The sequence below is a fragment of the Muntiacus reevesi genome, chromosome 2, assembly GCF_963930625.1.
Source record: "Muntiacus reevesi chromosome 2, mMunRee1.1, whole genome shotgun sequence".
Classification (NCBI taxonomy): domain Eukaryota; kingdom Metazoa; phylum Chordata; class Mammalia; order Artiodactyla; family Cervidae; genus Muntiacus; species Muntiacus reevesi.
Window position 1 is genome coordinate 278,374,953 of NC_089250.1, and position 232,047 is coordinate 278,606,999.

Genomic DNA, 232,047 nt, shown 5'->3' on the forward strand with positions numbered 1-232,047 from the left:
CCGCACGCCCACGCCCCACGGGACGAAAGTGCCCTCCACGCAGGCCCGCGGCCTCCTGTGGCCACTGCCTGCTCCCCGCGGAGGAGGAGGGCTGTTCCCGGACCCAAAGGTGCGGCTGCGTGAGTCACGGCACCAGAGCTCGGGAGCAGGAGGAGGCTGGATAAGTTAAGTACCTGCCCCTGCCGGCTCACTGCGTGCGCGCTCAGTCGTGCCCGACTCTGCGGTCCGTGGGAACATGGACTGTACCCACCAGGCTCCTCTGCCCATGGGCTTCTCCAGGCAGGAACGCTGGAGTGGGGTGCCATGCCCTGCCCCAGGGGACATTCCTCACCCAGGGGCTGGACCCGCATCTCCTGCGATGGCAGCTGGATTCTTGGCCACCGAGCCCCTGGGCGGCCCCTCGGGCTCACTGCAGGCCACCCTGAGGGCAGGAGAAGGCGGGCGCAGCAGCGGGCCTGGCTCCTAAGTCCCGCACGAGGCTCCTCCCGGGACAGGGCTTCGCGGGCAGTGACCGCAGACCAGGGAGCCCAGGGGTCCCTTGAAACAGTCGTGACAGGCAAGTTGTTCTTTACACGGGAGGCAGCGGAGGATCAGAGGGGTTAGTTCACTTGCCCAGAGTCACACGGCCTCTCTCTGTGGCCGAGTCTGGCCCGGGTGTCAGGTCCTGCTTCTGCCTGCGGAGGTGGGGACAGGATGACTCAGCCCAACGCTTACTCCTCCCCAGGGGACAGGACCCCCCCCCCCCCCAATCCAGAAGCACCCACGGCCCGCGCCAGCCGCCGGGAAGGGGCCTGCGGCACCGGACCACGTCTCCCAGCCTTTGTTTCCCCTGGCTGGACAATCAGCGCCCTCAGAGGACACGGACCTGGGCCCACAGTTTCCAAACGAGGCCACGGCCACTTGAGAACAAGGTGTTCTAATGAGTCCTCCTGGACGACCTGTCCCTGCCCACGGGTGGCCGGCCGTGGCCTTGGCTTCTGAACCCAAGGCCCCAAGGGGGTGTGGCCTGGGGCTGCTCACAGACAGCAGGGGCCCGGGGAGACTCATCAGGCCTGAGAGGACACACACCCCCACCCCCGCTTCCTCCTTCGGCTCCCCTGGAGAGTTGGTCTGCTCTGTGCTCCACGGAGATCAGTGGAACGTTTTGGCCAGGCTACAAACACCCCTGGGGAGACCCTACCTCCCCGGGATCACCCACTGCAGCCTCCCAAGACCCCTGGGTCCCCAGGCCTCCAGCGGAGGGTCCCGGGATGCTGGGGTGGTATCAGATACTGCCCCCACCGGGGCCCCCCTGTGAGTCTGGCACGTGGCCCAGAAGCAGAAAGCCACTGCCCTCCGCTGTCTTCCCCCAGGCCCCGCTGCCTCCGGCGGGGGGAGGTGGGGAGCGGTGTGTAGGCAGGTACCGCCCATCCACCAGAGTCCAGCTTCTTCCTCGAGGCAGTAGTTGGGGAGTCGAGGTAAGCACTCCTCTGCGGTGCCGTGTGATCCGTGGCTGTCCCCCGACCCCCGGGGGGATCTGAGGACAGGACACAGGTACAAGGTGCGGGACAAGTCTTCCAAGACGCTGGACGCAGGCGTGGCCGCCGGGGCTGGTGGAGACGGGAGCCTGGGGTCCTTGGCAGCGCGGGGGAGAGCTGCCCGCCACCGCGAGGCGAGGCTCGGCCTGCGCACCCCCGCCCCGCCCCACCTCCCGGCCGCCGGAGTCCTTTTAAAAGCAGCGGGTGGGCGGGTCTCGCTCGGAACACCCGCCCCTGGTCCTCACGGGCCTGCCCCGGATTGAGGACGCCGCTCCCGCGGGGGCCCAGAGCCCGCGGCCGCAGCCGGCCGGTCACTCTCCCAGGACAGCCCCCAGGGCGCACCCGGGCGCGAGCACGGCCTGGGCCGGCGTCGGCCTCTCTCCTCCGGCCTGGCCCGTGCCCACCCAGCAGCGGCTGCCCGAGTTCGGGGCCCTCCGTTTCCCCGGACTCAAGAACCACGCACAGGAGGGACGATCGGATAGTGCGATTTATTGCCCCCGAGCCCTCCTCCCGCCGCGCCCAGGCCTGGGATGAGCCGGGACCCGCTGTCCACGGGGTCGCCCGGGACGCGGGCGCTAGGCTCCGCACGCCTCCGCGACCCCAGACCCGGCGGGGTGGGGGAGGGTAGGGAGAGGAGAAAGGCTGAGACAGCGAAGGGGAAGAAAATAACAGGCGGGCGGGGGCAGGAGGCGGTATGATTAAACGAAAATTCTAAAAGGGAAAAGGAGCCTCTCTCCCTTCACGCTTGGGGCCCCTCCGCGGGGAAAGGGCGCACCGCTCGCCGTTCCCGCAGCAGCCCGGTCGGCGGGGGAAGGAAAGAGGGCGAAATAGTCTTTCGCTCACGGGTTTCGTCGCATCTTGGTCTCTCTAGTTCCCACCCAACGTCTCGATTCGGGCTCGGCCGAGAACCGACGGGGCCAGGCCAGGCCAGGCCGAGCGGCGGGCGCGGGGAGGGGCCGGGCCAGCGCCCCGCGCGCCCCGCCCCAGGCCCGCCGCACCCCCGGGGCGCCCCTCTGTCCGTTCCGCCCCGGCCTCTGGATCCCGCGCCGTCGACCCCGCCCAGCCCGAGGGGCCCCGCCCCCCCGGGCCGCCGCCCCTACCGGCCCTCCCCGCCGCGGCACTCGCTGCAGCGCCCGCCCGCCGCCTCCTCCTCGTCGTCCTCGTCGTCGTCGTCCCCGCCCGCCCGGTAGTAGTTCTGTCCGCAGTGGCTGCAGACCGAGGGCGCGCCCACGGCGTGCACCTTCTTGTGCCGGCGCAGCGCCGCGCCCTGCACGAAGCCCTCGCCACACTCCACGCAGATGTGCGCCGGCTCCTCGCCCCCCGCCGCCCCCAGCCCGTCCCCGTGCTGGGCGCGCTGGTGGGCCAGCAGCCCGGCCCCGTGCCCGAAGCCCTTCCCGCACTCCACGCAAACGTACGGCTTGGGGGCCGGGGCGCGCCGCGAGCGGGGTCCCGGAGCCCTGGCCCCCGCGCCTGCCATGGCTGCGGCCGCCGCCGCCCCCTCGCCGGGCGCGCCCACCACGATGATGCCCTCGCCGTCGCCCACCGGGATGGCGATCTCGCCGTCCGCCGCCGCCGCCTCCTCGGGCGCCTTGGCCCGGCGCACGCTGGCCGCCAGCACCTTGGCCGCCACCCCGGGCCCCGAGAGCTCGGGGTGCAGCCGCAGGTGGCGCGCCAGGCTCTTGGGCTGGCTGAAGCCGCGGCCGCAGCGCGGGCACACGAAGGGCTTGAGGCCGCTGTGCGAGCGCCGGTGCTTGGCCAGGCTTTTGCTCTGCGTGAAGCTGCGGCCGCAGTCGGGGCAGGCGTAGGGCTTCTCGCCCGTGTGGATGCGCTGGTGCTGCATGAGGTTGGAGCTCCAGCTGAAGCGCTTGCCGCACTCGGAGCAGGCGTAGGGCTTCTCGCCCGTGTGGATGCGCCGGTGCTGCACGAGGTGCGAACTCTGCGAGAAGGTCTTGCCGCAGTCGGCGCAGGCGTTGGGCCGCTCGCCCGTGTGCGTGCGCTGGTGCCGCGTCAGCTTGGACCAGTGGCTGAAGCTCTTGCCGCACTCATTGCAGATGTAGGGCGCGGGCGGCCGCGGCCGGGGCGGGGGGCCGGCGGGGGGCGCCGACGGGGACGGGGACAGCTTGGTCGGGGGCCAGCTGGGGACGTCGTCGTCATCCATGATGAGGATATCCACTGCAAGGAAGGGGGGAGAGGGCGTCAGACAGCCCGTGGAGGGCGGCTGGGACTGCTCCCCTGCCGCGCTGCGAGGCCTCAGGAACCGGCTCCCCTGCACCAGGCCGGGGGCAGCACCTCCCTCGGAGCGCCGAGAACCTGGCCTGCCGGGCCTGCCCCGGTTAGACGTGCTCGCTCAGTCCCCATCCTCACACATCCCCGCCCCCAGCTTCCTGCGTTTTACCAAACACTCCGTACCCATCCCCTAGGGCTTCTCCTTCCTTCACAGCCGTTTCCCCCACACCCAGAACAATGCCCGGGACTTGGTGGGGATTCCAGAAATGTCTGCTAAAGGAATCAACAGAATCGAACGGGGCTGGGGGTGGAGGGCCAGGGAAGGCCCTAGTACAGAATGACCCCTGAGGCAGGAGCCCCTCGCACCAGGCAGCTCGCATCTCGCCCGGGGACGAGGGGTTCGCGGCGCTCCGTAGGGTTACAGACCGGGAAAGGATAGTGTCAAATTTGGGTTCTGGGAAGACAACCCTGGCTGCGGGGGTCAGACTGGTTAATGAGATCACAGGCCAGCAGGACAGGCCTGACACCGCCACCCCAACTGGGAGTGCAACCCCACACCCCGCAGCTTCTACCACGGACGTCCTCAGCCTGGTTCTGTGTGCCCGGTGGAGACAAGAAAGAAGCGCGGGGCCTCGGTGGCGGCGCCTGCGAACCGGGGACACCACCTCGGACACCTCCGCGGGCCTCTGCCCTACAAAGCCTCTAATACATTTGCACCGCCGCTGGCCCGGGCGGCCTCCCGGGAGAGATGAGCGACTCCACGAGATCTAGGTGCACTCTCGGCGACATCTGCCTTCCCTGTGCGGCTCGGGCCTGAGCTACAGAATGGAGACGGGTTCAGGGTGCTCAAGCTCAAGACACCTGCCCCGGCGCGAGCCCCTCCCACCAGGCTTAGGCCCCGCCCACAACCCTCCGGCTCCACCCCTGGGCTCAGCCCCGCCCACACCTGGACCCAGCCTCGCCCCAGGCACGGCCCGCCCACCAGGCATCGGCCCCGCCCCTGGAATGGCCCCGCCCACCAGCCTCCGGCCCCGCCCCCAGGTGCACCGCGAAGGCGCCGCTCAAAGGTGAACCCCACCATAACCCACATAGCTCTGTCTTCCCGCTCCCTCTCTCTAGCCTGCAAGCCCACAGGGCAGCGGTCGGACCCTGTGTTCCAGCACCCGGCCGGGGAAAAGTGCCCCAACGCGGTCCCCGAGATAACGTCCTCGTGCGCTCGGTAAGCATCCGTGCGTTAAGCCCCGCGAGGTGGGCGCTGGGGCCTCGGGCCTCGGGCCTCGGCAGCGAGGACACCGAGGGGCCAGCCAGATGAGCCGCCGTCCGCGGCGACACGGCCTGGGGACGGAGCATCAGCAGGGGCCCGAGTCCGGACCCCCGGCGGCCGCCCTGAGCCCCGGCTCCGCTGGGGGACGGTGCCCCACGCGCCGCCCCCGCTGACTCTGAGCACCGACGCTTTTGAGGACCAGGGCTCCACGCGGGGCGCAACGGAACAAGGCCTGTGCTGGGACAGGACACGGCTTCGGTAGGAAGCCTGCGCGGGGTGGGAGGCGCTTCCGAAGACGCGGCCTGTGGCCCACTCCACTTTGACATCAACGTAAACCGGGGACTCCGGGCGGTCGCCGTTAGGACCCCACTGCCTCGTGGGCCCCAGTCCCACCCCGATCGGGGCCCTGAGATCCAGCAAGTCACGCAGCGCGGCCAAGGGGGCAAACAAGGAGAAAAGGTCAGAAGCGCACGACGTCCCGAGGCATGGGAAAGGGAGGCGTGGGACGCAGGCTTGCTCTTGGCGGGAAACCGCGAAGTACACGCTCTGCTTTCCAAGTTGTCCCGAAAGTTTAACAAGACAGGTGACTCGGCGATGACGTGCATTTGCCATCGCAAGGACCCAGGCATAACACGATCCACCTGAACCCGTGAGACACCTGGAACTCAACCAGCAGTCCTGGATGCGGGTGGAGGGCGAGGGGCGGAGCGCCGGTCCGGAAGCAGGAGCGAAAGCTCGCAGGCCGCAGGGCTGGGCTGAGTGGGGGGCTGCGCCGAGGTCGGAGCGGGGGGGGGGGCGGGGGCGGGGCACGGCGCTGCGCCGCCTTCACCTCAGGCACTGCTTTTCGAGCAGGTGTTAAAGGGCCCAGTGGAGGAGTGTCTACTGACTCAGGGAGGCGGGCCTGCCCCTCAACCAGCGGACCCGCGGTCTCCTGCAGTGGATGCAGGGCCCCGCACTCTCATGCACCCCGAGTCCGAGTCTGGTAGGAGGTCAGCGGCTGCCTCCGGTCCACCCTCCTCACCGGGGCAACGTCTCTGCGCTGGGAGTCATCCTTAACTGGATGCACGAATTCCTAGGGAGGAGAGCACAGAGACCAGCGCCAAAGGGCTCTCTCAGCAAAACAGCACAGGAGGCTGTGACCGCCTTGCTGAGGGTAACAACTACCCTTCTGGGGCGGGGAGGGAAGGGGGTGTCCCGGGCGCCAGGTCCCCTCAGCCCACAGCAGCTGTCACTGTCCTCTCAGCTCAGGCCCTGAGGGGGTCCTGCTACCCACCCATGCCCACGACCTCGCAGCTTCCTGCCCTGGGACGGAGCCCGCCAAGCGGACTAAGGCTTGACTGGATGTTAACCCTTCTCCTTTCTGTCCCAGAACACAGGACATGCAGAAAGCCCACCAACAGAATGCAGAGCTGACCACAATCAATGCAGGACAAAGGCCCCATCGAGACGCGTCCGGGTGCCCCCGGGGCCCCTCCATGCCGGGGCCCACGCACAGCCCACCCCAAGCGCAGAGAGCCGTGCTGGAATGGCCCCCTCGCAATCCTGCATGCGTCACCCAAGTGCACGCCCCCAGACATGAGTCTGGTCCCTTTACTTCTCACTTTAGCTAAGTCTTTTAGGTCCCGTGTAATACACAGCTTCCCGGGTCTCTTGCTCTTCCTGACAATCTTCCTGTCGTGGAGCCCTGGGGCCCACTGGACCCTCGCAGGTTGCCAGCTCCTCCTCGGCTGCAGCTGGGGACCCAGCCCCACCAGCCCTGTGGCCGGTCATCCTGAAGCTGCAGTCCCATCCTCTCACTAAAGGCATGGATTATCGTGTCTCGTGTGATGTCGTATCGTTTCTGTGACATCAAGGGACATCAACTGAATCACGGAGGGATGCAAGGCACGGCATTCCTGTGGTTTTCCTGCACGCAGCTGGCACAGAGGGGCCCACCTTGGTCTTGACAGGGCATTTGTCTTGCATTGACTGTGGTCAGCTCTGCATTCTGTAGCCGAAGTATTTTTTAGAGACGCTCCCTCGCCCGCTGGTTGGGACCCAGTGGCCAATTTCACAGGTTTACGGCAGGATGAACCTCATTTTCCCTCATCGGCCCGGCCTTCCATCGTCCTCCAGCGTGACCAAGTAAACTACTTCCCTTTCTCCAGTGCGCTGAGCCCACGGACTTACACACACCTGCTGGGCTGCACCCCCAGCCCGTCACCCTGCCAGCTGCAAGCTGCGGCGCATGGGGGCCTCAAGGGGGCTCCGAGTCCTCTGGATAGGACCCAGGGGGGTCCTCTGACAGTGTGTCTGCCACCCTGGCTCACAAGGGGCTGGCCCTGGGCTCACCCATACTTCCTACCCCAGACCTCTGCAGCTGGCCGTTTTTACAAGGGCGCTCTGGTTTCTCTGAGCGGGAAACAATTTCAAGCTCCAAATCTGGAAGCAAACAGTTCTTTTTTAACCAAAAAAAAAAGGTAAAATTCCTATAAGTTCTAACTGACACTTTCCATACAGATCCAAGCCAGCAGGCTTCTCTGTGGTCTTCCTTAGACACCCATATCTCAGTCTTCACAAGGGGAGGAGAGAACCTGGACCAGTGCCATCTCTGCCAGACTGCTGACATCACATCACCAGCATCGGGATGGCTGTGCGCACACCGGCTGGGCCAAGCGTGATTCCTCAGGACTCACAGCCAGCCTGGCCCCGCTCCCTGCCGGTGGATCTGGCCCCGGCCACCTGGGGCTCCAGGTCCGCAGATCCCCCAGGAAGGGCCCACGCAGAGGCGGTCTGCTTGGCTCTGCGGGTAACGACTTCACCTGCGCCCTTCAAACGTGCAGGGTGGTTTTCCTGCATGCATATGATGCGACTCACAGCCCTCCCTTTCCTTTCCCAGACAATTAGAAACAGAACCCCTCCACTCTGCTCTGGCAGAAGGCACCGCTGACAGGCTGAGCGCAAGGCCATCTCCTCTTCCCCGGGGGGTCATTCCCTCTTTCCCCAGGTACCTCTTCCCCAGGCATCTGCTGCTTTGAGCCCAGCAACTTGAGTCGAAGACCATCCATGCGAGTGGATGTTCTCAGATTTTCGACTTGCTCCTTCGACACCCAACTTTTCCATTTCAGGAATGTTTTCTGGACTCGTAGGCTTCACTGTTCTCTTCCTTATACTGGATTTTGCCTTCTTGGGGCTTTCTTTAACTAACTTCAGTACCTTTCTTTTTTTTTTTTTAACCCTGCTGTAATCTTTATTTCTTTTTGATTTTACAGTGTTCCTCCTTTTCACCTTCAGTTTTTCTCAGAGAACGATGCACTACTTTTACTGTCTTGAGCTCCTCCACCTTCGTCTTGAAACGTCTTAGTCTGTGCTGCTGGCTCTCTACTGAGCTCTGCCCCTGGGCAGCGCGGTCCGGGTGTTGTTCTCCCAAACCCCTAGGCACAGTCCCGCCTGTCTGGGAGCGCACCTCTGACACCTCCCTGTCTGACAACACCCTCCTCAGCCCCTTTCTCTTATCTAACAGCTCCTGTGGGCTGGGGGCAGAAGGACGGAACTCCAGTTCCTGGTCTGCCCGTTTCTGGACGTCAGCTTCCCTGAACTCGCAGGCGGCTGCCTTCTGGGCAGTGTTTCCAGCTCCTCGGAGTCCTCTTCCGCATGTGTGACCTGCTCTCCCAGGGACCCCTGCTCTGCCGCCACCCCCATTTGGTCAGTTCCTTCCCCTCCCCACTGCTGTGCCCGCTGGGGGTCCCACTGGACCCTGAAGCCCCTCCCTGCAGGCCCTGCTCTGCCTGGGGCCTCCCTGGCGGGCGATTTCCCTGAACACAGTCAGGAAGCCGGCCAGGCGGCCTGCGGGCCCCGCTGCTGCTCTGTACAGAACACGTGCTGCAGCTGCTGCCCGCAGTGACCCGCCAAGGACGGCCGAGTGGCCAGCTCCCCGCCCCCTAACACCACTTGGCCCGTCCCCATCCAGCTGTGCTCGGGCCTCTGCTCCTAGGGAGCCCAGTTGGTGTGGCCAGGGCACGTGGGGCTTGCGCGGGTGGGGTTGCTGTGTTTTCACGTGGGGTCTGCTGTCGCCCCGAGGGGCCTCTGCGGGACTCACACTAGTGGCGCTGAGACAGGAGAGGCGGGCCTGGAGCCTGGCCCTGAAGAGTGGTCTCCAAACCAGCAGCTGAAGACTCCTCCCCGCCTCAGTCAGGCCCTCTCTTCACCTATGATCCATGTTTGGACAGCCTCTCTCTGAGCGCCCTGACCTGGAAGACTTGGTCGGCTCTCACACTGCACCCCTGCCGGCTCACCCCCAGGGTCTGCAGGCCTCGGGCTGGGGTCAGCCCTTCCATGAGGCAGTCACCACGGAGCCTGGCTGCAGCCAGCAGACAGTCCACCCCAGCACCCGCCCTGGCTCCTGGTGGCCCCGCCATCCCATGCCCCAGGCTCACAGCCCTGCCCCTAGGGCCCCTCGGCCCTCCCCACCGCACCAGACCGGACCAGGGGTCTCAGGGCAAGGGGCCCATGCTGCCCATCACAGGAGGGGCCTACGGGGGGGGGGGGGGGCAACAGAGCAAGGGGGGGCAGAGCAGCTGGGAAGCTCGCAGTCCCATGGCTTGGGAGCAGGGGGTCACGCGGTGGGGGCAGCCCCGGGCGGCCCTAGCAGACAGCTGGGCAGGGCGCAGGTGAGCCCTCCTGCCCCTCAGGGTCTGCCCAGGAGCACGCCTGAGTACACGGCGTGGACGGCCAGAACTCCGGGCTCCGAGGTAAACCGCCTTCCGGAGGCGGCTGGCGGTGGGGGACAGTCAGGGGCAACGCTGAGTCCGTCAGCCGAGACGAGCTCTTGCTGCTTGCGGAAAGTTTACGGGTGAACGGCTGCGGCACCCTCCAGGAAAGGGGCGCGAGCAGCGCGGGACCGCCTGGCGCGGCTCACTGCTGGGGTCGGCGGGACGCAAGGCCACCGCACTGTCAGGCTGGAAGTTTCCAGAAGGAAACCGACAGTAAGATTAAAGTGGTAAAAGACAGGGAGGTGGGGCGACGCAGGGAAGGAGGGGTCGGGGCCCTCCCCGTAGGGTGGGGTCTGTGCCCCCGCCAGGCCGGGAGCCCCGAGCCCGCCGGCCCCCTGGCCCCTCACAGGAGAGGTCACCAACCCAGGCCAGGACGCACGAAGACTCATCGACAGCAGCACAGAGCACGTCACACTTTATTTCGCAGGCACCCTGCACGGAAGCCCGGGAAACCCCTGGGAACAGGACCACGGCTGCCACCGAGGCCGGGGGTAGGAGAGGCTGTGACGGGGTCTCAGCACGCAGAGCCTCATCCCTGGGGGCTCACAGAGGAGTTTTACTCAAGCCAACTAACGCTTTAATAAGGCAGGCTGCCAATATTCTAAATGAAAGATCAAGACCCAGACCCAGGACCACCGGACGCCTGGGCCCCCACGACAGGCCCCACGCCCGTGGTCAGTCATGCCTGGCCCTGTATCTATCCTGGCCAACAGCCCCCAGGCCCTCCCTGGGCTGAGGAGCCCCCACACAGGGAAGTCAAGGGGGCCGCCCCCAAAGGCTCCCGGCTCGGGGGCCGCAGAGACCCCGCCAGGCCCGGGAGGCGGCTGGCTGGGCCCCGGAGGCGTGGTCGGGCCCAAGGTGCTAAGGGGCGGGCAGGGCGCGGGGTCGGCCGGGAGAAGCACAGGGCCCCTCACCTGGGTTCTCATGACTCGCCATCTGCTGGTCCTCGGAGTCCAGCGGCCCCGGAGACCAGGCCTCTTCCCGCAGCTCCATGTCTGGGCCCTGTCGGACGGGAGACAAGGAGAGGGTTCACAAGATGCCAGAGTGGACGCGGCCGCGAGCTGCACCCACCGCCCCCCGGTGGGACGACCACAGACAGACGCGGGAGGCGCTCAGCCCAAGCCAGGGACCCCAGCCGCCTTCCAGGACGGCCGCCCCCGAGGCCTCTCTGCCCCAGGACGCGGCCTGGCGACGCTGTGCGGTGCGCGGGCCAGGTGCGCGGCCCAGCGTCCGAGGAGCTCCTGGTCGGCGGTCTGCTCTCTACTGGGGGCCAGTCAGGTGAGACCCCACACCGGGCTGGGGATGAGGGGATGACGCTCTCCAGGGATCAGCACTCGGAGGAGCGTGCTCCGGGATGGATGGGGTGGAGGGGCGGGGGGCACGGGGCTCCCAGGAAGCTGGTGGGCCCGGGATGCGCCACCCCGAGACCCCTACAGCCCCAGACACGGCAGGCGCTGCTGACGATGGGCGACACCCGTGAACCCCCGAGCAGCGCGGAGGCTCCAAGGCCGGGAGGCAGCCCGCCAAACGCGGACACACGGGCCCCCAGCCCCCCGCCGCCTCCACCCCAGACCCCATAGAAGGACGGACGCCCTGGAGGCCGAGCGGGTACAATCCCACAGTCCAGGCACAGGGCTGAGCAGGCATGCCAACCGGGCGGCCGCCGTGAGAACAGCTTGGCGGGCCAACCGCAGGGGCTCAGCCCGCCTGACCCCGGAATCGCGCTCCGAGGCCGCCTTCACAGCAGCGCCACGCACACGCTGTGAGAGGAGCCGAGCGCGGGCCGCAGGAGGTCGGGCCGGGATGGGGATGCGCCCGCGTGTGGGCACAGGGCTTCTGAGTGATGAAAACGCTCTGGGACGAGACGGCGGCGGTGGCTGCACAGCTCCGCGAGTGGCAACCGCTGGACTGTCCCCTTCACGAGGGTGGCTTATCCCAGTGAACACCTGAACAGACTGAGACGTGTGCGCAGGCGCTGACTCAGGCGCCGTCCACTCAGAAACGAGTGAAAGAGGGGGAAGCGGCCGGGCGAGGGGGGCCGCTCGGTGAGCCTTCCGATCCACACCTGTCTGCCGTGCGGCCACGTGTGGAGCGGGAACAACCGCATCCAAGTCAAGTGAGCAGGGCCTTCCCGGCCCGGCGTCCACCTCCGGCCGCTTCCTGCACTGAGAAGGCGGGGGGCGGGGCGTCCACAGGCCCCAGGGGAGGGGACGCAGAACAGGGAGGTGTTGGGCAGCTTGCCCCGAGGCCAGAGGTCCCCACACCCCCAGAGGGGGCAGTGAGGGAGACACCACCCGGTTCCCAGGGCGGGGCAGGCCCCCAGCTGCAAGGCCCCGCCCACACCCAGCATCCCGGTACATGGAGCTCACGGTGAACCCACGACTCCCCGAGGGGAGGAGGCAAGTCCCCGCGAGAGAGTCCCGCACCAGGAGGGAGCGACGCCCCAGAGGGCGGGGGACCTGCCAACATGACCTTCCTTCGCCCCCCACAACCCCGGCCCAGGGTCCCCCGGTTACCCCCAGCACGCAAGCCCCGCCCCGTCACTCGGCTTTCCCGAGCTCCTGCTTAACAGAATCCATATGCTCCCCTGCTGATCGCCTTAGTCGGTCCAGCTGGAAGCCCCGGGAGGGTAGAGGAGGGCGGGGGAAGGCCCCTCGGTGGACACACAGGAGCGGGGCGGGGGCGCACACACGACGACCCTCCTGGGACCTGCCCTCCAAGGAAGGGCGGTTTTCACTGGGTCAAAGTCGGACCGAGGTGTCTACACAGCCCCTCAGCGAGGCCGACCAGCGGCAGGTCAGAGTCTGCAACCCGGAGGCCAGGGCACAGGGGCCGCCAGGATTCGGGGAAGCGCCGGCCACGCGGGCGCTCGGGAAAGGCCTGCAGGAGCCCGACGCGGAGCCTGCAGCGGAGGGGGCGGGGCAGGGGGCGGGGCCGGCATGCCCGGAACTCGGAACCTGGCAGGGAGCCCCGACTACGCTCCACAAACCGCAGCTTCTCTGGCCGACTTCTAGGGGGCCGTGGGGTCTCCCACCTGGCACAGGGCACACCCGGGTCCCGGGACAGTCCGCTCTGCATTCTGGTTTTGGCCCTGAGCAGAGGGCGGTGACCCCACCCACCGGGGAAGGAACACTTAAAACCAACCACGGGGTGAACACCCTGCATCCACCTGCTGGGCCTCTTGGGGGGGCAGCGTCCTGTGTCCCCATCGCGGCCTCGCACAGCAGGGACCCCAGGAGCCCGGGGTGGGAGGAGGAGCCGGAGCGAGCCCCGGGAGACCCCCTGGATCCCTGTGAAGGGCCCAGGGCATGCACTGGAGGGTCCCCCTCGGCCACTCGTGCGCTCCTCCACTGCGGCCGCTCGGTCCCCTGTGCCACCCCGGGGGTTTGGGGTCCTACCCCGGGACCTGAGGGGGAGGGGAAGCCGCAGTCCCTCCCACCCAGAGCTGAGGGCTGGGGCAGCCCCTGACCCGGCAGCTCCCTGGGGGAGATGGGGCGATCCCCGCGCCAGCCCGACTGTGGAACCTGATGACTCTGGAGGCTGAAGGTGGTGGGTCCTGCCCTCCCGGCCCCCAGACGCTCCACGGCCCGGCACACCTGTCAGGGCCGGCCGCCCCGCTCTGACCCCCACCCACTCCACAGAGACAGAGGCCCACCTCCGCCGGGCCCTGGAGCGATCCAATTAGCCTGGGAGCCAGCAGGGCCCGCGAGACAAATTATTGTTATTATTATTGTTATTAGACCCACCCACCTGCCCTGGATACCTGCCCACCAATTACCCGCCGGCTCTTTCTTCCGCTGCCAATCTCGCCGCCTCCTCCGGCCGGCACTGCTCCGGCGCCCGCGCCCAGGGCTCCCGCTGCTGGAGACAGCCGCCCCATCTGTCCCCTCGCTTCTCACCCCGCCCCTCTGTTCCTGGGGTGCCGTCAGGCCTTAGCTGGGACCCCCGGCTCCTCCCTTGGCCATTCTTCCCCAGCCCCCGCCCCAGCCTTGTGGCCACCGACTCCCGGTGGCTCCCTCTCGGGCTCCACCCCGGAGGGCCCTGCCCTGCCCGAGCGCACCCTCACCGCCCTCACCCAACTCCCACCCCCGGGGCCTGCGCCCCCCAAGCCCTTTCCAAATCCGCTCCCCACACCATGGACCGATTCATCTTTTCAAGGCATTCGGTTCAAACAAGTCAGTCGACTGAAAAGGGGCAGAGAATGGGAAGAGACACTTCTCCGAGCTGGCAAGCACACGAAGAGATAGATGCTGGTCGTGGTGTCAAGACCACAGACAGACCCCAGCGCAAGTGCGCTGGGCGGACTCGACGACCACCGAAAGCGCGCGCGCGAACACGCAGAGAAGCGGGGGCGCGCACGCACACGTTGCTGCCAGGCCCACCGGGTGACCCGGCGACCCCACTTCCGGCCACGAACCCGAGGGCTGAGAACACGTCCTCATCACAGTTTACACTCGCGTCTCCGCGGAAGCAGAAGTCACAAGAGCCGAGCGTGGAGACAGCCCAAACGGCCGTCACCGGTGAGGGACGCGCGCGCGGCCCATGGCAGCTGGAGGGAGAGGGAAGAGGAAGCGCTGGTCTCGGAGGGGAGAGACCGCGGTGACTCCGCTCGCCCGAGAAGTCAGGTCCCGGGGGCTCCGGGCGAGGGGCATGTCCCGGGGCGCGTGGCCGCCGTGAGCTGGAAGAGGGTGACCTGTCCACGCGGCAACCACCTCACAGGGGAGCTGCTGTCTGTCTCATTAAGGGTAGCTCGGTCCGACCACCCCCCTGCCCGAACCAGCCCCACACGTGGCCCCTGCGCTCGGTCCAAACTCCAGACTCGGGTCGCCGTCTGCCAGGTCAGCCCCGCAGACGCACTTCCTCCTGGGGGCCCTGCCCCGCCTCGCACCTGCCGGGCACCTTCTCGCCTTCCAGGGATTGCTCTCCAACCGGCCACCACCAGCCTTCCTAGAGCTTCCCACACGTCTGTGAACAGTCCTGCCCTTAAATGCTGGTGGATAACTGAAGATTCCTTTAAAAACAACAACATACTCTTCAGGACAAAAAAATAGAGCTGCACGCGTGGGCCATCGCTAGTCTGTCACCCCTCGACAGGGCAATGGGTCAGACCCCACGCCCTCTGGGGGCTCTGGTGTCTGCAGGGCGCTTCCTTCCACCTCGCCCACCCGCCAGCCCTCTCCCTGGAGACCTGCCGCCGGAGCGCAGCGAACACAGCACCTCCCCCAGGAAGCCTTCCCAGACTCCTGCCTTCCCTCAGCTCCACTGTCCCTTTTCCCCAAACAAGACCAGCCTGCACACCGAGGGCTGGGCACAGGAACAGCGTGGGCACCTCCTGATCCCCGTGGCCACCGAGGGCACGGGAGGCTGCCCTCTCTGGGCCAGTGGGCGGGCGGCCAGGGTGGAGGCGGCCTCACCCCCCTAGCCGCGCCCCCGGGGCGGGTGCACCACCCCGCGCCTCGTCTTCAGGGGCTTGGCGTCCAGATCACGAGACGAAGGGCGGCGCTCCACAATAAGCCAGGCGCCCAGGAAATGTGGACAGGCCTCTGGAGCCCAGTTCAGACCTGTCCGGGGCTGACCCAACCTCCCCGCACCTCAGAACACACCACCCTCCAAGGCCTGTCCTCCCCTCCGCCGAGAACACGGGCACCAGCTCCCTTTACCCCCCTGATTACAGCTGAGCCCACATCCCTGGGAGGCTCTCCCCAACTTCCTCCACACTGCGTTGTCCACACACACCCAGGCAGATGGTGAGCTCCTCCAGCCCAGGGAGTCAGGACGTCCTGGCCGGCCTGACCCTGCGCCTCCAGGCTGGGCCACGTGTGGGTCCCCAGTGTCACTTGTGATGAGGCAGCCCACACAGGACCCCTATTCAGCAAAGAGAGGCCAGTGTTCTGTGGGCCCAACGGTCAGGCAGGCAGAGCAGGGAGACCCCCTGCCAAGTGGACCCCAGAAGCAGCTGGCTCAGCCGGGGGGCAGCGTAGTGGTGAGAGGCGCCCTCTCTGCCCCCACGACAGGGCTGCCCGCCCCGCTGGAGAGATGAGCGACCTCCCCTCCAACTGGGGCAGGGAGGCCTCCTAACATATGGACCTCAGCACTCACCCCAGGACCCGAGAGTCACACCTGAACCCAGGCACCAGCTCTGAGTCCCTGAGCCAGTCATTGGCCCCATCCCATGGGGAGGTCCCCAAACCAACGGGCACCTCAGAGACCTCCAGAACAGCCTCCGTCTCCCCAGGCCCCAAGCCTGGCCAAAAGAAGCCAGCAGAGGCGGTGGCTCTGCTAAAGACTAGGTTCCGGATTCCTGCCGACCCTGCTCCAATGCTGCTTCGGGGCTGGGGGCTCAGTCCACCCCCCGAGTGGGGTGACCACCCCCACCCCGGGGCCTCCGGGGTACAGGCCAGATCCCTGGCTGCCGTCTATCTCCACCAGGAGGCCAGGGCCACAGCAGAGTCCCGGGCACAGCCTCAGCCGGCTGGGGGCGTCTGAGCCCAGGAGCCTGACAGCAGTGTGCCTAGAAGGGGCCACTCGAGACCACAGGGCAGCTGGGCAGAGGCTGGAGGTCAAGACCAAGACCACCACCGACAGCCGGGACTCAGTCCGCCCCCCCGGGCCCCAGGGTCCTCTCAGCCAGTTCCTCTGTCCCTCGAGACATCTCCCCCTGGGCTCCTCCAGCCCCAGGCTAGCCTGGCGACCCCCAGCCCTCTGCCTGGAGCACCATGCCAGGACCAGTGTCCCAGGCCCAGCACCGGGTGGGGCTGGCAGCGGCCTCAATGGACGAGGCTCATCCAGGGATGGTGGACTGTGTTCTGGGTTGTAGGAGCCTGAAGAGGAACTGAGCCTGGGAAAGGGGAAGCGGCAGGTCCAAGGTCACAGGGAGGAAAGAGATGGAGCAATGGAATGCCGGGCCCGCTGGAGGCCTCTGCACCCGATTCACACCCACTTCTGAGAGCTGTGCACTGGCTCCAAAAGGAGAACGTCGGGAGCCTTCCTACCAAGGTCAACGCCATTAGTACGGCCCCTCTTTTTCACTAATAGAAACTGGGAAACTCCTTGTGCTCTGAGGCCACAAAGGTGAACGCAGAGCTGGGACCTGAACCCGGTCCGTCTGACTTGAGCCCGGGGCTAACCCCCAGCAGTGCTCCCAGCAGGGCTGAAATCCTTCCAGTTCTCTAGCTCCGCCTGCGGGGGTTAGAGTCTGAGACCTCCAGGAGGAAGGGGCTAAGAGAGACAACACAAGAAGGGATCGGATCTGAATGTTCTGGGGCTCTGGAGGGCCTGCCTGCAGACGCGGGGGGTGAATGCCAGCTGCACTGAGCCAAAGAGGCTTATGTTCTTAGGGAAGAGATAAGCCACAGTAACCGGGCTTCCCCAGGAACGAGGCAGACCCAACCCCCAGCTGGATCCTAACCCTGGATCCCCAAAGCAGGGCCGGGCACCAGGAACCATGCAGAGCACAGACCAAGTCAATCCCTTACTATAACGCCCCTCTGGACTGGGGCTGGGGTGCCCTCCCTGATCCCCTGGGTGAGGACAGGAATGCGGAGGTGAAGAGGCACATGGACCCGGTCCAGGTCTTCGGCGCACACAGCGAGCCTGCTTCATCTCCCTGTCCTCGTGCCAACCAATGGGCCCGCAAGAGCCTCTGTCCACACTCGCCGTGGCTCAATCTTCCGTCTGATCACGCCATCCTCGGCTGGCCTGTGCCCCAGGGGCACCCGTTTCCATGAACTGGGGTGGCCCCCTTTGTGTCCGGGCCGCGAGTTGCGGGCTCAGGGGCGCGGTGGGGCGCCCGGGAGGCCTCTGCGTGGCCATCGGGCCCGGCCGCCGGCCTCGCCCTGCCCCGCGGGCCACGCGGTGCCTGACCTTGGCCTAACATTTCCCCTCCAGCGCACGCGCTTCCTGCTCGCCGCCCGCGCCCGGGCGAATGAATGAGCCTCCCGCCGGCCGGAATGCCCGTAATTACCGGCCGGATCAAAGGCCGCACGCAGCCCGCCCGGGGCGGCAACGGGATCTGGCTCCTTTGAAAGAGGGGGGAAGGGGAGCGGGCAGGCCGGGGGCCACCACCGGTCCCCCGGGGGCCGCCGTTTCCGGTCAGGCCAGCTGGGCCCGCGCGCGCCGCCTCCCCCACCGGGGCCTCAACTTCTCCCGGGAGTCGCCACCACTTCCGGCCTCGAGCTGCCGGGAGGGTGAGGTGGGGGTGGGGGCTACACGGCGGCCCTACCGGCGAACCCGCGCCGCGCGCCCCGCCTCGGGCGCGCCCCCGGGCGTGGCGCGCGCTCTCAGCCCCGTCGCGCGCCCGCGGCCCCTCCCGGCGCCCGCGCCCCGCCCCGCGTCAGCGGCCGCGCGCCCACTCACGCCCCCCCCCCACGCGGCGCGCACGCGCACTCGCCCGCCCAGTCGCGCTCGCCGCCCGCCTCCCCGCCCGCCCCCCCGGCCGCAGCCCGGCGCCCTGAGGCGCGCGCCCACCCGGCCCCGGGCGCACGGCCCCCGGCCCCGCGCCCTCCCCTCACCTCCTCGGTCCCGGGGCCGCCGCGCCGCACTCCTCCTCCTCTCTCCTCCCTCGCGGATGGTGGCAGCGGCGGCAGCGGCGACTCAGACCCTGGGGTCAGGGGGACGGGCGCCCAGGCCGGAAGTGACCTTCCTGGCCGCTTCCGCCCGCGCCGCTCCCCCCCTCCCCTTCCCACCCCCCTTCCAGCCTCCACCCCGTCCTCGCCGCTCTAGGAAGGCGAGTCCAGCGACCCCCCCTAGCTGCCGCGGGGGCCCCCCCAGCTCTATGGTGCGGAGTAGGCGCCCCAGGGTGGCACTTCCGGACGCGTCTAGGACACGGGTCCTCCGGCCACGCTCTATGGCGCCGCGCGCCTAGGGGCTTCGGGCCCCGCCCCCTTCCAGGCCAGGAGGCGCGGGCTCGGCCCGTTAGGCGGAGACTTCCGGGTGCCCAGGGAGGTGCCCCGCGCCCCAGCGCCGGGCTCTCGCGCCTGCGCGGTCGGGCGGTAGGCGTCGAGGAGGGTGGCGGCCAGGGCCGCTCAGCTACCCCGGGTCCTCCGATCGTCTCTATCGTTGTAACCCCTTCCGTGCCGGCGCCGCCCGCGGCGGCCGCAGCCCGCGCGTCCGGAGGGCTCTCTCGTCTGCCACCCTGGTCTTTTCGTTACTGGGCCGATCGCTTCAGGCGCCGCCCGCAGAGCGACAATAACACGTTGTGCGCCTGCCTCCAGGGGCTTTAGGTACATTAAGTAGTTTGTGGATAATCCAGTCCCATTTTGCAGATAACGAGGAACAGAGAGGTCAAGGCACCTGGCCAAAGCCACACACCGAGGGTGCGGGTCCTGGGCTCGAACTCGTGGAGTCTGGCTCCCAATTCCTGCATTGGGCCGTGCCTGTGCAAACTGCCTCCTGTCACGGAAGGCTGATCATAGCGTCCGGGGATTCACCTCTTCCTCTCTGGAGAGGAGGGCGCTTTGTGAGCTTACCTGTTTCTGTTACTAAATACATGCTTTTTAAATTGCTGCTTACTCCACCGTGTCCTCGCGGGCTCAGTCCCTCTGATCCCTTTCTGGGCCTTCAGTTGGCTGGCTGTCACCTAAGCGACAGATGACTTATTGATGTTATTTATAGTTATTTTATTACCAGGTGGCGATAGTGGTAAAGAATCCACCCGCCGATGCAGGAGGTGTTACAGAGGAAGATTTGATCCCTGGGTCAGGAAGATGCCTGGAGAAGGAAATGGCAACCCACTGGTCTTGCCTGGGAAATCCCATGGACAGAGGAGCCTGGTGGGGAGGAGGAATGGGGAGTTCGTGTTTAATGGGGACAGAGTTTATTCGCAAGATGAAAGCAGCTCTGGAGATGGACGGTGGTGATGGTCGTACAACAGTGTGAATGTACTTAGTGATACTAAACTGTGTGCTTTAAAATGGTTTAGATGGTAAGCTTTATGTTATGTGTATTTACAATAATTAGAAGTTTAAAGAGAAACAAACTTGTGATTTACTGTTGCGTTGTATGGTGTTCTGGTCCCCAGAAAATTTCTGTGTTGAAACCTAGTCCCTGAGGTGATGCTCTGACTTCCTAGAGGAGGGCATGGGACCCCACTCCAGTATTCTTGCCTGGATAATGCCACAGACAGAGGAGCCTGACAGCTATAGTCCATGTGGTCGAAATGAGCTGGGCACAATAGCAATGACAACAGTGGCTTATGATGCTGGGCATATTTTTGTATGATTTTTACTATCTGTAAATGTTTTTTGGCTGGGTGTCTGTTCAGATCCTTATCCATTTTTGGTGGAGTTGTTTCAGAGGTCTTTCTGTATTTTGAGTCCAAATCCTTTATCAGGTACAAGTTTTACAAATATTTTCCTCTCGGTTTGTGGCTTGTCTTTTTATTTTTCTGGATAAGGTGTTTCAGAGTAGAAATCTTTAACACTATAAAGTCCACAATGCTACCTTTTTCTTCTGTGGACTAGCTTTTTGTGTTGTGTGTTAAAACTCGAAGTCCATGATCTACAGACCAAACCCAAGATCATGTAGATTTTCTATGTTTTTGTCTATTATTTTGATAGTTTCACATTTTAAATGTCTGTTAATAAATTTGAATGAATTTGGTGTCAAAAAAGAGAGACCCCCGAGTTTCCAATGCATGGGGCGCCAGTTTGATCCCTGGTCGGGAAACTAAGATACCACATGCCATGCAGTGCGACCAAATAAATATGTAAATAAGTAAACAAAATTTAAAAAGGAGACCCAGAGAGCTCCCTGGCCCCTTACACCATGTGAGGACACAGCGAGAAAGCGGCCGTCTGCTGCCCTGAAGAGGGTGTTCACCAGAACACCACCTTGCCAGCACCTTACTCTTGGACTTCCTGATGCCACTTGTTCAGCTGCTGAGTTATGTCCGACTCTTTCCAACCCCGTGGACTGCATGCAGCACACCAGGCCTCCCTGTCCGTCACCATCTCCCGGAGTTTACCCAAATTCATGTCCCTTGAGTTGGTGATGCCATCCAACCATCTCACCCTCTGTCGTCCCTTCTCCTCCTGCCCTCAATCCCTCCCAGCATCAGGGTCTCTTCCAGCGAGTCATCTCTTCGCATCAGGTGGCCAAAATACTGGAGCTTCAGCTTCCGCATCCATCCTTCCAGAGGGGACACTGTGGGTGCTCCGATAACATCTGTCCACCCTCTGCTTCTCTGACGTTTGAGTGCGTCCCAGGTGCTGAGGGCCACAGAGGACGGAGGGGGCGGTTCACTCCCAGCTGTCCTGTCCCCCTGCGTCCAGTCTCGCCTGCTTTCAGGCTCAGAGAGAGCTTTCATACACACCCAGATATGACTGACTGTCACCCTGCTATGACTGGCTAACAGCCTGACCTGACTGTCGCTCTGATACAACTGTGTCTATCACCCTGACGTGACTGTCAACCTGATATGACTGTGTCTGTCACCCTGATATGACTGTCTGTCACCCTGATATGACTATCCGTCGCTCTAATATGACTGTTCCCCTGATATGACTGTGTCTATCACCCTGATATGACTGTTCCCCTGATATGACTCTGTCTGTCACCCTGATTATCTGTCACCCAGATATGACTGTGTCTGTCACCCTGATATGACTGTCTGTCACCCTGATATGACTGTATTTGTCGCTCTGGTATGACTGTTCCCCTGATATGACTGTGTCTGTCACCCTGATATGACTGTGTCTGTTGTCCTGATATGACTGTGTCTATTGCTCTGATATGACTCTGTCTGTCTCCCTGATAATGAATGTGTCTGACACCCTGACATGACTGACTGTCACCATCACCCTGATATGACTGTGTCTGTTGCCCTGATATGACTGTGTCTATTGCTCTGATATGACTCTGTCTGTCTCCCTGATATGACTGTGTCTAACACCCTGACATGACTGTCTGTCACCATCACCCTGATATGACTGTGTCTATTGCTCTGATATGACTCTGTCTGTCTCCCTGATATGACTGTGTCTAACACCCTGACATGACTGTCACCATCACCCTGATATGACTGTGTCTGTTGCCCTGATATGACTGTGTCTATTGCTCTGATATGACTCTGTCTGTCTCCCTGATATGACTGTGTCTAACACCCTGACATGACTGTCTGTCACCATCACCCTGATATGACTGTGTCTGGTGCCCTGATATGACTGTGTTCATTGCTCTGATATGACTCTGTCTGTCTCCCTGATATGACTGTGTCTGACACCCTGACATGACTGTCTGTCACCATCACCCTGATATGACTGTGTCTGTTGCCCTGATATGACTGTGTCCATTGCTCTGATATGACTCTGTCTGTCTCCCTGATATGACTGTGTCTAACATCCTGACATGACTGTGTCCATTGCTCTGATATGACTGTGTCTGTCACCCTGATATGACTGTGTCCATTGCTCTGATATGACTCTGTCTGTCTCCCTGATATGACTGTGTCTGTCACCCTGATATGACTGTGTCTGTCACCCTGATATGACTGTGTCTGTTGCCTTGATATGACTGTGTCCATTGCTCTGATATGACTCTGTCTGTCTCCCTGATATGACTGTGTCTAACACCCTGACATGACTGTCTGTCACCATCACCCTGATACGACTGTGTCTGTCACCCTGATATGACTATGTCTGTCACCCTGATATGACTGTGTCTGTTGCCTTGATATGACTGTGTCTAACACCCTGACATGACTGTCTGTCACCATCACCCTGATATCACTGTCCAAAGCCCTCCAGTGGCTCCCCATCACCCTCAGGAGGAAGCCACAGCTGACTGAGCGCCGAGAACTGTCAGGGTGCGGCTCTGGCCCCTGGGCCCCCGGAGTGACATTAGACCGTGGCCGCAGAGAGCTACTGGAAATGTTCCCAGCTCTGCTGCCATCTCTCCACTTCTGGGTGTTTGCGTTCCCTGTTCCCTCGACCTCTGCTGCTCTCTCTCATTTTGCCTCCGTAATTCCTACTCATCCTTCCTGACTCAACCAGGTTAGGTACCTCCCCCATCCTCCACCTCCCTGCACCATCCCCATTATAATGACCACCCCTTTTAGTCCAGAACCCACAGCAAGCAAGGACAGGGCAGAGATTCAATCCCACATCTACTGGGCTCTGAAACTCTGGCCACTGCTTGGGGTTTCCTCAAAAGCCCCTTGCGGCCCTAAAGCTTTGGAGCTCTATGTTCCAAGTGTGTGGGTGCTCCATGCAGATTTCAAAGATTCCAATCCCCAGAAATCTGATTACAGACTAGGAGGACTATAACAGTTAGGGCCCAGCTTGCATAAAACAGAAACACAGTTCAAATAGGTTTAAGGCCAAAAACAAAAACGGGGGAGGGCGATAAAATTGTGTTGGCTTATATAACATCCCAAAAATCCCATACATATAGACACCTTCAGGTGTGATTTGATCCAGGAGCTCAAAGAATGTCACCAAGTACTGGTCTCTTGCCACATATCTTTGGGCTCTGCTAGTCTCCGATTTGTTTCACTCTAGGCATTCACACAGTGGCAAGATAGCCTCCAGCAGTTTCCAGACTGACTATGCTCACCTCTCTAAAATTTAGGAGGGAAAGTTGGTGCGCCTTTTTCTCACTTGTCCGGGCAAACGTCCCGTTCTATTTGGTTAAACCTGATTGGCCTGAACCAATCACAGTGTCCTGGGAGGGCGGGTGCTGTTCTGATTGGCCAGTCCTGAGTCACAGGCTCACTCCTATGGAGCCCGCTTCCCCAAAACCAGGTAGAAGAGGAGTCGGGAAGAGGTGACCCACTCGGCTCCCAGAAAAACTGGGTGCAGTTACCGGAGACAAGGGAATGGATTCTGGGAGAGCAGTGAAGGTTTCAAGGAAGGGTCCAGGCTGGTGACGGGTGGGTGTGCTGGGTGCTTCACAGGTGCTTCCTCACCTTCTCTTCATCACTGCAAGGAGTCAACATCAGCCAGTGTGTCCATGGGGACGCTGCTGGGCTCTTCACTTACCTGGTCTCAACTAGTCTTCACAATAATCCCCGGAAGCAAGTCCCCTGCTTCCCTGGTGGCTCAGATGGTAAAGAATCTGCCTGCCAACACAGGAGACCTGGGATTGATCCCTGGGCTGGGAAGATCCCCTGGAGACGGACGGAACGGGCCACCCACTCCAGTATTCTTACCTGGAGAATTCCATGGACAGAGGAGCCTGGTGGGCTACAGTCCATGGGGTTCCCTCCCGCCCCCAGCTTCCTGGCTCACAGCCAGAACCTCCTCGATGTGTCTTCACACGGTGTAAGGGTCTAGCAAGCTCTCTGGGGTCCCTTTTATAAAAGCGCTGATTCTGGTACCTGAGGGCATCTCCCTCATAACCTGATCACCTCTCAGAGACCTGCTCCCCGCCCCCACCTCTGACACCAAGGCATCCGGCCTCATTAGATTCCAACAGGAATGTTGGGGAGACGTGACTATCCAGACCATAGCAACTCCCTTTCTAAAGGAAACATGGGGACTCCCCTGATGGTTCAGTAGTTAAGAATCTGCCTTCCAGAGCAGGGGACACGCGGTTGATCCCTGGTCTGGGAACGAAGATCCCACAGGCCTCGGGGCAACTAAGCCCGTGTGCTTCAACTTCTGAGCTCACATGCCACGACCCCAGAAGCCCGCACGCCCTGGAACATGTGCTCCCCAACAGAGAAGCCACCGGAATGAGGAGCCCACACGCCCCAATAAAGAAAAGCCCTCATGCCGCAAAGACGACCCAGCACAGCCAAAGAAATAAATGGGTTCTCAAAAAAGAATGAAACGTGTGTCTCGTTAAGAGGCTTTTCTAACCCCACCTGTTAAAGAGTAAAAACCCCCAAGTGAGACCGAATTGGTTATTCACTGCCCTTCCTGACACTCTTGACACCCAAGGGGGAAAAGATGGACCAGAGAAATAAATAAGACACAGCAAAACCCCCAAAGACCTCCTTAACTATAAATCCAACCAGCTTTTAATACATTTCATTACAAAATAAAGTAGGATCCTTATTACTGAAGAAGCAAAGTACTTTAAGATCCTGTAGATTTCAGTTCATTTCCAGAGGAGACCTGGTTTGGCAATTACAAAACGGCAGGAGAAAGTGAACGAGAGGTCGGGGGAGGCGCAGGCGTTGGTTGGTGTAAACAAACCATAAAACCCATTAAACTTTCCTCTTCCGCTGGTGGGTTGTTCCCAGAGCTATAAAAAGTTCAGCGTAAATTCCGAATGGTTGTGAGGTTTAGAAGGGAACGCTCTCTTGTTGTCGGAGGAGTTCGTTTAAAAATAAACGTTTATTTATGTCTGGCAACTTTCCCCCCGACATTATCACAGGACAGAAGATAAATGTGGGGCTGCTGGCTCTGCATCTGATCCCACTACTGTCTCCCTGACTCCCCAGAGGGGCTGCTGGAGAGGCAGCGGCTGCCTTTGTGAAGGTGAGGACCCTGGGCTCAGACTTGTTCTGGTTCTGCCGCTCAGTCGTGTCCGACTCCTTTGCCAGCCCAAGGACCGGAGCCCACCAGGCTCCTCCGTCCATGGGCTTTCCCAGGCAAGAATACTGGGGCGGGTTGCCATTCCCTTCTCCTGCGTGCCGGATCATCTGCACCCAGGGATGGAACCTGCATCTCCTGCGTCGGCAGGCAGGCTCTTTATCACTGAGCCACCAGAGATGCCAGGTTACCCAGGTTCGATTCCTAGGCAGGGAACTAAGATCTCCCAAGTGGTCCTTCTCAGCGCCTCTCTCCAGGCTGCACTGTGTGTGTGCATGTGTCTGTGCATGTGTGTGCGTGTGTGTGTGTGTGTGTGCCTGTGTGTGTGTGTGCACGGATGTGTATGTGTCAGGGGCTCTGTGGAATGACGATGAACAGCACGCGAGGGCCTCAGCATCCCAGAATGAGTGGTTCTGGGGAACGGCCACTTCCCACAGGGACCCATATTTCCTATTTACAAGAATGTTATTTCTGGGTTTGGCTGGGATTCTCTCCTGACCAATGAAACTAAAACCTATGCTTATTTTCTTAAAAAAGTAGTCCATCCTGTGGACTCAGGGGAGGGGGGAAGGGGGGGACTGAGATAGCACTGAGGTATGTACATGACCATGTGTCAGATAGGTAGTCAGCAGGAAGATGCTCTGTGCTCTGATGATCTACAAGGGTGGGAGGGAGGCTCCAGAGGGAGGGGACGTGTGTATACATAGAGCTGATTCACTTTGTTGTTAGCAGAAACTAACAGGACATTGTAAAGCAACTACTCCAGTTAAAAACAAAAAAAGCAGTCGATCCTCCTTGTATGTGAATTCCATACCTTCGAACTCTCCTCCTAAGTAAATGGGTTTATGCCCAACAATTACTCAAAATCAGGACTTTCAAGAAACCAAGTGTGACGACACCGGCCCTGGTCTGTGCGTGGGCTGGAAAAGGATTTCCAGACGTGAGGCAGAATGAGAGAAGGATAAAGTTTATCACAGCAGGTGACACTGTTAGAACAGCGGGCCGGCTCAAGGGAGAGCTAACCCCTCTCAAGAGCTAGTAGGCGAAGTTTATAGACTGGAAGGGTGGCATTGGGTGATTGGTTAGGATGCTACAGGGTGAGTAATAGGGTGGGTATTTTACCCAATATGAGATCAGGAAGATTGGAAGAAAAGCCATGACAAACCTAGACAATGTATTAAAGAGCAGAGATATCACTTTGCCAACAAAGGTCCATCTAGTCAAAGCCATGGTTTTTCCAGTAGTCATGTATAGATGTGAGAGTTGGACCCTAAAGAAGGCTCAGCCCCAAAGAATTGATGTTTTCGAACTGTGGTGCTAGAGAAGACTGTTCAGAGTCCCTTGGACTCAAGGACATCAAACCAGTCAATCCTAAAGGAAATCAACCCTGAATATTCATTGGAAGGACTGATGCTGAAGCTGAAGCCCCAATACTTTGGCCACCCGATACAAAGACCGGACTCACTGGAAAAGACCCTGATGCTGGGAAAGACTGAGGGCAGGAGGAGAAGGGGATGACAGAGGATGAGATGGTTGGATGGCATCACCGACTCAATGGACGTAAGTTTGATCAAACTCCAGGAGATAGTGGAGGACAGAGGAGCCTGGCACGCTCCAGTCCGTGGGGTCACAAAGAGTTGGAGACGACGTAGAACTGAACAACAGCATGGGGTCAGGGAACTGGCCGGTTTACATCTGTAGACTCGTGGCAACAGTGGCTCTGGGGCTTGGTCAGTTCCAGGGATTTTTGTCCTGTGACCTTGGTACAGGGCTCCACAACACCCTGATCTTGGACTTCCAGCCTCCAGAACAGTGAAAAATTAAACCTGTGTGTCTCCCTCCTGCTGTAGACCCTGCTTGCTTTCCCTACACCCACGGAAGGAGGGATGGGGGGCGTGTATTCCAGCCAGCGAAGAATCTGCATCCCACCCCCTACTGCAGTTCCTAAAGCCTGGGTCGAGCCCCGCCCCTGCCTCCCTCCCGCTGTGTCACTGGGGCCAAGCCCACTCACCTCACAGGGCCTCACTTCTCCCGACTGTAAAATGGGCTCATGCTTTGATCTGCTCTGCCTTCTCCCCTAGGTGAGTGTGCCTGTGAAATAACATAATGGGGGCAGCCTGATCCCATCATTAAGCAATTCATTCCTAATTTCCTTATTCACCCTGAGTGTTTCCTAAGGGGAAGATGACTCACTCTCGAATTCAGCCCCCACTCCCTGCCCCGGAGCACTGCGGTGGGGTGCAGACTGCCCTGTTCATCCCAGGACTTGTCCCCTCCCTGGTTCAGGGGCTCATCTGTCAACTGTTTATCCTGGAACGTTACCTGAGCTCCTGGGCGCTCAGGGCAGGGCTGCAGACCCAGGGGAGAGTGCAACACCCTCCCCTCCCTGCTGGATCGCCTTACTTTAAAGACCAGACAGAAAGAAAGCGTCAATTATTATTTTGAGTAATAATTATATTGGTGCTACAAAGGAGCTGGGGAGCTTTCGTGGGGTATGGCTAGGTTTACTGCCAAAGGAATTCTCGCCCTCAGGCCTGGGAAATAGGGTAAGAATTTCTTTCCTCCCCTGCTTATTTACTCTTTTCAAGAGCAGGCACCAAGTAAGGAGCTGGCAACCACTGGATCTGTGTTGACGGGTTCCTCACCAGAGGGTGGGCGGGGCAGCCACACACCCACAGAGATGGAGAGAGAAGAAACACTGTGGAGGCTCAGATGAGGCCCTTCGTCCAGGTTTATTGCAGTGGGCATGGTCTGAGAGGGCTTCCTGGAGGAGGTGTCATGTGACTTGATCACTGATCAATAGGTACGATATTACCGGGTGAAGAAATGGAGGGAGGACATCCAGAGAGCCCTTTTATTCTATTCCTCACCCATAACGACAGTACACTTGAGCACTGGTGTACACTTGGCCGCCGTGTGTGGGTACCGCATAACTCATTGAGGCGATGTTACGTGTATAGCTACTTAATATGTGGGCCCAGTGAACAGTGAAAATGCAGAGCCTCATGTTAAAAAAAAAAAGCATTAAGAATTTGAAGATGGGTCTAGCATCAACCAAAGTCAACTTCAAATGCAGACTTTCGCAATATTTTCTTATCTCAAAGGGCATCTGAAATATACTTGAAGTGATATTCTTTAATATCACTGGTGTTCTTTTTTTTTTTAACATTTAAGATACCTCAATTTACACCCCCCCCCAAAAAAAAAAAGAGAATTTGAAGATGGGACTTGCCCTGTGGTCCAGTGGTTAAGAATCCGGCTTGCAATGTAGGGAACACTGGTTTGATCCCTGGTTGGGGAACTAAGACCCCACATGCCACGGAGAACTAAGCCCTGCAGGGCAACTACACAGCGGTATGTCCTAGGCCCGTGTGCCGCAACTAGGGAGTCTGAGCACTGCAACCAAACACCCTGCATGCCGCAACGAAGACCCGAAGCAGCCAAATACTAGTAATGATATATATGCATATATATAAAGAATTTGAAGGTGATCTGTATGCTCAGTCCCTTGGTCCCGTCAGACTCTTTGTGACCCAGTGGCCTGTAACCTTCCAGGCTCCTCTGTCCATGGTTTTCTCCAGGCTAGAATACTGGGGTGGGTTGCCATTTCCTCCTCCCGGGGATCTTCCCCACCTGAGGATCGAACCCGTGTCTTATGTGTCTCCTGCATTGCAGGTGGATTCTTTACCACTAGCACCACCTGGGGATACATCTGCGTGCTAGGTCACCTACAATTCAGATGAAAACACTAATGTGTTGTAGCTAGGGAGGAGGGCACGGGGCGGGGGGGGGGGGAGTGGGGGGATTTTGACCCTTGACACACCCACTGTGCCACGCTGGAGCTCCAGTTGGACCTGGAATCTGTTTGCCCTGTCCTTCCCACCCAACCCCGCCCGTGTCCTGAGCCTGCCCCCGCATCAGTCTTTATATTAATAATAATATACAAGTGCCCAGCACACAGGAATCAGACAAGGGATGAGCAGAGGAGATTCTGTGGGGAAACAGGGTATTTCATTCCCTGGCAGCAGGCTAGGGGTGGGGTGGGGTGAACTTTGTGTCTGGGTTGGGCGTTCTTCCATTACTGAGTCAACCATAGGTAAAGTGAAAATTAGCTAATGTTTATCTGTGCTGTGCTTAGTCGCATCAGAGACTTTGTGACCCCATGGACTGTATGGTCCAGGCTCCTCTGTCCTTGGGGCTTCTCCAGGCAAGAATACTGGGGCAGGTTGCCATGCCCTTCTCTAGGGGATCTTCCCCACCCAGGGATCGAACCCAGGTCTCCCACATTGTGGGCAGATTCCTCACCATCTGAGCCACCGGGGAAGCCCACTAAGGAGTGTTTATCTACTGACTCCTTACTCTGCCAGGCAAGCCCTGGCACTCCTGACTTGCCCCAAAGCTGGAGGAATCCTGGGTCTATGAAGGGGTCCTATTTTGCGGGAAGTTGCAAGGGTCAAGGGTTTAAGTTGTTGTTTTTTCGCCTTGCCATGCAGCATGTGGGATCTTAGTTCCCCAAGCAGGGACTGAACTCGCGCCCCCTACAGTGGAACCTCAGAGTCTTAACCACAGGACCACCAAGGAAGTCCAAAGGTTTAAGTTTTAGGAAGAGCCTTCTGAGGCATGGATACACAAAATGTGCTCTATTCATACAATGGAATATTACTCAGCCTTAAAAAAAAAAAAGAGGAGGAAAATGTGACACCTGCCATGACAGGGGTAAACATTATGCTAAATGAAATATGCCAGTCACAAGAGACAAGGACTGTATGATTCCATTTACATGAAGTGCCTAGAATATTCAAATTCACAGGCAGAAAGTACAATGGGGGCTGCCAGGGGTTGGCGGCAGGGGGAACAATGAGCGTGGGTGGTTTCAGTTTTGCAAGATAAGGAGTGTTTCAGAGATGGACGGTGGTGATGGTTTGCACAACAATGCGAATGTACTAAATGCCATCCAACTGTTTTTTTTTTTTTTTGGCTGTGCTGCGTGGCTTGTGGGATCTTAGCTCCCCCATCGGGGATCGAAACCATGCCCCTGAAGTGGAAGCGTGGAGTCTTGCCCACTGGACCGCCAGGGAAATCCTTTAGATTCATTTCCTAAGACCGTACAAAACTGGGACGAAAGCAAGTTTCTTTGCTGGGGGGAGGGGCAAAACAGTCTCCTCCGTCCAGCTCAAAGTCTGAAATGCCTCTTAAAAAATCCAAGTGGAGACGTCGAGTGGGCAATCGGAAGTGAGTGGGAACAAAGTTCAGCAGGAAAAACTCCGGTGTGACTGGAACGCACTGGGCAAGAGGGGAGCGGTGGGCCAAGGTCCATGAGGCCACAGTGAGGAGGGTGGTTTCCACCCGCTCTCCGACAGGAGGGTCTGACTCAGCCACTGACCACTTGTGAAACCAGGGGGAGAGCGGCCGTCTGCTGAGCGCCGGTTACGCGCCAGCCACTGTCTCGCCCCGTCTGCGCACCAGCCCCGGAGGCGGAGGCGGGGGCGGGGGCGGGGGGCGTGTCCGCCTCGCCCTTCCCGAGGCAGGAGGTGTGGCCCCGGGCGATGACTGAGGCTCCCGGCCCGGCCTCGGTCTTGGGCCCGTCTAGGGCATCTCCTTTCCGGGTCTGAGATGCGGAGGCTGCGGCCGGTCCCCGGAGGCCGGTCGAGACCTTGCAAACAGCCCCCTCCCCGACTCAAAGGCGGGGAGACAGACGGAGGCCAGGACCCGCGCGCCAGGCTCACGAGGCAGAGCAGGGAGCCCCGGCCGGCCCCCGAGGCCCGCCGCCGCCACCGCGGGGCCAACTCGGACCCCGCTGCGTCCGCACCGGGCGGGGAGGGAGGGTGACGCGCGGCCCGTGGTCAAGGAGACGCAGCGCGCAGCTCCGATTGGCGCGGAGCTCCGGCTCGGGCCCTCCTCCCAGCCGGCCCACTTCTGGGCTGCAGGGGCCCCGTTTCCGGACGGCCGCTCCGGTTTCCACGGCAACGCCGCCCTGGCTCCTCCTCCCTCGGCTCGCCTGCTCTGCCCTTCGGCGCATCTTCGCCTGCTCGGGCTGGGGTGGGCTGGGGAGGTGCCCGCCCGCGGGCCCGGGCGAAGACCAGTGTGCGTGCGTTGTGGGAAATGTAGTCCAAAATCTGACGGCGCCTCGATGCATCTTGGGAAATGTAGTTCTGGCACCGGCGGCACCTTGCGAGGACGGGCGTGAGGTGGGGGGGGTCGCCGAGGCGAGGGCCAATGAGAGGCCGCCTTTGCCGCGGTGCTCCCTGGGAGATGTTGTTTTGGGTGAGGGCGGCGGGCTAGTTGCGGGGGGGAAGCGGTCGCTGAGCGTCTGGGAAGGTTGGGGGGAGGGGGATAGGCGCGTTTGGCGCAAAGCCTGCCGGGGCATGGAGTCCTGGTGAGCGCTGTGCGCATGCGCGAGGTGGCGAGGGGGCTTGGGGGGCCTCGCCCGAGAGAGTGAGGTGAGCGAGGGGGGCTAGGAGGGCGGCGTCGGAGGGGGCCGGCGGGACGAGCTTCGGGGAGGGGGCCGGCGGGGGGCCCGGGGAGGGAGGAACGGCGGAGGTGGGGGAGGGGATGAAAACGGGGCCGGGGGCGGGGAGCGCGAACGGGGGTGGGGGCGTCGGGAAGGGGGAGGGGTGCAGGTCCCGGGGGCGGAGAACGCCGGGGGGCGGGGAGAGTTGGAGATCGAGGGGGCGGGGTGGGGGAGGGGGGCGGAGAACGCCGGGGGGGCGGGGGGGGAGGAGGGCGGAGAACTCCGGGGGGGCGGGGGGAGGGGGGCGGAGAACGCCGGGGGGGGGCGGGGTGGGGGAGGAGGGCGGAGAACGCCGGGGGGGCGGGGGGGGGGAGGGCCGGCGGGAGGGGGAGGGGGCTCCGGCGGAGTGGGGGAGGGGCATGGAGGGGGGAGGGGGAGGGGACTGGCGCGGGCGGGGGCTGGGCCCTGCCTGGGAGACCGGGGGCGCCGGCGGGGACGGACCGGGTCGGAGAGGTTTGCGGAAAGCGGCTCCTGGGAGGGGGCGGGCGGGGTGCGGGCGGGCCTCCGGCGCGCGGTCTCTGTACGTTGGGCGGCACTTCGGCGGAGCTGCGCCTCCCCCGGGCCGGGGTCAGCTGCCTCCTCCTTTCTCTCCTCCTCGGGAACGCGTGCCCCCCACCCTCCCCCCGACAGCCTGGCTGGTGGGCGCGCCGCGCTGCAGGGCCGTATTTGGTCTCCTGGTCGCCCGCGGCGGCCCCGCCGCCCGCCTTCTATTTCCCCTTTCAGCCTCTGCTGCCGCGGGGGCTTGGGTGCAGCGCCGGCGCTTTTGTTGGAAGCCGTGTCCCCAGCACCGCACAAAGTGACGGGAGTGGGCAGGGCGGACGCCGGTGGAAGGCTGGCCTGGCGCCGCCGCGCGCGCCCCGCAGCATCTTTGTTTTCCGTACGTCTTGACTTCCTGAGACGCCTGGGTTCGCCTGACTTTCCCCATTTTGCAGCCCCGGGGAGGGAAGATTCACAGCGTAAAAGGTGGCGTGTCTTGTCCTAGGACGACTCGCTGGGAAGGTGGCCCTTTGGTCTGAGTAAATATTAGTCCAGTGGACCGGTGGCTCCCCAGCAGGGCCCACTGCGCCCCTGCCCCCGCCGCCGGGGGACTCGTGGAAGTCTCCAGGTCACAGGTGGGGAGACAACTGTTGGCATCGGGGTGAAAGAGGCTGTAAAACATTGGCCTAGTTAAAGCTGGTAGCCAGGCAGGCAAGCTCCATCCAGAGCCTTGTCTCGGTTATTTTTTCCGTCTTTTTTAAAAACATTTTATTTTTTAACTCTTTATTTTTTTATAATGTTTTTCTTTTTAATTGAAGCATAATTGCTTTATGATATTGTGTTGGTTTCTGCCGCACACCGGCGTGCGTCAGCCATACGTACGCATATGTCCCCTGCCTCTCGAACCTCCCTCCCCTTTTTTTGCATTTTTTAAAAAAGCTAATTTATGGAAGTTTAGCTGATTCACAGTGGTCATTTCTGCTGTCCAGCAAAGTGATTCAGTTATACATTAAGGCATTCTTGTTTCACACTCTCTTCCGTGGTGGTTCATCGCAGGATTGATGATGAACCCTATCCTGATGGAGTGGGCTCCTCTGCGGTGTGTATCTGTCCTGTGTATAGCAGTTTGTGTCTGCTAATCCCGAACTCCCACTCTGTCCTTCGGCTCCTCCTCCTCGTCGGAAAAAAGATGGAGAAAAATAAATGAGGCAAGGCTCTGGATGGAGCTTGCCTGCCTGGCTACCCGTTTTAACTTGGCCAATGTTTTGCAGCCTCTTTCACCCAGATGCCAGCTCCTCCTCCTCGGTAGCTGCGCTTTAAGGCCAGTGTGAGTTCAGTCCCTGCCACTAATTAGCTGGCTGATCAAACCAGCTTAAGTCTGAGAAGGTCCACCGTACACAGCAGATGGGCACAGCTGTGCACCAGTAAAACTTTTGTTTAAAAACAGGCTGTGGGCCAGTGGTCTCAAAGGTTTTAAGCCCAGGACCCCTTTATACCTTAAACAATTTTTGAAGATGCTCCCCAAAGCACTTTTGTTTACATTTCTGTGTCATTTCAGAAACTAAGGCTGAGAAAATCTCATAGTAGTAATGCATTTAGAAATAGCAGTAGTTGATTTTTTCCACATGTTAACATAAATTACACTTTTTTCTCTTAATTTTATTATTTTTTTAAATTGGAGTATAGTTGATTTAGGGCTTCCCTGGTGGTTCAGCTGGTAAAGAATCTGCCTGCAATGCGGGAGACCTGGGTGCGATCCCTGGGTTGGGGAAATCCCCTGGAAAAGGAAACGGCTTCCCACTCCAGTATTCTGGCCTGGAGAACTCCATGGACTGTATGGTCCATGCGGTGGCAAAGAGTCAGACACGACTGAACGACTCACTTTCATGGTTTATTTAAGGGCTTTCCCAGGTGGCACTGGTTGTGAAGAACCCATCTGCCGATGCAGGAGACCTAAGAGATGTGGGTTCAGTCCCTGGATTGGGAAGATCCCCTGGAGGAGGAACTAGCAACCCACTCCAGTTTTCTTGCCTGGAGAATTCCATGGACAGAGGAGCCTGGTGGGCTACAGTCCGTGGGGTCCCGGAGAGTCAGACATGCCCGAAGCAACTTAACATGCACCCACGGATAGTTGATTTACACTATAGTTTCTGCTGTAGAGCAGTGAGTCAGTCACACACGCACACACCCACTCTTGGATAGATTCTAGTCATGTACAGGTCCTTCCGGAGAACTGAGTAGGGGTCCCCGTGCTATTTACGAGGGTCGTGTCAGTTCTCTGTTCTCTATGTGGTGGTGTGTATGTGTCGATCCCAGTCTCCCAGTTTCTCCCATGCCCCATAACAGTTTTTAAATGAAGAGTAACCGTGTTTCACAATGAAAAGTTGGAAGCATGGTACCAGTTGTCTTTGCATCAGTGTGACCCCGAAAAGCTGGGTTCCCACGGCCGCCTCTGCTATCTGCTGAGGCCCCGGGAAGGCCCACGGCGTGCTCGGGAGAGAAGGAGATGGGGACAGGGGCTGGCACCTTCTCTGGGTCAGGAAGCGTGTTCTCACCTTGAGGTACCCTGGAAGGAACTCTGGGGTCCCGGGAGCGTTTGAGGGCCGTGGTTCCAGGCGGTATTTATTTGGGGGCTGCGTCCTCTGCCGGGGTGGGGGCCGTTCTGGGCCCTGCAGGGTCCCCCGCAGAGTCCCCAGCCTCCACTGGCTGGATGCCAGCCATACCGCTCTCTGCGCCCCCATCTGACAGTCAGAACTGTCTGCAGACCCTCTCAGATCACCCCTGCCCAGGAGCACCTGCTCTGGGTCTGCAGTCCTCGGGACTGAGGTCACTGCCAGTCTGTCCCCCCCCCACTTTGGGAAGGGGGAGAGGAAGTGGGGGGCACAGGGCTCCCTGGGTGGGAACACTGGAGTGGGTTGCCATTTCCTACTCCAGGGGCTCTTGCGACCGAGGGATCGGACCGGGTCTCCTGTGTGTCCTGCGTTGGCAGGCAGGTTCTTGACCACTGAGCCGCCTGGGAAGACAGCCCAGTGACAGCACTGGGAGGGTGGAGGGTCTTACAGTCAGCCCTCCACATCGACCAGCCCCCACACTGCCTGGGGGCCGTGAGTGCGGAGACCTGATCACCACAGACCAGGCGGCTACAACCACAGACACTTGCTCCTTGTGCTCCGGGAGGCGGGGGTCCGGCCGGGATCAGTGAGGGTGGGCGGGGGTCTGGTGGGGGCCTCTGCCCGCCCAAGGACCCTGCCTTCCCTTCCCCGCTGTGTCGTAGGTCAGGGCCGGAGCTGCCATGACCTGTGAAGACAGCCGTGCCCCGCCCCAGGACCTCACTTCACCTCCACGTGCTCCTCAAAGCCCCGGCCCCACGGACAGTCACGTTGGGGGTCCGAGCGTCCACATGAGCCCCAGGGGTGGAGGGGTACACGTCTGTGTCCACCCTGGTTAGTGAGGGAGAGGCAGGGCGCGGAGCACTTGGGAGCCGGTGCCAGGGAGCGTCCGCCTCCGCGTTGCGGCATCGCGGTGCGACCACGGCATCGGAGGTGCTGGTAACAAGGCCCAGGTGCCCAGGCGCCTGCCAAGGGCCGGTGGCCTCCGTGCGCGCGGCCTCGCTGAGTTCCTGCGGGGAGGACGCAGGAGGCGGGGAGAGTGGGGACAGGGGCCCACACGCGGCCGGCGAGCCCTTCATGGGGGGCGGGGCGGCCAGCCCTCCCGCGTGGGGGCCCCGCCGGAGCGCGCTCAGACCGCAGCCTCTCCCCGCAGGCGCTGTGACCCCACCGCCGGCCCCATGGAGGCGCCAGGCCCGGGCCCCGTGAAGCAGGAGCGAGGTGCCGCCGAGGGTCTGACCGCCGACTCGCCGTGGCACCGCTTCCGCCACTTCCACCTGGGTGACGCCCCGGGGCCCCGCGAGGCGCTGGGGCTGCTGCGCGCGCTCTGCCGGGCCTGGCTGCGGCCCGAGGTGCGCACCAAGGAGCAGATGCTGGAGCTGCTGGTGCTCGAGCAGTTCCTGAGCGCGCTGCCCGCCGAGGTGCAGGCCTGGGTGTGCAGCCGCCGGCCGCAGAGCGGCGAGGAGGCCGTGGCGCTGCTGGAGGAGCTGTGGGTGAGCCCGGGGTTCGCCCTGCCCCTGCCCCCGGCCCCCGGGGCCCCCCTCCCCCACACTCACCCCTGCTCCCATCCCTCCTCCCCCTCCCCCACACTCACCCCTGCCCCCATCCCTCCTCCCCCTCCCCCACACTCACCCCTGCTCCCATCCCTCCTCCCCCATCCGTCCTGACCCCTGGAGTCTCTCCTCCCCCTCCCCCACACTCACCCCTGCCCCCATCCCTCCTCCCCCTCCCCCACACTCACCCCTGCTCCCATCCCTCCTCCCCCTCCCCCACACTCACCCCTGCCCCCATCCCTCCTCCCCCATCCGTCCTGACCCCTGGAGTCTCTCCTCCCCCTCCCCCACACTCACCCCTGCCCCCATCCCTCCTCCCCCATCCGTCCTGACCCCTGGAGTCTCTCCTCCCCCTCCCCCACACTCACCCCTGCCCCCATCCCTCTTCCTCCTCTCCCTCCCCCCGGTTACCCCTCCCCTACATTCACCCCCTGTTCCCGGGTCCCCCCCTGCCTCTTCCTTCACACTCACCCCTGCCCCCATCCCTCCCCCTCCCACCCAGGTTCCCCCTCCCCCACACTCACCCCCTGTTCCCGGTCCGCCCTGCCCCTACCCCCGGCCCCCCGGGGCCCACACTCATCCCTGCCCCCATCCCTCCCCCTCCCACACGGGTTCCCCCTCCCCCACACTCACCCCCTGTTCCCGGTCCGCCCTGCCCCTACCCCCGGCCCCCCGGGGCCCCCTCCTCCCCCTCCCCCACACTCATCCCTGCCCCCATCCCTCCCCCTCCCACACGGGTTCCCCCTCCCCCACACTCACCCCCTGCCCCCACCCCCCCCCAGCTCCCCGTGGAGACACCCCCAACAGGCCCCACGGACCCTGAGGTCCAGGGTGTGGTGGTGGCGGGGGGTGGGGAGGGTCAGGCCAGGGACGGCGGTAAGGGTCGGGTCACAGGCAACCTTCAGTAAACTTCGGGAAACTGTCAAGGACAGAGGAGCCTACCGGGCTGCAGACCATGGGGCGCAGAGAGTCGGACACGACTAACCACCACCCCGGCCCACCCTTCTGACGACTGATGCAAGTTCAGGGTCCCGGGACCACCCTGAGGGCTGACCCTGCCCTGCCGGCGGCTGTGGTTGGTCCCAGCCGAAGGACACGGGTTAACTGCTACAGAGGGGCAGCGGGGAGAGGCCAGGAGGGTCCTCCCGGGACCCAGGCGGCAGCACCAACCAGCCCCGGGTGACAGCATGTGGCGGAAAAACAGGAGCGCCAGCCAGAGTGCTCCCGAGCCTCCCACTGGGAGGTGCGGCCTCCAGCCCCCGTCACGGCGCAGATGCAAGTGCCTGCATGGCCCGGAGCCTCCGCCATGAGTTAGGTCCTCAGACCGGACCGCTGGCGGGACCAGCCGGCCCAGTGGTCCCTGCCCCGCAGGCGAGCGCAGAGGCCCCTCTCTGGGCCAGGCCGGTCCCGCTGCACCTGGAGGGTCAGCCCCGCAGCCTCGGGGCTGTAGTATGACTGGCCTCCCGCGCACTTGAGAGGTGGCCTGGGGCCACTGTCTCCTGCGGCAGAGCTGTCCGCGCGATTCTGCAGGCAAGAATGTTGCAGTGGGTTGCCATGTCCTGCTCCCGAGGATCTTCCCCACCCAGCGGTCCAACCCTTGTCTCCTGTGCCTCCTGCGTTGGCAGGCAGATTCTTGACCACTGAGCCACCTGAGAAGACAGCCCAGTGACTCCACTGGGAGGTCGGCCAGGCCTTTCCAGGAGAAATGACTCCACCCAGACTGCTCGAGGAGCCGCGACAAGAGCGTAAAGGAGCCGGAGGTCGTGGCTCTGAAGCTGGCGATCTCAACCATGGACCTCTGGCCGGGCCACACTGCTCAGAACCATCCACAGAAGAGCTGGGAAAAGCTCCTTAATTTGGTCCTGAGTTGAAAGTAGCCTGGGCATTTTCCTTCTGCATTTTCTTGGAGGTGGCACAGGGCATCGAAGCTAAAGGCAGGGTTAAAGCGGCTCCATCAGTGGTCTGTCTGCCCGGTAGCAAACCGCCCGAAGCGCAGTGGTTCGGAGCAGTAAACGCTCATGGTCTCCGCCGGCCCCGTGGGTCGGGAGCCCGCCCGGGCCCCTCAGGAGGCTGCTGGGGGCTGGAGGGCCCGCTGCAGAGGTGCTCGGCGGGAGGACGGTAGGAGGCCTCGGTCCTCACCACGTGGGCCTCTCCACGGGCGGTCCCTGGAGGACCAGCAGACGGTGCCCCCGCGCGGCGGCCGCTGCCCCCAGAGCCGGCGGCAGGACCTGGAGGGCGGGCGGCGGGGCTCCGGCTTCTCAGCTGGCCGTGTGGGGTCTCTGGTTCCAGGGACCAGCGACGAGGCCGCCTCAGGATGCAACCGGAGGCTCCGGGGTTGCTGCAGTAGAGGAAGCCGGTGAGGCGACGCCCTCAGGTGAGCAGCCCCTCCTTCCGCACCTCGTTCCCCGCCCCGGGGGCACGCTCCTCCCTTGTCCGTCACTCACGCCTTCAGTGGACCGACCCCACGCGCCGGACCCCGCCCCGGAGGGCCCGGCACACGGGCGGGGGTGCTGACATCGCGCGGCCGCCTCGAGACCCCGGGGTCGCCAGCCCTTCCCCAGCAGAGCCCCGGCACAGAAGAGAATACCCCACCCGGGATGCCGCTTGCCGCGCCGGGGTTGTGTCCCCGCAGCCTGACCCCGGGCTCTGTACCCTGCTTCTCAGCAGGCGCCTCCTTGGCAGCTTCCGTCCATCCCCTCACAGCTTGTTCTTCCCTGCCCGCCCCCCATCCGTCATCCAGTCTGTCCACCCGCACCCCCATCCACCCATCCACCCGTCTGTCCTACCGCCATCCATAAACCATCCTATCTCCCCATCCTTAAACCAACCATCTGCCCACCACCCCATCCATCAACCGGCCCGTCCACGCCCATCCATGAACGAGGCCATCCCCCCACTCATCAGACAGTCCGTGCATCGACCCAGCTTGTGCATCCCCAGTGCGGACTCATCCGCCCGCACATCCATCCAGGCCGTGCCCATGAACCACCCGGTCCCCCACATCCATGAACCAGTCCATGGCCGCCCTGATTCTGCGCCTTTGCTTGCAGGAGATGCGGCCCCTGGGGCTGAGGAACCGGCGACGGCGGACGCCCAGGCCACGCGCCCCTACAAGCAGGAGCCGGGCAGCCCCCCGCCGGCACCGCCAGCCCCGCCGGCGCCTGGCCTGCCCGCCTTCCTGGCGGCCCCGGGCACCGCGTCCTGCCCCGAGTGCGGCAAGTCCTCGCTGAAGCCGGCGCACCTGCTGCGCCACCGGCAGAGCCACTCGGGCGAGAAGCCGCACGCCTGCCCCGAGTGCGGCAAGGCCTTCCGGCGCAAGGAGCACCTGCGGCGCCACCGCGGCACGCACCCCGGCGGCCCGGGCCCGGCCCTGCGCCCGCTGCCCGCGCGCGAGAAGCCGCACGCCTGCTGCGAGTGCGGCAAGACCTTCTACTGGCGCGAGCACCTGGTGCGCCACCGCAAGACGCACTCGGGCGCGCGGCCCTTCGCCTGCTGGCAGTGCGGCAAGGGCTTCGGGCGCCGCGAGCACGTGCTCCGCCACCAGCGCACCCACGGGCGCGCGGCCGGCGCGGGCGGCGCCGCCCCGGGCCCCGAGGGCGCCGCGCCCTTCCCGCCCTGGCCGCTGGGGTAGCCGGCCGCGCGCCCGGCGCCCCCGCCCGCATCCGCACTCCGGTGCCCGAGCCCCGTCGCGTGATGCCCCGAACCTCTCTCCCCGGCTCAGCCCTCGCCCCGCGCTCATGGCCTCTGCGGTGCGGGGTCGCCTCCGCGGCCCTCCCCACCCCCTCCTCCCGGGCCGGAACCCAGACAAGGAGCTGGGCAGGGGCAGGGCTCCGGGCTGGAGGAGGCTGGAGGGAGGGGACTGGGCCTTGTCCCGCCTGGGGAGACGGCCCCCTGTCCCTCCCAGGACGGACGGATTGCGCCACGGCTCCAACAGGACGGGCCGTGTTCCGGCAGGGGGATCCGAGGTCTGCCTCCTCGCGCTGGGACTGGCCCATCAGGCAGGCCCGAGGTGGACAAGCGCCTGCTCCTGGGACGCGCGCCGGAGACGGCCGCTGACCAGCATCTGGAGAGTGTTGTTAATAAAGCCGCTGACGAGTTGTGCAGATCCCGGCTCCTGCCTTCTGTCAGAACTGCCGTCCGGGGAGGGGCGTGGTGGGCCCCACCGGGGACCCTCCCGGCTGGCAGGGCCCTGGGAGTCTGGGCGCAGCCCGGGGCCCAGTTCCTTGCCCTTGAGCCTAGAGACTCGATGAGTCCCTGAGAGGTGACAGGGTGAGTTGCCCTGGGCTTCCAGGCATCCAGCGCCCGAGCCTGGCCGGGCTTCTGCTGATAGAATCCCGCACGGTCAGCACCCTCGGCTTTGCCCCGCCAGCCCCTGGACCAGAAGGCCCAGGCCACAGGCCCCTACCATCTGGCTGTGAGGGGGTCTGGGAAAGCGACTAGCTGTACCCCCAGACTTTTACAGCCAGAGCCGGGCCGCAGCTTCTGAGACCTTCAGCAGCTGGGGGAGGTGGGGGCGCCGGCTGGTCTCCAGGGTACCTTGGGCAAGCGCTCAGGCCTCAGCGTCCACCTTGTGGGACGGGGCTGATAACGCTTCTTCGGGAGGGGCTGGCTCTGGAGATGAGGGCAGAGACCTGCCCTTCTGCTGGCAGAGCAGTGACCCTCGTGGGAGGTCTCTGGCAGCCTCCCACGCCCGGGGTCTGTGTGGCCACGCCTGGCAGAGGAAGTTGGCTCCGAGCGGCCACGTCTGCAGCCAGACCCAGCGAGGGCACCAGAGGAGGGGAGGTGGGGGTATCTCCCCTGGAGCTGGGGTCGACTGCCAGTGTCCAGGCCCCGCTTTTCAAGCACTCAAAGTCCTTTAATTGTCAGAACCCAAGGAGGCAAGCGCTGTGGCCACCCCACCGCACATGTGGGGGAACCGAGGCATCGGAGGGCCACGTAGCCGCGCTGCGGTCGGGGTCTGAAGCCGGCGGCCGGGGTGCAGGCAGGCGGAGCACCCCAGGTTCGCGGTGTGCCAGCAGCGTCTGGGGGCCTGCGCCCCGCCCCCTGGGGGACCCGCGCAGACTGTGGTGCGCGCGCCAGACGGCTCGGATGTCCACCCGGGGAAGGGAGGGGGAGGCGCCTGCACACCGTCCAGGAAAATTGTCCAAACCCCAGAAAGGGGGTGAGAATTGCTCTGGGCAGCCTGATAACATCATGCCGCAGTGCTGAAAAACAAGGCATCCAACCCCAGGCTCCTCTGACTGCTTGCAAGGGAAACTGAGTCTGGCCAACAGCTGTTACGGAGAGGGGTTGGGTCACAGCTAGGTGGGTGTGGACCACGTTTATTCTGCCTGGTGGAGGAGGGCACCCAGGTGTGGAGGGCCCAGCCCGGGTGGGGCGTGGACCGGTTTTGAGCAGCCACATCTCTTCAGCACCCTGCTCCGCTAGCTACACGGCCTTGGTTCATCCAGTCCTCTTAGGACAAGCTGTGCATCCTGGGGGTCTGTGATAAAGAAGCCCGGGAAATCCTCAACCCAGCACTGATATCTACTGGTGTGAAACTTTTTGTTTGCTTTGTATGTGTTCTTTCTTTTATATTTTTTTAAGTTATGAATTTACAGGAGACTTGGAAAATACAGAACAAGATTACGTGTAGTTCCACTCGTTCCGTCGCTCAGTCGCGTCCATCTCTGTGACCCCATGGACTGCAGCACCCCAGGCTTCCCTGTCCTTCACCATCTCCCCGGAGTTGGCTCAAACTCATGTCCACTGAGATGGTGATGCCATCCAACCATCTCATCCTCTGTTGGCCTTTTATTTTGCTTTCAATCTTTCCCAGCATCAGGGTCTTTTTCAAGGAAAAGTTCCACTGTATATTAGAGTTATTTTTTAACTAGGTAAATTAATATTTTCATATGGAGCTTCAATATCAAACTCTCAAAAATTAATAGAATGAATAGAGAAGTAGAAAGATATAGCAGGCCTGAAAAGCCCTATGAACCAATTCAACATAATTAAGATTTATACAGTTCTCACAGAACAGCAGGATACAAATTCTATTCAAATTCCCATAGAGTGTAAAGCAGGAAACACTGGAACTTATCCAGGGACATAAATCAAGTTGCAAAAATTTTATGAGCTAAAGGTATTAAAATCATACAGAGTCCATTCTCATCACTGTGGAATTATGTTAGAGGTCAACATCAAAAGATGTTGGAGAATAACCCACATATTTTCAAGTGCAGTGTGACATTTACCAAGAGAGATCTTTGACTTAGCCATTGGAAGCCTCAATGAAGCTAGAAGACTGAAAAAACAGAAGGTGATTGCAGAGAAGAAAGCATTTAAAATATGAGATGTATGAGATTTTTAAAAATCAATAATTACGGCTTTGTACTGAATACTACCTGAAGCCAGAGGAAATGACCTAGAGGTACTCACAGAATCACGACTTTCTCTTTAAAACATTGTGAGGGGTGAGGGGTGGGTGGGGGGAACCCGCAGCTGGGAGAAAGGTAGAGATGTAACCAGATCTATAGTATGACCCCACTCCACTCACAAAATGACACAGAGGATTTTGAAAGAGTCCTTAAAGAAAAACAAACAGTCCCAGGTAGAACCAGGTCATCAGTGAGGAGACAAAGTCCGCAGACCTGCAGAGTTTCCCACAATTGCACGGTCGGCCAGTGAGATGCGAGGATGTCTCCAACTGCCTCTCCCTGAGTTAGGGCGACGACGGAATGCTGACCCCAAGTCCCCTCTTTTCTGGGTGTGAGGTGGTGAGAGCGGGAGTGGGAAAGTGGGGCGTGTTGGAACCACACTGGGTGATTTCTGGGCAGGAAAGGGAGCGGGGGATCTTAACCCAGATCCATGACCCCAACAGTCACACACACCTTTGCAGGCTTCATTGTGATCCCTTGCCCTTGGTCCGACATGAGGAAGGGGTGACCGAGGGAGACACTGGAGCGTTCAGCACGGTGGACAGAGGTGTCTGCTCGAAGCTGAGCCCCAGGGAAGGAGGCTGCCTGCCGCCCCGCACCCCGGAAGTCTCTCCTCACCTCCCGTCTCAGGCGGAAAGAAGTGCTTCATGGAGGCTGTGTGCCGCTCGAGGAACTCCTGTTTGACGCTCTACTGTGTGTGTTGTCGTGTCTGACTCTTTGCAAACCCAGGGCTGTAGCTGACCAGACTCCTCTGTCCACGGGATTCTCCAGGCAAGAATACTGGAGTGGGTTGCCACGCTCTCCTCCAGGGGATCTTCCCGACCCAGGGATCGAACCCACATCCCTTATGTCTCCTACACTGGCAGGTGGGTTCTTTACCCCTAGGGCCACCTGGGAAGCCCTTTATTGTGCGTATGCGCAGAGAATTCTCTGATAAGACTGAAAAGACAAATATGGCTCTACAATTTTAAATCTCAGCAGACTTTTACGAATGCCAAGTCGCTGGACCACCCATCAGACAAACATGGGATTTTAGAAACTGCCCAGCTCAAAAGAGGTAAAATGTGAAGAGTATAATTTGAAAAGTTACAGGCACCCTGTGTTCATAGCAGCGGTATTCACAATAGTCAAGACATGGAAGCAACCTAAATGTCCATCAACAGAGGAACGGATAAAGACGATGTGGTCCATATATACAGTGGAATACTTTTTTACTCAGCCATAAAAAAGAATGAAAGCGTGCCATTTGCAGCAACACGAATGGAACTGGAGATGATCAAGCTGAGTGGATTAAGTCAGGTGAAGACAAACACCAAGTCCGCATGATATAACTTATATGTGAAATCTAAAATTCGACGCAAATGAATCTGTCTTTGAAACAGAAAGAGAATCATGGACATAGAGAACAGACTGCTGGCTGCGGGGCAGAGGGGGTTGGGGAAGGGCTAAAGTGGGAGGTTGGGATTAGCAGACGTAAGCTTTTATATATAGGATGGATGCACCGCAAGGCCCTACTGTATGGCGCAGGGAACGATGATAAACCTATGATAAACCATGGTGGAAGAGAACTTTTAGAGCACTGTGCATATATATATGTATACGAAGAGCTGACTCATTGGAAAAGACCCTGATGCTGGGAAAGATCGAGGGCGCGAGGAGAAGGCGGCGACAGAGGATGAGATGGTTGGATGGCATCACCAACTCAATGGGCACGAGTTTGAGCAAGCTCTGGGAGATGGGGAAGGACAGAGGAGTCTGGCGTGCTGCATTCCCCGGGGTCGCAAAGAGTCGGACATGACTTGGCAACTGAACAACGACAGCGATGACAATACGTGTCGCAATAACTGAGTCATTTTGGTGTACAGCCAAAATGAACACAGCATTGGAAGTCAACTACAGTTCAGTAAAAAAAGGTTGAAAAAGTGTCCACACCTTCTTGCCCACTCACCCGTTAAAGGCTAGACCATGCTGTCCCTTGAACTCTGCATCCTGGTTGCTGTCGGCTTCGGGACCCCGGGACGCACCCACCTTTGCAGGCTCCAGCACGGATCAGCTCGCCCTCCCATCCCCGCCCCACGTCACTCCACTTGAGGCCCCGGCGTGAAGGCGCCGGCAACACCAGCGATGCTTTTCACTGGCTGCCCTCAACATCTTGACCCCTCCTGGACTCCACCGCATTCTGACTCACCAGCTTCTCACAGAAATGTGCTTGAGGGGGTCAGCTCGGAAATATCTCTTCCTGACCATGGGTTCCTCTCCCGCTGTCTCTGGGACATCTTGACCCTTCTGATAACACGATTGTCGGCCTCAGCCACCCATCCCTGTTTTAAAAATCTACCAATTCTCTCCCTTCCCATTCAAGAATTCGATTAGGTCTTTCTTCGGCACCAACAATGCTTGCATCTTTCTCACTAAACTTCTCTCAACATCTGCGACTCTCCCAGGTAGAGTGGGGACCTTCCTATAATGCTGGTGGTACAGCAGAGTGGTAGCCTATTGCAAAAGGTAATTTGGAAATATACACTAAGAAACTCGGAACGGGGACTTCCCTGGTGGTCCAGTGGTTAAGACTTCACGCTTCCAACACAGAGGGCATGGGTTTGATCCCTGGTCTGGGAACTGAGATTGAAGTAGGAGATAGAAGGGCCCCTGGCCCAGGCAGCTGATATTTGCCAAACGGAGCAAACCTGAAGTTTATGTCTTCAGCCAGACAAGAACCATGCCTGTTTCCCTTCCTCCATTGATATGGAGGGAATAACTAATAAGGGGAATTAGCTGCAGCAAAAACAGAAAAGAGTGAACAGACTTTGGCACACAAGAGGCCTGCAAGAGTTAAACGATCTTGCTTCTTCTTTAACTCTTACTAAAATGTGGGCTTCCCAGGTGGCTCAGTGGGTAAAGAATCTGCCTGCAATGCAGGAGACGCAGGTTCGATCCCTGAGTCGGGAAGATCCCCTGCAGAAGGGAATGGCAACCGGCTCCAGTATTCTTGCCTGAAAATCCCCATGGACAGAAGAGCGTGGTACACGACAGTCCACGGGCTTGCAAAGAGTCCAACAGGACTGAACGGCTAAGCACACACACACAGATTCTCTCTGACCCTTGGTGTCTTTCTCTCTATGTCTGTTTTTTCCTTCCATCCATGCATCTGTGAGGATATCTAGCTACGTAGCTACCTAGGCGTATCTCCTATGAGATATAAGAGCTGTCTCTCCTTTGAGTACTCCCTAAGTAGCAATTGTTGTTCAGTCGCTAAGTCGTGTCTGACTCTTTGCAACCCGACCCCATGGACTGTAGCCCGCCAGGCTCCTCTGTCCATGGGATTCTCCAGGCAAGAAGACTGGAGTGGGTTGACATGCCCTTCTCCAGGGGATCTTCCCAACCTAAGGATTAAACCCACGTCTCCTGTGTCTCGTGCATTAGGTAGGTCCTTAACCGTCTGAGCCATCAGGGACGCCTCATCTATTATCTGTCAATTATCTGTCATCCCTTTCAGCTACATATCATCTGTCCATTATCTCTCATCTATTAGCCAGCCACCTCTGAGCCTACCCACCCCGTCCGCCCCGTCTTTATCTCCCTGTTTTCTCACAATGCTAAAGCAGGAGGCGGCGGACGGAACGTTCAGCAGTTCCTCCCGCTCCCTGCTGCAATTTTCTTTCCTTGGTCTTTCAATTTACACCTTCATCCTAATGTAGACACTTAAATATATTATTTGTTGGGAGCAGGTTAAATCTTCATGTATCACTTCTTCAAGTACTTGATAGAAAGCAAATGGAGTGGATGAACGGTTCCTTTGGAGGTTCATAAGCGTTCCCAGCAGAAGGTAAAGTGTGTGTGTGTGTGTGTGTGTGTGTGTGTGTGTGTGTGTGTGTGTGCGCGCGCACGTCTGGGTGGGGGGCAGAGGAGGAAGTCTCTCCCTGCTGCTTTTGTGTCTTTTCCCAGGTGCTTAGGCTCAGAGTAATCAATATACCAACATGGCATCCTTAGGAGGTTGGCATGCTCTGCCACCCACCACATGAGAGCATTGAGGGCCAGTCGCTGTCGTTAACCTTGGCCTTATAAGCCCCCGCCACCGCCCCCCACTCATGGAAATTTAAGTGTGACCGTGGGGGCGGGAGCTGTAATCTGTGAGGAAGCCTTGGCGGAGGGCTGAGTCAGCCAGCCTCACTCAGGGTGTTTCCTGACTTCACCCGGCATCCTTCCTTCCTTGACCCCGTGGTGGTTCAGGGTGGGCTGGCTGATCGCCACGCGTTTGTCAACGTCCCGATTCCCCCCTTGGCTGATTTCTCACTGCTCGCCCGTGTTGGGGAGGTGCGGGTGGAAGGCACTCGGTTACGCTAGAGGAGTCCGTTCTAGAGGTCTGCTGAATCCCCGACTGGGGTCCTCAAGACTCTTCAAGAGGGGAAATCCCATGCAAAGAGTTCTTTTCTTGTTAAAATGAATTGTATTGGAGTCGAGTTGATTCACAGTGCTGTGTTGGTTTCAGGGGTGCAGCAAAGAGAGGCAGTTATATATACACACACTTTGTGGTTTAGGCGCTCCGTCATGGCCGACTCTTTGCGACCCCATGGACTGCAGCCCGAGAGCCTCCTCTGTCCATGGGATGCTCCAGACAAGAATACTGGAACGGGTTGTCACTCCCTCCTCCAGGGGATCTTCCCCACCCAGGGATGAAACCTGTGTCTCCTGCATTGGCAGGCGGGTTCTTTACCTCTGAACCAGCTGGGAAGCCCATACATATACAGATACCCACTGTGTTTTAGGACTCTTTCCCCATATAGGCCATTACGGAGTATTGAGCAGTTTCCCCTGCTGAACCCAGCGGGTCCTTACTAATTATCTATTTTATATATTGCAGTGTGTATGTTAGGCCCAATCTCCTAACTTATCCCTCCTCCTCTGCCCCCTGCTAACCGGACGTTTGTGTTCTACATCTGTGAGTGTACTCCTGGTTTTGTAAGTAGGTGTATTTGTAGCATTTTTTTTCTTTTTTAGATTTCCTATCACAGAAGACGAGGTATTCTTAAATACACCCACCAAACACTAACAAAGGGACGCAGGACACTCTGGGATGTGGCTTGGGCTCCCCCTCGTGGTGGCAGGGGGATATAACAACTCCTAGTTCAGTTCAGTCCAGTGGCTCAATTCGTGTCTGACTCTTTGCGACCCCATGAATCCCAGCAGGCCAGGCCTCCCTGTCCATCACAAACTCCCGGAGTTTACTCAAACTCATGCCATCGAGTCAGTGATGCCATCCCACCATCTCATCCTCTCTCGTCCCCTTCCCCTCCTGCCCCCAATCCCTCCCAGCATCAGGGTCTTTTCCAATGAGTCAACTCTTTGCATCAGGTGGCCAAAGTATTGGAGTTTCAGCTTCAGCATCAGTCCTTCCAATGAACACCCAGGACTGATCTCCTTCAGAATGGACTGGTTGGATCTCCTTGCAGTCCAAGGGACTCTCAAGAGTCTTCTCCAACACCACAGTTAAAAAGCATCAATTTTTCAGCTTGTGTGCTGTTTAAAGGAAGAGATGGAGACATACGGGCTTCCCTCGTGGCTCAGCCGGTAAAGAATCTGCTTGCAATGCGGGGGACCTGGGTTCCATCCCTGGGTTGGGAAGATCCCCTGGAGAAGGGAAAGGCTACCCACTCCAGTATTCTGGCCTGGATAATCCCATGGACTGAGCGACTTTCACTTGGAGAGATATATGTATATATGCAAATCCATATTCATAGCCTTATCTGTACAGAGACATGCTTCTGAAAATTGTCGCCAAGGAGCACTTTTCTATGTTAATCTATATGAGAAAAGGCTTCCCAGGCGGATCGGTGGTAAAGAATTCGCCTGCCAATGCAGGAGACACAAGAGACATGGGTCTGATCCCTGGGTCGGGAAGACCCCCTTGAGGAGGGCACAGCAATCCGCTCCCGTCTTCTTGCCTGGAGAATCCCATGGACAGAGGAGCCTGGTGGGCTACAGTCCGCGGGGCCACAAAGAGTCAGACACGACCGAGGCGACTGAGCACGCAGACAAAACCCAGCACCCTCATCACCCAGTAAATGCCGGGCAGACCACTGCAGGGTCCACCTCGGGCCGAGGTGCCCGTCTCCACATTTCCAAGTAACAAGGAAGGATGCGGGCTCAAGACAGACGTCCGGCTGTGTCACAGAAATGTAACGAAAGTGACATGTGCCCCGCATCATCTGGGTTTTGTCTGTGTGAGATGCAGACCCCATAGCGTCACTTTTCACGCGCTGGTCACCTGGAGAAGCGGTCCGCCAGGCTCCAGGTCACCTCCTCCAGGTTCCGTTCAGCCGGTCTGTCCTCGCCAGCCTCCCCCACTCCTGCTCTTTCCCAGCAGATCCATTTACACCTCCCTGTCACTTTCTCCCATCCGAACACCCCCCCTGCCCCCCCAGATGAGACAGGAAGGAAGCCAGGAAGAGGGGAGAGGCAGCCAAGTGGGGGAGGCGCGCATGAGACCTCCAGATGCTATTTCTCACGCTCCTCCCCGCGGGGGTCTTCCTTTTAAGAAGAGTGGTCCCCTAGCTCGGTCGGTAAAGCCTGAGCCTCTTAAAAGCGAGGCAGACGGGGATGGCAGTCCAGAAGGGTCTGCAGTGGGTGGGAGGGCTGGGGTAGAGATGAGGACCTGGAGCAGAGATCCCCGAGTCCAGGCTGACCCCAGGCTCTTCATCACGGAGACAGGTCATCGAGTCCCGGGAGGACCCCCGGGACGGCCGGAAGCCCCCGGCGCAGAGCCAGCGGGCCGGGCCCCCTCCCCTTTGATTCCCAGCTCTTTCCTCCTCTGGAAAACTGTTGCTGTCCCAGGGCCCAGAGGCAGAGAAAGGAACAGGTGAACGGAGGAAGCGACACGGAGCGGGAGAGAGATCAAGCGCGCGCACTCACACACACACCCTTCATTTGCTCATCCAGCAACTATTTGTTCAGCTCTGGGGACCGTTTTAGGGGCTGCCGCGGGGTTCCCCAGCCTTGTACTATGGACACTGGGGGTCCAGTGGTTCTTTGCTGGGGAGGGGTGTCCTCTGCCGCGGAGGATGGAGCATCCTTGGCCTGCACCCACTGGATGCGGAAGCGCCCTCCCGGGTCAGGACGCGCGGAAGGGCCTCGGAGCGGTGCCCGCCTGGCTGAGCGCCCCGTGCTAGCGACTCGGGGATGAGCAGGACGTAACCGCCCCCATCCCCGGGCCCCGCCGCCCCGGCCCGCACTGAGCTTATTTCCCGGTGTGTGGCGAGGAGAGACGCCCCACAAACAAGGAGACAGGGCAGGAGAGGAGAAAGGGGCGCAGCAGGAGAGCTTGGAACAGCGGCGGCAGGTGGAGCGAAGTCAAGGGCGTGCAGAGAACCGAGAACACCCCGCCTCCCCCAGCCCCGCCACCGCCCCCTGCCCCCCAACGCCGACACCTGCCGGAGGTGGGCTGGGGGTCCTTGGATAAAGCGGAGCAAACACCTCGGGTTGCGGGGTCTGCGAGGGAAAGTGGGGCCGAGAAATCTTCCCTCCGGGAAGCATCCTTGTCCTGACCTGAGAAACCCCTTCCTGGGGGCGGGCGCTCCGCTCCCCCCTTCTCCCCCCACGCCCTCTTCCCGTCTAGTCGCCTCCCCCTTCCCTCCGCCCGCCTCTCCTCCTCGGGCTTAAAAGCTGGAGCCTCTCGGGGGCTGGGACCCAGACCGGCCGACGCGGGAGAGCTGGCGAGGTCTGCCCGCCCCAGCCAGGTGAGACCGAGGCGGGGAGGCTGGTCCTGGGAGGATGGAGATGCAGGCGGGAGAGGATGCGGAGAAGGGGAGGGGGGCGGTGGGGAGGGGCGCAGGTGAGGCTGGGGAGGGGCTGGGAGGTCCAGTCGGGGGCTGGGGCCGCAGTGAGGCGGAGGCGCTTCAGGGCTGCGGGCGGGTCAGAGGGCGGAGGGGCAGGCACGGTGGTGGTCTGTGGCCCTGGTTTTTGTTTGGAGGAGAACTGCTTTACAAGCTTGTGTGGGTCTCTGCTGGGCGGTGACGGCAGTCAGCTACACGTGTAACAGGGATCGCCTCCCACTTAGCCTTCCTCCCATCCCGCCCCCATCCCACCCCTCCAGGTCATCACAGGTCACCAAGCTGAGCTTCCCACTAGCTGTCTGGGGCTTCGCTGGTGGCTCAGACGCTAAAGAACCCGCCTGCAATGCAGGAGACCTGGCTTCGATCCCCAGGCCGGGAAGATCCCCTGGAGAAGGGAGTGGCTGCCCACTTGGGTATTCTTGCCTGGAGACCCCCACGGACAGTGGCGCCTGCTGGGCCGCAGTCCATGGGGTCACGACGAGTCTTGAGGCTTCCTCCCACCCCACCCCATCCTCCCCCTCTGGGCCATCACGGAGCACTGGCTTGAGCCCCCTGTGTTACAAAGCAGCCCCCCACTAGCTGTCTATTTTACACCTGGTGGTGTTATCCCTGTCAGTCCTACCCTCTCAATTCATGCCTCTCTGGTTCTCAAACTTGGGTCACTCATGCACTTCGGGGTTTGGAGGGGCATATTCTACGTATTAGGTGCTATGTATCAGGGCTTCCCTGATGGCTCAGTTGGGAGAGAATCCGCCTGCAATGCAGGAGATCCCGGTTTGATTCCTAGGTTGGGAAGATCCACTAGAGAAGGGATAGGCTACCCACTCCAGTATTCTTGGGCTTCCCTGGTGGTTCAGCTGGTAAAGAATCCGCCTGCAATGCAGGAGACCTGGGTTTGATCCCTGGGTTGGGAAGATTCCCTGGAGGAGGGAACACCTACCCACTCCAGTATTCTGGCCTGGAGAATTCCATGAACTGTATAGTCCATGGGGTCGCAAAGAGTCGGACACAACTGAGCGACTTTCACACTTACACTCACACACACATTCTATGTACTGAATATCCTGTTACTTACTTGGGCATTCTCCCACCACCGGCTCTCATTTTACTCAAAGAAATGTGCTCCACGTAAACGTCAAAAAATTCAGAAGTGTTCATTTTCATTCTTGATTATGTATTTATGACCAAAAATGCAGAGATGAACCTTCAGTCAACAATAGGATATCCTGCACTTCACAGTATATTGAGAGACAGAGGAAGATAAGTACCATATGATTTCAGTTACAGGTGAAGTGAACTGTGTCTTAGTTGCTCGGCTGTGTTCACTCTTTGAGACCCCAAGGACTGTAGCCTGCCAGGCTCCTCTATCCACGGGACTCTCCAGGCAAGAATACTGGAGTGAGTACCCATTCCCTTCTCCAAGGGATCGTTCCAACCTAAGGATCGAACCCTGGTCTCTCACATTTCAGGCAGATTCTCTACCATCTGAGCTACCAGGGAAGCCTACTTAGGTGAAAAGTGAAGGTGAAGTCTCTCAGTCGTGTCCGACTCTTTGCAACCCCGTGGACTCCCCCATCCATGGGCTTTTCCAGGCAAGAGTACTGGAGTGGGTTGCCATTTCCTTCTCCAGGGGACCTATCTGACCCAGGGATTGAACCTGGGTCTCCTGCATTGCAGGCAGATACTTTGCATCTGAGCCACCAGAGCCTCAGACGCACTTACATGCAGCATCTTTCTTTTTTTCTTTCTTTGCATATCAGTTGTACTCCAACCAAGCTATAAAAAAAGGAGCTAAACCCTCTGCCCCTTTTTCTGCAGCGTTCTGCAGCGCCCAGCCCTCCGGCCCTGAGATGCCTCCGTCGGTCTGTCTGCTCCTTCTTGCAGTCCTCCTCAGCCTGGCCGAGACTCCCACCTCTGCCCCTGTCCACGGGGTGAGACCCGCCTGTCACTACACACCTGTCACCGCCCTCCTGGGGAGGGCGCTCTGACTCTCCTGGCGGGGCCAGGAGCTGGGGGACAAGTTGTAGGAACACAAGAAGAGGGATTTCCCTGGCAGTCCAGTGGTGAAGACTCTGTGCTTCCAACGCAGGGGGTGCAGGTTCGATCCCTGGTCCGGGAACTAAGATCCCACAGACCACACAGGGCAGCCAAAAATTTTTTTTTTAATTGTTTTTTCTTAAATAAGAGAAGAAAGACGGACTTCATCACCCTGGTCCAGGGCGGGGGCAGGTTAGAACAGATCACAGGTAGAATACCGGACGTCAGGGCTCAGCTTATCCAAAGCAAAAACACCCCAATGATTAGCGTCGGCCCAGAGATGCCCAAAGCTGCCTTCCAAGGCAGAGCTTCCCGACAATGTAAACTCTCAGCGCTGTAGCAAGCAGCAGAGTCACCTGGAGGGGCCCTGTATTTCCATTTTGCAGTGGACTGCCTACATCACGTACCCAGTCCTCCGAGGAACCCACGCTGGCATAGAGTAAGCCCACGATAAAATAAACATCGTTGTTTTAGTCACTCAGTCCTGTCTGACTCTTTGCGACCCCACGGACTGTAGCCCGCCAGGCTCCTCTGTCTGTGGGATTCTCCAGGCGAGAATCCTGGAGTGGGATGCCATGCCCTCCTCCAGGGGATCTTCCCGACCCAGGGATGGAACCTGTGATCTTCCCGACACAGAGACTGAACCTGCGACTCTTAGGTCTCCTGCACTGTAGGCGGGTTATTTCTGGCCGAGCCACTGGGGAAATGCAGACTAAGCCAAACCACCTCCCAGAGCGGACGTGCGGAACGTGCTTCCCACCTCTCTGAGCCTGGTCTCTCTCGTCTCTGGCTAGGGGCGAGGAGGCTGGACCCTCAACAGTGCCGGCTACCTCCTGGGTCCTGGTGAGTGACCCTCCATCCCTGCCTGGCGCCTGTGAGCCGAGTGTTTGCAACCGTAAACTCCCAGCCTTACAGCCCCCAAAGTCCATGGGCTTGATTTCCAGAGCGGTCTTGGGGGTTAGTCTAGGGAAGTCATGTGCGCTTGGATCCCGGGGCCAGAGCGCTGGTTTCGAGCCCCAGCTCTGCCCCCAGGGGCGGGTGTCCAGCCTTCAAGCCTCCACGCCTCAGGTCCCCGGCCTGTGACAGTGGGCATAATGCCGTCCCCACACTGCGAGGATCAGGCAGACTGGAGCACTTCCTGCCATGACCCTCTGTCCTCTCTACCCGACCCCCTCCCCGCATCTTCACTGGGTGCTTGCCGGGCACCCGGAGACGTGCTTTGGGGACGGTTAAGTTGGTCAGGAACCAAGATCCCTGTGATGCAAAGTGTGGCAGAAACGACGCGAGGTTTGGCTGCAGATAGGTGGGCTCAAGCCCCAGTTCTGCCACCTACACGTTGTTTGTTGTTGTTCAGTCGCTGAGTCGTGTCCGACTCTTTGGGACCGCATGGACTGCAGCACGCCAGGCCTCCCTGTCCATCACCAACTCCCGGAGCTTGCTTGAACTCGTGTCCATCGAGTCAGTGATGCCATCCAACCATCTCAGCCTCCGCTGCCCCCTTCTGCTCCCGCCTTCAATCTTTCCCAGCATCAGGGTCTTTTCCAATGAGTCAGCTCTTCACATCAGGTGGCCAAAGTACTGGAGCTTCAGCCTCAGCACTGGTCCTTCTAATGCATATTCGGGGTTGATTTCCTTTAGGATGGACTGGTTTGATCTTGCAGTCTGAGGGGCTCTCAGGAGTCTCCTCCGGCACGGGTGGGGGTAAGCGGGCAGGTGTCTGCCCATCAGAGCCGCGCCCCCCCGCCCCGGGACCACCGGTTCTGTGTGTCCTCGCGCCCCTAACGGCCTCCTGGTCTTGCTCCCCCGCCCCTTGCAGTGCTCCCCCCTCCCCCGAGGGCTGACAGAGGCCGGACGGAGAAGACGACCCTGGGGATCCCAGACCTGTGGAGAGCCATTGGTGAGTAAAGGCAGGAGAACGAGGGCCCACCCCATCCCCTCACTCGGCCCCACCTGCCGGTCTGGTTTGGGAACCGCTGTGCTGTGCGTGGGCTCCCTCCTTTGTTCTGACAAATAAAGGAGCGGGGGAGACTGACGGGGCTTCCCTGGGAACCCAGCTGCCCACGCAGGAGGCCTAGGAGACACGGGTTCCATCCCTGGGTCCAGAGGATCCCCTGGAGGAGGGCATGGCAACCCCCTCAGGATTCTCGCCTGGGAAAGCCCACGGACAGAGGAGCCTGGCGGGCTACAGTCCACGGGGTCGCAAAGCGTCAGACACAACTGAAGCGACTCAGCATGAGAGAGTGATGCTGTTTGTTTCAAATGCCCAAAACGGAGTCGTGAACCCCCCTCATAATTCTGTAGTGTGGTCAGCGTGACTGCCTGGAAAACCCCTAGCAGAGGGTCTGGCAGACGGTGAGAGCCAGGTGAGTCTTGGCGGTTCTGCGTATCTCCTTGCAGGGCCCCCATCCACTTCCTCTTTGCTCAGCTCCGATCCTGTTTACCTCCTCGTCGTGCCGGGCCGGGTACCATCTCTGAGACTCCTCTCTCCCCCGTGGGCCTCTCAAGGGAGAGAACCCTGGGGGCACGTGGCCTCGGGACAGGTGGGTGGACACTCCGTGAAGGCGCAGGGCGACCTGAAGCGAGCCCGCTCTTCATCACTGCCTACCAGATGCAGACACTTAACTGCATCTTGGGCCGGGTTTCTCAACCTCAGCGCTGTTCACATTTGGGGCTGGACCACTATGTGTCACGGGATGTTTAAGAATGGATGCTTTTGAACTGTGGTGTTGGAGAAGACTCTTGAGAGTCCCGTGGACTGCAAGGAGATCCAACCAGTCCATCTGAAAGGAGATCAGCCCTGAATATTCATTGGGAGGGCTGGTGCTGAAGCTGAAGCTCCAATACTTTGGCCACCTGATTTGAAGAGCTTACTCAGTTGAAAAGACCCTGATGCCGGGAAAGATTGAAGGCGGGAGGAGAAGGGACGACAGAGGATGAGATGGTTGGATGGCATCGCTGACTTGATGGAGTCTGAGCAAGCTCTGGGAGCTGGTGATGGACAGGGAGGCCTGGCGTGCTGCGGTTCATGGGGTCGCAAATCGGACACGACTGAGTGAACAGTGACAACGGGTCTCCGTTCATTAGATGGCAGTAGCCCCTCCAAGTTGTGACTACCAACAGTGTGTCTGGAAATTGCCGGATAACCCCTGGCGAAGGGGGTGGGGGTGGGGGAGAAAGTGGGGGGCGTTTGCCCCTGGATGAGAACCACTACGCAGTGTTCGATTCCAAGGAAATCAGGGAAGTAAAACCAGCACTGCCCTGGTTAAGAGTCTGCCCGCCAATGCAGAGGACACGGGTTCTGTCCCCGATCCGGGAGACGCCACGTGCTGCGGAGCAACGAAGCCCGAGCTCCGCAACAAGAGGAGCCTCCGCAGTGAGGGGCCCCCGCACCGCAATGAGAGGCGGCCCCCGCTCGGCACAGCCAGAGAAAGCCCTCGCAGCAAGAGACCCAGCACAGCCCAAAGAGAAAGACAGAATTAAAAAAAAAACCCAGTACACAGTCCTGAACGGAAAGCCCCAAGGCTTACTGACGTGTGTCTCTCTTCCTAGACGGCCTCCCCTATTCCCAGCCTCTGCTGGCCTCCAGGAGTCTGGGGGAGACTGTCGCCAAAGCAGAGACCGGAGGTAAAGCCTGGGGGACTATGAGAGGTGCGGCGGGGGGAGCGGGGCTCGGAGGCTCAGGGAGGCGGGAAGGACCCTGGGCTCAGCCACGGGACCCGCACCTACAGCCACAGGCCTTAGCCCCAACCTCACATGCTCAGCTTCCTGTCCATTTGGAAAACAGTCCCTGGCATTTCCTGACACTTTGGCACATTTCTGACTATGACCCCACGCCCGCACCTTGGTCCCCTCCCGCAGTATCACCCTCCAGCTCAGATCTAGCTGAGACGTGAACCTCAAACCCTCCCTCTGACCTCGAGGTTCACTCCAACTGGACCTCTTTCCTAAATAAGATCTGGGGACTTCCTTGGTGGCCCAGTGGCTGAGACTCCAAGCTCCTAATACAGGGGGCCCTGGTTCAATCCCTGTTCAGGGAACTGGATCCCACGTGCTGCAACTAAGAGTTTGCATGCAACAACTAAAAAAAACTATCCTTATACAGCAGTGACGGCTTCCCTGCTAGCTCAGTTGGTAAAAACATCCACCTGCAATGCAGGAGACCCCGGTTCGATTCCTGGGTCGGGAAGATCCGCTGGAGAAGAGATAGGCTATCCACTCCAGTATTCTTGGACCTTCCGGTGGCTCAGCTGGTAAAAAATCCGCTGGTAAAGAATCCGCCCGCAATGCGGGAGACCCCGGTTCAATCTCTGGGTTGGGAAGATCCCTTGGAGGAGGGAATGGCTCCCCACTCCAGTGTTCTGGCCTGGAGAATAGTCCATGGGGTCACAAAGAGTCGGACGTGAATGAGCAACTTTACATTTCACACAGCACTGACGATCCCACATGCTGCACCTAAGATCCGGCACAGTCAAATAAGTATTTTTTTAAAAAGTAAAATAAATAAGATCTTTATTTCCAACTTTTAAGCTTTGAATTCTGTACTCATAGTCAAAGGCTTCCCAGGTGGTGCTAGTTGTAAAGAATCTACCTGTCAATGCAGGAGATATAAGAGACTTGGGTTCGATCCTTGGGTGGGAAGATTCCCAAGATCCTGGGAATCTTCCCTCCCAGTCTTATTTTGGGAAGTGCTTTGACAAGCATCTGGTGGAGAACTACCAACCCCAGACAATCTCAGAAGGGGACACCTTCTGAGCTCACTGCTTCCCACTCTAAACTCAGCTACACTCTGGCTCTTGAAAACGCTCCCCAGCATCACCAGGTACCACCTCCAGATGGGAGTGCACAGGGAAAGCAGGTGGGCAGACGCATAGAAGGAGAGGGCAGAAGAAGCAAGGGCAGAGAGGTGAGAAGGTGGTCGAAACTGAGATGAACCGAAGAAATGTTCCTCTCTTGGGCCACCACAACGCAGAACCTGGCTGGGGTTAGCAGTGGGGAATGGAACCATTCAAACTGACCTCTTTCTCTCTCACAGATCCAGGCATGCTCAGCAAGAAAGTCCTCATGGAGGCAGACGCCCTGGGTTCCTAGATGTCCCCAGACTTCTGCTCCAAACCTTTGCCCCTCTGGCTCCTTCTGAAACCCTGTGTCGTCACCCTCTACTGAGACCAAGATCCTGAAATTAAAATCTCAGGAAGAAAATCTGAAGCACTGGAAGAATTGTTCTTTTTTTTCTTTCTCAATCTACCATTGGTTAAATCCACAGATATAGAATTACTAATACAGAGGATAGGCTATATTTCTTTGTCTGCTCTCTTTTTCAATTGAAATGCAGTTGAAATATAACACTGTATTTTATTTTATTATTATTTATTTTGGGGCTTCCCTGGTGGCTCAGACAGTAAAGAATCTGCCTGCAGTGCAGGAGACCCATGTTCGATCCCTGGGTTGGGAAGATCCCCTGCAGAAGGGAATGGCAACCCTCTCCAGCATTCTTGCCTGGAGAATCCCATGGACAGAGGAGCCTGGCGGGTTATGGTCTACTGGGCTGCAGAGAGTCGGACGTGACTGAAGCGACTGAGCACGCACGTGAGCATTTAAAGTAACTGTATTCTTGTGGAATGATGAACGGTTAGGTAATGTAATATTAATGCCCATTTGAACATTGAGATTCTACGGTGTCTCGACTTGAACAGATTCTTCAAGGTAGCACTCTTTCATCCCACCTGGCTGTCCTCCAGCAGAAATGAAGACAGGTCATTTGGAGCAGAATGGAGATAATAAAGTATTTCTTTTCAAAGAATCAGCATTTTCTTCTATTAATTAGTCTGGGAATTTGTTGGGGGCAGCAAATTCAAGGATGATATTGTAATAGATATTGGTGTCTGGCGGCTCGCCACTCAAAAGCCAATACAGAGGCCAGGCTGGGGGAAAGGAAAGTTAGCTTTATTCTGGATGCCAGCAACTGGTGAAAGTGAAAGTGAAGTCGCTCAGTCGTGTCCAGCTCTTTGCGAACCCGTGGACTGTAGCCTACCAGGCTCCTCCGTCCATGGGATTCTCCAGGCAAGAATACTGGAGTGGGTTGCCATTTCCTGGCTTTATTCTGGATGCCAGTAACTGTTAAAAGTGAAAGTGAAGTCGCTTAGTCATGTCCGACTCTTTGCAACCTACCATGCGCCTCTGTCCATGGGATTTTCCAGGCAAGAGTACCGGAGTGGGCCGCCCTTTCCTTCTGCAGCAACTGTGAAGGGTAGGGCAGACGTCTGTCCAATGGCTGACCCCTCCCACCTCCCACCCAAGACAATCAATGAGCAACAGCTTTTATAGATGGAGAGAGGGGGCTACAGGCAGAAACAGCACGGTCAGCTCTGACAATCATCTTGAAACTGGTCATCACTGGTCTGATCGGCGTCATCTTGTGTTTTAAGTACAGTTAACCTTCAGTTCCAGGGTCCGTGTGTTTTCATTTCTTTCATTTCATTTCATTTCAATTCTTCTCAGAATTGTGGCAGCTTCTCTCATGGTTTCCCAGGAGGCTCAGTGGTAAAGAATCCACCTGCCAATGCAGGAGACGTGGGTTTGCTCCCCGGGTCGGGAAGGTCCCCTGGAGAAGGAAATGGCAACCGGCTCCAGTCTTCTTGCCTGGAGAATCCCATGGACAGAGGAGCCTGGCGGGCTACAGTCCATGGGTCGCAAAGAGTCGGGCATGACTGAACGACTATACAACTGTACTAACTTACCTGAGGAGCTTTAAGAACAATGCTGACCTGAGCCCCACCCTGGACAAGTAAGTCAGACTCTGAGGGTGGGCCAAAAGCAGCAGTCCTGTGTTTCTGCTTGTTTTCTGTCTTCCTCATCCTTCTATCTTTGTCAACAAAGGTCCGTCTGGTCAAGGCTGTCGTTTTTCTAGTGGTCATGTACGGATGTGAGAGTTGGACTATAAAGAAAGCCGAGCGCCGAATAGTTGATGCTTTTGAACTATGGTGTTGGAGAAGACTCTTGAGAGTCCCTCGGGCTGCAAGGAGATCCAACCAGTCCATCCTAAAGGAAATCAGTCCTAAATATTCATTGGAAGGACGGATGTTGAAGTTGAAACTCCAATACTTTGGCCACCTGATGTGAAGAGCTGACTCATTTGAAAAGACCCTGATGCTGGGAAAGATTGAGGGCAGGAGGAGAAGGGGATGACAGAGGATGAGATGGTTGGATGGCATCACCAACTCAATGGACATGGGTTTGGGCGGACTCCGGGAGTTGGTGATGGACAGGGAGGCCTGGCGTGCTGCAGTTTATGGGGTCGCAAGGAGTCGGACACGACTGAGCAACTGAACCCATAGATCCAGAATGTAGATGAATGGATTGCCAAGGGTAAGGGGGTGAGGTGGGCAGAGAATGGGGAGGGACTTTTCATGATTCATATTTTCTTCTCGGGGTGATGAAAAAAGTTGGAAGTAGACAATGTTGACCATTGCACAAAATCATGAACGAACTTGGTGAAGCAAAATTGTACACTTTATAAGAGTCAAAATTGTATGTTGTGTGTTTCATGACCATAACAAGTATCTGATCAGGAACTTAATTCTCTTTGGATCTTTTTGTGCATCCCTTTCTTGGAACTAATAAATACCCTGGTGACAGCAAGGAAATGTTTTGAGTGGATAATCTTTGCTTAATATTTCCAACGTCACTATACTACATGGAATTAAGTTTTTAAATAGTCTTCCTTGTATTTTTTTTCCCAAAAGAATCATGACTCAGAGCCTTGCCTGGTGGCTTGTCTTGACCAAAAAATGTAAAAACTGACATTACTGTTAACATCCATTTGAGGAGTCTCACACACTGTAAATTTCTTGAAAATACAGCAAAGAACAACACAGTCCCAGACTACAGAAGTCAAAATCTAGGGAGCCATTCAGACATTTCAACCTCTTTTTCCTGTTAAGGTGTATGTCAGAAGAATGATGGATGGACTAATGTCCATTCCATATGAAATACTGTACCAGTGAGGGAATGGTGTCTGTTGTTGGGATGAGGAATGCAGAGGAGATGGAAGGGTGGAATAAAATGAAACGAATCCTCTTCATTTATTTTTTGCCCCCATTCTTCTGAACAGTGAATACGTTGCTGACAAAAAGTAGAGGATCCCTATACATAATCCCTAAACATGAGGGCAATTTGTCATGGGCTTCTAGAAGCATGTGCTCAACATTTGCTAGTAGATTCCTCAGTCACTACAGCTAAAGAACATACATTTTTTGTGGGGTCATGGAAAAGTCCCAGACAGTCCCTAATCAGAGCAACCAGGGTCTGCACCAAAGGGTACTTACTGAAAAGCTAAGACTGTGACCCCCAAAAGTGGCACATTCCCTGCAGAACATACAGGATTCTGACCTCATCCGAGATCTTTACATGAGGAATTTTATTTTTCCATTTATTTTTATTAGTTGGAAGCTAATTATTTACAATATTGTAGTGGTTTTTGCCATACACTGACATGAATCAGCCATGGATTTACATGTGTTCCCCATCCCGATCCCCTCTCCCACCTCCCTCCTCATCCCATCCCTCTTGGTCTTCCCAGTGCACCAGCCCTGAGCACCCGTCTCATGCATCCAACCTGGGCTGGTGATCTGTTTCACCCTCGATAGTATACTTGTTTCAATGCTATTCTCTCAGAACATCCCACCCTCGCTTTCTACCATAGAGTCTAAAGGTCTGTTCTGTACATCTGTGTCTCTTTTTCTGTTTTGCACATAGGGTTATCATTACCATCTTTTTAAATTCTATATATACGAGTTAGTATACTGTATTGGTCTTTATCTTTCTGGCTTACTTCACTCTGTATAATGGGCTCCAGTTTCATCCATCTCATTAGAACTGATTCAAATGAATTATTTTTAATGGCTGAGTAATATTCCATGGTGTATATGTACCACAGCTTCCTTATCCATCCGTCTGCTGATGGGCATCTAGGTTGCTTCCATGTCCTGGCTATTACAAAGTTACATGCGGAATTTTATAAAGGGTTGTTTAGTTGCTTGGTTGTGTCTGACTCTTTGCCACCCCGTGGACTGTAGCCCACCAGGCTCCTCTGTCCGTGGAATTTTCCAGGCAAGAATACTGGAGTGGGTTGACCATTTCTGTCTCCGAGAGATCTTCCCAACCCAGGGAGTGAACCCGCGTCTCCCGCATTGGCAGGTGGATTGTTTACCACTGAGCCGCCAGGGAAGCATGGGCTTCCCGGTTAAAACTTTCAGATATCTATACTCTGACTCCTTCCAACTCTCCAGGTAAATGAGAAAAGTATTTGCTAGACCAGGAAAATCAATCTTCCTGCCAAAAAGTGCACGGGCTTCCCTGGTGGTAAAGAATCTGCCTGCAATGCGGGAGACCTGGCTTCACTCCCTGGGTTGGGAAGATCCCTTGGAGAAGGAAACGGGTACCCACTCCAGTATTTTAGCCTGGAGAATTCCATGGACTGTATATCTACGGGGTCACAAAGAGTCGGACATGACTGAGCGACTTTCACTTTACTTCTTTACCAGCTTAACCACTAGGGAAGCCCAAGAATACTGGAGTGGTTAGCCTATCCCTTCTCCAGCGGATCTTCCTGACCCAAGAATCACACCAGGGTCTCCTGCATGGCAGGCAGATTCTTTACCAACTGAGCTATCAGGGAAGTCTACCACAAAACCAACATGGAGGCCTCTTTGATAAACTGTTTCCGGTGGAGTGTCCATGTGAAACTGGATCCGTGGGTAGATTGGATTATCTAGAATGAGGTCACATAAATGACTTGACCCGCCCTTACACAATCACTGTGCTGATGGGGTAGCAAGCAGGGACCCTTGCCATTTCCCCTGGCTCTCCATAAATAGAGACGTTTTAGCCCCAGACACACTCTGAGAGCCAGTCACTGACTTGAGGAGGCTGATGGCAAGAGGGCTCAAAGGAGGTAAGTGATGAGTGAGAATGTCTAAGGAGAAGGCTTGGGAATCAAGACAGAAGGAGGTGGTGGGTTTCAGAAGGCTGGGTTTTCTACTTACCTTGCATTAGCTCAAAGACCTTGTGAAAGCAGTGGGTCTCCCTTAAACTCCATTTTAACTACGGTTGACTGCTGAGCTCTCTGTTCTGGGGGGAAGAGTGTTACCCCCCTCCATGGTGTGTTGTGGTGTGGTTCATTTATTCCACAAGGCTTTCTGAACCTTGGCCCCCTGGGCATTTCTAAGCAGAGATGTTCGTCTGTGTTCATTTGTGTTAATCTGCACAGAGAGAATTTCTCTGATCTACAGTAGAGAACGATATTGTCCCAATTTCCATTTGAGAAAACTGACCCACCACTTTTGTCCGTTTAGAAATCCAAATCCGAAGACAGGCAGCATGGACGCCTATGAGCAGGTCCAAAAGGGACCCCTGAAGCTGAAAGGAGTCACAGAGCTCGGCGTGACCAAGCGGAAGAAGAAAAAGGACAAAGACAAGGCAAAACTCCTGGAAACGATGGGCAAAATCCAGAAGAACCAGGAGGAGGAGCTGAGGCACCACCTCGACAAGCAGACCCCAGCCCAGGTGGCCTTTGAGAAGGTACAGGAGAAGCGACAAATGGAGAGGATCCTGAAGAAAGCATCCAAAACCCACAAGCAGAGAGTGGAGGACTTCAACAGACACCTGGACACGCTCACAGAGCACTATGACATTCCCAAGGTCAGCTGGACCAAGTAGCCGCTCCATCCAGCAGATGGAGTATGGTCCAGAGGAAGCAGAAAGCAGAGGTGGGGTCATCTCTGGAGCCTTTGGAAACATCCTTTTACACACATGCCTTTCAGCCTTCTGCTGAGCCTCTGCTTATCAAAGTAATGGGCCCTTATTCTGGAACTGCATTGAAGAGAAAAATGCATTAAACTGCATTTAATTTAACTCTAAATTTAAAAAAAAAAGCAACATCCATGTCCAGTGGTTCATGCAGCCTCTGGACCTGTGTTTTCACCAGGAGACCCACACGGGCGAGAAGCCCTACGGCTGCGGTCTCTGCCCCAAAAGTTTACCCGCGACTCCACGCTGCACGCTCACCAGAGGACCCACACCCAGGAGAAGCCTTTCTGCTGTGAGCACTGTGACAAGGCTTTCAACCACGGTGGGAACGTCAGTGTTCACACTCTGGGCTGGAGCCCTACGTGTGCCCCGACCGTCACCGGCCTTCCGCTCCCCAGGGTCTCTCAAATCCCACCAGGAAACCCATTCTGAACGACTGGCCCAGGACCCTGCCCTCGGGTCCAGGCCCTTCTGCTCCAAGAAGGAAATTCACAATGATTAGTCACTTCTGTAACACAAAGGGTGGATGATGTGTGAAGAGCTTCGGAGGATATTGGCTCCAGTGGGGGTGGGGGTGGGGTCCATTCACGTGAGTGAGGAGCGTATTTTGGCTTATGTCTCCCTTTGATTTTGTTTTCCGCTTCAGGGCAGCCTATGTTTAATAAAGTTTTTGCTTTGTATTGTTGTTCTTCTAATGAAAGCATGTCTCACTAGTTACCAGTCCTTCATCATGAAACTGCGCCTACTGTTGACGGCCTTCCCGTTAGGCGGGGCTTCAGGGTAAAACTGCGTGCTCCTGGCACAGAGGCCAGGTGAAATACAGGCTCTCCAGTGGAACTGAAACGTCAAATAAACACACTTCTGTCAAGGAGTGTTCTGCCTATTTCCTAAGACTTTTCTACATGGAATAGGTGACTGCCGTGGTTTTGCCTACACGGCTGTTAGTATGCTGAGCTGTGTTCATTCCATACTTGTTCGGGTATTTCTTCCCGAGGCGTTTAGGAAAAGGAAGGCTTCCGAAACTGATAGGTGTCCTTCTTTTTTCCTACTGGTGTACAACTTCTAGTCTTTAAAAAGACTGCTTAGAAATCGGTTCTTCTCACACCTTAGCTCATCAGCTGATTTTAGAAAAGCCTTTTAAGACTTACCTCACAAGAACAGAAAGACGAGACTAGTCAACCCGATCTGCCTACCACCAGCATCTCTCCGACTCCATCAAACCCTCCAGGCAGTGAGAAGAAAATTCACGAGATCATTAGAGCCAATCCGCTCACCCCAAAATGCAATCCCCAAAGTCCAAAACAAATAGAATACGAGAAGAAAGACGGTCCACGGATTTCCCCAACGGTCCGGCGGTGGACGCTCGGCGGTGGAGCCTCAGCGCCCCGCTGCTGGCGGCGTGGTTTCCTTCCGCGCCCTGGGAACTAAGGTCGCACGCGCCTCCCCGCTTGGCCAAAAACAAACAAAACCCCCACAGAATCCATCACTAAACCACCACGGAGGCCTCTTTGGTGAACTGTGGTTTCTCCTGAGGGAGTTTCCGTGGGGCAACCGAATCCCTGGTGATTCAGTAAAGCGAGATTACCTATCACGGTTCGCCCCACCCTTGCCCAATCGGTGCGCCGACTCGGTAACCGGCCGGAGGCCGGCGTTTCTTCCAGCTCTGTGGAGAGGCATCGCTCCTCCCGCCGGATCTGAGAGCCAGCCGCCACCTGAGGAGAACGAGGGCGAGGAGGCTCCAGGGAGGTAACTGATGGGCCATGTCTACAGAGAACGCTAGAAAGTCAGGGCACGTCGACGAGGGTTTCGGGAAGTCCTGGGTTTCACCGTGCATTCGCTCCAAGACCTTGTGAAAGCCACCCATCTCCCGCCGGCCCCACGCTGCCTGCGGTTCATTTGGGGAACTCTTCTGTGAGGTGAGATTATTTCCACACTCCGTGGTGTCGGGTGGGTGGTGCGTCTTTTCAGCAAGGGCTTTTAAGCGCTGCCCTGTGGACATTTTGACCACACAGTTTCTGCGGATGTCGGAAGAATAATAGAATGGATTCTTGTCCATGGTATGAAATACTGAAGGGGGAATAATGTCCAGTATTGGGATGAGGGATGGTAGGGTGGATGAAAATAAAACTAATTGGCTGCATTCTTTTTTTTTTTTTTTTCCTTTTTGCCCCTAGACATCTGAATACTGAATCCATTATTGAGGAAATTCCTTTCCATCGGGGTCAATTGGGCACCCACTTTTGGAAGCATTTGCCCAGCGTCCTACTGGAAAGTTCTACAGTCAGTATGGCTGAGAACCAGACAAGGGGTCGCGGCCACGCCGCGGACAGCCCCGGAGCAGAGTCGCCAGCGTCTGCGCCACGCCAAGACACCGGAAGGGAAAACCCGGACTCCGAGGAGGTGCGCGTCCGCTTCAGGAGGTTTAGCAGCTCGGACGAACCCGACCCGATCAAGGCTCTGAGGAGACTCCGTGAGCTCTGCGGTCTGTGGCTGAGGCCGGATCTTCACACCAAGGAGCAGATGCTGGACAGGCTGGTGCTGGAGCAGTTCGTGACGTGCATGCCGCCGGAGATCCAGGACTTAGTCAAAAGAAGCGGTGCCGAGACGTGTAAGGACCTGGAGGAGGTGCTGAGAAATAAGCTGAAACTGAAGAAATGGGTGAGTAGGACCCTAGTGACCGTGTGAGACACGGAAAGGTGGGATGAGGGGCTGCGAGCTGGGAGATGAACCAGCAGGACCGGAGAGGTTGGCTCTGCATCAGTGATTCCCACACGCATGAGCGCTTGCCTGGAGCATCACCGGAGATGTTTCTCTTGGTCCTCACTCTGAGGGTGTTGCTCTTTGAAATGTCATTCCCAGGAGGTGGACTCCTAGGGTTGCATACGCAGTGAATACCTTTTTGGATCTTGTGAAGGGAGACTGATGCTATTGGAATTTTTCCTCACAGACTGTAGTCCGTGTCCAAGACCAGGAATTTTTGATCCAAGATTTGGGTGTTGAGATATTAGAAGTGGAGGTCAGAGACATGCATGATGAGGGAGACCGATCCAGGGAGCCCCCGTCTACAGCCAGTGCCGTTGCTCCAGAAGAGGGCCAGAGGGAAAGCCGGGAGGCGCAGCAGCTACCAGGAGCCAAGGACCTGTCGAGGAGGCAGGTGAGTGTGATGTCATGACCTTTGGAGAGTCTCGGAGCGCGTAGAAGAGGGTTGGGTGGCCGTGGCTGCGAGAGTATTTGGGAGAATTTGGCAATGAAATGGACCCACTGCCTCCAGGAATTCCCATGGATGCATTCCGTTCCCAGACATTTTCCAGCCAGTGTGAGAATGAAGACTCATCCATCTTTCATGGTGCCTCACCATGAAAGCTTGTGGCCATAAGCATGAGGACAGAGGAGTTCTGTTTCCATGGGATGGTGCTGGGTCCATTCACCAGGGGTAAATGCACTCACAGCTGATTTACCCATGATGGATTTTGTCAGAGGCACTTAATATTGGGGAATATTGTAAACACCTTGAATTGATTAAAAAGTTCCTGATTGGAGTCATTTTTCCCCTCAGAAGATTTTGGGGTATGTCTGGAGAGAGTGGATTTTTTTGAAATGTGAATAGGGAGAGGAGATGCTACTGATTTCTCATGAGTAGAGACCAGCAATACTGCTTATCATTTTATTATGCCCCAGGTCACCCTCCATGATGAAGAGAAATCCAGGCAACTGTCAACACATGGTGAGGTCAGGAGCCCTAGAGCCAGAGTCCTCTGCTTTCAGAGTCAGGGGCAGGGAGAGTTTGAGATGAGGTGGAGAGATGTGTGCAAAGACAATTCACAGCGCCAGCTGTGAAGTCTGAACTTGATTGCCAGACGTGGGCGGTATAGATCAAGGACAGACATGGGAATCACGAGAGGATTGCCATTCAGGCTGATGGGAAGCAGTCAGGACATATCCCCCAAACTGGTATTCAGAAAGCTGGAGTCTTAGATCAGAGTATGAGGGGGGTGGGGAAAGAAGAGACAGAGCTTGCCGTGGGCTAAGGCAGTGGGGTTGACTCTGCTTGGTTGCCCCTTGTCAGGACCAGAAAGCTCTCCCGCCAGAGGCCATTCCTGAAACAGGTGAACTGGAGGGTCAGACGCCCTCCAAGGAGAACTTGGAGAAGGACCTGCTGGAAGACACAGGAATGATAAGAACCCTTCCGTCTCAAGAGCCTGAACTTCTGCAGGATTGTGGTGAGTAAAACTTGGAGACCACAGGACGTAATGACTCCCTCCAATGATGGCCAGGAAGGGGTACCCAGTATTTCCGTCCCTTGGTGTTGGGGGGTAGGAGTTGGTTCTCCAGTGCCAACCTTCTCCATCATCAACATTCCAGAGTGTTTCATCAGCTAGACTCCTAGGTAGTTTGGTTGATGGAAAGTCTATGGCCAAGATCAGGGGTGGTTTCAATGAGGCTGGCACCATGGAAAATGCTCTTTGATAAATATGGTGCTGAATCTCTTCTTTCAGCAGACTCTGGGAGGGCAGAGAAAGAGGGGAGAGTTCCCAGGAAGGAACTGATACTTAAAATGTGGCTCCTGAACCCTTTCCTCCTGTGTTCCAGAGGGAGACGTTTCCACTACGAGTGGATCCAGAAGAGGTCCTCTGAAGAATCGCAGACATGTCAAAAGGAAACAGGACAATAGTCCCACTTGCCAAGATGTGCGTCAAGAGGCAGCCATATGTTTGGACCAAGGAGAGTTCTCAGGACAGCTTGGGTCCCATTCCATTGGTTCATCTGGCACCGTGGGACCCACCAGTCTTCCTGAGGGAGCAGAAACCCTGGGATGGGCACCCTCTGAATGCAGGGTGTGCAAAAAGAGCTTTCTTTATCAATCTCAGCTTGCCCTGCACCAGAAGACACACACAAGAGAGAGGCCCTTTCATTGCAACGTCTGTGACAAAAGGTTCATACAGCCTTCGGATCTGCGGGTTCATCAGCGGATCCACACAGGCGAGAAGCCCTACAGCTGTGATCTCTGCCCCAAGAGGTTCACCCACGACTCCACACTGCGTGCTCACAGGAGGACCCACACCCAGGAGAAGCCTTTCCGCTGTGAGCAGTGTGACAGAGCTTTCGGCCACCGCGGGAACCTCAACGTTCACCAGCGCACCCACTCTGGGCTCAAGCCCTACGTATGCCCCAAGTGTCACGGCGCCTTCCGTCAGCTGGGGACCTTCAGACGCCACCTGAAAATCCACTCCAGATGATTCACCCAGGACCCCACCCTCAGGCCCGAGGCTTTTCTGTTTTAAGGAGAAGAGTTAGCATTATTTGTCACCTGTGTGATACAAAGTGTGGATGACTTGCAAAGAGCTTAGGAGGATACTGGAACCAGCAGGGTTCCATTCGCGTGAATTAGGATATTTGAGTGATGACTTATTTTTCCGTTTGGATTTTGTTTTCTGCTTTGCTATAGACTATAGTTTTCTTTTTCATTTGTTTATTTTCAGTTGGAGGATAATTGCCTTACAATGTTAGACTATGGTTTTCTTACATGTTCTTGCTTTGTGCTGTTCTTGTTCTTCCAGTGAAGACATGTTTCCCTGGTTATCAGCGCTTCATCATGAGAGTGAGGCTACTGCTGATTGCCCTTCTTGCCAGGCGTGATTTCCTCGTAAAATAGGATGCTCCTGGCAGGACGGCTAGATTAAATACAGGATCACCAGTGAAATTTAAATTTCAAATAAACAAGCACATTTCTATCAAAGAGCTGTGTGTTTTCTTTTCTAAGACTTTGCTACACGAGGAGGTGATAGCTATGGTTTTGTCCACGTGGTCATTATCATGTTGAGATGTGTTCCCTTTGTACTAGTTTGGATACTGCTTCCTTAGGTATTTAGCAAAAGAAGGCTTCTTAAGTTGATAAGTGTCATTCTTTTTCCCTACTGGCATACAACCTCTGGTTTCTGTGATGCCTTTCTGAAATGGCTTCTCACCGTTGATCTCATCAGCTGATTTTAAACAAAAGTCTTTGATGAGTTATTTCATGAGAAAAGAAACAAGATTAGGTAACCCGATTTGATTACAATCCTCGGATTACAGTTATTGGACTGCCTCACAATCTCCAAGCAGAGAGGAAAAATTGATTAGATCAGGAAAATCAATCTTGTTTCCCCAAGAAATGCCATCCATGAAGTCTAAAATAAATAAAATATGTTAGAGGAAGTTTACTGCCAAACCAATATGGTGGCCTCTTTAATGGTTTTTTCTGTTGGGAGTCTTCACAGGAAATTGAATCTACCTAGATTATCCAAAGTGGTTCCTTCCATGACCTTTATCCAATCACTGGGATGATGAGGTTATGGCCAGAAACCCCTGGAGTTTCACCCAACTCTCTATAAATACAGACATTTCAGCTCCAGACACACTTTGAGAGCCAGTCCCTGACCCGAGGAGGCTGAAGGCAAGAGGCCGCGAAGGGGTAAGTGATGAGGGGGCACGTCCAAGGAGAATGCTCAGAAATCAGGACACATGGGTGGGGTTCAGAAAGGTCTTGCTTTCTGTTCATCTTATGTTAGCTGGGAGACCTTCTGACAGGAGATCTCCCTCCAACCCCACATTAACAACGGTTAATCAAACTCTTCTGTGAGGGGAGAAGGATGTTTCCACACACATTGCTGTGAGGTGGCTCGTTTTCTTCAAGGGTTTCTGAGCGGTGACCCTATGGCCATTTAAAAAGTACATAGATATTTATTAATAGTGTTAATTTTTTTAATTCATTTTGTCTGGGCTGGGTCTTTTGTGAGGGCTTTCTCTAGTCGCAGCTAGCGGGGACTACTCTCTAGCTGAGGGGGGTGGGCTTCCATTGCGGGGGCTTCTCCTGTTGCAGAGCCTGGGGTCTAGAGCTCAGGTTCAGTAGTTGCCCCTCGCAGGCTGAGAGCTGTGGTGCACGGGCTTAGAGGCAGGTGGGATCCTCCCGTATCGGGGATCAAAACCATGTCCCCCTGCATTGGCAGGCAGATTCTTATCCAGTGGACCACCAAGGAAGCCCTATGGTCACTTTTGACCAGACGGTTTTATGAAATATTGAATGAGTCAGGCAATGGTGTCTAATATTGGGATGTAGGGGAGACAGAAGGGTGGAATAAAATGAAACCCATTTGGTTCTTTCTTTCCGCTCCAGCCCCCCCCTCCCCCCGCCACCCCCAGACTTCTAAACGATGACTTTAATGCTGAGGAAAAGCAAAGGAAATCCATTTGCATAGACATCAACTGGGCACCCACTTCTAAAAGCATTTGCTCAGAATCCTCCTGGAAATTTCCTCCATCAACATGGCTGAGGACCAGACATTTTTTCAGGGTTGTGGACACGTCACAGATAGCCCTGGAGCAGAGTCACCGGCATCCGTGCCACCCCCAGACGCACTCATGGAAAACTCCGACTGTGACCAGGAAACCTGGCACATCCGCTTCAGGACATTTAGCAGCTCGGAGGAATCCGACCCCGTCGAGGCTCTGAGGAGACTCCGTGAGCTCTGCCGTCTGTGGCTGAGGCCGGATCTTCACACCAAGGAGCAGATGCTGGACAGGCTGGTGCTGGAGCAGTTCATGATCTGCATGCCCCTGAAGTGCCAGGTCCTGCTCAAAGAAAGTGGGGTGCAGAGTTGCAGAGAGCTGGAGGACATGCTAAGAAATAAGCAGAAACCCAAGAACTGGGTGAGTAGGACCTTAGTGGGGGTGTGGGATGAGAAGACCCCTGCAAGCTTCAGGAATCACAAGATAGGACCCGAGGGTTTGGCTCTGTGTCAGTGATTCTCAAACAGGGGAGAGAAGCTCACATTGGGAAATTTGGGATATTTTTGGCGGTCTCAACTTGAAGGACGTAGCTCTTTTATGCCAAACATGTGCGCTTCTATTGTCAATGTCATTGGATGCCTGAGGGCTATATTCCAGGTCTTATAGAGGCTGATCTTGATTGCTTTCTCCCCTCATAGGCTATAGTCTGCATACAAGGACAGGAATATCTTGTGCGCAACCCAGATGTTGAGATGGTTGAAGTCAAGGCTGGTGACATGGATGATCAGAGAGACCCGTGCAGGGAGCCCCAAGCCCCCGCGAGTGTCATACCTCCAGAGGATGGCCAGGAGGAAAGCCAAGAGCTGCAGAATCTGCCGGGAGCCACGGACCTGTCAAGGGAGCAGGTGAGTGAGTGGAAGCAGGTAGAAGCGAGTCAGGTGGGTGTGGCTGCTTGAGTCATTGGGAGATTTGGCAAAGGACAGGAGTGGACCCATTGCTTCCAGGAATTCCCGTGGATGCATTCAGTTCCTGGACATTTTTTCCTAGCCAGTGTGAGAATGAAGATCATCCATCGTTGTCCCTCTGCCATGAAAGCTTCTAGTCTTAGGAGTGGGGAGAAGGGAATCCTGTCTTCCTCACATGATGCTAGGCTCAATTTGCCACAGGTAAATGCGCTGACAGCTGATTTACCCGTGGCTACTTTCCCCAAGGGCACGGTATATTTCAGAATATGATCATTCCTTGCAACTGAAGGAGTGACTCCAAATTGGACTCGTCTTGCCCCCAAGTAGACATTGGGCTTTCCTGGTGGCTCAGATGGTGAGGAATCTGCCTGCAGTGCAGGAGACCTGGGTTTGATTGTTGGGTCAGGAAGATCTCCTGGATAGGGGAATGGCTACCCACTCTAGTGTTCTTGCCTGGAGGACCCCATGGACGGAGGAGCCTGGTGGCTCTAGTCTGTGGGTTCGCAAAGAGTCGGACACGACTGAGCCACTGATACTTTCACTTTCAGACATTGAAGAATGAGTGGAAGACAGTTGATTTGTTCAGATGAGGTTGGGTATGGGCAGGGGATGCTACTGACTTGCATGGAGGAGAGACCAAGAGTACTGGTCATCGTCTTCCTATGTACCGGGTAACCGCCATCACAAAGATGAATCCAGGCAAACTCTCCGACAATGATGAGGTCAAGAGACCTGGACCTAGAGTGCTTTACTTCCAGAGTCGGGGGCAGGCAGAAGTGGGTATGATTTGGAGAGACCGATGCGTAGAGAAGTCAGAGTGCCAACTGTGATGTCCTAATTTGACTGCCAGATACGGCCTGTATAGATCCAGGACAGTCTTGAGTATCAGGAGATGATTATCAATCGGGGTGATGGGGCGGACCAGAAGAAGTCAGGGCATATCCCCTAAAATGACACTAAGAAAGTTGGAGTCTTAGATCAAGATACCAGGCAGATGGGGAAACAGGAAACAGTTTTCCATGGACTAAGGTAGATGGGTTATTGACTCTGCTTGGTTGCCCCTTGTCAGAACCAGAAAGCTTTCCCGCCAGAGACCATTCCTGAAACAGGTGGACCGGAGGGTCAGACGCCCAAGGAGAACTTGGAGAAGGACCTGATGGAAGACAGGGGAGAGACAAAAACCCTTCAGTCTCAAGAACCCGAACTTCTGAAGGGTCCTGGTGAGTATTTAAAACCGTGAAATTCAGTGGAGTTAGTGACTCCCTCCTAGGTGGCACAGGGCTGGGTAGCCAGCATTACCATCCTTGGATAGGTGGGGTGGAGATCATTGTCCAGTGCCAACCTTCTCCATCATCAATGTTGCAGAGTCCCACGGTCCAAGCTCTTAGCTTGGTTGCTTGATGGGAACTTCTCAGCCAACATCAGGGTTCCAGTGAGGCTGGCAGCACAGAAAACGCTCCTTGTTAAATGTGGTGCTGAATCTCTTCTTTCAGCAGACTCTGGGAGGGCAGAGAGAGAGGGGAGAGTCCCCAGGAAGGAACTGATACTTAAAATGTGGCTCCTGAACCCTTTCCTCCTGTGTTCCAGAGGGAGACGTTTCCACTACGAGTGGATCCAGAAGAGGTCCTCTGAAGAATCGCAGACATGTCAAAAGGAAATGGGACAGCAGCCCCACTTGCCAAGGCGTGCGTCAAGAGGCAGCCACATGTTTGGACCAAGGAGAGTTCTCAGGACAGCTTGAGTCCCATTCCGTTGGTTCATCTGGCACCGTGGGACCCACCAGTCTTCCTGAGGGAGCAGAAACCCCGGGACGGGCACCCTCTGAATGCAGGGTGTGCAAAAAGAGCTTTCTTTATCAATCTCAGCTTGCCCTGCACCAGAGGACACACACAAGAGAGAGGCCCTTTCACTGCGACATCTGTGACAAAGGGTTCATACAGCTTTCAGACCTGCGGGTTCATCAGCGGATCCACACGGGCGAGAAGCCCTACCGCTGTGATCTCTGCCCCAAGAGGTTCACCCACGACTCCACACTGCGTGCTCACAGGAGGACCCACACCCAGGAGAAGCCTTTCCGCTGTGAGCACTGTGACAGAGCTTTCGGCCACCGCGGGAACCTCAACGTTCACCGGCGTACCCACTCTGGGCTCAAGCCCTATGTGTGCCCCGAGTGCCACGGCGCCTTCCGTCAGCTGGGGACCTTCAGACGCCACCTGAAAATCCACTCCAGATGATTCACCCAGGACCCCACCCTCAGGCCCGAGTGCCCGCTGCTCCTAGAAGGAAATTCAGGATTATTTGTCACGTATGTGATACAATGGAAGGGTGACATGTGAAGAACTTAACGATCATGCTGGAACCCGATGGGACTCCATTCACATGAGTTAGGCGGATATTTGAGGGATGACTTACTTATCTTTCCCTTCAGATTTTGTTTTCTACTTTAGTGTAGCCTGTGTTTTTCTGATAAGTTTTGACTTTGTGTTGTTCTTCTTTCTATGGGACCTGAATGCAGGTCCCATTAGTTTTCAGTTCTTCTTCATGAAACTGAGGTCACTGCTGATTGTCCCCCCACTAGGGAAGATTTAATTGTAGAATAGGATGCTCCTAGCAGAGTGACCAGATGAAATACAGGATCACCAGTAAAATTTAAATTTCAAATAAACAAAGACATTTCTGTCAATTAAGTGTCCTGTGTATTTCCTCTTCCAAGGTTTTTTTTTTTTATATGGAGTGGGTGATAGCTGTGGTTTCTTATGTGGCAATTATTATGTGGAGATATCTTCCCTCTGTAGGGCTTCCCCAGTGGCTCAGCGGTAAAGAATCTACCTGCAATGCAGAAGACCCAGGTTAGATCCCTAGGTCAGGAAGATCCCCTGGAGAAGGGAATGGCAACACACTCCAGTATTCTTGCCTGGAGAATCCCATGGACAGAGGAGCTTGGCAGGCTATAGTCCATGGGGTTGCAAAGAGTCGGACATGCCTGAAGCAACTGAAGCAAGTCTTCCCTCTGTACTTGTTTGGATATTTCTTCCCTAGGTGGATGGAAAAAGGAAGACTTCCAAAACTGATAGGTGTCATTCTTCTGCCCTACAGCAGTGCAAATTCTGATTTTCTAAACCCTTACTCCAAAGTAGGTTCTTTTCACACTGTAGCTTTTCACGTGATTTTAGAAAATTCTTTTGAGCTGTATTTACATGAGAAAAAATAGCTATGTAACCCAACAACTATCATATCTCTATTCTCTTACTCCTGCGAACTCTTCAGACAAATGTAGAAAAAAAAATCACTAAAGCAGGAATACCAATCCATTTCCCCCCAAAAATGCAATCCATAAAAGACTAAAGTACAATAAGTGAAGTCCTCCACAAAACCAATATGGAGGCTTCTTTAATAAGTCATGGTTCTTCTGGTGTAGTTTCCATGGAAAATGAATCCCCCTGGCTTACCTAAAATGGTTCACTCTACAACATTCACCCAATCACTCTGCTTTTGGGGTAACAGGCAGGGACCCCTGAAATTACCCCCAGCACCGTATAAATAGAGACATTTCATCTCCTGGCACAGTTTGAGAGCCAGTCCCTGACTTGGGAACACTTAGGGCAAGAGGGCTGGATGGAGTAAATGTCAACTGGGGACATGTGAAGAGACTGCTTGGAGGTCAGCACAGATGGACGTGGGTTTCAGAAGGGTTTGGTTTTCTGTGCTGGGGTCATTAGCTCGAGACCTCGTGAAAACAGCTGATCTCCCTAGATCCCCATATTAACTATGGTTGATTGTCAAACTGTTCCATGATGAGGAGAACTTGTCACCCAATTGAACCTGAAAACCCCAAAACACTAATTGTAAAATACACATGCACCCCAGTGTTCATAGCAGTATTTACAATAGCCAAGACATGGATGCAATGCAAGTGTCCATCAGACAGATGAGGGACAGTCTGATGTCCATCAGAGGAGTGGATGAAGATGTGGTATGAATGTACAATGGAATATTATTTAGTCATAAAAAAGAGTGACATTTTGCCACCGACAGCAACATAGATGGACCTGGGGGGCATTATGTTTAGTGAAGTAAGTCAGACAGAGAAAAGCAAATATTGTGTAACATTATTGATACTTATTGGTGGAATCTAAAAAAAATGGCTAATACAATAGGGACTTCCCAGTGGCTAAGACTCCCAGCTCCCAATGCAGGGGGTCCAGGTTAGATTCCTGGTCAGGGAACTAGATCCTGCCTGCCAAAGCTAAGACTCGGAGCCGCTGAATAAGTGAATATTTTTTAAAAAATAAATAAATAATTTAAAAATACAACAAGCTAGTGAACATAACAAAAAGCAGGCTCACAGATACAGATAACTAACTAGTGGGTGACTAGTGATGAGAGGAAAGGTGGGGGAATGGGAGGCAGAGACTTTTGGGTATCAAGGTACAAGGATGCTGTGAACAACATGGGGAATAGAGCCTGTGTGTATTAGATAGCCAATATCTAGCCATTGTCATTCACTTAATGTAACAGTAAACGAAGTGAAAAGTGAAAGTGAAAGTCACTTAGTTGTGTCTGACTCTTTGTCACCCCTTGGGAATAGTCCGTGGAATTCTCTAGGCCAGAATACTGGAGTGGGTAGCCTTCCCCTTCTCCAGGGGATCTTCCCAACCCAGGGATCGAACCCAGGTCTCCTGCATTGCAGGATACTTTACCAGCTTAGCCACAAGGGGAGTCCAAAAACACTGGAGTGGGTAGTCTATCCCTTCTCCAGTAGATCTTCCCGACCCAGGAATCGAACCAGGGTCTCCTACATGGCAAGCAGATTCTTTACCAACTGAACTATCAATAAGTGACAATTAACTCTTCTTGCACGCTTGGAACGTTTCTCTTAAAACCATCCAGCCAGCAGAGGGCAGGGGTATCATTTCTGTACATTCTTGCCAAACTGGATATTGTACTTTTTGCCTCCAGAGGCACAAATGTAAGGCCATAGTTTTTTTTTTAAAGGATTTATTTATTTTGGTTGTGGTGGGTCTTCGTTGCTGTGCACGGGCTGTCTCTAGTTGTTGGACTTCCCTGGTGGCGCAGTGGACAGGAATCCCCTGTCAATGCAGGGGACACTGGTTCGAGCCCGGGTCCAGGAAGATCCCACAAGCCATGGAGCAGCTGAGCCCCGCTGCTGTGCCACAGCTACTGAGCCTGGAGCCCGTGCTCGCAGCAGGAGAAGCCACAGCCAAAAGTAAACACAAAGTCAGCTAACGAAATCATTATTTTAAAGACAGAGACCAGAGACTGAGCACTCTGGATGCAGAACCAAGACCTGAGCCAGTGGACAGGCGACCCAGTGGGCAAGTGGCACGGAGCGCGGATATCCTGAGCCGTGCCCTTGAGACAAATATCAAAGTACTGCTTTGGACATCTGAAACTCATGTTAGATTGTAAGCCAACTATCCTTCAGTAAAAAATAAAATGAAAAAATAAAATAGCCAGTGCTTAAATGGGGAAATGTTTTGCTAACTGATGCCCCAAGGAATGAGTATCTGTTTAAAGCAAATAAATCCTTCTGCTGTTCGTGCAGGAAAGAATTTGATCCTTCATACGATACTGCACGTGATCCGCCATTCTTTTCTTTTACTAGAATGCTATATTTAAATTTTATCATGAAATATTTTATTATTATATAAATCACTATTAGCCCAAAGTATAATATAGAGGTAAAATTCTGATTACTATAATGACAATTTTTTTTTGGCCACCCCACGGAGCATGTGGGATCTTCGCTCCCTGACCAGGGATCGAACCCGTTCCCCTTGCACTGGAAGGCGAAGTCTTAACCACTGGACTGCCAAGGAAGTCCTTGTTCTAGTTTCTTGTGTGTATGTGAACTTTCAATGTGAACGTCAGAACATACTTAGTAAATTGTATTTTAAAAAATCCCATTGGAACATGTCTTTTTTTAGTTTGTCTACTTCCCTTTGCGTCTATTTACTTTTTATTTACAACCACATCGTCAGCCCCGTACCCAGCCCACGTCATAAGCCCCATAAATATTCACTGAAAGAGTGAATGTATAAAGTTATGGTGCATCCACAGGATAGAAGAGTGTGTGGTAGATAGAGCTTTATCCACTGCACTTGCAAAACGCCTGTGACGAACTGAGAGCTGGAAGAAAAAGCAGGCTGCCTAGCCGCAGGAGGATGGGGTTCTGCTTGCGTATCTGGTACAGGTGCAGGCAGGAGTGTGCGTGCAGGTGTGCGCACCTGGGCATGCGTGTGAAACCCACACCACACTCAAAGGGTTACCGCGAAAAGAACAAAGAAGTGAAGTGCACGTTTCTCTGCGGTTTTCAAGCTGCTATTGTCAGCAGCAGTAAAGACACCTCGCTTTAGGTTGAAAAGCTTTTGATGACTATTTAGTAGTAAAAAAGAAAACTGCACGGAGTTGTGTCTAACCTATGATTCCACGAGTGTCAAACTTGAGCCTAAGCGGAGCCAGACGCCAGCTGAGGAACTGGGGCGGCAGCAAGTGGGGAAGAGGAATGGGTGATTGGACGGCCAGAGGGAAATTCTGCCCACAGAGAGTGAGTCATTCAACCAGGAACTCCCAACGCGAGGCAAATGGTGGTAAACAAAACAAAAAAGAAAAAGAAAGAAACAGCGTCAGCGCTCACAGGTGGATGCTGCCCAATTACAGCCCAGAAGTCACTCTGCTCGCGCAATTTCAAAGTTTTAATTCCCTCTAATATGTTCAAATTTGTTTGTTCCCATAGCTCTCTTGCTCGGAGGGCAAAGTTCCTTTTTCCCTTCGGAGTTCTCTGTGTCCCTGTGGCCTTAAAAATGAAGCTGTTGTTCTTGACCCTCCCGGAGATGGGTTGAATAATTGATCATAATTACGCAGCCTGGCAGGAAAGATGAAGAAAACAGCCTCACCTACTTCCAGGGTCCCTCTGAGGGTTGTTAAGGCGATTTTAATGAGTCCCAGAGTGTGATGCTCAACTTCTGCCTGTTGACATGCCAAACTGGCATCAAAAAGTTCACTCTGAAGATCTGGAAAACATGACTTGCCAATTGTGAGCTGGCAGGCTGGGCTGCTTGGATCAATGCTTATTAAAAAAACAAAACTATCATCATTGCCTATTTCTGATTGTGAAGCCTCAACCTTAAAGGAAATCAATGCTGAGTATTCATCGGAAGGACTCGTGCTGAAGCTCCAATACTTTGGCCACCTGATTGGAAGAGCCGACTCACTGGAAAAGACCCTGATGCTGGGAAAGATTGAGGACAGGAGAAGGGGACGACAGAGGATGGGGATGGTAAAATAGCAACACTGACTCGATGCACATGAGTTCGAACAAACTCCAGGACACAGTGGAGGACAGAGGAGCCTGACGTGCTGCAATCCATGGGGTCGCATGCATGTCAGAGTCCAAGAGTCAGACACAGCTTAGCCCCCGAACAACAGCAACAACAACAATATGTCATATTTTAGGCTCCACGCGTTAAGTGATATGGTATGGTATTTGTCTTTCTTGGTCTGACTTACGTCACTGTTCTGTGATCGTCTCTGGGTCCATCCACGTTGCCGCACATGGCATTATTTTGTCCTTTGCAGGGCTGAGTAGTATTCCATTGTGTGTGTGTCTCACATCTTCTTTATCCATTCATTGAGACAAGCAGTCTTAATACTTAGTATGTCTTTATGTTCCCTGTTGTGTATATATATATAACATAAATATGCTTATGCACATAATGTATGCATTTATATATATATATACTGTATATATTATATATACTACAATATATATTATATATACAGTATATATACACACAATCTATATTTTATATGTATATATACAATGTATATATTATATATAATACATGCATTATATATGCAAATACATATATACACAGAGACACACATTACACACATGTACTTTTTATTTTTTATTTATTTATTTTTTTAAAATTTTATTTAGTTTTTTTTTTTCAGTGGGTTTTGTCATACATTGATATGAATCAGCCATAGAGTTACACGTATTCCCCATCCCGATCCCCCCTCCCACCTCCCTCTCCCCCCGATTCCTCTGGGTCCTCCCAGCCCACCAGGCTTGTCTCATGCATCCCACCTGGGCTGGTGATCTGTTTCACCATAGATAATATACATGCTGTTCTTTCAAAACATCCCACCCTCACCTTCTCCCACAGAGTTCAAAAGTCTGTTCTGTACTTCTGTGTCTCTTTTTCTGTTTTGCATATAGGGTTATCGTTACCATCTTTCTAAATTCCATATATATGTGTTAGTATGCTGTAATGATCTTTATCTTTCTGGCTTACTTCACTCTGTATAATGGGCTCCAGTTTCATCCATCTCATTAGAACTAATTCAAATGAATTCTTTTTAATGACTGAGTAATATTCCATGGTGTATATGTATCATAGCTTCCTTATCCATTCATCTGCTGATGGGCATCTAGGCTGCTTCCATGTCCTAGCTATTATAAACAGTGCTGCGATGAACATTGGGGTCACGTGTCTCTTTCAGATCTGGATTTCTCAGTGTGTATGCCTAGAAGTGGTATTGCTGGGTCATATGGCAGTTCTATTTCCAGTTTTTTAAGAAATCTCCACACTGTTCTCCGTAGCGGCTGTACTAGTTTGCATTCCCACCAACAGTGTAAGAGGGTTCTCTTTTCTCCACACCCTCTCCAGCATTTATTGCTTGTAGACTTTTGGATAGCAGCCATCCTGACTGGCGTGTAATGGTACCTCATTGTGGTTTTGATTTGCATTTCTCTGATGATGAGTGATGTTGAGCATCTTTTCATGTGTTTGTTAGCCATCTGTATGTCTTCTTTGGAGAAATGTCTGTTTAGTTCTTTGGCCCATTTTTTGATTGGGTCATTTATTTTTCTGGAATTGAGCTTCAGGAGTTGCTTGTATATTTTTGAGATTAATCCTTTGTCTGTTTCTTCATTTGCTATTATTTTCTCCCAATCTGATGGCTGTCTTTTCACCTTACTTATAATTTCCTTTGTTGTGCAAAAGCTTTTAAGTTTCATTAGGTCCCATTTGTTTATTTTTGCTTTTATTTCCAATATTCTGGGAGGTGGGTCATAGAGGATCCTGCTGTGATTCATGTCGGAGAGTGTTTTGCCTATGTTTTCCTCTAGGAATTTTATAGTTTCTGGTCTTACATTTAGATCTTTAATCCATTTTGAGTTTATTTTTGTGTATGGTGTTAGAAAGTGTTCTAGTTTCATTCTTTTACAAGTGGTTGACCAGTTTTCCCAGCACCACTTGTTAAAGAGGTTGTCTTTTTTCCATTGTATAGTCTTGCCTCCTTTGTCGAAGATAAGGTGTCCATAGGTTCGTGGATTTATCTCTGGGCTTCACACATGTATTTTTTAAATACAGGACAATTAGGAGGAGCAGCAAAGAGACTTAAACACAAGAGTGACATGATCATGATTTCCTTTAAAAGTTCAAAACAGCAGTTTCTGTGGGGACAAACGGCCCTGGAGGCCTGGACCAGTGGGGAGTCCACTGCCGTGACCAAGGCTGTCCCTCCTTGCGATGAGCACGCCCCGAGTTAGGCAGGGGTGAAGACAAAAGTCTGAGCAGCATTCACAAACGTGTCTCGAGGGCCTCTGTTGCAGTTGGTGATAAAAAAAAGCAAGTCTAGAAAAGAACAAAGAAAAGAAAAATAATTTATAAAAAAAGAAAAGCAAGCCGAGGCCCAAGGGGCTCTCCCTGAAGGCAAACTGGAGTTGAAAGGCGGGTCTGAAGGAGGAATACTAAGTGACCATTTTTATTCTCTTTTTATTTTTACTCTATTACCAGTATTTTCTAATTTTCCTTGTTATGGCTTCTTCGACATACCCCTCATTTAAAAGCGGACATTTAATTCCCAAATGCATGGGATTTTTAAAGTATCTTTGATATTAACTTCTCATTTTGATATTAATTTCTCATCTCAGTGCTTTCTCCTCTGCAATTGCCCTCTGTGGCTTTCCAGTCTCCTAACTTTATCGAGGCTTTCGATGGCGAAGTCAAAGATCTATCTTGGTAAATGGCACAATTCACTTGGAAATAAGTGGGTTTTTTCCAAACATCTTGATATTGATTTCTAACATAAACTCACAGTAATAAGAGAACACACTACGTATGATTTCAATATCTTTAGGCCATGAAATTTCTGCACCTGCTCTTGTGTCCCTGGATATGAGCCAGTGTCTCCTGGTTGACAGTCTAACTTGAATAGAATTTGTATCCTCCTGCTGTGTGAAAATTGTATAAATCTTAAATATGTCGAATTGGTTCATAATGCTTTTCAGGTCCACTATAGTCCACCTCTCTGTACATTCGTTCTATTAATTTCTGAGAGTTTGACATTAAAACTCTGACTTTAAAAAAATCTTAATTTATCTGCTTAAAACAAACAATTGTAACAAGTAGTGGAACTATAGTAACTTTGTTCTGTATTTTCCAAATCTCGTGTAAGTGTATTATCATATTTTCATAATTTTAAAAAGAGAAAATAAAGACAAAAAGCAAAAAAAAATATATATAACGGGACAATATGTGACTTTGTTTTGTATTTCCCAAGTCTCCTGCAAACCTGTTATCTTATTTTCACAACTGAAAAAAGAAAAGCAAAGACAGCCCATTTTCAGTGGTCAGTGAGCAGGCTGGTAGGACGGACGTCCAGGGAGACACGCGGGGGAGCCCATGGGTAGCTCAGTTTTGGGATCTGGAGTAGACAGTGGGCTTGACCACTGTTTCCAGGGGGGTTCATGAGCCCCAGGTAGTGGAGAGGGTGGGGGGAGAGAGCCCCGTATCCGGGTGAGGTCCGCAGGAAGGACTAAGCAGAGGAGGGGGACCAGGATGCTGCCGGAGGCCACGGCAATCAGGACCGGGGTGGAGGACGGGGGCAGCAAGGAGACATTCGGGGCAGTAAGGAGACATTCGGGGCAGTGAGGTGGTGACTCCAGCAAGGGGTGACTCATCGGGGCCAGCGGGTCAGCTGGGGCTGACCCCCAGGACTGACCCCCTGTCCTCAAGAGAATTTACGGGGAGGTTACGGAACACTTGCTCCTGGGACGTGAGCTTCAGAGTCCCTCCAGTGCCTCCAGATCAAAGACGTGCAGAAACCAGACGCCCACTGGCCTCAGACGCCTGGAGACCTGGCCGTCTTCCACCCTGCATCTTCCCGCCCACCACGGCCACATCTTCCTAAATGTGGGGGACTCCGCGAGCCTCTGGCATGTTTGGAGAACTCTGCCACCCTTAGGGAGGCACGGGGGTGCAGTTTGGGGCAGTCGACCCCTCCTTTTCTATTAGGAGTCATTTCTACTAGAAGTTAAGTAAGCAACTATAAGTAGACAAAAATAAATGTTCAGAATACCTTTTTCTAGTTTTTTTGTCCTTATTTGTGGTTTTTGCAGAAGTAAGAGATATTATGAGGACTCTTCCCTCGTGGCTCAGATGGTAAAGAATTCACCTGCAATGTGGGAGGTCTGGGTTGGGAAGACCCCCCTGGAGAAGTGATCGGCTACCCACTCCAGGGTTCTTTTCTCTCTCTCTCTCTTTTTTTTTTTTCTCCAGTGTTCTTGCCTGGAGAATCCCATGGACAGAGGAGGATGGTGGGTTTAAAGTCCATGGGGTTGCAGAGCTGGTCACAACTCAGTGACTGACACTTTTGTGTATATGTCAGTCCCAATCTCTGAATTTATTCCCCCACCCTTCCTGTCTGGTAACCATACGTTTGTTTTTTACAACTGTGATTCCATTTCTATTTTGTAGATAAATTCATTTGTACCATTTTTTTTTAAGATTCCATGTGTAAGTGATATTGTGTGATATTTGTCTTTCTCTGTCTGAATTACTTCACCCAAGATGACAATCTCCAGCTCCATCCTGAAAGCCCTTTGGCCGAAACACAATTTTTAAAAAACTTAGGCTTACAAAGCAGTGGTTGTTAAATAGCTGAAGGCTTGGAGACATGATCAGTATACTGTGTGTGAAAGTAAAGGACTTTGAATACTTCATGCATGAAATAATCTTCTTTTTCTTTTTTTGACTTTTTTTTTCCCTGCCGTGTGGCCTGTGAGATCTTAGTTCCTGACCAGGGATCCAACCCCTGGTCTCGGCAGTGAAAGTGTAGAGTCCTGACCACTGGATCGCCAGGGAATTCCCCAAAATCACTTCTTAAGAGATGTACGGGTAACAGATCATTTGTTTGTTGTTGTTGTTCAGTAGCTAAGTCGTGTCTGACTTTTTGAGACTCCTTGGACTGTAGCCCACCAGACTCCTCTGTCCATGGATTTCCCAGGCAAGAATCCTGGAGTGGGTTGCCATTTCCTTCTCCAGGGGATCTTCCCGACCCGGAGATTGAACCTGTGTCTCCTGCATTGGCAGGCAGATTCTTCACCAGTGAGCCAACAGGGAAGCCCTCAGAATATTTTTTAAAGCCACTTATAGGTCATGGGTCCTATACAAACAGGAGATGGGAGCCATAGGATGACAAGGATCAGGCTCAGCGTAAAATTATTCTAAAATGTTGTTTTAGGATAGATAAGCAGGGACTTCGTTGGTGGTCCAGTGGCTAAGACTCTGAGTTCCCAATGTCGGGGACTCAAGTTCGATCCCTGCTCAGGGAACTAGATCCCATATGCCATCACTAAGACCCCAGACAGCTAAATCAGTTCAGTTCAGTTAACTCGGTCCTGTCCGACTCTTTGTGACCCCCATGGACTGCAGCACGCCAGGCTTCCCTGTCCATCACCAACTCCCAGAGCTTGCTAAATAAATAAATAAAAATTTTTGAAAAGTATCTGATGCACTTAACTCTTTTCCAGGTACCTTAAAAAAAAAAAAGATGAATAAGCAGACGCCGGCGGGAAGAAGCAGTGTGTGTGTCAGCCCCTGGTGTCGTGGGCACAGAGTGGACGCCTGCGGCCTCCGGGCGGCTGGAGGGGGTGTGTGGGCAGTTGGCTTCGCCCTTGGAATCTGGGAGAACAGCGAGTGACCAGAGTCCCGTTGGTCCTGGAAGGAGCTCGTCCACCCCAACCCCCAAGCCCACTGTCCACAAGTCAGGGCCCTCTCTGAAGATGTTCCTGCTGATTCTACTTTTCCTGGGACTGGCAGACGCCTGCATCCCCCGGGAAGGTAAGCCCAGCTCCTCCTGCCGTCTCCCCCTCCTCCGTTTCTTCTTACCACGGGCGGGGACCCGGTGGCTGGCCTCAGTGAGCCTCCTCGGGCCCAAGTCCAGGTTTCTTCCCGTTCCCGGTTTACAAATTCCCACTTCCCCTTTCCCTTGGCGGAGATGGAGGGGTGGGCGAGTCCTGGGAATCATGGCTCCTGCCCTTGGAGACACATAGACTTGTATCTGAACCCTGGTTAAATCACCAACTCCTTAGGTGGCAAGGTAGTAAAAAGAATCCACCCGCCAAGACTGGAGATGCCAGAAACTCGGGTTCAAACGCTGGGTCGAGAAGACTCCCCTGGAGGAGGAAATGGCAACCCACTCCAGTAGTCTTGCCTGGGAAATCACGTGGACGGAGGAGCCTGGTGGGCTACAGTCCATGGGGTCGCAACGAGCGGGACACGAATGAGCACTCACAATAATCTGTGACACCGGGGTGGGAGTGATTGCTCCGCAGAAGTGGTGCCAACCTGTCCTCTACACGCTTTATCAGAGATGATGTGTTGGCGACGTGCCTTATTACCCGTGATGTTAAGTTTGATCACTGACCAGCTGCTATTTTCCCCTTTGTAATTAATAGATAATCTGGCTGAGATCACTGGGAACTTCACAGATATCCTAGTCCTCCTCAAACTTTTCCCCCACGAATTGCAGCATCCATCTGTGGATCTCATCTGCCAAACTGATTGTTGTAGTATCGCATGATTGTGATTTTCTATTTCTCTTATTCCTGCTACATGTATCAGTTGGAACGCTTCTGTAAGGAAGACTCAGTGCTTCTGCTCTATTTATTTATTCAAGTAATTATATCAATATGAATGCATGGATATTTATTTTATCAACAAAAAGTAACAGCTTATCTTTTGATGGGTAGAAGGGTGATGGCCACGAGTTCTCTTTTGGACATGCTAAGTGTGAAGGGCCTGTAAGATGCGCAAGACCTCCATGGGTCACAGGTTCCATGAGAGCAGGGTTTGTGATGTCTTATTTTCTCCTGTACCAGCATATCTCTCCCCACCAGTGTCACAAATGCCTACAGAGCAGGAATTGAGTCTAATTCACCTGTGCCCCCAGCATCGAGCACAGACCAGTGGCCAGTATATGTGGCTGATGAATGTTGGATGGATGAATGATGCATGGATAATGGATGGATGACAGGTGGATGATGGCTAGATGGATAAATTGATGGATGATGAATGTTTGGATGGGTGGATAAAAGAATAGATGGATAGTGAATGGGTGGATGGATGAAAGGAAGGATGGATGGATGAAAGGAAGTATAGATGGATGGTGAATGGTTGGATGGGTGGATGGAAGGATAGATGGATGGTGAATGGGTGTATGGATGGAAGGAAGGATGGAGGGATGGTGAATGGGTGAATGGGTGGATGGATGGAAGGATGGATGGTGAATGGGTGGATGGATGGATGGATGGATGGTGAATGGGTGGATGGGTGGAAGGATGGATGGATGGTGAATGGGTGAATGGGTGGATGGATGGAAGGATGGATGGATGGTGAATGGGTGAATGGGTGGATGGTGAATGGGTAGATGGAAGGATGGATGGTGAATGGGTGAATGGGTGGATGGATGGAAGGATGAATGGTGAATGGGTGGATGGTTGGAAGGATGGATGGTAAATAGGTCGATGGATGGATAGAAGGATGGAGGGATGGTGAATGGGTGAATGGGAGGATGAATGGATGGATAGATGGTGAATGGATGGATGGATGGAAGGATGGATGGGTGGTGAATGGGTGGATGGATGGATGGAAGGATGGAGGGATGGTGAATGGGTGGATGGATGGAAGGATGGATGGTGAATGGGTGGATGGATGGAAGGATGGATGGTGAATGGGTGGATGGATGGATGGATGGTGAATGGGTGAATGCATGAATGGGTAGATGGATGGATGGTGAATGGGTGAATGCATGAATGGGTAGATGGATGGATGGTGAATGGGTGGATGGATGGATGGATGGTGAATGGGTGAATGCATGAATGGGTAGATGGATGGATGGTGAATGGGTGGATGAATGGAAGGAAGGATGGATGAATGATGAATGAATGGCTGTATGGATGGACAATGAACGGATGATGGTTAGACGGATAAATCAATGGATGGCGAACAAGTAAATGGACGGATAGATGGATAATGGATGGCTAGAAGGATGAGTCAGCTTAAGTAGCTTTACCGATAGACTGGATGGGTTAGTGCGTCTCCAGTGACACTTTCAGCTCTGGGCTCCTTGGGCACTGCATTGATCTGAGTCTAACGCTGAATTCTCTCCCTGTGCCCTGCTCCCTCCTTCCTGTTCCTGCTGGGATCCGGATGGCCTAACACTTTCACCTCCAGTTGCAACTGAAGAAAAAAGTAAGAACTGTGGACATCCCAAGTCTGTACTCCCATAGCCAGTTCCTTTCAGATTCATGTAGATTTTAAGACCCCTCTGGGGATTCTGGGCTTCGTCTTGGGGGCCAGGGCATCGCTAGTAAAAGCAAGTCATTGACATCTCTGTCTTCTGGTGACGCCTGCTGCCCAAAGGGCTGTTCATCCATCCTTTTGTCTGGGGAAGACAGGCTCAGTGGGTGAATGGAGAGCTCTCATCAGAAAGAAAGAATGGTTGGAATATTTTCACTAGAGTTATATTATCTCTCTCACACACACATATAAATAAAATCTATCTGTAGGATTCATTTATAAAACTGTAATGCTAAAGATGGGTCCTCCGAACTTATGGTTGCTGGGGGAAGAATGAGAGGGAGGGACAGTTAGGGAGTTTGGATGAACATGGACACACGGCTGTATTTAAAATGCATAACCAACAAGGACCTACTGCGGTCACAGGGAAGTCTGCTCAGTGTCATGTGCAGCCTGGACGGGAGCAGGACTTGGGAGAGAGTGGACACGTGTGTATGCATGCCACAGACAGAGTGGCTCTTAGAACAAGACACGGCTTCTCACTCTGGGGCCCCATCCTATCTTGGGCTTCCCTGGTGGCTCAGCTGGTAAAGAATCCGCCTGCAATGCGGGAGACCTGGGTTCGATCCCTGGGTTGGCAAGAACCCCTGGAGAAGGGAAAGGCTACCCACCCCAGTGTTCTGGCCTGGAGAATTCCATGAACTGGATAGTCCAGGGGGTTGCAAAGAGTTGGACACGACTGAGCGACTTTCACTTTCAACTGAAGGAAGAAAGGCGTGCATGCGGAAATCATCTGAGGTGGATAAATTACTGATAATTCAAACTTCTCTGCTTTTATCTTCCATGTTCATCCCCTGACTCCTGCTCCTGTTGTCCTTTTCCAGTCAAATGTAAGTCTGATCTCCTTCTGGCTATGTAACTAGGAAGCCCTTCAGCAGTAGGAGGAAGGGGACAGGGGACAGGGGGATGGCTGTCTGTCATCTTCACCCTGGGCCGCTCACAGGATGCTCTCAATCTCAGCGTGGCTCCAAACTCAGAGCCTGCAGACCCCCGGGGCCAACCAGATGGACTTCGGGGAGGTCGATCAGCCTCTGTAATCTTGTGCAAAACTGGGTGTGAGGATCTCGGTGGTTTCCTGGGAATATGGACGTCACAGCTGTGATCGGATTTTCAGCAGGACCTTGTGCATTAACACGTACAAGCGGACTGAACCGCATTGTGCGGATTCATTGGTGGGCTCTAGATGAGAGAACGTGGGTGCAGACTGGCCACGGCTCCCTGCTTGCCAAGTATTAACCATCCTGGTCTCTGACTACTGGTTGTTATGGAGACCCTCGTCTGCCACCCTCCGGAGACTCGGGTGTAAGGGGGTGGGTGGTTGGATGCCCCAGACCATGGTGTCTCAGGGTTTCTTGACCTCTGGGATAAATGTGTCTCGAGAAGGCAGTGGCACCCCACTCCAGTCCTCTTGCCTGGAAAATCTTGCCTGGGTTGCTAAGAGTCAGACACAACTGAGCGACTTCAGTTTCAGTTTTCACTTTCATGCATCGGAGAAGGAAATGGCAACCCACTCCAGTGTTCTTGCCTGGAGGATCCCAGGGACGGGGGAGCCTGGTGGGCTGCCGTCTATGGGGTCGCACAGAGTCGGACACGACTGAAGCGACTTAGCAGCAGCAGCAGCAGCAAAGAGGCTTATGGGCTTCCCTGATGGCTCAGGGGTAAAGAAAGACTTGGGTTCGATCCCTGGGTCGGGAAGAGCCCATGGAGAAGGAAATGGCAACCCACTCCAGTCATCTTGCCTAGGGAATCTCATGGACAGAGGGGCCTGGCAGGCTACAGTCCATGGGGTCGCGGAGTCGGACATGACTGAATGACTGAGCACACACAAAGAGGTCTATGGCTCTTAGAACGAGCCACAGCTTCTCATTCTGGGGCCCCATCCTGTCCTGAGACCCGGGGGGTGCAACGGGGTATAAAGGATGAATTAACGCATTTCACCTTCTCTCTGATCCCTGCTGGCCACCTTTGATCCTCTCCTTCCTGCTGTTTGCGTGGACAACAGTGCTGAAAGGTAACATTTTTGTTCCCTCTCTCTCCCTTTGGGCTCTGATTGCCCTTGGCTGACAGGGTAATTTTTGCCTGCCTTTCAAGGATCTTTCTTCTTGTGACGGTCCATAGCCCAGCTTCTAATCTAGAGACATTAAAAGTCGAGACTGGATATCTTGATGAAAAGAAAATAGTGCATCTCTCTCTCCTTCCCCCGTAAAAACTAGTTGATCAGAAATTGAGCACATTTCTGTGGTCCTCTTGTGACTAAAGGAAAGCCATTTGGTTGTAGAGCTAAATTCAGGTCTATCTGAGATCCGTGGAGGAGGACACAGCAACCCACTCCAGTACTCTTGGCTGGAGAATCCCATGGACAGAGGAGCCTGGCGGGCTGCAGTCCATGGGGTCGCCAAGAGTTGGACACGACTGAAGGGACTTAGCACACATAATTCTTCCTTCTTCTGCCTCCATGCCCCTCCCCATGAACATACATGCAATCATCTCTATGTAAGCTTGTTATTATTGTCAGTATATAGACAACTTAACCCCAACCCTGCAATGGATATTAATATTCTCACCTTGTGGGTGAGGAAATAGAACTTTATAGAGGAAGTTGGAGAGATCTGAGTTTGAATTTTTGTGCTTTCATTCATCCATTGTGTGGGGCTTCAAAAATTAATACAATATCTCGGAGCTTCAGCTATTCCCATTGACAACATGAAGACAATTCTCTAACCTTAGAGGGTTGGTGTGAAATCAGTAGAAGGAAAGAGCATGGGCTTTTTTCTAGAGTCAGTGAAGAATAGCTTCTTTCTCTCTTTCCTACCTGGCTGAAGAATGGCCCATGAATGTGTCCCCCCGACCCCCGCTCACGTAAATCTCCCTGAAATCAAACACAAAACCCTTCTCAACAATCTCACCTAGCTGCTCCCTGCGCCCACGGTGGACTCTCTTTCCAAGCTTGTCCCAGCTCCCAGCATCTGATCTCACTTTTGGTTCTCTCCTCATGGCTTCCTCTCCGGGATCCCTGGTCCCACCGCTCTGTACCACGTCTGTATCCTCCACCGCCACGCCGACTCTGGATCGACTGCTCTCAGGAATCGTAGGTAAATACCTCGCCATATTCAAGATGCCCTCAGACTGGGAACTCTGAGGGGAAACTCTGAGCAAGATTTGGGCATTTGACGTATGTCTGGAGCCTTGCTTGGGTGACGGAAACCCAAAGATGGATCATGTGTGCTCACTCTTAAGGAACTCAGAGACCGATGGAAAACACACACACACACAAAACCCAGAAATTAGATTAGAGACCCTGATGTCTGCTAGTGGTGATGGGGCTGAAAAAAGGGATGATGGGAGTAACGAGGAAACCCTAAGTCACGCCCGAGCTCTCATAGCCATACCTCCCAAAGAAGAGAGCTTCTTAAATCCGTTGAACTGGGTAAATCCACTAAGTAGGTATATTTCCTTCTGTTGCATTTGCACGTCTTTCCTTGTGTCTTCTTCTCCAGGTATGATGAGCAGGCTGTCGGCAGATGGTAAGTGTGAGAATTCTGTTTTTTCTGATCTTTCTCTTCTCTTGTCTATAAGGTAATGCAGATTTATGGAGTTTTGTGCTTTTAGTTATTTATTTAAACACAGTGTTTTGTTTAGTTACGTTTTCTTTATTTCGGAAGAACCATTCAGACAGTATCTGATCACATTTTGTCTCTTAGAGTTTTAAGGTAATGGAAATTTTCATTAGTGTGGAATGAGAGCACTAGAATTTTGCATGAGAAATATCATGTGGGAGATTTTTTTTAAGTTATAAAAGATATATGCACATGAGAAAAGTTGTAGGAAGATAAAATGAGAGTCAGAATCTTCCCTTCTATCCTATTCCCAGTTCTATTGTCTTGGAACAGCCGCTGCTACTAGTCTCCTGTGTATTCTTAGAAGAAATACGCTTAGACACGTATATATTCAACTTTTTGAGGTCAAGACTCAAATGACTGGGTCAAAGAGCGGAGGCCTTTTAAATTTGGACAGAAGTTTAACAAACTTACAGTTCCATAAACCACCTACAGAATGCTAATTTTCCCACCCCTTCAGCAACATGGGGAAGCATCTAGCTTTCTGATTTTTCAAAATGGGATGGCTGAAAAAACTTGTCCCCACGTTCACAGGTAGAGAGGCTGAATCCCAACAGATTCAGTTGGGAGTTCCTGCTATATCTACTACTATCCAGTCCAATGCTATTGTTTATATTTCCCTGTAAAGGACTCCACTTTCCTTTATTTAAAAGCTTAAATAGATAAACTTGCAAAGAAAGCCTTACATTCCTTTAGTCAGTGAAAAGCCAGCAACATTTGTTCTAAGAAGATGCAATGCAAAGAAATAGAGAAAAACAACAGAATGGGGAAGACTAGAGGAGAAGGAAATGGCAAACCGCTCCAGGATTCTAGACTAGAAAATCCCATGGACAGAGGAACCTGGTGGGCTACAGTCCGTGGGGTTGCAAGAGTCGGATACGACTTAGCCACGAAGCCACAGAGATCTCTTCAAGAAAATTGAAGATACCAAGGGAACGTTTCATGCAAGGATGGGCACAATAAAGGACAGAAATGTCAAGGGCCTAACAGAAAGCAGACGAGATTAAGAAGAGCTGGCAAGAAAACACAGAACTGTACAGAAAAAAAAAGGCTTACTGACCCGGATAACCACCCGGATGGTGTGGTCACTCACCTAGAGCCAGACATCCTGGAGTGTGAAGTCAAGTGGGTCTCAGGAAGCATTACTATGAAAAAAGCTAGTGGAGATGTTGGAATTCCAGCCGAGCTATTTAAAGTAATAGAAGACGATGCTGCTAAAGTGCTGCACTCAATGTGCCAGAAAATTTGAAAAATTCAGCAGTGGCCACAGGACTGGAAAAGGTCAGTTTTCATTCCAATGCCAAAGAAGGGCAATGCTAAAGAAAGTTCTAAGAAGATAACTGAAGTTATAGACATAATGAAACAGTGGAAATAAGTATTAATTATAACAGTACTGATGAGTGCTGAGGGTCTTAGTCTGAAGACAGTTCTCTCTTCAGTGGAAAGGAAGACCAGAGAGCATTAGAGAGAGGTTCTGGACAAGTTAGCATCATTTTGAGACTTTTTAGAAGAAAGAGAATTGTAAAGTGAATTCGATATTAGCTTACATATTCCCACCATGTGACTCCAAAGGAGTGACAGTGAATCTGTGTCCACCTGAGACCTTTCCAGCCATCCCCAGGGGTTCCCGTCCCAGTGCAGAGGACACGCCTGGATCTGGAGCTCCAGGCAGACGGAAACGTGAACTGGAGTTCCAGGGTGGATACGCCTGGCCTTTCAAGCCAGCTCTGTTCTTTACCAGCATATAGGACCCTGGGACAAGTCTGTTCTCTTCTCCCATAGAGTAGGGCTAGTAATCCACGCTATAAGGGGTGCTTCTTAATGTTATAATAAAATATAACGTCCTATATGTTATAAAAAATATATGATGCTATAATAAAATCTATGAAAAACTCAGGTACTAGGGAGCTGGTTAAAGTGGGCCCCGTTTGTCCAGGGGTTCCGGAGTCCACAGCCCTCATCACTGCTTCTGCTCCTTCGAAGACAACAGCTTCTCACTTCTGTCCCCTTGGGTTCCTGAAGAGCTCTGTGCTTTCTCTGTGTCCCCATCAACCTAGAAGCAGAACCCTCCTTCCCTGGTTCCCGTGAGAAATCGGCTGAGACCTATGAGTAACGAGAGCGTGCAGAGCAGCCAGAGCCCTGAGCGGATGGCCTTCTCCCATCTCTGCTCCCTCTCTCTCTTCTCATCTCATGTTTCCCTTCTTCCCACCCTGCCTGTGGAGTTCCAAGACCTTCTCCTTTTCACAAGCTGAATCATATAGGACTCCCTAACGCCTGCCCTCGAAGAATCCTCTCCATCCAGAAATATCAGAGCTTTATGGGCCAAGACCTCCCTCCTTGGAAAACAGCCAGACTTCATAAACAGTGAAATGTGCTTCTTAGTCAACATACAACACGGCTATAAGGCAAAGATCAACGTCAGATAGACATTACGCGGCAAAATAACCTCAGATCCAGAGTTGAGTGTGGATAAAGTCACATAGTCAGGCTTTCCTGGTGGCTCAGATGGTAAAGAATCCGCCTGCCAATGCAGGAGACCCAGCTTCGATCCCTGGATCAGGAAGACCCCCTGGAGGAGGGCATGCAACCCGCTCCAGGATTCCTGCCTGGAGAATCCCACGGACAGAGGAGCCTGGCGGGCCGCAGTCCATGGGGTCGCAAAAGACTCGGACACGACTTAGCAACTAAACAGTGGCTGCAGAGGCCATAGCCGCGGCTCACAGGCCGGAAACCGTCTGTACAGACACGAAAACTGAGAGCCAGAACGAGGCAGAGCGTCAGAGGCACAGTGGTAACTAACAACAATTTCATGCGGGACTTCCCTTCGCCTTCCAACGCAGGGGGCGCGGATTCCATCCCTGGTCAAGGACCTAACGTCTCAATGCCTCCGGGCCAAGAAGCCAAAACGTAAGACAATATTGTAACAAATCCACAGATTTTAAAAATGATCCACATCCAAAAAAAAAAAAAAAAATTCTTTAAGAAAATTTCATGGAGCATCTTGGAAAAAGCCAGTATGTTTCAGGGCTCTGCTTCGATCATTTCTTTTAAGCCTCATCACCCCTCTGAGATGGGTGGATCCCATTATAATCCAGAGTGGCTCCATGCACCCAGGACATGCCTAGTTTTACCTTAAAACTCTCTTACCCAGTGAACCCCTTCAAGTCCTGGGCCACCCAGGACGATTGGCCATCCCATTATAATTGCACTTTTATGAGAAAACCAAGCCCTAGAGAGATGGGGTAAGTTGCCCAAGAGCTGGGTCCAAGCCTCTCCCTGATCGCCCATGGTTCTTAGGATGAAGCCCGCGGTCTTTAAAGTGACCCACAGGGCCGGGCATCATCTAAGTCTGGACGTTCTTGTCCCCCTGGTCATCTTCTCTTGCCGTATCCCCTCGGCGGGTCTCTCTCCATCCTTCCCAAGCTCCAGACTCCTTCCCACCCAGGGCTGTCCCACCGCCGGGAGCGCGTCTCTCTCTCTCTCTCTCCCCCAAAGGGCTTCACCGGCTAACCCCTGCTCATCTTTCAGGTGTCAGACTCTGACAGTTCCTCCAAGACGCCTTCCCTGGCACCCCCACCAGGTCAGCAAACGCCGCCCCCGAGCAGGTTCCGGCCGCGCCCAGAAACCCTGGCCCTGCCCGGGATGGGTGTCTGACTCGCGCGGCCGCCTCTCTGGCCTCCGCGAGCTCGCGTTCCCCGAGAGTGAGACGCTTGTCCGGCTCGCTTTCTGTGTAGCCTGCACGCCTTGCACACACCAGAGGCGCCACCAGTACTAGTTAGAGAGAGGGAAGGACGGCGCCTCCACCCGCTTCCTCTGCCCCCGTCTCCTCTGACTGGTCGGGGAGTCTCCTTTTGCCGTCTCCTTATTTCTCGGTGTCTTGACGCTCCTCTCTGTCTTCCCTCTGCACCTCCGGGGGAACCTGGCTGCTTGCACCCTCGCCTCCAGACAGGACAGAGGAAGAAAGTAAGTGCTTTTCCAATCCCGAGTCTGTGTCCTTGAGATGACATTCCCGTAACCCTCTCCGGGATCACAGCTTGTTGTTCAGTTTCTCCGTCCTGTCCGACCCTTTTGTGACCCCCGTGAACTGCAGCCCGCCAGGCTCCTCTGTCCCTGGGATTTCCTCATTAAAACTTCAGGGGAGGGGAATTCCCTGGTGCTCCAGGGGTTAGGACTCTGCATCGGGTTTCAGCCCTGCTTGGGGAACTAAGATCCTGCATGTCCCCCAGTGCAGCCAAAAACCAAACAAAACAAGCTGCAGTGGAAAAAAACAACAGGGGGGAGTGTTGGTGCAGGCCCTGGCATTTCGATATTGTCTTGGGGTCAAAAGCAAAACTGTTACAAGTAGGCTGCAGTCCTGCTGTGTTTGTAACATTTCACAACCATTTCTGGGGAGAGGGTCAGGAGGGGAGCCCTGGTCTGCAAGGACTGCTAATTTCTGTGGTGTAAATGCTTTAGCTCTGGGCTGAGAAGCCCCTAATTAGGCTTGCCAGTGGCTTGCGAAAGTTTTGCAAATTTAACAACCATCTCTTGCAAGCCAGCTCCAGCACAGCCCCAGGTCTCAGGGATATTGCTTTCGTTTGGAGTATAAATTGCTCCCACAAAAAAAGGACCTTCCTTCCAGAAGAAACAGCTTGCTGGTTCTTGGGAGAGAAAGTGGGCCATTCTCTGGCTAGAGAGCGGGGGACACATTCTAAGGAAGACGGACGTATGCCCCCAGGCAGGCGAGCTGGCAAAGCACCTCTGTCTCCCATCTCTATTGCGCCTCCAGGGCAGACTCTTGTCCACCTGTCACACCCATGGCCTTGAAGCATGTCTAACACACACGGGCTGCACCACTACTCCTGAAGCAAAGGAGAGCTCCCTTCTATGGCTGATGGATGCAATTTTTGCTAATGGGAAGGGGTGGAAGAGAACCAACATTGGAGCATCTACCTCTATGATACTGCTGAATCCTCACGTGGCACTCTGTGCCAGATGGAACCCGAGTTTTAAGGCATGGCTCCCCCAAACTGAGGCTTCCCAGGTGGCTCAGTGGCAAAGAACCCGCCTGCCAATGCAGGAGATGTGGGTTCAGTGCCTGGGTTGGGAAGATCCCCTGGAGGAGGAAAGGGCGACCCCCTCTGGTGCTAGTTTTGCGGTGTTTTTGTGAGTCTATAATTAGCTCACAATAAAAGCTTACAAATAACTTTAAGAATGTTTAATGGGTGAACAAAGGAATGTGCTGGTGGTGGGTGGTGTGTATTTGATCCTATTCTCTTGCTCACTTTTTTCCATGTTGACCCCCTCATTTCTGGTCCTGCTGCACCTTCCAGTAAAAAGTGAGTCATTCTTCCTTTTCTCTGATAATTCGGGTGTTCTCAGACGCTGAGACCAAGAAGTAAACAGGAAAGAGAAGGGAATCTTTGGATTGTTCTCACCTGGGGGCCCGGGTTGAGAGAGACCCTCTGCTAACAGGGTCTCCATCTGTCACTCTTGACTCTGAAGGGGGCTCAGACTGACCCGCCGGGGTCCACAAGCTCCCTGAGACCGCACGGATAAGCCCCAGAGTCTGTGGTTTGCTGGGGCGGGCCTGAGGCTGCATGTATGACTGGGTGTGTGAGCGCACGGCCGTCAACGCCTCCAGATTTCATCAGAAGCCGAGGACCACGGCCCCAGCACGGAGGGATGTACTGAGTTGCGTGTATTTGCTGAGAGGACAGTTGAATGAGGAGGAGCTCGGAGCCACGGCTCCCTGTTTGCTCCTCCCTCCTGACCTCTCAGGAGAGAAAGGAGATAAAAGTGGGTCGGGGGGTCTTCTTCTGAGGAGCTTCCTTATCTCTGGGGGACCAACGCTCGAGGGAAACGGGTGTCTGGGGAGTCTGTCCACCGGGATAAAGAGGGCTCCAAAGGAGACAAGCGTAGTGGAAGCAGGCAGAGTCCCCACCCTGGCCCCCGGCCACCCCGTGAGATCTGGGGGCCCCTGCATCCCACCGCCGTGGGAGGGTCTCTCTGGAGGACCAGCAGGGTGGGATGAGCCAGGAAGAAGCCACTCACACTTCTCATCCTCTCCCTTTTCTGTTGATGCCCAACGGCTCCCGCTGGAATTTCTCCTCCCCACCGCCTGCACCTCGGCAGTCCTGAAACGTGAGTTTCTTTTTCCACATTGTCCCATCTGTCTCGTTACCTTTCTCATCTCTGCGATGAGGTCCCTTCCCAGACACAGCTTCACCGATCACAGAATCTGGAAAAAACGGCTGTATGATTTTCACTTTCTAAAGGGGGGGGTGTCTTAGGAACCAAGGCCCTGGTCAAATCAGGGATATGGGCAACGTTCTCACGACGATGGTGATGACAGTAAGGAAAATTCATTCAGGGTTTCCTGGGCGCCGGGCACGTTTAATATATTTTGTTGCGTTTCCCGGTCCAGGTAGGCATTATTCATCTGAAGTGTCTAAGGTGCCTACAACACGGGGACGGCAAATACGTGGAGCAGGCGTGGGGCTGCCTTTCCAGCCTGACTCTGATCTAGTGCCAGTTCCTTAAGCCACTAGCTGTTGTTTAGTCGTTCAGTCGAGCCCGACTCCTTGAGACCCCATGGACTGTAGCCCGCCAGGCCGCTCTGTCCATGGGGTCCTCCAGGCAAGAGCACTGGAGGGGTTGCCATTCCCTTCCCCAGGGGATCTTCCTGACCCAGGGATCGAACCCGCGTCTCCTGCACTGGCAGGCGGATTCTTTACGGCCGAGCCACCAGGAATGGCTTCAGCCACTACGCTTCTGCTCTAACCCACACGGTGGGGCTTCCAACCATCTCCCCTTCACGGCTCAGCGTCTGCCTGGGCTCTGTTCTCGTTTGCTCCCAGTGTCCCCATCTTCTGATCTTATGACTATTTTTCTTTTTTTTTTCCTTCTATGGTCTCATCTCTCACGGCCCCTTGGACTCAACGCTCTGTACCTTGTCTGCAACCCTGAACACCGTCCTGCCTCCCGGGCCACATTTTCCTCTGGATGGATGACATCAGAGATCCTCGGTAAATAATCTCACTCCATGCGTGCCCCGAGATTTTGGCATGGGAAGTTTCTTTGGGAAAAGAAAATTCTTAAAAAAAAAAAAAGATTTATTTGTAGCCGTGCTGGGTCTTCGCGGCTGTGCGCGGCTTCTTCTAGTTGAGGGGAGTGGAGGCGACTCTCTGGAGGTGGTCTTGGTCTTCTGGTGTTGTGGAGCAGGAGCTCCAGGGTGAGGCTCAGCAGCTGTGGCTCCCGGGCTTCCGAACACAGGCTCCACGATGGTGGTGCTTAGGAGCTCCGAGGCATGTGGGGTCTTCCTGGACCGGGGATCTCGGGTCTCTCCCACATTGGCAGGCGGATTCTTTACCCCTGAGCCACCAAGCAAGCCCGGGAAGAAGATTCTTTTTAACTCTCCGTACGGGATAGGACCGTACGGGGCAGTGGAAACTCAAAGATGAACCTCACACGCTTGTACCTCTAGATAAAGCCCACACAGGCTGATGAGGGGACGGGCAGATAGTCTTAAGGCAGAATGAACGTCCTGAGGGAGAAGCGATGAGAAGACAGGAGAGGCAGCTTGGCCTGAGTCAGTTGCACGTTGTTGGTCCACGGGCACTTAGGCTGCCTTTGGCAATTCCATGTCGACATTGTCTCCACAGGTTTGCTGAGCCTCCAGGTACTGAATGGTAAGTAGTGACCATGCTAAGTGGCTCCGCCGTTTGCTTTTGCTCCTGGACACAAAAATATAGACTTATCAGCTTTTCTCTTTTAATGTTGGAAGAGTCTTTAAATGGCATCAAACCTTACACTCTTGGGTTTTGTTTTAAATTTCTTTTTCAATTTTTAATTGAAATCTTACACTCCTTATCATCATCATCTGAACATGATAAGTGTCTTTTTTATCGTTCATCCAACGACAGATACTAATTAATATTAGCCGCTCTGTGTTCAGTCCTGTTCTAGATGTTAGGGATACAGTAGGGAACAGTTCAGAAATCTGCGTCCAAATAGAGCTGATGGGAAGAGGAGGAACACGAATACATAGAGAAATAGTGGGTTAGAAGTCTGTTGGATGCTAAGTCCTGTGCAGATCACAGAGGAAGGGAGATGGGAAGTCAGGGTAGGAGAGAGGGATGCGTTTTTAAAAGGTGATCAGGGAAAGTGACTTTGACAAAGACTTGGAGGAGGTGAGGGAGCCAGTCACGAGCACTTGTGGGTGGAGGGTGTTCGTGGCAGAGGGGACAGCAGGTGGACGGGCCACGAGGCCGTGCAGTGCCTGAGGCCGGGGACTGCGGGGGCTGGGCGCGTTCCCGGCGCTCCTTACCTGGGGCGCCCGAAACCGCTCTTGACGGTTTGTATTCATTTCAGAATTTGTTGATGATTTCTTTTCTTCCTTTACCCCCTCCTCTTCCTTCCTTCCCTTCCTTCTTTGCCTCTTCCTCTTCCACGTTTTAGAAGAATCAAGCGACTGCAAGGAAGAAGGTAGGTGCGTGGAGTCACGCCTGTTCCCACCGACAGGCCCGTGAGTTCCCTCGGTCTGTGTTAAGACAAAGCCTTAAGGAGACACAATTTCAGGTGCCCTAGGGTTCCGAGAGGTGAAGAAGGACATTGAAATTGATCCCAGCTCTGCCAAATAAATAAGTAATTCTGAAAAAAAAAGATTTGCATGCATTTCAAAGGGACAACTAAAGATGCCGAATAATTGATCCTTTCAAATTGTGCTGGAGAAGATTCTTGAGAGTCCCTTGGGCTGCAAGGAGATCAAACGAGTCCATCCTAAAGGCGATCAATCCTGAATGTTCATCGGAAGGACTGATGCTGAAGCTGAAGCTCCAGTACTCTGGCCACCTGATGCGAAGACTCATTGGAAAAGACCTTGATGCTGGGAAGGATTGAGGGCAGGAGGAGAAGTGGGAGGCAGAGGATGAGATGGTTGGGTGGCATCACTGACTCAATGGACAAGAGTTTGAGCAAGCTCTGGGAGATGGTGAAGGACAAGGAAGCCTGGTGTGCTGCAGACCATGGGGCCCCAAAGAGTCGGACACGACTGAGCGGCTGAACAACAATGAAGAGGCAGAGAAAGGCATTACAACCGCAGAGTAAATTCTCTAAGAAAAGGGGAGGAGTCTGCCTTCCTGAGATTTCAACAAGGAGCTCTTTTTTTCTCATTTTCCCCTTTACACTGGTAATATTCTGCTTTTTGACTGGAGGGCCTGTTTAGTGAGGTGAGTTATAAGTGTCAAAAATGCAGAAATAGCAAAGCTAAAACCACAAGATCAGTAAAATAGTACTAAGGGAGAGTTTATTGTGCAAAGAATAGTTCTTAACCTGGGAGCTTTCAAATTCAAAACTGATATGAGATGCAGGAGCAGGGTGTTCCTCACAGGGTAGCTTATAACGTGAAATTGAGGAAATTGTTTATATTTTAAAATGATGGTTAATACAATGTGGTTTCCTGAGGGCACAATGGTTAGTTAAAAGGGGACTATCTTCAACCATTTTGGGGAAGATGACTTAAATTCCTCTCATGATTATCAGAGACATTTAAAAGAAATGATTTAAATTTTGCTTATGTTCCTGAAAGAAGCAAGATTTAATTTAACATCTATGACTCATGTGGCTTCCTCCACTCTGGGAATTTTCAAGTGCCATCTCCTTTTTAAAAAATATCTTATTAGTATTAGGGTTTTTTTGTACGTAATATTAAAATGTGATGTAACACTTTCTTTAAAATTTAAAATGTGAAAAGAAGAGGGAAAGAATATTGAGCAAGTAAAACTGGGCTTGTGCCCCAGATGGGGTGTGGAATGAGGAGGTGACAGGGTCAGATCTGGTGTTAGATCCCTGTGGCCCCCAGTGGGAGCTGGTCTGGGGGAGAGGAGTGTGGAGTAGAAGGCTGGCGCAATGGCAATCAGAAGGAGATGTGAGGCTGGTGCCTTGCAGATGGAGAGGGGAGGTGAGGGCACCCAGTAGCAATGGACCACATTTCAATCCCAGAAGCAGGTGGATTGAGGGTGTGGGGTTCAGAGGGAGATCTGTGTGGACAGAGTCGCGGGGAAGGTCTTCACGTTTGTCGTGTCCTCTTGGATCTCCCCAGTAAAGTTCCTCCCAACGGCCACCACCCCCAAGAAGCCGCTGAAGCAGAAAACCAGATGGAATGGGCTAAGATGTGCCTACATGATGGTCACCTTCTTGTTCGTCTCCTACAATAAAGGAGACTGGGTAGGAGGAGCCGGGTTCCTAAAGGTGGAGAGGGAGGAGGAGAGCGTGGGAGCACAGAGGAAGGGAGGAGGAGCTGGGTATCCAAGGGCTGGGCAGGATGTCGGGGACGGCAGTGAAGATGGGGAGCGCCTTGCTGCACTTGTAGAAGGAGCAGTGCTAAGGGATTTGGGGTGAGAGACGGGGAATATGGGAGGGCTGAGGCGATGAGCCCCAGCCTTGCGCCCTTGCTTACATGAGCGGTTCTTCCATGAGGGCGACTTTGCTACCCAGGGGACACTCAGCAGCGCCTGCAGACATTTCTGGTGGTCACGTCTGGGGGAGGAGATGCCGCTGGCGTCTGGTGGGTGGAGGCCGGGCACGTGGCTTCCATAGGATGGCGCCCACAACTAAGGCTGAGCCGGGTCAAAGTGGCAGGGGTGCTGAGGCTGAGAAACCCCAGGTTAGAGCGCCGTGTCGTTTACTGGGATGGAGTGAACTGGTTGGGGGATGGGGCAGTAAGAGGGGAGGCTGAATAGATCAACCAGATCACGGATGTCACCCCCCACCACCGCCGGGGCGGGGAAAGGGAGGCAGGCAGGAAAGAAGACAGGAGGCGTGGGGAGGGATGGAGGGAGAGTGGTAGAGTTGCCTCACCAATACCGTTTCTTTCTGCTTCCGGTTCCCCCTCTTCTTCAACCTCCCAAGTGTTACTGCCATTACTGTAACCCAGAGGTGGACAACAGGTATGTCCCACGGGGGAGAGGGTTTGTCCACTGCCGGGTGGGGGTGGGGGCTTGGTTCGAATTCCCCAGATGGGTTTGGAAATGCCAACTGTAGAATCACAGAGTTGAATGGAAAGTTTCAAGTTCATCTCCGTAGTCTCAAGCCACAGCTTACCAATGATAAGGATGTGGAGAGCAGAAAGAATTCCTTTGTGAATTCCCTCAAAGGTTATGTGGGATTTTTTTTTTTAAAGGTGTGGGAGAATACACATAATATAAAATTGACCATGAGTGATGTTTCATACACTCACCATGTTGTGCACCCCTCAGGGCAATCTAGCTCCAAAAACTTTTCATCATCTCTAAGGGAACCTCTGCAACCATAAGCAGTGTCTCCTCCCAGCCCCTGGCAACCACTAATCATCTCTCTCTCTCCATCTCTGGATTTACCTATTCTGGACATTTCGTATGCATGGACTCATATACTATGTGGCCTTTTGTGTCTGGCTTCATTCACTTAGCATGTTTTCAAAGGCCATCAGGGCTACAGCATGATCAGGACTTCATTATTTTTCAGGAGTGAATAGTATTCCTTTGCACGGATATGTGCCTGTTTATTCATTCTTCACTTGAAGGACATTTGAGCCGTCTCCACCTTTTGCCTGTTGATACGCTGCTAAGAACAAAGACACACAAAATTTTTCCTTGAACACCTGTTTCCAGTTCCTTGGGGGTACACACCTAGGCGTAGAAAGTCTGGGTCATGTGATCATTCTATGATTAGCGTATTGAGAAATGCAGTCAGTACATTTTTATCAAGTAACTGCACTATGATGAATTCTGGATTCACTGAAAACGGTTAAATGGTGAATTTTATGTCATGTGAATTTTACCTCGATTTTTAAAAACTATAAAAAGTAAAAACAGGTGCGAGCTGGAGTCACCCCCTGGGGCTGCAGTTTTCAGACCCCCTGCAGCAGACTGTGACCCCCTTCGGGAGCAATGAGATGCTCGACCTATCCCCCAGAGCCCAGAGCAAGCCTTAGAGATTCAGCCCCTGCACCAACCCTAGGTGACCCCAGGGGGCTAGGCTAGGGGTGCAGCAGGGGAGGTCCTTGTGCTCTTGAGGCGTGCCCCCTAATGGGAGGGCAGGGAATGAGTCATCTGGGCTTCCTCTGAGACGCTGTGACAGACAGAAACTGGAGGGGGTAGCTTTTTCCACTGAGTGTTCAGAAGGACCTCTCTCTGAAGAGAAGACGTTCGCATGGTGAGGTGGTGAGGAGCAGCCGGCTGAGATTTAGGGAAGCGTGTCCGGCGGGTTGGAGGGGCAAGGTGGGCAGAGTCCATAGAGCAGAGAGCCGTCCAGGATGTAAACCGATGCCCAAATGCATTTCCCTCTTCTTTCTTCCCTTCCTTAGAAACAATCCCTGCTGTGCCTTCTAACTGCCCTCCTCCATCTCAGCTCAACCCTCACGAGTCCTCCATCTCCCAGCTAGTCGGTCTGGCCTCTGGGGAAACCTCCGTGCTCCTAGACTGCCGATTTGGAGGGTAACGTGTCGAGTCCTTCGAGGGATGGCGCCTGTCTGCCCAGAGGCCTGGCCAGAAGGTCTCTGTGAGCAGAGGCACTGAGAGAAGCTGAGTGAGCGTCCGCACTGGTCTCCTCCACGACTCCGTTAGCCTTTTCCAACCCTTCCCCAATGTTTCTGTAATAAAAGGTACACGTGCTGAATGACTGAACGCCTGCTTCTTCCACCGAGGCTTAGCTGTGTGGGGTGGCGGTGGAAGTCGCTCAGTCGTGTCTGACTCTTTGTGACCCCATGGATTGTAGCCCGCCAGGCTCCTCTGTCCATGGGATTTCCAGGCAAGGATACGGGAGTGGGTTGCCATTTCCTCTCTCCAGGAGATCTTCCTGACCCAGGGATCGGACCCAGGTTCCTGCATCGCAGGCAGATTCTTTACCGTCTGAGCCACCAGAGAAGCTAAGAACCCTATCTATCGCGGAATTCTAGCGGCAACCCTTGAAGGAGGTTCTCCCGTGCTGCTTGCCTTATAAGTGGAGAGTACAGAAGATGACTTCTTTCCATATCCCAGCTACGCCCTTCACTGGACGGCAACTCTGCGGAGGTTATTGTTTTTTCCCTGCTGCCTTTTGCTCTCTGTAAAAGTGGGATATTAATAGTGCAGGAGACGCCTAACCACCTTGATGAGGACCAGTTGTTTCATTCACCGAGAAGTTGGTAAAAACGGGCAATGAGGGGCTCCCCTGGTGGCGCAGTGGATAAGACTCTGCCTGTCCTTATTGCTATGCAGGAATGGAAGGGGGCATTACAAAAAAACTTTTAAGCTTGTGACGTATTTATTGCTTCTATTTTCCAACTACATCACGTTAAATTAGAAGTAAACAGCTATCATTTTCCTGGCTTCACATAGGAGGCAAATTTAGGTAAAGTTGAAATGATTTGTGTTTGGCTTTTTTTTTTTTTCTTTTTTCTTAAGAGTATAAGGTTTACACAGTCATTCTCATAATGTGACGCAAGCCAGCAAGGCCAAAAATGCTAGAGAAAATAATGGGATCTCTTCCTTGTAAACTTGTACAGTATGTGGTGACTTTTTTCAAAATACAGCTTTTTGTACATGATTTAGAGACAAATTTTGTACATGAAACCCCAGATAGACTATAAATAATTCTAAACAAACAAGTAGGTAGATATGTATGTAATTGCTTTTAAATCATTTAAATGCCTTTGTTTTTGGACTGTGCAAAGGTTGGAAGTGGGTTTGCATTTCTAAAATGGTGACTTTTACTCCGCCAGAGTTCTTAGTAACTTCTTGAGTGTGCTAGACTTTGAACATGTACATTTTTTGCTTGAAATGTTATCCTGTGGTAGGGTTTTGGCAGGTATACAACTGCCCTATTTTATTTTGAGTCTAAGTTAAATGTTTTCTGAAAAGAGATACGTGCACTGAACTCTTTCCACTCCAAATCAAGATGTGGTAAAACAAAAGGATCAAGACAAGTGAGATCTAATACTACTGTCAGTTTAATGTCCACTGTGTTTTATACAGTATCTTTTTGTTCACTTTGGAAATTTTTACTAAAAATTGCAAAAAATAAAGTATTGTGCAAAGATGTAAGGTTTTTTGAAACTTGAAATGCATTAATAAATAGACTTGATGAAATCCAAAAAAAAAAAAAAAAGAATCTGCCTGCCAATGCTAGGGACACGGGTTCCCTCCCTGGTCCGGGGAGATTCCACATGCCATGCGGTAAGTAAGCTGGTGCGCCAACAACCACTGAGCTCAAGCTCTAGAGCCAGCGTCCTGCAACTACTGACGCCGCTCGCCAGGAACCTGCGCTTGGAATCAAGAAAAGCCATCGCACTGAGAAGCCCGTGGACCATGAGGACGAGGAGCCCCTGCGTGTCACAACTAGGGAAAGCCCTCAGGAAGCAACGAAGACCCAGCACAACCAGAAAACTTTTTATTAAAAAAAAAAAGCGCAATGAAAAATAGTCTGAAATCTGTAACTGTACACACATTTGCCAACGTTTTCCTATAGCACCAGAGGTTTCGTTTTGTTTTTAGTTTGGGCCAAGGGAGAAGGGAACGGCTCCCGACTCCAGTGTTCTCGCCTGGAGCATCCCATGGGCAGACGAGCCTGGTGGGCTACAGTCCATGGGGTCGCAAAGAATCAGACGCGACTGAGTGACTGACACTTTTTTTCTTTAGTTTGGGTCTAAGGACCGATATTTTCCAGTCTGTTCCTTAAATGGGGAGCAAACACTCTTATACAGCAACGTGAGGTAGGTGGAGGCCAGGGAAGACGCTCCACCCCCTACAGTGAACAGGATGGCTTCCAGACACAAATGCCAATGACGCTGAGGCTGAGAAACGCGGGTCCACTTTCCGAGACCCCTCGCTGAAAACATCCATTCCCCCTGTTCGATCCCTGCTGTCTCCATGGCAAACGGCACTTAACAACGGGCATTTAATAAAGAACCGCTAGATGAATAAACAAATGCCCAGGGATGCCAGGGGGACGCGGGGGTGCTCCTGAGAACTTCATTGGCCTAGCTCTCAAGAAGACAGGCCTGAAGTGGGAAGTCTTATGTTTCTCACCAAACTGGGAGCAAAAAAATAATAGTAAATAAACAAAAAAGAGTGAATGAATCCAGCGAAGTGTCTGAGAACTTACTAGGAAGCAGGCAACCAGGCACGGTCATTTATTACTGATTCTTTCAACAACAGAGTTTCGCCAACACCAGGCGGGAAGCTCAGAATCGCTCAGTTCAGTGACTGAACTGAACTGGACTGACAGTCTCCAGACAAGAAAATTTTAACCTCTTGGGTACATCGCCTACCATTTCCAGTTCAGTATTTGTGACAGACTGGCAGTAGTAACAGACACAGAAGTTCAAATGATGTCTTGAGGCCATATTTATAAATCTGATCTGGACTTCAGTCAGTTCAGTTGCTCAGTCGTGCCTGACTCTTTGCGACCCCATAAATCGCAGCACGCCAGGCCTCCCTGTCCATCACCAACTCTCGGAGTTCACCCAAACTCATGTCCATCATGTAGGTGATGCCATCCAGCCATCTCATCCTCTGTCATCCCCTTCTCTTCCCACTTTCAGTCCCTCCCAGCATCAGGGTCTTTTCAAAAGAGTCAGCTCTTTGCATCATGTGGCCAAAGTATTGGAGTTTCAGCTTCAGCATCAGTCCTTCCAGTGAACACCCAAGACTGATCTCCTTTAGGATGGACTGGTTGGATCTCCTTGCAGTCCAAGGGACTCTCAAGAGTCTTCTCCAACACCACAGTTCAAAAGCATCAGTTCTTCAGCGCTCAGCTTTCTTTGTAGCCCAACTCTCACATCCATACATGACCACTGGAAAAACCACAGCCTTGATTAGATGGACCTTTACTGGAAAAGTAATGTCTCTGCTTTTTAATATGCTGTCTAGGTTGGTCATAACTTTCCTTCCAAGGAGTAAGTGTCTTTTAATTTCATGGCTGCTGTCACCATCTGCAGTGATTTTGGAGCCCCCCAAAAATAAAGTCTGATACTGTTTCCACTGTTTCCCCCTCTATTTGCCATGAAGTGATGGGACTGGATGCCATTATCTTAGTTTTCTGAATGTTGAGTTTTAAGCCAAACTTTTCACTGTCCTCTTTCATTTTCATCAAGAGACTCTTAGTTCTTCTTCACTTTCTGCCATAAGGGTGGTGTCATCTGCATATCTGAGGTTATTGATATTTCTCCCAGCAATCTTGATTCCAGCTTGTGCTTCTTCCAGCCCAGCATTTTGCATGATGTACTCTGCATATAAGTTAAATAAGCAGGGTGACAATATACAGCCTTGACGTAGTTCTTTTCCTATTTGGAACCAGTCTGTTGTTCCATGTCCAGTTCTAACTGTTGCTTCCTGACCTGCACATAGGTTTCTCAAGAGGCAGGTCAGGTGGTCTGGTATCCCCACCTCTTTCAGGATTTTCCACAGCATATTGTGATCCACACAGTCAAAGGCTTTGGCATAGTCAACAAAGCAGAAATAGATGTTTTTCTGGAGCTCTCTTGCTTTTTCAATGATCCAGCGGATGTTGGCAATTGGATCTCTGGTTCCTCTGCCTTTTCTAAAAGCAGCTTGAACATCTGGAAGTTCACAGTTCATGTATTGCTGAAGCCTGGCTTGGAGACTCTTGAGCATTACTTTACTAGCGTGTGAGATGAGTGCAATTGTGCAGTAGATCTGGACCTACTGTTTTGTATTTGTCAGGAATCAAATACAAGTGATTGTGTCAGGAATCAAATACAAATGGGGACTGGAAAAGTCTGTCCACAGTGGCCGGGAGTGAAGCCTTTGATAAAATTTACCAAGAGAAGATGGCTGGGCTTCCTCAAGCCCTGCTCCCATGGGAATGACGGCCTCATATCCTTGGATTAGATGTAAATACTGAATATCCTGATGTTCTGGTGCTCGAGCATGCTCACAGGAAGCAAACTTTAATCCTACAGTTCAGTTACACACTTCATTGAAAATAACTGTGTTCCAAGAATACTATTTCATACTAGGTGGAAGTCATATAAAACTAAAGGTTCAGTGCCAGAAATGAAATTTTAATGTAATATATACACGTTAAATACACACCCACTACACATGCATACACACAAAAAGAAAACCATGTTCCTTATTAACCGTAAGCTACTGCTGCTTCAAAAAGTTACATGATATTTCAAACACACAGAATAAGAGGAAAAAAATCCAGTATTTAAAAATTCATGTGAGTTCTGATTTGTTAAGAAATAAAAGTAAAAGGCTTCCAGGTGGTCTAGTGGGTAAGAATGGGCCTGCCAATGCAGGGAATGCGGGTTGGGTCCTTGATGGGGGAAGATTCCACATGCCCTGGGGCAACACAGCCTGTGCGCCACACACACCTACTGAGCCCACACTCAGGAGCTCAGTGAAGCACTTCTAAAGCACTAGCGTGTGTACTTGGCGGGTGGGGATCATGATGATCAGCTTGCGCACAGTTCTGATTGACTGACAGTGACACAGCAGGCCCATGTCACACGGGTCAATATTATCAGGCCTTAGGTTGCAGGAGGCCTGGGGCTATGTGCTCACCGTCATGAAGTATTAATAGCTTGTCCATTTGGTGAGAGAGAGGGGTTCACAGCTGCAAAACAACTCAGCAAATGTGCATCAGCTACCATCTGCTACTTCAGAGGGGAGCTGCAGCAGAGGCCGTGGGGGAAGGCCTGCCCCTCCATCATGGGGATACTGCTTGGTTATACTTCCAGAAACCGCACACACTATCTGTGGGTTCTCCCTGACACACAAACTCACAATCACAAAAACCGGGATGTACAGAGTCAGTATTTTAACCTCTGTGGGCCAATGTCTGTGGCCGCTACTCAGCTCTGCATTGTCCAAAGGCAGCCACACATGACAGGCGGGGGTGCACAGGCACACATATTCAAAATTAGTTTCCAAAAATATAAAGTGAAAGGTGAAAGTGAAGTCGCTCAGTCGTATCCGACTCTTTGCGACCCCCATGAACTGTAGTTCACCAGGTTTCTCCGTCCATGGGATTTTCGAGGCAAGAATACTGGAGTGGGTTGCCATTTCCTTCTCCAGGGGATCTTCCCGACCCAGAGATTGAACCTCGGTCTCCCGCATTGCAGGCAGACGCTTTATCATCTGAGCCACCAGGGAAGTCATGTTTCCACACAGGTTGTTTTAGTCACCTAGTCGTGTCTGACTCTCTGCGACCCCATGGACTGTAGCCTGCAGCCTCCTCTGTCCATGGGATTCTCCAACAAGAATACTGGAGTGGGGTGCCTTGCCCTTCTCCAGGGGATCTTCCCGACCCAAGGATCCAACCACAGTACCCTGCATCGGCAGGCGGATTCTTCACCACTGAGCCACCAGGGAAGCAATTCAGTTCAGTCGCTCAGTTGTGTCTGACTCGTTGTGACCCCATGAATCGCAGCACGCCAGGCCTCCCCGTCCATCACCAACTCCCGGAGTTCACCCAAACTCACGTCCATCAAGTCGGTGATGCCATCCAGCCATCTCATCCTCTGTCGTCCCCTTCTCCTCCTGCCCCCATTCCCTCCCAGCATCAGGGTCTTTTCCAATGAGTCAACTCTTCGCATGAGGTGGCCAAAGTACTGGAGTTTCAGCTTCAGCATCAGTCCTTCCAATGAACACCCAGGACTGATCTCCCTTAGGATGGACTGGTTGGATCTCCTTGCAGTCCAAGGGACTCTCAAGAGTCTTCTCCAACACCACAGTTCAGAAGCATCAATTATTTGGCGCTCAGCTTTCTTCACAGTCCAGCTCTCACATCCATACATGACCACTGGAAAAACCATAGCCTTGACTAGACGGACCTTCGTTGGTAAAGTTATGTCTCTGCTTTTTAATATGCTGTCTAGGTTGGTCATAACTTTCCTTCCAAGGAGAAAGTCTGCAGTGATTTTGGAGCCCCGAAAATAAAGTCAGCCACTGTTTCCCCACCTATTTCCCATGAAGTGATGGGACCAGATGCCACGATATTAGTTTCCTGAATGCTGAGCTTTAAGCCAATCTTTTCACTCTCCTCAGTACACAACCACAAGTGGTGGGTTACGTACACACAACGCACAATCGCAAGTCGGCACCCGCATGCCCAGATCACGGGGGCGAGCTCACACCTCCCATCGTCTGAGTCTCGCGGTCACCTCACGCGCCGCCACCAGAGGGCGCCCGCGTCCCCACCGGGCCCACACGCAGCGCGTCCTCACAAGGCGTGAAAACAGGCCGCAGGGGCTCCTGGGAGGTGTAGTCTGAGTCTCGAAAGGCGCCACGCAAAGGACTCTGGGGCAGTTCGTTCAGCCAAGTAGCAAACGAGATTCCATCCTTGTGCTGGAGGACCATCCTTTCGCGCCTCTCCTGGGTCCACTCGACTCTGGGCCAGACAGATCGGAGCCACCGTGAGCCGGGATCCCTCAACCTCACGTCACGACCCGGGCTTGCCCGTCGAGAACCGCGCCACGTCCCGGAGGCTTCTGGGGAGGAGCAGCCTGAGCTCGCAGTGCGCAGGCGCCAGCGCGCGCGTTCCAGGCCGCGGGTGAGCCCGGCTCCACGTCCCTTTAAGCCCTGGGGGGCAGAGGGAGGGGTGTTGGGACGGAACGCCCCCGGACGGGAGCGTATAGGTATGGATGCCCAGGAGGGCAGCGAACTGGGGAGACTGGGTCTGGCTAAAGGGCCCAAGGAAGGGCCTCAGCATCTGAATCCGTCTACGGGATCTCCTAAGGACCTCTACAGGTGGCGCCCCCGGGAGCGCAAAGCGCACCCTGCACCGGCGCGCTTCGGCGTAGGGGGGCGGGGCCTGGGCGGGGCCACGCCCCCAAGAGCGGCTCGGATTGCGCGAGCGTGCTGGCCGCGGCCGGCGTGTGAGGGGGCGGGGCTTCAGCCCCGAGCCGGCGGGAGAGGTGAGTGAGCGCCTGCGCGCCGCGTGGCTTTGTTTAGGGGCGGGGCCTCGCGCTCTTGGGGCCGCCCTGGGGGCGGGGCCGCGGCCCGTCGACGTGTCCCGAGCGTGACGGGGCGGGGCCCGGCAGCGGGGGCCCGGGGGTCTCGCAGCGGAGTGCGCTTGCGTGGGGAGCGACCCGGGAGCGGGGCCTGCGCGAGGTGCCAGCGCAGCTGCTGTGGTCGCCGCCGGGACGCGACCCGGGAGGACCGGGTGAGTGTGGATATGTGTCTGGCTGAGCTTGTGTGTCTGGGCGCTCGCGACCGCTCTGGGGGCCGTGTCTGGTCGTGTGGTGACGGAGTGTGAGATGAAGAACTGTGTGTGAAGCGTGAGGTGGCGTCGCCGTGCTGTGAGGGGAGGAGGGCGTATGGTGGAGTTTCTGCGGGTCTGTGACGGAGCCGGCCGTGTGGGGACGGGGACGTGCCTCGGGCCCGCGTTCGAGTTTCCCCGCGAGGTCTGTGGTGGTCGTGTGAGGAGGAAGCGACTGCGCCTGTGGGAGGGCGCCGGGGGCGGGCGTGTGCGTGTGGCTGTGAGGATTCGTGCCGCTGGAGCGCGTTCGTGTGTGTGTGTGTGGCGCTGTCTGGTGTGGCTGCGTGGTTTGACCCGGTGGCTGTCCGACGTCAGCGGCTCTGCGGTTGTGCGTGGGTGGCGCTGTCACGGCGCCGTCGTGCCGTGTCTCTCCCTGCAGCCGCGGGAGGAGGGTCCCCGTGGGGAGGACGCTGCGCCGCTTCACAGGCGTGCGGGCTTCTGGGTAAAATCGGGTGATGACAGCACCCGCGGCAGCGCTGGGACGGTTACCTGGGGTAACGTCGTGAAATGCAAACTCCCAGGACGGAGCTTGGCTGTCACAGCGCGTTGTGGGCTCCGGGTGTTCGCTGTCGTGCCGGTGGCCGTGCGTCCTTGTCCCTGCCCTGAGGTGGGAGCACAGTGGGGAATGCTGGCGGAATCTTCGTCTCTGAACTTGAGGTTGGGCGATCATCCTTGAAGCTGAGGAGCGGAACTCTTCCGGCCCAGTTGCTCCTTTTTGCCTATTATTGCATTAATGCATCTGAAGGGAGGGCAGAGTCAGCCGTGGTTTCCCAGGTGGCACAGGGGTAAAGAACCCGCCTGCCAATGCTGTCGATGCAGGTTCTTTCCCTGAGTCGGGAAAATCCCCTGGAGGAGGAAATGTCAACCCACTCCTGTATTCTTACCTGGAAAATCCCATGGACAGAGGAGCCTGGTGGGCTGCAGTCTATATATAGAGTCAGAAAAGAGTTGGACAGGACTGAGCACGTGCGTGCGCGCGCGCGCGCGCGCACACACACACACACACACACACACACACGCATATGCGCGCAGTCTTCCCTGGTCTCTGGTACCTGTGACTGCATATGGTTGTGTGTTTTTGCACACACACACACACACACACACACACAGACACGCAGTCTTCCCTGGTCTCTGGGACTTGTGACTGCATATGATTGTGTCTTTGCTTTCTAACAGTGTAGCTTGGGTGACTCTGGGACTTCTGGTTCCATCACTCAATTGTTGTGTGATTTGGGGAGAAGTCACTTATATTGCCACTGCAAAATGGAGATAATAGTGCTGATTTCATGCTTGTGGCGAATGTTAAGTACTGGGTTGGCCAAAAAGTTTGTTTGGGTTTTTCTGTAAAATGTTATAGAAAAACTGGAATGAACCTTTTGATCAACCCAATCGAAAAGTACCTGACACAGTAAGCAATATATAAGTGATAATTGCTTTATTATTAGTGTAATAAATAAATAATAAATCTGCACAGATTTCACAGAGAATAAAATCCACACAGGAAGAAAAGCAAAAAGCGGAGCCCCAGGGAAAGGGTTTCAGGTCGAGAGGTAGAATAACCTTAAAGTCTAGGTCAAGCTTACGTTCAGAAGTTTAGGGTCAGGGTCCTAGGAGGGCTGGAGCAGAGGGTCTTGCTGGATAGAGCTGTCCCAAGGGAGCGTGTGGTGTTGCCATCCCAGATGGGAAGTGGCAGGGACTAGGGAGAAGTATTCCTAGTAACACAGAGATCTGGAGACCTCTGTCAGTCCCTCCAGGGCTTCTCAGCTTTGGCACTTTGGATAGTTAGGGTCAGATAGTTTTTCGTTGGAGTGGAGTACAAGGGAGGGCTATCCTGTATATTGTAGGGTATTTAGCATTATCTCTGCCTTCTACTCACTAGAAGCCAGTAGCACACCCTGCTTCCCCAATTTTGACAAGCAGACATGTCTCTGGACACAGCCTCGTGTCCTGTGGAGGATACAGTTCTCCTAGTTAAGAACTACTAGTGTACAGGACCATGATGAGGGCACACCATGAACATTCTCAGCGCGTGAGGGTGGGCCAGGGGTGGGGCTCAACGAGAGAGGGGATAAAGGGATGTTGTTCTGGAGATGAGAAAGAAAAAAACAGTATCTGTGGCCTGCAGCCTGGGTAGGCTCTGAGAGGCAGTCCCTCACTCAGCATTCAGATGCCTGCCGTGGGCCAGGCTGACAAGACAGACTGGGTTTCTACTCATCTGGTGCTTGCATATAGTAGAGAGATGAAGTTAAATTTATAACAGGTGGCAATAAGTATCTTAAAAAGTAAAGCAGGGTGAAGGGATTACACAGTGATAGTGGATGCACTTTCATTATTAACACCAAGGCTTCCTGTGGACATCTCAGTTAACTCCAAAGCCAGGAGTGACTCCTTGGGATTCTTTTTTAAAAAGATTATTGATTTATTGACTTCTTTTTGGCTGCACGGGGCCTTCGTGGCTGCTCTCGGGCTTTCTCCGGTTGTGGGGGCAGGGGCTACTCTAGTTGCAGCGCGCTGGCCTCTCATTTTGGTGGCTTCTCGTTGCAGATCATCCCAGGCTCTAGAGCGCGGGCTCAGCAGTTGTGGCACATGTGGGCTTGGTTGCCTCAAGGCCTGTGGGATCTTCTCAGACCAGGGATCGTACCCGTGTCTCATGCGTTGGCTGGCAGATTCTTAACCACTGGACCACCAGAGAAGTCCCTCCTTGGAATTCTTTGATCAGGGAATATAAGAGTTTGAGTTTATAAAAAAAAAAAAAAGAGTTTGAGTTTATCAAAGACTTTGTCCTCCCCAGTGCTCATCAGGTCTGGGCTTTAACAGGGAGATCTCCAGCCTGGGGCTCCAAGACTGGGGCAGTAGTTCTAAACTGTGGCTTTGCATAGAGCTGAAATCTTAGAAGACAGGAGTAAGACTTGCTTGGACTCGGGTCCCAGAGACCCAGAGATTGACTTGATTATTCTGGCATCGGACCCCGCCATCAGTTTTTCATTAAAAAAACTCCCGAGAGATTACTGTGTACAAACAGGGTTGAGAACTACAGCTGTGAGAGTTTGGGGGCTCCTCTGGGGCTTCTCAGAATCAGAGAAATTAATTTGATGGTGGGGAGGGAAGAGGAGATACCAGTGCTTTTAAAGGTACTCCTGACCGCTAAACTTCCCTGCAGTAGGGACATTTCTAGCCCCATCCCATTTTAAGTGAGGAAGTCAAATCTGTTCCCACGCCCAGCAGAGAAAATGGCAGGGCTGACATTCAGGTGGAAAGCCTGTGTTTTCTGTTACAGCTGCGCTTGCGTCTTTGGAGAAAGTGCCTTCCTATATCCCTGGCATCTGGGGCTTTCAGGTTCAGGGTAAGAGCGAGCTTAAAATACCAGACAGGTGGTGCAGCAGGAAGAGGCTGGCTGAACAGAGGTGGCGAGTCTGTGTGCCTCTCAGGTATGTCAGGACCCGTCCCCAACTCACCACCCAGCAGAGCCCCCCGGATCACGGATGTGCTGTGCCCAGAAGGGAGGCCTGGCCACTGTCCAGTAAGTTTAAAAGAATTTTTTTCTTATTTTTGGCCATGCTTGGTTTTTGTTGCTCTGCGACGGCTGTCTTGATTTGCGGTAAGCAGCGGGCTTCTCATTGTTGTGGCTTCTCTTGTTGCGAAGCGCACGCTCTGAGTGTGCGGGCTTCAGTAGTTGCAGAATGTGGGTCCAGTAGTTGTGGCTCGTGGGCTCATTAATTTTGGTGCACAGGCTTAGCTGCTCCATGTCATGTGGAATCTTCCTGTGCCAGGGATCGAACTTGTGTCCCCTACACTGGTGAGCAGATTCTTATCCCCTGTGCCATCAGGGAAGTCCCACTGTCAAGTGACTTTTGTGTGTGTGTGTTTCAGCAAAACTTTACAAAAATAGCGACCAGATTTGGGACACACTTTATTTTATGGACCTCTGCCCTAGACTGTGATTTTTCCACGAGGTCTTGGACTAAATGCTCTGTTGATTCCCCAGGCCATGGCTGGGCCTTGGGGAACCTAGGTGGGGTAGAGTGGACTTCAGAATTCTCTTTCTTAGGCCCACTGGAGGCCGAAGCACTGGGCCAGGGAGAGGGCTGATGTGGGAGATAACTGGTGGGCAGGAACCACCTGCTGCCATGAGCTCATCTTAGGTAATGCTGATTCATGGTCTGACTCAGGAGCAACCAGCTCCCAATCTGTGGGACATCAGAGTCACCCGGGGCACTTGTTTAAAAACTCGGGGGCCCCTGACCCCAGACCTTCTAGGAGGTTCAGTGAATCTGTGCTGGGTGTTCATCAAGTCTGTTCTCCTTGGGCGGCCAGGATGGCCTGGGTTCCACCTCTCAGCGGAAGTGGGGCTTGTGAGGGACAGAGGGGAGTGTGATGACGGTTTAATGAGCCAGTGGTGTCTTTCTGCAGGTGAGGCAACAGTCTGTAGAGAGACCCGACTTGCCTAAGGTCACTTGGAGCTGATGTCGCTTTTCATCTTGGGTTTCTGGCAGGTAGTGGTTGGGGGAAGGTTGCGGGTGAGGAGTCGCTGAGCAGGAGTCAGATAGATGGTCCAGGGAATGCTTTTTGAGAGAAGTTCTTCTCTGCCCACTGTGCGTCCAGCTCTGGAAAGATGGTGGCCGGGCTGAGGGCTGAGACTGAAGTCCTCTGCATGAGGAGGTGGGAGGGGGCTGCTGCAGCCCCCACGCCCCGAGCTGGGGCCTGTGTCCCCGGATGGGCCCCAGCCCCACCGTGCTGCCCAAGTTCCTGGGGGGAGAAAGCTGGAATCTGGAGGATGCAGCCGTGCCTTCTCAGGAGCCCGGGGAGGGGTGACCTGGGAGAGCAGACCTGAGAGCTGTGGAAGGCCGCCAAGTCCATGTTGGTCCATGTACCGGATGTCATTTCGCATTTCAGGCATAGGCCTTGACGACCTGTTATGCATGGGGGGACACAGCTGGGGGCTGGTTGCGATGAGGGCACTCCTGAGTCCTGGGGACAAATGCCAGCTTCCGGGTACAGAGGGACAGAATCCACCCTCCCCACCACTATCAAGTCGGCTGGAGGGGAGCTTGTGGTCTGCGCCCCAGCTGGGAAAGGAGAGAGTTCCAGAATGTGCCAGGAGCCTGACCCCAGGCCCCAGACACGAGGTCCTGGAGATGCCCGACTCCAGGTGCCCTTTGAGACCTGGGGAGGGGGCTGGATCGGGGGGCAGTCTGTGCGCAGCTTTGCTCTGCCTCTGTGCCTTCTGCAGAGCGCTCAGGGCAGTCTTGGCGGCCTCTCAGATGTCCTCCTCGTTCTCCCAAAACGGCAGAACATTCCAGGTAGTAGGGGGCACGCTGGCCCTGCGTGCAGGTGCCGGGCTCCAGCTGGGCCTCCTGAAGCTTGTGCAGCCACTCTGCGTCCTTCCTCAGCTCCGTCTTGCGGCCAGTGAGCACCATGGGGACCCCACACAGAGATATATGACCTCAGGGAAGCCCTCAGTGAGAACGTTGCCATAGCTGGTGGGGTTTGTGACATCCTGGCAGGTGGGCCCGAGGCGGGTGTTCTGGTGGGACAGGGCCCGCAGCTGTCGTAGTCTTCCTGCCTAGCAGTGTCATGGGGGTTCCCAGTCACCTCCTTGCCGCCTGTAGTCATGCTGGCCGTGTCCTTGTTGAATGGACGGGGTGTAGTGCTCGGGGAAGCAGCGACATCTCCCACGGCCCCCATTGCCCACGCCCACGCCCTTCGGCTCCTTCCTCCCTGGGCCGGGGGCGGGGGCGGGGGGCAGTCAGGGCTGAGGCTCTGGCCCCGCGGTATCCTGAGCCAGGAGCCGGCAACACTGGCAGCAGTGCAGGGTGGAGCTTTCCAGGAATTTTTGAAGCTTGTACTCATGCAGGTTCTAGCCATCCTCATCTTAGGAGCAAGACTTTAGCTTTGTGCTAAAATTGCACAGCCCTTTCCCACCCTGTGGTCTGGGACTCGGAAGATGGGCCCGGTTTAGAGCCCTGCCCTGAGGTGTAGTGGGATCCAACCTCTTTATTTTGTGGTGTTGTTTCGAAGAGGTGATTGCGCGTTCGCCAAAGCATAGACAGGGAAAAGGGAGTTTTGAAACCTAGTGACCCAATTCCATTCTTCAGGGACAGTCATTGCTACCAACTTCTTTATTCTGTTTCCAGAACTTGTCTGTGCCTTTTCACTCAAGTATTCATATACTGTTTTTTTTTTTTTTTTCCCCTAAGCATTTTCCTCTACACCTATTTTCCATCATTACACCATGTCTTGGAAATCGTTTCACACACGACAGGCACAGTAGATTTCTTAACCTCAGTAGAGCTGACATCGTGGGCATCTATGCTCTGGGCACTGGCCTGTACCTTGTAGGATGTTTAGCAGCGTCTCTTGTCTCTGCCCATTAGAGGCCTAGAGCACCTCGCCCCTCAAGCTGGGACAGCTACGGATGTCCCAGACCTTGCATCTCCTGGGAGCAAACTCGCCCCCAGGAAGACCCACTGGTGTAGTGCTGCCTCATTCCTTTTAAGGCTACCTGGTGCCGCTATGTGCATGGAGCCTTCACTCACTCCTTTTGTTACTGACAGGCAGTTGTTTCCAGGCTCTGGACAGGTAGTTAATTGTAATGGGGAGAACCTTTGTATTCTGTTACAAGTTAATCACTAAAAGGCCATGCCTGTAAGCTTAAATTACACATAGTGGCCCACCTCTGGGAACTCTGTCTGCCACGTAATGAGCATGGAGGTAAAATATCTTTGTTTAGGTCTCCGGAATCCTCCTGACCAGGGCCACCTGTGAATGACTGCAGGAAGGAAGAAATGAACACATTGCTTTCAGAGGCTGATTGGAACCAGGAAGTGTTTGCCTTTACTTCCTCCCCTTTTCACATAAAAGAAGCCTGAATTCTAACTTAGGCAAGGTGGTTCTTCAGGACACGAATCTGCCACCTCCTCAGTCTCCTGGCTTTCCAGATAAAGTCGCTGTTCCTTGTTCCAGCAGCTCATCTCTCGGTTTATTGGTCTGTCATACGCTGAGCACTGTGAGCTTGGACTTAGTAGGGTGATGATAATGTAAAAACTAACACTTGTTTAGCACTGGCACTCCCCTGAGTTTATTGAGTATTTTCTTTCATTTAATTTCCACAGCAGCCCTGTGGAGTTGTCCTGGGCATTTTCTTCATTTGGCTGTTGAGGAAGCCGAGGCCCAGAGAGGACAGGGAGGGTGTCTGAGTCACTCAGGAAGTGGGTGGCGAAGTCGGAAGCTAAACCCAGACCGGCTGGCTCCAGGTGGATGCCCTTCACTGTGGGACTGTCCTGCCTCCTCCTGCAAACCCTGTCATTTTACTCACATGCAGGAGTGTCCAAAGACGTACCAGAAATACCTGGGTCAGATAGTATGTGCACCCTCAGTCTTAGGCAGTATTGCCAAGTCGCCAGTCTCTCTCTAACCAGCACTGTGTGAGAACTCTTACTGCAGCCCTCTTGGTGGGTGTCAGGCCTCCTTGGTGATGCTTGGTGTATGCCAAATTAAAAAGGAAAAGGAAGGCGAGAAATAACCGTGTGCCTGTTGTTGAGGGTAACTCAGGTAAGCTTCTACCAGCTAAGGGCGCAGCAGGTTTGTGTTTACCCCATTGTACAGATGAGCAGACTGAGGCTTTGCGTAGCTCTCCCACAGCCAGTAATCGGCAGAGGCAAACTTTGAATCCAGAATTATCTGATGACAAACTGCTGTTCTTTCCTCCCAGCCGTGCTGAGTTCCTCGGAGGAAATTACTTCGTGGACAAGAATCACGCACCTTCAATTCAGGGTGTGTGAGGAGCACAAGCGGCTATGAGAAACACAGGATGGATGCCGTGCCACTTCCTAAAGCAGTCCACTTGACTTGAAGAATCAGAAAGGAAGAATCTGGTATGATTTCAAACACAGTTTGTGTATTAACACAGATTCATCATGGCGTGGAATGCAGAAGTCATATGGTTGTTGCAGAAAACAAACAAGAGTTCAGTGGTTTTATGCGGTGGGGCAGCTGCTTTGGGTGTTCTCAGGCTGCTGAGCTGGACGTTAGCTCTCCTCTGCTGTGCAGGGACGTTAGTCAGAAGAGCTTAGAGGCCACGTGGCAGTGACGTGCTGGAGCTGGCCTGCAGCGCTCACGCAAGCCCATAGGGTCCACGTCTCCGCAGCCTCAGGGTGGGTGGCTCAGTTTGATATCTTATAGTGCACTCGGAGGGCGGTATTTGCGCCATGGAAACTGGCAGACACTGCAGACCACCCAGCACCCATTTTAAATACAGCAGTGTGTGCATGACCTTCCTACAGCAACCATAAGGCAGTTCTCTAAGTCTGACTCTCTTTCTATTTTGTAACTTCTTCCGTATCCCTTCATTTTAGATTCCACACATAAGGGATGTCAAACAGCATTTCTCCTTCTCTGTCTGACTTCACTCAGCAAAACACTGTAGGTCCATCCGCGCTGCTGCAGATGGCATTGTCTCATTTCTTAATGGCTGAGCGTATTCTACTGTATATATGTCCCCGTCTTTATCCATGCCTCTGTCAGTGCACATTTAGCTTGCTTGCATGTCTTCGGTACTGTAAGCAATGCTGCAATGAACGTTGGGTGCGTATGTTTTCTTTCAGGTCATGTTTTACTCCAGATCCACGCCCAGGCCTGTGGTTGCAGGGTCATCTGGTAGCTCTCTGTTTAGTTTTTAAGGAACCTCCATACTGCTCTCCATGGTGGCTGTACCAATTTACCTTCCCACCCATAATGTAGGAGGGTTCTCTGCTCTCCACACTGTCTTTAGCATTTATTGTTTCAGGATTTTTGATGGCCATTCTGACTGGAGTGAGGTGATACCTCCTTGTAGTTTTGATTTGCATTTCTCCAATAATCAGCGATGTTGAACTTCTTTTCATGTGCAATTGGCCATCTGTGTGTCATCACTGGAGAAGACCTACTTAGGGCTTCTGCCCACTTTTTGAGTGGGTTGTTTGTTTCGATGCTGTGAAGTGTCATAAGCTGTTTATAAGTTTTGGAAACTAATCCCTTACCAGTCACATCGGTGCAGATATTCTCTCCCAATCTATGGGTTGTCTTTTTGCTTTGTTTATTGTTTCCTTTGCTATGCAAAAGCTTTTGAGTTTGAGTAGGTCCCATCCCATTTGTTTTTGTTTGTTTTTATTTTCATTATTTTGTGAGATGGATTGAAAAAGATATTGCAGTGATTATATGAGAGAGTGTTCTGCTTATGTTTTCTTACAGGAGGTTTATAGTATTCGGTCTCATGTTTAGATCTTTAATCCATTTTAAGCTTATTTTTGTGTATGGAGTTAAAGAATGATCTTGTTTCTTCTTTTTTTTTTTTTTTTTTTTTACATATGACTGTCTAGTTTTCCCAGCACCATTTGTTGAAGAAACTGTCTTTCCAACATTGTATAGTCTTAATAATACCTTTTAAAACTCAATATGGTATATCTGACATACTACCTTTTCAATTTGTAATCAATATAAACAATTACCCATGAGATTTTTTACTTTTTTTTTTCATTCTAGGTCTTTAAAATCAGTTATGTATTTTATGGTTAGAGTTCACCTCAATCCAGACACTTATTTTTTATTGGAGATATTTGATCTATATTTAAATTTTGTAATATTTATTATTAGAGGGAGGTCCCTGGTGGCCTAGTAGTTTGGATTCTGGGCTTCCACTGCTGTGGCCTGGGTTCCATCCCTGGTTGGGGTGCTGAGATACTCCACCAGCCACATGGCATGGCCGAAAACAAACAAACCCAAATTGTTCCAGACATACTTAAAAGTTTTATAGTAATTGAACTAAGGGTCAGTTTTTAGTCTTACATTAGTGATAAATTTTAATTCGATGATTCTAGTATTTATCATTTTTATGGTTTTAATAGTAAATGAATTGAAATAAAATGAAACAGTTTCTTATTTCCAGAACTCAGTGTCTGCTGGTATTCATGTTGGACAGCACAGGTTTAGAGTGACGGGTCGACAGAGGGCTTCCCTCGGAGGTGATTCTTGGCATCTCACCTCTTACTCTGTCACCCTGGTGCACACCACTGAGGTATCTCTTTGAGATTTCTGCACATCTGTCTAATGAGCCCCTTCTGCAGCTCTTGCTTCCTGCTTCCTACCCCACCAACACACATCCATAGTATTCGCCACATAGCCACCAAGAAAAATTTTTGTTAAATGTTAAGTCAGTCACATCGTTCCTCTGCTCAGCTACCACCCCTCCCCACACCTTATCACGCTTAGATCAGTTCCAAACTGCTTATCACTCGCTTCATGACCCAGCCCCTGCTGCCCCCAGTCACCTCAGGCCCACCATTTCCCTGCTCCCTCACGCTGCTCCCGCTCACCTGCACTCTCTCCCCTCCACACGTCCAGTGTGGGCCTGAGCAGGGCTCTTGCACCTGCTGTACCCCTACCCAGATTGCCTTTCTCCCCGCGCCCAGCCTGGGCCTGAGCAGGGCTCTTGCACCTGCTGTACCCCTACCCAGAATGCCTTTCTCCCCGCGCCCGGCCTGGGCCTGAGCAGGGCTCTTGCACCTGCTGTACCCTTACCCAGAATGCCTTTCTCCCCACACCCAGCGTGGGCCTGAGCAGGGCTCTTGCACCTGCTGTACCCTTACCCAGAATGCCTTTCTCCCTGTGCCATGGGCCTGAGCAGGGCTCTTGCACCTGCTGTACCCCTACCCAGAATGCCTTTCTCCCCGCGCCCAGCCTGGGCCTGAGCAGGGCTCTTGCACCTGCTGTACCCCTACCCAGAATGCCTTTCTCCCCGCGCCCGGCCTGGGCCTGAGCAGGGCTCTTGCACCTGCTGTACCCTTACCCAGAATGCCTTTCTCCCCACACCCAGCGTGGGCCTGAGCAGGGCTCTTGCACCTGCTGTACCCCTACCCAGAATGCCTTTCTCCCCGCGCCCGGCCTGGGCCTGAGCAGGGCTCTTGCACCTGCTGTACCCTTACCCAGAATGCCTTTCTCCCCACACCCAGCGTGGGCATGAGCAGGGCTCTTGCACCTGCTGTACCCTTACCCAGAATGCCTTTCTCCCCACACCCAGCGTGGGCATGAGCAGGGCTCTTGCACATGCTGTACCCCTACCCAGAATGCCTTTCTCCCCACACCCAGCGTGGGCCTGAGCAGGGCTCTTGCACATGCTGTACCCCTACCCAGAATGCCTTTCTCCCCACACCCAGCGTGGGCCTGAGCAGGGCTCTTGCACCTGCTGTACCCCTACCCAGAATGCCTTTCTCCCCGCGCCCGGCCTGGGCATGAGCAGGGCTCTTGCACCTGCTGTACCCTTACCCAGAATGCCTTTCTCCCTTCCCCAGCCTGGGCCTGACCAGGGCTCTTGCACCTGCTGTACCCTTACCCAGAATGCCTTTCTCCCCGCGCCCGGCCTGGGCCTGAGCAGGGCTCTTGCACCTGCTGTACCCTTACCCAGAATGCCTTTCTCCCCACACCCAGCGTGGGCCTGAGCAGGGCTCTTGCACCTGCTGTACCCCTACCCAGAATGCCTTTCTCCCCACGCCCAGCCTGGGCCTGACCAGGGCTCTTGCACCTGCTGCACCCCTACCCAGAATGCCTTTCTCCCCACACCCAGCCTGGGCCTGAGCAGGGCTCTTGCACCTGCTGTACCCTTACCCAGAATGCCTTTCTCCCCACACCCAGCCTGGGCCTGACCAGGGCTCTTGCACCTGCTGTACCCCTACCCAGAATGCCTTTCTCCCCACACCCAGCGTGGGCATGAGCAGGGCTCTTGCACATGCTGTACCCCTTACCCAGAATGCCTTTCTCCCCTCCCCAGCCTGGGCCTGACCAGGGCTCTTGCACCTGCTGTACCCTTACCCAGAATGCCTTTCTCCCTGTGCCATGGGCCTGAGCAGGGCTCTTGCACCTGCTGTACCCCTACCCAGAATGCCTTTCTCCCCGCGCCCGGCCTGGGCCTGAGCAGGGCTCTTGCACCTGCTGTGCCCCCTACCCAGAATGCCTTTCTCCCCGCGCCCGGCGTGGGCCTGAGCAGGGCTCTTGCACCTGCTCTACCTCTACCCAGAATGCCTTTCTCCACACGCCCAGGTGACTCTCACAGGTGCACTGCAGTCACGCCGCGGCTCCGGCGCCTCTTCTGAGAGGCCTTCCCCACCCCCCATCCCCCGCTTGCCCCTCCTTCCCTGCTCAGGTCCTGGTTCCTTCACAGCAGGGGGTCTCAGTTCACACTGGGCTCTGTGTGGGCCTGTCCTCCCTGCTGTAACCTAAGAGACCCGGGAGTGGGTGCTTATCCACTCTGCTCCCCCGCCAGCCCCTGGGACAGCTCGTGGCACATGGCGGGCGCTCCACAGCTCCTTCTCAGCTGGAAGAGCAGGCGTCTGCCCCTTTCAGTGTCTCCTGACCTGGCGCCTCCTGTGATCTTGGGAATAGATGGTGTTGGCTGCAGCTCCTCCCTGATGCTGAGAAGGGCAGGAATGTTTCAGACGATGCTCTTGACTTCCCCAGTGCATGTGTGTGACCAAGGTGCCGGCCCGGAGGCTGTGGGCCCTCCCAGTGGCCCTGGCAGTCTCACGGCTTCTCTTCTCCCCCAGGCCCACCTTCTCAGTGCTCTGCCTTCCTCCAGCTGTGAGCCCGCAAGAGGGAGGAGAGGATGCCTGCAGCTCGGGGGAAGTCCAAGTCCAAGGTAAGTGGTGACTGCTCTTCCTTCAGGAAACTTCTTCTGCCTTGTAGGAAGCCATTTCTTTCCTTCCTGCCCCATGGAGACCCAGCCAAGACCTGGTCCCTGGTTTCCTTCCATCACCTCAGAGGGTGGGAGCGTGAGCAGGGCCCCCCTCTCCTTTTTTCTCATTGTGCGCCTGACCTTTCACCTATTCATTCAGCATCTCCAGGGGCTCTGCCTGTCTTCCCTCCCCAGAGAGAAGACCAGAGACACCGTGATTTCTCAAGGTGGACTTGAGTGCCCAGGTGGGACCTGCTGGGGCAGAGGGCTGGATGTTGTCTTCCGGAGTTAATCTCTCATGTTGCTTTGTTTCTACTTGTACAGCCCATATTTACGAGGAGGAAATTCCTCTAACTTTGAGAGACTTCTGACCCTGTAGGTGTTCAGATAGAGTTAGTTGAGCCAGGCCAGTGAGGCAGCCTCCTATGATAGGCATGTTTCAACATTTTAGCGATCAAGTGATTTTCTACAATAAGCCTCCTGAATGCAGTTTCTCATAATAGACACTTTTGCTCTTCAAGTTGTGTGTATTTGTTTCCTATTGCCCAAAAGTGGCCATTCAAGACAGCATACATTTATTTTCACAAGTTTGTGGGTTGGGGTTCAGACCCAGCTTGGGTTAGCTGGGTCCTCTGTTTTGCGTCTCATAAGACTGAAACCAAGGTGTCTGCCAGCTGTGGTCCCATCTGATGCTCAGGGTCCTCTTCTGAACTCAGTGGTTGCTGGCAAAATTTCATTCCTTCGCCTTCCGCTTCCCATGTGGCTCCCTTCCATCCCATCTTCAAACTAGCATCAACAGGTCCAATACCACTCATACCAATACCAATACCACTCCCCAACTTCCCTTTCTGCTTTCCTCTTCCACCAGCTGGAGAAAATCCTTTGCTCTTGGGGGCTCCTGTGATGACACTGAGCCGACCTAGATAATCCAGGCTACTTCCTCTAGTTTCAAGGTCAACTGATTAGTAACCTTGATAACATCTGCAAACATTTTGCCATGTATAATGCACTCATATGTGGTTAGGCACAAGAATGAGAAGCAAGACTGCCCAGACTGAACCCCAGCTTCTCCGTTTACAAGCTGTTAGGCCTCCAGCAAGTTACCTCACCTCGCTGGGCCTCAGTTCCCACATCTGTGACATTGCTGTGGTCCTCTTGCAGTGCCCGGTCACTGCCCAACATGAGCTAGGGGTGCAGGGTACCTAGCAGAATGCCTTGTCTTTGTCAGTGCTGTGTAAGTCCAAGTTGATATGCTTTTTATGGAACAAAACCTTTAACACCAGCTGTATCATATTGCACTGTGTTTTATTTATTACAACTGCCCCTTTTGATCTCAGAACCTCAAGTGTTTCCTTAATAGAACCCTGGTACCGTGTGTCTTCCCTGTTTGGAAGTCCATGGTTTTCTCCCGCCGTGTGGAAGCACAAGCCCAAGTGAAAGGACGTCTGCGTTTCCATTCTAGGCGCCAGTGACGTTTGGGGATTTGGCCATCTACTTCTCCCAAGAAGAGTGGGAATGGCTGAGCCCCATTCAGAAGGATCTGTATGAAGACGTCATGTTGGAAAACTACCAGAACCTGGTTTCTCTTGGTAAGCTCTCCTGCGCCCATGACCCACAACTGGACTGTTGAGGGCGATGAGTCAGTGAGTCAGGGAAACAGGAGCCACTGCAGTTTGGCTTTTTTTTTTAAACTTTATTGAGGTATAATTCACATATTATACAATTCACCCATGGAAGTATACAGTTCAGTTGGATTTTCAAGTGTACTTACAGACTTGAGCACCCATCACCGTAGTCAATTTTAGAACATCTTCATTACCGCCCCCCCAAAGAAAACCTGTGACTATCATCAATCACTTTTTTATTTTCCTGTGCCAACTAACGTCCCCAGATTAGACAAACACTAAACCATTATCTACTTTCTGTCTATGAATCTCTCTATTCTTGGTGTTCCATAAAAATGAAATCAAATATGTTGTCCTTTGTGTCTGACTTCTTTCATTTAAAGTAATATTTTTGAAGTTCATCTGCATTGTAGCATGTATCAGTATCTCATTTCCTCTTCTTGGCCAAATAATATTCCACCTTTTGTTTTTTCCATTCACCAGTTGATAGGCATGTAGGCTGTTTCCACTGTATGGCTGTTAGGAATCTGCTGCTATGAATGTTCATGTACAAATTTTTGTGTGGAGGCATATTTTCATCTCTCTCGGGTATATGTCTAAGAGTGGTAGGTACTGGTCATATATCAATAGTAACTATATAAAATATAACCTTTGAGGACTTGGGTTGTTTTTGAGAGAAATAAAGAATTGACTTTTAACAAGTACTATTAAAAGGTGAATATCGGATGCTGAGGTAATGGAGATGGTCACTGCAGGACACATCCTCCATCCTAGGGCTGGGGGCACAGAGGGAAGAGTTTGGAGTTTTTAGGGCTTTGGGGATGGGACTCAGACTTCAGAACGGGAGGGGAGCACTGCCTGTTTTGTTTATCCTCCCGAGGGGGCAACATGGGGCTCGTTCTGGGAGTCGCAGGGGAAAAAAGCAAAGCAGAAATGGAAACCACCAGTACTGCTACTGGCGGATGCTGACAGGGAGCAGTTGTTGTGGGAGTGTGGGTTACAGCAGACCAGAGGACCGCAGGCTGGGATGTGGAAAGACTGTAACTGAATGACTAGCCTCAGGAGTTTCTGCTCCAACTCTTCCCCAAAGTAGTTGGTTTTGTAGAGTTAGAAGTGAGTAGCTCTGCTGTCTATGACTGACCTTTCATCCTTTTTCTCCACCTACCCTTCACATCCTCTGTGCTGCTTTTGCGGGAATAAACCCCATTTCTCTTGAGACAAAGCCTGATTCTAATATCTGTGGTGCCCACATCATGCTCATTTTTAATGTTTTTCCTGTGTTGTAGGACTTTGCTTTCGGAGACCAAATGTGATCACCTTATTGGAGAGAGGGAAAGCGCCTTGGATGGTGGATCCAGTGAAAAGACGCCGGGGCTTGGGTGAGTGCCTTTCATCATAAAAGGGCAACATCTTTAAGGTAATAGTTGAGAGCCACTTTCTCCACCTCAAAGACCCCAAAGTTGTGCAGAAAACTCAAGTCTCTTCAGTATGTGTCCCCAGAGGGAGAATAATTAATATTCAACAAGCCTCTCAGTAGGTATCTGATACTCTTTAAAAAAAAAAAAAATTATTTACTTGGCTGCATCTGGTCTTAGTTGAGTCATGCTGGACTGCCAAACAGACTCCCGAGTTATGACACTTGGGCTCCAGAGCTCACAGGCTTAGTTGCTCCCTGGCATGTGGAGTCTTAGTTCCCTGACTGTGGGTTGAACCTGCATATCCTGCATAACAAGGTGAATTCATAACCACTGGACCACCAGGGAAGTCCTTGATACTCTTTTTTAAGTACAGGTTCCTCCCAACAGCTCTGTAAGGTAGGTCCTCTGATTATTCCTATTTTATAGATGAGGAAACTGAGGGCCAAAGAAGTTCAGTGACTTGCCCAAGGTCATCTAGCTGGGAAGTAGCAGCAAAGGTGGGGTTTGAACCTGAGCTTCTGCTCTCAGAAGCTCAGGTTTTAATAGCCTCATCCCCATCCTGCTTTGGTTTTCATATTTCCCTTCAGAGAAAGCGTGTGTATTCTGACTTCTCTAGTGATTGTATTTATAATGATCTTACTTGCATTGTTGTCGTCATTCCTTAAAAAAAAAATTAAAAATCTTTCCCGTAAGTGTTTATTTTGACTGCTTTTCGAGAACTCATTTTCTTCTCTAGTATTAATAGATTCCTCTTTGATTGGTCAAGTTATGGGCTTTTTAATTTTGTTGTGTTTTTAGTTCATTTTTACAGTTATGAGTTTAATTTTTTAATTGTAAAAAACACATAACATTAAATTTACCATCTTAACCATTTTAAGTTAGTTTTTGTTTATTTTTTGGCTGCGCTGCTTGGCTTGTGGGATCTTAGTTGCCTGACCAGGAATTAAACCTGTGACCTCAGGAGTGAGAGCACAGAGTCCTAACTACTGGATTGCCAGGGAATTCCCATCTTAACCATTTTTCAATGTACAGTTAAGTGTATTTGCATTGTTGAACAAGAGGTATCTTCTGCTGCTGCTGCTAAGTCACTTCAGTCGTGTCCGACTCTGTGCGACCCCGTAAACGGCAGCTCACCAGGCTCCCCCATCCCTGGGATTCTCCAGGCAAGAACACTGGAGTGGGTTGCCATTTCCTTCTCCAATGCATGAAAGTGAAAAGTGAAAGGGGAGCCTCTTGGTCGTGTCTGACTTGCAGCGACCCCAGGGACTGCAGCCTACCAGGCTCCTTTGTCCATGGGATTTTCCAGGCAAGAGTACTGGAGTGGGGTGCCATTGCCTTCTCCCAAGAGGTATCTAGAACTTTTTAAATATTGTAATACTGAAACTCCATGTCCACTAAATATTAATTCTTTCCATCTCTCCAGTCAGCCCTTGGTATGATTCTGGCTACTATGGATACATCATATGAACGGAATCATGCAGTATTTGACCTTCTGTGACTAGCTTTTTTCCATTTAGCATAATGTCATCAAGGTTCATCCATGTTGTAGTACATAACAGGATTTTCTTTTTTAAGGTTACATAATATTCCATTGTATGTATAAACCACATTTTCTTTATCCATTCATCTGTTAGTGGACATATGGGTTGCTTCCATCTCTTAGCTACTGTGATTCATGCTGCAGTGAATATGGATGTACAGATAAATCTCTTCAAGATCTTGATTCAGTTCCTTTGGATATGTACCCAGTGTTAGGATTGTTGAATCATATGGTAGTCTTTTTTTTTTTTTCTAAGGAACCACCATACCATTTTCCACAGTGGCTATACCATTTTTCATTTCTACCAGTAGCACACAAGGGTTCCAGATTCTGCTCATGCTTACCAGCCCTTGTTTTCTGTTGTTGGTTTTTTTTTTTTTTAAATATATATATATTGGCTGTTTTTATGGTGTGAGGTGATTTTGTGGATTTAATTTAAGTTTTTCTAATGATTAATGATGTTGAGCATCTTTTAATGTGTCTATTGACCATTTGTCTGTCTTCCTTGGAGAAATATCTGTTCAAGTTCTTTGCCCATTTTTTAATAAGGTCATTTGTCTTTAAGTTGTAGAAGTTCTTTATATATTCTGCATGGTAATCCTTTATCATATATGCGATCTGCAATATCCACAGGTTGTCTTTTTCCTGTTGTTTTCTTTGGAACACAAAAGTTAAGTTTTATGTACTCTCATTCTCTTCTTTCATTTTGTTGCCTGTGCTTTTGGTGCCATATCAAAGAAATTCAGTGCCAAATCCAATGTCCTGAAGCTTTTCCCCTTGTGTTTTCTTCCTAGGAGTGTAATAATTTTTGGTCTTACATTTTAGGTCTTTAGTCTATTTTTGAGTTAGTTTTTGTATATAGTGTAAATAAGGGGTCCATGTTCATTCTTTTACAAGTAAGTACCCAGTTTTCCCAACATCATTTGTGGAAGAAACTGTTCTTTCCCCTTTGTGACAGTCTTGGCACCCTTGTTGAAAATCATTTGACCAGATATGTATGAGTTTATTTCTGGGCTGTCTATTCTCTTCCATTGGTCTGTGTATGTACCTTTATGCCACTGCCACATCATCTTAATTATTAGGAAGTCTGAAGCATCCTTTTTCATTTCTCTCTTGCAAGAGTGTTTTGGTTATTCAGGGTCCCTTGCGATTCCATATGAACTTTAAGACTTTTTTATACTTTTGCAAAAAATGTTACTAGGATTTTGATAGGAATTGCATTGAATCTGTAGATAACTTTGAGTGGTATGGACAGTTTTTAAGTCTTTCAATCCACAAGCACAGGATGTCTTTCCATTTATTTATATCTTTGATTTCTTTTAGCAATGTTTGTAGTTTTCAGTGTACAAGTCTTTCATCTCTTTGGTTAAACTTACTCCTAAGTATTTTATCCTTTTTGATGTTATAGTAAATGGGATTGTTTTCTCAATTTCCTTTATGGAGTGGTCATTGGTAGTATATAGAAACAAAACTGATTTTTGAGTGTTGATTTTATATCCTGCCACTTCACTGAATTAATTAACTTATTAATTCAAATTAATTAATAAATGTTCAAACTGTTTTTGGTGTGAAATTAAGGTAGTTCCTTCTGTTCCTAGCTCATTGAGTGTTTTTTTTAATCATGAAAGAGTAATTAATTTTGTCAGAAGCTTTTTTTTTGCATCAGTTGAGATGATCATGTGGTTTTTGTCCTTTAATTTGGTGATTGTGATATATTACGTTTATTTTCCTATGTTGAACTATCCTTGCATTTCTGGTATAAATCTGACTCACTCATGTGTATGATCCTTTTAATGTACTGTTGAATTTGGCTTGCTAGTATTTTGTTTAGGATTTTTGCATAAGTATTTAACGGGGATATTGGTCTGTACTTTGCTTTTTTTATGGTGTGTCTTGTTTTGGTGTTAAGGTAATGATGACCTCATACAATGAGGTAGTAAGTATTCCCTCTGCTTTTGTCCTGTGTAAGAGATCATGCAGAATTGGAATGATGTCTTCCTTAAATGTTTCATAGATTTCACTAGCCCAAACACATATGGGCCTGGTACTTTCTGTTTTGGAAGGTTATTAATTACTGATTCAGTGTTTTAAATAGATATGTACCTATTCAGATCATCTTTTTCTTATGTTTTGAGTTTTGGCAAATTGTGTCTGTCTATAGTTTACCTTCTGCCTTTCCTGGACCTTTCCTATAGTAAAAACTATATTTATCTATTGAACAGTTTATGGAGTTTAATGTGGTATATGTTGTTGTTGTTCAGTTGCTAAGTCTTGTCCAGTACTGTGACCCATAGACTGCAGCATGCCAGGCTTCCCCTTCCCTGTCCTTCACCATTTCCTGAAGTTTGGTCAGGCTCATGTCCATTGAGTCAGTGATGCCATCCAACCATCTCATCCTCTGTCGTCCCCTTCTCCTCCTGCCCTCAATCTTTCCCAGCATCAGGGTCTTTTCCAGTGAGTCAGCTGTTTGCATCAGATAGCCAAAGTACCAGAGCTTCAGCTTTAGCATTTTCTTTAGGATTGACTGGTTTGATCTCCTTGTGGTCCAAGGGACTCTCAAGAGTCTTCTCCAGCACCACAGTTCAAAAGCACCAATTCTTCAGCATTCAGCCTTCTTCATTGTCTAACTCTCATATCCATATATGAGTACTGGAAAAACCATAGCTTTGACTATATGAACCTTTGTCAGCAAAGTGATGTCTCTGCTTTTTAATACACTGTTTAGGTTTGTCATAGCTTTTCTTCCAAAGTATATGGTATATATTTATTAAATAATAAAACTATTCATTTCATATTGCACTTCTGTGAATTTCTCTATTAAATATTTCTATAAAGTCCTTACTATGTTAAAACCATAATAAAACACTCAAAGAGTTATTACTCTGATTATCATCATTGTTATTACTTTGATCGATAATTATTGCAAACAGCTTCATTTTTTAGCACAGGAAAACAAACTGAATTTCTTGATGTCTTTCAGACTTAGGGTCTAAAGGTGAGACCAAGAAGTTACCTCCACATCAGTGCAACAAATCTGGGCAAAGCATCTATCAGAAACCTGTTTCCATGCCACAAAAAGTTCCCACAGGAAAGAAAGGCTGCAGGAAAAATTCAGTCCTAATAAAACCCAAGAAAGTACACTCAGAGAAGAAATCTTTAAAATGTAATGACTGTGGGAAGGTCTTTAGTCAAAGCTTATCTCTTAAATTTCATCAGAACTCTCATGCTGGGGAGAAGCCTTATGAATGCAGTAGTTGTAGAAAAGCTTTCAGACAGATCTCATCCCTCATTCTTCACCAGAAAATTCACAATGGAAGGAAAAGCTTTGAATGTGATAAATGTGGGGAAAGCTTCATTCAGAGAACATCCCTGCTTCTACATGGGAAAATTCATGGTGAAAAGGAAGTCTTTGACTGTGGGAAGGCCTTGAATCAGTGCTCATCTGTCAGTATACATCAGAAAATCCACTTTGTTGAAAATGTCTACCAGTGCAGAAAATGTAAGAAAGCCTTCATTCGCATGTCATCTTTTTTACTTCATAAGAAAATTCACAGTGGAAAGAAAATACACAAATGCAATAAATGTGGGAGAGCCTTCAATAAGAAATCAGTCTTTGTTATACATAAAAGAATTCATACTGGAGAGAAAACTTGTGAAAAGGCCTTAAGTCACAGTCTACAGCAGAGAAGTCACCATTTAGAGAATCCTTATAAATGCAGAAAATGTGGGAAATCCTTTAATAGAATTTCATCCATTATGCTTCATCAGAGAATTCACAATTCAAAGAAACCCTACAAATGCAATAAATGTGAGAAGATCTTCAGGCGGCTTTCAACCCTTATTCTACATCTAAGAATTCATAATAAAGAGAAACTATACCAGTGTAATAAATGTGAGAAGGTCTGCAATCGGCATTCATCCCTTATCCAACACCAGAAAGTCCATACAAAGAAAAAGAAACTGTTTGAATGTAAAGAGTGTGGAAAGATGTTTTCTGGAACTGCCAACCTTAAAATACATCAGAACATTCATTCTGAAGAGAAACCTTTCAAATGCAATAAGTGTAGTAAAGTTTTTGGCCGCCAGTCATTTCTTATTGAACACCAGAGAATTCATACTGGAGAAAAACCCTATCAGTGTGAGGAGTGTGGGAAAGCCTTCAGTCACCGCATCTCTCTTACGAGACATAAGAGAATTCATAGTGAAGACAGACCCTATGAATGTGATCAGTGTGGGAAGGCCTTCAGTCAGAGTGCACACCTTGCCCAACATGAAAGAATTCACACTGGAGAGAAACCATACACATGTAAGACATGTGGGAAGGCCTTTAGCCAGCGGACATCCCTCATCCTCCATGAAAGAAGTCACACTGGAGAGAAACCCTATGAATGTAATGAATGCGGGAAGGCATTTAGCAGCGGCTCCGATCTTATTCGGCATCAGAGAAGTCATTCCTCGGAGAAACCCTATGAATGTAGTAAATGTGGAAAGGCATACAGTCGGAGCTCATCCTTGATTCGACATCAGAATACACATTCTGAGGAAAAGGCTTAAGATCATTTTAAATATGTTAAAGCAGAGAGGGAGGCCAGCAAAGTAGCAGAGACAGAGGTATGGGAAAACGCATGTCTGTAACACAAACTGTGTAAAAATGGGGCAGTTTGATGAGGTGTCCCACTTTCAAAGCCAAAGAACAAAAGTAATTGATGATTTGACCAGAGGATTTGAAATCAAATGAAGCAGTGACTTTATCATACATCTTAGTTTCAAAATAACAAGCTCAGATGATTGGGTCAGTCATTTTTAATGAAGAGCATTCTTCATTTGATAAAAATAACTGATACTTTATTTTCATTGTAACTTTAAAGCTATTTCATTGGTTATGTACAACAAAGTATATTGTAAATCATTTTTCTGGATGGAGCTGTGAGCCTGACTTAAGGTCACGTGAAAAAAGAGTTTGAGTTAGTCCCTTAGAAGTATCACAGAAGGGATTTTCTCACAAACCAGGGTGCCATTTTCAGCTAACAGTAGCTTGTGGGTGAGAATAAAGAAGACTTGAGTAAAGAGATAATAGCACTCATAATTGTGTGGAGCAACAGAATCATTACCATACTGTCTCTATCGATATGAAGATACATGATCTTCATGGTATGAAAAATCTAACAAGCCTGGGACAAGCTAATGGGGAAAAAAACAGGATGTACTGAAGAATGAGGAACTTCAGAATGGGGAGAACTTATTTTGTTTGTATATGAATTTATATTTATATGAATAAACATTGGTATTTTTATGTAAGAACACTGGTGTGCAACAAGTGATTGGTGGAGAATGGGATGTTGTGGACTGAATTAATGTTAAAAACCTAACCCCCGATGTGACTGTATTTGAGTTGAGGCCTTTGGGGATACAGTAAGGGTTAGATGAAGTCTTGAGGATGTGGTCCTCATAATAGGAATGGTGTTTTTAAAAGAAGAGATGCCAGAGACCTCTGCCGTGCGAGGACACAAAGAGACAAATTAGCCCTCATCAGTTTCCAGCCTGTGTCGTCCTGACCTCAGACTTTCAGCCTCCAAAACAGTGAGAAATGAATTTACGTCACTCAGTTTATGGTGTTTCGTTATGGCAAACTAAACCTAATACATGAGAAAACCTGCATTTCTGTGCCAGGCTCTTTTCTTGTCAGCTGTTCACCATATACACAATAGTGTTCAGTCCCTCTTTCCGGTTTGTGCAAAATATGTGAGAAATAAAATCAGAGTTCTTTTTTGGAACTGGGTTATATACAGTTGGACTCTTCTGTGTGTTTTCCTGTTGCAAAAGCTATTTTTGAAAATACCCATATCTTGTTAAGACAGCTGTGTGGATTGTTTGACCACATGGTTGGGTCACTCTAACTTTGACCACAGCTGAAAAATAACAACTGGATTTATGAAGGGAGCGTGCATGCAGTATAACAGAACAATTAATTTTCCATTTAAACTTGTCATATCAGTCTGCAAAATCAGCATAAAAATCAGCACTTCAGGCAAATGGATGAGCAGACGACACAGAAGGCTCGTGGGGGGCCGTGTCTTTCCTCCCGGCCGTTCTGTACACACAGCCCTCTGCCAGTCTGCCCTAGACGCTGGTTCCAAGTCAGCGGTCACACACCTGAAACACGTCCTGTGTACTCATAAGACACTGTTCTTGCCTACGGGCACTTGCAGTTTAGGAAATACAGACTATTTAAATACGGACGCATATAAGGTACACAACAAATGCCAAGGATAGTGAACTCCATGGTGATGGATCACTTTTGGAGACTGATAGTATTAACGGCAGAATAGGTATTTACTAGGCACACAAATGTTGGGAGGCTATTGAAGGCAACAGAGGAAGCACAGATGTACAAACTCATGGCAGAGGGCTGTGAGGTTTTAGGGGAGTTACAAGCTCTAGCATTTAGTACAGTGACTCGCGCAAAGGAAGTGGTAAACAGTAATATTGAGTGAATGAAAATAACCTTAGTTTAGCTGAATTTTCTCTTAAGGCATAGTCAAAAGGGAACACCTAATTTTGAAGGTTACCCAGACACTGAGATAAATCTGTGAAAAACAAGCCCTCACTTTAAGGAATCACTAGTGAATTTTGAAGGCTGTGATGAACTTAGGGTAATCATAGCAACAAGCAACCTTAAACCTCATCCAGTTTTTAACTATATTAATGAAAACATGAAAGGCTTAACAGAAGAAATGGCATGACCATTTCTAAGAATTAAAATCTATTTACTTCTGTTTCTACTGCCCAACACAAGATACATGGAGTTTTTTCAAAAGTAATTTTTACAAAGCTACAAGAAAAATCAATACCCACCACCAAGAGACAAAAGCAATCAAGAACTGGAACCAGACTCCCTGACACAGAATTTTAAATAACTGTGAGTAATACGTTAAAGGCTCTAATGAAAAAGGTATTTAACAGGCAAATTAGATGGGTCATTTGATCAGAGAGATGGAACTGTGAGAATCACATGGAAATAATCAGAAATGAACACAGTAGAGATGAACAAAACCTTCAACAAGCTCATAGGTATACTTGATGCAGCCAAGGAAAGAATAATTGAACTTGAAGGTGAGTCAATAAAAAGTAGCCAAACTGAAACACTAAGGAGGGTAGAGGTGACAGCAAAGAATAGATCACCCAAGAGCTGTGGGGAAAGATCTGTTGTCCCAACACGTAACATAATGGAATCTCAGAAGAAACAGAGAAAATGACTGGTAAGAAATATCTGAATAAATAATGTATAATGACAACAGAGCATAAATCTATAAAGCTTACTATCAGGAAAGATTTTGTTAAGACATCACACAGGAACAAAATGGGGAGGGGGGACTGTCTCTGAAATTTTTCATGAAAATGTCTCTCAGAATTGTTAGAGAAATGAAGACTTTCTCAAAGAAAGAAAAACAGAAAACACCTTGCTAGAAGACCCTACTTTAAAAGAAATGATATATGAAGTTCTTTAAGCAGAAGGGATGTGAAACATAGCATATACTCGGATATGCATGAAGATCTACAAACGGAATAAATGAAGGTAAGATAATTTTTCTTAACTGTAGGCTTATCTAACCATCTGGGAGATAGCTGTCAACAGCAGTATGGTATAGCAGTATAAGTGTAAATATATGACAAACACAAAGGATGGGAGAGATTAGGAAACAGCGTGTAATATCTTGTTAATGTTACTTGAAGATATATTCCGGTTAATTAGAGATGTACATTGTAACCGTAAGAGTAACCACTAAGACATTTTTTAAAGAGATGTAACCAATTAATAAAATAAAATGGAATAATAAAAAAAATCTTAGTTAACCCAACAGAAGGCAGAAAAAGAACAAAAACCAAAGAATAGGCAGTTTTTCCTTTCTCAGACTCATATGTAAAAAAATTCAGGCAATCTGGGCAAGAGGTAACAGATCAGAAATGAGAAAGGCCCCAAATTCACCAACTGATTTTAAATTCAGGAACTTGTGTTATTTAACTTCTTAAAGTGCAGACGCCTCCACTCCTCCTGCATCTGTCTCCCCCCAACCTCAGGCCACCCCACCTCGAGGACCAAGCCACCTTCCCTCGGCGGCCGACTCCACACGAAGCAGAACCTACTTCCTTTGACGTTGGCTTGATGATCTTGTGCCAAGTTGACCTCTTGCTGCCCCATTATGTTGGATTCTCAGTACTTCTGCCACATTGCCAAAAAATGGAATGAATTTTAAATCATTTAGAAGAGAATGAGGAGCTCTTTGGGAAACGTCAAGGCAGATTGTGCACTCATTTTTAATTTCGGTTCAGTCACTCAGTCGTGTCTGACTCTTGCCACCCCCTGGACCGCAGCATGCCAGGTCTCCCTGTCCATCACCAACTCCCAGAGCTTGCTCAAACTCCTGTCCATCGAGTCGGTGATGCCATCCAGCCATCTCATCCTCCGTTGTCCCCTCCTCCTTCCGCCTTCAATCTCTCCCAGCATCAGGGTCTTTTCCACTGAGTCAGCTCTTCACATGAGGTGGCCAAAGTAGTGAAGCTTCAGCTTCAGCATCTGTCCTTCCAATGCATTTCAGGACTGATTTCCTTTAGGGTTGACTAGTTTGATCTCCTTTCAGTCTAAGGGATTCTCAAATAAGATGAGTCCTGCACCTTAAAAAGTAATCTTATATTTTCATGTAATTTTATTTGTGACTGTGCTGAGTCTTTGCTGCTGCAGGACTTCCCTCTGATGCGGCGAGCGGGGTTGGTCTCTCGCTGTGGTGCGTGGGGTTTCTCACTGGGGCGGCTTCTCTCGCTGTGGAGCAAGGGCTCCAGGGCGTGAGCTGATAGTGCGGCTCCCGGGCTTTCGAGCCCAGGCTCAGGAGCTGTGGCGCGTGGGTTTAGTTGTTCCACGTCACGTGGGCTCTTCCTGGGTCAGGGACCAAACCCGTGTCTCCTGCGTTTGCAGGTGGGTTCTTTACTACTGAGCCACCAGGGAAGCCCCCAATCCTATGTTTCTTCAAATGTGTTTGCAAGATACCAGGATTACAAGTTAATTTTCCAAGACAGTTAATTCTTCTGTTGACACGTTTTGACTGTGATTTTAGTGATCTTTGCAAATAGACAAAAGCTCATCTGCCTTGCATGCTTCATTATTTATAATGAGATCCTAAAAGGTGAGTTTAACCTTGGATTTATTTCATGAAAGTTATAAAATTTGCTGTAGAAAACTGGATCTATTGCTGTGGTAGATAGATCAAGAAATCAAACATTTATTCCTTTATAAAAAGCACCTGACAAGGGATAAAACAGTAAGTTTAAACAGGCTGAGTAAGATTGGCAGCTTGAATCTTTCAGGAAAATTTTTCCATTTTATCTAAGTGGTCAAACTTTTTGGCGTGAGGCTCACAGTATTCTGCTTAATAACTGTAGTGATGTCATCTCTGTCATTCCAGGTAATTGTAACTGGAATATTTCCTTTCATGTTGTCTAAATGAAGATATATTGGCCTTACTGACCTGCTTTTATATTTGTTTCCTGTTGATTTCTATTCTTTGTTTCCATTATTATGCTACCTCTGGGTTTCATGTGCTTCATCTTCTAATCTGAGAAAGGTGAGACTGAAGCCATTGAGAGCTTTATTTTACAATTTAGTGATGTTTCCTTCTAAGTAATGTGTCAGCTGCTTTCCATGTGTTTTGATTGCTGTGTTACAAGTTTCAATCCAAAATGCTTTCTATTTTGCCTTTTAACCCATGGGTTACTAAAAATTGGGCTATTTAGATTCAAACATTTAAGAGTTTTCCAACCACCTTACTGATTTCTGCCCGCCAGAGATGAAACGAGTGAAAGCACAGCTGTGAGCTGCTAACCTGATGAGCGTGAGCACCAAGTCCCGCGTACCTGAGGCCGTGACATACATGCTCTGCATCCTTCACTTGTAAGAGCTAATAAGTACATTTTTCCTAAGCAGATTTGAATTGGGTTTCTATGAGTCCTGATTACAGCTGCTTTAGTGTTATTTGTACATTTACTAACTTTATATACTCCCTGAGTCTTCATCAAAGGATTTAATTCATCCCACCAAGTGGGTTATAATAGCTCCTCTGATGTTTTAACTCCAAATACAACTAACCTACATTTCTTCTATCGACTTTAGACAGATCCCCTGAATCCTCTCCACGTACCATGGCCATATTGCCCCTTGTCCTTGCTTCAAGCTCTTATTTCCCTGTCAGCCTCCCACCATCCAGTCTGTCAGCTGTATTTTGCCTTTATGTTATTAAATAGATATTAGACACTGTGTGTATGTATGTGTATATACACACATACAGAGACTTCAGTGATTTGTCTATTTTAAAGCTGGAAATAAGGGGCTTCCCTTGTGGCTCAGCTGGTAAAGAACCCACCACAATGCAGGAGACCTGGGTTTGATCCCTGGGTTGGGAAGATGCCCTGGAGAAGGTAAAGGCTACCCACCCCAGTATTCTGCCCTGGAGAATTCTGTGGACTATACAGTACAGTTCATGGGGTCTGTTATACACATACATATACAGACATACAGAGACTTCAGGGATTTGTCTACTTTAAAGTTGGAAGTAAAATAGCATTAGACCATTACCACTGTATAAATATTATTCTCTTAAGAGGCAGAGCCAAGCATTGGTGAAGATTACATTTCCTCCTCTATAAGTCCAGTGTTATGATCCCAGTACTCACTTAAATTTTTTCCCCCCATATTCTGTTTCCAAAGTCATGTCACATTTTATGGGGCTTGGTTTATGTTAGGACCATGATATCTGGTATGGCTTCTCCTTTGTTTTTTCCCAAGCCAATACTTGTCTGTCTTTGCTTCTGACGAATGTTTGTTTTCGCCATATTACAGAAATCCTCAAATTCTGTGTTAATACTATTTGATGTAACCCGTTCCTTCCTTTCTCCCTGGTTTCTCTTCACTGACTCCCTGGATATCTAGCCTACCAGTAGTTTGGCCTGATTTCTACAGTGATTATCCTAGTCACCCTCAACACCACTTTACTAGGTGAGATCCACTGTTTAAAGCCTCTTCTGTTTTTTTCCTTTTCCATCCAGATTTTGCTAAAGCTAATCATTCACTCTCTACTGAAAGACGAGTGGGAGTGAACTGCAGCAAACTGTACATACAGAATACCAGTATCTGGCCTCATGCTTCACTGCCGTTCCGGTGTAAACTTCCAGATTCAAAGCAGTCTCAGGTCCCAAGCTGGAAGCTGCTGTTCTGTATTCTACAATCTAATATTGCTCATCGGAGGGAAGGCTACTTCTCTCGATCATTTTTATTAGGAGAAATTCATGTTTTTTGAAAGCTTTTAGGATAGTGTCCTCTTTAGTGTTACAGAATTCCACAAGCATATTTCTGGCTGTCTTTTAAAAATTTTTTTCTATTATACTATGGTTTTTGCCAGTTCAGCCTGCCCAACATTCAAGTGAGCTATTCCTAGCTGTGCATTCATAACTTTCTTCAGTTTGGAAAGATTCTTAATCCTTTGATACAGTCCTATTTTATTTTCTCTATTATTATTATTTTTGTGTGTGTGTATGTGTTGTGGAACTCATATTAACTAGACAGGCCTTCTGTTAGACTTCCAAGTTTCTCATTTTCTTCCACATTTATGAAATTGAAGAATTTCCACAACTTTCTTTGAAATCTTCTATTATAACAGTAATCTTTTTTATTCTTAGGAGTTATTTCTTTTTGGTAGCTTCTCATATTTGCTTTAAAAGTGTAACATCTATTCCAATTTCAAACGTACTTTTTTAGCTTTATTCTCATCATATAACTTCACCTACTCCAGGTTTAGTCTATCACTTGATCCTCATCATGCTGATAACCCTTCATCATCTGTGATGATCCTCAGCTGTCTGTTCACATTTGAGAATGATACTGTTTGATTCTCCTAGGTAGACACCAGGTCTTTGGTTATTCTCACTATAGATATGTTTTGCTGAATGAAGCGATTTACTGGGATTTCGGTGTGCCTGAGAAGGACTGGAGAGATGATGAGATTCTCCAAATTCCAGGAAAGGTTTCAACTTAGGCTACCAACTCTCATTCTAGTTGCTCTAGTTCCCCATAAGTTCACTGAATTTTTTCAATTTGTTTTAATGATAACATTCTTATTTAAAACATTACAGATAATGATAAATCTACCCTCTTGACTGGAATGTCCAATTCCAGGTCCCTCTGCAAAACACTTATAAATTTGACGTGTCTGTTCAGGACTTATTATTTCTGTGTATTTGCATAGTTATAGAAATGTATTAGAAATGTATTTTAAATATATAACCTCTATTACTCTGCAAGTTTTTAATCAGTGCCCTTTTGTCAAATACTTATCAATATTACCAGTCCATTCTCTTAAACTGGTGTCAGTATTTCTCTATTGATGAAAATTTAGATAGTTCTCAGTTTCATGTACTAACCATACTGCCCTCTGAAGGGGTTAGCTAACGTTTTTAGCAACTTCAGTGCCTCCAGAGTGGCACTAATAAGAATAGTTATTTCTCTATACAACTGCCAGGTTTTTAAAGTTAGATTATTTAAATTTGCATCTCTTACTACTAGCATGGTTAAGTGGGGACTCAGTTTCGGCGTTCTGATTTGTCCATGATTATCCTTTGTTCATCTTTATTCTCAATTGGTTGTCCTTTACCTATTTATAGGTATTCTTATTTACATCTTTCCTTTTGTATTTTATTACAGCCTTTTCCCATTCTGTTTCTTTTGTCTTTTTAGAAGCAGGCTGCAGTCCATGGGATTGCAGTTGGACAAGACTTAGTGACTGAACTACTTTTGATAAAATCAACTTCATTAATCTTTACTTTGTGGCTTTCGTTTTTGTCTAGAGTAGGAAGATATGTCCAACAGCAAAGTCGCAAGCATATCCTATTATGTTTCCTTCCAATACTTTACTATTTAACATTTAGGATTTTATTCAACTAGAACTGATCTTTCTGAATGGTGTGAAAAAAGGATCCAATTTACTTTACTTACAGAAGAGTATAATGGGAAAGCTTTGGTAGGGACACTAACATAACTTTCACATGAAAAATCATGAACTGTCTTGTCACTGTTACCCCCCAGCCTCTACGCAAGCCAGCTCTGCATGAGTTTCTCTTGGGACCTTTGGACAGACTGACTTCCCGTTACTGAAGTCCCTGTCAGGCAAACGTTTCAGGTCACAGCTGTTTCTGCTACATTTCACGAATAAGCATTTTTTCCCCTTTTGTCTTTAACAAAATTTGATTATTTTCTGATACCTTTTAAATTGTTTTATCTGTTGTAGGATATGGAAGGATAAACTTGTGTATTTAATTGCAAAAGCAAGCCTTGAAAATTCTGATATTGACAATGAAATTTCAGGGAAAATTCTGATATTGACAAGTCACCTTTCCATCAGTACACAGAAGTACCTCCTCTCCTATGCTTTCTGAGTGCACGTCTTATCATTCTGATATTGAAAGATGGCAGTTCACTTGTTTAACTTGTATTCTGATCCTTGTGAGGGTCAGTACTTATCATTTTCTTCAGTTACCTCTTTATACCCCTTACCCATAAGGGAAGGAAGTGTCCTTTTCTAAATGATTTGTAGGAGTACTTTGTTAAGGATATGAATCTCATAGCTTAAACATATTTTACTAATTTTTAAAAATTCTGTCTAAAAGCCTTTTGTACTATCTTTGACTATATAAAAGCTCATTAAAGTTCTTATATAGTCAAACCTAGAATACATGTGTGTGGTTTCTGGATCTCATGTTGTATTTAGGGAGACTGTTCTCCATGGTTATGTATGGTATCCTTTAATGACTCTGCTTTGCATTTGGATAAAAGAATGAGACAATTGTTTTGTACAGAAATAATTTTGAACAGAATCTCAAATACAAGTACTGTTAAGCTACTGACAGTGAACTATCACCTTTATTATATATTTCCTTTATGTGTATATCTATTGTGAATGTTTATGTGTGTGTGTTGACAAACATGATGTTTCAAGCCTTAAATTCTTAGGATTTTGTTAGGTACAAAGAATCAATAGATTAATTTGGGGCTTACTAACATCTGTGTAATACTGAATCTTCCCTTACAGAAGGATAAAATGTCTGTTCTTCTCATCCTCCATTAAACTTTACTCCTTTTCTTTGTACTTATAGTCACATGAGAATTGGTTCCAGCACTGATTGCACAAAGTCTTCAGGAGTCAGGAGATAATAAAGTGTAAAACAAGTCAGATGTAAGTCAACAGGTAGTGGTTTGAACTGTGGAAAACTGGAAAACAAATGCCCATCTAAAGGTATTCATTTTAAATTTCACACAAACATGCTTATGAGTTTTGACCTATAGTTTTGATTTCTTTTCCCTCTGGTCTTGGAATTACAGATTAGAACCTAACACTTTTTCCATTTAACTGACATGGATTTAACACGATTCATCAACCTGGAATTAGGAGCGGTGAGTTAAATTCTGTTTTCTAGTCATCTTTGGTTATTGATCTTTTAAAGTTTTCTGTCTTTTGAGGACTATATTGCCTTCGTTTAAATGTAAATGATGACTACATCTCAGTAAATTTTACTTATTACAATTGATGTTTAACACCTGGTTTCTTAAAACTGTTGAATATATAATGAAGTTAGTTTTTCTTATCAACAAAATCGTATTTCCATGTTTGTACTAAAACAGAAGCCACCATCTTAACTCTGTCATCATGAACTCCAACATTAACTCTACTGTGTTGGATACCCTTTTCACTCAGCTTCAGAACAAGGAAGCTCTTTCTACTCAAAAATCTTTAGTCTCCTGGGTCTTGAGCTGTTTTGTTATTTCACCGATAATCACTGCTAAGATGATCAGGTCTTCTTTGTATACATAGTAATCTTTTTATTTTACATTAATGTTTATTGATTATGCTAGGCACTGTGCTGAGCAATTTACATGCATTATCTCATTTAATCCTCCCATTAACTTTTGAGGTAGTACCATTATTATTTCTATAATAGAAATAAAAAGACAAGATGCTTACAAGGGACAAAATGTTCCTCCAGAACTAGAGGGCTATAAAATGGAACAGTAAGAACTGGAACCCCGATCTAGTTGTTGCTGCAATATGAATTCTGAATTTTGATGAGCAGCCCAGGAATGAGATGGTCACATGAAATGGGACTCTGAAATGTAAATGGGAACAAGGTATTGGGGGGCAGGGGTGTTTTAGGCTATTTTGAGCAAGGTGCACCTGGACCTAAGACCTGTGGGATGCCAGTGAAGGGTTTTAACGAGGGAGAAGTGATATGGTCAGACTTTTTGAATACAAGTTTGACTGCAATATGGATTACTAACAGGAAATGGTAAATACAGGGGGATTGATTAAAAAGCTATTCCCATAGTCTGTGTCAAATAGATTATCATGTATTGGACAAACATTGATAGAATGGAAATGGATTAACGGAGTCAGATTCAAGGCATATTTAGGAGATAAAGCCTACAGGTCTTGGCAGCGGACTGGACACAGAGGCTGAGGGAGAGGAAAGAGTCAAGAATGACTCCATGGTGTGGATTCTCTCATGATGCGCGAGGTGTGCTCGCTGCCTGAACGATTTCCTGCAGTCCTTACACTCATAGGGTCTTTCTCCAGTATGAATTCTCTGATGCAGAGTTAGAGACCCACTGTAGCTAAAGGCCTTCCCACAAATGTTACATTCATAAGGCTTCTCTCCAGTATGAATTCGCTGATGCTGAGCAAGGCCTGCATTCTGGCTGAACGTTTTCCTACATTCCTTACACATGTAAGGTTTCTCTCCGGTATGACTTCTCTGATGTTGTGCAAGTGACGAACTGTTGCTAAAGGCCTTCCCACATTCGATACATTCATAGGGTTTCTCTCCAGTGTGAACCCTCTGATGTTGATCAAGGTACGCGATCTGGCTGAAGGCTTTCCTACATACTTTACATTCATACGGTTTCTCTCCAGTATGAACCCTCTGGTGTTGAGCAAGGTGTGCATACTGGCTGAAGGTTTTCCTACATTCCTTACATTCATAGGGTCTCTCTCCTGTATGTATTCTCTGATGTACAATTAGGTATCCACGATGGCTAAAGGCTTTCGCACACACATGACATACATAAGGTTTCTCTCCAGTGTGAATTCTCTGATGCTGAGCAAGAAATGAACCATTACTAAAGGCCTTTCCACACTCGATACATTCAAAAGGTCTCTCTCCAGTATGAACTCTCTGGTGTTGAGTCAGGTGTGCAATCTGGCTGAAGGCTTTTTTACACTCTTTACACTGATAAGGTTTCTCTCCAGTATGAACTCTCTGGTGTTGAGCAAGGTGGGCATTCTGGCTGAAGGCTTTCCTGCATTCCTTACATTCATAGGGTTTCTCTCCAGTGTGGATTCTCTTATGTTGAGCTAGGTTTGCACTCTGACTGAAGGTTTTCCCACATTCGACGCACGCGTAGGGCTTCTCTCCAGTATGAATTCTCTGATGAAGAGTGAGAGATGAGCTCTGGTTGAACACCTTCTCACATTCATTACATTTCAAAAGTTTCTTTTCTACATACACTTTCTTACGTTTCATTTCCACAGGTTTTTTCCGGTAACTTCTCTTTTGTGGCTCATGCTTATTACGTTTCTGCTTTATATCAAAGATTGTATCCTGATGGAAAGCTTGCCAGGACTTAGTATATTCATTACTGTGATCCTCTGTTAGGATTTCTCTGTGAGTGACGATCAGCTGACTAGCATGTACCTCCTGAGTTCCCAACTGGTTCTTAAACCAGTCCTTACTTTTAGAGTCTCCTCTCCAACTGGAGCAGTTGAGGTTATAACTAAGATGGCTTCTTCCCATCATCATCATTTTGGATGATTCTTCATAAATAACTTGCTTTGATGGAAATTCCTTGTTTCTAAATGCATACTCCCAATCTAAAAGATATCAAGAAAACAAACGTCTTTTGTATTTATGCATTAGAAAAAAACTTCTAAAATACAAACTGGTGAATGAACTACATACATAAGTTCAAGGATGTAATAGCTGTTAAATGCAGTCTAACGATGAGATTATAAAGAATGAAAATGTGAAAAATTTATTAAGAAAATACCTCATGCCTAACTATTAAGGTAACCATCAGAATATCACAATCATTATATATATATATATATCTATATTAATATTAAGTCTGCAAACACCTTCCTTTCTTGCCTCAGGTTAGCCTGCATTCAAGGTAAGTTCGTCAGCTTTAAAAAAAAAAGAAAAAACCTTCATGTCGATGTGGCTAAAAAAAATCTATTAGATCCCCACATACCAAAACACACCAGGTGTCATTAATTGCCATGAAAGTGTTACTCACTCAGTCATGTCTGACTCTTTGCTACCCCATGGACTTGCAGGCTGCCAGGCTCCTCTGCCCATGAGATTCTCCAGGCAAGAATACTGGAGTGGGTTGCCATTTACTTTTCCAGGTGATCTTCCTGACCCAGGGACTGAACCTGCGTCTCCTGCATTGCAGGAGGATTCTTTACTGTCTTGAGCCACCAGGGAACCCTATTAATTGCCACAGGCTATATATAAAACTATGGTTAAACTTTAGCAGTCTGAAAACAGTCTTCCTGAGTATCATTTTCTGTGTGATATGTTCCAACCAAATGTAAATTTTCAGCTGATACTCAAGCTAAGATGCCTTCATATTGAAGTAAGTTTGTATCAAATTGTTGGTTTTATTAATCTGCCATAGGCCTTTATTTACCTTATCTTTTCCATTCCTAAATCAAATCACCTGTTACTCTGTTCAAGATTTTCCAATGTTTTCTCACCTTATTTATAGTAAAACCAGACTTTCTATTATGATTTACAAAAGCAATGTAGCACAGAAACATAAATGTAAAATGATACAAAATTATAGCAAATAAAATCCAGGAAAATATGAAAGCATAATTCTGACCAAGTGGAGTTCATCCCACTAATGCAAGGTTAGTTTCATATATGAAAATCAGTGTAACTCACCACATGAACAGATTAAAGATGCAAATCACATTGTTTCAATCAGTGTAAAAGTATTTTACTAAATTTAACATCTGTTTGTTATAAAAATCCTCAGCAAAGCAGGAACAGAAAGGAACTTCCTCAAGCTGATAAAGGGCATCTAAGAAATATCTGTAACAACTTAATGGTGAAAGAGTGAATACATTTCCCCTTAAGATTGAGAACAATGCAAGTATATTTGCTCTTAACCAATGCTATTCAACATTACAAGAGATCCTAGCTATGTCAATAAGAAATAAAGTTGTATTTGCAGATAACATTACTTTTCATGGCTTCCCTGGTAGCTCAGTTGGTAAAGAATCTGCCTGCAATGCAGGAGACCCTGGATCAATTCCTGGGTTGGGAAGATCTGTTGGAGAAGGGATAGGCTACCCACTCCAGTATTCCTGGGCTTCCCTGGTGGCTCAGCTGGTAAAGAATCTGCCTGCAATGCAGGAGACCTGGATTCGGTCCCTGGGTTGGGAAGATCCCCTGGAGAAGTGAACACCTACCCACTCCAGTATTCTGGCCTGGAGAATTTCATGGACTGTATAGTCCATGGGGACGCAAAGAGTCGGACACAACTGATCACACATGCACACATTACTGGAAAAAACTTATATTTGAAAAATTATGTATCTTATATCCATAAAACTATATAACTTTCTATATAGATATATAAATATAATACTTATAAGAAGCCACTACACTGGATATGACAAAACACTGCTTATAGAAATTAAGACTGTAAAAACTGGGTAAATTTCACGAATTGGAAAACAATACTAGGATGTCAATGATAAAACAATGATACTAGGATGTCAGTTCTCTCTGAATTGATACATAGATTCAACGCAATCCCAAACAAAACCCCAGAAGGATTTTTAGGTAGAAATGCTCAACTTCATTCTAGAATTTATATGGAAATGCAAATGATCTATTAAAATAAGTCAAAGTGATTTTACAAATTCAACTGATGTCAAAATTTACTATAAAGCTACAGTAATCAGGACAGTGTGGTACTGGTGAAAGGATAGACATGTAGATCATTGGAAAAGAACAGTTCAGAACTTAACCCATACATATATGGTCAACTGATTTTTAACAAAGATACCAAAAAGACAGTATAATGGGTAAGGGAAAGTCTTTTAAAAAAGGGTACTAGAGCAACTGTGTATCTGAAAAACAGCAACAGGCTCATACAGAGAACACACTGTGGTTGCCGAGGGGGAGGAGCAGTGGGGGAGGGAGGGAGGGATCAGGAGTTTGGAACTAGCGGCTGCAAACTGTCACATAGGATGGACACACAGCAGGCCCCACTGTAGAGCACGGGGAGCTGTATACACGTGTACCTGAGCCGTTCCACTGTATACATGTGTACCTGAGCTGTTCCACTGTATACGTGTGCGTGTAGCTGAGCCGTTCCGCTGTACACGCATGTACCTGAGCCGTTCCCCTATATACACGTGTACCTGAGCTATTCCACTGTATACGCGTGTACCTGAGCCGTTCCGCTGTATGCGCGCGTACCTGAGCCGTTCCTCTATATAGGAGTGTACCTGAGCCGTTCTGTACAGCAGAAATTAACAGAGCACTGTATGTCAGCTTTACTTCAATTAAACCATTGTAAATAAAAAACCCTCAAAAGGTATGGTGAGGATACGGAGCACACCTGGAACTCTGCTACAGTGCTGATGGGAATGAAAATACCACCTCCTTGGAAAACTAAAGTCACACACATTCCTGTCATATGACTCCATTTTTCCACTTTTTTTAAAGCTGGTATTAAAAGCGTTTTTTATCGGCGTATAATTGCTTTACCATGTGTGTCAGCTTCTCTGCGCAGCAAAGTACAGCTACGTGTGTTCGCACATCCCCTCCCTCTTGAGCCTTCCTCCCACAACCCCCACCCGTTTTTCCACTTTCAGGTGTTTACCTCAGAGAAATGAAAACGCATGTCCATACAAAGTCCTGTACGTGCCCACTTCACACTGCCCACGCTGGCAACGACCCAAAGGTGCATCAGCAGGTAAGTGGAAAAAGGAAAATGTGGGACGTCCGCTCAGCAGACTGACACTCAGCAACAGAAGCAGTCAATTGCTCACATATGCAACGGTGTGATTTTCAAAGTAAATTTTGATGGTGAAGTAAACCAAACATAATAGTATGATTCCATTTAGTTTAAATGCAAACTAATCTAAAACGACAAAGGTTAGTTTGGAGCCAGAGTGGAGAAGAATGGACTGCAAAAAGGCACAAGCAACCTTCTGGGGTGATGGTCTTCATTGCAGTGATGGTTTCATGGATGTATACAGCTGTCAGAACTCATCACACTGTAATTTACATTAATGCAATTTACTGTATGTAAAGTTAAGAAAAATTACGGATGGAAACAAAGGCTAAGCAAAGACTGACTTTAGTAACATGAAGTAAAACTCATGTAACAAGCTCTTTACACTCAAAATACTCTAACTTGGAACCTATAGAATAGTTTAAAGAAAAGCTATGTATTAGGTCATATAAAATCCTCAACTCATTAGAAAATAGAATTAGTAGTAATTGCTATCCTGATCAAATATAATAAAGCAATTTGATCAAAATACAGTAAAACCAGAAAACTTTCTGTTAAACAACTGTTGTGTAGGGAATTAAAACTTGTCTAGGAAATGGAAATAAAACCACTAAATATCAAATACACCTGAAACTATAAAACCTTTAATAATTTCATTAGTGAATCAAGAAACAATGAAATAATAGTTTAAGTTTTCAGTTTTTTAGCATGTTTCCAAAAAATGGAAACAAAGTAAATCTAAGGAAATAAATAATTAGTAAAGAGAAAAACAGAAAATAGAGAATTAGAAAAGGGGAGAATGATGAAGCTATATTTTATATTTAACAGATAGAGCCAAAATCTGGAATTTAAAAATAAATAAGCAAAATTGATTAATGAGTAGCAACCTAAAACAATTAGCTATATAAGATAAAATGGGATATTTTATACTACAGTACAAAACAGAATTGTAAGCAATTACTATGCTCAGGTTCATGGAAATAAACCTGATATCTAGAAAAATTAAAATTTATATAATTTAACTCAAGGAGGAAGTTATCGGGAGGCCACTTACCAGAGGACACTGAGAAAGCTATCAAAGGTCTACTTCCCCAGAGGCCCTGGTACGAGGGTTTTTCTTCCAAACTCTAAGACTACTGACCTCATCCCTTCACACTAACATGTAATCAGACTTTTTTCCTAGCCTCCACTTCCCTCCAGTGGTATGCTGCATTTCTTCACTAGGAAATCTTCCCATCAGATACGTCTTACTGTCCTAAGTCAAATTCATCTTTTCTTCTACAAACCTGTTCTTCCTTTTGACTTGTCTCTGTTAAATGCTATCACCTTCCAGTTACCCAGATTTGAAGAAAATAACACCAGAAGTATTTTTCCTTTGGTGGTTTATAAACGTCAGAATAACCCTAAAAATTTAATAGGATGATTTTCTCAAAGTAGAAACCTAAATCTTGGTAAGAGATTAAGTGAATAAATGAATCAGTCCTTCAGTCTAAAAGGAATGAATGAGAGAAAAGGAAAAAAAAAATGCATTGCTGCATCTAGACGTTTAAACACAGGATTGGAGCAACTTGTGTCAAACGGAAAAGCAAAGACAAGAAGAGGCTGTGACATTTGGATCCAGAGAACAGGAAAAGGCTATCTGAGAGGGCAGTACTGTGTGAGAGTGAATCGGGGAGTTTAGTTGGGGAGCTGTCTCTTCCCAGGCCTGGAGCCCTTTGACGCTACCCAGGAAGCATCAGTCAGGAGCTGAACTTCTCAGGCTAGCTGAGCGTTTCCTGGCAGGGGCCCCTCCAGCCCTGGGTCTCGCTCACTCACCAGGCCGTGCTCCCCTCGGCCCCTCCTCCTTCACCAGCCAGGGCTCCTTTCCTTGCTCCAGTAATGAGATCACATCTGGCTTAGAAGCCGAAACTCCTGCTCACAAGAAATAAAAAGGGGAGTTAGCCAGGCCCATCAGTCAGATGGAGCTGCCTCGGCACGGGGAAGGGGAGGGAGCTGAGGAGAGGTGAGGTGTCTGGGGTCGGGAAGGGAGCCGCACCAACAGCCAACCCAGCTGCGACTGCAGAGCTACACTCATCTGGGGAGCCCAGTGAGGCGCGGCAGAGGCTCCCAGCGTGGTCGGATGCCGCCTGCGGGGAGGCCTCCTCACCCAGCGACACCAGGCTCCTGTAGTTGTCCAGCATCACCGTCCGGTACAGACTCCTCTGCGCGGGGTTCAGCCACTCCCACTCCTCCTGCGAGAAGTCCACGGCCACGTCCCCAAACGTCACCAGGTCCTGAAACGACACAGAGCCCTCCTGCTCAGCAGCGTTCCTCCCCTCACAGGAGCACAGGCTCGGCTGCCTGTGCTTAGGAGCCCTGCACGTACGCCGTTTCGGGTCGGGGTCTCGGGGTCGGGCAACACGACCTCGCTGCCTGGTCTTGACATTCTGTCACGGAGAGCGCCCCATTTCAGAGTCTCTGCTGATGAGGAAAAGGTACGAGTGAAAACTGCCAAGGACAGAACCCTGTAAACAGTCCAATGTGAGATGATGCTAGAGCACTTCCCAGCGTGGAAAATCAGGACAGATGGGAGCAGTAAAAAAAGGCCTCAAGGAGGAGGCAGAAACATGCCCAATTTTTATATGCATTTTTTCCAAATTATGCAATTGAATGATCAGTGTTCCAGCTATATCAATTAGGTATATATAAACATATATTTGATGCTCACTGTATTGGTACTCTAAAATTACATACAAATGTAATAAAAGCAGTAAAGAAGTTTTATGGTGATTTTGCAAAAATATAACTTAAGTGTATGCATTACAGAGAACAATCAGGAACAACAGATTACATGACAACCCTTGAGAGCGTCACTAAGTTTCAAAGACAGTTGTTAACTTATCATGCCCCCTAAAAGACAAAGTAATAGTAATTTTAACCACTATTAAGTTAGATAGGGAACATCTCAAATGTGATAATGCAGTGAAATCACAAAACACCTACAGCTCTCACGAGAGAAACATACCCAGTTGTGAACACCTAGTGAACAGGAGTTTCTGAAATGTTACCACATAGCTCTCAAACACCATGGTATGTTAAATTAAGGATCTCTGTAACATGAAATAAGACCTAGTCTGCTTCCTGAAAATTAAAAAAATGGGCATTCTTCCTCATGTGGTAAGTCTGCTCCAGATTTTTTGTTGGCTGTGTGATCTGGTTTGTGCTTTATGGGTTTGGCACATCACAGAGCAAAACCTACCCTTCAGCTGAGCTGACACGCAGCTGCCCTCAACGGCACCCACCCAAGCAGCCAAGCCGACTGGTCAGATCCTGAAATGCTTCCACGCTGGCTGGTGAGCAGCGTGGCAGGGAGCCCCGCTGGCGGCCATCCTCACCACACTCCAGTGAGGAGGGGACTGCCCGCCCCGCATCAGTGTCCAGGATCCCATCGGGGCAAGTTCTGGATGTGTCTTGGCCGGAGGGGTTGTCAAATATGAACATCACTCCTATTAACGTGCCTCCTGACAGAGTAATACCCTCACTGAAGATGCATTTAAGCCTATCAGTGATGCTACACAGAAACATTTTTAATGAGGAAAAAAAAAATGAGTCGGTATATGAATAACTCTGAGTAATGGACAAAAACGTTAAGGAAACCACAAGTGAAGTGAAAGGACACCATGAAACATCAGTTACATTCATCAGCTTCTATCTTACGTGCTTCCATCTCAAAAACAACTTAATAAAGGGAAATCTGGGGAGTGAGTGAAGGCTGCAAGGAAGGGAGCACCAGTTGGGTTTAAAAGATGAAACTTGTGCGAGATAGGACTGGGCACCATCGATCATAAATTCTGTTAAAACTCAGCCACTTCAGTTTAAAGTGCACACTCGTTAAAACCGTGTGCGAAAACAGTGTCCCACACACATCATGATTTCTGTAGCAGAGGCCAGGCAGGTGTTGCCAGGTAAAGTTCTTACAAGATGGTTTTTTACTTGCACGCACAAACAAAGGGATTCTGGGTTTTGATGGTCTGATTGACAGTTTCCTCTTAGCCAATGAGATCTGAATACCTTTCAAATGTTTTTATATTTATTTTGATTCTATACGGCAGGAATCTTATACCATTTTGTCACCTTATTAAAGAAGTGTAGGAAATGTCTGGAGAGAGCCATCACGATGGCAGAGCAGCAAGACATGAAGCCTGCCTTCTCACACAAACAGAAAAGTGAAAGACGGGATTCTCACAGCAGCAAGAGAAGAACAGAGCGTTAACTACAAGGCCCCCGGCGGCTGTCAAGTGAGCCTCCACAGACACCGCAGGACAGAGGGACTGGCGAGATACAGTCCAAGACTTGAAAGGGGAAAACCTGCAGCCTAGGCTACTCTTACCGCAAGATTATTTAGAATAGAAGAAAGAAAATTTTTTAAAAGAAAGAAAGTAGTGCCTGGTATTTCTACCCACAGTGATTTTTTTTTTTTCCCTTTCTAAGTTAAAAACTCGGAAGTCCTAACCCCCAACATCTACCTACCTCCTATAAGCAGTCAAAATGCAGAGTTAGTATGTATTTGTTCACATTTCCTTACACAGACATGTCTATGATTACGTATTCATTTACTGATAACATCACTCTTGTTAGGTGCATATTATTATCAATACATAATGTAAATCAGCCATATCTGATTTACCAACCCCTTGTTTATTTTCAATTATGTCAGTCTTAATTTTTCACTATGATGTTACAAAGGTCTCTAGTTATTGTCTTAAAATATACTCCTAAAAGTTCTTCTCTCCATTAAGATTAGGATTTCCCAACTTACTTAACATCAGAAAAAAGTTTAATTTGCACTATTCTGGCCTAGTCAGAAAAGGACATAATGAAAAAAAAAAAAATCAGGTTGGGACTGAAGTTTTGACCTGTAGTCAAAGAAATACTAATAAAAGTTTTTCAGGTAGAAGGAAAATGGAATGAAATGAAAAATAAAAGGAAAATGGAAGCACTTAAGCACAGGAAGAAATTCAGAGCCCCAAAACAATAACTAAATATAACATCTACAAAAAATAATATAGGGGAGTTACCTTGTTGAGAAAGTAACAAAAGTACTAACTATAGACAGAAGATTACAGAGGGAAGAAAGATGATTGTTACAGTAAGAAGTAATGGATACATACTATCCCAAAGTGGCCACTAAAAGAATAGCCTGCTGTGAGAACAGAGAAAATATAAAACATATACTGTCTTATAAGAGGTTTCCCAGATGGCCAATACAGGAGACATGGCTTCAATCCCTGGTCTGGGAAGATCCCCTGGAGAAGGAAATGGCAACCCTCTCTGGTATTCTTGTCTGGAAAATCTCATGGACAGAGGAGCCTGGTGGGCTACGTATAGTCCATGGGGTCACAGAGTCGGATATGACGTAGTGACTGAGCACAATAACAAGAGGCATACTTTAAATATATAATCTTTAGAGGCAGAGGTTCTCAAAAACTGTGCATTAAAATCATCAGCGGACTCAGTAAAAATGCGGTTTCCTGGGCCCCATCACAAGAGACTGTGACGCACTCAGGGCCTCTGGGTCGATGGGCTGTGTGTCCCACATAACATACCCGCTGCCGCCTTCCGTCACCAGCTCACGGACAGCAGAAGAGAGGTTGCTTGCTGGCTCTTGCTGCCCTGGTCTCAAAAATTCATTCTTCTGTTGATTTATATATTAATTTGGCAAATATTTAGTGGATGCTTACTACCTACATTGTTGTAATTCCCTACTGCCTATACTGGGAATTCAAAGGTGGACAGAATATAGTCCCCTTGTGGAATTAAAATTCTGACAGAGGAGAAAGACATTCAATTGAAGGTCACACAACGTCAGGGAATATTAAATACTATGACAGAAACACGGTAAGGTAACTTAGAGTCACAGGGGCGTTCATATGAGTAAAAATGGGCTTCCCTGGTGGCTCCGATGGTAAAGAAGCTGCCTGGAGTGCAGGAGACTCTGGATCCATCCCTGTGTCAGAGAGACCCCTGGAGAAGGAAGTGGCAGCCCGCTCCAGTGTTCTTGCCGGGAGAACCCCATGGACAGAGGAGCCTGGTGGGCTTCAGTCCTGCTGCTGCTGCTTCAGCCGTGTCAGACTCTGTGCGACCCCATGGACAGCAGCCCACCAGACTCCGCTGTCCGCGGGATTCTCCAGGCAAGAACACTGCAGCGGGTTGCCACTTCCTTCTCCCGGGCTGCAGTCCATGGGGTCACAAAGAGCCAGACACGACTGAGTGACTAACTTTCACTTTTGTGTAAGATAAAGATAAAACCTTAAAAATGAGCTGAGGTTTGGGGAGGTAGGAGGGGGATTGGGATGGGGAACACATGTAAATCCACGGCTGATATGTCAGTGTATGGCGAAAACCACTACACTATTGTAAAGTAATTAGCCTCCAACTAATAAAAACAAATGGAAAAAAAATAAAAATGAGCTGAGGTTTGAACAACAATCTACATAAAGTGGCAGAGCTAGACAGGCCATCCTCTAGGGGAGGAGAGTTACAGACGAGGAAGGAGCGAATGCAAGCGTTCAGAAAGAGAGAGGAGCTTGGGACATTTGAGGGACAGGGAGCCGGCCAGTGTGACTGGAGCAGAGAGCAGTGAGGATGGGAGGAGAGGAGGCCTGAGCGCCGGGCGCCGGGCCGTGGGGGCCTGAGAGGCAAGGGAAGGATGCGGGACTTCATTCCACGGAGAAGCGATGCGCTCTGTGACCCCGGGCACTCTGCTCCCAGGAGCCTGTCACTGTCCTGCCGCCCTGGCTCACCCGCAGCAGTACAGCCTGCTGCCTCTGGCAGCCACCAACAGTGGCATCTGCACATCACTCCTTCCTCGGCCTCTTTTTCCTCATTGGAAAACAGTGTCTCAGACAGCCAGGTCACTCATAATTTTCTTCCTGGCTTTATCACTTTATGAACCTAGAACTCTGGTGTCTAAATAGACTAGCTACTGGCCACATGTGGTTATTTAAATCAATCAACATTTAAAACTTCAGCCCTTCAGTCACGCTAGTCCATACACATGGCTCCACAGCCACGCGCGGCTAGTGCTCGGTACTGGGCAGTGCAAACAGCGTCTCCGCCACCAGTCACAGGGCTGCTCTGCGTGATAGAAAACAAGAGAAGGAGGTAGCAGTTTGTGGTTTTACTTTTTATATTTAATCTACACAATGTTTTTAGCCTCAAAGTATGAGGAAGAAAAAAATTTCAAGCGAACATCCAGCCCTTCTCCTCTGATTTAAAATATCATTACACTATCATATAATAAACTAGTAGACAGTAAATTCCATGAAGACAGTATCTATTTTTTAACTGTAGTATTGCCAGCATTTAACATACAGTAAGATGTTCAAGCTGGTTTTAGAAAAGGCCGAGGAACCAGAGATCAAATTGCCAATATATGCTGGATCATCGAAAAAGCAAGAGAGTTCCAGAAAAACATCTATTTCTGTTTTATTGACTACGCCAAAGCCTTCGACTGTGTGGATCACAATAAACTGTGGAAAATTATGAAAGAGATGGGAATACCAGACCACCTGACCTGCCTCTCGAGAAACCTATATGCAGGTCAGGAAGCAACAGTTAGAACTCGACATGGAACAACAGACTGGTTCCAAATAGGAAAAGGAGTATGTCAAGGCTGTATATTGTCACCCTGCTTATTTAACTTATGTGCAGAGTACATCCTGAGAAACGGTGGGCTGGAAGAAGCACAAGCTGGAATCAAGATTGCTGGGAGAAATATCAGTAACCTCAGATATGCAGATGACACCACCCTTATGGCAGAGAGTGAAGAGGAACTAAAAAGCCTTTTGTGAAAGTGAAAGAGGAGAGTGAAAAAGTTTGCTTAAAGCTTAACATTCAGAAAACTAAGATCATGGCATCTGGTCCCATATCCTCATGGGAAATAGATGAGGAGACAGTGGAAACAGTGTCAGACCTTATTTTTTTGGGCTCCAAAATCACTGCAGATGGTGAGTGCAGTCATGAAGTTAAAAGACGCTTACTCCTTGGAAGGAAAGTTATGACCAACCTAAACAGCATATTAAAAAGCAGAGACATTACTTTGCAAAGGTCTGTCTAGTCAAAGTTATGGTTTTTCCAGTGGTTGTGTATGGATGTGAGAGTTGGACTGGGAAGAAAGCTGAGCGCCGAAGAATTGATGCTTTTGAACTGTGGTGTTGGAGAAGACTCTTGAGAGTCCCTTGGACTGCAAGGAGATCCACCCAGTCCATCCTAAAGGAGCTCAGTCCTGGGTGTTCATTGGAAAGACTGATGCTAAAACTGAAACTCCAGTACTTTGGCCACCTCATGTGAAGAGTTGACTAATTGGAAAAGACCCTGATGCTGGGAGGGATTGGGGGCAGGAGGAGAAGGGGACGAGAGAGGATGAGATGGCTGGATGGCATCACCAACTCGATGGGTATGAGTCTGAGTTCACTCCGGGAGTTGGTGATGGACAGGGGGGCCTGGTGTGCTGCGATTCATGGGGTCGAAAAGAGTTGGACACGACTGAGCGACTGAACTGAACTGAAGTCTTTAATAACTATATGTTCAGTGAGTGAGTAAGTATTTTCCGTTCTTACTTGTATTTGTTTCTGGATGTTATATGCTGATCTTTTTCTTTCTCTGGCTCCCATTCTATATTATTTACTGGCTTTGTTATTACAGAGGTAAGCAGCCACTTTTTAATGTATATTCAATATTCCCTCCTATCAGTCTCTTTTTCAAAAAATGTCCTGCAGTTTTCCATATTAACTCATCATTCACCTTCAGTGAGTGATGCGGAATATTCGGTCTATGGCCTGATGCTAACTCAGGGTATCTCATTACTCCCGTGGAGTCCTTCTCATTAATGCTCACCCAGTGCCTGAAGAAAACTCCTGTCCTAGCTGACCCACCCTTTAATACTCAAGACCAGCAAATCCCACTCCTTCCTCAAAACCACCCTGAGCAAGAGCCCCTGCCCTGTGCCACAGCTAAGCCTTCCCCCGCAGTCCCTGTCAGCTCTCGAGCTCAGGTCTGTGGGAAAGCTCGAGACTGCTGCTCGCATCTCAACAGCCACTTTGACCTCAGTGGATCAAGTCCCTCCGGCGAAGATTTTCATCTTCCACCAAGGAGTGTATTTTGGCCTCTTAAGACCTCCCAACTGAACACCTCAGCCACAGCAAGTCCTAAACTGTTTCTTGAATAGAAGATGAAAATTCTGGCTGAGGGGAAAAAAAAAAAAAAGAAGCTCACTGCACTTTGAGGGTGGTGGTGGTGGGAAAATCTCCTTTCACTAGATTGGAGAACATGAGGACCAGATCACTGAATGAATGGAACTTCAGTAGAGTCGGGAATTTCAGAAGAAAAGCAAAATGTCCATGTTACATCTGAAAAAACAAGGCATTTCAGAGAAGAGAAGAATATTTCCTTACCTCGGACATGGCTTTAAGAAATTACGACAGCTCTTCTGCCCTCCTCCTTCCCGCTCCTCTCTGAGCAGCCTTCAGAGAAAACACAGCTGGAGAGGGAGAAAGAAAACATAAAATGCCAGGAGTGCCCTCAGCTCTCAGCACCATCCGCCAAGAAAGTCTCCTTTCCTTCTCGCTGCCCTTCTCCCCACCACAGAACATAAGAGCTGACACTCAATTGGTCTTTGCTGTCTAAATTCTTTCACCTACTGCTTTAAGTACAGTTGATTTATAGTATTATATTAGTTTCAAGTGTTCAACATAGTGATTCAGTATCTTTAGACGTCATACTTCGTTTAAGGGCTTCCCAGGTGGTTCCAGTGGTAAAGAACCCGCGTAACAATGCAGGAGATTTGATCCCTGGGTCAGGAAGATCCCTGGAGAAGGAAATGGCAACCCATTCTTGCCTGGAGAATCCCACGGACAGAGGAGCCTGGTGGGCTACAGTCCATGGGGTCCCAAAGAGTCGGACACGACTGAGCGATTTAGCACGCTCATACTCCATTTAAATCTCCCACGTGCTTTAGATCTCAATATGCGACATAAACTCTCTGTGCATAAAATAGCTCCTCGTTTATAAGAATAACAGTACCCTTCAGAGTGGCACTGCTAGGTAAGGGGTGTGTCCCCCTTCACACGTGAAATTCACATCAGTGAAATTATCCAAGGCTTCATGGTAACTAAGCAGCTGAGCCCAAGTGGGATCGTATCCTTAGTCTCTTCACTAGAGGATGACATTGAAAGGGAATGTGTCCCCACCGTTTCTACAAAGATGAGATAAAAAAGCTACAAAGTGAATGCCTCAGAGAAAGCATCTTTACACAGGGCAGCCCGCACAGGGGTCGTGTGGTCTGGAGGACCCTGGACCAAAGAGGACTTCCTGCTTCTAGCCCTGGCTTATTATAAAATACACCGGAAAACCATTCGCTCAACTTTTCTAACAAATTCCTCGACGGGGGTGGGGAGGGGGTGCAGGTGCAGGGACATGCAGCAGCCGTCACCGCAGCCCCCTAAGTTACGAGTTACTGTGCACGGAACCCGCTGCCTTGGCCAGTACAGCGGCGCCGGAAGGACCCTCGGCGCCGGCGGCGGTCGAGGCCGGCGCTCGGGGCTCTGCCGGCCGGGCCGGGGCCGTGTCCTCCCCAGCTGTCTTCCCTCCGTCCCTTCCCTCTGTGGCTCCGTCTCTCCTTCATCTCGCGTCTCCCCCACTACACAGAGCCCCAGGGCCCGGGGCGCACGGCCTCCACCCCCGCGGCGCACACGCGCCCCCGCCCCACCGCCCCTCGGGCTGGCGGCTCCCCGGCGCAGCCGCGGGCGCACGGTCACGACGCTGGCAGCCGCGTCCTCAAACTCTCCTCACACACGGCCGCGCGCGCTCCCACGCGCAAGCTCACGCGCACAGTGGCGCTGTCACGCGCTGTCACGCCAGACTCGCCTCACACGCAGTGACACGCTCGCTCTGCCCACCCAGTCCCGCACACCCTGACCCCGGCTCCCACCGTCCCGGACGCCCGCACCCGCCCGCCCGCCGGCAGGCCTGCCCGCCCACGCGCCGCGCGCGCCGCCTCACCTCCCCTCGCTCGGCGGCCGAGCGGCCCGCGGCCGGGGCGAGGACTCGATCTCGCCGCGAGCGGCGGCCTCACAAAGGGGCCGCGGCGCCCGGGCGGGCAGCCGGCGCCGGCCGCGGGGGCCGCCGGGAGCTGCAGTCCGGCGCCGGGCCCGGGGCGGCGCGGAGCATGCCGGGACTGCCGGCCGCGGCCGCCGGCGGCTTCCAGCCTCGTCCCTTCGCGTCGTCTCCGCCGCGCTCCCGCAGCCCCGGCCTTCCGACCCAGAGCCGGCCCGGCCGAGCCCTCAGAGCGGCGGACCCATCGCCCGGCTGCCGAGTCCGCCTAGACCTGGATGGGCGGCGTGACCTGCGCAGGCGCACCTCGCTCGCGTCGGCGAGGTGTCCAGAAGCGCTGGCCGCGCGTGGCGGCGGGGCTGCGGGGCGCACGCGCAGTGGCCGCGGCCGCGCGGGCGCCGCAGGCGGCGCTCCCGGCCGGCGCTGGGGGACGCTGACGGTGGGGCCGGGTGTGCGGGCCACGGAGAGCGCCGGGGCTCGGGGCTTCTCCTGTATCCCCTCCATCCTCGCGATCCTTTCACTTGCCACTTACTGAGGGCCTACCGTGTGCCAAGCAGGGCTTCCCACATGGCTCGGTGGTAAAGAATCCGCCTGCCGTCGCGGGAGACCCGGGTTCCATCCCGGGGTCCGGAAGGTCCCCTGGAGGAGGACGTGGCAACCCACTCCAGTGTTGTTCCCTGGAGAATCCCATGCACAGAGGAGCCTGGCGGGCCAGAGTCTGACAGGACTGAGCGACCAAGGAATGCACAGTCCGCCAAGCGCTGTTGTAGGCGCTGGGGACGCACCTGGGAACGTGCCCAAGTCCCCATCCGCGGAGCTGAGGTTCCGGTGCGGGAGAAATTTAATAGGAGAAAAAAATACTGATAAATACTGGGGATTGATACACGTTATAAAGAAAAGCAGAGCACAAGGCTATTCTTTCGGCACTTCGTTCATTTTACACCCTCTTGTTCCTATTCAGTGTGTGTCTGAAAATGTTAATAAACTCCTACCTCTAGTCCTCACATTCATGCCTCACCTTTTCTGAAATTGCGTTATAGGATGTGGAGCTTCAGATTAACTTCTCATCAAAGGGAACAATGACAAAAACCTGGAAATGTTTATATGGAGGAAATGGAAAAAATGCAAATGTTATATTTACAAAGATATTGAAACACTGTATATAGTAATAACATGTTGAATATAAACAACATAGTTAAAAGTAGAGAAATAAATACATTTGATATTATACAACTTATAAAACTAGTGTGATACTGAAGCAACCTGTATTTCTGGGGTTTTGTTTTTGTTAAAGGCGGAATTGATCTGTTACAACTACATTAAGATTGCACTATTGGAAAGCTCTTATATATAAAAAACTAAAAGGAACACAATCCACAAAAACTAGTTGGTTTTGTGTTTTAATGTTGAAATTCCAACTGTACCTAACCTCTGGCTTTCTGAAACAGTGCAAACATGCAAGTTAAGACATATCAGTAAATGTGCAGGTTTTTGCAGCCTTTTCCACATTTCACAGATGTATGAAGAATCTTGAATGCCCATAAAGATGTATGGGCATCTTTACCCTGAAGAAGATAGGTGATAACATTTTTTGTTTTCAACCATTACCTTTTAAGCTTCTGTTGGCAGAACCCTCTACAAAGCTTGCATCAAAATTTACTGTGACCTGCATAAAAGACACATTTATCATTTTCAAATCAATAATCAGCAAACAGATGTCTGCCGAGCATATTAAATTTAATGGAGTAATCTAAGTACAAGATCTTCAGTATTAAGAGTACAGAATCCGAGACAAAAGGACCCATTTACTTTGCTCTCATTGTCACAGTGAAGATATATTTATTTTTTCATGAATTGATACTGGAGCAAATTTAAGTCTGTACTCTGAGTTAAATTTTATAACAGGTGTGAGGCTGAAGTTCTTTTGTTGCGGTGCATGTCGGATGGCGCCGGCGTCATTTGCTGAAGATGCTCTTCTTCCTCCAATAAACTGCTTTTGCACCTGAACACAATTCTAAAATGGGCAAAGGATAAGGAGACCTCTCTCCAAAGAATATGAACAGCAAGTCCAAAAGCACTTGAAAAGATGCTCAAATCATCAGTCTTTAGGGAAATGAAAATCAAAACCATAATGACTTGCCATTTCACACCCACAAAAATGGCTAGAATCAAAAAGTCAGACAACAAAGTGTTGGTGAGGATGTGGAGACACTGAACCCGCATACGTTGCCGGTGGGGATTTAAAATGAAGTCGCTGCCTTGGAGAAACATTCCAGACATTTCTTAAACAGCTAGAGTTACTACATGACCCAGCAATTGCAGTCATGGATGTATATATACCTAAGAAAAATGAAAACACACATCCATGCAAAAACTAGTACACAAATGGTCCATAACAGCATTATTCACGATGGCCAGAGTGGAAACCACCCAAATGCCCAATCATTCAGTCATCAACTAATAAAAGGAATGACGTGCCGATACCAAGCTCCAAAGATGGGGCTTGAAAACATTACACTATGTGGAAAGCCAGTCACAAAAGACTACGTATTGTATGAGCCCATTTGACATGAAATATCCAGAACAGGGAAAAACTTCAGAGAAAGTAAATCTGGTTGTTTGGGCTGAGGGGAGGAAATGAAGAACCAGCACTAACATCAGGCTTTCTTCCTGTGGTGACGAAAACGTTTCAAGTTTAGACTGTGCTGACAGTTACACAACCCTGGGAATATGCTGAAATACCTCCAAAGAAGAGCTTCCCCGGCGGCTCAGAACCTGTCTGCAGTGCGGGAGACTCAGGTTCGATCCCCGCGTCAGGAATATTCCCCGGAGAAGGAAATGCTGATCCACCCCAGTATGGAGAATCCCATGGAGAGAGACTGGGGGGCTACAATCCATGGGGACACCTTAACCACTGAAGAACGGAAGGGAGCAGGCCCTGAGAGCAGGGTAGAATTTCATCAGCTCCAGCAGTGCATCTGCTCTCATTCCTCCTTTGCTCCGCCCCCTCCTCATTTAAGGGGGCACCAAAAAACAAAACCCAACCAGAAACCAAAGCACATGATACATCGATGAAATGTTTCTAAAACTAGAGATCAATGTAAAAAGTTCATTATGAACAAAACATCAAAATCTTAGAGAGAAGATCTGGCTACTTATTAAACCAACAAGTGACCGAGCAGAGCAAGACTGAACTTCCCACCTGAGAACCTATAGTCCAGCAAGTTCGAAGCATCTGATTAGTGGTGATCACTCTGAAGTGGCCATTTTTGCTTTTGTAGCCAATTATCTGTGAGGAGATACATTTGAGACTACAAAGACATCCTGTTCATTATCAATCTTCAGCAGCAGCTTTAGAATCAGTATTTCTGCTGGAATCAATTACGTCCACGATGGCTGAAAGATACCTCTATCATTCCTTCTATATTTACTAGTCGGAATTCTGTAAGTTCTTTCTCTTCTCATTCAATCATCATTTATTTTAGTATGAATATATGATATGTTGATTTATACTGTTACTCTAATTATACTGACGCTCAGATTGTCCCAGTTATGCCCACAAAGGCCCTCCTCAAACTGAATCCTGGAGAATACGCTTCAAAGAGCTTTGACAAATACCTACATCCATGTGATCACCACCTCAATCAAGATATGCAAGATTTCCGTCATCCTCCAAACTCCCTTTCCATTCCAACTTTCCCTGAACCTGTGGGCCAGAGCAACCCCTGATCTTTCTGTCCCTACAGTTCTGCACATTCTAGAATTTCCCTTTAAATAGATACATGCGCAGAGACTCCTGTGCATATTTCTGGAGCTCTTTCTCCGAGTACCTCCCGCCCATCCCTTCCTTCCTCTTCCACACTCCGCTCAGCTAATTCCAGTTACTTGAGTTTCCCCAGCTCTGCTGCTTGGTCGCTTTAGGAAATCTGGTGTGCTCTGCTTGCGTCCCTCCTTCCTGTACTGTCTGCAATATGCCTCCAGAGAGACAGGCGTTCCTGCAGGAGGAAGTCATGTATTCTCCCCTCTCTCAGGGACCAAAGTCTCACACTACCAGGTGTCCAATATCTGAAAAGACATGTTTCCTACATATTATCTAGTTTTCTATTTGCATATAAAGTGGGGTAGCAAGTTCTGTGCTCTTACACCACTGCACTGTGGGCAGGGGCTCCTCTGGGATGTTTGTGCACACCCCCTACTTTTGGGCCTAAGAATATACTACATTCTCATTTTGCATTTTCCCTGCCATCATCCTGGAATCAGACATCACCCCAGTAAGCTCTGGTTCCTTTTCATTAGAGAATGGTATTTAGAGACCAAGGTCTGCTTGTTGCTACTGAGGCATCATTGCTTCCACATTCCTTCACCAAATAGAGAAGAAGAAAATTATACAAACACACACTTAAAAAAAGAAAAAAGACTAATTCAAATGAACTTTTATTTTAGAAGTTTTTAATTTACAGAAAAAACTGCAAAGATGGTACAGAAGGTTCCCACATACTCTGCACCCAGTTTTGGTTAATTTTTTTTAACAGTTAATGAACCAACACTGATGCATTATTGTTAAAGTCCACACTTTATCTTTCCCACTTTTTATCTAATGTCCTTTGGTTTTTCCAGGATCTCATTCAGGATACGTTATTTTTAGTAGCTGTGTTTCAACAGGCTCCTTTTAGTTGTGATGGTTTCTCAGACTTTCCTTGTTTACAATGACGGTCACTCCACTTTTGTGGAGTTCAGGGCAGATATTTTGTCGAATGTCCAAGGACTGCCATTTGTCTGCCATGCTGTCATTAAAATGAGGCACTGTGTTTTGTGGGGGGAAGATCATAAAGGTCAAGTGCCATTTCCACCACATCTTATCACGAGTACCTGATCTTATTAGCATGCCATCACTATGGGTGTTAACACTCATCTCAGTGAGCTGCACAAACATATTTTTAATCATGAGTTCACACCAACTCCATATCATGGGGTAGTTCTTTATCTTCTATTATCCTTTATTTATATCTCTCTTTTCCCACAGTAAACACTGGCCACCAACAAATCAATACCTTTATTCAGTTGCTCAGTTCTAAAAACGCCAATGCTGGGAACTATGGACAGCAGGAGGAGAAGGGGACGACAGAGGATGAGCTGGTTGGATGGCATCACCGACTCATGGACGTGAGTTTGAGCGAGCTCCGGGAGACAGTAAAGGACAGGGAAGCCTGGCGTGCTGCGGTTCACGGGGTCACAAAGTCAGACGTGACTTGGCAACTGAGCAACAACAATAATGCACATAAAATAGTTTCCAAATCACGATACCAAAGCTATTATGAAAAACAATCTACTAAATTGAATGCAGAGGCTGCATTTTTTGGCTTTTGGTTTTTACTTATTAGGAATGTTAGCTCCTTATCTGAGATTCATAAAGTTGTAAAAATTTTGTCATTTGTGTTTCGCCTTTGGTTATGGTGTATTTTGCTTTACGTAAGTGCTTTAGTTTTATGTTCTCAAGTGCAGCGGTCTTTTATTACATCTGGATTTTTAAGTCAGAAAGTCTTTCCACACATCAGGTCATAATGGAATTCACCTCTGTACATGTCTGCTATTTGTATGGTTTAAATTAGAACTCAGGTCAATTTGGAGTTTATTCTTTTGCATTATGTGAGCTATTAATATAGTTTTATTTTTTCCCAACTGACAATCCAGTTATTTCACAAGCTTTTTTATTTAAAAAATCCATTTTTATCCCAATGATTTGCCACATTTATACACAGTAGACTTCCCTCTGCACTTGATATTTCTGGACCATCTAGTCTCTCCCACCTAACAATTCATGAGCTGATACCACGCAGTAGTTAAAATTATAGACCCTTTTTAGAATGTTTAATATCTGGTCATTTTAGCATACGTTATAGCTTTCCTTTCTCAGAATATTCTTAGCCATTCTTGCAAGTTTACTTTTTACTTTGAGCTTTAGTATCAACTTGTCTATTTCCAATGGAGAAACAGTACTGGTATTTTTTATTGGGTTTAAATTACATTTTGAAATTAACTTAGAGAAAAGCATTCTTCAGACGTGCAACAACGTGAATATGCACAGATCTCAGAAAAAACGTTTCAAGAAGGCAGATGCAAGAGAACGTGGTATAAGACAACTCAAGAGGCAAGGGCGCTGGACTGAGTCTGGCTCAGGGACAATTGTATCACCCTGGACATTCACAGGCCAGGTTTAACAGGGTCTGAGCAGATCCAGAACATTGGACTTCCCACCATATCAGAACACGCTGTCCGGGGATGGGCAAAGTTCAGGGCTTCTCACGCTTTCACAAACCAAAGTTGAACTACCTGTAGCTAGAGGTCTTAGCTGAGAAATATCATCTCATAACAAAAAACTCTTTGACATCTCCTTCAAAACCTTTTTGCTGATTCTGTATTTTCCTTCATAATCTGCAAGTATTTCAGCACTTTTTTGACATAATGTTTTAAAACTGTTTAGTCCCTAAGTCGTGTCGGACTCTCTGCGACCACATGGAGCATGGCCCACCAAGTTTCTCCATGCACGGGATTCTCCAGGCAAGAATACTCGAGCGGGTTGCCATTTCCTTCTCCAGGGGATCTCCTCGCCACAGGGATCGAACCTGCGTCTCCTGTACGCAGGCCCATTCTTTACCACTGAGCCTCCTGGCCAAGGCTTTGGCCACCTGATGTGAAGAGCCGATTCACTGGAATAGACCCGGACGCTGGGAAAGCTTGAGGACAGGACAGGCGACATTGGACAAGATGGTCGGATGGCATCACTGACTCGATGGACAGGATTTGAGCAAAGTCCGAGAGATACTGAAGGACAGGGAAGCCTGGAGTGTTTGGGGTCGCAAAGAGTCAAACACGACTGAGCGACACAACGTTTTAAAATTAGTTACCAAAATAAATAAATAAATAAATAAAATCAGTTACCAAACGAACTCTCGGGCTTTTTCCTCCCTCCAAGTCTTCCAGTAAAACGGCTGTTCCACGGCGACGGTGATTTAATAACGGGATTTTTTCCACATACTGTTTTACACACACACACATACACCCGGCGTTTAACGGTCCCAGTCACACACTCAGCGACCGGGTCAGCACCGAACACAGCTCGCCCGGGCACGGCCACGCCCACACTCGCCTGCATCAGGGAGACAGCCACGCGAGGAGAGCGCGCCCGACGCCCAGGCACCCACCCGCGACCCACGAAGCCCACAAGGACACTCGTATCCCAGACGGTTTCCCACGCACCGATTTACGCAGAGCCCCGCCCACTCGAAGCATCGCGAGACGCAGTCTTGCTCCTTGGGTCCAGCCTTGAGGACCGGAGACTACGTTTCCCAGAAGACACTGCGGCGCCTGTCCAACCGCGACGCAGCATCGGCAGTGCTTTGTGCGTCTGCGCCATCTTCCGGCTCCTGAGTCCGCTGGTACGGACGAGGAAGCGCACCCGGGGCTGCTGGGGGCGCGGCCGCGGGGCACCTGGACCAGAGGAGTTGGCAGGTGAGGGGCTCCGGAGCTTACCAGGAGCCCCGGGGTCTGCGCCGGATTGGGCGCCGCGGCCGGGCGGGTCACGGGCCTGGAAAGAACCGGAACGTCTCGTTTCGCCGTCCGTCTGCGGCTTTCCGGGCTCCGGACTACACTCCCCATCGGCCCCCGCGGCGCGCCCTGCTGTCGCCGCCTGTTGCCGCCAGGGCTCATGGCCCGGGTCCATGGACCCCTTAGGTGGGTGTGCCTGTTGGGGGTTGCGGCCCCCAGAAACTGCTTGCTTATGGATGTTTTGCATTTTTCTTATGCATCCTTTTAAAAATCTGGGGTGAAGTCTTGTCTCATAAGACTCTCAGAGTTGGAAGACCCCTGAAAATTTGGAACCTCTAGTTTACAAGCAGAGACTTAGAAACATATTATATTCTTGTTCATAATTTGTCCAACCATTGGGGTTTACCTTGTGACTCAGCTGGTAAAGAATCCGCCTGCAATACGGGAGACCTGGGTTCGATCTCTGGGTTGGGAAGATCCCCAGAGGAGGGAAAGGCAACCCCTTCCAGTATTCTGGCCTGGAGAATCCCATGGAGTAGGTCCCAAAGAGTTGGACACAACTGAGCGACTTTCACTATCATGATACATTCATGGGAAGATGGCTGAGTAAGTCACGGGCCACCCCTGTAATGAAATAGTTACAGCGAATACAAATAATGCTTTAAAGAAAGTTGTCATAAGGAAAACGGCCTTCTACGTGATATTAAGGAACAGTGGGCTTCCCCGATAGCTCAGTGATAAAGAATTCACTTGCATTGCGGGAGACACAGGTTCGATCCTAGTTGGGGAAGATTACCCTGGAGAAGGAAATGGCAACCCACTCCAGTATTCTTGCCTGGAGAATCCCATGGACAGAGGGGCCTGGTGGGTTACAGTCCATGGGTCGCAAGAGTTGTACACTACTTAGCGACTAAACAAAATCATTATTCCGTTTACACATTAAGAATTAAGTATTTGTTACATGTTGGGCAATGTCCTAAGCTCTTTTATAAAATACTGTTTTACTGATGAACTCAGGACGTGGTTAAATGGCATCATTCTTAATACTTGGATGTTTTCCATTCCAGTTTAGCTTAGTTTTTTTTGGACGGTGTTAGCCTGCCTGTCAGTAGGTGGGTGGGTTTGACCTCTGTTGCTGAATGTTACCTTGTTGTAGAAGGGATCCAGTTGCGAACATACTTGTCGGTTGATGTCCCGCATGACTTTTGATAGTTGCTTGACATCCATATAATTCAACCACTCGCCCACTTGTGAACCGTTAAGTACCAGTCTTGATTCCGCTTTTCAGCAAATACTGTGCCGAAACCTTCGCTCACTCACATCTCTGTGCGGAGGCTGATTTATGGTGGAGTACTGGGCCTGCCCCATCTAATTTGCCCACGGCAAACAGTGCTGACTCAAGGCAGGGTCTGCAAAATGGTGCCTGCCAGACCTTAGGGAGGGCTGTAGGGTTCTTTATGAATTAGAAAGTTAGGTTCAGAGCCAGGCAGACCTCTGAGGGTGTTACAGTGTGGGCACGAGAGTATTACACGGTCTGGTTCTGGGAAGGCCTCCCTGAGCAGATCAGGCAGGCTGTGCTCCCTGGCCTGAGGACAGCCTCCCTTGTCCCCGGGACCCAGTTCTCAGTCGCTGGCCCAGGTCCATGCGTCCCCCCTCAGATCGCATCAGCAGCAAGGTGGAGCTGGGGAAGCCGCCCTGTAACTGGGCAGTGGGGAGCAGAGTGGGCCTGGTCACTGCGCACGTTCTGGGAGCTGTGAGGCAAGCCTGGCCTCTCATACGACTGCTCTTTCCCCGCTCAGGTCTGTCATCTCAGGACTTTGCCCTTCCCCCAGAGACAAACCAAGAGGAGGACGCAGCAGCCCGTGAGATCCTGACAGCCATGTCCCTCGTGAGTTTTCAAATCATGTAAATATCTGTTTTCCTTATCCGGAACTTTCCCCCCTGGGTTCCATCCAAGATTCTGCTTCTCAGAGGCTCCCTCCCCCTTGGCCCCATCCAGGCTGACCACTGCCCACGTGGATTCATCCTGTATAGCATTCCATGTCTTCTGATGCCTTGGTACTCTGCTGGGAGGCCAGAGGGAGAAGAAGTCCATTTCCTTATGTAAAACGAGAACATCCCTTACAAGAACTGAGATTTGGTGAAATGGAGATGAATACTGATGAGAGATCACACACACCAAATCAGGGGAGTTGGTATTGGTTGGGCTCAATTTCAGTGTGGGGTCACCATCTCCTATATTGACAGTTGGGAGTGTAACTGAAGTTTATCAGGGCATCTAGGAGATTAAATGCCTGCATTAAGGTCCAGTTTGAGGCTGAACAGAGCATTGGAATCTCCGTCATTCTCCACCAGCTTCTTCAGCTTAAGAGCAAGCACAGTGCAGAGCTGGGACTGTAAGACCATCAGTTAGATGGATGCATTGTTCCAAATCTGGATAGTCATAGTTGTTTTTTTTTTTTTTTTTTTAATTTATTTTTATTAGTTGGAGGCTAACCACTTCACAACATTGCAGTGGGTTTTGTCGTACATTGACATGAATCAGCCAAATCTGGATAGTCATAGTTTTGAAAGAGCAGAAAGACCTTGGAGACCTCTGCATCCAAAATAAAAGAATGGTTGAGTCAGTTATTTCATTTGATAATCAATTATGCAGCTAATAAAAGTAATCATCATTCAAGATTTTTCCCATAAGGAAAAATTTGTGTGACATGTTTTCATATAATGATGAGCCTATGTCTTCAAGCAGTTCTTGACAAACGAAAATTCTATTTTCTAAGGTAAAACACCTGGCTTCCCAGGTGGCTCAGTGGTAAAGAACCCACCTGCCAATGCAGGAGAAGCGGGTTCCATCTCTGGATTAGGAAGATTCCCCTGGAGGAGGAAATGGCAAACCATGCCTGAAAAAGTCGTGGACAGTGTTCTTCTTGCCTGAAAAAGTCCATGGACAGAGGAGCCTGGGGGGGCTACAGTCCACGGGGTCACAGAGTCAGACACGACTGAACATGCACAAGATATTAGGTATTTCTTTTAATATTTTGAGGAAAGACTACCCCAAAATTGTTGGGTTTTGTTGCTGTTACTCCTAGAAGTACAGATGACAGGCCTCACACGGAGAATTTATCATGTACCAAGCACAGGGGAGGCAGTATGCTCGATGACACTGTCCTAACTGGGAAACCCGATTTGGCTGGGTTTAATTTTCCTCCTGGACCCGAGCACACGAGCTTTGCTTTGTGCAAGAACACTTGAACCGCTCTTTTACCCGTGCTCATCTTTTCCTTCACCTGTCACGTCGGGCGCCTCCAGCCCCAGCCTTCTTCTCCACCAGGACACCCCACTCCTGCAGAGACCTCCTGCATCGCCTCTCATCCCATGGGAAGATGTTTCCGTGAAATATGCTCATAGCATACCTGCCTGTTGTTCCAGGGGTCAGACTTATTCAGGGATGTGGCCATAGTCTTCTCCCAAGAAGAATGGGAACAGCTGGCGCCCACTCAGAGGGATCTGTACAGAGACGTGATGCTGGAGACCTATAGCAACCTGGTCTCACTGGGTAAGGCGGTGCGGCCTGTTACTTTGGAGGTTACCCCGGGCCGCGAGGGTTCCTTGTCAGAGTCGAGGGTCTTTTGAGTGGTTAACGGGCAGCGCTTTGGCCTGAAGCTGCGTCTGCCCCCACCCTCCTGTGACTCTCCTGTTCCCCTGGCCCTTCGTGCCTGTCCTGCTTGCTAACCCTGGATCTGAGCTCTGAGGCCCCGCAGCATAAGCGGGTGGCATGCCTTTTCCTCACGTCCAGGTCTTGCCGTCTCCAAACCTGACGTGATCGCCTTCTTGGAGCAAGGCAGAGAGCCCTGGACGGTGGAGGGAGTGGCGACGGGAGGCCTCTGCCCAGGTGAGTGAGGCGTGCGTGGGGAGAGAACGCAGTGTGTGACTGCCCAGCGGGCTGAGGCGGCGGCGGGCACTTTGAGGCGGAGCTCACCTTCAGCACAAGCTGGAGCCCCCGGGCTCAGCCCTGGGCCTCTGCTCTGTACGTCTGCTCCCCGGGACCTTCTCCAGGGCTCCCGCCTTGCTGGCTGAGGCGGAGCCACTGGCCACACGTGGCTGTGGAAATTTAACCTCACTATAAGTAAATACGTTTTTCTTTTCTGGCTGTGCCTCCAGGCTGGTGGGATCTTCGTGCCCCGACTAGATACTGCACCCAGGCCCTCGGCAGTAAAAGCACGGGAGTCCTAGCCTCTGGGCCACCAGGGAGTTCCCTACAATTATATCCGTTTCAAAATCCAGTACCTCAGTTGCACTTGACCCATTCCAGATGTTCAGTAGCTATTTTGTGGCTAGTGGCTACTGTACTGGACAGTGCAGATAGAGAATGTTCCCACCACCGGATCAAGTTCTTTATCACGAATTACCGCCTTCAGCTTCAGCTTCTCCCTTGAACTCGATACCTGTATCCTATCAGCTCCACTTGGATGTTCACCAGACACCTTGAACTTATGTCCCAAAGGGACGTCCCTGACAAGTATGCCACCCCCCGCCCCGCTTCTTCTGCACATCAGTACGAGGGGACTCTACCTGACTTGCTTAAGTCAAAAACTGCTGAAGCACCCCTGACTTTTCCGTCTCACACACATATTCAGTCTGTCAGCAGATCCTGTTAGCTCTACCTCAAAATATATCCAGAATTTAGCCACTTCTCACCAACAAGCAACCCTGCGACCTCCCACATTCCCCTGCCACTCGGAAGTGCAGTGGCCGCCTCCCCCCACTCTGCGTCCACTCTGGTGCGGATTCTTTACCGCTGTGCCGCCTGGGAAGCCCTCTGTCTTCAGCGAGGGTGTAGTACATCTCGGCTCACAACTTGCCCACAGCTTCCTGTCTCACTCAAGAGAAAAGCCCGAGTCTATCCCATGGCCTAGAAGGCTCTATGTCTGTACTGTAGCCATCAGCCACACGTGCTGTGGCTTTTAACTAATACTTTTAACTAAAAGGAAAAGTAAAATCCCATGTCACAGCTGCCCACGCCATACTTCAGATGCTGAGTAGCCATTAGTAGCTCGGGGCTGCGCTGTTGGGCGGTGCAGAATACAACGCTTTCAGTATCCCAGCAACTTCTGTTGGCCTGAGGTGCCTCTGTAATCTGTCGCCTGCCTCCACTCTGATTGCATCTCGCACCACCCCATGATGCTTGCTCGGTTACAGCCACACCAGCCTCTTGCTGCTCTGTTCACGTAGAGTTTGGCAGATGTCTTCTTTCAAGGTCCAGACAGGACGTATTTCAGGCCTTGCCAGCTACCTCAGCTCTGCTGTAGGGGCAGGCGAGCAGACAATGCGAGTCCACACATGCCGGCTTCGACACATCAAGTGTATTCCCGTTTTGAGGCTTTCCTTTGCCTGGGGTGCTCCTACTCTGGATGGGGGGGGTTTCTCAACCTCAGCGGTGTTGACATTTTGGGTGGGATAATTCTTTGTCGGGGAGCTAGTGGGGGTGGGAAGTGGGGATGTCATTCTATGCATGGCAGTATGTTTAGCAGCCTCCCTGGCCTCCCCTCATTTGTAAAGCCAAGAATGTCTCCAGACATTGCCAGATGTTCCCGAGGGGGTGTATGTGTGTGTGTGGGTGTGTGTGTACACACGTGTGTGCATGCAAAATCTTCCCTGATGAGACTCAAAGCCACAGTGTAACACAGGACCCAAATCATGTCCACAGACGGTCTCTGCAACATGCAGTGTGCTACAGGAGAATTTTAAGTGGGAGGCTCAGAAGCAAGCATGACCCCCGGGCCTGAGGGAGGTCAGGCGTGGGGCGGGCACGGGGAGAGGCGGCGTGTGCGGCCCTGTAACCTAGCATGTTCGGGTCTGGGAATGAGGACATGGACGTCTTGGGGAGGCTATTATTCTACCCACCACGCCAAGAACGTCAGAGGACAGATCTTTGCCTTTGTCATCTGAGTTTTGACAGAGTGTGTGTCTGAGGTGCTGTTTCTTACGGGTTTGTGTCATATTTCAGGAGAACTTCACCCCTTCAGGTTAGGAGTCTCCTGTGATTTTTTTCTAGCTTATTTATGATGATATTTATGATCCATGTGGAATTTTCCCTAGTGTAAGATGTGATTTCATGTTACCTTCCAGATTACCCAGTTACTCAAACAGCATTTATCAGTTTATCTCTTCATCACTAATGTATAAAGCCACCTTCATCATCTGCTTTATCATCTGTGTATCTGAATCTATTTTTGGACTTTTTGTTGTAGCCCATTAATCTCCAACCATGTGTCTATAGCATTACTGTTTTAGTTTATTAAGTGTTTAAATGTTTTATATATCTGATATTAGTCCCTCTTCATTCTTGTTTTTCAGAATTTTTCTGGCTATTCTCATTTACATTTCTTTCTAAACCTTAAAATCAGAATATTTGCTTTCCCAAAAAAAAACATGCATTTTTTTTCTTACTGTAATCACTATGAATTTATAGATTAAGAGAAAACTGATTTTATCATGTGGAGTCTCCTATTGAAAACACAGCAGGCTTTTCCCTTCCTTTATGATCATACCTGATGAAGATTTTAACATTTTCTTTATAAAGATTCTGTATGTCTTATTACATTTATTCCTAGGTAGTTTATATTTATTGCTATTGAAAATGGCATAATCTATAATATGGACTAATACGGCATTCATCCGTATTATACTCCAACTGGCTATTTTCTAATATGAAAAAGCTAGTCTCATCTTCAGATGAATTTTGTAGCTGACCCAATTTATTGAACTTTCTCATTGTTTATGACAGTTGTTTTATGTAACTCTCTTGAGCTTTCCAAGCATTTGATTATATATATATAATATGTACTATATATATATATCTGCAAATGGTGATGTTTTTACATTTTTCTATCTTACAGGTTTTTTGTCTTGCCTGACTGGGATGCTAATTATGTAGTACCCCCAGAACAGTATTAAAAGGGGTTTTACATGCTAATCTTGTTCTTGACCTTAACAGGAATATTTTTAGTAACTTTTATCAAGCATAATATCAGCCATAGGAATGACATAGGGATGTTTTCTTCACTTAAAAAGCATCTACTTTTTCATATTTTATTAAGTTTTTTTCTTTCAATCTATAAAATATGGATTACATGAATAGATTTCCTAATATCAAACTCTGAATACTGAATCTCATGCCTGTTGGCCATCTGTATGTGTTCTTTGGAAAAATGTCTATTCAAGTCCTTTGCCCATTTTGAAATCAGGTTATTTTTTTGTTGAGTTTTAGTTCTTTATATTGTCTGTATATTAACCCTTTACAGATACATGATTTGCAGATGTTTTGTCCCCTTCTGTAGGTTGCCTTTTCCCCCTGTTGATTTTTTCCTCTGACGCACAGAAGCTTTTAGGTTTGATGTAATCCCATCTGTCCAGTTTTACTTTTGGCGCCTGCACTTTTGGTACCATATCCAAAAAATCACTGTCAGATGCAGTGTCATGAAGCTTTTCCCTTGTTTTCTTCTACAAGCTTCGTATCTTAGGTTTAGGTCTTTAATCCAATTTGGGTTATTATATTTAATGTAAGGTTGGGGTTCTCCTTCTTTCTTTTGCATGGGGATATCCAACTTCCTCAGCCCCATTTGTTGAAGAGCCTGTCTTTTCCTCACTGTGTGGTCTTGGCACCCTTGTTGAAGATCATTTGACCATATGTATAAGAGTTTATTTCTGCTGTCCCTATTGTGTTCCACTGGATAAATATTTTCCTTTATAGTAGTTCCATAGTTTTGATTACTGCAGCTCTTTTAACATGTTTTGAAATCACAAGTGAGAGAGGCCTCCATTGTTTTTCCTTTTCAAGATTGTTTTGGCCACTTGGGATCCTTTACGATTCCATATGAGGAAACCAACCAGAACAAAACCTGCTAAGACTATCCATAAGATTTTGAGACATTACCTCATCGGTTGTCAAAAACAGCCTCTACTAATGCTAAATTAAAAAACTGTACCAGATCTTGTCAGGAAAATGTAAAAATAATACAGAGGAGCTCACTATTATTTTTGCTATTTTCCAACTTTACAAGAAGAGAAGCTAAAAGTTAGAAAATCAGTACTACCTTTGTAAAGTTATTTCACAATATATGATTAGAGATGGCTTAATTTAGGTGAGTGAAAAAGTGCTCATGGAATAAACACTGTACCCCGTCATCAGTCAACAGAACTAAACTGTCAGATGTCTTGACAGAATATGCAGCGGTTTGGAGAGAGGCGTGCTTTTAATGGCATATCCTTAAAGGCAGCTGTTCTGTTTTTGTTTTTTCCCACATTGCCCAAAACACCAATAATGTGCGACCAGTTTAATTCCTAAAACCAGACGTCCACTTGGGCATAGTTACATGATCCCAAACTCATTTTCTTCTGTCCAGCAGGCTGGCTTTAATATTCCATGGCCCACCGCAATCTTTTGGTTGCCCTTCTTTATACGATGGCAGCCAGATGTCGCTGACCACGGATGCATAGGTGGTCATTACAATGACAGTGTTTAGACTCTGCCTTCCCACAGCTGTTAGACCACAGTACAGAGACCAATAAAGGGAGCTTCCCTCTTGAACAACGAAACACGCATAGTCTAGTAATTACAACTTCATGTGTATGCATACCCTGTGGTTGTGGTACAAGTTTTTGAGGTGACAGCAGCATCATTCCCACAAAATTGATACTTCTTTTACAGACTTTTCATCTGTATTGTCAAAGTAATTTGTTACTCCAGTAGTTTTTGCCTAATAATTTCACACAAAAAACAAATGAATAGTAGTCTCTGATATGCTACCATAAGAAGTAGACATGCCCCCTATAAATTCCTCTTTGGCCTTCTCATATACTTTATGAACACGTTCAAAAGCACCCATTTACTTTCCCCATAGTTCCCTGCATGAAGCAGCAACCAATTCTTTATTAGCGAAACGGGACTGATTTCCATGATTGCAGTAAAACAGGCCACTGCAGTAGAAATCATGTACCAGGTACATGACTCAAGTTCAGCAACACCATTCAGCCCTTCCTTGCAGTTTGAATAACCAGCAAAGAATATGCTCTGGAAGAGACCACCTCCATTCAATTTGGGCCTAATCTTCCAAACAAGGAACAAGGCCCTCCTTTTTCCCAGGTCACTTTTAGGCAACAGGAAAGTCCAGGAAAGACTGGTCCAGTTGACGTTAGCTCTAGCCATTGTGTTCAGCTAAACATCAGAGACAGAAAGCGCCACAGCAGAAGACCACAGCTGTGTTATTACAACTTCCAGTGGACATGTGAAAACAGCCCTGCTGTATCACCACACCCCATCAAGCAGAGGCACCATCTCATTCCTCTGGCCAGAGAAGTATCTAGTCAACCCTCTTTATCGTTTTTAAAAATCCACTTTATTGAGATACAATTTATAGTAAATTAAATGCCTGCATCTTAAGCATATTTTAATGACTACTGACAAAGGTGTACACTTATATGACCACTACCACAGACAAGATAAATTTTCATCACCCTGAAAAGTTCCCTTGTGCTCCTTCCCACACAATCGTTCATACCCCCTAGCCACAAGCAACAAATGATTTGCTTTCTGTTACTCTTATATTTGTCTTTTCTGGGGTTTCACAGAAACATTCATTTTTTAAAACCATGGTTCAGCAGTGATTCTGCTCCACATTAACATTTTAGAACGACTCTTAATGATTTCTCCGATTACCTCATTCACCTCAATTTATGGTATTTCCTCTTTCTCTGTTCTACTTGTCCATTTTCTAATTTCTTAATCACATTCAAGAGCATACAGATATTATCTTGAGTCTCAACTTTCTAGTGTTTACTACAGAAGTTCCTTTTTCTGGAAAAGGAAAAAACAAACACCTGCTTGTTTTGTTCTTTTTCAGTACGGAAGTCCAGGTATGATACTACAGTCTTCTCTCCAAAGCAGCACAGTTATGAAGTACAGTCACCCCCGTGGAAGATAATGAAAAGCCTTACAAGTTACGGTCTTGAGTGCTCAAGTTTCCAAGATGATTGGGAATGCAGAAGTCATTCTGACAGGGAAGAGGAAAATCCAGATGGACATCTGAGCCAAATGATAATCGATGATGAAGAAATATCTACTTTTGGCCAGCCAGCACCCCTTACTTTTTATCAGAAAATTCATACCGGAGAAAAACCCTATGGATATAATGAATGTACAAAAGACTTCTGGCAAGAGGACTTCTTTATTAATCATCAAGGGATTCAGACTAATGAGAAACCCTATAAATGCAAGGAATGTGGGAAGGCCTTTAAATATGGTTCACGACTAATTCAACATGAGAATATTCATTCTGGCAAAAAACCGTATGAATGTAAGGAATGTGGAAAGGCCTTCAATTCTGGTTCAAATTTCATACAACATCAGCGAGTTCATACTGGTGAGAAGCCTTATGAATGTAAGGATTGTGCAAAGGCCTTTAGTCGAAGCTCACAGTTGATTGAACATCAACGAATTCATACTGGTGAGAAACCCTATCAGTGTAAGGACTGTGGCAAGGCTTTCAATCGGATCTCACATCTTAAAGTGCATTATAGAATTCATACTGGTGAAAAACCCTATGCATGCAAGGAATGTGGGAAAACCTTTAGTCATCGTTCTCAGCTGATTCAACATCAGACTATTCATACCGGCAAGAAACTCTATGAATGTAAAGAATGTGGGAAGGCCTTTAATCAAGGCTCAACTCTTATTCGACATCAGAGAATTCACACTGGTGAGAAACCCTACGAATGTAAGGCATGTGGGAAGGCCTTTAGGGTGAGCTCACAACTTAAGCAACATCAGAGGATTCACACAGGAGAGAAACCCTACCAATGTAAGGTATGTGGTAGGGCTTTCAAACGGGTCTCTCATCTTACTGTACATTACAGAATTCATACAGGTGAAAAGCCGTATGAATGTAGGGAATGTGGGAAAGCCTTCAGCCACTGCTCACAACTGATTCAACATCAGGTAATTCATACCGAGGAAAAGCCCTATGAATATAAGGAACATGGGAGGACTTTAAATCATGATTCAGCTACCATTCAACATCAGAGAATGCATAACAGACAAACACAAGTGAATTTAATAAATGTAGAAAAGCCTTCCATCAGCACTTATCCTTTATTAATCATCAGAGAATTTATGTTAGCAAGCAATCATATGAATGGAAATAATGGGAAGAGTCCATTAGCTTAGGCTAATCACAACTTACTCTTTATATCTTGGAGAAAGACTTGAAGGATGTCATGCAAGTGAGAATTCCTTTATTCAGAACTTTCTTTTATCCTGAGGAATAAAATTCATATTGAAGAAAAATTATATAAGGTTGGAGAAAATTTTGTCTCTAACACACTTCCAAGTTACATTTTCTCACCACAGTGTAATAATTTTAACAACAGCCAAAAGTGAATTTTCTTGAAAATTCAAAAACAAAACATGCCAAATTACTCCTGGGTTAACAAGAAACTATATCATGCAGTTACCACTGATAATAATGAAAACAATGAGGAGGAGAGTTTTACATGTCAAGAAATGTGGGATGTGGCTGAAGCTACTGGGGAATTTTTTATGCCTTTAAGTGCATGCAAACATGAAAACCTGAAAGACAGAACTCAAATATATTAAATGTACTACTTAAGAAGCCAGAAAAGAGAATACCAAACACCCTGATGATAAATAGAAAACAATGGCAGAAAATGATGATACAGAAAGTAGCTATCCTACTTTCTCTCCTAAGGCTTCCCAGGTGGCTCAGTGGTAAAGAATCCACCGCCAATGCAGGAGCTGCAGGAGACTCAGGTTCCATCCCTGAGTCGGGAAGATCCCCTGGAAGAAGAAATGGCAACTGGCTCCAGTATTCCTGTCGGGATAATCCCATGGACAGAGGAGCCTGATGTGCTAACAGTCCACAGGGTCACAAAGAGTCGGACACGACTGAGCAACTAAGCACACATCCTACAATAATCTCATTTTCTATTTCTCTCTGATCCAAGGGTAATTAAGTTTAGGAGACTGTTCCTGAATTTCCAGGTTGTTTGTTTGTGTTATCTTTTATACCTTGTCACAGACTGAACAGGTTGGTTGCCTACCTAGCAGCCATATTCAGTTCCCATTCTATTGGCAGCCTGTGTCTTGTCTTAGAATCTGAAGATGTCAGATGCCAACTCTCAGCCTCCTCTGCAGCTCAAGATGGCCCATCCGTTCCAGTGTATGGCCAGTATATTCTAAGGATCTATAGGGTCTTCAAAGAAAGACCCTCCTTATTCAGAAGAGACAGATATATTAGGAAGACTCCCTCTTCTTTCATTTCTTGCTTTTACACATTTTTTTCCTGAGAACCTGATGCCTGGAGCTGCTGCAGTCATCTTGGAACCAAGAGCAGAAAAGAGAGGACCTCAAAGAAGCTGACCCAGAACCCTAACAACACAGAGTTACAGGGCCAATTTGGAACTGTCTCTTTGATGCTTTTGTTATATAAGAAAAATAAATATTTATTGCTTAAGCTACTTTTAGTCGAATATTTTGTAAACTTGCAGCTGAAAGCATTCTAAATGATCAACTTCAAATTTTACTTTATTATGATTGGTAAAGGTGGCCTGCAAGTATCTACTTTTTTGAGTTAGACGTTTTTCTTTGTGGCTAAGTACAGGACTGATTTTTGTATATGTTCCATTATACTGAAAAAGAATATATATTCTTTTTTAGATATAATTCTATTTAAACCAGTAGATTATAATGATAAAAGTTCTCCACATTCTAATATAACTTGGTATAGATTAGATTTTTCTGGTTTAGAATTTTCTAAAATTGAATTTTTTAGCCAGTCTTGAGTTTCCAGAGATTTTTTACTTTTTAATTGTTTGACCTATAAAGACATATAACTTAATTCCTATTTAAGAATCATACTTTCATCACTGTCCTACTCTGCCAAGTATAGGGATCAACAGACCAAATCTAGCCTGCTGCCTGTTTTATACATAAAGTTTTACTGGAACACAGACATGCTCATTTATATGCTATCTACAGCAGTGATAGTGGTTGCAACAAGACCTGTGGCCACAATATCTTTTTATTTCGTGTTTGGCCCTCTAGATAAGAAGTTTGCTAACCTTGGCCTAGTATAATCCTTTTGGTATTTTGTTTCCATTCTGTGTAATACTACTAATAACTAATAATGTTAGTTATAATAATGTTACTAATAATGTTTTTGTCCATTTATTTTCAACTTCTGTCATTTTAGTTATTAAAAAATAAAAGGATTTTTAAAATAACTCAAAATTACAAATTTCTTTTTCCATAAAGAAATTCATATTTTTATTTAGTGTAATCATCGTATTCCTTTCATTCTACTAAGTGTGTACTATTTATGTTTTCTTGGTCTTTTCCTTTCCTTATTTCTCTTGCTAAATTGAAACTTCTCGGTATGCTTAGCATAGTAATTATTTCCCCATTCTTCATGACTGTTGGCAGAATGAGAGCACTATTATACTTTCTAACCCACTATTAGTTTTCTTTGCTACTTTCCTCCAAGAAGAGACCATCCTTTCTCTTTCCCCTCCTTCACAGCCTCTTCTTTAACATTTTCTCCATTGCACTAACCTAATGAAAACCCACAGTCCAAAGCTTTTGGTTTTACTCTTATTTGATGCTTATATGCTTATATTACCAGAGCCATTCATGATTTCCATTTAAACTTAAGAGTATTCAAAGTAACATTCATTGCTAGCCACTGTTTGTTTTCTTTTTTAATTACTGTTTTCTCCTGCCTTGAGGTAATGGTTTTATTTCAGATGCAATTTGGTTAGACTATTTTACTGAGTATTGTATTTATCTCAATAAATGTTATATAGCTGGTATTCTCTGAATCCTTTTATGTCCTGCACAAATTATATTTTTGTTTGGTGAAATGTTCTTACAGTTTTTTTTTTTTTTCCTCAGTAATCCAGAGATGTCACTTAATTCTGGTTTCTGATCTTCCAGAAGGGGAACCCAAATTCTGACCTGTTTTTCTTAGCTTATGGGGACGTATTTATTTCCTGTTGCTGCTGTAACAAATGATCAAAACTTGGTGGCCTAAAACAACATATATTTATTACCTGAAAGTCAAAAGTCTGAAATAGGTCTCCCCAGACCAAATTCAAGGTCCTGACAGGGCTGTGTTCTCTTCTGGAGGCTCACTGGACGAATCGACTTCCTAGCCTTTTCAGATTCTGGTGGCTACCCACCTTCATAGCTAGCAGTAGCCTAGGGAGTCTTTCCCACAATGCATCATTCTGACACTGTCTCTTCTGCCTCCCTCTTTCACCTTTAAAGGAGCTTTCTGATTATATTGAGCTTATCTGGACAACCCAGAATAAACTTGTCTGGTTTGGTCGCTAAGTCGTGTCCAACTCCTTTGCAACCCCATGGACTACAGCCTGCCAGACTCCTCTGTCCGTGGGATCTCCCAGGCAAGAATACTGGAGCGGGTTGCCATTTCCTTCTCCAGGGGATCTCCATCCAGGGATCAAACCTGTGTCTCCTGCATTGCAGGCGGATTCTTTACCACTGCGTCACCTGGGAAGCAAAAACTTGTCTTAAGGTCAGCTGAGTAACGTTAGTTCTATCTGCAACTCAATTCCCTCTTGCCATGTAACAGCATACCCACAGATTCGTGGGACTTAGGACATCTTTGCAGGGTCATATTCTGCCTACCACAGTAACTGCTTCCGTCCCAGTATTTGGCAAGAGTTTCTATCTGCAGAATTCAGGAACTTAATGGGATGTGTTTAGATAACCTCATGTCTTTTTTTTTTTTAAGCCCAAGATAATTTTCTTCTAAATTAGTACTTCCCAATTTTTTATTTCTATTTTAAAGTCTACTATTTCAAATAAGGATTATTTTCCTCATGATTCAAAAGCTTGAAGATGTAACAAGACATGCAGAAACCACGAGGCCAGATGAAAACAATACTATATTAAGGGATAGAAACTCTGGGTTCTGGGTCTGGTTCAGGGTAAAACTGATGTCTTGGACAAGCTTTGAGACCTTCTGAGGGTGGGCAGAGCAGGTCAGGCATACCTTAGATCCGTGCTTCAGGATGGTAAAACTAAATCTGCAGCCCAAGGACTCCTGAATTTCTGCAGCCACATTCCAATCAGCAAAACGAAATGAATGACGCACTGTAATGTTTGGGACAAAGCCAAGACGGGCTGCACCATAATAAGGAACTGTTTTGAATCCCATCTTCATGTTTGAACATTGTAGGCTGATTTTGAATTTTTCTCTGTAATAATTCTGTGTTTCTGTAAGAGTCATGTCTATCATGTTTTATGTTGTTTGTGCTTTGCTGCCGAGTTTCACGGTAATAAGGGATGTGGAATTAGTACCCTATTTATAAATGGGGAAAGAAAACTGGAAAACAGCTATCAATCCTGGAATGGACAGCTATTCCCTTCTCCAGGGGATCTTCCCGACCCAGGGTCGAACCCTGGTCTCCTGCACTGCAGGCAGATTCTTTAACGTCTGAGCCACCAAGGAAGGCTTTACTATCACAATCCCACAGGCAACCAAATAGAAACCCCCATTCATGTCATTATCTTAAATCTAAACACTGTTTCTGAACAACTCCGGCCACACTGATACAGTAAGACTGAAGGTTGAGTCACACATAACCCAAGTCTACACATTCTAAGACCTGTGGTCACCCACAAAAACACCTCACATACAACACCCTCCTCGCACAGACACGCACCGCGTCGCAGAATCCCACCCGTCCATTCACACAGCTGCGGGTCACCTGCCTCTTCCCACCCAGTCACTGGCACCATCTCAGGTCCAACCGCGTCACGTCACACAGACCGCCCCACACCTCACATGCAGAGCAGGTCGCACGAACAGGTCATGGCCCACAGACGCAACTCACCGAGGAAGGTTTGGTTCTGGGCTGTCAGACAAGGCCAAGGGTGAAGAGCTGCTAAGCCGTGATCCGGCCTAACCAGAGCGAGACCCCGAACTGCACTCCCAGAAGCCGCTGCGGCCGGGGTCCAATCATCGCCCGGCTTCGTCTTCCCAGCATTCTTCGGGCGACTGCACCCCCTCCCCCGGCTCCGGACTACATTTCCCAGAAGGCCCTGCGGCGGGGCCGCTCTTCGGGAATGTCGGTGTTGCCAGGCAGAGAAGACCGAATGCCTCGGCGTTTCGAAGCGGGTTGTAACCTAGTGGGAACCCTCGCTTGGTTTTGCCTCAGAACGATAGTTTCCGCGTGTGCCAGTCAACGTTCCGCTCAGCCCAGGGCTGAATCAGAGCTCTTTGTGGGTTGCGGGAAGGGTCCCTGGCGGCTCGGGGGAGGTGAGGGATGACCAAGTCTTAGCTCTTCTGCCTCGGGACTACATTTCTCAGCAACCATGGCAGCGGGGCCCGTGTCCAGCCCCAGACGGACCCCAGCCTTCTTGAAGATTCTTAACATAGGATCCATAGACCCCAGAAACCACTTATGGCTGTGGGCAATTCTTTTTTTTTTTTAATTTGCGTTTTCCCTAGGAAGACTGTAATTATGTGCATTCTCCACGGTATCAGCCTTCCCCAAAACATTGTCAAAGAAAACCAGAACTGGATAGAATCTAAAGCTTCTCAAGGCAAATTTTACTCAGGAATTATTGCCACAGGGCTAGAGGTCTTTGTCCAAAACTGGGCTCCATTCCAAATATAACAAGTGGGGATTTATAGTCAAGGAGCAAAGTGGGGAATCACTGGATGTGCAGTTAACAAAGACAAATCATCGAAGATAAGGGAGAATCTGGCTAAATGGACTTAATAGGATTCTTGCTGAAGGCTGTTGAGAGTGAAAAAAATGTTAAGGATTGGGGTAGGAGTGGGGAGTCTTGATAAACTGACCCAGCAGAATTCTTGTAAAACTGGACTCAATGGGTTAGGAACAGAGCCCGAGATTGGAGCCTTGAGGTCTTGGAGAAGCCTATCTAAGTTCAAGAAGTAAGTCTCTGTGTGTTTAGAGAAAGGCTGTTACGGACTGACATCGAGATAAACAGATCTGATAGAGCTATATGTCGATACAGATATCTCTATCTCTGTATGTATAGATAGCCCCCAACTTAGGATGGTCCAATTTAGGATTTTTTCACTTTACAGTGACTTGAATGATATTCTTCAAGAGATGGGAATACCAGACCACCTTACCTGCCTCTTGAGACATATATATACAGGTCAGGATGCAACAGTTAGAACCTGACATGGAACAACAGACTGGTTCCAAATTGGGAAAGGAGTACCTCAAGGCATCTGGACCCAACACTTCATGGCAAATAGATGGGGAAACAGTGTAAACAGTGACAGACTTTATTTTGGGGGGGCTCCAAAATCACTGCAGCCATGAAATTAAAAGACGATTGCTCCTTGAAAAAGTTATGACCAACCTAGACAGCGTATTAAAAAGCAGAGACATTACTTGACCAACAAAGGTCCATCGAGTCAAAGCTATGGTTTTTCCAGTAGTCATGTATGGATGTGAGAGTTGGACTACAAAGAAAGCTGAGCGCCTTAGTACTGATGCTTTTGAACTGTGGTGTTGGAGAAGACTTGAGCGTACCTTGAACTGCAAGGAGATCCAACCAGTCCATCCTAAAGGAAATCAGTCCTGAATATTCATTGGAAGGACTGGTGCTGAAGCTGAAACTCCAATACTTTGGTCACCTGATGCAAACCCAAAGACTCTGATGCTGGGAAAGATTGAAGGCAGGAGGAAATGGGGACAACAGAGGATGAGATGTTTGGATGGCATCACCAACTCAATGGACCACCAATGCTCAAAGAGTTTGAGCAAGCTCTGGGAGTTGGTGATGGACAGGGAGGCCTGAGTCAGACTCGACTGAGCAACTGAACTTGATATTCATTCAGCAGTAACTGTTCTTAAGAGTTTTAAATTTTGACCCTTTTCTGAGCTAGCGATATACTGTATGAGGCTCTCATGATGCTGGGCAACAGCAAGAAGCTCCAGCTTCAGCAAGCTATCTCAGACAGCCAGGAGATCAGAAAGGTAAGCAACAGATACACTTAGAACCATCTAATCTTCACTTTCAGTACAGTAGTCAGTAAGTTACGAGGTATTCTTTAGTATAAAACAGGCTTTGTGTTAGATGACTGTGCTTGACTGTAGGCTAATGTAGGTGGTCTGTGCCTGTTTAAGGTGAAGCTAAGCTATGACGTTCAGAAGGTTAAGTGTATTATTAAATGCTTTTTCAACTAAATATTTTTAACTTACAGTGGGTTTATCAGGCTACAACCCCATAGTAAATTGAGGAAGATGTGTGTGTGTATAGCACTGTAACATAATAGTGTATGTTATATATAGATTGGCACTGTAACATAATAAGCACTTTACATAATTTAACTCAGTTAACCCTGAGCAGTTTTCTTTATAGTGCCCTTTCCCTTTATGTAGCAAATTTACCCCTCCCCTCAGGGTCACGTGGTCATTCAGCTCTCAAAGCCTAAACACGGTAGTTTTTCATACCAGGATAGCCCCAAAGATGCAGCCATCAAGTCCACTGGAGCCAAGTATGTATGGGTGGCTAATTCCCTCCTTCTCCTCCCACACATATCCACCGGGAGGGATGTGTACAAATTGGAGGACAGGCGTCTCAGCTGTTGGTTAAGATCTTACTCTTAAAACTCATTACCTATCATCTAAGCATCATGATTCCACCAACTTGACTTCCCAGGGAACCGCTAAAGAGTTTGACTGGATTTCAGAAGCAACAGTTTGAGCCTTGTAAAGCTGGAAACAGGTCTGAGTTACTTCTGAAACAGCACCTTCCTGATTTGTCTAGCCATGCTCTTTACCTTCCTCTCTCAGTGTCCCCTTAAGGGACTGGGCATTTGGATAGCTATTGCACAACTAGGTTCCATTTATTTTTCACATGGAAAGTTTCGCAGTTCTAAGTCAAGTGTGACTGATTGTTGCAAAAAAGGGATAACTGTTGGTGGTGAAGAGACAGCAGCCCTAAGGGGTGAGTCATTGTGGGCGGCGGGAGGAAGCTCACCTGGTTGGCTTCCAGAGTTTTTCCTTCTAAACATTTTTCTCAAAAGGTTTACAGAGAAAATGAGGCTCCTTTCACATAAGATTTTAGACTGACTTTGTCTTAGGGCTTAAGCTAAGCTGCTGTTATCAGACCCCAAAATATGGTGACTCAATGTAAGAATTTATTTCCTGGACACTTGAGTGTCAGCACCTTGATCTCAGAATTCTTCCCATCTTCCAGAACTGTGAGAAATTTGTTGTTTATAAGCGACCCAGTCTGTGGTATTAATATTTTGTTCTTGCAGCCCAAATGCACCAAGACACCAGGTGACGTGTTTGGGAAAAAAAGACACACACATATACACAGGAGATAATCTGAACAAAATTAGGGCTGGTACTCAGGGCAAACTAGCTTCAGTACTCTTTGAGCCTTGGAGCTCAAGTTTCCTTAGACTTTTGCCTCTTAATTCTGGGCTATTTTTTTCCCTCAAACCTTTGACAAAGATTTTTTGGTGTAAGTTTTCTTTTTAAAACACATTTTCAGTGGAAGGGTTGCTCCTAATAACCTGGCTGATCTTCTCCTGAAATCCTGGGTTGTTGTGTTTTGTTTTTTTTTTCCAATTTCTTAAGGTCAGTATTAAGATATTTAAAGACTCAAAATATGGGAAATGATTATCATAGGTGAAACGAATCACCAGTCTAGCTTTGATGCATGATACAGGGTGATCGGGGCTTGTGCACTGGGATGACCCAGAGGTACGGGATGGGGAGGGAGGTGGGAGGGGGTTCAAGATGGGGAACACATGTACACCCATGGCGGATTCATGTCAATGTATGGCAAAACCAATACAATATTGTAAAGTAATTAGCCTCCAATTAAAATAAATAAATTAAAAAAATATATATGGGAAATGGGTGCTTATAAAACTGTTAGAAGGGTTATGGAAGCTAGCTCTAAGGCAGGTCTCCAGAAATGCCTCCTCTAATGTGACAACAGCAAGTCTCCAGAAGCGGTGCCTCCTCAGCCCCACTAAGGCAGAGACAAGCCTCCAAGCACACACTGCCTCGGCTGTGATCTGGGCTCAGAGACTAAGACGAGGAAACCACCTCCACTGCTGCCAGAAATGCCTGGACACTGAATTCCAGAGAAAAGGCCGGCTCACCATCACTACCACCACCTTTTGACAGTAGCCCACCTACTGTCCCCATCAATATTTCAGACATGAATCGCTGACTGGCTGGATCCTTCCTGCCGAAGCAGGTACTCCGGGGATTCTGGAGAACAGGAATTCCTGGATTCCTGTTTGGGAGAGTGCTTTCTTCATAAGCATTATTTTCAGTTTCAAACTATTTCTACTAAAGAAGCTCTAACTGGCCTCGGACTAAAACAAGCATCTCTGCTTTTTCATTATCTTTCAGATTAGGTGTCCAAATGGGAGAAAACAGAAGACTTTACAAACAAAGATCCTGAGAATTCCAGTTTCCAAGATGACTGGGAATGTAAAAGCACATTTGAGATATATCACGGGAATGAGAAAGGAAGTTCCAATCAAGTCATAATCACCCATGAAGAAATACACACTTTGAGGCAGCAAACATCCCATAACCTGCTCCATAAAATTCCATCTGGAAGTAGACCCTACGTGTGCAATGAATGTAGAAAAGGTTCTGGGTAGAAGAAATCTCTTCTTAGTCATCAGAAAATTCATACTGGTGAGAAATCATGAATGTCAGCAGTGTGGGAAGGCTTTCCATCACGGTCCCAATCCTCCTCAACATCAGAGAACTCATAATGGGGAAAGATCCTATGAATGTGAAGAATGTGGAAAGGCCTTTGGTTCTGTTTCACTCTTTACAAGACATCAGAGAATTCATACTGGTGAGAAACGCTATGAATATGAGGATGCGGAAAAACCTCTGTTCGGTTCTCACAACTCAATGTACATATAGTACTCATATTGGTGAAAAACACTATCAATGTACTGAACACAGAAAGGCTTTTAGTTACTTATCTTTGACTATTAAACATCAGAGAATTCATACTGGAGAAAAGCCCTATGTCTGTAAGGAATGTGGAAAGGCCTTTAGCGGTACCGCACAACTTAATGAACACCAGACAATCCACACTGGTGAGAAGTCATATAAATGTAATGAATATGGAAAGACCTTTGGCCATCGTTCACATCTTTCTCAACATCAGAGGATCCATACTGGTGAGAAACCCTAAAAATGTAATGAATGTGGGAAGGCCTTTAGGCAGGGCTCACAGCTTAAACTACATCAGATAATTCACACTGGTGAGAAGCCTTATGAATGCAAGGGATGTGGGAAAGCCGTTAGTCAGTGCTCACAGCCTACTCAACACAAGAAAATTCATTCCCAATATATGAAAGAAATGTGGGAAGAACTTCGGGCACTCATCTTCTCAACTTTAAGGAATTCACACCATAGAAAACCCCTATGAATAAAAGAAGAAAAGACTTCTCCTGTCTCATTCCTAACCTTGTCAAATGTGGAAATGTTTTTTGCTTCAACTCATGTTAGATTTATCAGCAGATTCATCACCGTCACATTCATCATTAAAGACTCTATTAATATGATAATGTAGAAAAGCTTCTGGACACTACTTATCAATCATTAGCAACTGGAAAATTCATGCTGGCTAGCAACCAAAGAAGTGGAGAAATCTTGGAAACCCTTTAGTCTAAGCTAATCCTAACTTAAATCAAAGAAAGCATAAGAGAAAATAATCCCGTGACTGTTAGGTGTGTGGGAAGTTCTTTAGTCGTAAGTTTCTTTTAATCAGAAAATTCATATTTGAAGAACGTATTGTACATTTAAAATCCCCATTCGTCATTTATTAGGCATCAGAAAATGCACACTGAATAAAACACCACGCATTTTAAACAACAGTTAAACATTTACCAAGTTGAGGAAGGTATGAAGAAGTTTCAAACAAATCATACAGGGCTGTGGCTCAGATAAGAATGTGATAAATTAGACATTCACAAAATAATATTTATGTCACTTACTACCTAGTATTTTCTCCTTCAGTGAAACAAGAGCACGGGAAGTGAGTGAGAGCAGCATGAAACAAAACCTGTGGGGTGTGGCCATAAACACTCAAAAAGTTACTACTTTAAATGCATTTATAGACAAGAAACTATAAGTGAACCAGAGACCTATTGAGAAGCTAGAAAATGAACATAACTCATCAATAAACAGAAGAAAACACTTCACTGAAATTTAAAGAGAAGGTTTTATTAACCTTGAAGCCTTTTCTTTCAAAAGAGAATATAAGGACTTAAAATTTTTGTAAACGCATTCTACAGTACTAAAAATGAGGATGCATTAACACACATAAAAGGCATTCAAAGTAAAGTTCAATGTTTCACATTTTTTATAAAAATTTCCAATTCTAGATGAACTTCACTTCCTAAAAAGGAAAAATGAAAGTTTCCAGAGTTGACCACATGCTAGCAGAGGACAGATTTTACAGGGTATCCGCCTAAGTTTTATTTTACCACACCCATGGGGTCTTAGTTCCCTGACGAGTGATTAAACCAAGGCCCTCAGCAGGGACAGCTCAGAGTCCTAACCACTCACGTTCCTATGAAAGCCAGGCATTTTTCTTTCTTTTTTTTTTTGTTTGTTTTTGAGCCAGGCATTTTTCTACACGCTAATTGTGAGTTTAAATTTAAAAAGCATATAGTGTATGGCATATACTAGGTTGGGGCTTCCCCGGTGGCTCAGCGGTGAAGAATCAGCCTACAATGCGGGAGATGTAAGAGACACGGGTTCCATCCCTGGGTCGGGAAGATCCCCTGGAGAAGGACATGGCAACTCCAGTGTTCTTGTCTGGGAAATCGCACGGACGAAGGAGCCTGGCAGGCTACAGTCCCTGGGGTCATGAGAGTCAGATACGACTTAGCGACTAAGCCACCACCACCACCACATATACTACGCAGAAGGTACCTTGCAACTTGCCTCTAATAAAATCCAGAGGCACTGAGTCTTAATGTTTTCCAGCAGAAAACATCTCACCATAGATAAGATAAACTGTACTATTTTAATGAATGACTTTTCATGAAACTCTTTAAATCCCCGTATTTTTTCATAACTATTTTCTCTTCCAAGATATTACAAATACACATGTATAAAAGTATTCATAGTTTTATTCATAATAGCCCCCAAATCCAGAAACATCCCAAATGTTATCAAGAACATGGATAAACTGATTGTACTATATTAACACAACAGAACACTACTCAGTAGAAAATAAATTACTAATAGACATCACCAGTGAGTCTCAAAAAAACATGCTGAATGACTAAAGCTGGAGACACAAAAATTTACACACTGCTTGGTTCCATTCATATGAAGTCAAATGAAAGAAAAATTTAAAAAGCAGGCAAAACAAATCTGTCACAAAAACAAAGTCGTTTCCTCTGAGAGTGAGGGTAGGAAATCAGGCGTGAAGGAAGTTTCAGGAGTGACAAATCTATCTTGATTTTAGTGGTGGTTATTGGGCTGTAATCAACAGCAAAACTGCATAGTTAATAATCTGTATTTTATTATTTGTAAGTTGTATTTCAATTACAATGATAACATACAAGAGTATCAAGAGAGTAAGAGTAGCATAGAATGAATGGAATAAAGTGCTGTGGTCAAAAGAGCCTTAGGCATAAATACTTCACGTGGTTAAAACACAGAAAACAATAAAATGGTTAAAAAATTTTTTATGTATGGTGTATGTATGTATGTATGCATGTATATATACATCTGTATAAGACTTGAAATATTTTATACTTTTCTTTTTGTATACACTTTAGCAACTTCATGAATAATGAGTCATCTTAATAGCACACGTAGAGAAAATACTGCTTCTTTCCCTAAAAAAAAGAAAACAGGAGTTTTCTCTTTGAGAAGAAAAAAGTCTGTTATGCAAAATGAAAATGACTTGCTATTAACATTCAGAGGGGAAAGAATCAAATCTGTTTGCACCACATAGAAATTCAGACCCATGAAACCACCTTGCATACGGCTCTCCTCCAGGAAAGAGCCTGCTCACCAATCTTTGGAGATTAGTGTTTTGCTCCTCATTTAAACAAAGCTGATGAGGTATTTCCACAGATGAAACCTGTCTCCTGCTTAAGCTATCAAAACTCAAAACTGCATCCACGATCGTACACTTCCATCTTTTGCTAGTGCCCTAGTAAATGTCCTTATCCTTATAAGCTTCGCTTGTTTTTGGCTCGCTCTGAATTCTTTCCGGCAGGAAGCCAAGGACCCTCACTTGGCATTCAAGCCTAAGAATTCCTGACGGTCCGAGAATGGGACACTTCCCTCTCCCATAACACCATGAATGCAGAGCTGAGGAGAGAGTATACTTAAAGAGACCATAATCTTGAACCTAATGCCGCCCACATTCGACTATGTGCCGGAAGAAACGCCAGGAAAGATCTCACTGTCAAAACACAACTTTGTGGGAATTTCCTGGCGACCCAGTGGTTAGGACTCCCGGCTTTCACTGTGGAAGGCACGGGCTCAATCCCTGATTGGAGAACCAAGATCCCATCCCCAAAGCAGCAGTGCCGGGTGGGCAAAATGAATAAATACAACTTTGTTTACTGAGGAATGCATGTAACGGGGCTTTTCTCAATGTCTCAATCACCTATTCGGGGATGAAATTAATCAGTTTCATTGAAACTGAACTCACTGAACAAGATCCTGATGCTGGGAAAGACTGAAGGCAGGAGGAGAAGGGGGCAACAGAGGATGAGATGGTCGGATGGCATCGCCGACTCAATGGACATGAATCTGAGCAAACTCCGGGGGGCCGTGAAGGACAGGGGAGCCTGGCGTGCTGCAGTCCCTGGGGTCGCAGAGTCGGACACGACTCAGCGACTGAAAAACAAAAGTACAAGTAATATACCTTTAATAATACAAACCCGTACGCATGTGCGCGCGCGCGCACACACACACACACACACACACACACACACACACACGAGTTTCTTTCATAAACACCAACATATTGATAACGCCCGCACTACCCTCTACTCGCCCAATCGGGCGGCAGCCCAAGCCAAAGACCCAGACGCCCGGCCCGCACAGCGCCCAGTGCCCGGGCCACCCTCACCCGAGCAGCTGCGAACAGCGGCCGCCGCCCCCGCTGCCAACACGGAACCCTAGCCTGAGAACGCACCACTAGCCGCTGCGGCAAGAGGAAACGTCCCGGGAACTCGGCAACATCCACGAACGCGAACCGGGTTCCGCACGTGCCGGCCCTACCGGAAGTGCCCGCCTCAAAACAACGCCCGCGCGCCGCGGTGGCTCCTGGGAGTCCGCGGTGGCTCCTGGGAGTCCGCGGTGGCTCCTGGGAGTCCGCGGTGGCTCCTGGGAGTCCGCGCAGCCCCGGTGTGCGCATGCGCGGTCTCACCGACGTAGTCCCGGAGAGCAGAATGCCGTGGGACCCCGGCCCGCTCGGGGTAGGATTATGGTAGCGACGGCCGAGTGCAGGACTGGGAGTGTCTGGGTTTGTCAACGAGCTGCACTGCTTTTATCTGGCAGGGGGTCCCCTCTTCCCAAGGCTTGACCCACGGGTGGGACTTGGAGGCGCTCTGGGAACGGAGCGCGCACGCGTACTGACGCCCATGGAGGCGGGGCCAGGTACCGCGGAGTAACGGACACGCCGCCGCCGCGCGGTCGCCCGTGGGGGCGTGGTTTCCTGCCCGAGGGGGCCGGATGAGGGGAGGCTGCGCAGGCGCGTAGCGTCGCGGCCGATTTCTGGAGGGGCGGAAGCGCTGTGGGTGAGTTGGTGAGGCGTCCTCCGAGGGCGAGTGGGAGGGGCTTTGTGAGAGGGTGGGGTGGGAGTGGTCCCAGGGGAAGTGGGTACCTGGGGTGTCCGCATTGGTTTGTCTGGCGTCCTGTCCCCCTGCGCGGTTGTTTCTCTGATTATGGGATTTGGCTCACGGTTTCTGTGGTGTTTGTTGAGGATTCTTCTGAGCTCTAGAAAGGCTCTGTAACTACTCGTTTAAATTTTTATAGCAACTAAACAACAGTAAGGGGGAAAACCTAAAGAAAACGAATACATAAAACTAAAACTGAATCAGTGTTATACACTTGAAACTCACACAATGTTGTAAGTCAAGTATACTTTCATTTTAAGAAATCAAGATACTGTGAAGTCATCTATTGGACTTTTTCTAATTTGACCAGTTTTCCCACTCATGCACTTCCAGGGACAGACATTAGGCAGAAATGGCTGCCTCAGCCATGAAGGAGTGTGAAGGAAATACATGTAAAGCCCTCAGCACTCTAACTATGGTTACAGTCACTTTCAATCAATGACCGTTTTGAGGAACAGATGTGGAGACATCGCACTAGACTCTCTCACAACTTGGAGAGCCAGTAAATCTCAAAAAAAGGTGTTGTGATTGGGCACTTCTCTGTTTCGATGTTTTACAGGGGGGTAGATAAGAGAATAACACAAATTTGATGCTATTTTTTTTTGATACTTCCATCTCCTCAGCTCCACATTCACAGGACTCTGTTCTTCAAGAGAGAGACCTCATGAAGGGGAGCATGGCCACTGGACCTCTGGAAGGCACATCACAGGTGAGTTATGGTTTTTTGGTTTTTGTTTTTTCTTGCAATGAGACCCTAAAGAATAAAGATTAACCCTAACCTTAAAGAATAAAGTCATCTAGTAAAACAGAAATCGTCATAAATACTGCAGTTATCAAGTGCCCTGATCCTTAATCCCACATCCAAGGACAAATTTTTAAAGAAGTGAGATTTTTTTCCTTCCTAGTTGCAGAACAGTTTCCATTTCACACAAACACATGTTTAAACAAATATGTTCTCCAGGATTGTAGTAAATTATGAAATGTACTTATCAAAAGAGAACTCTATAATCCAGTTTTTTTAACTTAAGTGTACAGTTTTCACATTTCATTGTACTTACATTTAAATTTCACCGTTAAATACTGAGCATAAGTATATGCTGACCCTGTATTCAGATTTTTTAAAAAATGTTAAGGTAAATGGACAAAAATGGACAATTGGCTTTAAGGATGTGATGTATTAGACATTATAGAATATATTAAACAATTAGAGAATCTAGAAGGAGGTAAAATTCCATCTATGTACATTTACACATTTAGTAAACTCTATAGGGACAGGAAGACATATGTAAAGCTTTTGGCTACAGTTGGAGGAAAAACCCATTCAGGACTGAACTGAGGTCCTGGGTTGCTGACAGTCTTCCCTTGTCTTCAGACTTTAGACAAACTCAGGAGTGTTTGTCAGTGCACAAACACCACCAACTTGTACAAAATCCCTATTTAGCAGGAGAAGAAGCAGATTAAAGAATTGTCTTCCGCCACTGAGGATGTGGTGGCCTGTCTGACATGAGCACAGCTGGCTAGAGACTGGAGATCCAGTTAGCTGTTGCAGCTTGAGGTCAGGATCTGTTGATTAGAACCATAGGCTACAGACTCAGTGTAGAGGTGCAATGGTTCATGCTTTCCTCAGAAATCCTTATTTTCCAAACAAGTTCCTGAAATGCTTTCCTCAGACAGGGTCCACGACCAGTTTTAACAATTTGGTTGATAATATAGGATAATTTTTCTTACTGAAAGAGTTGATCTTCACTATCTATAATATGTATCTGTATTTGGCAAAAAAAGAAAAACAAAAACGCTGGATCCTCCAGTGCACACCACAGTGCTTATGCAGCACCTACTATTTTTCAGCCAAGACCCTTTTCCCTCGGGCTTGGTGGGTAAGAAAGTGTTTGCCCTTTCAGCGATCACTGACATTCCGAGATGTGGCCATCGACTTCTCCCAAGAAGAGTGGGGATTCCTGGACCCTGCTCAGAGAGAACTGTACGCAGCTGTGATGTCAGAGATTTACCAGAACCTGGTCTGGCTGGGTAAGTACACCCAGCCCTTAGTTCACATCTGCCTTCCGCTTTATCTTCTTCCTCCTATTGGAAATCTCTGGGGACCTACAGTGGCCTTTACTTTTTGCTCTATGTCCCATAAAGAGCATAGTTAGAAATGGACAACTTTCTCTTTACTGTCCTTCCAAAAACCTTCAAATTTCGTCTGGCCATTCTTATAAGGGCTTTGATTCTGATTCCTGTGGTAGAGGCTGAATTCTTGGGTAATAACGGCATGATCAACTGCCATTTCTTTCTCTTTCCAAAGGCATATCTGTTGCTGAACCCAACATAGCCTTCCTATTGGAGCGAGGCTCACAGCCCTGGGTGATGAGGGCGGAGGATGCAGAAGCTCCAGGGGCAGGTGAGTCTGGGACCAAGTTGAGGGAAGGATGTACATGCAGAAAGCCAGCTGCCTTCTGAGATGACCACAGTTTTAAGGTGTTTGGGCATCTTCCTTCAGCAGGCCTCTGGTCTGAGGTCCCCAGTGGATCCAACCCTCATCCTCATTCACTATTCTACTCAGCCATCTTTTTAAATAATTGCCTCCAAATGTAAGTTTGTGATCAGCTGTCCTAAACCTTTACTCTCTGGATTGTTTTTTACCACTTTATCTTTCATTCATTTCATAAGACTTTTCTCAGAAAGCTATCTCAAAACTTCTGTTTTCTTTATGTATCCAAAAAATTCTCACTCGCACCTCTGATAAATTGAATAAATATATCCATCCAAGAACTGTTCCATTAACAAACATATTCAATCTCTAGTTCTGGCCATGAAAGGGGATTTTGTTACAGACTAGAACCCATCATGGAATTTACTGTTTAACAAGAGGAAGTAAGAGATGTTCTTAGAACAGGCACATGAAAAGCTGCTCAGCATTGCTAATTATTAGAGAAATGTAAATCAAAACTACAATGACATATTACTTCACACCAGTTAGAATGACCATCATCAAAAAGCCTGCAAACAACGTGCTGGAGAGCATATGGAGAAAAGGGAACCCTCCTACACTGTTGGTGGGAATGTAAACTGATACAGCCACTATGGAGAACAGTACAGAAATTCCTTAAAAAACTAAAAATAAAGTTGCTGTATCATCTAGTGATCCTATTCTTGGGCATATAGCTGGAGAGATTTCTAATTTGAAAAGACACATGCAACTCAGTGTTCACTGCAGCACTATTTACAATATTGAAGACATAGAAACAGCCTTAATGTTCATGGACAGATGAATGGATAAAGAAGATGTGGTACACATATATAGCAGAATATCACTCAGACCTAAAGAGAATGAAACAATGCCACTTACAGCAACATGGATGGTTGAGAGTATCATACTAACATGATCATACTAAGTGGAATAAATCAGACAAAGAAAGACATATTATATGATATCATTTATATGTGGAATTAAAAAAAAATGATACAAAGAACTTATTTACAAAACAGAAGTGGACTAACAGACAAACAGACATATGGTTCCCAAAGGGGAAGGTGGGGGCAGGGATAAATGAGTATGGAAATAAGAATCAAATGACTGTGTAAAATAAGCAACAAGGATTTCCTGCATAGCATGGGGAACTATATGTATTCAATACCTTATAATATCCTATAATGGATATAAAAGGAAATTTACAAAGAATATAGATGTATACACATGTATGTATGATCTAGTCACTTTGCTATACACCTGAAACTAACACAATATTGTAAATCAACTATGCTCCATTTCTAAAAAAGAGATGTTCTTAGATACCTTGGCAGAGTAGGAACCAAGATTGGATAATTTCAAACACAGTGGTCACTGCACACACAGCAGAGTGGCCAGAGATAAACACGTCTGTGGGGGATGGTGCAGGGATCTGGCCACTTGTGTGTGCAGCTCACCTCTGGCGTCTAGACCTTTTCAAGCCAAGTCCTGGGTGCACCTCTTGCATCTCATGGATTGCCACTGGAAATGCCCCAGCTGAGAACTGGTGGGGTGGATAGTACCCCACCTTGTGGGCGGTCTGGGCCATGTGAGCCCTTGATGTATGTCTTTGTCTGAGCTGCTATAACAGAAACACCACAGACCAAGTGGCTTAAACAATAGATCTTCGTGTCTCACAGTTCTGGAGATGAAGATGCCTGCAGATTCAGTATCTGGCAGGGCCGGTTCCTGGTTCACAGATGACCATCTTCTCACTGTGCCCTCATGTGGTGGAAGGGGTCCCTTTTAGAAGGGCACTAATTCATTCATGAGATATTAAATTAAATAATTTATTTCAATGAATATTTGTTAATCAACTACAATTTTTTAAATTTAAAACTTAAAATGCATTTCAAATTAAAAATAAGGATAATATATGGTGCTGATGGTTGCACAATATTGGAATGTATATAATGCCACTGAATTGCATCCTTAAAATTGGTTGAAATGGTAAATTTTACGTTTTGTGTATTTTTCCACAGTAAAAAAAAATTTTTAATTAAAAATAAGAATAAATGGGTATTTGTTTCTAGCTTTTTCTGTTAGTAGAGTATGACAGTAAATGTCCTTGTACATATATCCTTAAATACTAGAACCTTTTCTAAGAATAGATTCTCAGCAGTGGGGATATGTACATTTATTTATATTAATGTGTTTATATGTTTTTCAGAGAGTGAATCAACACAGAAAAGCGAGGAATTGTCTTTAAGGAAGAGAATAAAAGGAGAAACATACCATTATGAAAGAGTGATGAAAAAAACTAGCAGTACGGGTAGAGGATATGAAAAAGCCTCCAGCACCAGGGCATACCTCATCATCCATCAGAAGATGAAGGAGGAAGAGAAATGCTACCAGTGCTTCGAGTGTGGGAAATCCTTCCGTCGTCGATCAACTCTCATCCAGCATCAGAGGATCCACACAGGAGAGAGACCCTATCAGTGCAGCAAGTGCGGCAAAGCCTTCAACCAGAAGGCCCACCTCGCCCAACACCAGCGCACCCACACGGGTGAGAAGCCCTACGCCTGCGGGCAGTGCACACGGACCTTCAGCCAGGTGACACACCTCACCCAGCACCAGATCGTCCACACCGGAGAGAGGTTCCATGGCTGCAGCGAGTGTGGGAAGGCCTTCAGCCGCCCCTCCGCCCTCGCAGACCACCAGAGAATCCACAGCGGAGAAAAACCTTTCAAGTGCAAGGCCTGTGGCAGAGCCTTCACCCAGAGCGCCCAGCTCCTCAGACACCAGAAGATCCACTCTGAAGACAAGCCCTACAGATGCAGCAAGTGCACCAAGTCCTTCATCCGGCTCTCCTCCCTGACGGAGCACCAGAGGACTCACACCGGAGAGAAGCCCTATCAGTGTGAGGGCTGCCCGAAGGCCTTCTGCCGCCTCGTGCAGCTCACTCAGCACCAGAGGACCCACACTGGTGAGAAGCCCTACACGTGTCAGGAATGCGGCCGGGCCTTCACCTGCAGGTCCCATTTCACTGTCCACAGGCGGAGTCACACAGGAGAGAGACCCTATGAATGTCAGGTGTGCGGGAAAACCTTCAACAATCACTCCTCCCTGGTGACGCACGACAGGACTCACAGTGGAGTGAAGCCCTTCAGATGCGATGCGTGTGGGAAGGCCTTCAGCACATCCTCCTCGCTCTGTCAGCATAAGAGGATTCATACTGGGGAAAAGCCCTACAGTTGCCACAAATGTGGGAAGTCCTTCAGGTGCAGGTCACACCTTAGTCGACATCAGCAAATTCATACGGGAGAATACTGACCAAAGCCAACCATACTTGAAAATGTTACTATTCCAGTTACCTAACCATCAGTTAAGATCTTGAAAACAAGCAGCCTCAGCTTCAGTTGACTCTGACTCTTAGAAAAGCAGCTTATTCTCAAGGTTTCAGGAACTCACTGAAAAATAGGTAATGAACCAGGACCCACTGTATAGCACAGGGAACTATACTCAATGTTTTGTAATAAGCTACAAAGGAAATACAGCTATGGTTTTCCAGTAGTTGTGTACAGATATGAGACTTGGACCATAAAGAAGGCTGCCCATAGAATTCTGTCCTCGATCTGTAGTCTTCCCCAGGCAAGAATACTGGATTGGGTAGCTATTCCCTTCTCCAGGGGATCTTCCCAACCCAGGGATCAAACCTGGGTTTCCTCTATTGCACACAGATTTTTTACTGTCTGAACCACCGGGGAAGCCTGAGCATTGACGAATTGATGCTTTCTAATTCTGGTGTTGGAGAAGACTCTCGAGAGGACTGCAAAGAGATCCAAACCAGTCAATCCTACAGGAAATCAACCTCAGATATTCACTGGAAGGACTGATGCTGAAGCTCCAGTACTTTGGCCACCTGATGCAAAAAGCTGATATGTTGGAAAAGACCCTGATACCTGGAAAGATTGAGGGCAGGAGGAGAAGGGGGCAGCAGAGGATGAGATGGTTGAATAGTATCACTGACTATTTGAGCAAATAGGGACATGAATTTGAGCAAACTCCCGGAGACAGTGAAGGACAGAGGAGCCTGGTGTGCTGCAGTCCATGGGGTCTCAAAAAATGGAACACAATTTAGTGACTGAACAACAACAATGGGAACTGAATCTGAAAAAGAGGGGATGTTTGTGTGTGCATAACCGAATCACCTTGCCGCACATCTGACACTAACACGATGTTGTAAATCAGCTGTACTCCAATGAAAGCGATTTGTTAACGCGCTCTTTGGATGGAATAACTGAAGACAGGGAGGAAGCAAAGCAAGTTGAAAGCAGAACATGAAACCACTGTCCTGCAGTCTGGAGAACTCTGGCCTCCTCCTGCCTGCATCCTGCTCTGCTGCCATCACTAATGAACAGCAACACTGCATAAGTGACCTTACTGGCCCTGAGTCTGGGTGCCCTCACATTTAATGCCCTGAAACCAAGTTTACAATGCAGGTGTCCTGACAGCCAAAGATGAGGCCAAGAGATCACCTCTTGGCTTTTGCTTCTGTCCTGATGGGAGAGACACATATGCCACCAAGTTCACAGCGTTAGCAAGGGGCAGGGAGGGGCTTGGATGTTGCAAAGTGTGAAAAAACAAACAGCCATGACTTAATACTTTACATCTGAAAAATGGTGCCAGGATTTAGCTTCGAATTTCCCAACCAGCGGGCTTTCCTGAATTTTCTCCCACACTTCCTCCTACAGCTGCTGTATTTTAGTGATCTCATCACTGCACCTATCACCTTTGAACAAGAATCAAGAGGCTGACACAAACGAACAGCACTAGGACAGATATCAGGGGTATCATATTAATAGATGTTAGGGGATATTCCTAAACTGAGCACACAGGATTTTTTTTCTCACTTTTTTCTTTTCAGTGCATATATAAAAGCATTTATAAAATGCATGCATCAGTGTAGAGAAGAAAAATACATACTCGTTGTTTAGTCTCTTAAGTCATGTCCGATTCTTTTTCAACCCCATGGACTGTGACTGTAGCCCGCCAGCTTCCTCCTTCCTTGGGATTTCCCAGGCAAGAATACTGGAGTGGGTTGCCATTTCCTCCTCCAGGGGATCTTCCCAACCCAGGGATCAAACCGTCTCCTTAGGCAGGCGGATTCTTTACCACTGAGAATATAACAGTAGAGTCCATGTAAGGAATTACTCCTAAATGAGCCAATGTTTAAATTCAGGATGAAAAGCTGCATGAAAATTAAAGACTTCACTGCCCTGACTATTCATTTTTCAACAGTAAATATTCTCATTTTCTCTACTCTCTATTCCTCTTCCCTGTTTTCTATTTCTCCACAGCCTTTCTCACCATTAATACACTATTTTACTCATTCTCTTGTTTGTTTCCATTCACTTGAAAGTAAGATCTTAGAGGGTGGGGAGTTTTGTGGGCTTTTTCTCTGCTGTATCCCCCTGAATAGCTTTTCCTTCGTTGTTGTTCACTCACTTAGTCATGTCCAACTCTTTGTGACCCAATGGACTGCAACACTCCAGGCTTCCCTGTCCTTCACTATCTCCAGGAGCTTGCTCAAACTCATGTCCATTGAGTCAGTGATGACATCGAGCCATCTCGTCCGCTGTCATCCCCTTCTCCTCCTGCTGCCAGTCTTTCCCAGCATCAGGGCCCTTTCTAATGAGTTGGCTCTGCATCAAGTGGCCACAACATTGGAGCTTCAACATCAGTCCTTCTAATGAATATTGAGAATTGATTTCCTTTAGGCTTTTCCTTATTTGCTTCAATTTCCAAGTCAGCTACTAATTCTACTATTTTCTTAGTATCTCATTCCACGGGCCATTTCCACTGTGATCAGGGGCAGAATGGGGTTCAACACCAGTGCAGATTCCAAAGAAAATACTTTCTGAAGAGTGATGATAACGACATTTCCATTCTGCAAGTGAGAAATGTACTAATTTGGTGTAATAACAAGTGATAGAGCCCAGCAGGTCCCAAAACTTAACACAGAAAGAAAATCACGCTCCCACGGGCAGGCTCAGAGGACCGCACTAGAACGACACCGCGGTCATTCGGACACAGACAGCGGGACGTCACAGGTGCACACCAGAGCTCACAGAGGACTGTACGTTCCCGTAACTACGGACGCCTCTGGTTTCCAGGAGAGGGGAGGAGGCGTTCGCATTCTATGCGCCTGCGTACACTCGCTCCCAGCCGCGCCACGCCCCTGAACCCTCGGGCCACGCCCCTCGAGCGTAGTCCCGCCTCTGATATCCTGGGCCCCGCCCCTCAGGCGTTGTCACGTACGTGCGCAGGCCCTCACGCTCGGACGCTAAGGTTCCGCCTCTCCTTCTCAAGAGCCTAAGAACACGCCCCCTCGACTAAGCCACGCCCTGTCTCCGCCCCTTGCGCCTGACTGCTCGCCCACCTGGGGAGGTTCGGCGCCTGGGCACTGGTCTCCCGGGTGTCCGCTGCCGAAGTCCTTCGGGTGAGGGCGGCTGGCTTCCGGGGGGAGGCTCGTGGGTTGGTCAGGGTGGTCGAGTGTCTGAGCCCGAGGGCCAGGCAGGGCCGCCGAGGCGGGCGGCTCTGAGCCCGGCCGTGGAGCCCCGGCCCGGGCGCCGCTGCGCCGTCGCTGCCGGGCGGACTACACTTCCCAGGGGCCCGTGCGGGTGCGCCGAGGCTGCGGCTCGGACCGGGATCGGCGTTTGGGGCGGCTGGATCGGGGTGTGTGGGTGCGAGAGGCAGGACTGGGCTGTGAACGCCCAGAGCGTGCGACCGGGGTGTGCTGGTGTGAGTGTTCGAGACGGGTGTGTGAGAGGGCAGCCAGCGCGTGGGCCCCGGGAGAGGCTGCGAGATCGTGCGGGGTGATGTGTGTGTGAGAGAGACCGAGAGCGTGCGAGACTGCAGTCCGTGTGTCCGGGCCCGAGATTGTGTGACAGTGCCTGTGTGTCCGCGTGAGGGAGGCCAGTGTGTGCTGTGTGTGCGCGTGTTAGAGGTAGCAGTTGCAGTCCGTGTGTCCGGGCCCGAGATTGTGTGACAGCGCCTGTGTGTCCGCGTGTGAGGGAGGCCAGTGTGTGCTGTGTGTCCGCGTGTGAGGGAGGCCAGTGTGTGCTGTGTGTCCGCGTGTGAGGGAGGCCAGTGTGTGCTGTGTGTCCGCGTGTGAGGGAGGCCAGTGTGTGCTGTGTGTCCGCGTGTGAGGGAGGCCAGTGTGTGCTGTGTGTCCGCGTGTTAGAGGTAGCAGTTGCAGTCCGTGTGTCCGGGCCCGAGATTGTGTGACAGTGCCTGTGTGTCCGCGTGTGAGGGAGGCCAGTGTGTGCTGTGTGTGCGCGTGCTAGAGGTAGCAGTTGCAGTGTCTGTGTATCTGTGTGCGCGAGAAATCCACGTGTCTCAGAAACAGGGACCTTTGAGACTGTGAGAGAGAGAGAGGGGGGAAAACTGATGTGTGAGACCAAAGTGAGTAGGAGAGAGACAGCCTTGGCTCGCCACCCCGAGGTTTGCAAATGCAGCCTCTGAAGGGACAGTGAGCCATGTGTGTGAGAGAGACTGAGACTGGGGTTGTGCGTGTGATGTTTGTGATCACATGTGTGTGTGCACACGACCTCTCTGAGGCGGTGGTGTGACTGCAGTGATGTGCCTTCCACTGGGGGCTTGTGACTCTGTCCTTCGTGTGATCAGGGGTGTGTGAGACCTTCTGTCAGTGTCTGTATATCACCCTGTGTGGTTGTAACAGCGCCTGTGTGACTGTGGTGTTTGGGGGGAGACTGCTTGGAAGGTTGACAACTTTGGCCGCCTTGTGCATGTTGATTTATGGAATTGTGTATTGCCAGGATGAGAATCCTGGGGTAGAATTCCCTGCTCCCAGTCCCAAGAGTTCCACTGAGAAGCAAGAGGTGGGGTACCTGGAGCTCCCGATTGGAGCAGGAGACACCCTCAGTTCTGGGTGACAGAAAGGAGGGGAAACCAAGGAGTTGAGGATAAAGATGAGAGGGAAGGTGGCAGAATTGGGTGCTAAAGGATCCATTGTCATGGAGGGAAGCAAAGGTTTGGCAGGAGGAGGAGGATAACCCTGTCCTCTGATGGCATTCAGGAGTCAGATTTTCAAACTGTAGACTGTATCAAAGCATGAAGCGGAGATGTGGGAAGGAAAGAGTCCACCTTTACCTATGAAATAGAGAAAACAACAATTTCATGGGATTAGTTTTTAAAATAAGGTGAGAGGAGATAATGTACGCAGAGTATCTAGCATATCTCATTAGTTTTATTCATAATAAGACCAAAGAACGGGAATGCAACTTTTAGAAAAGATCAAATTTAGGACCTTGAGCTTAAGAGAAAGATTTAAAAATTAGACCCCTCATCACCATTGGTGGCCTGTAATCTCCCGCTTATGTGGGCAGTGAAACCAAAGAAGGCTGGGAGGAGGAAGGGGAAGACAGAATTTTTACACTGGTGATCCTGGGAGTGCAGAGAAGGCCTCATCTTCTCACTCTCCTTTTTCTTCTCCAGCCTTACCCTCCCAGGACAGTGCTGTTTTCCAAGAGAGAAGCTAGGAAAACGTGAAAATGACAGTTGAACTAGTGAAAGCCATACCCCAGGTTAGTTATTTCATTTCTCTTCCTCAAAAGGCAGTCTTACTGTTTAGGACTTAGTAAAGCTGTTTCCTTATGAAAATCCCCTGATTAATAGTCTTGGGAAAAGACCCCGAAGCTGGGAAAGATTGAAAGCAAAAGGAGAAGGGGGCAGCAGAGAATGAGTTGGTTAATAGCATCATCTACTCAATGGATATGAGTTTGAGCAAAACTCCAGGAGACAGTGAAGACAGGAAGCCTGGTGTGCTGCAGTCCATGGAGTCGCAAAGAGTTGGACATGACAGCGACTGAGCAACAACAGTCTTATCTAAGAGCCTGGCTCCCACCTCTCCCAGAGAGCACTCCCCTTATTTTTTACAAATAAACTTTTTTTTTTATAATAGAAAATTTGCAGATAGCAGGGAGTATGCATATGCATCACACTCTGCTTCCCCAGTTTCTAACATCTTAAATTAGTTTCGTGTGTGCTATGCTTAGTTGCTCAGTCGTGTCTGACTCTTTTTGACCCCATGGACTGTAGCCAGCCAGGCTTCTCTGTCCATGGGGATTCTCCAGGCAAGAATACTGGAGTGGGTTGCCATGCCCTCCTCCAGGAGATCTTCCCATCCCAGGGATCAAACCCAGGTCTCCTGCACTGCAGGCGGATTCTTTACCAGCAGAGCTTCCAGGGAAGCCCTTAATGAGCCAACGTTGATAGGTTATTATTAAGTCCATGCTTTGTTCACATTTCCTTAGTTTTCACGTAATGTCCTTTTTCTGGATAGGGTCCTATCCAGGGTACCACATTATGTTTAGTAGTTCTGTCTCCTTGTGCGTGACAGTTTCTCATACTTTCCTTCTTTTTGAAGACCTTGTCAGTTTTGAAAGGGTCTCAGGTATTTTGTAGAACGTCTCTCAAATCTGATGTTTTTTTCTCTGATCAGACTGGACTAATGTGCTTTTAGAAGGAAGATCACAGAGTTCCATTTTCATCATGTATTATACATCAAGGGTTCATACTGTCAACATGACTTATTATTATACTTTGAGTACCTAGTTGAGGTGGTATTATCAGGTTTCTGCACTGTAAGATTACTCCTTTTTGTTCCACTTTTCCATGCTGTTTTCCCCTCTCCATTGGCAACTACCAGTTCTAGCTCTCTATCCAAAGTCAGTTTCTGTTTTGTGTTTTTAGATTCTGCAGTTAAGTGAGATCATACAGTACTTGTCTGTCTTTGTATGACTTATTTCACTTAGATAATACCCTCTAGTTCCATCCATGTTGTGGTAAATGACAACACTGAGCATTAGAAAGATTTTTAGTATTTTCATTGGAAATAAATGTGAAGATGAAAATGCCCATAACACTTTTAAAAAATTTCTCACAACTCTCACAGATACAGAAATCAAAGTAGTGGTTACTGGGGGGGAGGAGGAGAGAAGATAGGGTTAGGGAATTGAGAGGCATAAACTGTTGTGTGTAAAATACGCTGCGAGGGTATACTATAGAATACAGGTAAATATAGCCAATATTTTACAATAACTGTGAGTGGAGTAGAGCCTTTAAAAATTGTGAACACTGTATTTTATACCTGAAACTTATATAATATTGTTTGTCAACTATATCTCAATTCAAAAAAAACAAAACCTGCGAACCTCTCAAAATTGACCAAAAAAAAAAAGAGAGAGAAAATTGTCTCAATCTGCTGTTGATTATAACTGGGCACTGTCTTTAAGAAACTGAAAATAACTATTTTTGGTTTCATTTCAACATTGTCTAAATACATACTGGTTTGTTGTACTCACATTTGGTACCCAAGTTGAACGTGTTGTGGTCCTCCACTGGATGATGTCTCATGTTGAGGCGTGGCATGACATGCTAATTAATTTTAATGGTACAGCATTAAAAAACAGTTGCATTCTAGTGGAATTCCCTGGTGTTCCAGTGGTTAGAACTCTGTGCTTTCAGTACTGGGGCTGGGTTCGATCCCTGGTTAGGAAACTAAGATCCCACAAGCCATGAGGCTCGGCAATCCCATCCTCCCTCCCCCCCAAAAAAACTGCACTCTAAATATACTTTTTCTTGTGTCAACAAAACAACCCCAGGCGTGTCAGTTCAGTGCCTCTTCTCCTTAAAACACTAGGATTCCCTAGAGTATCATTTCCATAATATCAACTTACATATTCTTTTTTGTTGTTGTTGAAGGTTCAACCACAGATACACATCCTTCCCTGAAGCCCTTGTTTACTGCCCTGTGGCCATCTGTCCGTACTTCCCCAGGCCTGAAAAATCCCATGCACAGATGAGCCTGGCGGGCTCTAGTCCATGGAGCGGCAAAGAGTCAGACACAGCTGAGCACACACACTCACACACACAAGAGAAATGGATTAGCACAATTGTATACAATGCAATTTAGCAACTTCAGCAAGAACTATTTAATATTTTATGTTTAAGGTTTTTCTCCTCTAAGGGCTATTTCTCTCATAATGTAGGACCAACTTAATGCTTAAGCTTGAAGTCACGTGTGGACATGAGCATCGCTTGATCCAGAAGGTCTTTGTGTTATTTCAGGACCTCGTGACATTCAAGGATGTGGCAGTAAACTTCTCCCAGGAGGAATGGGAATGGCTGAGCCCTGCTCAGAGAGGTTTATACAGGAGTATGATGTTGGAGAACTATCAGAGCCTGGTATCACTGGGTGAGGATTTTTTCCCCCTCTGCATAATTCAGAATTACCCTTAGGGACTCTTCTACTTTTTTTAAAAATTTACTGTGTGTCGATCAGAATTGAATCTGGAAAATGAAGAGGATGTTCAGGAATTGATGAACATTTCGGGCTGAGTCAGTGATTTTGGTGCGTATCAGATACTTCGTGAGCGTGCCCGTTAGTCAGTTGGGCGCACAGGGCGTGCTGTGAGCCTCACTGGTCTCCTGTGCTGGCTTGTTTTCTGTCCTACAGTTTTGTTACCGGCGTAACAGAGTTCACCAGGAATATAGCCGGATCGTTATGAATTCAGAATATTGCTTTAAAATCTGTATATTTTTATGAACTTGCGGAAAGTGAACTAGTGAGGCACACGCTGAAAATTGCTGTAGATATTCTTCGGGAAACGAACACCCTTCTCAGCCCTAGGGCCACCTCATCGGCTAGTTTAGCTCCCCCTTGTCCAGAGGCCCCTTTTATCCTGCTTGCTTGTGGTTCACTAAATGTTGTGAGACTAAATGTATGTCTTTCACCAAATTTGAGAAATGTTTGATCATTATTTAATTTTTTTCTACTCTCTCTTCTCCTTCTGGGATTCCAGTTGCACACATATTAGAACCTTGGATATTATGCCTTAGGTAACTAAGGATGTGTTGACTTTAGAAAATCTTTTTTCTCTGTCAGCCTAGATAATTTCTTTTGATTCATTTTCAAGTTCACTGCTGCTTTCTTTGTCCTCTTCAATGTCTTGTTAAGCCTATCTAGTGAATTTTTAAATTTCAGATACTGTATTTTTCAATTCTAGACTTTTTATTTGGTTCTTTTTATAATTTCTATTTTGCTGCCAAGAGTATTACAAGCATATTTTCCTTTATATTCTTTTTATATATATATATTCTTAAATATAGATATAATAGATGTTTTAAAATCCTAGTCATCTGTGTTATCACAGGTTGGGTCTCCATTAATTGCTTTTTTTTCTGAGTATGATTCACTTTTTCCACTTTTTAGGGAGTAATTAGATTTTTTTTCCTGGACACTATAAATAATACATTATAGAGTTTCAGGATTCTGTTATACATTCCTCTGATTTTGTTTTTTAATCAGATAGTTAACTCAAACTCCAAACTGTCTCTAGGGGTCCTTTATATTACCTCACTTGCTGCTGTCCAATGATCTTCTAAAAATGCTGGGCTGAATTTCTGCCTCCAGTGTCTTAGAAAATGATTCCACCTTTATAGGACTGACTATTGGCAGCCCCACTAAACAATGCCAGAAGCTTTATATAGTCTGTCACTCCTTGAACTATTCATTACTATCATGTCATTCCATCAGAATTAAGGGACCAGCTGAAATGTCCAAACCATGACCAATTTTCATATCTTTTTCTGTATGCAGGACTTTGTATCTCTAAGCCATATGTCATCTCCTTATTGGAGCAAGGGAAGGAGCCCTGGATGATGATGGAGAATGAGATGAGAAGCCCATTCCCAGGTGAGTGTGGGAGAACTGGAGAGGGGAATCCTTTCTAGGCAATGGCTCAGCCATTTGTCCAGGTCATCTTTCCTCCTTTCTTATGCTTCTTAGAAACTCTTCTCAAAGAAGGGCACCCAAAGCTGGTGCTCTGGGACAACCCAGAGGGCTAGGGTGGGGAGGGAGGTGGGAGGGGGGTAGAAGTGGGGGACACATGTATACCTGTGGCCAGTTCATGTTGATGTATGGCAAAAAACTATCACAATATTGTAAAGTAATTATCCTCCAATTAAATTAATTAAGAAAAAAAGAAACTCTTGTCAAGCCTTCCAAACCTGGGAGAAAACTGAAAGTTGACTTCTTAGCATGAGCTCCCCAGATATCTTCTCTTCTGCTTGTTGTTTTTCAGTTGCTCAGTCTTTTCTGACTCTGACCCCTGGACTATAGCATGCCAGGCCCCCTGTCCGTCACTGTCTCCTAGAGTTAGCCCCATTCACGTCCACTGAGTTGGTGATGTTATCTAACCATCTCATCCTCTCCTGTCCAGTTCTCCTTTTGCCTTCAATCCTTCCCAGCATCAGGGTCTTTTCCAATGAGTCGACTCTTTGCATCAGGTGGCCAAAGTACTGGAGCTTCAGCATCAGTCCTTCCAATGAATATTCACGACTGATTTCCTTTAGGATGGACTGGTTGGATCTTGCAGTCCAACAAACTCTCAAGAGTCTTCTCCAACACCACAGTTCAAAAGCATCAATTCTTTCCCCTCAGCTTTCTTTATGGTCCAACTCTCACATCCATATGTGACTACTGGAAAATCAATAGCTTGGACTATACGGACCTTTATCAGCAAAGTGATGTCTCTGTCTTTTAATATGCTGTCTAGGTTTAGCATAGCTTTCCTTCCCAGGAGCAAGTGTCTTTTAATTTCATGGCTGCAGTCACAGTCTGCAGTGATTTTGGAGCCCAAGAAAATAAAATCTGTCACGTTTCCACCTTTTCCCCTTCTATTTGCCATGAAATTATGGGACTGGATGTCATGATCATAGTTTTTTGAAAGTTGAGTTTCAAGCCAGCTTTTTCACTCTCCTCTTTCACCCTCATCAAGAGGCTCTTTAGTTTCTTTTCGCTTTCTGCCATTACAGTGGTATCACTGGCATATCTGAGATTGTTATTTCTCCCAGCAATCTTCACTCTCTTCTAAAATCTCATTTTGCAAAAATCTTTATCCAGCTCCTTCCCATCCCCTCTTTCCTTTCGACATACTGACTTAACATAAGCTTCTCTGTTTTTTAAATCTTAACTCCAAAATTAGATGCCGCATGCAAATCATAACATACCCTGCTACTTTAAATCATTTTTTGCTTTCCTGTTGCAAATAGGAAAAATCCAAATCCTACCATCTCCTTCTTAATTTTCCAGCCTTATCCTCCATTATGTTTTAGCTTTTTCACTGTACTTTAGCCCAGAGTTTTCTTCATGATGCAGAGTATCAAGGTATGTTCTATATGTGTTACAGGTATTCCCACATCCTGAGTCTCTAAGCTGTGAGAGGCCAGATGAGGTTAGAGGCAGTCTGAGTTCCAAGTCTGATTCCCTCTGGATCATAGGCAGTGTCTTAGGATTGTCATTTTCAACAAGTGCCTGATGTACAGTTGAAAAGCATTGCTCTAGCCCATAGCTCTTTTTTGAACTCGCAAGCTCTTTCCCACTCAGGCTTTTGTTTTTCCTGTTTTCTCTGCCTAGAATGCTCTTCTCTTGGCTTTCTGTGTATGCCAGAGCTCAGGCCAGAGCTCAAAAATAATCTCATTGGAGACCTTCCTAACCACCTCATATAATGAACATTTCCCTATTCCAACCCAAGTACGGTCTATGAAGCCACTGTTTATTTTCTTTGTAACACTCAGGAGAGCCCGTAATTAACTTGTTTTGGGGTTGTGTGCTTATTTTTTGCCTCCCCATGCTGAACCTGAATTTCACAAAGACAAGGGAATGTTGGAATCACACATGATAATTATGCCTTTATGAAATTCTTTCACTTTTGTAACAGTGCTTGATCTTTACATTTGGGGATGATGTGGACCCTATACTTCCAGGATCCTCCAAATATTAGGAGGGAAATAAGCTCGGTTTAGACACGCTTTATAGTTTGGTTATGTAGGAAGCTACTATCTGCCTTAAAGAGGAAAACAGAAAGAGGAACTTTCCTGATAAGAGGTAATAACTGTCCATGTGAAGAACAGATACAGGAAGAGGGAAAGGGGATAAAGAAGCCTGTTGTGAATCTGATAGGACATCGAGTCACAGTATGGCTTTAAGTGTTATTCAGCGATTAAGGTAGCTCGGCATCCATGTTGAGAAAAGCCTAAAAGGTGAAGGGACGACCACGGCTCTCCACGGGAGGCTGGACATGAAGACGGCCTTCACACGACCAGAAAGCAAATCTGAGGGAGGAACAGATGACGCTGTCCTCCTTCTGCTTTTCTCTTTCTAGGATTGCTCCCCTCAGCCCATCTACATAAGAAAAACCATACAGAAACTGGTTTCTTGAGCTCTCATGGACCCAGTTCTAGAATTATTGAAGTTTGGGTGTTCCTGATACCATGAATGACCTGGGGAGAAAGCTTGTTAATACCTCAGTGTTTCTTGATTGCTTTGGTAGATTTGATCCCTCCCATCTCTGAACTTTTATACTAGTTTTCCTTTTTTACCATCTGGATTCATTTTTGATATATTTTCTTCTCAAATTACTTGCTTTGTTGGTCTTGTCGTCCTCATAAGTTTCTGTACTTCTCTAGAACAGTGTCTTGTCTTTAGTGTTCCTCATGCTTGACATGTAGTAGAAAACTTTTTAGGGAGCATTGGATCAGTCAATAATTTGTTATTATATTTCTTGATATCACCTCTCCCCTAAAGTTTTCTCTTAGTGTCACCTCTTCTATACACATTTCTTCTTTATAGATTTATCAAGAATTTCTTACTTATGCCTGAGTTCCTGTGATATACGTTAGGTGACTTAGCAGTAGTATATAAGGCTCATTTATTTCTTCCCGAAAGCTTATATTCTATCTCACAAGGTGAGAAAGGTAGTGATGTGGTAGTAAATAAACATTTAATTAATAGTAGTGATACCAACCCACATATCTCTGTAACACTAGTTTCTACAAAAAGATACATGGCAGAACCCTATTAAGATGTGATAGTTTTCCTAGGCTGGTGAGAGAAAGATGATGAATGCAAAAAACCCTTAATATGCACTCTTAAGTTCAGGGATCTAGGAGAAATGAAGAGCATTTACTTTATTAAAATACATGGAAATGGCTTATGGGAATGCTATTTTCTGATTATGAAGAGATGAGTCTAGGATTTTGCCTAAACTCCAAGAGAAGTCACAAAGCATAAGGTGTTTGTGGTTTCAGGTAATCTACAGAGATTTTTGAGTGGCAGAGTTATGTGGTAGTATTTGTTTTTTAAGAAAGTTAGCCTGGCTGTATATGCAAGTCTCCTAGAAGAGGGAGAGAACAGAGGAAGAGAATTTCACGTATAGCCTGTTACGTTAATACAGGCGTAAAATATTACTACCATTGCAACCTACACCTTCAGGACTCTGTTATCCTACATTTGATTTGCTAAATCACCGTTTCCGTGTTCTTCTATGAGCTCTCATTCTCTGGGGTCTGCTTACATATTTTTTTCAGTTGAAATGCCTGTGCATAATATATTTTGTGGAGTTCATTATTTTCAAATCACCTTTTCTGTGTTAAATGTTTCCTTTGTTATAGCCCATGATAAAGGAAACATTTGGTTTTTTGAATCTTTCAGATTGGGAATCTATACATGAGACACAAGAATTACCTCTGAAGCAGTTTGTGTGTGGTGATATGTTAATGGAGAGAATTGCAAGCTATGAACTTGAGTGTCCTACTTTTGGAGAAAATTGGAAATGTGAAGATCTTTTTGAGAGGCAGTTGTTAAGCCAAGAGACATTTATCAGGCAAGAAAGAAGCACTCCTAAAGGAACCCTCACTGTGGAAATAGACCACAGATATAACAAACCTGAGAAATTTGTTCCTCTACACAGTATAGAAGAGAATATTTATAATAACCACAAGTCAGACAAAAAAAACTTTTCCAAAAATTCCATGGTATTAAAACACAAGAAAGTCTATACAGGAAAGAAACTTTTTAAATGTAATGAATGTGAGAAAACCTTCACCCAGAGCTCATCTCTTACTGTTCATCAGAGAATTCATACTGGAGAGAAACCATATGAGTGTAAGGACTGTGGGAAGGCCTTCAACCAGAGTCAACACCTTGTCCAGCACCACAGAATACACACCGGAGAGAAACTCTTTGAATGTAAGGAATGTAGGAAAGCCTTCAGCCAAAATGTACATCTTATTCAACATCAAAGAATTCATACTGGAGAAAAACCATATAAATGTAAGGAGTGTAGAAAAGCCTTCAGCCAGCCTGCACACCTCGCTCAGCATCAGAGAATTCATACTGGGGAGAAGCCTTATAAATGTAAGGAATGTGGCAAGGCCTTCAGTGATGGCTCGTCCTTTGCCCGACATCAGAGGTGTCACACCGGCAAAAGACCCTATGAATGTATTGAATGTGGGAAAGCTTTCAGGCAGAACACATCGCTTATCCGTCACTGGAGATATTATCACACTGGGGAGAAACCCTTTGACTGCATTGACTGTGGGAAGGCCTTCAGCGATCACATAGGACTTATTCAGCACAGGAGAATTCATACTGGAGAGAAACCCTACAAATGTAATGTGTGTGGGAAAACCTTCAGCTACGGCTCATCCCTGACCGTCCATCAGAGAATTCACACAGGAGAGAAACCATATGAATGTGACATCTGTGGGAAAGCCTTTAGCCATCATGCCTCACTCACCCAGCACCAAAGAGTGCATTCTGGAGAGAAGCCTTACCAATGCAGGGAATGTGGAAAAGCCTTCAGGCAGAGCATACACCTTGCTAGCCATCTGAGGATCCATACTGGGGAAAAACCCTATGAATGTAAGGAATGTGGAAAAGCTTTTAGCATCAGTTCACAGCTGGCTACTCATCAGAGAACTCATACTGGAGAGAAACCTTATGAATGTAAGGAATGCGGGAAAGCCTTCAACCAGAGGGCACACCTCGCACAGCACCATAAAATTCATACCGGAGAGAAACCTTATGATTGTTCTGAATGTGGTAAAGCCTTCAGCCAGGCTACCCGCCTTATCCAACATCAGAGAGTTCACACAGGAGAGAAACCCTACAAGTGTACTGAATGTGGGAAGGCTTTTAGTGACAGCTCATCCCGGGCTCAGCATCTGAGACTTCACACAGGCCAAAAGCCCTATGCATGTGTTGAATGTGAGAAGGCATTCAGAACAAAATCATCACTTACTTGTCATCAAAGGTGTCATACAGGGGAGAAACCTTACGAATGTAGTGCGTGCAGTAAAGCCTTTAGCCATCGACAGTCGCTTACTGTTCATCAGAGAATTCATTCTGGAGAAAAACCATATCAGTGTAAGGAATGTAGGAAAACCTTCAGCCAGATTGGACACCTTAATCTACACAGAAGAATCCACACTGGAGAGAGATCTTACAAATGTAAAGAATGCGGAGAAGTCTTCAGACAAAGTGCGCACCTTGCTCATCATCATAAAATTCATGCTACAGAGTCATCTCAGGCCCTCAGCTCTTCCCCATCCCCTGCGTCACCAAGTCCTGGGGATATGTCTGCTGAGTATTTTTGGAATTCATCCACATCTTTCCATCCTCATTGCCCTAATCCAAAACATAGTCGTCTCACCTGGACTATTCCAATTGTCTAAGCACTGGTCTGTCTGCATCCTCTTCTGTCCCCTCCAAGTTCATTCTTCACACTACTTCCACAGTGGTCTGTTCAAATGTAAATGTAATTATATGATTCTCCTAAAACCCTTGGTGTGAAAATTTAAACTTCTTGATGCATACCAAATGCTTAGCATACTGCCTGACCCAGACTAAATGCTCTATAATGATAGCTTAGTATCCTTCAGGGTCTGCTTGAAAGCTGTTTTTAAGCAGTGAACTCTGGAAGACAGTATATGTACTTGGAGATCATAACAGTTTTTGAAACTGAAACTTAATGTGAGTGATGAGGATTAGCATGTGTTAAAGCTTAAACATTAACACATTTAAAGCTTGATACCACCACATATATGACTGTATTCCTTTGTTGGTGAGAAAATTCAACATGATGTAATACGTAGAGTATGTTTTAGGAAGTATCTAGAACTCTGGATAAGACTGGAACAAAAGAATTAGAAAATAACTGGGAATAATGCAAGACTGTATTTAGTAAAGGCAAAAAGTAAAAATTCCTAATATTTAAAATGGAAGAAGCAGAGAACTTGAATAGTCTAACCCTTTTTTAAGACACCTGGTTTCACAGATTAATGCTGAACCTTCAAGGAATCATAATTAAGCTATTCTAGAGTCAGAAAAAAATAATTAAAATGGATTATTTTGGAGTACTCCTAACCTCTGTTAAGGAGAACAGAGGTTATGCATAAACGGAGATGCATGTTTCTAGATGGAACTTTTAGCACTGTAAACGTGTCTGTACATTCAGTCAACTCCAGTCACAATTCTTTTAGGATAATTTTCCGCTGACAGTTTTGTTCTGAAAATCAGTGTAGTATGGCAAATAGGGAAGCACCACAAGGAAATTTCTGAAAAATGATTGTATCACCATGAATTTAGTTAATTGCAAAAGTAATTATTTTTCATGAGTCAGCGGGGGAGATAGATTACTTAAATGGTGCTTGACAATTATCCAGCTGGAAATAAAGTCAGATCCACATTTCACCCTTACAGAGTTCATTCCATACAGATTAGAGATATAATAGGGAACACAATATTAAATTTCTTAGAAGAGAATGGAGAATATTTCTATCCCCTTGAGTTCAGATAGGCTTTAGTAAGCAGGACACAGAGTCCAGAAGTTATGAAGAGGGACAGTGTTAGGAGCATGTGAAAAATCTAAACTTTCCCGTGGTGTAAGACACTGTGTGCAAAGTGAGAAGACGTGACAGATATTTTATACGTATGTTACAAAGGACACAGTCCTTATAAAAAGTGCTGTTGCTTTAGGTGGCGGCCGGGATGGGAGGGGAGTTCAGGGAGAATGGATACCTGCATATGGATGGCTGAGCCCCTCTGCCGTCCCCCTGAAACTACCGTGAGATTGTTAATCGGCTAAACCCCAACACAAAACAAAAAGTTAAAAATGCTGTTGCACAGCAGCAAGTAAGAGACACAGTCTGACAGAGTCAGATGAGATACGCCGTGTGACAGCAACTCTAAAGGAAGAGATGAAAAGTCAAGGAAAGTCTTACTTGCACTAATGATCAGATAAATGGAAATATTTTAAGTTCTCACCACCAGCGCAAACCAGCACACACGTTATGGATAGCATGCAGTCCTGTTACAGATGGGACATATTCTTATACGTTGGGAGGGTAAATAGGTGGAAAGCCATTTTAGAAGGCAATATGGGAATGGCTCCCCACTCCAGTGTCCTTGCCTGGAGAATCCCATGGATGAGGAGCCTGGTGGGCTGCAGTCTGTGGGGTCACAAAGTCAGACATGAGTGAGTGACTAGTGCACCAACACTAACATGGTGTTATATATCAACATATAAAGTGTAATTAATCACTGCTGCAGTTCTAGGGATTTATCTTCTCAAAAAGCACAGGCACTGGAAATTATACTTTAATTAAAAAAAGCACAGGCAAAAAAATAACAGATGTACATTAACCACAAAATTTTTAAAAACTTGGAACAGCTTAAATATCCAGCAGTAGTAAATTGATTAGCTAATTTTGGAAAATCAGTTCGGTAAGTTATTACAAACTCACTGAACACAATGAGGTGGATCTCTATACTCACAAAACCATGCCTTGTAGTTTATTGAGAATAATTTTTGTAACTATGTAATATGATGGCATAGTTACAAGTCCATAAACTCTAACATGAAATCCGTTGCTTTTGCCTGCAATGCAAATAGAAACCATGCATGCACAGACTCCTTCCCCGAGCCGTGTTGGTTGAGCTGTTCCGATGTCATTCCCTGAGGTTTTCTTTGCATCACCAGCTGGTACACAGTTTACGTTAGTCCAGTCAGACACTCTCTCCTCGGGACTCAGGAGGGAGCTGAATATGAATCATCTCTTGGCCACAACTTTTAAGATGCTTCCCCAGTCCCCGCTGCTCTGCTTCCTGGAGCTAAAATGTTTCATGTTCGTTCCCGGTTGTTCCCCACCAGCATCATGTTCTCATTTTAAAGTAAGATTAAGTTCTCTTGCTGTCTACCAGGGAAAACTAACCTGCATAGAAAGTGGTTAGCACTGAGTGGGTTTCAGGCCAAAGATCCTTAGAAAGTGTGAAATTATAATTAAAGTGTGGTTATTGGGTGAAATGGAGCAAAGCAGTATAAGGCACCTAATCCTGTTTTGTGCCGTGAAAGTAACAGGCCTTCATGGCAGCAGAAAGACAGCTCGTCAGCCGAGGTCTGGATGGGTTTTTCCTGGGAAGAGGATGGGAGGTGCTAGTCCACGGAGCATGTATGATGCCTGTTCAGAGTGGAACTGGGTAACAGGAAGCAGGAGGGTAAAAGGACTTGTTACTTAACACTTCTTTTTGCTTTAAGGCATGGAGTAGAACACAGGTCATTCACGTAACTAACTGAAAGACTTGTAGCTTTTATTGTTCGGTCAGTAAGTCAGGTCTGACTCTGACCCCATGGACTGCAACACCCCAGGCAAAAACCAAACAAAAGCAGGAAGCAGGACAGGAGGTGTGTGCCCGGGAGGGAGGTGTGAAGGTGAAAGGTGCTCACACCCCGGGGAGCGCCGGCACTGATCAGTAGGAGAGCGAGGAGGCTTCAGAGGCTGGGAGGCGGGCGCAGCCGCAGGCAGAACCGAGAGGCCTGCGCAGGTCAGCGCTGTCACTGCACTTCCAGCAAGAGGCCACCAAGCCTGTGTGGGGAGAAGCCGGAGCGCCATGGGACAGAGGGCCGTTCAGGGCCCGTGAAGGGAGAAGGGGGGTAAGTCACAGCACCCCCACTCTTGGCGTGCTCTCAAACCCCACTGTAACCCGCGACGGGCTCAGCTCTGCTCCCGTGGTCGGCTGTGGGCTGGTGCCCCAGAACGGCTCAGCGGACACATCTTGCCGGGTGAGCCCTCGAGGCCAGAGCTGGGACTCAGGAGAGTAGGGAGACATGGGCATAGCACCAAGCTTGCTTCTGGTCCCACCGGTCAAAGCAGGCCCCACAGCCGAGCCCGGGGCGGTGTGGGAAGGGCTGACTCCATGGTGTGGCCACAGGGAAGGGTGAAACATGCCAGTCACTAGTGCAGACCACCTGCATTACCAGGAATTACGGGGGAGTGCACGGTCTAGTTTAGGAGACCAGGGTTCGATCCCTGGGTTGGGAAGATCCCCTGGAGAAGAGAATGGCAACCCGCTGCAGTGCTCTTGCCTGGAGAATTCCGCAGACAGAGGAGCCTGGCGGGCTACAGTCTATGGGGTCGCAAAGTCGGACTCGACAGAGACGAACACACACACAAGCTCTAATCAGACGGCAAGATCTCCACAAAGTAATTCTAAGTAATTCATACGGTCTGTAATTTATAAGGGCTTCCCCGGTGGCTCAGCTGGTAAAGAACCCGCCTGCCACTGCAGGAGACACAAGAGACTCAGATTCCACTCCTGGCACGGGAAGATCCCCTGGAGGATGAAATGGCAACCCACTCCAGCGGTCCTGCTTGGAGAAGCCCACGGACACAGGCGCCTGGAGGGCTACGGTCCACGCGGTCGCAGAGAGAGCAGCTGACTGTGCGCGCACACACGTAATGTAAAAAGGAGAAAAGTGATAATCGTACCTCTGTATTCTCCTCCCCACCAGTCAGCAAGCTCCCCTCCCTCGAGGCAACCACTTTGAGCAGTCGCCTGCTACCTTTCCAGAATATTCTATGCATGTATAAGCAAATTGTTATGTGGATATTTGTTTATATGCATAAATATTCTAAAAAGCTATATAATGCTCCTTTCTACACAAATGGTACCGCAAGGCGTGGTTTTCCAGCTTGCTTTCACTCGTTGTCGTCTGAGACCCTTTGTATGCTTAGACAGGGCGGGTGGATATTATCATATTACGCTATTTTTTATCTTTTTTTCTCTAAATTGTTTTGGTTTTTTAAAAACTTTATTTGGGGGGCATAAGATTTATTATAAAGAATCCCTTATGATTATTTAAACCTCATTGTGATTAGTCTGGCTCCAGAAAAAAAATATTGCTGAAAAATACTTTTCAGTTGTGAGTGAAGCCTTTTTTCCAAATTTGACCAATGAATTGCCTGTGTTATAGGGCAACTGGGAACTCGCTGCACAAAAGAGAATGTCCACATGAAAAAAAAATTGTTAGGAGATTTTCAATCATATAGAAAGAGGTGTAAAGTATAGTACATGCCCATATTCAATATTTTTAAAAAATAACTTTGGTAACATGAATATATAATACTTGTACTTTTAAAATAAGGAAATGCACCATATTTTATAATATATATTTGCTTTTAAAATAGGTTGTGAAAATCTGTCTATATGTCTATTTTCCAGGTCAATTTTAAAGTAAATTACAGACGTGATCTCACTTCTTTAGTTTGCATCTCTAAGGAAAAAACAATTTGTGCTCACTTTGGCAGAACATATACTAAACAGAAGGAAAAATAAAGTATCTTCTATACAACCAAAATATCATTACGACACAATGAAATGAATAATTTCTTAATATCAGTGACCAGTCCACATTCAGATTTCCTTGCTCCTCCCACCAAGACAGCTTGAAAAAGTGATTTAATTTTATCAGAAACAAATGTGTCAAGCCAAACTCACTGCAGATGGTGACTGCAGCCATGAAATTAAAAGATGCTTGCTCCTTGGAAGAAAAGCTATTGACCAGCCTAGACAGTATATTAAAAAGCAGAGACATTACTTGACCAACAAAGGTCCATCTAGTCAAAGCTATGGTTTTTCCAGTAGTCATGTTTGGATGTGAGATTTGGACTAGAAAGAAAGCTGAGCGCCAAAGAAACTATGCTTTTTTATGGTGTTGGAGAAGAGTCTTGAGAGATCCAACCAGTCCATCCTAAAGGAGATCAGTCCTGGGTGTTCATTGGAAGGACTGATGCTGAAGCTGAAACTCCAACACTTTGGCCACCTCATGCGAAGAGCTGACTCATTGGAAAAGACCCTGATGCTGGGAGGGATTGGGGGCAGGAGGAGAAGGGGATGACAGAGGATGAGATGGTTGGGTGGCATCACTGACTCGATGCACATGAGTCTGAGCAAGCTCCAGGAGTTGGTGATGGACAGGGAGGCCTGGTGTGCTGCAGTCCATGGGGTCATAGAGTTGGACACAACTGAGCAGCTGAACTGAACTGAACTGCGCCTTGTCTGAGAACTGGGCATATTAGCTTGTGGAGAGGAGCAAATGATAAACACGTGGAGACACATCTACCTCCCTGCCCACCTGCCCTCTCAGTTCTCAGCCCTGCAGAGGGAACCAGGGAGGGCCTGGGAGGAGAGAATCTGTCTGCATTTTTTTTCTGTCCCGTCATTGTCTGCACAGGCCTAAGCACACAGGAGGTCGTGAAGAAATGCCAGGTGAATGAATGAATAAGAGAAAAACCTCTCAGACTTCCCTGCTGGTCCAGTGGTTAAAAAATCTGCCTTTCTAATGCAGGAGACAGGGGTTTGATCCCTAGCCTGGGAAGAGCCCACAGAGCAACTAAGCCTGTACGCTAGAGCCCACGAGCTGCGACCACTGCAGCCCGAGCCCCCTGGAGCCCGTGCTCCCCAAGAGGAGCCCCCCAAGGAGAAGCCTGAGCACAGCTGGAGGGGAGCCCTGCTCACTGCAGCTGGAGAAAGCTGTGCAGTCACAAAGACCCAGCGCAGCCAAAACATCAAATAAACACAGAGGGAGAAGAGCCCGAGCCGGCTGCTGTCCTGCAGGGTCAGGAACCGCAGGGTCTGAGTCCTGCCTGTATTCAAGGCATCACCCAGGCCTCGGCACGCAGTAGGTCCTGAAGAAGGGCTTATCTGAAGGCCCGGGGGAGCCACGGGGCGTCTGTGGGGAAGAACACCGCAGGCAGAGCCAGCGCCAACGCCCTGAGGCAGGGGCGTGACGGGCTTGTCGGAACAGCCGCGGGCCCGTGTGGCTGCAGCAGGGAAGGGAACAGAAGGGAGGGATGGCGGGGCACAGGCGTGCCCGCGTGGGCTGGATGGCCAGGGTGAGGACTTTGCCTTGGACTTCCTGGAGTGGGTGGATTACGAATGGTCTCAATCACGTTTAATGGGATCCGCCTGGCTCTTGAGTGAACAGCGCGTCGGGTGCCGGTGGGGACCTCCGTCGTCCGTGAAATGAGCATCCTGGCACGTGACGGAGCTGAAATAAATAACCACTGCTCTGTGGCTCATCCCAGGCGGCCCCGTGGCAAAGAATCCACCCGCAATGCAGGAGGTACCGCTTCCATCCCTGGGTCAGGAAGATCCCCGGAGGAGGAAATGGCAACCTACTCGTGTTCTTACCTGGGAAATCCCATGGACAGAGGAGCCTGGTGGGCTATAATCCCTGGGGTTGCAAAGACTTGGACACAACTGAGTGACTCAACAACAACAAACCAGCTCTAATCTTCTCTCTTTATAAATCCATTTTTTACTTGGACAAGTCTCCGCTTTCAACTCATTGCTTCTGTTCCAGGAATACTTGCTTGTGCATGCTAAGTCATATCTGACTCTTGACCACCCCAGGGACTGTAGCCTTGCAGGCTCCTCCATCCATGGGATTCTCCAGGCAGGAGTACTGGAGTGGGGTGCCCTTGCCTTCTCCGGGGGATCTTCCCGACCTAAGGATGAAACCTGCGTCTCCTGCATTGGTAGGCGGATTCTTTACCACCGCACCTGCTACTTGACCTGTTTTTCCAGGAATACTTAATACATTAAAAAATAGCGATATGTACTGCCGCTGCTGCTGCTAAGTCACTTCAGTCGTGTCCGACCCTGTGTGACCCCATAGACGGCAGCTCACCAGGCTCCCCCATCCCTGGGATTCTCCAGGCAAGAACACTGGAGTGGGTTGCCTTTTCCTTCTCCAATGCGTGAAAGTGAAAAGTGAGAGTGAACTCGCTCAGTGGTGTCCGACTCTTAGCGACCCCATGGACTGCAGCCCAGCAGGCTCCTCCGTCCGTGGGATTCTCCAGGCAGGAGGACTGGAGTGGGGTGCCATCGCCTTCTCCGGGGATAGGTACTACCTCCCTGCATATTTCTAATAATTATCTTTCAAGACCCAGGAATCTTTCCCCAACATCTCCAAGAATGTAATTCCTGAAAAGAGATATTTCATTTCATTTTCTGCACTGGTCAACACCTTTTACAAGTAACATGTTTAATACAGCTTATATATCCTTATTTACATTTTTTCCAACTCTAAATGAAGCCGGTTTCATCCTGAACGTTGGTGCAAGTGAATCTGTAATGAATCGCTCAGCCTGCTACGTGTGCTAAGTTGCTTCAGTCGTGTCTGACTCTTTGCAACCCGTAGAACTATTACTGATTCCATGGAGTCCATGGAATTCTCCAGGAAGAATACTGGAGTGGGTTGACCATTTCCTTCTCCAGGGGATCTTCCCAGCCCAGGCACTGAACCCGGGTCCCCTGCATTGCAGGCAGATTCCTTACCCACTGAGCTATGAGGGAAGCCCCTCTTGGCTTGAGTTCATATGAAATGAGACTCTCCCGTCTGCAAGCAATAAAATCCTAAAGAATGGAACAGCTGAGGCAGGTGTTTCTTTTAAGGGCCAGTTGTGGCTTGTTGGACGCAATCAGCCAGAGACAGGAATGGAGAGAGAGAGAGAAGCCAATATTACCTGCCCTAATTTCTGTAACAAACTCAAAGTCCTATTAAAACAAAACGACTCAGACTCTAAATACACATACACAGGGAGTTTAAACAGCAGGATGGCCATATCGACCACTGTTAGGCAAGGTAAAATTTAAGGCAAGGGGTTACATATTAGTTAAAGACAGTCATTTCCTATTGGGCAAAGGATTAAGAATCGGATTTTAACCAACATTTATTGAGTGCCTGCTCTATACTCGGCAGTGTGCTGGCTGTTTTGCATGTATTGCTTAGTTGGCAAAGACATAACAAGGCTCTATACAGTATATGCACCAAATTACACAGCTGCTGAATACACAAAGTATCTATCAGTAAAAATAGACTGACAAATGGAGTCAATGCTAACAGATTTTTACATAGGCTTATTGGTTTTTAACATGTAGGTTTGGACAAAATTAAATAGCATTTAATTCTGATTCTGAACAACATAACTGATAAGACAAAGTTAATTAACTGACATATAGATTTGAATTCTACAGACAGAAAATATATATTCATCCTAAATGTCTGTGAAACATACACAGACACTGGATATGTTCTAGGCCAGGATAAAAGCTTCTTAAAGGCTCTGAAGGCAGACATATGATGGGCCATGTTCTCCGCTCACAGTAAATCAGGGAGAAACCTCTTTTTAGGTAAACCTCATCGCTGAGTTTCAAATCACTCGTTAGAAACCCTGCAATAAAATGCTTAGGCAACAACAAGGTAAACAAGAACATGAATTATCCAACTTTGAGCTGTGGCCAAGGCTATAATCAGAAGTACGTATTATTAAGTATTATTAAATGCACTATCACAGCACATAGTTTTATAAAAAGAATATAAATAAATTAAGAGGTCAACTTAAAAATCGAGACAAGGAATAGAAACAAAAAAAAAATAAACCCAATACATGTTAGAGGAAAAAAAATTATAAACTAGAGAAAAAATGGACATAAACAAATCCTAATGCTGGTTCTTCAGAAAAACAATAATAAACTAGATAAAACTTTGAAGGCAGAATGGGGACAGAACAAAATAAAGAGAAGATTTTGTTTGATTAGATTGGGGCTGGCCAAAAAATTCATTCAAGTTTCTCTCTACCATCTTATAGAAAAACCCAAACAAACTTTTTGGCCAAGCCAAAAAATACTGTTCATAATTAAGCTAATCATCTGGAGGAAAATATTCAGTGGAAAGAAGAATAGTCTAGGGGACAAAAGAATACTCTAAGTCATCAAAATTAATGGAGTTAAAAAGGATTAACGAGCTGAAAACAAGAGAAGAAATGGAGAACCATCTAAGAACACACTGAAATTTTCCTTCCATGATGCCAGGACCTGACCCCTTTACTGAATTCTTTCCACACGTCAAAGAATTAATACTTCTTAAACTTCAAGAAAGGGCTTCCCTGGTGGCTCAGCGGTAAAGAATCTGCCTGCCAACACAGGAGACCCCGATTCCATCCCTGAGTCGGGAAGATCCCCTGGAGGAGGAAATGGCAACCCACTCCAGTAATCTCGCCTGGGGAATTCCACGGACAGAGGAGCCGGGTGGGCCATCGTCCACGGGGTCGCAGAGAGTCGGACATGACTGAGTACAGCATAGACCACAGAAAGTACTCGAAAGCAAAGCAGAAGGTCAAGCATTACTCAAGTCCTCCTATGGTGCAAGCTGAGCCACAATACTAAAACGAAACAAAGATAGCACCAATCTTACGTAAGAAGACAGAGGCAAGAATCCTACATAAAATACCAAGGGACGGAATTCAGCATCTGAAAGGCCAGGTGCGCCACCATCCTAAGACTGCAAAGGTGATTTGTAGTTGAGAAATCGACTCAACTTCATTGCTTGTAGGCTGCACACGTGTTCACCTTCTCTGAAGTCACGACGCATCTTCCACTTGGCGACATCTTACATTTAAGCAGTATTCTGTTTCTTTCTCAGGAGTACACAAAACAACACACATTTACAGTCCAAGATGTCTTAAGTTCAGTGAAGTACAGTAATGTGGAAACCACACATGAAAAGGTGAAACACAAAAGGAAAATCGTCTCAATGGATGTGTAAAAGGCATTTGATAATATTCAAGACCTTTTCCTGATTTTTTAATCCAGGGCTCTTCCTTAACATGACATGGGGCATCTATTTCGAAACGAGAGTCGCCTTAACAGTTAAACGTGGAACATCATGGGCATCCCAGTTAGAACCAGGAACAGAAAGATCACACACAGTACCAAGACGAGGGTCGTCTGCTGTGGCGCTTTCGACCACTCCACAAAGCCCTGAAACAGAAACAAAGAAAGAGGATAAGTATCAGCCGGGGACAGTCACCTAATAGCCACTATCAGCCACCTAGTCGCTTGCAGAAAGGGGATTACAGGGCTGGGAATGAAACAGTTCATCGGGGATTCCCCTGGCGGCCCAGTGGTTAAACCTCCATGCTCCCAGTGCGGGCGGCTGAGGTCTGACCCCTGGTCAGGGAACTGGATCCACACGCCACAACTAAGAAGCAACTGAGAATTCACACATGCAACTGAGACCCAGTGCAGCCAAATAAAAAAACAAACATTTGAAAATTTGAAAAAGAAAAAGAAATAGCGTGTCAGCTGTAGAGCTGTTTTAATTAAAAACCCTGCAAACGCCTGGATGGGAGGGGAGCTGGGGGGAGAATGGATGCATGTATACCTGTGGTTGAGTCCCTTCCCGTTCACCTGAAATTCAGCATTGTTAACTGGCTATACCCCAGTACAAAATAAATAGTTCAAAAAAAAAAATCTTTGCAAATTATAGCACAGGGAACTATATGCAACATCTTGTAATAATTTATAATGGAAAAGAATCTGAAAAAGAATATATATTTATGTACAGCTGAATCACTCTGCTGGACACTGGAAAGTAACACATTGTAAATCAACTATATTCCTATAAAAATTTAAAAAGGAAAAACAAAAACTGATAAAATAAAAACAAGTTAAAAACGGGAACTGCTTAGAATCATGGGGCTTCTCAGGCGGCTCAGCGGGTTAAGATTCCACGTGCAATGCATGAGACTCAGGAGATGTGGGTTTGATCCCTGGATCTGGAAGATCCCCTGGAGGAGGGCATGGCAACCCACTCCAGTATTCTTGCCTGGAGAATCCCACTGACAGAACAAGCTGGTGGGCTACGGTCCACGAGGATGCAAAGAGTTGGACAGGACTTACCGACTGAACAACCTGAAGTATCGTTTAGCGCCTTATTCTGTCTACCTGGCTGACTGTGAGCCCCTGAAAGTGGGGGCCATCCATGTCCTGCTCACTGTTGGAAACTCACTGCCTGGCACACAGCAGGTGCACAATAAACAGCTGTGGACTGAGTGAATGACCTCATCCCAGCCCTGGCTGCCCCTGCAACTCCAGCATTCCCGCAAACGTGCCCTACTGCACCCCGCCTCTGCGTCTTTGCCCCCTGCCCGCTCTGCCCGGGGAGTACTAATCTCTAAAACCCCAGGTGTCGTACATCCAGAGAAAAACACGATCCGAAAGGATTCACGCACCCCAGTGTTCACTGCAGCACCGTTTACAGTAGCCGAGACGTGGAAGCAACCTAGATGTCCATTGAGAGAGGAATGGCTAATGAAGATGTGGTCCATAGACGCAATGGAATATGACTCAGGCATTAAAAGGAATGAAATAATGCCATTTGCAGCAACATGGATAGACCTACAGAATGTCATACTGAGTGAAGTCAGTCAGACAGAGAAGGAGATATAGCGTTTCACGTGCCTTATATGTGGAATCTACAAAGAAAATAAACAGCTCATGATTGTAAAAAAAAAAAAAAAAAAGAATAAACGGTACAAATGAACTTACTGACAAGACAGAAAGGGAGTCACAGACTTGGAGAATGAACTCACGGTTCCTGGGGGAAGGGACAGTGAGGGCGTTTGGGGTGGACATGCACACACTGCTACATCCAACATGGATGAGCAAGAAGGGCCTGCCTCCAGCACAGGGAACTCTGCTCGATGCCGCGTGGCAGCCGGGATGGGAGGGAGGTTGGGGGAGAGTGGACACGTGCACACGGATGGCTGAGTCCCTCTGCTGGTACCTGAGACCACCACGTTATTGATCAGCTATAGCTTAGTGCACAATAAAAAGTTTAAAGCTTGGAAAACAAACAAACACACACAACACAACACACTCACAGGTGCGGTGTCGCTTCCTCTCCCGGATATTCAAGAATAAACCCTCTGGGACTCCCCTGGTGGTTGGGTGGCTACGATTCTGAGCCCCCACTGCCGGGGGCCCTGGTTCAATCCTTGGTCCAGGAACTAGATCCCACATGCCGCAGCTAAGACCTGGCGCGACTAACTAAACAAACACTTTTAAGAAAGGATAGGCCTCCTGGCCCACAGAATTACTTTCTTCCCTTGAGCCGTCCCACTGGGAGCCAGCGCTTATTTCTATACTACCAAGGCTGGTTGTCCAGCTTGCCTCCTCCCACCCTATGTCAACAAAGCCTTTTTCTGGCTTGAGCCAGTCCCAGTTGGATTTCTGATATCTGATTGGCAGATGGGATCCTCACATGTTGCCAAGAGTGATTATACGCTTTCTTTCTAATATATAAAATAAATATGTAAATAAAAGAACCACTGTTATTATTTCACATTTTGATGTCTTATGCTCCCACAAAGAACACATTGAGTCTTCCAATGAAAGGAATGCTCGATTATTCTTTTTGGTTTTACTCAGAGTACTTGGATTAAAACACAGCAGGTAATTAGTGGATGGAGTGGTGGATGGATGAGAAGGCAAAGGGGTGGATGAAAGAAGGCACGTCCTTCCAACAGTTAACAAGTAGCAGATGAATGAATGGGTGAGTAGACAGATGCGTGGATAGAAGGATGGGTGAGTGGGTGGGTTGGATGGATGGAGTGATTGCATATGGACGATGAGGATGAGTGGGCACACAGATAACTGCATATATGGATTGATGGAACGTGTGTGTGAATGAGCAGGCAAATGAAAGACTGGGTGAATGAATCAGAAGACAAATGAATGGAGGCTGGGTGTTCAATGGGTGGGTGGATGAATGGATTGGTAGAAGGGTGAGTGGATGGGAGAGTTGATGGATGGATACAGAAGTGGATGGATGGCCTCGGATGGATGCATGGGTGGATGAATGATAGCTGGATGGATTATGATGGCTGGATGGATTATGATGGCTGGATGGATTATGATGGCTGGCTGGATAATGGATGGATGGATGAATGAATGGGTGATGGATGGGTGAATGACGGACAAATGGGTGGATAATGGATGGTTGGATGGATGAATGGGTGATGGATGGGTGGATGATGATGGCTGGATGGATGGATGGCTGATGGCTGGCTGGCTGAATGAATGGGTGGATTATTCATCCATGGGTGGATAATGGATGGATGGATGAAGGGGTGATGGATGGATGGATGGAATGGGTATATGGATGAGTAGGCAGATGAAAGCTTGGGTGAATAAATGAGAGGACAGATGAATGAATGGTTAATTCATGAAGCATTTATGAGTGAAGGGTTGGAGGGTATACATGGATGGAGTTATATCCACCACCTGATACCCTCCACTCCATGTCTGACTGCTACGGAACACGTCCTGTTTCCCACCAGAGACTCGGGGGGCCCACATCCCCAGACAGACTTTCGTGGGGCCGGGAAATTTCAGGCTGAGGAAGGGACTCTGACAGTCCACTTCAGAGAGGGGTCCCATCAAAAGAGGAAGGAATCCCCTGCTCACCTGGGGGTCCTCGGACTCATCGTCCTCCTCCACCGAGCTCCACTCCTGGGGAAGCACAGTCTCGGGAGAAGGCAGGTCTGGGCGAGGGCGGGCATGGAGGAGAAAGGAGTCATGAGCGAGCAGGCCCGCTGGGTGGGTGCTGCGTCCTTCCCACTCACCGTACCTTTCCTGCTGACATCCTAACACGCGCACACACACACACACACACACACACACACACACAGAGACACACACACAGAGACACACACACACAGTCACACACACAGAGTCACACACACACAGTCACACACACACACAGTCACACACACACAGTCACACACACACACAGAAACACACACACACACACAGTCACACACACAGAAACACACACACACAGAGACACACATACACACAGAGTCACACACACACACAGAAACACACACAGAAACACACACACACAGAGACACACACACACACACAGTCACACACACAGAGAGACACACACACAGTCACACACACAGAGAGACACACACACAGTCACACACACACAGACACACACACAGTCACACACACACACACAGTCACACACACACACAGAGACACACACACACAGTCTCACACACACAGTCACAAACACACAGAAACACACACACACACACACCACACACACACAGAGACACACAAACGGAGTCTAACACACACAGTCTCACACACACACACAGTCACACACACACACAGACACACACACACACAGAGTCACACACACAGAGTCACACACACACACACAGTCACACACACACACACAGACACACACACACAGTCTCACACACACAGAGTCACACACACACAGTCACACACACACACAGAAACACACACACACACAGAGACACACACACACACAGAGACACACACACAGACACACACACACAGACACACACACAGTCACACACACACAGACACACACACAGTCACACACACACACAGTCACACACACACAGAAACACACACACACACACACCACACACACACAGAGACACACAAACGGAGTCTAACACACACAGTCTCACACACACACAGTCACACACACACACAGACACACACACACAGAGTCACACACACACAGAGTCACACACACACAGACACACACACAGTCACACACACACACGGAAACACACACACACAGAGACACACACACACACAGTCACACACACACACAGAAACACACACACACAGTCACACACACACAGTCTCACACACACAGAGTCACACACACACACGGAAACACACACACACAGAGACACACACACAGACACACACACAGTCACACACACAGAGTCACACACACACAGAGACACACACACACAGTCTCACACACACACAGAGACACACAAACGGAGTCTAACACACACAGTCTCACACACACACACACACACACACCACACACACAGAGTCACACACACACACACAGAGTCACACACACACAGAGTCACACACACACACACAGTCACACACACACAGTCACACACACACAGAGTCACACACACACAGACGCACACACAGTCACACACACACACACACAGAGACACACACACACAGTCTCACACACACAGTCACAAACACACAGAAACACACACACACAGAGACACACAAACGGAGTCTAACACACAGTCTCACACACACACAGACACACACACAGTCACACACACACAGACACACACACACACACAGTCACACACACACAGAGACACACACACACACAGTCACACACACACAGTCACACACACAGAGTCACACACACACAGACGCACACACAGTCACACACACACACACACAGAGACACACACACACAGTCTCACACACACAGTCACAAACACACAGAAACACACACACACACACACCACACACACACAGAGACACACACACACACAGTCACACACACACAGTCACACACACACAGACACACACACACACACAGTCACACACACACACAGAGACACACACACACAGTCTCACACACACAGTCACAAACACACAGAAACACACACACAGTCACACACACACACAGAGACACACAACCGGAGTCTAACACACACAGTCACACACACACACACACACACCACACACACAGAGTCACACACACACACACACAGAGTCACACACACACACAGTCACACACACACAGAGACACACACACACAGTCACACACACACACAGTCACACACACACAGTCACACACACACACAGTCACACACACACACAGTCACACACACACAGTCACACACACACACTCCATGTACTCCATGTGGTTCAGGCGGGGTGGAGAGAAGAAGAGACCTGAGTTCTGATCCCATTTCTGCCACTAACTACCCAGAAGACTTAGACGGAGTCGCCTGATGTGACTCACCACCTGAGCCTCTATTCCACCTCCTGGTGAATGGGCACGATAGTTCCTTTTCTACAGGCCTCTGGCAAAAACCGAGTGAGGGAGCAGAAGAAAAAGCCACAGAGTTAAGCCAGGAGGATGGAGGCTTCCCCAGCTTCCAGCCTCCAGTGACGAAATCTCCCCACATTCGAATCTCAACATTCTTGTCACCCGTCAACTGCAGAGAACCTGGGGTGGAACCAAAGATGGGTATTTCCCGTTCTTTGGCACCCAGGTCCTGCCAGGAGCCCTAAACCTCCTCCTCACTGCTGGAAGTGACGTTTCTGTCCCCCCACCGTGGTCCCAGGCCTGCTGATCTCCCGGGGAAGAAGGAAGAGCCCTTTCGTGGTGGAAGGTTCGGCCGTCACTCTGCGGTGGGGGTGCCATCCGGGCTGTCCCCGTCTCAGCAGATGACACCACCCTCTGTACACCCACGAGCTGCTAGGTGGCCAGGAGAGGCTGAACAAGTGCTGAGACCTGGGGTCCTCCGTGTCTTGTTTGTCCTAAGAACTCTTCAGCCACCCCGATGAGAATAACCCTGAACAGCCTGCTGGAGAGACGTGGCCACGCGTCAGCGCCATCAGCCACCCAGACACCCCAGAAAGGCCGTCTCAGCTGCACCAGCTGCCTTTCGATCCACTGCGGCTGCACCGCGGGAGCAAACGCAGGCAGGGGCAGCCGAACCATCCCGAGGCCACGTGTGTTGCCAACCGCAGAATCGTCGACAGACAATGACTGTGGCTTTGGGCTGACTTGTTACACAGCAGAAAGCTGACTGACACAGGCTCCCTGAGAAATGTGCTGAAAGCAGCAGCGGGACCAAGCCCCCTTTCCCCAGGCTCTGCCACGGCCTCCGCCGCCCCCGCCTCCCCCACGACCTGGCCTCACCTCTGTCCTCGCCGCCGCAGCCGGAGGCCCCGACCTCCACAGCCACCCAGCCCTCGGTGAAGGCAGCACGCTTCTCCCAGGCCTTGTTCTCCCGAGGCAGCAGCGTCTTCGCCCTCTCGGGCTCCAGCAGCCCCCGGATCTGCTCAGGTCTGAGGCTCTGCATCTCTTCAGAATGTGGAACTTGAAGGACAGGCCACTTCTCCCCCCGTTCCAGGGTCCTGCTGAGCTCCCCAGGGAACAGGAGTCGGAACCTGAGGACTGACAGACATCGGTCACTCAGCAAATATTCGCAGGGTGTCAGCCCTGTGCCAGGACAACTCCTGGGTGCCAGAGAAACAGAGGATGAGAAGATTAGACAGCATCAGCGGCGAGTGGACATGATTCTGAGCAAACTCCCGAGGACAGTGAAGGACAGGGCAGCCTGGTGGGCGGCAGTCCGTGGGGTTGCAAAGAGTCGGACGCGGCTGGGCGACCGAACAGCAACTAGAGAGATACAGCAGAGAGCAGAACACAGCGCCCCTCTCGGGACGTGCATGCTAGAGGCGGGGGTGGGGCAGAGAGAC

The 232,047-nt window shown here is 49.3% G+C and overlaps 10 protein-coding genes and 2 long non-coding RNA genes across 22 annotated transcripts; 8 read left to right on the top strand and 4 right to left on the bottom strand.

The window, feature by feature from the left end:
- Positions 1 to 1,986: 1,986 nt before the first annotated feature.
- Positions 1,987 to 18,401, bottom strand: ZNF787 (zinc finger protein 787). 5 transcript variants are annotated; one of them, XM_065926923.1, is made up of 3 exons: positions 18,269 to 18,401; positions 10,673 to 10,760; positions 1,987 to 3,689 (listed from the first exon to the last, which is right to left on the bottom strand). In XM_065926923.1, the coding sequence occupies exons 2-3, from the start codon at positions 10,749 to 10,751 to the stop codon at positions 2,614 to 2,616; spliced, it is 1,155 nt and encodes a 384-aa protein (XP_065782995.1). In that variant the 5' UTR covers positions 10,752 to 10,760; positions 18,269 to 18,401; the 3' UTR covers positions 1,987 to 2,613. The 5 variants fall into 5 exon arrangements, with proteins under 5 accessions (XP_065782995.1, XP_065782998.1, XP_065782996.1 ...); XM_065926926.1 differs by lacking the exon at positions 18,269 to 18,401 and adding an exon at positions 17,722 to 17,999; XM_065926924.1 differs by lacking the exon at positions 18,269 to 18,401 and adding an exon at positions 14,176 to 17,662.
- Positions 18,402 to 18,476: 75 nt separating this feature from the next.
- LOC136161832 (uncharacterized) lies at positions 18,477 to 19,734 on the top strand. The gene is made up of 2 exons (XR_010661778.1): positions 18,477 to 18,979; positions 19,386 to 19,734. It is a non-coding gene; the product is annotated as an uncharacterized lncRNA (long non-coding RNA).
- Positions 19,735 to 31,047: 11,313 nt separating this feature from the next.
- ZNF444 (zinc finger protein 444) lies at positions 31,048 to 40,479 on the top strand. 4 transcript variants are annotated; one of them, XM_065926933.1, is made up of 4 exons: positions 31,048 to 31,422; positions 35,985 to 36,321; positions 38,671 to 38,755; positions 39,432 to 40,479. In XM_065926933.1, exons 2-4 carry the CDS (start codon positions 36,010 to 36,012, stop codon positions 40,010 to 40,012), a joined length of 978 nt encoding a protein of 325 aa, XP_065783005.1. In that variant the 5' UTR covers positions 31,048 to 31,422; positions 35,985 to 36,009; the 3' UTR covers positions 40,013 to 40,479. The 4 variants fall into 4 exon arrangements, with proteins under 4 accessions (XP_065783005.1, XP_065783001.1, XP_065783003.1 ...); XM_065926929.1 differs by lacking the exon at positions 31,048 to 31,422 and adding an exon at positions 31,525 to 31,674; XM_065926931.1 differs by lacking the exon at positions 31,048 to 31,422 and adding an exon at positions 32,123 to 32,198.
- A 22,564-nt stretch (positions 40,480 to 63,043) lies between these two features.
- LOC136161828 (protein FAM32A-like) lies at positions 63,044 to 63,382 on the top strand. The gene has a single exon (XM_065926941.1). It carries the CDS (start codon positions 63,044 to 63,046, stop codon positions 63,380 to 63,382), a length of 339 nt encoding a protein of 112 aa, XP_065783013.1.
- Positions 63,383 to 65,758: 2,376 nt separating this feature from the next.
- LOC136161812 (zinc finger and SCAN domain-containing protein 5B-like) lies at positions 65,759 to 68,709 on the top strand. The gene is made up of 4 exons (XM_065926917.1): positions 65,759 to 66,130; positions 66,420 to 66,626; positions 67,539 to 67,692; positions 68,063 to 68,709. Exons 1-4 carry the CDS (start codon positions 65,759 to 65,761, stop codon positions 68,707 to 68,709), a joined length of 1,380 nt encoding a protein of 459 aa, XP_065782989.1.
- Positions 68,710 to 70,774: 2,065 nt separating this feature from the next.
- LOC136161811 (zinc finger and SCAN domain-containing protein 5B-like) lies at positions 70,775 to 73,937 on the top strand. Its single transcript, XM_065926916.1, has 4 exons — positions 70,775 to 71,158; positions 71,437 to 71,643; positions 72,773 to 72,923; positions 73,291 to 73,937. The coding sequence occupies exons 1-4, from the start codon at positions 70,775 to 70,777 to the stop codon at positions 73,935 to 73,937; spliced, it is 1,389 nt and encodes a 462-aa protein (XP_065782988.1).
- Positions 73,938 to 110,073: 36,136 nt separating this feature from the next.
- ZNF667 (zinc finger protein 667) lies at positions 110,074 to 134,831 on the top strand. Of its 3 annotated transcripts, none has more exons than XM_065926890.1 (6): positions 110,074 to 110,515; positions 118,935 to 119,097; positions 123,796 to 123,887; positions 125,386 to 125,512; positions 126,835 to 126,927; positions 131,487 to 134,831. In XM_065926890.1, the coding sequence occupies exons 3-6, from the start codon at positions 123,855 to 123,857 to the stop codon at positions 133,058 to 133,060; spliced, it is 1,827 nt and encodes a 608-aa protein (XP_065782962.1). In that variant the 5' UTR covers positions 110,074 to 110,515; positions 118,935 to 119,097; positions 123,796 to 123,854; the 3' UTR covers positions 133,061 to 134,831. The 3 variants fall into 3 exon arrangements, with proteins under 3 accessions (XP_065782962.1, XP_065782961.1, XP_065782963.1); XM_065926889.1 differs by lacking the exon at positions 110,074 to 110,515 and adding an exon at positions 110,989 to 111,127; XM_065926891.1 differs by lacking the exons at positions 110,074 to 110,515; positions 118,935 to 119,097 and adding an exon at positions 121,145 to 121,274.
- Positions 134,832 to 143,418: 8,587 nt separating this feature from the next.
- Positions 143,419 to 159,788, bottom strand: ZNF583 (zinc finger protein 583). Of its 2 annotated transcripts, XM_065926896.1 has the most exons (5): positions 159,675 to 159,788; positions 158,069 to 158,154; positions 150,781 to 150,907; positions 150,450 to 150,545; positions 143,419 to 145,467 (listed from the first exon to the last, which is right to left on the bottom strand). In XM_065926896.1, the coding sequence occupies exons 2-5, from the start codon at positions 158,075 to 158,077 to the stop codon at positions 144,008 to 144,010; spliced, it is 1,692 nt and encodes a 563-aa protein (XP_065782968.1). In that variant the 5' UTR covers positions 158,078 to 158,154; positions 159,675 to 159,788; the 3' UTR covers positions 143,419 to 144,007. The 2 variants fall into 2 exon arrangements, with proteins under 2 accessions (XP_065782968.1, XP_065782969.1); XM_065926897.1 differs by lacking the exon at positions 158,069 to 158,154 and having other exon boundaries at positions 159,675 to 159,769.
- A 7,368-nt stretch (positions 159,789 to 167,156) lies between these two features.
- ZNF582 (zinc finger protein 582) lies at positions 167,157 to 200,800 on the top strand. The gene is made up of 15 exons (XM_065919502.1): positions 167,157 to 167,456; positions 169,070 to 169,158; positions 170,700 to 170,826; positions 171,067 to 171,162; positions 177,173 to 178,491; positions 183,280 to 183,437; positions 185,240 to 185,330; positions 192,397 to 192,518; positions 192,615 to 192,805; positions 192,888 to 192,986; positions 193,067 to 193,126; positions 193,849 to 193,934; positions 195,127 to 195,253; positions 195,531 to 195,626; positions 197,905 to 200,800. Exons 1-15 carry the CDS (start codon positions 167,444 to 167,446, stop codon positions 199,005 to 199,007), a joined length of 3,777 nt encoding a protein of 1,258 aa, XP_065775574.1. The 5' UTR covers positions 167,157 to 167,443; the 3' UTR covers positions 199,008 to 200,800.
- LOC136161831 (uncharacterized) lies at positions 190,549 to 192,620 on the bottom strand. The gene is made up of 3 exons (XR_010661777.1): positions 192,523 to 192,620; positions 192,034 to 192,221; positions 190,549 to 191,206 (listed from the first exon to the last, which is right to left on the bottom strand). It is a non-coding gene; the product is annotated as an uncharacterized lncRNA (long non-coding RNA).
- A 1,307-nt stretch (positions 200,801 to 202,107) lies between the features above and the next one.
- On the top strand, positions 202,108 to 214,169 carry LOC136161785 (zinc finger protein 471-like). Its single transcript, XM_065926875.1, is given in 6 exon segments — positions 202,108 to 202,176; positions 204,195 to 204,283; positions 206,829 to 206,955; positions 208,360 to 208,455; positions 212,254 to 214,014; positions 214,017 to 214,169. Coding segments are annotated over 5 exon segments (2,058 nt in total). The 5' UTR covers positions 202,108 to 202,176; positions 204,195 to 204,250; the 3' UTR covers positions 214,058 to 214,169.
- Positions 214,170 to 224,595: 10,426 nt separating this feature from the next.
- On the bottom strand, positions 224,596 to 231,647 carry SMIM17 (small integral membrane protein 17). The gene is made up of 3 exons (XM_065926943.1): positions 231,485 to 231,647; positions 228,196 to 228,272; positions 224,596 to 224,706 (listed from the first exon to the last, which is right to left on the bottom strand). Exons 1-3 carry the CDS (start codon positions 231,645 to 231,647, stop codon positions 224,596 to 224,598), a joined length of 351 nt encoding a protein of 116 aa, XP_065783015.1.
- Between the last annotated feature and the right edge of the window lie 400 nt (positions 231,648 to 232,047).

Coding starts and splice junctions, on each gene's coding strand:
- ZNF787 (XM_065926922.1), bottom strand. CDS start 13,638: ATGGGGCGGCTGTCTCCAGCAGCGGGAGCCCTGGGCGCGGGCGCCGGA. Junction 10,761..13,536: donor GCGGAAGAAAGAGCCGGCGG/GTAATTGGTGGG, acceptor CCCGTCCGACAG/GGCCCAGACATGGAGCTGCG. Junction 3,690..10,672: donor GGCGAGTCATGAGAACCCAG/GTGAGGGGCCCT, acceptor CCTTCCTTGCAG/TGGATATCCTCATCATGGAT.
- ZNF444 (XM_065926933.1), top strand. CDS start 36,010: ATGGAGGCGCCAGGCCCGGGCCCCGTGAAGCAGGAGCGAGGTGCCGCC. Junction 36,322..38,670: donor CGCTGCTGGAGGAGCTGTGG/GTGAGCCCGGGG, acceptor CTCTGGTTCCAG/GGACCAGCGACGAGGCCGCC. Junction 38,756..39,431: donor CGGTGAGGCGACGCCCTCAG/GTGAGCAGCCCC, acceptor CTTTGCTTGCAG/GAGATGCGGCCCCTGGGGCT.
- LOC136161828 (XM_065926941.1), top strand. CDS start 63,044: ATGGACGCCTATGAGCAGGTCCAAAAGGGACCCCTGAAGCTGAAAGGA.
- LOC136161812 (XM_065926917.1), top strand. CDS start 65,759: ATGGCTGAGAACCAGACAAGGGGTCGCGGCCACGCCGCGGACAGCCCC. Junction 66,131..66,419: donor AGCTGAAACTGAAGAAATGG/GTGAGTAGGACC, acceptor TTTTCCTCACAG/ACTGTAGTCCGTGTCCAAGA. Junction 66,627..67,538: donor AGGACCTGTCGAGGAGGCAG/GTGAGTGTGATG, acceptor GCCCCTTGTCAG/GACCAGAAAGCTCTCCCGCC.
- LOC136161811 (XM_065926916.1), top strand. CDS start 70,775: ATGGCTGAGGACCAGACATTTTTTCAGGGTTGTGGACACGTCACAGAT. Junction 71,159..71,436: donor AGCAGAAACCCAAGAACTGG/GTGAGTAGGACC, acceptor CTCCCCTCATAG/GCTATAGTCTGCATACAAGG. Junction 71,644..72,772: donor CGGACCTGTCAAGGGAGCAG/GTGAGTGAGTGG, acceptor GCCCCTTGTCAG/AACCAGAAAGCTTTCCCGCC.
- ZNF667 (XM_065926890.1), top strand. CDS start 123,855: ATGCCTGCAGCTCGGGGGAAGTCCAAGTCCAAG. Junction 123,888..125,385: donor GGGGGAAGTCCAAGTCCAAG/GTAAGTGGTGAC, acceptor TTTCCATTCTAG/GCGCCAGTGACGTTTGGGGA. Junction 126,928..131,486: donor GAAAAGACGCCGGGGCTTGG/GTGAGTGCCTTT, acceptor GATGTCTTTCAG/ACTTAGGGTCTAAAGGTGAG.
- ZNF583 (XM_065926896.1), bottom strand. Junction 150,546..150,780: donor CAGGAGCCTGGTGTCGCTGG/GTGAGGAGGCCT, acceptor TCTTGTGAGCAG/GAGTTTCGGCTTCTAAGCCA. Junction 145,468..150,449: donor GCCGAGGGGAGCACGGCCTG/GTGAGTGAGCGA, acceptor GATATCTTTTAG/ATTGGGAGTATGCATTTAGA.
- ZNF582 (XM_065919502.1), top strand. Junction 192,987..193,066: donor GCCCATGGAGGCGGGGCCAG/GTACCGCGGAGT, acceptor GGGCCGGATGAG/GGGAGGCTGCGCAGGCGCGT. Junction 195,254..195,530: donor CCAGAACCTGGTCTGGCTGG/GTAAGTACACCC, acceptor CTCTTTCCAAAG/GCATATCTGTTGCTGAACCC.
- SMIM17 (XM_065926943.1), bottom strand. CDS start 231,647: ATGCAGAGCCTCAGACCTGAGCAGATCCGGGGGCTGCTGGAGCCCGAG. Junction 228,273..231,484: donor CTGCGGCGGCGAGGACAGAG/GTGAGGCCAGGT, acceptor GCCCTCGCCCAG/ACCTGCCTTCTCCCGAGACT. Junction 224,707..228,195: donor ATGAGTCCGAGGACCCCCAG/GTGAGCAGGGGA, acceptor TTTCTGTTTCAG/GGCTTTGTGGAGTGGTCGAA.